The 261,644-nt window shown below is 39.6% G+C and overlaps 27 protein-coding genes and 2 long non-coding RNA genes across 62 annotated transcripts in view; 13 read left to right on the top strand and 16 right to left on the bottom strand.

The window, feature by feature from the left end:
• Positions 1-9,549: 9,549 nt before the first annotated feature.
• Positions 9,550-11,480, top strand: LOC146550325 (uncharacterized). The gene is made up of 2 exons (XR_014890216.1): positions 9,550-9,748; positions 10,680-11,480. It is a non-coding gene; the product is annotated as an uncharacterized LOC146550325 (long non-coding RNA).
• A 1,071-nt stretch (positions 11,481-12,551) lies between these two features.
• Positions 12,552-15,965, top strand: LOC146550324 (uncharacterized). The gene is made up of 2 exons (XR_014890217.1): positions 12,552-13,541; positions 14,393-15,965. It is a non-coding gene; the product is annotated as an uncharacterized LOC146550324 (long non-coding RNA).
• Positions 15,966-16,407: 442 nt separating this feature from the next.
• Positions 16,408-22,920, top strand: selenok (selenoprotein K). 2 transcript variants are annotated; one of them, XM_085260018.1, is made up of 5 exons: positions 16,408-16,540; positions 17,029-17,119; positions 17,505-17,579; positions 17,941-18,036; positions 22,045-22,920. In XM_085260018.1, exons 1-5 carry the CDS (start codon positions 16,522-16,524, stop codon positions 22,046-22,048), a joined length of 285 nt encoding a protein of 94 aa, XP_085116144.1. In that variant the 5' UTR covers positions 16,408-16,521; the 3' UTR covers positions 22,049-22,920. The 2 variants fall into 2 exon arrangements, with proteins under 2 accessions (XP_085116144.1, XP_085116145.1); XM_085260019.1 differs by lacking the exon at positions 22,045-22,920 and having other exon boundaries at positions 17,941-18,040.
• actr8 (actin related protein 8) lies at positions 22,656-27,723 on the bottom strand. Its single transcript, XM_085260016.1, has 13 exons — positions 27,430-27,723; positions 26,211-26,381; positions 25,991-26,101; positions 25,657-25,761; positions 25,368-25,541; positions 25,052-25,145; positions 24,839-24,971; positions 24,461-24,614; positions 24,204-24,299; positions 23,990-24,130; positions 23,585-23,894; positions 23,314-23,477; positions 22,656-23,186 (listed from the first exon to the last, which is right to left on the bottom strand). Exons 1-13 carry the CDS (start codon positions 27,562-27,564, stop codon positions 23,043-23,045), a joined length of 1,932 nt encoding a protein of 643 aa, XP_085116142.1. The 5' UTR covers positions 27,565-27,723; the 3' UTR covers positions 22,656-23,042.
• A 5,428-nt stretch (positions 27,724-33,151) lies between these two features.
• Positions 33,152-39,467, bottom strand: il17rb (interleukin 17 receptor B). The gene is given in 11 exon segments (XM_085261155.1): positions 33,152-33,879; positions 33,881-34,266; positions 34,467-34,732; positions 35,143-35,226; positions 35,314-35,343; positions 35,551-35,586; positions 35,726-35,861; positions 35,984-36,090; positions 36,402-36,518; positions 38,274-38,298; positions 38,405-39,467. Coding segments are annotated over 11 exon segments (1,320 nt in total). The 5' UTR covers positions 38,507-39,467; the 3' UTR covers positions 33,152-33,848.
• chdh (choline dehydrogenase) lies at positions 38,578-49,109 on the top strand. 3 transcript variants are annotated; one of them, XM_085261151.1, is made up of 10 exons: positions 38,578-38,629; positions 39,954-40,399; positions 40,753-40,983; positions 41,915-42,081; positions 42,577-42,728; positions 42,852-42,981; positions 43,135-43,269; positions 43,873-44,015; positions 45,750-45,852; positions 46,085-49,109. In XM_085261151.1, exons 2-10 carry the CDS (start codon positions 39,963-39,965, stop codon positions 46,501-46,503), a joined length of 1,917 nt encoding a protein of 638 aa, XP_085117277.1. In that variant the 5' UTR covers positions 38,578-38,629; positions 39,954-39,962; the 3' UTR covers positions 46,504-49,109. The 3 variants fall into 3 exon arrangements, with proteins under 3 accessions (XP_085117277.1, XP_085117275.1, XP_085117278.1); XM_085261149.1 differs by lacking the exon at positions 38,578-38,629 and adding an exon at positions 38,862-38,961; XM_085261152.1 differs by lacking the exon at positions 38,578-38,629 and adding an exon at positions 38,992-39,250.
• On the bottom strand, positions 48,300-136,118 carry cacna1db (calcium channel, voltage-dependent, L type, alpha 1D subunit, b). 12 transcript variants are annotated; one of them, XM_085261145.1, is made up of 51 exons: positions 135,966-136,118; positions 131,788-132,259; positions 131,226-131,331; positions 102,214-102,353; positions 101,426-101,568; positions 97,087-97,239; positions 95,587-95,783; positions 92,797-92,900; positions 92,274-92,443; positions 88,715-88,789; positions 86,469-86,556; positions 85,790-85,950; positions 85,487-85,712; positions 84,333-84,540; positions 83,997-84,117; positions 83,788-83,902; positions 83,615-83,675; positions 83,448-83,508; positions 82,711-82,855; positions 82,444-82,573; positions 80,644-80,703; positions 80,496-80,555; positions 78,767-78,873; positions 78,124-78,211; positions 77,872-77,979; positions 77,645-77,697; positions 77,413-77,559; positions 77,079-77,280; positions 76,780-76,938; positions 75,499-75,609; positions 74,742-74,819; positions 74,173-74,256; positions 72,151-72,192; positions 71,271-71,399; positions 70,467-70,532; positions 70,252-70,343; positions 70,004-70,163; positions 69,758-69,885; positions 69,439-69,535; positions 69,151-69,253; positions 68,349-68,450; positions 65,471-65,607; positions 64,796-64,912; positions 64,062-64,504; positions 60,636-60,662; positions 58,797-58,937; positions 58,335-58,492; positions 56,251-56,363; positions 56,005-56,139; positions 55,176-55,361; positions 48,300-51,748 (listed from the first exon to the last, which is right to left on the bottom strand). In XM_085261145.1, exons 1-51 carry the CDS (start codon positions 135,997-135,999, stop codon positions 51,443-51,445), a joined length of 6,849 nt encoding a protein of 2,282 aa, XP_085117271.1. In that variant the 5' UTR covers positions 136,000-136,118; the 3' UTR covers positions 48,300-51,442. The 12 variants fall into 12 exon arrangements, with proteins under 12 accessions (XP_085117271.1, XP_085117263.1, XP_085117264.1 ...); XM_085261137.1 differs by lacking the exons at positions 74,742-74,819; positions 80,496-80,555 and adding an exon at positions 86,262-86,288; XM_085261138.1 differs by lacking the exons at positions 74,742-74,819; positions 80,644-80,703 and adding an exon at positions 86,262-86,288.
• A 637-nt stretch (positions 136,119-136,755) lies between these two features.
• Positions 136,756-147,837, top strand: dcp1a (decapping mRNA 1A). Of its 2 annotated transcripts, none has more exons than XM_085261154.1 (9): positions 136,756-136,950; positions 137,264-137,304; positions 138,229-138,356; positions 140,625-140,691; positions 142,596-142,734; positions 143,002-143,094; positions 143,964-144,560; positions 144,649-144,870; positions 145,407-147,837. In XM_085261154.1, exons 1-9 carry the CDS (start codon positions 136,771-136,773, stop codon positions 145,485-145,487), a joined length of 1,548 nt encoding a protein of 515 aa, XP_085117280.1. In that variant the 5' UTR covers positions 136,756-136,770; the 3' UTR covers positions 145,488-147,837. The 2 variants fall into 2 exon arrangements, with proteins under 2 accessions (XP_085117280.1, XP_085117279.1); XM_085261153.1 differs by having other exon boundaries at positions 143,961-144,560.
• Positions 147,838-149,150: 1,313 nt separating this feature from the next.
• On the top strand, positions 149,151-162,728 carry LOC146550317 (transketolase-like). The gene is made up of 14 exons (XM_085258839.1): positions 149,151-149,435; positions 150,751-150,868; positions 151,111-151,224; positions 151,848-151,945; positions 155,563-155,754; positions 155,986-156,104; positions 157,194-157,390; positions 157,559-157,723; positions 158,329-158,485; positions 159,069-159,199; positions 159,310-159,393; positions 159,547-159,640; positions 159,771-159,893; positions 161,919-162,728. Exons 1-14 carry the CDS (start codon positions 149,329-149,331, stop codon positions 162,104-162,106), a joined length of 1,887 nt encoding a protein of 628 aa, XP_085114965.1. The 5' UTR covers positions 149,151-149,328; the 3' UTR covers positions 162,107-162,728.
• A 3,065-nt stretch (positions 162,729-165,793) lies between these two features.
• On the bottom strand, positions 165,794-172,764 carry LOC146550316 (uncharacterized). Its single transcript, XM_085258841.1, has 8 exons — positions 172,602-172,764; positions 172,329-172,490; positions 171,873-171,973; positions 168,642-168,728; positions 168,232-168,379; positions 167,773-167,852; positions 167,587-167,680; positions 165,794-167,119 (listed from the first exon to the last, which is right to left on the bottom strand). The coding sequence occupies exons 2-8, from the start codon at positions 172,438-172,440 to the stop codon at positions 166,710-166,712; spliced, it is 1,032 nt and encodes a 343-aa protein (XP_085114967.1). The 5' UTR covers positions 172,441-172,490; positions 172,602-172,764; the 3' UTR covers positions 165,794-166,709.
• Positions 172,765-172,895: 131 nt separating this feature from the next.
• On the bottom strand, positions 172,896-177,204 carry nsun5 (NOP2/Sun RNA methyltransferase 5). Its single transcript, XM_085258840.1, has 5 exons — positions 176,826-177,204; positions 174,882-176,575; positions 174,273-174,480; positions 173,584-173,748; positions 172,896-173,183 (listed from the first exon to the last, which is right to left on the bottom strand). Exons 2-5 carry the CDS (start codon positions 175,804-175,806, stop codon positions 172,994-172,996), a joined length of 1,488 nt encoding a protein of 495 aa, XP_085114966.1. The 5' UTR covers positions 175,807-176,575; positions 176,826-177,204; the 3' UTR covers positions 172,896-172,993.
• A 2,170-nt stretch (positions 177,205-179,374) lies between these two features.
• Positions 179,375-188,457, top strand: LOC146550313 (uncharacterized). Its single transcript, XM_085259788.1, has 2 exons — positions 179,375-181,793; positions 185,345-188,457. Exons 1-2 carry the CDS (start codon positions 179,522-179,524, stop codon positions 187,642-187,644), a joined length of 4,572 nt encoding a protein of 1,523 aa, XP_085115914.1. The 5' UTR covers positions 179,375-179,521; the 3' UTR covers positions 187,645-188,457.
• On the bottom strand, positions 182,740-185,461 carry LOC146550314 (uncharacterized). Of its 3 annotated transcripts, none has more exons than XM_085258917.1 (3): positions 184,994-185,461; positions 183,843-184,139; positions 182,740-183,722 (listed from the first exon to the last, which is right to left on the bottom strand). In XM_085258917.1, the coding sequence occupies exons 2-3, from the start codon at positions 184,017-184,019 to the stop codon at positions 183,129-183,131; spliced, it is 771 nt and encodes a 256-aa protein (XP_085115043.1). In that variant the 5' UTR covers positions 184,020-184,139; positions 184,994-185,461; the 3' UTR covers positions 182,740-183,128. The 3 variants fall into 3 exon arrangements, with proteins under 3 accessions (XP_085115043.1, XP_085115046.1, XP_085115045.1); XM_085258920.1 differs by having other exon boundaries at positions 183,843-184,043; XM_085258919.1 differs by lacking the exon at positions 184,994-185,461 and having other exon boundaries at positions 183,843-184,939.
• Positions 188,458-188,835: 378 nt separating the features above from the next.
• Positions 188,836-191,266, bottom strand: LOC146550312 (uncharacterized). Of its 3 annotated transcripts, none has more exons than XM_085258914.1 (3): positions 191,049-191,266; positions 189,898-190,194; positions 188,836-189,777 (listed from the first exon to the last, which is right to left on the bottom strand). In XM_085258914.1, the coding sequence occupies exons 2-3, from the start codon at positions 190,072-190,074 to the stop codon at positions 189,184-189,186; spliced, it is 771 nt and encodes a 256-aa protein (XP_085115040.1). In that variant the 5' UTR covers positions 190,075-190,194; positions 191,049-191,266; the 3' UTR covers positions 188,836-189,183. The 3 variants fall into 3 exon arrangements, with proteins under 3 accessions (XP_085115040.1, XP_085115042.1, XP_085115041.1); XM_085258916.1 differs by having other exon boundaries at positions 189,898-190,098; XM_085258915.1 differs by lacking the exon at positions 191,049-191,266 and having other exon boundaries at positions 189,898-190,996.
• Positions 191,267-191,295: 29 nt separating this feature from the next.
• LOC146550311 (uncharacterized) lies at positions 191,296-193,806 on the top strand. Its single transcript, XM_085258913.1, has one exon. It carries the CDS (start codon positions 191,423-191,425, stop codon positions 193,697-193,699), a length of 2,277 nt encoding a protein of 758 aa, XP_085115039.1. The 5' UTR covers positions 191,296-191,422; the 3' UTR covers positions 193,700-193,806.
• Positions 193,807-194,984: 1,178 nt separating this feature from the next.
• Positions 194,985-197,853, bottom strand: LOC146550310 (uncharacterized). 2 transcript variants are annotated; one of them, XM_085259872.1, is made up of 3 exons: positions 197,636-197,853; positions 196,483-196,779; positions 194,985-196,362 (listed from the first exon to the last, which is right to left on the bottom strand). In XM_085259872.1, exons 2-3 carry the CDS (start codon positions 196,657-196,659, stop codon positions 195,769-195,771), a joined length of 771 nt encoding a protein of 256 aa, XP_085115998.1. In that variant the 5' UTR covers positions 196,660-196,779; positions 197,636-197,853; the 3' UTR covers positions 194,985-195,768. The 2 variants fall into 2 exon arrangements, with proteins under 2 accessions (XP_085115998.1, XP_085115999.1); XM_085259873.1 differs by having other exon boundaries at positions 196,483-196,683.
• Positions 197,854-197,862: 9 nt separating this feature from the next.
• Positions 197,863-200,391, top strand: LOC146550309 (uncharacterized). Its single transcript, XM_085259862.1, has one exon. The coding sequence runs from the start codon at positions 198,008-198,010 to the stop codon at positions 200,282-200,284; it is 2,277 nt and encodes a 758-aa protein (XP_085115988.1). The 5' UTR covers positions 197,863-198,007; the 3' UTR covers positions 200,285-200,391.
• Positions 200,392-201,203: 812 nt separating this feature from the next.
• Positions 201,204-204,465, bottom strand: LOC146550308 (uncharacterized). 2 transcript variants are annotated; one of them, XM_085259868.1, is made up of 3 exons: positions 204,248-204,465; positions 203,097-203,393; positions 201,204-202,976 (listed from the first exon to the last, which is right to left on the bottom strand). In XM_085259868.1, exons 2-3 carry the CDS (start codon positions 203,271-203,273, stop codon positions 202,383-202,385), a joined length of 771 nt encoding a protein of 256 aa, XP_085115994.1. In that variant the 5' UTR covers positions 203,274-203,393; positions 204,248-204,465; the 3' UTR covers positions 201,204-202,382. The 2 variants fall into 2 exon arrangements, with proteins under 2 accessions (XP_085115994.1, XP_085115995.1); XM_085259869.1 differs by having other exon boundaries at positions 203,097-203,297.
• A 9-nt stretch (positions 204,466-204,474) lies between these two features.
• Positions 204,475-207,003, top strand: LOC146550307 (uncharacterized). The gene has a single exon (XM_085259864.1). It carries the CDS (start codon positions 204,620-204,622, stop codon positions 206,894-206,896), a length of 2,277 nt encoding a protein of 758 aa, XP_085115990.1. The 5' UTR covers positions 204,475-204,619; the 3' UTR covers positions 206,897-207,003.
• An 812-nt stretch (positions 207,004-207,815) lies between these two features.
• On the bottom strand, positions 207,816-211,079 carry LOC146550306 (uncharacterized). 2 transcript variants are annotated; one of them, XM_085259870.1, is made up of 3 exons: positions 210,862-211,079; positions 209,709-210,005; positions 207,816-209,588 (listed from the first exon to the last, which is right to left on the bottom strand). In XM_085259870.1, the coding sequence occupies exons 2-3, from the start codon at positions 209,883-209,885 to the stop codon at positions 208,995-208,997; spliced, it is 771 nt and encodes a 256-aa protein (XP_085115996.1). In that variant the 5' UTR covers positions 209,886-210,005; positions 210,862-211,079; the 3' UTR covers positions 207,816-208,994. The 2 variants fall into 2 exon arrangements, with proteins under 2 accessions (XP_085115996.1, XP_085115997.1); XM_085259871.1 differs by having other exon boundaries at positions 209,709-209,909.
• Positions 211,080-211,108: 29 nt separating this feature from the next.
• LOC146550305 (uncharacterized) lies at positions 211,109-213,619 on the top strand. Its single transcript, XM_085259863.1, has one exon. The coding sequence runs from the start codon at positions 211,236-211,238 to the stop codon at positions 213,510-213,512; it is 2,277 nt and encodes a 758-aa protein (XP_085115989.1). The 5' UTR covers positions 211,109-211,235; the 3' UTR covers positions 213,513-213,619.
• An 812-nt stretch (positions 213,620-214,431) lies between these two features.
• Positions 214,432-217,693, bottom strand: LOC146550304 (uncharacterized). Of its 2 annotated transcripts, XM_085259875.1 has the most exons (3): positions 217,476-217,693; positions 216,325-216,525; positions 214,432-216,204 (listed from the first exon to the last, which is right to left on the bottom strand). In XM_085259875.1, the coding sequence occupies exons 2-3, from the start codon at positions 216,499-216,501 to the stop codon at positions 215,611-215,613; spliced, it is 771 nt and encodes a 256-aa protein (XP_085116001.1). In that variant the 5' UTR covers positions 216,502-216,525; positions 217,476-217,693; the 3' UTR covers positions 214,432-215,610. The 2 variants fall into 2 exon arrangements, with proteins under 2 accessions (XP_085116001.1, XP_085116000.1); XM_085259874.1 differs by lacking the exon at positions 217,476-217,693 and having other exon boundaries at positions 216,325-216,685.
• On the bottom strand, positions 216,519-222,529 carry LOC146550303 (uncharacterized). 2 transcript variants are annotated; one of them, XM_085259877.1, is made up of 4 exons: positions 222,312-222,529; positions 221,161-221,457; positions 220,112-221,040; positions 216,519-216,621 (listed from the first exon to the last, which is right to left on the bottom strand). In XM_085259877.1, exons 2-3 carry the CDS (start codon positions 221,335-221,337, stop codon positions 220,588-220,590), a joined length of 630 nt encoding a protein of 209 aa, XP_085116003.1. In that variant the 5' UTR covers positions 221,338-221,457; positions 222,312-222,529; the 3' UTR covers positions 216,519-216,621; positions 220,112-220,587. The 2 variants fall into 2 exon arrangements, with proteins under 2 accessions (XP_085116003.1, XP_085116004.1); XM_085259878.1 differs by lacking the exon at positions 222,312-222,529 and having other exon boundaries at positions 221,161-222,275.
• A 29-nt stretch (positions 222,530-222,558) lies between these two features.
• Positions 222,559-224,668, top strand: LOC146550302 (uncharacterized). The gene has a single exon (XM_085259865.1). It carries the CDS (start codon positions 222,686-222,688, stop codon positions 224,471-224,473), a length of 1,788 nt encoding a protein of 595 aa, XP_085115991.1. The 5' UTR covers positions 222,559-222,685; the 3' UTR covers positions 224,474-224,668.
• Positions 224,590-227,883, bottom strand: LOC146550301 (uncharacterized). Of its 3 annotated transcripts, none has more exons than XM_085259879.1 (3): positions 227,666-227,883; positions 226,515-226,811; positions 224,590-226,394 (listed from the first exon to the last, which is right to left on the bottom strand). In XM_085259879.1, exons 2-3 carry the CDS (start codon positions 226,689-226,691, stop codon positions 225,942-225,944), a joined length of 630 nt encoding a protein of 209 aa, XP_085116005.1. In that variant the 5' UTR covers positions 226,692-226,811; positions 227,666-227,883; the 3' UTR covers positions 224,590-225,941. The 3 variants fall into 3 exon arrangements, with proteins under 3 accessions (XP_085116005.1, XP_085116007.1, XP_085116006.1); XM_085259881.1 differs by having other exon boundaries at positions 226,515-226,715; XM_085259880.1 differs by lacking the exon at positions 227,666-227,883 and having other exon boundaries at positions 226,515-227,617.
• Positions 227,884-227,890: 7 nt separating this feature from the next.
• LOC146550300 (uncharacterized) lies at positions 227,891-230,163 on the top strand. Its single transcript, XM_085259866.1, has one exon. The coding sequence runs from the start codon at positions 228,038-228,040 to the stop codon at positions 229,622-229,624; it is 1,587 nt and encodes a 528-aa protein (XP_085115992.1). The 5' UTR covers positions 227,891-228,037; the 3' UTR covers positions 229,625-230,163.
• Positions 230,164-230,966: 803 nt separating this feature from the next.
• Positions 230,967-239,752, bottom strand: mybl2a (MYB proto-oncogene like 2a). Of its 2 annotated transcripts, none has more exons than XM_085259860.1 (12): positions 239,505-239,752; positions 236,211-236,313; positions 235,923-235,994; positions 235,732-235,824; positions 235,419-235,639; positions 235,212-235,332; positions 234,928-234,981; positions 234,555-234,793; positions 233,663-234,365; positions 233,200-233,442; positions 232,860-233,060; positions 230,967-232,739 (listed from the first exon to the last, which is right to left on the bottom strand). In XM_085259860.1, the coding sequence occupies exons 2-12, from the start codon at positions 236,310-236,312 to the stop codon at positions 232,146-232,148; spliced, it is 2,643 nt and encodes an 880-aa protein (XP_085115986.1). In that variant the 5' UTR covers position 236,313; positions 239,505-239,752; the 3' UTR covers positions 230,967-232,145. The 2 variants fall into 2 exon arrangements, with proteins under 2 accessions (XP_085115986.1, XP_085115987.1); XM_085259861.1 differs by lacking the exon at positions 239,505-239,752 and adding an exon at positions 239,012-239,135.
• A 3,752-nt stretch (positions 239,753-243,504) lies between these two features.
• sgk2a (serum/glucocorticoid regulated kinase 2a) lies at positions 243,505-256,754 on the bottom strand. 3 transcript variants are annotated; one of them, XM_085259337.1, is made up of 14 exons: positions 256,613-256,754; positions 254,922-254,985; positions 254,710-254,764; positions 252,033-252,094; positions 251,742-251,799; positions 250,976-251,059; positions 249,880-250,011; positions 248,764-248,876; positions 248,615-248,651; positions 248,440-248,526; positions 246,920-247,015; positions 246,328-246,483; positions 245,934-246,023; positions 243,505-245,284 (listed from the first exon to the last, which is right to left on the bottom strand). In XM_085259337.1, the coding sequence occupies exons 3-14, from the start codon at positions 254,722-254,724 to the stop codon at positions 245,129-245,131; spliced, it is 1,086 nt and encodes a 361-aa protein (XP_085115463.1). In that variant the 5' UTR covers positions 254,725-254,764; positions 254,922-254,985; positions 256,613-256,754; the 3' UTR covers positions 243,505-245,128. The 3 variants fall into 3 exon arrangements, with proteins under 3 accessions (XP_085115463.1, XP_085115466.1, XP_085115465.1); XM_085259340.1 differs by having other exon boundaries at positions 254,710-254,761; XM_085259339.1 differs by lacking the exons at positions 254,922-254,985; positions 256,613-256,754 and having other exon boundaries at positions 254,710-254,915.
• A 4,359-nt stretch (positions 256,755-261,113) lies between these two features.
• l3mbtl1 (L3MBTL histone methyl-lysine binding protein 1) overlaps positions 261,114-261,644 on the bottom strand; it is a 15,233-nt gene continuing 14,702 nt past the window's right edge. For all 5 annotated transcript variants that reach the window (XM_085258901.1, XM_085258904.1, XM_085258903.1 and 2 more), the window contains 2 exons: positions 261,611-261,644; positions 261,114-261,372 (listed from right to left, as the gene is read on the bottom strand). The exon at positions 261,611-261,644 is cut by the window's right edge and continues 29 nt beyond it. In XM_085258901.1, coding sequence (XP_085115027.1) covers positions 261,238-261,372; positions 261,611-261,644 — 169 coding nt within the window. In that variant the 3' untranslated portion in view covers positions 261,114-261,237. The remainder of the gene's footprint in view (positions 261,373-261,610) is intronic.

Here is a 261,644-nt window from a genome sequence, read left to right as displayed (position 1 = left end):
TAAAGGCTGGAACAGTATCTAGTTTAAGATTAAGGCATTTATAATGATAAGATATGTGTTTTGGAGATAACGCTACTAAATTATAGTGGTGCATACAGGTTTGTCAGTAAATGGATTGTGTGTTTCTCTGTAGGGTTATTCAACATCACTCATTCCAAATTAAAGATCCATATGACTCCAAAACTCATATGTGGGCATTTCTATACCTGATGGCACTCGTGTGTGAACATGTGTTTTAACATGTGTGTGAACACGTGTGCATCCATGTCAGGTATTTTGAAACCTTGTGTATATATATATTTTAAAATAAAAGCAAAAGGCGCGGAAGGTAAACAATTAACGAGTTTCAATCTTTCAATCTCACTCTGCCATGCACTGACACTCCTGAGGTCCACATACACACAATGCAAGCACATGAAATGACAGACATGACCCTACAAACCTGTCATGTGCTTAGTAAAACCTCCTGTGTATGGGGGAGGCATAGTTAGTGTGTGTGAGTCTTCTGCCTTTATTACCTTGTACATATGGTCAGCACCTGTTCACTGTTCTCCTCCATGTCTTTTCATTACCCGTGTAGCTCAATGAAAACTCATCACCCTTAAACTCTGACTCACCCATCCCCACTGTTTTGTCTGTCTTCCCATCTCTGCACATTGTTCCCTAATTTGTGCCTGTCAGCCATAAAAAAAAAACAACTTTATTTTTTATGGAAGTGAAATACAAAGTGTTTAATGATGAAAAGTCAATGACTGCTTAAAACATTCTTATCATATAAGCATATTGTGAGAAAAACTGGCTGAGAAGTATTAATAAATTAAATGGTGGTTTCTATTTAAGTAATAATGTTACTTCTATTGTCCATACCCACTCCACCCATGTCTGCTTCTTTCCCATGTGACTCTCATTGGTGCCATGTATAACTGGAATGCAATATAGTTAATAAGAAACAAAAATCATAAAGTTTTACACTGGACAATAATGTAGTGTAATGACAGTTGATTACACTGCAGAGCTTTCGTTGATGATTTACAGGAAGTAAGTGCCTCCATATTATAGTGTTTTAATTCTAAATCCAAGTCACCACTCGCAACACTCAGCGTGCTTCTGAAAAGCTTTTATTATCATTAACAGAGTTGAGTTTATGCTCTGATGTCTCATCTTTTGACCAGACAGTTTTCCAGCTGTCACCACATCACCCGTCTTCCCCCTGGAACCGGCGGCACTGAAAAGGGAAAAGCGCGATTTCCCAATAGGCGAGTTCCTGCTTAGTGCCAGTGCTTCCTGGTTTTTGATTAATCTTAACACTGCTATTATTGTCACGTTTAAATCTTATTCCACCACAGCAGCAGTCAAATTCTGTAATTTAGATATGCCTCATCAAAAAATGTGGTGTACCATACCAGATATTCATTTTATTGTGATCTTTATTGTCTTCTGTGTAGCTTGGTCATTCTTCAGTTTTTTTCTACTCTTGTGAAGTTTATAATCATGTCATTAGTTAAAAGGGTTCACATAAATGTCTGAGAAATTTTTTTGTGTAGGTAGGCCTCCAGGGTTTGGTTGGCTAGCTTTCAGAATGGCCTTCCCACATCCGAAGTTCAAATCTATTTAAAATTTGTGGACTACACTTTAAAGTCGTGTCTGTTACAGGGAAACCACCAATTTAAAAGAACTTTACCATTTCTCCCAAGAAGAGTGATCAAAAATCCAGACAAAATTATGCTTGAAGCTTAATAATTGCTACCAGAAGTATCTGGTCGAGATGCAACTTGCTAAGGAACATTTAACCAAATAATAATGGGGTTGTACTGTATGTATAGATTTGAGATTAAAGGTCTACAGGATTGGAAAAAATCCAAGATAAATTCAAACTTATGCTCCCAATTCTTGCTTGTTAAAGTCATTAAAGATGTATTCGGTACAATCAAATGATCAAACTGATTCAGATAAAATAAATCATTAAAAGTCCCAAAGTACCACGACATTCAAGCCTATGATGAGTTCTCTCAAGCCTCTCTACTTTCTCTCTTACCAGCCATCTCCGGCTGCTTTTTTCCACTTGTTAATAATCCCCTTCTTGTCCCTCTTTCATCACCAGCTACAAAAACTCTACATACTCATCACCTTTCTCATCCCATCTCCAGCACTGAAAGATGACCTGGCAGCTGGAGCGACAGGCAGGCTGTTCTAATCTCTTAGGTGACTATTGGACTGGTGTGTGTGTGTGTGTGTGTGTGTGTGTGTGTGTGTGTGTGTGTGTGTGTGTGTGTGTATTCTTCGGACCATAAGGTGCACTGGATTATAATGAGTATTTAACAAAAAAAAAAGAATCAGATAAGTCAAACTTTACTCTGCTTTGAGTTTAAGCATTAAAACTTTGGATTCTTATCTACTAATATCATTTTATTATTTCATTAATGTAGCAGAAGACTCAGCTTTTCACAAACATGGCCAGTAAAAAGCTCCTTTTTGCTTTCTTGCTTTGAGTGCATTTCAGTTGAGTAAAAAAGTTGAATCAGTACTTCAAATGAGGGGGGTTTTAGCACTAGTTGTATCTGTATCTGTGTGAACAGATTATTTTGTGATAACCTTTTGAATAATTTATTGTGTCATATTTGGCAATTTCTGCTTCCCCGATTTTCTATCAGAACTTTAAGCTTCTCCCTTTTTCTGATCATATCTGTGGAACAGCATTCCTTAATGATTGAGCCAGTGTCTCCTGACAGTTATTCTTGCAAAACGCATAGCGATTAGTGGATCACTGGACCCTGTAGTCCCATAATGTGTGATATGGAGCAGTTTTGAATGGACACTTGTGGATACTTGTCCAAGAAGTGTGTGTGTGTCTATAGTGCAGCGGGTGTTCCCAGGTGCCTCACAGAGATGTTGGGTGTCTAAATTTCTCCAGTGGAAGAATTTAACCTCTGAACTCCAAAGGAAAGAGCGTTTCATCTACCAGTGAGAACGTGGGTTCACATTCACGACACACACAGTCCCCAAAAAACACACTAATAAGCACTTATAGGAATACAATAGAGATATACACTTAGTTCTAAGCTGCTATAATGATTCATGAGGACATGGTTTGCATCATTACCCCAAAGGCCTGATCTTTGACACTTGCAACTGCAAAACACAGCCTAGTCCTCCCTCTGAGCGATCACATCTGTACAGATGTGTGAGCACTCGCTTCTTCCTTCACCTTACTGTGTTGCATCCCCTGAACCTCCCCTCCTATTCACCTTTACTCTTTGCTTTCTCTACATTTATTCATGACATTTTCTTCCAGCCTTTGCCCCGTTGCAGAGAAAATGAACACACAGCAAAAGTTCGGAAAAAGAATAATGAGCTGTTTGAATGTTTTTCATTTTGTTGTTGAGAACTTCACACCTAATCATTTTCATATCTTATTTCCGGCAGCTGCTGCTGTTGTTTTGTTTTTTATGATGTTGTTTTTATGATGTTGTCCAGTTTGATGGATGAACTGAATATAAACATGAAGCAGGCAATAACTGTTGACATATATATCACCATATAATATATGTGGACAGACAGAACAATTATATATCCATATATATGTATATTATTTCAGTTCAGTTCTTTTTTATTTCAAACATATACATTCACCAATGTTTCATAAAATCATTCCATACAGTTGTTTGAAAAGGAGTAGGCAGAAGTATATACTTGTTTAGCCCTACCCCCTCAGGTTTACATCCTCATCATCTAAATTTGAACAACAAAAACGTATACAATGCCTTCAACTTAGAACTTAACATCTCAAAAAAATATTTTCTCATGTTCAACTAAAACTATATTTAGATTTGCTAATTTGCAGAAGAAAATAAACATGAGTTTGACTGCTGTCTTGGGTTAATTGCATTTTCTTCATTCTTATACTTATTTAATATTTCTTTTTTGAGTTTTATTTTAAACTGGTTTATATCACTACTGACCTTTATTTCTTCTTTTAACTCATTCCAGATTTTAACTCCCGCTATTGAAATAGACATCCTTTTCAATGTTGTTCTTACTCTTTGTAATTTTAAATTCCACTTCCCTCTAAAATTATACCTCCCTTCTCTTTCTAAGAACCATTTACTTATTTCGATTGGGAGCATCCCTTTCCTTACCTTATATATTATTTGCACTGTTTTAAACTTCACCAGATCCTGGAATTTTATAGCTTGCATCCTAATAAAGAGTGCGTTTGTGTGAGCCCTATACCCCTCCTGATTTATTAGTCTAATGGCCCTTTTCTGCATCCACTTCATATTATGTATATGAAGTGGATGTTACAATCTATCCAAGGTCAATTCACAATAACATATTTTTTCAATTTAGTATTTTTTTTTTTGTATTTCCAATTTTTATCACATTATAGCACTACACTAAAATAATTAATTACTTAATTTGCTTTGCAGATTAAAGTGCTTAATAGAGTTTGCCATAATCATTACTTCAACAATAATGTAGTACCACAGAGGTGAAGCTCAAAAAGTTGGAGTATTTTTATCATTTTACTGATTCAATCCTCAAACTCCAATGTTATAATATTAATTCATATAAATAAATAAAAGGATGTTTAGTTAAGGTCACTTTTCCATAATCTTTCTGAGCTTTCAGCTTTCACGAGTAACTGAAAAGATACCCAAAAGTCAGCACCATTTACACTATATTAATGATGCGTCTGGGGTAGCCCTGAGATGTAAAACAAATGATAAACATTAAATGTAATTTTCTGACTCTGTATAAGCTTTGATTGACCTCTTTACTTTCAGCAGCTGACATGTTCCTGTGGTTTTCTCTCCTTTTCTCTCTCATTGCTTTTCCTGTGATTGTCAGTCGGCTTCTAGCTCATCCTAATCTTCTCCATATTTGTTATTAGGCAATTTGTCCAGCATTTCCTACAGGCTATCATTATCCACTCTTAGACATATACATCCCAAGCAGTCCCAATCCTTCCTGTCAATTTCCTTTCTTTTTCTTATCAGCTAAAGCCAAATACTGAGAGTAGATACACAGATCCCCAGATCTCTTATCTAATCTCCAATAACCATCAACAGCTGAAGCACATAGCTGCAGTTATTACAGAGGGCAGAAAGGGAATTGGAGGAGGAAAAAGAAGGAAGAACCAAAACAAATAAAGTTGAGCCTGCTAATATTCCACCATGCTCGTCCTTTATTTTCACCCTGTTTCTAAGTTGTTGTTTTTCTTTTTTCTAACACTTCTGTCCACATAACTCCAGCAGGACTGAAAGTCCTTCAATTAAACGTGGACAAAAGACAAATAATCTTATATGTTCACAGTTACATTCATTCCAAAACCCTAAACTGTGCAAACTCTCACCTAGATGTGTCCCATCTAAAGGGACACGTGAGGGGGTTACAGTTTTGCCACTGACTCTTATTGAACGCTCAGATGTTTCAGATGTTGAAAGGCAATGTCATTTCTCTGTGGGAGGAAATACTGCCACCTATTTTTCTTACAAAGTAGTATTTTAAAATTATCTTTCAACTGCACTGTGTTTACCTGTTGTTGTTTTTAATTAGGTTGCGTGTAGTAACTATGTATGTTCATGACTTTTTCACATGAAAGTGTAAAATTACCAGTATAACTAAGAAATACAATAAAGACAAGAGAGAAGAACAGACAGCATGTGAACCTTGATGTATTTCATCACGTAAAGTGATGACAGTGTTGAAAGTCCTTCTTATTGTAGTAGGTCGAGCCCACGTTTGGCTCGGGGAAGGTGTGAAAAATAGCCAAACCCCCTATTTAACACTAATGGACTCAGCCATTACAGTCTTGTGAAAACAGTCTAAGTGGAGGAGCATTAGTATCAGTCTAGCTTGTGTGTATGAGAGTTTGACCTGCAACTGAGAGTCAAGATGATAAATGAGTGTTTGCGTAGCTTTCTGTATGTGTGTGTATCCACAAGACTCCACGTCTGTGCTCACAGGTTAAGTGTGTGTGTGTGTGTGTGTGCATATTGTGATTTAAGCTGTTACAAATAGATTCATTTGACTGCAGTGACTCTTTTTTCCATACTAATTATGCAAGTCAACGATGGATATGCAAGCACAGCAACAGTTCCTTCACTTACTTTTAATTATACTGTAGACCATAGCTGAGAAACACTTTTCTGACTTAACTTCAAAATCCACTCAGGAAAAAACATGAGCATGAACGTTTTTGAGCCACATGCCTTAATCTGTCACACGCACAAGCATTTGAAATTACTGCAGCAGTTGCCAAACAGCAGAAGTAGAGCAATATTTAATCTAAACTTTTGACCTTTGGCCTCCATATGGTGTTATGGCCAACCACAGAGCAACAACAAGTTGCTTGAAAGTCATGCAGCCTCCAAGATGGAATAATTTTTGTCCGTTTTTCCCAGAGAGATTCCTGGGAACTAAAGGAGGGCTTTAATGGGTCAGAAAGGTCTAAAACAATAAAGAAAAGTATAGTATATTTGTTTGTTAATGAGACGTTTGAGCAAGCAGACAGTGGTAAACACTTCATGAGAACTCATTGCTATTTGACTGTCTCTGCTGCCCTCTAGTGGTCTAGTGGAAGTGCTACAGGAAACAGGAAGCCAAGGCAACCTAGACCTTAACAGAATTTTCAAGTACAATGTAAGAACACTTGTTTTTCACTTTTGCAACTTTAAATATATGTTTCAATGAATTTAATTTAATAAGGAAAATTATCAGCATCATCAGCTAAAATTCATATAAATGTCCAACAAATCTTCAGCAATAATATAATGCTGTTATGTCACTACGGACCCAAGAAATGTTTCAAGCACTTTGTTAAATCTGTGCCACAAAGAATTAAGGCAATAAGAAGTCAAAGGGGATAACCAACCCAGTAAGCGCACCACATAACTAATGAAGTGGCCAGTGAGTGTATACTATATGTAATGACTACATTCCCTTAAAAGAATGTCAAGAAAAACATCAAGTTCATGTTTGCCGTGCTGCTTCCAGGTCCTGTAAGTTGCACCCTTCCCTACTACTGGCTCCCACTGATCCTGGTTTTCATGTCATTGGCTTAAGTCTGAGTCCTGCAGCCAATGGATGCTCTCCAAATGGCCTATATAAGCCACCTGAAGCTGCACTTCATGGCCTTAGGCCCTGTTTTGATTGTCTGGGGGGCTATGGGCTAAAGAGTGCGTGCTGTTAGTTGTAGTTTGCTTGCCTGTTTTTCTTAGGTTTCTTATATTTCCATCTAGAGGTGATGGCCAAGTGAAGCTTTGAAGCACTGAAGCTTGTTTTGAAAAAGGGTTCATTACTCAAGGCTTCTCAACACAGTCCTCTTTGGTGGCATCCGATGGTCAAAATATGAAGAGCAGCTTGGTTTGTTGGGGGGTGTAAAAAAATAATGTTATGTCAATGTGAGTAACAAATAATTCTGATGAATAAACTTCCCTTGTTTAAAAAGGTGGTCTACATTTGCATGTGATTTATTGACATTTTTTTAACGCAATAGGTTAAAAAAGACATTATATATAATAATTTACAACACAGTCATATAACATGTTGGAAGTATGTTTGTGCTGAGGACACTGTCCCCAAATGCTTATGTAATTAAACATTGGACAGGTATATTTATATATAAATAAAGATTTAACTCAATATTCACGTTACTGGGGCTCAGATCCTCCTGTGTCACAACAGCCCTTTGCATATCCCCCTTTATTAGATTTGTAGGTCTTCTTCCTCTCTGACCTTGCAGCTCCATCGTAGTGCCTACATCTAAAGTCCCTATGGTGGAGTTGAACTAAGGACTTGATTGCACCACCGTGTTCCGCACACTTCAATAACCCTTCATTAATTATTAACAGCAGATCTGAAGCAGTTGTAACATAAGATGAATTATTCATTGCAAATATTATCAGTGATGTTCAGAGAACCCAGTGACAATCAATAAGGAATTGAATTGACAAATTCTTATCAATTCCCATCCCTAAACAAGAGTGAACAATTTTTAGGCTGGCTGATGTTCTGGATCGTCTGGGTGACTGTAAATCTGTGGAAGTCTACCCATGGTTTTTCACTGTCTTTTTACTGGACAGTAAATTGGGTAACTTCTGCTGACTACACAGAGAGTCTGCTGAATCTGCGCTTCCACACACACGTGGCTTAGCAACAAAGATCCACACACCACATTTAAGCTACACCTGCTTTGTGCTGACGATAATATTATATGATTTACCAAAAATAAATACTGAATGTCATCATTTAACTGACAACCATATACTGGTGATAAATTATCTACTTCAATGCTGTATTTCAGTTACTTAGGTATTTACAGCAAACGTTGCATGAACTTTGCTATAACTTAAATACTGCTCATTGTCACTTCTGCGTTCATGGATAGATTCCACGGCACATATTACAACTATTAATGTCACATTAACATTCTCAGTGTTAGATGCCCCTATATGCAGCTAGGTTTGTTTTGTGTTGGCAACAGTATTTCATGCCTATCAAAAGAGAGATGCTTCAGCACCCCCAAAATGAATCAAAGCACCCCCAAAGATTTCTTACTCTTTTGACAACATTTGCTGTTTGTGTGACACACTACTAAAAATATAAAAAGCATACAGTACTTGGTTGAGACGTAACATTTTAACAACAAAAGTATAGATACCCCCCCTCCCATAATGGTTTGTTCCAGCTCGCCTCTCCCCTACTCCGGCCATGGTGGCTGAGACGCAGCTGAGCGGAGGTGTAAGTGCCTGGCTTAAAACAGGACATATTAGCTACATTTAACCTTTAGTTACTCTTTATATATATATATATATATATATATATATATATATATATATATATATATATATATATATATATATATATATATTGTGTTCATGATTCCTTCTTCTTTGAGACCCTTTCTGCTGAGGCTGCAGTGAACAGTATGGATCAACTTCAGGACCAGATGTAAGTTTTAGATCCTTTTTCAGGTCTTTGCTGAATTTTTTTTCTGTTTCTTAAGAACATGACATTGGGAACAAATGCTGTGTTTTTGTGACTCGCTGCTAGTAACAAAGTGCTTAAAGATAATATTTAAAAATTGGTTATTTACAAATTTGGCTGTAAAAAACATAAAATATTGAAATACTTTCAAAAGCCCTCAGAACTATTGCTGTCAGCTCCCTGGAAGTGAAATTGAAAGAAATGAGGGTTGACTCAAGAGTTTTGCACAGTACAGTGTGTGGTGCAAGGGGATTATTTATTTATTTATTTATTTATTTATTGTGAATCAAAATATCATTAATATTCGGAGAAATTATTTATGGAGCTTTTGTGTTTTATAGGATGTTGACAGAAGGACGAGCTTAGTCTGTGTTACTTCAGAAACCTTGTGATAATCTGTATAGGACCTAGTTTCATAGTTTCTGGATGTTTTTGTTGTAGTTCGGTTGGTTGGGGGGGCGGTAACTAATATAGTAATTTTTTTCTGTCTTTAACCAGTAGGACCATCTGTTGGGTGACTGTTACCAACAAAATTAGAAAACAAAAACCCTTTCTTACTCAGGTATTTCATGAACACGGTATGAATAAAATTCTAACGTCTGCATTGGATCTTTGACTTTATCAATAATAGTTTTTTCACAAATTGAGAGTTTTATTGTGAAAAACCCCACCGGACGTACTTTATTCTCCTTGGCGAAACGCGTGACGCACAGGAGAGTAGCAGTGGACAAAAACACAGACTTGCCGTTCAGATTTAGTTGTAAGTACTGTGCATAATAGTTAGTACAAATTCTTTTGTGTTTAATTTTTCTATAAATTGTGTTACAAAGATGAAGGTGTGCTCGGAATATGCAGTTTGTTGAGGGGAGCTATGTTGTGGTTTGCTACCTGGCTAGCAAAACTGAACGTTAAAGCAAAACTGATTATCATCGGTTTGGTTGGAAAAAGGCACCAACGAGCTTCTCTAAGTGTGCTTGAACTGTTGCACGGTGACGCAAAGTGTTCCGGTGATGTTATCTGGATCCTAAAACAGTTACGTGAACGTATCAGGTGCTGTTGGCTCACCTTCAGTGGTTTTGTGATTCCTGATGCTGGAATCAGCTTCACTCAGGACGCGTTTGTTTGATCCTGTAGAGCCGCAGATACCTGAACATTACACGGAAATCGTTCACAGGAGGAAGCCAGTTTTGGTGTTCACAAACACCAAAACTGGCACATATACTGTTTTTATGTTTACTTGTTTGATAAAGCTCATTAACCATGCGAAAACTCAAGATGGTGGCCATTTTCAACATGGCTGTTAACAAAGGCATCAACAAATATTAATTTTATTTATTTATTCAGATAAAACCAATTAGCATCATATTATTGGGGCATAATAACTGATTGTTGCAGCTTTAGATGACTTTAGCATGTTGTTTTGTTATAATAATATGATGATGCATTAGTATATCTATATTAAACCTGCAAAATGATAAGCAGCTCAATATTTAAAATTAAGTGCGCTGAGTCTAAAATGTAATTGAATAGAAGTGGAAGTACTTAAAGTACAAGTATATTGAACGTGTTTGTTAGTAAAGCAATTCCAGAAGTGCACTTTTTTGTACCACTAGTCTATCAGCTTCTCCAATAGTGTCAGTTAGATTTGAAATTTTACTTTCTGATAGTTTTTTTTAATGTTTTGCATTCAGGCCACAGAGCATCACCAGACATCCCTCTCAGAGTATACACAGCACTGCAGTGGACAAACCAAGGAACACCGCATGGAAACAATTCAGCTTTGATGTGAATGAGTCCAAGCTACAGAGGCAGTTGCTCAGCTATTAGCTTGACGATCGTTGGGGTTGTCTGTCCAGTCTACAAGCAGTAGTCGAAACCTCTCCACCTCCAGCATGAGTGAGCTAACAGACTTTGAAAAAGGCAAAATAGTCGGCGCGCGTATTGGAGGCATGTCTGTGAGCGAAACTGCTGAGCTGTGTAACGTTTCAGCCCGAACAGTGATGAAAGTCATGAGTGCTTATAAGAATTATGGATTTGCTGCATCAGCACAGAAAAAAAAAATACGCAAGCCACAGAAAAATACAGTTGCTAATGGAAAAGCGGCCAGGGCGAAAGTGGTTTCCGAGTCTAAGGTCACAACACAAAATCCTGATGAAGACATGGACACACCTGAACCCAAGACCCAAGAAGATGAGTAACTTATGTTACATTTAGACTTTTTCTGTTTTCAGAAAGCCACAGAATGCCTTTATTTAACCAACACTTTTCCTCTCTGCTGAGAGATTATCTCTTTAAAAAAATGAATATCAATTACTTTATTTATGGTAAACTAATTTTACTGTTTAGTTTAAAGAAATTCGACATAAGAATGGCCAAAAATGATTTTAAACTTTTTACTGATGTGAACTGGCTGTGTTGTAAACTCATACTTTCCTCTTTTTTTCTTTTTGAACAATATTGCATATTTTCAACAAATAAATCTTAAACGTGAATCTTTTTGCGTCTTTTCTCTCTGTGTTAATGACCCTATTTCATTTCTCAAATTGCACATCCTCTCTGAGAGGAGGCAACAGGCAGTTAGAAAATTAGACGTCCTTCAAAGCTCTCGATTAAATACCATGGGGGAACAGTGTACATACATTTTGTTAAAGCACAACTGCTGTACTGAGATTAACTTCTGGGTCACCGGCAGGAGAGTAAATAAATAAAACTTCTTTTTCTTTTTTATTTAGACTTACTGCTTTCGCCATCTATTTAGAGAGCAAGGAGGACACTACATTTGACAGTTTGTCAGCAGCTGATTGGTCCACTAACCAGGACATCACTGCTTCAGCATTCAAACTCATGGAAGCGCCATATGACAGTGGACATTGGGGTACCTAAGTGACAGTGCTCCAACGCAGTGGCTGGGTTTCCTGCTCATCTGTCAGGTGACAGTGTCCAAAGGAGATAGTCACCACTTTAAAAGCAGTGTTCAAATCAGTATGAGTGACTTAACAGAGTTTGAAAGGTGCCAGATTGTTGCTGCACGGCTGTCGGGTGCATCTGTCACAAAAACGGCACAGCTGTTTAACGTGGCAAGGGGAACAGTGTCAAGAGTCATGACTGTGTATATCAAACATGGACGAACAGCATCAGCAAAAAAGAACAGCGGGCGCAAGTCAGAGCTCACTGAAAAGGACAGACAGACGCTTCTCCAGATAGTCGATGAACACCCCGAGTGCACCGCCTGTAAGATAACCTCAGAGCTGAATAGACACCTCTCTCACGCGGTCTCTGTAAAGACTGTACGGCGTGAGCTGCATAAAGCTGGTGTCTTTCAGAAAGCAGAGATAGAAACTGATTCTCCAAAGTTCGATGGAAAGAACAGCGAGCCTTACAAACAATGTGAAGCACAGACGCTATCTGAACCCCAGGGTGCTGTGCACAGATACAACACAGACGAAGCTGGACCCCAAATTTGAACTTGAAAAAGATCACTACTTTCAAAGGTTTCTTGACAGGAATAAAGAACCTGAACCTCAGACTAATTAAAATTACCTCATCTGATGGTACATTTCAACCTTTTTCATTCTTGAGTGAACTCAGCTGTCACTTATGTATTCTGTGTGCTTTACATTATGAGCCATGAAGAGTGGCTTGCACAGAGATTTATTTTATTTTATTTATTTTACCAGGTTTGCTAATAGGATTTTCAGTTATCCAGCCATAATAACACTGTTTTAATTAAATGATAAAACAGTAAAACTAATAGATTTCTCTGAAATAAAATAACCAAGGCAAAGCTAACAGGCTACGGCATGCAAATATATTGAAAATGAAAAGTAATAGGTTCAATGATTAATATTTAAATAGAATCGCATGTGTTGAAAATTACAGTACTAAAGTAACTGCAGTGATTTAGCTTGTGCTTGTGCTTCACACGGTGACGCAACAACAGACCCGGAAGTGCAGCGCCAACCACAAACACACCTGTGACAGCGCCGCTGTTACTCTGTGGAAGAGGGTTCACGTGTCCAACCGTGAGAGGTTTGACCTGTGTTTTCATCCGTTTTCTCGGCGTCGGGGCGAATATGTTTGCAGTATTTATGTTTTTTATGCAAAGAACGTTTTGAACCTCAACATGAACGTGTGACGGTAGAAAGGTGTAAGGCTACGTTTAGCCAGGTTAGCTTTGCTTTCTTAGCTTTTCTAACTGAAGCTGTGCAATAATGACTGTTTTATTTTTAAGGTGGACAGCATTAGGCGGTTCAGTAAAACTCACTCGTTTTCCCGAAAAGAGCACATGACTGATTGAACCATTTTAGCTGTCTTGTTGCATTCGTGTCCTGACTGATTAGCTGTTAACCTGTTTCTTTTCGGGGGGTTCTGGAAGTGCTGGAGGTGAACTGGTGTAGAGAACAGTGGGTATGATTTTCAGGGGCCTGCACTACGAAGCAGAATTTCGTCTACTGCAGGTTTTCTGTACTGCCAAGGTGGTTCACTTCTCACGGAGGTACATCACCATGGTAACTGATGTTGCAGACGATGGACATTACATTAGTGATCAACAGGTATAAAGTCACCGCCCACTGACCAGTCTCTCTGAAAAAAAGCGTCACCATGGCAGATCCCCCGGGTCTCTGTGCAGCTGTAGAAAACAGCTCATCAGAGCAGACATAACTTTTCTGCAGATAGCAGGAGAGTAAAGATTTGCAATGGCGTCTTTGTGTTTCCCCGATGAGCATCAGTAATAATTAAAATTCATTTAAATTTTACAATAAATTTACTTAGGTAATATATTATATACATATTAGTGTATTAAATATATTAGTGTAGTATATTATCCTAAAGTAGGGCGTCCATTTACACCCAGTACCTATAGACCTTATATCAAATTTCCATAGGCAGAATGTATGTTTGAATTGTGTTTTTATTTTTTTTTTCTTCCCTCTTCCTGTTCTCATCCCATTAAATACCACCAGGGCAGCAGCTAAAAGAATAAAAACTAAAACTTTTTTAAATGTATGTTTTGGGCTTTTAATCCTTTATCTGATTGTACAGTGGAAAGAAGACAGTAAAGCTTGGAGAAAGACACCAAGTAAATAGCCTTAGTACAAATTCACACCAAGGCCCTCTGCATTATCCATATAGCACGGATCACCTGCTCATCCAGTTGTCCTATATATAATACATACTTTACTTGACTCAGAGTCATAATACTTTTTAAGGAGCCTGAAAGTACAGAACTGTTAGTTGGTAGGGTACTGGGGGCGCTAGTTAGAATTCATCCCTATAATTTGTCCCTCCATTAGCACACTGATTGCTAATCAACACAAAGAGAAAGACAACTGTGTATTGTTATTTCATTGTGTTTGAAATTTTAACTTCTGGTATTTTCTTCTTTCATGATTTTTGCATTCAGGCCAAGGAGTAAAACCAGTCATCTCCATCTACAGTGCTGTGCAAAAGTCTTGAGCCACCTTTTGTTTCTCTATATTTTGCTTCCCAAGGAGCCAGACTTGCTTGTAATTTTTAAAGTTGTTTTGAGCATCAAATTTCCAGGCTTTCTGAAGGTCTTTTTGCAAGTTTTTCCTTTGGACGTTGGCTTCATTGGAGCATAGAAAAGACATTTAATTCAAGGAATGAAGTAGTGTTGTGTTAACCCGTGATGAAAATCATAGCAAAGAACCAGTTATAAATGGTATATTTTGACAGTTTGTTCATTTGTTCTCATTTCTTTAGTTGCATCTTTAGTTAAATCAAGAAAAAAATGCCAAAGATAACACGGTTTGACAGGCATAAAATAGTACTTTTGCACCAACAAGGTGAACCCCAAAGAACTATTAGCCGAAAACTTGGCATATCTCGACATGGTGTGCAGTGTGTCCTTAAAAAATTTCAGCAAACCGGACAAGTGGAAGACAAAAGAAGAAGTGGCCGACCTAAAAAACTATCTACAGCAGATGAACAGTATCTGAAAGTCATGTCCTTAAGAAATCGTAAAAGATCCAGCAAAGACCTGACACAGGACCTGAGAGATGCATCTGGCCCTTCAGTTGATCCAGCTACTGTTCGCCGTAGCCTCATCAGAAATGGTCTCAAATCATTCTTAAAGAAGGGAAAGGGGGAAGAAAGGCTGACGTACAATATACTCAGCACTGGAATGGATAAAAGAAGAGAAGCAGTCGACACTACCCCGTCCAGTGAGTTAACAGACTTTGAAAAGGGCCACATAGTTGGTGCACGGATTGCAGGACTGTCAGTCAGCGAAACTGCCAACTTATGTAACGTATCAAGCCAAACAGTGGAGAAAGTAATAAATGCTTATAATGAACACGGATTTACTCCATCAGCAATGAATAAAAAATATAAGCCACAGAAAAATGCTGGAGCTACTGAATCCAATGCAAGACCAGTTCCTGACTCTAAGACTGAAAAACAAAATTCTGATGAAGACGTAAACACATATGTATCCAAGATTAAAGATCATGAGTAACTTGGTCTGATGTGTTGTATTTTGAGCTTTTGGTTGCATTTGGACTGTTTCTGTGTTGATAAAGCAACAGTATGCCTTTATTTAACCGACAGTTTCCATCTGTGCTGAACTTTTTCATTTATTCACATTTTCATTTTTTTTTGAAAAGGTTCAAAACGCTTTACTTTTTATTTACTTGAGATAGACTTCCACAGAATGCCTTCACAAACCTTCATTCTTTGTCCAAGCTGGATGTGAGCAAACATGGGTCTCTTTGCAGACTGACAAATATTCATAAAAGTAGATCAACTTGAAAATATTTAACAGTATTCCATTATAATGTTATAATATATTGCTCCTTATTTATAGACCGATGTTTGGCTGTGAATGTGTTGGCTGGTTTACACCGTGTGTGTATTATATTGTAAGGCAAAGCTTTTTTATTTTGCATGCATCATGAAGAGCTCTTATTAAAAAAGAATATGGAACAAGATCCCTAGAAAATAAAGACTTGTGCTTCTACTATCTCCTCTGAATTACTAAGTTGTTCTTTTAAAATGTTATGCTAGTGACTGGAGAATATCAATCCATCCACTTTCTTAACTGCTTATTTAGTTCAGGGTTGTGGTAGTGGAAATGTGTAATGTTTTTCACCCATTCACACACACGTTCATACAAGCAATTCATTTTTATTACTATAACTGTAATATTGAAGCTTTAGGGGAAATGCTGTACGGCCCTATTATATACAGACAACAGCAGTTACTCATGGGGCCTCCCACCTTCTAGAGAGTGAGTCGTAGATTGAGTTCCAAGAAGTAATAACTTGAGCAACTTCAGACACTCCCCTTTCTTTGTAATACATAGATATATCTATTAATCATATAAAAAATAAGTTACTATGTGGGTAGGTTTTTTTTTGACGTTGAAATGTTTTTCTATAATGAGTGTAAGGTAAGGTGGTTGTAGCTGTTGTGTGTGGTGCGCATGCGTGTCACATAACGCAGCAACAGACCCGGAAATGCGAAGCCAACCGTAAACACAGCTGTGGCAGTGCTGCTGTTACTTTCTGGAAGATGGTGTACGTGTCCAACGGTGAGTGGTTTCCCTGCTTTAACGGATTCTTTGTTTGTTTGATATTTATTAGGTGTTTTTATACATTTTAGAACATAACCACCGCATGAATGTGTGAAAAGTGTTAGGTTACATTTAGCCATGTAGGATGTTAGCTAGCCTGGTTGAATCTGCGTAGCAGAAAGAAGTGCTGAGCTGATGAACCTTAGGTGGTGTTTTAAAACTTCGTCGCCTTTCCAGAATCCGATATGTGACTGCGATTTCGTTTGGGCTTCAACTTCATAGTGGAACGAAATTTATCTTTCTTTAAAACTGTTTTGAAATGTGCTGCAACTCGTTTATGCCCTGATTAGCGGTTAGCCTTTGTGTACTGAAGGCCAGCTAAGGAGTAAATCCGGGTTAACGATTGGCTGGTGCACTCATGATTATTATACATGTATTCCCGTCTTGCAATGTGAACAGCATCACAGAGCCCTGCTGTCTGACCCACCTCTGTGTTTCTCCATCAGGCCAGGTCCTGGATAGCAGGGCACAGTCTCCATGGCGCCTGTCTTTACTGGTTGATCTTTTCTGGGGAGCAGTGGAGTTTATTGGCCTCTTGTAAGTCAAATGAGAATTAAATGAAATAAATAAAACAAAATAGCCACCTTTATTTAACATAATGGATGAGTGACCTTTTGAATAATCATTAATATTCTCATTGCCTGTATTTAAGGTTCGTTAAGAGTTGTTTGATTGTATTTACTGTTGTATTTTCACATGTGTTTTTCTACCTTAAAAAGATGCTGAAAATCTCTTTCTTCCGCTAAAGATAGATGACTTACAGTTTCTCTAATACTGCTAATCTGTTGCCTGTAAAACTGATTGGAATGTGGTGTAATAAACTTACAATATAGTGAGTAAGCAGGAGGCTTTTCTTAGAGCCTCCATTATGGTTTATTCTGAATTAAGCACAAGCCCCCACTCTTTTTTTTTCTTTTACCAGTTTCAAAACCATGTTTCACCCCGACATGTCAAAGAATGGAAGCTCTGTTTCATCACGCTTCACTGACGGCAGAGGGTAAGTCCCTGAAACACCATTAGTTGTGTCACACACACATACACACACTGAACACCAATTCTGCACTACCTTTATGTTAAACACTGAAAATTACGTAATCCGATGTAGGAGCAAGCTAGCTTATTAGGAATTGTGTGTCATGTGTAACAAAAAGCTAATAAGATGCATGTGATGTTATTTCTTTTTCAGTTGTATCTAAAAAATTGTCATAATCCAGAGAATGACAAATGCAGTTTAACAAAGCTGTTGCTCATTTCAGCACTTGAATTAATTTATATTTAAGCTGTTTAACGCATTAACGCTGACAGCACTAATTTATACCACTTGTTCCTCACATTCTTGTCTACTGTTGGTTATACAGTCCTCCAGGTCCACCTGGTGGCAGAAGGAGGATGGGAAGAATAAATCATGGTGCAGGGCCCAGTCCTCCACCAATGGGTGGAGGAGGATGAGGAAGGTGAGAATTTTTTATTGTCTTTTTTTATTAAACAGTCCATTTTAGTATCAGCTCATATGTAAAGTGAAATTAATTTCAAAGGATGAATGACACAGAAACAAAATGTGCATGTCAGTTTGCTGTATATGTGCTTGTGTAGTCATTAGGGCTGCCACGATTAATCGACTAGTCACGATTACGTCGACGACTAATTTAATAGTTGACGTGTCATTTGACGCTTTGTAAGATCCCAAAAGACGCAGGAATAAGTAGTAGGATTTAAGAGTGTAATAACAGACTGAAACAGAAGACGGCAGCACTGCATGTACAAGGATGCCAGTTAAACCCTGAAGAAGAAGAAGCTGTGTCCCAGAATTCATAGCGCGGCCCTGCTCAGTTGTCAACAATGACGGCAGCTAGTTAGTTTTAATATTACTCTTATTATTCTTTCTGGCTCACAAAATAAACGCTTAACATATTTTCAGGCAAGAATGTAGCTGTGTAAACTTCAAATATCTGCTCAGCTTATCAAGACACATATTTTCAAAAGCGCTCCGACGTTTTCAGAGACGTCTGTTACCCACCAGCTCGATAGCTATATCAAGGCTCACTAGAGCCGGTGAGAACACTGGACTCCCGGCAAATCGTTTTCAAAACCACCGCCGTCTTTCGCTACTTAGGTTAAAGATGATATGTAAGTCACTTAGATAACTTAAAAGTGATATTGTTTGGCTTTTTTTAGTATTTTATTTATTCCTGAGTAAATCAGTTTGGCTGAGATTAAAGTTATAGTTTTTACACAACTGAATAAACGTCAAGCAGACAACTGATTATCAGAAGTGTGAGATGCTCAAGAATATACTCCGGTGTCCTGTTATATAGGGTGTGCCATTTATATGGATACACTGTAATAACATGGGAATGGTTGGTGATATTAAAGTCCTGTTTGTGGCACATTAGTATATCTGAGGGGCAAACTCCTCAAGATAGGTGGTGACCATGGTGGCCATTTAGAAGTCGGCTGGATTGTCAACCCTCTTCTCCCACTCTTCACACACTGTTAGCAACACCGCAGGAGAAATGCCAGCACAGGCATCCAGTATCCGTAGTTTCAGGTGCTGCACATCTCGTATCTTCACACCATAGACAATTGCCTTCAGATGACCCCAAAGATAAAAGTCTAAGGGGGTCAGATCGGGAGACCTTGGGGGCCATTCAACTGGCCCACGACAACCAATCCACTTTCCAGGAAACTGTTCATCTAGAAATGATCGGACCTGGCACCTAGGGCTGGGCCATATCATACCGTTCACGGTAATACCAGTATAATGTTGGGCAACGATAAGAAAATGAAATATTGCGATAGAATATGGGTAAAACGCGCATGCGCAGTGCCTTTGTTTTCATATGCACATGGCGGAAAAAGCACGGCGGCGACGGAGAATGAGGAGAGTGAAAGCGGATCGTTAAATGAAACGGATGAACCAGAATTGGTTTGTAAAAATGCTGCAACTGCAGTGGTGTGGCATTGGTTTGGCTTTCGTCCGTCAGATACACAACAAAGCACTATTTTTTGTGGTGGTGGAGGCCAATAGGTGGATGAGGGAAAGGGGAGGCAGGAGGAGCAGAGAGCCGAGGCAGCCGCCGGCCTAAGTGTCAGGTGACCTGAACTTCAGGTAAGAAGTTATGACCTGCAGTCTATCTGGGTCAGATATAAACCGAGTTTATTCTCGTTGTGCTGACTTTTTCGTACTGCGTGCTAGCTGGCATGACGGAGTTTCTATACAGCTGGGTGGGTGCTATGATGTTAATGATGTGGAACTTTATTTTATTCATAAGGTTAATTATTAGGGTTTCCAACTGTCCCCTAAAAAACGAAATCGTCCCGTATTCAGAGAAAATATTACGCGTTTTGTATTGAGGTGAAAAGGAAGAGTTTGTCCCGTACTTCAGCTACAATGAAAAAGACACAAAGCTGGAGTTATTTCGTGTCTTTGCTGCACAGCTGCCTCTTCTCCTCTCATTCTCTCCCATCAATGATCAGCTGATCGGCTTTTCTCTCTTGTTTATTTATCGCCCACTTTGCGCCAGAAAGAAAAAACCAGCGGAGGTCGCGCTAAACAACAGCAGCACGTTTAAGCTTGATCAGCTGTTGTTAGAATTTATTTAATATTTCTTTCTAGTATCAGCTGATATTTGCTGGAGCCACAGCTGTAAAAGCTGCTGGTCATGATATCAGTTTGGATATGTGGTGAGAGGGAAACATGAAGATGAAACCAGGAGATGTCCTTACTGAATCATCAGAACTGAACAGGTGATGGAGAAACAGGTTTACCTTTTAGGTGACATGAATGAGTTGAAGGGAAGTGATGAACTGTTTCTGAGAGACAAATAACACCAGGATCCTTTTTTAAGTAGCTGACAGCTGGTAACTGTGCAGGGGCGGGTCTAGCAAAGTTTTGCCAGGGGGGCAGGTAGGGCATTAACAGGGAGAGGGGGGCACAAAGAAATACTTTTCTTTCTTATTCTCATTTAAAATGTCTAGCTTTTAAAAAATAATTATTTGAATCTTATAACAAACGATTGATAGATTGATGCATATGTACCATCAAAACTGTGTCACAACAGCGTTTGTTTTCATTCAAAGGCTTTATGATTTTTCCTGTAATGGTGGGCCGGTCTCTAGTCCAAATGCCCGGGCTGATTTTTTGTCCCAGTTCAGCCCTGTATGCAGCTCATTTGCAGTCTGGTGTTACCTACATCTTCCTATTCGGAAGGCAGAATTTCCGAGTTTCTGAGTACAATCAAAAGCACCACAACTGCATTGTACGTGTTGGATGTAAAAAGCGCACATGACGCTGTGATGTAGGCTAGAATCATGGCAGCAGTCAACGACGGTCCAGGCGTGGGATTTCTCTTGTGGAAATATCCACATTATTTTTTCCTTTCTATTGGTAGGTGGCACAGTGCACTTGTGGCAAGTAAGCAAGCTAGAAGACTGTCAATTTTGCTGGGTATCCAGTTACGGAAGCAACACATTAACAAGAGAATTCTGAGTAAAACCAAAGTTACTTTCCCTAGTAACTAGTTACTTTGAAAGTAACAAGTAACTTGAAGTAACTGAGTTACTTTTGATAGAAGTAACTAGTAATGTAACTAAGTTACTAATTTAAAGTAACTTACCCAACACTGGTCACCACCCATCTTGAGGAGTTTGCCCCCTCACATATACTAATGTGCCACAAACAGGACTTTAATATCACCAACCATTCCCATTTTATTACGGTGTATCCATATAAATGGTCCACCCTATATTTTAGATAGCAAGGAGCAGACGGCTGAGTTTATTAAACTCCACCGAAACAATCTGCAAATGTCATTAAAATTTAATAAACTATCATCTTGACTTTATTTTTAGTTAGCACATACCTTAAACACTTCAAGCTGTAAGCTAATCATAGTTATATAAGAGCAGATGCTGCTGGTGCAATAAGCTGTACGTTTTATGTCCAATGGATGCATGATCTGATTAGTCGACTAATCGCAAAAATAATCGGTGACTAGTCGACTATCAAAATAATCGTTTGTGGCAGCCCTAGTGGTCATATTGATGGAAAGGTTTTTGTAGTTTTCTTGTGTTATATCTATTTGCATTTCTTTACTAAGGTTACATTGTACTGAGTTCTAGATAAGTGCTACTTTTGTGTAATAACTGTTAGGGTTATCATGATCTGATCACTTGATCATTAACAAAAAATACTGGGGGGTGGCCAGTGGTACTCTTCAGCCTCCTACTACATGGACCTATGGCAACACCATCACCCTACTGGAAAGTAGCCCTCAGCCTTTTATAGCTGAAGAGTAAACAATTAACTCCTTTTTTTTATGCATTTTAACATTACTCATTATTACTCATGAATGCATTTAGGTTATTACCTTGGGGGACCTAGCCTAACAAAGAAACTGATTATATATGGCCGTGATATGAAAACACTGCCTGACTGTTATATTACCTGCTCCTCTCTCTAGGTAAACGCCTACACATGCCGTGTAGGCGTGGGGCCTTGCACAGTGTCTTAGAAGCCAAGGAAAGATGATAAAGTCACAGTGCTAAGGCCCTTCCTCATCAGCTGTCACTGTCACAAGCAGTTTCTTGACGCCTTTCTGGGAATTCCTACACGTAGGGGCCAGAACGGCTGATACCACAGCTATCCACATCACTTCTTCCCTCATTTTCTGCGTCGGCTTTTCCAACTTGCAATGTCACCAGTTTCTTAGATATGGGTTATGGTTCCTGGGAGTCATCAGCTAATGTATTTTTTTGTATCCTTCTGTTGAATAAAAAAAAAAATACTGAGTGTGTCTCCTGCTATTATTGTCACATTTGGTAATGACACAGCTTGGTTCCACAAAGAGCTGGTCGGTACTAATAGCAGTATCACACCTTTGGCTCAGCACTAATTGTTAGGATATCTAAAATCAATGGATAATTTGGTAATGGCACAGGTATACATTGTCTTTTTTTTAACTCAAATTGCAAAAGTTGATTAAGACTTGATTATATCAGTCTTGTGTGTGACTATGATATAATTCCAAAGAGTACACTTAATCACTTAATGTTTCTATTAATTCCAAATATCTTGTACCAGGTATCATGGGTTTACTGTATTTAGAATTCCAGACATTCATGAACATTCAGAGCATTGTGATACAACTGCAGTACATGACATAAAACTGTCAAACTTATTTAATACTGTTCAGAAGTAACAGAAATATCTGCATTGTCTTAGCCAGGAAAAAAAAACACTGAAAAAACACTGGTGACTGTGCTAGAATTGTCAGAATTTGCTGTCACACTATGTATAGAGTTTATTTAAGGAATTAAATCTTTTTTCTGGAAAAACAGTTCTCACTCTTCCTTTATTTACTGCAGAAATGTGCTCGACAGTTTGCCAATTTCATCCTTCTGCAGTCCACTGAACAGTGGGACAGTTTGAGTCACCATTTCAAGTAAGAAGAGCCTGTTTTCACCACACAAAGGCAGCTCTTTCACGGAGCATTCGGACACCAAAGCGGTGCCATTCCCTCTGGTGGATCCACATTTCTTGCGTGGTGTCCAAACATGCCAGCACTGCTCCACCTTTCCATGAGATCAGCCGAGGATCCATGTCCTAGAGCACATACGTGTCATATAAAATACATTACAGGATCAGTCTGCAGTATAAAGTTATCTGTCTTTTGAAGACAGATGCAGGTCTGTGACCTTTTCTGAGATATACTAAGGTAATTTTGGGGTACCTTTGGACGTGTGACAACTTCCACATTGTCTACCAGCCTTCTGAAGGACGGTGGCATCTTGTTGATGATGCGGTGAAGAAGGAATTCCTGAACTCCATGAAACATGAGCCCCCCTCCCACAACCAGGATGGAGCTGTACATCTTTCGTTTGGTTTCATCTGATGCTGTAAATGAAATGAGTACAGAGGCTCAAACAGGATATTCCATGGAAGTTTTTATTCTCATCGCTAGATCTTTGAATATAAAAACAAAAATTAACTTCATCACTTACCACAGCAGTCGATGCTATGCAGGACTGCCTTATCTAATCCCAATGCTTTGCTCTCAAATTGGCTCATGATGGCCGTCTTCCTGGACAGATGGGCAGACACAGGCTCTTCCACCTCTCCTGCTCCCATCAGGGACTCTCCATGGGCAGCCCCAAGCTCTGTTTCCCCCTGCATCCCTCCTCCTCCTCCACCACTCCCACAGCTCCTGGGTAGATCTGACAGGTCCCCAGTCCCTCCCTGATTGCTCATCTCCCCTTCCAAACATCCACTTGGTCTGGAAATAGCTTTCCTGTCTGCAGCTGATTTGGAGGACTATTGGAGAAAATAATTAAGTAAAAAAATAGCTGAGAACCATTTGGTTTCATTGGTTTCAGTCTCTGAAACCTGTATGTGTGTGTGTGTTTTACCTGGTCCTGTTTGCTCTGTGTAGCAAGGAGGTAGTGTTCATCATGAGGGTCCTCTGAGTCGCCTTGGGAACGGAACTGAAGCGATGACATCTTCTGACCTACAATCCCAAACGTCGTCGGGTAAAAAAGGCCCATGGGTGCCTACAAAGAAGACAGAAAAGTAGTTCAGCACCAGTGTCAAAACAGCATCGTCTTTACCTTCTGATATAATTACCTGTAGTTTCTCATCCCCAAGTCGAACCTGGTACAGAAGAGCCGGGGCCTCTGGAAAACGTGTCTGAAATTCATGATCTTGTAGCCCTGATATGTCCTGTTAAGAGAAAACAGAAAAAAGATTTTGTAGTTAATATGTACTTAAAATTGCTCCATTGATTATTTAGAAGTGAGTATGGCTAAATACTCAAAGATGCTAACAAATCATTGTAATGCACAGACACTAACACCCTCCCTCCCACCCTGACTAACACACACTTGATCTAGATGGCAGAAGGTCTCTTTCAGATGCTGCAGGAGCTGACAGTCTAGTCTGTTAGACAGCTGACAATCTCTGTAGGGAAATCCTGCCCTCTGCAGGAGCCAGAAGAAAGTGCGGGTCACATCTGAGCCACCGTATGCTAAACACAACCTGCAAAGTCCCACAAATACAAGATACCATGTAAGACATTTGCTAAATAATGCAATAAAAGCAGGAAGTGAAACTAACATGAGTTTTAAAATTAAATATTCACTGTTCTGTGTTTGTTGTCTGTGACAACCGGGTCAAATAATTAAATATATTTCATATGAAATAATGTTTAATATTAAATGTATTTCATTTAATCAAACATAAACGTGGGTTTTGAGCCCCACCTGGAGTTTCGATGTGACACTCCGTCCTCCACACAACAGATACTGGTCTTCTGGTCGCCTACATCCACGACACAAGCGCTACTCAACCCACTGCCAAAAGTAGCACACACCGACTCCTGGTGCACAATGATAGCTACACACAAAAAGACCAGGAAGTAAGTTGATGGAAACAAAGAAATTTCCACTTAGTTACGTGTGAAGATTGTGTAATACCTGAGAACCCTATATTGAGCAGCAGCATGTTCACAACCTCTTTGATGTGCTGTCTGTTGTAGATGTCAGGGACCAACAGGATACATCTGTAATACTAAAAGAAATAATGCGAAATGAGCAACTGATGATTAATGTGGATGATCATCTGTTTGAAAGTTTATGGAACACAAAGCCTGTAGAAAGCCTCTATTACAGAAGCAGCTAGCTAGCTAGACAGCTAGATAGATAGAGTCTTATTTTTTATACTAATATAAAGAAATGAGGGATTTATCAAGACTACTGCATCCTGCTATAGAACTGAGAAGTTTTCTCCTACCTTTAAATCTTTGAGAGGGATCTCCAGATGCTTCTGAATCACATGACTCCAAATTGTCTCGAGGTCAGCCAGGACAGCAGTCAGTGAGCCTCCAGGACCAGCATGCACATTGAGCTGACCTCTGACTACAGGCCAGTGGATGTTGTAACAGTCTGTTGGATTCACATAAAGAGCCTGTGCAATAGCAGAAATGGGGGGGTAAAAATTAATCAAGGCTTTAGGTAATGAAAATGGCTTAACAAGTCATATTTCACAGAAGTTACGAGTTTGCTCTAATACATTCACCGACCTCCTCTCCAACCAAATAAGGAGGATGGTGGGTTGTGTTTGTCCACTTCACTCTGGAGCTGCTGTCTAGCACCGCAGGACGGATCTGACAGTTATACGCTCTGGCCTAAAAACAAACATACAAAACTGAACCACTGCTATAAGAAAATACTTTTATGGATTAACATCATAATCAATTAATGAAAAGAGTTATTTTCTATATTGTATATCAGCTATTCAAACCTTACTAAGTTGCTATAGGACCTTAAGGTCTTTATTTCTTTATTGTATAAGATAGAAGAGAATCACACTGCATTGTGTTGCTTTCTTCCCTAATTTCTCTTTTATAACCATACCTGATCAGCAGACACAGGAGTCCTCCGCACTCCGTTTGACATCTTCTTGGACCATATAGCCTGATCAACCATTTTAAGGCCATTCTGCCTCTGCTCGTTGCTTTCTGGTTTCTGTTGGATATTAAGACAAAACAATAAGGATAAACACTTAAAAATGACACCATTTAATTTGACAACAGTGAAGTTGTATTATGGGTGCACCTGGTTTTGAGTCACATACATTTAGACCTTCTCTCAACAGCCATGCATCTTCATAGCAGGGCTGGCCACTTTGCTTGTGCCTGCGTGCTATTACATGTGGGACCGTCACTGGAAGGGTGTCCGTTGCTCGGCCAATACGGAGCGTCCTCGATCCAGTGTGGATGACAACTACAAAATTGCTCTGTATTTGCTGTGAAAAAGAATAGAAATTTCAAGTTTCACCCAACAAAAGAGCAACTGTGGACACCTGCGCAGCCTCTACTCTTATGGAAAGACTGGCCACTAGTTTTTGGAAACTGGTTGCATGGATCCGTTTCCATCCAAGGGCTCTGGTGAGGTCAGAGCTATGTGCAGGATAGTCTATATCATAGGTGTCAAACTCTGGCCCGTGGGCCAAATGTGGCCCACAGCCTAATTACATTTGGCCGGCGAAGCCATACCAAATTACTATTAGAGCTGGCCTACTGGTATTATACAGCTAATATATATATCGTTTAGTATTAAGCTTTGCTTGTTCCATATTCAGTTTTTCAGCTAAACTTGTTTGAGTCCATAAGAAAAGATTCATTCTTACATCTGGAGGAAGATTTTTTTTTTCCAATAAATATTAATGTTAGCCCGCGACTTTGTTCCATTTTGAATTTTGGCCCACTGTGTATTTGAGTTTGACACCCCTGGTCTATATCTTCCACACCACACTGGAGCTGTTGGCATAATGTTAGACGTGCATTAATGCCAGCACAAAAACGAAAACACTACATGCTGTATCATTAGGTTTAAGCCTTTAAAAAGAGCCCAAACATCCTTGCAGCTAGTCTTAACCCCAAACAAAGATACTGACTGTTAAACCTAGTTTCCACATCTACCACATCTAAGCTCCTGAAACTTTAAAGAGGGGCTTAAATCAGAAGGGTTAACACGTGTTTTCATCCGTGTTGGGAAAAACAAAAAGAGGTCAACAATTAAGAGCTAAAATATTTCAATATCAGCTTTAACTCAACAACTCTGAGCTTTAAACCTTGTTGCCACATGTAGCAGGTTATAGACCCATTTAGCAACGGTGTACTACTAAAACAGTGTACTAATACGATAGTAAACGCACCATCACAATAGTTTAGCATGTGTCAAGTGAGAACAAAATGTTCATGAAAAATACAAATGCTACATTATAGATTTCTGGCATATATACGGCTATAGTTCATGTATACAACAGCTGGGTACTTCATTTTCCGTCTCACCTCTTGAGGAGGCTCTGGTATCGCCGGAGGAGCGATGGGTCTTTTCACCCCGCGCTGCTGCTCCTTCTCTTTCTCCCTCTCTCGCTCCTTTTCTTTGTCCTTCCCGTTATCCTGCTCTTTCTCCGCCTGGGTCATGGTCTCCTTTCCACTTAATCCACTAAATACTTAGAAATGACAAAGTCACGGTCTTCTAGTCCCAGCGAGATGGTTCAAAGTTGAAGCACAAGCTAACACCGTTGCCTTCCCTCTGAATGAAAAGTTTACTTCCGTGTTTGGTCACGTGGTGCAACATTTCGATTTCTATTTGTCCAAAGATTTCTCTGCGCGTCTCCGCATTTTTGTTTGTTCGTTCGTACATTTTTAATACATTTTATTTTCGTTTTTATATTTTTTAGAAGACATAATATTCCATTGTTTGTGGTGTGAAGCGTTAATGACTGGCGATAATAGTTTTTCCGATGGTACAGGGTGTTGTTTTAGATCGTTTTACAAGACGTGGCGATTTCTTTCTTCATAAACTTTATTTAAACTTTTAGAAGAAGAAGAATTGTTTCTATAGCTATAGCTCCATCACCCTGCGCCGGTGATAGAAAAAACATTTCAACATAGCATAGCATAGCATCTTTATTTATAACGCACTATACATCCAGCAATGTTGGCCGAAGTGCTACAAATATAAAACAAAGAGAAAACAGTTTAAATTACATATCGAATATCTTAAAATTAAACATAATATAATTAATAAGAAACATATTAAGAGACATCAAGTCCTGCTGAAAGCCAAGGTAAATAGATATTTTTTAAGACGTGATTTAAAAACAGATAAGGAAGATGCCTGTCTAACATGTAAAGGCAATATCAGACATGGGATTTTTATATAATTTTTTCACATGATGTGGTCAGTTTATATATATTATTTTCCTGGGTTAGTATGGGGCCTCTAGTAGTGATGTGACAGTAAACAAAACAAATCCATGTTCAGTAATTAAGGTACTTTGCATTGATTATTTTTATTTAAGAGAAATCTATTAGTTTTCCTGTTTGACCATTTGATTAAAACAGTGTTATTGAACCTGGGTAACTGAAAATCCTATTAGCAAAACTGGTTAAACAATAAATCTCTAGGCAAGCCAGATCCTGCACTTCTCTTGATGTAAAGCATAGAGTATTTAGTGCCTGAGTTCACAGAAGTTGTTACTTATCAGAAGTCACCAGAGGTTTTTTAGAGCCGATACCCCTAATCCTAAAAATGGGTATTCAAACATAAGAGCTGGGGGCCACAAATAACATTTTCCTACTAATAAGGACCTCCCCCATCACCATCCAGACTTCAGCAAAGTAATTAAGTAATAAATAAACAATTAAAAGACAGAAAGGTTCCCGTTTTCACTGTTTACTATAGAATTTTCTTTTCACAATGAGACTAAATGTTTTGGTTTGTTTGTTGTTTTAAAGAGAATTTTCTGTGAATTCAAAAACCTTTCCTATAATTACAGGGCAGTCTGGAGAATGAGCTACCAGAAATTCTTTCCTACAGCTGCATTTCTTTATTATGTGGAAAAACTTAGATGTACTGTTCAAACTACAATTCTTTTTCTCCTAATAAGATATCTCAGGGAATAAATGTGCAGGTAGAGTCTTTTGCATTGTCAGAAAGGGGAGTTTCACTGGTCAGACCTACTGTTGGTCAAAGTGGGTTGTTTGTGGCCCACGTGGTAACATGAGTTTAACAACCCTGCTCTAGAGGGTGGGAGATACATAGTAAGATAAGTAACTGCGTCTGAGCTAAATAGCATAAGCCCTAAATAAACAGCACTTCCCTAAAAAACCTTTAATACTCCGATAATAAAATATATTTCTTCAGTACCGCGACCATGAATTGAATAAATGGTTCAGAAAATAGAATAGTCTCCAGTGACCACCATCAGCTCTGTGAAGAAGCTCAACATCTTGTGGAATATTTCAGAAGGTTAGTGGAGGATTTTATACAGACACATTAATGCAGAAGAACAAGTGTTTATTTTCTAATAATTTCCACAAGTTCCATGTTGGTTTTTGAACTCATAAAAAAATGTCTTGGGATAGGAATGAAGGAATTAAATCATTACTGTGAGTATTACTATTGAACCAATCTGGACATATAAAAAAAATTGTTGAAATGTACCATTAGATGAGGTAATTCCTTTTAACTAGTATGAGGTTCAGGTTCTTTATTCCTGTCATGAAACCTTTGGGAGTAGTGATCTTTTTCACATTCAGATTTGGGGTTCAGCTTCTTCTTTATTGTACCTTGGCACAAACTTTGGGGAATCAGTTTCTAGATCTGCTTTCTGATTGGCTGCTCCTCGAAAGATACCAATATCTGTAAAGATACCTTTACAGACACTGTGTGAGAGAGGTGTCTGTTCAGCTCTGAGCTTCTCTTACAGGCAGTGTACTCGGGTCTAGAGTCTGTCTGTCCTTTCCAGTAAGCTTTGATTTGTCATAAAATTATGACCATTTGTCTAAGTTGAGTCCCCCTTGTACTGCCAAAACACACCTCACCCATTGAGGCATGGACTCCACTAGACCCCCTGAAGGTGTGCTGTGTTATCTGGCACCAATGTGTTAGTAACAGATTCTTTAAGTCCTGTAAGTTGCAAGGTGAAGTCTCCATGGATTGGACTTGTTTGCAGTGCATGTCTCACAGAACCATTTTTGTGCTAGGGCATAGTATCCTGCTGAAGGAGGCCACAGCCATCACGGCATACTGGTTCCATGAAAAGGTCTAAATGGTCTGCAACAATGCTCAGGTAGGGGGTACGTGGCAAAGTAACACCAAATGGATGGCAGGACCCAAGGCTTCCCAGCAGAACATTGCTCAAAGCATCAGAGTCCCATACGCAACAAACTGCGATGCACTGTGTATTCTGACACCTTTCTATCAGAACCAGCATTACATTTTTCAGCAATCTGAACTACAGTAGCTCGTGTGTTGGATTGCACCACATGGGCCAGCCTTTGCTGCCCACATGCATCAATCAGCCTCAGTCGCCCCTGTCGATGGTTCACCACTGTTCCCTCCTTGGACCACTTTTGATAGATACTGATCACTGCAGACCGGGAACACCCCACAAGAGCTGCAGTTTTGGAGATGCTCTGACCCAGTCGTCTAGCCATCACAATTTGTCCCTTGTCAAAGTCACTCGCTTGCCCATGTTTACTGCTTCTAGGCCATAAATCAGCAGCTGACAAGACGTTAAATGTAGTGCCCTCGTTGGTCCTTAAAAGAATGGAGAAAGCCGTTAGAGAAAATGAAAGAAAAACACAGTTGCGTTTATTTACAATAAATGTATGGAGCCCACAGTACCTGAAGCATTAGTGAATAAGGAGCTGTGCAGAACGACGGACACAAAGGCATCATTCAAAATCTGTTAAATGAAGCTCATACGAGCGTACTCACAGCACTGTCTTCACTTTAATCCCCTGAAAAGTGAAAGACGTTTGCGTTCTTACTGACTATAATTACAACGGACATTGTACTTACTCTGTCACTGTAGGATGAGCTTATGTTTGTTTTACTTGCAAGCATGGAGCTAGTTCCACCCATAGATTTTCAGAATAAAGCATCACGACAATGGCTCAACAGCTGCTTAAAATAGGGGAAGGCTAAAGAATGTAAATTGGACATGACGTTATCACTGGTAAGATCAAATGTAATCAATAATTACAGGCAGCTATAAATAAATACAAAGGCATACACGAAGGAGAGAAATTAAATAGCAAACAAACTAAGAAGCTGAACATAATTAATGATAGACAGAACTCAGGAGTCCAGTAATAAATAAAAGCAAATACTGCATATATATCACACATGGGGCGATCATTTGAAAGAAGTGAACGTGATTTATTAGAGTACAGAGATTGAGAAAGAAACTATTAGGAGATTAGACTGCAATTAAGATACCAGCAGAGCAGAGTCAGGGGAATGAAGCAGGACAAGAGTCCAGTTATTTGTACCTCACTGCTCCCTCCTGTCCTCAGTCCCCACAACACGGTTTTGATATTTCCTTGCAAAGAGTATGCATCTTTGAGATTACAAAAAACATTTGTAGATACACTTCATGATTGTGTAACACCAAGATGGAATATGTCCACCATGACAAAACAATATTTATGGTCACAACACTGGAATTTCATCATTTGTTGTCAAGAATGTAAACAAAGGTTTCAAAATTGACAAGATCAAGTTCATAGAGAGTGCCATGGATATAGGTGTGATGTTTCTGCTATAGCAGTAACTCTACAAGTATTTTATTCTAAATACAGTAATTAAAAATAAAAATTAAAAAAATCTAAATATTTTTAAAATGCAATTTAAAAAATATGTGTTAAAAGCTAATATTAGAACACAGATTTTTTTCCTACTCCTTTACAATTCTATTTCCTCACTGCATTTCCTTTCCCTTTTAGTTATTGGATTAGTTTCTCTATTAGTCTTTCCTCAGCCTGAGTCTTTTGGTCGTTTTTCTGTTGGGAAAACAGCAAAGCAAATTAACCATGTGATGCAATGTAAGGAGTCCTCTGGTCTGTTAGCGAGAGACAGGTTGGCCACCTGAATTTTTCAATCTTGCTGTTTGCACAGAATTTTGTGAAACATTTTTCAGAAGTAAATGGTAAATGGCCTGTATTTGTATAGCGCTTTTCTAGTCCCTAAGGACCCCAAAGCGCTTTACACAACCTGTCATCCACCCATTCACACACACATTCACACACTGTGTTTGTGTTTGTGCTTGCACAATTACATTCACTCTTAAATGTTCAGCACTGATGTATGATAAAATATGAAGGTATACTGCAGTGAAATGGGCCTGATCAGATGACATGTTGAAGGTAACGTGCTAGCAGCTAGAACCAGCACCCAGCCCCGTTACATTTATAAACAGTGTTAGAGTCAGGCAGGGCTCCATTAGGGATGTGAAGTCTCCTACTGTCTCTGTCAGCAGCAATACCTTGGTACTCTGTGCTTTATAAACTGTGTTCATTTGCTACTAAGGGGCACTTGGGCTAGTAGTAACAGTTAATTAATTTATTTCCAGAAAATGAAAAATGTGTCTATCATAACCCATATGGAAAAGAAATAGTAAAAACATATATGATTTACTCGTGAAAGTGGCCACTTTCATGAGTAAATCATATATAAATCATATAAGGCTTACATGATTTACTCATGAAAGTGGCCACTTTCTCATTACTTTCATATATTTTTTTAGTATCCAAAACATACAAGTTTCATTATATAATTTTTCAAGGGATCTTATATGTGTTTTCACTCTTGTATGCTTTTCATACAAGTTTCATACAAGACAGATACAAACTTTATAAGATTTATATTTATCTTTTCCATATGGGAAATGGCTATTTTAACCACCAAATGACTTGGCCTGTGCACTTATGGATGCACTTTATCTGCATAATGTTGTATATTCTGCTGTTGCTTATGTTTTTGGATGGAGGGCCAGTAGATAGACCACTGCCTAGTAAAGTACATATCTCCCACTAATGTACATATGGAGAACTGCATATCACATGGCTAGAATTTGTAGAGAGACAAAAACACACATCTGCAAACAATTTTCAGGATACCATCTATGCAATGTGCTCATAACAAAAAAAAAACCTTGTTTGACAGGGTTGAGTTTGAGCCCAGAATCCTTTTAACCGGAAGACAACAGTCCACAGCCACTCATCTGCTTTCAATTTTTATTTGAATAAAACACACTAGATTAAGGAAACATACAGCTTATCTAGCGAGCTCCAGCCTCCATGCGACCATGGATGAATGGGCAGCTTATCCAGGAGCATGCATAATGGTCCATACTAGTGCTTCTCTTTAATTGAGATACATATAAATATATACATTCCTGGACATCCAGGTTAGGATATTCTTAGGAGCTTGAAAAAAGAAGGCAAGTTGACTTCTTTGAGTTTGTGAAGACGTTTAACTTCTCATCCAAGAGGCTTAGTTAGTTCTAAAAACAAAACGTGGAGAGTCCCAGGTTTGGGTCGCCATCACTGGGGATTTAAAGGTGAAACCACTATGAGACCTTGGCCCACCCTATCATGTGACCTACTGAGGTCACCTGAGGCGAGACCAGAGTGGGGACTAAATGTGCCTGGATCTCAGGACTGCACTGTAGAAAGCCAGTGGTGCAGTGGACACAGATGGCCTACTTTACTCTTTGATAGAGAATTATCTGTTTTCTCTTTCTTTCTTTGTGCGTATTAAACATTTAGGTGCAGTTCCAAATATATGCTTTCATCATATTTACACAAACAAACACATGAAGACATTCTGCAAACAGTATCATTAGTAAAATCATCAGCACCTGTTCAGACCCATCTTGATCAAGCAGTCAAAACATTATCATGACTAATATTCAAATTGTGGTGATCACAGAATTTAATGGTGACTTCTTTGGAAATGTTAACCTGATGCCCCCTTAGTGTTTCTACACTTTCCCTCAATGTCAATGTGCTGTTCTCACTGTAGGAAACACCCCGTTTACAAATCAGACTTATTATCTTCTTGTCAATCTGCTCGCAAGTGTGAAGACCCTTGTAAAGTTTTTTCAAATCCTTCATCAGACAAAAAGTTTTGCAGACCCTCAGTTCCAGGGGCAACATACAAGAACTCTTGTCCTTCTGCTCACCCAGCTGCACCACCCAGAACTTGGACAGCTCACTGGGGTTCTTTGCGTTGCTTGCCACCATGTTAAGAATCAGAGGGTAAAGGTCATGAGCTGCAGCTGGGATGGAGGATTCTGACATGCTGGGGTCAGGAGGACAGTGGCTGGGCTTTGAAGAGAGCGAGAAATGATTTTAATACAACACAGTAGTATATTTAGACATTTAGACATACTGCACCTATAAGTTCTATCACATCCTTATTTTGTTTCTTGACTTAAAGATGCAAGAGTCCAGGTAATCGTGTGATATTGAACACATATCAATAAATATGACAATGACTAAGAATGATGATTTCATATAGACTGTACCTGTGGACTGACAATAAGGACTTGGTTTGCAGACTTAGCTTCCTCAGCCAGCCAGCGCATCGGCCCCTTCTGTGCAATCTTTTCTTGCTGCCAAATGTCAATTGCAACCTTGCAGCCGCCATGCAACTGCAGGAACTCTGCAAGTGCAACAACAGCACGCTGGAATGCTGAATTTACAGCAGGGTACACCAAAAGCACATGAGGAGGCACCACAGGAATGTTCTGGTAGTCCAGTAATTGGCCAGCTTTAACAGTCCTATTTTTATCTGGGTAATAAGAAAACAATGGAAAGGAGAGTTAGTCAGCTTCAGCACCAGCCAGCAGTGTTGAACTTTATACTGTGTCTAGAAGGGGAATCCCCAGCTTTGACTACTTCTTGAATACAACTTTTAAATCTAGGATGGTGAAGCAGAGTTTCTGTGCTTTGGAAAGCATTTTAAGGTAAGATGTTTAAAGCATTTATTTCCAAGTGACTCCAAACATAGCTCAAAAGGCTTGCAGGTAAGGTCATCCTGTAGCAGGGAGCCTTTTTGCTAAATACAATTCAGCATTCAAGTAAATCACGTTGTGCACACACAAAGTAAACGTGCGTTTTGTTGAGCATATATTTTTCCTATTCATCATTAATAATTCAGGTGCATATTCCAAAAAAAACCCCAAAAATGTTTATATTTACACATTATGCAGAATAAACTCAGGATAATGAGGATGACCACTCCTCCGGTAAAGATGATGGCAAATCTGACGATTACTCTCGGAGCTGCAAAAGCGGGCATATACAGAGGAAACACATTTATTCAGATTTTATTGATTCAGTACAGGTGCTTTAGGAAATTGTGACTCGTACCTGGAGTAGTTAGCCCAGTAGTGACCTTAACTGGAGTAAATAATTAGAAAAGATAGATTAGTCATCACATGCATTGTAAATTGGTGTAGTAAGTATTTAAAAATCATACAGTGCACTTCATGCATGTGGTTTGATATATTCCCTTGCAGTACTGGGAGACTGGGATTTTCTATATGTACTTATCTTTGCAGACTCACTGAAATTATTAGCTGAACTATACTGAACAGTATTGCTCACCTGTAGTTACATAAGGAGAAGTTGGTGTAACCGTTGCTATAAAACAGAGAAAATGTTAATAGTTTTACCATTTATATCTCCTAAGTATATTGTGCCCGTCAAAAGTTTTGGCTGTAATAGGTTTTACAAAAATTTATTTTGAAAAAAAGAAAAAAGAAAAAAAAAAAACACTTACTTTTTGGTGTTTTAGGAATATAAATACATTTCGTCACATAAACTAAATTGCCATCCACCAGTGGAGGGAAAGGGAGATTTGCAACTTGTATTTCATTGTAGCCATAGGTGGGATTTACAGCATAATGAAACCATATCTAGGTTTCAGAACAAAAAGAAAAAAGGGGAAAAAACAATTAACAGCATCACAGACCTTTTTCCCTATGTAGGAAATAGGACCAAAAGATATGATCAGTACTACTAAGGTTAAGACTGATACCTTTTCTAATTGATCCAAGCTTGCACTGGCCAAAGATGGGTTGTAATTACAATGGTAGTCTTGTCTTTCAGTTCTGATGCGAGTGGCTGTCAAATATTTAGTACTAGCTGCAGAGAGAAAATAACAGACTGAAATAAATTAGTCTGCCTTTAGATATTAACCAGTGAGTGTCCATGCCAAGGATCCTGACACACTAAATACACACTGTATAAAATGCATGAAAGAAAAGGAAAAATCTTCAACATCTTTTGCTGGATATCATCTCAATGTCCTTAATGTTTCACCACCATCAGCAAATAAAACATGTGCAACAAAGACCTACTGTCTACTCTGCAGATGTATGATTGTTTAGTAAATCTGTCATAACATCAGCAGTCCCAAGTGCTATATAAAAAACACACAAAATGTGGTCTCCAACCATCAATGCTGATCGCCCAGCTTATGTTGAGCATGACTCTTTCGCCTACTGGCACCATCTTCAATTCCAAGCCTGCCACTAGAGATGGAACCAAGGTCTCGTGTCCTGGGGGAAAACCTGAAATGAGAAACAACAGCGGTGCTCACTGTCCCCGCAGACGGATTGTGTTTTCGGATATTTAAAGAGATGGTCAGTGTTGATTTGGCAGCTGAAATATATTTTGCAGCTTCTGTAACAGTTTTTGTTGCAAAAAAGATAAAAACAAACAGAGTATAATGAAATCTGAAGATCTCAAATAAGCATGGCTATTCCCATATTTGATAACTCACAAAATATGTAATGCATTTTTTTTTATCTTAAATTCTTACTTCATATGCATTTGTTATTGTGATTTTCCTTTCATGTGTCTGTCAGTGATGAATTTTTTTTTTTTAAAGTGTAGAAAAGTAGTAAAAATATGACCACTAGTAGCTTTAGAGTCAATTGGAAAAAAGAAAGTTCACCCTCTTTAAATTATAACGTATTAACATATCAGCAAATATTAAAAATAATCTGCTGGCTGTTAATAGATCTTAAAATAATACAACCTCACATGAACAACACATGACATACTTATTTAACAAAAACATATCAAAAAGCAAAAGCAGTGTGTGAAAAACACCCTTACTGCTTCCAAAGGGATTAAAAGTGAAAAGCAGCAGCCAGTTTCTGCTAATCAAATCCACCCGATTTGCTAATGATCACAAAGTTTTGTGAGTTTGCTGGTCTGGGAAGTTCAGATGTGTGTTAATAAAAAAGTTGTAATCTGCAATGTTCACAGAAACCGCAAACAGCCCTGGAGCTACATTTCAGATTCTACATGCCCCAACTTGCAGTTAATAAATACCCCAGCAGATTCATCAAACAAACCATGCAATACTCAGAGAAATTTGTTACAAATCTGAAGGCTAATACACCTCCAAGGAGACAAAGGACATTCTGATGACCATCAGTCTGGGATGAGATATAAGGCTGTTAACATATAATCAATCTAGAGTGAGGAATATTATTCACACGTGGAAAGACAGTTAACATCTTTTAGGAGTGGAAGTTTCATCAAGCCCCACAAACCTCAATGAAATGAAGCAATGCCTTCACAAAGAGCATAACAAAATTTCTCAACAATGATCCTCCACAGCGTGAGAGATTGATGAAGTCATAGTCTGCAGTCTACGAGTGCCAAAGTAATTAAGTCTTGAGGTGTGCTTTCACACACTCCATCTGCATCTTACCGTAGTTTTTGTTAACTAAATAATGACACTGTGTAATATCTCAAGCTACTGAACTTCTACAAGAGTACACATCCAGAATATTCTGGGTTTGCACAGCTGCCATCTGTCAAACGGTTCAGAAGAATAAAAACAAGAAGTAACAGACTCGGGAAGAGTTTATGTCCTGGAGCAGTGGCTTCCACCTCTCTACACACTTGACTGTAAACATGGCACAGAAATACTCAGATACAAACACAGTCTGGGCTGAGGGCATTTTAATTGTAAAATGATGTACAGTGCTGTTGTTTTTCGCCTCTGCTGGTGCAGCCAGGCTATTTTGTATCTTTACTTACTTATTTTTTATTAATTCTATTTATGTATTGTTTTTAATCTTAAGAGACAGCCAAACCGAATTTCACTGTACTCTATATCTTGACAAAGATCTTTATATTCTACGCGTTGCTGTTCATCTGAGGGAGTATTTAACACATTTTAGAACCTGGCAAGAACCAGATTACTTTGGAACACAAAGGTGCTCATAGTCGACCTGAAATAGTTTAAACATAACATATTGGCAGATTATAGTTTCCATCTAGCGCTAATAAACATGAAATAGGCTTACCATGATATTCTTCACATTTCACCTCCTGAAAAGCAACAGCACAAATAAATGTAAGATCCCTTTGAAGTTTGAATTAAAATAAATAAATACTAAATAATAAAGGATTACTTAAAAAAATGTAGGTCACTTACAATGTTATGTGATGTCACCTGGGCGGCGACACAAAACAGAAAAAACAGCGTGACTCCCCACATAATAAAACACCAGTAAAAGTTACAGAAATAAACGATCATAAAGCCGAGTAACTGTTTAACTACCTACAGGAGCACTGTAGTGCTGACGCTCTGAATTCCGTTATTTCAATACGATAAGCCCCGCCCACCGCGCTGACCGTTTTACTTGTTGCCTGTTGAGAGGTAGGTCTGCTGCTTCACGTCCTCTTTTCTCATTAAACTATTCCAGCACCGGATCAGGTCCAATTAAGTGTCGCATGTGTGAAGTTATACTGAGTATTTTCCGTGTCCTTGTGTGCTGTTTAAGGTCCAGACGACGACTGTGAGCTCTGACCACTCGTTAGCGGTAGACCTAAACAACCATAGAGATTATAAGCAGCCCCGCTACGACCATCGCCAGGTCTCTAAATCATTTAAATGTAACATTTCGACGCTATTTTTTTTTTTAAAAAATGAATTATATTAAAGCAGAAATGTATCAACTAATGTAACTAGATGTATGGACTTAGATGCTGGTAAGTTAGCGGTTGCGAAACTGAGTTTTCATCTCAAAGTTTCAATCAGAATGACTTAAAAGTAGAGTTTGGACATTAGCAAAGGCGTAGAGACTGCTAGACAGCGGTTACTTTGTTAGTCAATACTTGCTGACATTTGTGACTCTTGGTTTACTGATATGACTGCCGTGACCTAGATATCACTCTCTGCCTCGGTCCGATTGGGAAAACTGCACATTGTTTTCTCGAGAAACAACACGGAACAGTCCTCAGACCACACATTCACCAGAAACACACGGTGCAATTCCAGGTCTGTTGAACTAAATTCATGTGCGCTCAGCCACAAACAACAGTTGTGCTTTTCCTGTGAACAAAATTCGTTTTTTTATGACTTTTATCAGACTGAATAACAAAGTCAGGCAGCAGAAGGCCTTACTGCTGTAGAAACACAGGACTTCTGATGTGACAGAGAATTAAAGTTTAACTTTTAACATGCTGCACTTGATGCAAGTCAAGTTAACCTATGTACTGAGTGTCTAGTTGTCCCTAGTTATTAATTTAACTGCTGTCAGTTTCACAACTATCAGTTGGGCATTTCAAAGAAAAGGAGTGGCATAAGTCATATTAGATGAATAAGTATTTAGTCTTTTCAAGGCCAATAGAGAGAGACAGATATTTTATCCTTCGGCCTTTAGTTAACTTGTGCTGTGGATGAAAGAAACATGTTACCTGCTGAATAACAGAATAGTTATTTATTTATTTTTATCTTCAGTCCCTTGTAGTGGACATCGAGTCTTCCTTGCTGACAGACTGAAGTGATGTGATGTGGACATCATGCTCAATTGCTATATCACCTTACAGCCTCTCTCTTATATAGAATCACAATATTTAAGAGAGTTGTGCAGAAATGCAGACACATACTACAAATTTCATTCTTTTCATCAGAGTTTCAGTTTTAGACATTTCCAAGCTCACCCCCTTCTGATTTGTTTTCAAATATGTGTTTGAATAAGGAAAACAGGATGTTGTGTTTGACCACACGGAGCCTAACTGGAGCCCAAAGGGCTGTGACTTGGAGACAGGGAAGATTTATAAGGGACTGCAGGTGCTTCTTTACCAGTGTGCCCGAATGCCGCTTTGTCCCCAAGACCAGAAAGATGGGTCCCCCCTCTTCCCCCAGCTCATCCTTCTCCAGCCATTACAGATGCTTCACTGTCTCATCTTCTCAGTGGAGCTCTGCATCGTCACCTACAGCCGATCAGAAAACACCATCTTACAGTTATGTCATTATTGGAGCGGGGTCCGCTGGTTGCGTCCTCGCTAACCGCCTCACAGAAGACGCCCAGGAGTCTGCGCTGCTGCTCGAGGCTGGCCCTAAGGACAGGTGGTTAGGCAGCTTGCGACTCTCATGGAAAATCCACATGCCAGCTGCCCTGATCTACAACCTCTGCGATGACAAGTACTTTGATTGATCTGTTTTGTTATTCGAGTCATTAAATGTTTTTGTTCAGATTTATAAAAACAGACATTTGCCTTACTGTATGACATTTAATATTACACGCTAAAGGGTTTCTAAATTAGCTCAGTGTGTAGCAAGCAGACCTTTGACCTTTAACCTACATCTCAGTTGTTTAAATGTGAACAATGAAATGGCATTACAATATTACATCGCTTTTACACGTGCAAAAACAGTACAGTATTGGCCTAACATTAATAGCCCAGCATTCTGATACCAGTAATAATAACATTGTATAAACTGTTATTAACTTATAATAGTCTGACTTGTTGCTATCTCATTTCATTTTTGCTCAGGTATAACTGGTTCTACCACACTTTACCTCAAGCCAACATGGACAATCGGGTAATGTACTGGCCGAGGGGCCGCGTCTGGGGAGGGTCCTCTTCACTCAATGCAATGGTGTACATCCGCGGGCACGCTGAAGATTATAACCGCTGGCAAAGAGAGGGCGCAGATGGCTGGGATTATGAGCATTGTCTGCCTTATTTTAGGAAAGCTCAGTGTCATGAGCTGGGAGAAAACAGGTAACTAATACAAATATATACTGGGCATTTTTACCACTGCTTTTCCAGTATCTTTTTATGTATGATCACAGCATTTTTCACTTGCGTGGCAGTGCTGTTTTCTCTGTCCCGCTCGCCTAGGCTTTAAAATCTCAAATATGTAACAAGACAGTTTTTTCCTTGTGCATAAATGCACAGCACTGCATTGAATTCTTTTGCAGAACGCACCTACACCGAGCATCACGCATATCTAGACTGGCTGTCTCTAATTTCTAAGAATGTGAGAAACCAGGAAATACATCAGTCAAAAAAGGTCACAGCTCAAAAGCACTTTACAGTTTAAAACTATTATGTGCAAACAGAAATTTGAGGCACTGTGGGATATATTTGATACAATATAACGTGTCATTTCATAAATAGCAAACAATGAAATAAATGTCAGCGAACTCTGAATGAGATTGATGAGACTGCTTATGAGAAGAAATTCGTTGGAAACTGTTCAGTACAACCACAGTGACAAGGTGAAAACCACAGGAAATGTACCAAAAACAAACACCGGGAGACTACAAAGACTTTACCCAAGTATTTACAGGATGACTTTGTGGAGGAAGGACTTTGGCATGCTTAACTGAGAACCTTTGTTGTCTAGATCTGAATGATGACGATGGCTGTTAGAGTAAAACTGAAATGTTGAAATGACCTGTAAAGGAAGTAGTATAATCACTGTGTTTGATAATATGGTACAGAAACATAGAAGAACACTTAAATTTAAGTGTAGCAATTATGGAAAACCTTCTCAGTTATTGGATTGCATATCCAACAGTAAAGAAAAGAGAATTATTAATATTGTTTGCATGCCTACACTACATTACTTCCTATGAAAACAATTGAAACAGCTCTCTCTGTCTTTTTTTTTTTAATGTTATCTTTATGTTTTTGCTCTATATTGTAGATACCGAGGCGGCAGCGGACCTCTTCAGGTGTCCAGAGGGAAAACCAACCATCCCCTTCATAAGGCTTTTATTGAGGCGGGGCGACAGGCAGGATATCCATTCACTGATGACATGAATGGATACCAACAGGAAGGCGTGGGCTGGATGGACATGACCATTTATAAAGGTTCTAAATGCTAAATGCTACAGAATTGATAGATAATTAATAGGGTTAGTTACAGGTAAAGTGCCACAAACCTTTTCTGGTGAAATGTTTTCAAGTGGCAGAATTAGACGTCTGATCTCAGTCTGATTTAGCTCCAAAGGTAAAAATATCAATACTACAGTCTAAATGTCAGGAGAGCAAATCAATATGCTTTCAGATGTGTGGCCTTTAAAAAAGGAAGGGCTTAATTTCTTGGATGAAAAATGTGTGTTTGTCGTTGACCACAATGTGTTTTTCAACCTCTGAGCACATGTCACTGTGTGTTCATAGAACTACTTAACCAACTCTAAAAAAATCTGAAACTTAGGCCCATTAAGAAAGTATTTACTGTCGTACGTCATATGGAATAATTCCTGAGGCCGCAGAAGAGAAACCATGTTACTGGTCAAATACGTTTCAGTACTGTTTAATTCTTGATCTAATCTTTACATACTTTCACTGTCTAAATCTATCAAGGGAAGAGGTGGAGCACTGCCAGTGCTTACCTGAGACCAGCCCTGGGTCGACCCAATCTGAAGGCGGAGGTGCGATGTCTGACCACTAAAATCCTGTTTGATGGCAACCGTGCTGTGGGGGTGGAATACATTCAAAATGGACAAAAGAAAAAGGCAAGGAGGATAGATGTTAGAAGATTAACTAATGGATCATAAAATGAAATTAATTGAAACACTGAATTATGTTTTATATCCTGAATTTGGCCCTTTACAGCGATTTTTCTATTGTCTGTTCAGGTGTTTGCAGAAAAAGAAGTGATAGTCAGCGGAGGAGCCATCAATTCCCCTCAGCTTCTCATGCTATCTGGGATTGGAAATGCAGATGACTTGAAACAGCTCGGCATCCCTGTGATTCAACACTTACCAGGTGTGTTGCGTATGTGAAGAACGTCCTTGTAGCCTACTTCTAACTTAAAGAACTACAAAAATTAGAAAGTTTTCCAACTGATGCTTGTGTGACTTCAGACGATCATCTCTTCGGTGCTTACTGTCAGACCACTTTGCCTTCCTCCTCTCTCAGGTGTCGGTAATAACCTGCAGGATCACTTGGAGCTGTATGTCCAGCAGCAGTGTACTCAGCCCATCACCCTGTACAAAGCCCAGAAACCTTTCCACATGGTCAAGATAGGCCTCGAGTGGCTCACCATGTTTACTGGTAACCAAGTCACCTGCACATTTATAACGGGACAATTTCCCAAATGTTTTATAGAATTAGCGAGAGTTTCTGTCCTTGCATCACTTTTAGATGAAGATGTCTCCAAACTGCCATTTCACTCATCTAAAATGCTTGTTCATCAGAAAATATAATTGAAAAGAAACCAGAGAGTTAATATAAACCCTTTAACTTTCATTCAGGTTTCAGCTATATTAATGATTATACACAATTATTGTGCAGATGTTAAATATTAAACTATTTTCACTGGGTACACAGCGTGTAAGGAATGTATCAGCCTGCAGCACTGCCTCTTTCTAAACTACAGCTGGCATTGACACAGTATATAGAAGAATCTCTCACAGTTTTAACAATGGTGACTCATAGGAAATGTGACATGAGGTGTTTTATTGGTGATCCTGGTAAATTACATTTACAGTCTGGTTCCTGGTTGTTGGAGAAAGTCAGCTAAGATAGTCGAAAGAACTTTCACTACCAGAAAAAAAGCTCATCAATCACATCACCCCAGGGGCATTTCTTGTAAATAGACATGCCTGTCTAATAAAGAGTACAATCATTTCACTAACCACATCAATCTCCCACAAGGTTATGGAGCAACAGCCCACATGGAAAGCGGGGGATTTATTCGTAGTCGTCCCAAAGTAGCACACCCCGACATCCAATTTCACTTTCTGCCCTCACAAGTCATTGACCACGGACGAGTCACCCCCAAAATAGAGGCTTACCAGGTGAGTAAAGCTTGTTTTTGCAAAACCGTGACTTCTTAATGCTGGTGCAGTGGGCATGCTTATGTTTTTTGAAGCCTTCTATAAACATGTGTAGAAACAAGAAGTCAAGTAAACAGCCCAAAGCATGAATTGCAGCACATAGAATATGCCCAGTCTTGCAGAGGAGTATTTACAGGCGTGCATATGTTCCATGGAAAAAAAAAAAACAGCCCCATGAGTTTTCCAGGAAATTCTATGCGGGGAACCTTTCACCCTTATTTATAGCCTCTTTTCCAGAGAAGTGCACCTGAAACGAAATCACTCGCTCTTTTTCTTTGTCTTCTACTTAAACGGTGCAAAAGGCGCAGCCGTTTATTTCTTTTTACTTTAATTAATAGTGTCATACATCTGTAAATTAGAATTGGAATTTCAGCTCATCTCAGGGTTTATGAACTCAGATGTGTTAGCTAAACCTGCTCCCTAGAAAAGGCCCACATCTCAAGTTGCATCAGTTTTTTTCCTCATTTGAAAGATGACAGTGGCCTCAGTTTTTCCACATCAAAAATGAGCACTTATGATGGTGTTTTTACTAGGGATGTGCACAGCTACAAGTCTACTACTACTAGTACTAGTTACTAGTCGGTACCAGACTTAAGTTGTTCACTCTGTTCAAATTTTAATTCATGCCCAATGCCGGTAAATTATTGTGTACTAAATGTTATGTAGCCATCTGGCACGAGATGGCGCTTCGTCATTGAGAAATGCCATAAATCTGTTAATCTACGCTTCATATTTTTGTTAACACTGATGAGCTTTCTCTGAAAGATGAGTTCTGCCTTAGTGACAGGGTGAGCAGTTCAGTCAATTGAGAGTGGTTCAGAGTAGAGCCACGACTCCTCCATATCGAAAATAGATGGCCAAGGCCGTCACCTCCTGGGTAAGGTGTTCCAACCATGCATGTCCTTCCGGGAGAAGGCCCTGGTGCACTCCAGGGCATCCTGGAGATATTACGCTTATAGGCTGGCCTGGGAAAGACTTTATGTTTCCCCCGGAGGAGGAGGTGGCGAGAGGGAGGTTTGGGCTTCCCTGCTGCTGTCCCGCTCACCCGACTTCAGATAAGCAGAAGAAAATGGGCGGATGATTTATTGTTTTTATTATTTTAAATTTTTAGAACTTTTACTTTAGTAGGTGTCATGAATTTTCAAAGAGCAACGTGCCAAACTTTACAGTCACAATTTATTCATTTTCCAGATGTTAACTTGTCGTATTTTAGTTATACATAAACATCTGTTATAGTTACATGTTTTCATATCATATATAACATCGGTTTAGTTTAGGTGTTTTTCTCCTTCACTGTCTGGAGTGTAACGTGTAGTGTTGATAATGCACAATGCGAGGTGCCACACAGCTTGATTCGCTATTTAAGAATGTCATAAATGATTTAGACGCCTCTCTTATTTGTTTTTGACATTTTCCACCAAACGTTTGTCAATTTAAACTTAATATTTGAGTGTTCCTTAGTTTTAGACTAGTTGGTTAGTCTACGTTTTTTCCACAGTTATTCGAGTAAGAAATAAGGAACATCCCTAGAATTTAGTGTTTTGAGGTTTTCTCTTGGACAAAATAACTTAAAAAGCTAAAAAGCCTTTATCATGTAAAAAGCTTGGGTTTACAAACTAGGATTAATGAAATTCAGCTGTGCTGTTTTAGTTAGCTCGGTTAGCAGTGACAGTTTTACTCATGCTGTTGTTGTAGGTTCATGTTGGACCAATGAGGAGCACCAGTACAGGCTGGCTGAAGCTGAAGAGCACCAACCCCCTGGACCACCCAATCATTCAGCCAAACTATCTCACCACAGGTCTGGATGTATTTGATATTTCCTTTAAATTTCCCCCTTAAAAAAAATCTATAAAATCTATTTTTGAACAATGACAGTATTTTGACATGTTTGTAGTTATTGTTGCAGTATTGAAGTCCCTCTGCATCAACTTTTACCTCAGCAGCTTGCAGACTTTTGAGTTACAACAAAGTTGCTCTGGCACGTTCTTATATAAGCTTTTCCTGGTTTTGATTCCCTCTCCTCCTCTCAGATATTGACGTGTGGGAGTTCAGGCAGTGTGTCAAACTCTCCAGAGAGATTTTCGCCCAGAAGGCCTTTGACCCCTTTCGTGGTCCTGAAGCCCTGCCTGGTCCTCAGGTCCAATCCGACGCAGACATTGATGCTTTTGTCCGCCAAAAGGCAGACACTGCCTACCATCCATCCTGCACATGCAAGATGGGCTCGCCCTCTGACCCGATGGCGGTGGTTGACTCAAACGCACGCGTTCTGGGCCTGGAGAAGCTTCGTGTGATCGACGCCTCGATCATGCCCAGCATTGTCAGTGGAAACCTGAATGCTCCAACCATCATGATGGCAGAGAAGACTGCTGATATTATCAGAGGTCGCCCTGCACTCGTTGACTCGGGGGTTCCTGTGTACCAGCCTCCAACACTTGACACACAGAGATAAAGAGAGAGGTGTACAGCTTATCTGTGAGTTAGAAAAATCCCTCAATAGAGTCAGTTATTAGGCAAAAATAGCAGTAAATCACAAGCTGTATGTTCGATTAGGAGCTTATCAATTTAACTCTGAGCTGATATTGTGAATTATTACCATGGGAACATTCCTGGCCTAACACACATATTTAGGACCATAAACACTTCACATCTGTCTCACGCTGCCATTGGGGTGGAACAGTACAGCAAAATCACTGTGGTTATGACAGGAAATGTGTCTAATATGTGGCTTCTCGCTTAGCAAATAATTTACCAGCCTGCCTCATCATGAATTTCAGTAAAAATGCTGTGAAATGTATGTCTTAAACATGAAGTAATTACCCAAGATTACAAACTAGTGTCCAGCATCACATTAAAAAATTGCAAAACAGCTTTAAAAAACTAAAGAAACTTGAATATTTCAAGGATATGAGCTTCTGATGAAAATCCGTTTCCACGGCACTGCTTTTCAGAAAACAATTGTCTTATCAGCCGTCATCTAATGTGGTTGAGAGCTGCAGTCAGCAGCTGGAGCAAACTGTAGACTGTAGAATAACTGGCCTCAGCAGCTCGCTCCTGTCTGCTCAGACCAGAAAAAAAGGTTGGCAGCCTTTCGCTGTGACAATCCTCTTCCTTCCTGAAAACTTGCAGGTTCAACAGATAAAATCTTTGTTTTGTTTTTTTAGTCCCCCCGCACTCATTTCACATTAACATGAAGGCAATAAAGTGATTCGCTTTCACTTTAGGTTTCCCACAATTTAGCCAGTTTTTATAGCAGTTTCTATAGCTACAGCTTTACCATCAACATCTGCAGAAAACATTTGGTTTTGTTACTCTGTTTGCGTGACAACAGAGCATTGAATAGGCAGGATGGAAGAAACAAACTTTTTTTTTTTTTTGTACATCTAAACAGACTTGTCACTAAACAGACTTGTTTAGTGACAACTGTGGGGAAGGATCATACATTGTTTACCAAAAAGACTTAAGTGAAGTGGTAATATAAACTGGACCAAACCCTGATTCAAGCTTGGAAAAGAAATTATTATAATCAGACTTGTAGCGATTACACTACCAATGCACGCGTCTCTAGATTTAACAGACAGTTAAAGGAACAGACCTCCTAAATGCTGTCAATGCATCTGTAAAACTCACCTCAGTTGATTTGTTTGATTTATGCTATGTGCCAAATGTGCGTCCTTGGGCTACATAACTCACAGCTTTTGCACCGCTGTCAGCCTGAAAGCTGTTTAGTATAAACAGTAATTAATGCAAAATGTTTTAACACTATGTTTACGCGCACTAAGAACTTTGAAACTAAAAATCTTCAGTGTCACTTTTTATAAGCAGCTTTTTTCTGATTGTGTTGTGAATTTTTTAAAACTATGTTTTTAATGTAACTGTAATATCATTGTTGCCTATGAGATCACGATTACATTTGATTTGTATTAATTCATGTATATGTTGCACATGGCTACAGTGTGTTTGAGTTTGGTCCAGTTTGAACTGACACACACCGGTGCTGAGATTTTAGACTTTGAGCGAATAATCAGTGTGTATTAGCAGCTATAATGAAAGCACTAACATAAATTATAAGTATGTCTTATTAAGCTTTGCACTATATCATAAAGAATTTATGGTTTACATTATAATGCAGTATTGTCTAACATGATGTGAATGTTTAAATCATCTGTCATTATGAAGGGAAACTTACTGTGAACACCGTCAAAGGCTTTCTGTTGTTTTTCTGTGCTGACACTAAACAAAGCCTCCTGACCTTGTTCTTGTGCCTTTATTCAGTGTTCGTTACAAAAAAATCAGCAGGTTCATTGTCATTCCAGGCAAAACTTCAAGTATGCAAAAAAGGGCTTCTCTTTTTATTGGTACAAAACTTATAAGGTACTAGTACTCATGCTACAAAGTAGAGATAGAGCTATTCTTGTTTGCTTTTTTTAAATTTTCATACAACTGGATAGAAAGCAGAGATCTTCAAGTTAATCGCGTACTTTTTACAAATGCTGTACAGATTTTATACATCATTGTCACTTTATAGACATCTGTAAAGCAGTGGAACAGTACAAAAAAATAAAGCTGCGTTGCACAACAAAGCTTTGCAGTCCTTGTCATTTTATCTCATATGATAAATCATTTGGGTAGTTGCACTAGTAATAATCTCCACGTGACTGTTGTTGTTTCAAGTTTCTCGCATGTGAGACACAGGGTAAATCTGAACTGTCTGGAGTCGTGCACTTTTGACAGATTATATTCCTAAGCAGGTGGCTTCCGGTCAAGAAGCTGTCGTAAGTGATTCAAAGCATAGCTGAATGCCTTGGGGAGTGGAGTTGGGTGGTTTTCAATAAAAAACAAAAGTCTCACATAGAAGCCAGCATGTTTACCTCAGACTTTTTATGGCTTCTTGGAAATCAGACCAGTGTTGAATCTGGTACTTCTCTTTAATCTTTGTAATGTTGGGTACAAACACTGTTTTTTACTAAAGATTTGGTGGTTCATCATTCATTACTATGGACTTTTGGACAACCAATGACGATCGCTGCCAATAAAGAAAAAAAAATCACACATAAATGTTTCCGATTACTACTTTTGTGCAAATGCAGCGTTACCAGAGTTTCCCTGACATGTTAACCAACAGGCCCGGAGAGTTACAGAGGTAATAAGATTTTTTTCAAAGTCTACATTAAAAACAATTTACTTGCAGTTAAAAAAATGCATATGTCTCATTTATCAGCTGTATTGGCCACTTAAACCTGTATGAGGCTCTTCTAGAGTGAAGAGGAAAGAGTGCATTTGCAGTCCATCTGAACGATAGTCCAGATAGCAGCTTGTATCCTGCTTATACATCTGTACATCTGTATATCTACATCATCAGAATGTCCAATAGCAAACACCGGCACCGGATTTAGACCCTTTAGTCAACTTTTAGTCACAATAGATAAATAAATAAACCTCAGTAATTTTGGTAACAAAAAACATTTGACGCATCTGAGTATGGACGAGTGTTCTCTATTCTGTCCAGACTCTCTCTCCAACTCATAAATGAAATATGTAGTTGAGTGGAGAGAGAGTCTCTACACTCAGAGAACCAGGGTTACAATGTAACCAAGCATTCCCTTGTTTTGGTTTTATAGGAGCCCTTTGATTGTACAGAACAAATTGCCCTTACAGCAGTATTTAGAGTAAGAAAAAAAGAAAGATTGCCTATCCATCACTTGGTATGTTGTTTTTTGTTTAAATTAATCTGAAGGCTTTATAGTTGGCAGTGGGAGACAAACACCCATTAGTGGTGCAGAAACGCTTTACTACGATTTCCCCCAAGTTGTGCTCTTTGTCTTGACAAAAACAACTCCAACAGATAAAAGGCAACAGCAGTCATTTCATTACAATAGCAAATATACTGACATAGTATATTGTCAGGCAATCCAGTAAATAGTCGCCCATTATGTAGAGACCTGTATGGTCTTATTCATTCCATTGCAAAAACAACAGAGTTTTGCAGCAGTGGAGGAAATAAATGGTTTACTTGATGTGTCATCTGTGGCACAAAGAAACTCTGGTGGTCTTTGCTTTTATTTTTGTTTCACCTTCAAGAACTGCCAAAGATAACTTCATCCTGTCAGTGAGTAATTATTTTTAAAACATGAGTAGTCTGGGTCTCATTCACTATTGAGCCACATCACACAGAAACCTCAGAGATTATCTACTGTTGCTGATCTCAGAGTGATTCAGGGGGAATAGTGATTCATAGTAGTCCATCATTGCATATCTGAGTAAAGGGCTTAACAAAGAAAACTCAGTCTTCAAAGTTAAGGATCATCAAGGGCAGTGAGTGACACACAGCAGCGAGTGACACACAGCATCCTAATATTCCTTTATTTTTAGGGTGTGTAGCTTGATCAAACTCCTTGAATGTAGCACTGCTGTTAGTTTAAAGGGAGGACTTAAGAGAATGTGTCCGCGATTACATGAAGAAGGAGGATATGTTATTTTTCTTACTGATATGTGATTTCCTTTTCAAGTCAAAAACAGAGACATAGCCAAGCTTAGCCCTGAAATCCTGAACTGTGAACCCAGAGAAGTTTAAGTGATCAAGACTACTAAGAAAAAAACTGTTTCTGTCAAGTTTTTTGTTTTAGTTTTTTTTACTCTAAATCGAGTCACGAAGGTAATAATGTAATGCGAACAACCAGTGTTTGCTAACATGACCAATAAAAGGTTTAAAATCACACATTATTTATATACATGGATCTGGCAACGAAATACAGGGAAGCTTGGAATGACTGGACAACCATACGCTGACCTGGCGCTGGTGGGGGGTTTTTTTCAGACATCTAAACTGGAACGTAAGTTAGTTGAATGCTTTGGATATTTTTCTAAAATTGTTTTAACAAAATCAGCTTCTTTGGGAAAAACAAAATCATGCACTGCAATCTAAAAATGATTGAAACGGTGGAACACTTTTTGTTTTTTTGGCTCTTTATATATCGAGTAAACAGTTTAGATTTATTTTAGAACAATGCAGCTGGGCCGACCCATTATCACCTTGAACTGAAGCTGATTCCTAAAATCTGTGTTAGAAAACCTACATTTGAGTTTTTCCTGCTGTAAGAAACCAGTGTAACAATAAAGAAAAACCCAATTTAGAGGTTTGAATTCTCACTAGATGGCAGACTGGTTGGCAGACAGATTTGATTCCCTCTGGTTTGCTAAATTTTCCAGAAACCCAACCATTTCTTCATCATTTCTTAAGAGAAAACAAGGCACTTTGCTCTCTTATCCATCTGTGTTTTACACATTTTCATTATTGCATGATGCACTTGAATAGAGGTGTCCCCTCACCGTAGAGCAGTAGTAAAAATTCAATTGAAAAAATCCTAAATATATCCCAGTGTGAGCTGCTGTTATAGTGAGGTGATGCACATCATCTCATCTGTTAGGTCCTCCTCACATTTCACAGCCACATATGGTTCCTCATCGCTGTAGTCACGGATGCTGTGGTCCCTAATATTTGCACTGGCATGCGAATCCGAGCCAACGCTCTCTTTCCTCCCTGTGTTGCCATTACCCATGGTCCCATTCAGCAGGTTACTGGCGGCACTCTCCATTTCATCAATGGTCATCTCGCAGGCGTCTGCAATCTCATGTTTAGTTGCTGACACAAATTTAGGGTCCCTGGCGTATTTCCCCAAACCTTCAGAAATCAGCACCTGTGGAGAGCAGTCAGGAGATAATTAAAGCTGAAACCATGAAGTGGAAAAAGTGATCTTCAGCAAGATCAAGAACCACACATTCTGGGTCTTACAGATAGTATTCATTTAGCTGCCAATAGATGACCTCTGCAACATCCTGTTGACTTGTAAAATGAATGCTTCACTGACAGAAGCATTGCTCATCACGCTTCCCAACTTGAGTTAGCTGCCTGGACATGCAGCCATACTTGTTTTTAATAAAGGTAATTATGAAAATGTTTTTCATTTTGACATAGTGGAAAAGTTGAGGTGTACATCACAAATGAGTCAGAACAAGAAGTTCAAGAATGAAAACTTCAAGAAAGAAAACTGCTCAAAAACATTTAGGGGACACTTTGAAAACATGTCCAACCCCAATGGGGAAAACACCATGCTGCATATCTATACTGATATAGACTGTGTAATCAGTCTATATCTTGATGCAAGTGAAAATGATGTGTACTGTTTTCCTAGAATATCACTACATTTACATAAGTAGACTGTGATCTGACAGGTCAAATGTAAAATAACATAACATCACTGTAAATGTAATAAAACACAATTTACTTGTTTGTTAAATATATTTTGTTGTACATATGCATATTTAGATCGTAAAAATACATCCAGAAATGTCTCCCATCATTCCTTGGGACATGTGCTGCTGTTTAGATGTTCTTGTTTTATTGTTTATGGTTACGTTACTTTAAACTGTTATCTTGAATGTTGTGTTTACGCCGTGGTGCAGCGTCACTGACAGCTGTTGTTTTGTAGAGAGAGTGCTGTACCATGAGTGACTTCTGTTGTGCTGTTGTTGAACCTTGAGGCATATTGTAGCACCGCAAGTGTTTTAATAAGGAGCTCCCCTTACCAGCTTGGGGTTCAATAACAAGCTCAATCTCTCTCTGTGAGCTTTTTTGTTAAGATTTCTCTGCATGCCACAATGTAAAACACTGCACGGACACGCTGTGCTAATTATATATTTTGAAAAAGAAATGTGGAGGTAGGAATTGCAATTAATATAAATAACATGATGCTAAGCATCGGCCAATGAATGTGAACTAACAACAAGGTCGCGGGTATGGCTGCGACCGTAGGAAAAAACCCTAATATGAAGGTATTTTACTGTGCATTTTACAGTAATGTTCTGTTCTTCTAGAATATCATTAAAGTTACGTAAATAGACTTTGACTTCACATTTTGAATGTAAATTAACGTTAAATCACTGTAATGTAATACAACATAATTGTCATGATTATTAAATGTATCTGTCTGTACATATGCATATTTAGATTGTTAAAATACATTCACAAATGTATCATGATTTCACAAATATCTGTCCGTTATTTGAAAGATTGAACTGTTGAATTCAAATGTAATGCTATGGAAAAGTATATAACATGATCCCTATAAGCTTGTGTTACATCACATAAGTATTATTATCGTTGCTAGTTAGGCCGTTCGTGGCTCAAGAGTTGGCAGTTCGCCTTGTGATCAAAAGATTGCCGGTTCGCGCCCCGGCTCGGACACTCTCTGTCGTTGTGTCCGTGGTTAAGACTCTTCACCTACCGCCTACTAGTGATGGCCAAAGGGGCCGATGGTGCGATATGGCAGCCTCGCCTCTGTCAGTCTGTCCCAGGGCATGCAATCAATTATTACTTAAACCAACTGTTAACTGTATATTTCTGTACATTTACGTATTATGATTCATATTTCCACATTCAGTGACCTTGTTTATAGGTAATTTCATTGTTTGATCGCGTAAAAATGTTCCTAATTTAATGTCTAAAAGCACTTGGAAAAGGCAGAATCCCATGTCAAATTAGCGCAACAAACTCTATTTTCATTACTGAAAATAACCGTATTTTTATGGGACAGTTATTTTCTGTTATTTTACGGTCGTATTTTTGGCGCCCCAGCTGCCAGAATATTACCGTTTTTTTAAGATGTTTTTTTTCCTATTTATAGATGATTTCATTGTTTAATCACATTAACATGTTCCTGATTTAATGTTTAGCGGCACTTGAAAAAGGCGAGATCCCATGTCAAATTAGCGCAACTAATTGTATTTTCATTACTGAAAATAACCGTATTTTTATGGGACAGTTATTTTCTGTTATTTCACGGTCGTATTTTGGCGCCCCAGCTGCCGGAATATTACCGTTGTTTTAGGATGTTTTTTTTAACAGTGTACTACAGAGAACAAAATTCAAAGACACCCTGAAATTCAAAGTGAAAAAATGGTCCAATGGTCCAATTTTATTGTAGTCACTTAAAATGGTACTCAGTAGTTTGTTTGGCCCCCATCTGCTTGTATGCATGCCTGAAAACATCCTATTGAGACGTGAATGGTGTCCTTTGGAATCTCCACCCAGATCTGATCCAGACATCACTGAGCTCCTGGAGAGTCTGAGATTCACGCTACCTGAATCGGACGGACCAAAACATGATGTCCCAAGTGTTATATTTGAATTTACTCAGGCGAGTGTAGAGTGCAGGAGCTGCAAACATACTCTCACCTCATGAAGCCGGATATTGTTTTGCGCCAGGAGAAGCCCAGTACCCACTGCACCAGTGTAGGGTCTGACAGTGGGTCCAAGGATGTTACAGAACGATGTTACAGGCAGCATATTATTCTCCACGGCTTCTCCAGACCCTTTCACATCCATCACATGTGCTCAGAGTTACCTCCTCTCATCCGTGAAAAGCACACGGTGCCACTGGTGGACCTGCCAATTCTGGTATTCTATGGCAAATGCCAAGCAGTGAGCACAGGGCCCACTAGAAGACATTGTGCTTTCAGGCCACCCTCATGAAGTCTATTAATGATTGTTTGGTCAGAGACATTCAAACCAGTGGCCTGCTGAAGGTCATTTTGTAGCTAAGGCAGTACTCATCCTGTACCTCCTTGCACAAAGGAGCAGATACCCGTTCTGATGATGGGTTAAGGACCTTCTACAGCCTTATCTCCTCCACGCTGTCGAGACTGCTCGAACACACAGTAATTCTTATGGCATTGGCACGTTTCAATGTGCCACCCTGGAGGAGCTGGACTACCTTTGCAACCTCTGTAGGGTCCAGGTATCACCTCATAATAACAGTAGTGACACTGAGCCTAGCTAAAGGCAAAAGTAAAAAGATGAGGAGGGGAAAATGTCAGTGGTCTTCACCTATAAAACACCAAAGCAGCTGAAACTGATGAAAAACCCCTTATGCTATTTAACTGACCAGATCAATATCCTGTATGTTGACTTGGCTTGATGCTACACTTTGATTAAAAAGTTTTACTTTCAACTTTTTCGAGCAGTGTATAAATGAAATATCACCAGATCTCTTATCCTACTTTGTGAGGGTCTATGGATTAAAAAAATGCACGGTAACAACAACAGAGCATTTGTTATGTACTCACAGCTTCCACCAGACTGTTGGCACTGCCTCTCTTTTGCAGGCAGTGCGAGCAGCACTCTGCGGGTAAATGCAGACGTGACGGAGAATGGCTTTGGCTGGGAGGGCCATCCTGACTATCTGTGTACCATGAACTCCTCTTCACTGCTCCAGGGATGCTGGCCACACTGCCAGGACTGCGCCAATCCACCTATACACACAAACATATTCATATATATATATATATATATATATATATATATATATATATATATATATATATATACATATATATATAGATATAGATATATAGATAGATATAGATATATAGATAGATATAGATATATAGATAGATAGATATATACAGGGTGGGCCATTTATATGGATACACTGTAATAACATGGGAATGGTTGGCATTTCTCCTGCGGTGTTGCTATCAGTGTGTGAAGAGTGGGAGAAGAGGGTTGCATTGACAATCCAACACAATGGACAGCACATTGAACACATTTTATAAGTGGTCAGAAACGTGTAAATAACTCATGAAAGAATAAAGTTACGCTGAAACCGAGCACAGCATTGTTTTTCTTGTGACATTACCAATAAGTTTGATGTGTCACATGGCCCTCTTCCTATTGAAAAAACAAAAGTTGTATCCAGGACTTCTAAATGGCCACCATGGTCACCACCCATCTTGAGGAGTTTGCCCCCTCACATATACTAATGTGCCACAAACAGGACTTTAATATCACCAACCATTCCCATGTTATTATGGTGTATCCATATAATGGCCCAAACAGTAGTTTGGTGGGGGTGGGGGGGTGGGGGGGTTGCCAAGAACAACTCAATAATGAGACCTGTATAAGGGGCGTGTAACTGGGCGAGAAGTCACGGCTAACTGGGGAGGCAGGAGGTGTGGCCCACGAACGCATGGACCTTGTGGGAGAAAGACGGTGAATTTTGCTTGCGTCGAGACCGGCCACCGCCATCACCTGTGAGTGATTGAGAGCCGAGATAAAAAACAAAACGTAAAAAAACAACAGTCCTTAGAGGTGCCATTCCTTCATCATCACAATATTAATGCCCCAAAAAGGTGCAGGTACATGCTGCTGCATCAGGTGTAGTGGAAGAGCTGTGCATGATGGAGAAGGAGGAGCACCGTCTCCACTATTTCTTCTCCGAAGACACTCAAAGTTGAATGTTGGTCTGTTGGAGGCTGAGAGGACACAGAAAACAGTAGTGATTAATGCAATCATTCATCATAAATCCACAGACATTTATAGACAACTGCAATTATTGCAATGACATGTTGTTTTCTTTTATGCTTATCATCCCTGTTGGACAACATCTCCCACCCCGTGCAGCAGACTGTGACAGCACTGGGCAGCTCCTTCAGTGGGAGACTGCGGCACCCACGGTGTGGGACGGAGAGATTTCGCAGGTCTTTCCTCCCCACTGCTGTCAGACTCCACAATAAAGACTTTAACTGAACAAAAACACACATCCACACATGTGCAATAACACTAAGTGCAATAATCTTTTCTGGCATTGTTGTATTTTTACTCAGTTGTATATAGCATTTGTATTCTATTTTTATCTTATTGTATATTTTATTCTATTTTATTCTACTGTATATAGTATTTTATTTTATTCTATTCTGTACAGTTGTGTACTGTATTTATTCTTATTGTATTCTAATTTTTGCTTCATAACTTGCACTGTCCACTTCCTGCTGTGACAAAACAAATTTCCCACGTGTGGGACTAATAAAGGTTATCTTATCTTATCAAACTGCTAAATGACCATTAATAGGTGCTTTCTATGCTCATCAGCGCAACAGATTCCAGTTAACTGTTCTGCTCTGCCTTCCTGACTGTGTGACGTATGAGCTGGTATTCTTATCTTAAGGAAAGAAGGCTATTTTCTAGGGTATGAAAATCTAATTAAACAAAAAAACAAACAAAAAACCTCAAGATTTGATAAACCAGTGCGCACCTGCATTGCTTTAAACAGAGCGTGAGAGCAGTGATATGCGTCAGTGCACTAGCAGAGAAGTACATCAAGTACATCTCTGGCTATCACAACGGTTATCAGCTAGCAGCTAAACAAATATTATCTGATGGAGAGTGTTTTTGTGCTTGAAGGCAGTAGTGAATATTTTTGTAGATTTTTATGCTTCTTCCCATGTGGAGTCCTTCAGTCAGTTAGCCAAGTTTATTAGTCCTTTAAAAAAAATAACACAGTTCTTATCTGTGCTAACATATAACATAAAACTGTTAACACAATAAACTTTCATAAGTTTAACACAATGTGCCACTGGAACTACAAAAAAAAAAGTGAATTATTATTAATGATTCCGTGCCAGTTCACCAATATTAGCGAGTAATATTAGCTATTTGTAAGTATATATGTTTCGGCCTATATAACAGCCGATAAGGGAACATTAAAAAAAGAAAAAATAAAGAAAAAAAACATGAAAAACATCCTTCAATCATGTTAAGAGAGTTGATGTTGCATTTTTTGTCCAACAGAGGACACATCTAGCGACACATCTGTATGGAACACAAAACACAACAACGTGCTAATCTGAGCCGAGTCGTGCAGAACATAAGTGAATAATCTACAGGGAGTTGTAAATGAAATTTATTTTTAAATAAAAATCCTTTTCTTTAATAAGGAGTGATAAGTCACCAAAAATAATAAATGTTATTCAAATCTGTTTATGTTTTTTGTGCCCTAAAGAAAATCATTTTTAGCCTCTATATATTCAAATTTTACTCACCAAATATTTTTTTTTAATCTATTTTTAAAATCCTACATCAGTCAGACTCTTATTCTGTTATCCATTAAGTTACAACAGTTCTCATCAATTCATGTTATATTGGATGAGTAAAAAAAAAAGTTCTTTTCTTTCAACAACAAGGTAATTTCTCTATGAACCTAGCTAGATGACACTCTAGCCGTTTAACAATAATTTACATACAGTAGTGTACCATGCAATGACAGTACTGATTCAAAATGAATGGTACAAATGAGTAAGTTCTGCATAGGTCACAGATGTGAGATCAATTTGCCTGAATCAGCTAATAAACATCTGACTTGAGAAATTTCTTGCAAACAACAAGTAAAATGATCCTTTATTAAATTTCACAGGTGTAGTGACAAAAACAAAAAAGTATCAGTTCACCTTGAGGTGAGGGTAAAAACCATTTCCTGGGTGACGCCCTGCTGTCCTGGTAGATTGGCTGTTGATCATCGTCACAGTAACTTTCAGACTGGCAGTCACCCCTGGAAACGAGGTCAAAATCTCCCTCTGCATCATCATGGCATTCATTGTTGGACAACCTTTGACACAAAAAGATAAAGACTTTGAAAATTAACTTTATCTGTAACTATGATGTCACGGGACGCAAACAGTGGAAAGAAAGTTACACAGAAAAGTAATAGACTGGTGACATTAACCACCAGCATAAACCACAAGTGCTCAATCTAGATATAAAACAGCTGAACTCAGAGGAAAGAAAATACTTCCGTGAAGTCATCGGTACACAGTAGTAAAACCACGGCTGCATTTACGTAGCTGGTGTGTCAATTTTATCTCACGCTTTCCTCAGATTAGATTAAACCGACTTTTCTTTTCCAGAATTACCTTTCCTTTGTGAGCATGATGTCATCTTCATGAAATTCCTCCCCACTGAAGTACTCGCCTGAGCCTCTCTCTTCATCGCTGTCCCCATTGCCCCTCTCCTCTCGACGAATGGTGGGATAAAGTGCTCCGCTGCTCTCTGACCTGGCATCCAAACAGCAAAGACACAGTAAATCATACTGATGTCGCTGGATTGGATTAACCATTATCATCTGTTTTCTTCAGATTATTGCATCCGCATTCTAAAAAAGTTGGGATGCTGTATAGAATATAGGTAAAAGCTGAATTTGGTGATTTGCAAACATAAAAACTTGACTCCTTTTTAAAATTAAATAGAACACAGAAAACACATCGAATGTGTTACAATATTTACTTTCAATTCAAAAACAAAAAGGTCATTTTGAATTTGATGACAGCACAGAAAAAGCACAGAAAAATTTGGATAGGGCCATTTTCACCACTGTGTAGCATCCCTTCCACTTTAATTAGCAGTCCACAAACATCTGAGAACTGAAAAGTCCAATTACTTGACTCTTAGGAGAAGTTTTTCTGTATCAGAAAAACAGGTGTTCTGGATGGGAGCTTATGCTGCTCTAAAACTGTAGTACCTCTCAGCAATAATAGTGCATTTGCAAGGTGCCAATTCCACAGGTGCTAATGCCACCCACAGAGCTGTAGAGCTTGAGCACTGATAACAACAAGTTGTCCACACCATCTTTAGTCCAGTGTTCAAGTTTTCCAGAAAGAATTTCACAGTTCAGTTTGTCTGACTTCCATTTTCACTGAGTTTTGGCCCAGAGATGACAGCATGTTTAGATCATGTTCATATATGGCTTCTTCTTTGTATGGTAGAGCTTTTGTTAAGTCAGATTGTTGAATGTTGTCATTATTTTTCTTAAATTTGTAAAGGCTCAGTTCAAACTATAGGATCAAGGACATTCCTTTGTCTGACCCCCTCTCGAGCCTCTCGAAGTTCTGGGAGGAGGCTGGTTCTGACCAAGCCTTTCCTCGTTAGCGAGTAAAAGACCGGTTGAAGATGTTCTGTCTTGGTTTTGTTCTTCATGAGGAATAAGTCTCTAAACTAGCGGGGCCTGTGGAAACACAGACTCTACAGCTTTAATCTGCATTTATGGATGGCACTAAAGACAATGTTGTTTTTAATGCAGTATTGGCTGAGGGCCTGAAGATTAACAGCCTGCAGTACCGATTTTTACTCTTGTTCCACTCCAGATTCTTTCAATCTTTTGATGATCTTATTTAGATGAAGATCTATTTAAAATCTTCACAAATTTGAGGAAGAATATTCTGAAATTGTTACACATCTTATGCTGCAACTGACAGTGACATATACTTACAGTTTATTTGCATATTTCCCATCTTTACCTCTGAGAAATGTTGCCTCTCTATGATCCTCTTTTTAATACCACTAACTTTTCCAGTCTTTTGTTCCCCCTGTCCTAACTTTTTTAGACGTGTTGCTGCCATCAACTTTAAAACAAGCTAATATTTTTTTACAAAATAGTCAAATGTCTAAGTTTAAACACTAGATATATTTAATATGCTCTGCTGTGAATAAAAGATTTATATATGAATTTGCAAATCATTGCAAAAATGTCAAAACTCTTTGAAAGTGGGTTTGTACAAATAGTAATAATCCTTATTGTCATAGAGTTGCTTTCCCATAGACTGCTAATTCAACCAGTCACCACATATATACTGTATAAACTGGCCCATTTATCATTTTTTGGATTAAAAGGTCAGAAGCTTTCACATGTTTTGTGACAATCGTACACAAAACCAATATGCTTTGAAGCTCTGTGAGCATTAACATCATGTACATACCTAATATAGGCCTCATAGTAGCGTGTCCTGCTCCAGGGACAGGAAGAGGAGATGGATCAGGCAGATAGAAGGGATTTGTTGGAACCGGAAACCAGGACGGGGAGGGGAGGGGGGGTTCATGCAATGACAAATGAAAAGAGGATACAAGCTGAAATGCTTAAATGGTCTTGTCGGTTTTTCGCTCCTGCTAGAAAACAAGATCTATAAATAATCCACAAATTACAGATAAGAAATGAGGTCACACGATGCCACGGTTTTTCCAAGAATGAACACCACCGAACATTCAAACTGTGGATTCCTAGGAACTGCAACAAACCCAGGTGCAATATGTCAGACCCGACAGCCTCAGCATGTTTTTTTTAAAGTTCATGACAGCACAATTAGAAGAAGACTGAAGAAAGTTGGCTTGTTTAGAAAGGCTGCCAGAGGAAACCCTTTTCTCTCTCAAAAAAAGAAAAAATGCAAGACTTCTGCAACAATGCCCTTTGGACATGTGAGACCAAAATAGAGAAGTTTGGCTACAGTATAATGCACAAACACCTCATACCAGTACGTTAGTGGAAGGATGATGATATGTGCTTGTTCTGCAGCCACAGGACCAAGACACTTCACAGTCATTCAGTTGACCATGAACTCCTCTGTATACCAAAGTAAGTAGTAGTAGTAGTCAAATGTGAGGCTGTCTTTCTGACAGCTAATGCTTAACCCGAATTGGGACGTGCAACAGGACAACGATCCCAGGCACAGCAGGAAATCTACAGAGTTTGCAGAGCCCAGCCCTCAAGACAATTTAAACGGGACCTTTGGAAAGCGGCGCATAAATGAATACCTGCAAACGTCAATGATCTGAAATAATGTAGTAAAGAAGAGTTGGTCAAAATTCCTCCACAATGACGTGAGCGATAAAGACATAAAGAAAACGACCGTTCAAGTTAGCACAGTTAAAGGTGGTTCTACAAGCCACTGAATAAAGGGGTGCACTTAGTTTTTCATAGGACTCAATGTAACCGAGAATATGTGTAGAACATGCAGATGAATGAATCTATAAAAGCGATCATTTGTTAAATACATACTGATAAAACACTACAAAACTGAGATCTTTCTAATGCAGTGAACTATAATGTAATGATATACAGTGGGGCAAAAAAGTATTTAGTCAGCCACCGATTGTGCAAGTTCCCCCACTTAAAATGATAGAATAGAATAGAATTCAACTTTATTGTCATTGCACATGCACAGGTACAGTGCAACGAAATGCAGTGATGATGACAGAGGTCAGTAATTTGCACCAGAGGTACACTTCAACTGTGAGAGACAGAATGTGAAAAAAAAAATCCATGAATTCACATGGTAGGATTTGTAAAGAATTTATTCGTAAATTAGGGTGGAAAATAAGTATTTGGTCACCTCAAACAAGGAAAATCTCTGGCTCTCACAGACCTGTGACGTCTTCTGTAAGAAGCTTTTCTGTTCCCCCACTCGTTACCTGTATGAATGGCACCTGTTTGAACTCATCATCTGTATAAAAGACACCTGTCCACAGCCTCAAACAGTCAGACTCCAAACTCCGCCATGGCCAAGACCAAAGAGCTTTCGAAGGACACCAGGAAAAGTATTGTAGACCTGCACCAGACTGGGAAGAGTGAATCTACAATAGGCAAGCAGCTTGGTGTGAAAAAATCAGCTGTGGGAGCAATCATCAGAAAATGGAAGACATACAAGACCACTGATAATCTCCCTCGATCTGGGGCTCCACGCAAGATCTCATCCCGTGGGGTCAAAATGATCATGAGAACGGTGAGCAAAGATCCCAGAACCACACGGGGGGACCTGGTGAATGACCTGCAGAGAGCTGGGACCAAAGTAACAAAGGTCACCATCAGTAACACACTACAACGGCAGGGAATCAAATCCCGCAGTGCCAGACATGTTCCGCTGCTGAAGCCAGTGCATGTCCAGGCCCGTCTGAAGTTTGCCAGAGAGCACATGGATGATACAGCAGAGGATTGGGAGAATGTCATGTGGTCAGATGAAACCAAAGTAGAACTGTTTGGTATAAACTCAACTCGTCGTGTTTGGAGGAAGAAGAATACTGAGTTGCATCCCAAGAACACCATACCTACTGTGAAGCATGGGGGTGGAAACATCATGCTATGGGGCTGTTTTTCTGCCAAGGGGACAGGACGACTGATCTGTGTTAAGGACAGAATGAATGGGGCCATGTATCGTGAGATTTTGAGCCAAAACCTCCTTCCATCAGTGAGAACTTTGAAGATGAAACGAGGCTGGGTCTTCCAACATGACAATGATCCAAAACACACCACCCGGGCAACAAAGGAGTGGCTCCGTAAGAAGCATTTGAAAGTCCTGGAGTGGCCTAGCCAGTCTCCAGACCTCAACCCCATAGAAAATCTGTGGCGGGAGTTGAAAGTCCGTGTTGCTCGGCGACAGCCCCAAAACATCACTGCTCTCGAGAAGATCTGCATGGAGGAATGGGCCAAAATACCAGCTACTGTGTGTGCAAACCTGGTAAAGACCTATAGTAAACGTTTGACCTCTGTTATTGCCAACAAAGGTTATGTTACAAAGTATTGAGTTGTATTTTTGTTATTGACCAAATACTTATTTTCCACCCTGATTTACAAATAAATTCTTTACAAATCCTACCATGTGGATTCATGGATTTTTTTTTCACATTCTGTCTCTCACAGTTGAAGTGTACCTCTGGTGCAAATTACTGACCTCTGTCATCATTTTAGGTGGGGGAACTTGCACAATCGGTGGCTGACTAAATACTTTTTTGCCCCACTGTACATTATATCATACAGTGCACTGCCAGACCAAACTTCTGAAATGTCAGGGGAAAAAGTCATTAACATACTTTGTTAGTGTAAGTGTAAACAGTTGTACTGGCAGATTTATTTATTCATGTATTAGATACAAATATTTTAACCATATCGCTTTTTTACTTAGTTGTATGCATGTGCACTACAAATGGGCCTTATGCTCTATCACACATATATGCGCACACAGTGAGGCCATTGTAAGTTCATGGGAGATGTTAAATAGATAGTGGAACTCCTTCTGCTTATCAGGAATGTAAATCTTAAGCTGACAGAAAATAGGGTCATGATTCTCTCTGTAAGTGACAAGGCTTTATGGATGTGCCTGAGGGTATAGCCCTCATCCCCCATGAGATGGGCCAGCATGTAAGAGTTGTGGAAGGTCTTTGTCTGTGTGTGTATATATAAGATGTGAGGGCGGCAGAGATGATCCTTGGCTGGGATGTTTCTCTCCACATTGCAGTGTGTTTATTAAACCCACTTCAAAACGGGTGCTTTATTCTACACAAAGAAAAGGACCATGCAACAAATGTGCATAGCTACTGTGGATTTTAACACTGCACTTATGTGTCCTTCAACCAACCTTGTGGAGTGCGACTTCCAAGGCTTGCCTTGCAGTCCTTTGCTGTAAGTAGTTGTTGATGATGCGTTTCTGGTGGAGGATGGGCGACTCCGTATTAAACACTTCTGCTGCCTCGCAATGGTCATGGAGAGAAGTGAGGGCACATTGGCATTGTTGAGGTTGGCATTGGAAGGTATTGGCGACTGAACACAAGTGGAATTACAGTGAGGGTAATGAGTGGTGTGATGAAGTTGATTGCACAGGATTGGTGAAGAGTTCAGTTCTGTCTCTCCTTCTCTATCGTTACTGCTGGCTCTCCTGACGATTTGCGGGGGCTCGGTCGAGGCAGCGCTGGAGAAGGGCAGGATCTGTAGTGGCCGCTGTGTGACGGTGGTGGGGTGAGAAGAGCCTTGCTGATCCCCACCTATGTGGTTGACATGGTTCCCAAAAAGGCTGCCATTACGCTGCACGGAGACACCAGAAATGAAGACTAAATATGACTGCTTAATAAATGAAACTAAACTCAGAACATACTCTTTTCTACCAGAGAGAACCAGTGACAGTTTAACAAAATATCCATTCTCAGATTTCCTGGAAAATTCTATGCAATGAAGTGAGTGACTTATTGAGATGTGTTGGAAGCATATCAGTCACAGAGTTAAGTGTCATTAAGAACAAAAACAACAAAGGACATTCGTAGGAATCGCATTAACACACTCCTGTGCACATCAGGGGAATTTCTCTGGAAATCTTACTCTGTAGATTTCCTCCTCTTCCTCTGCATTTTCATCTACTAGTCCTTCCTCCTGGAGGTCACATGATATGGCACGACGGATTTCTGGTCCAATGTCATGCAGTGTACGCAAGCCAGCCTGCAAAAAGGACGTGTGTCAAAGCAAACCTCATTAGTATTGTTGTTAACAAACATTTCGATGTTCTCATGCATGAAAAGAAATCTTCCCGAACAAATGAACAAAACATCTGTTTAAAGATTGTCATCAATCTTTTAGAGTTTTTTCAGATTTGACTGATGTTTGCAAAAGACGGGAAGAAAGGCAAGAGCCACTGCACCCACATCATAATAGACATGCTTTCTCTTCTTTTGTTAACAGACTGTGTGCAAACAGGGTCTGGTTTTTCCAGATTTCCCACATGATTCCCCCACTCCTGATTATGATATGTTGCCAAAGGTCTCATTGGAAAGTTCCACAGAACACCTGACTCAGTGACTTGTAGTAGGTAGTGATTATTGTTTATTCATGTGCCCGTAATGTGATGAGCACAAAGAAAGGCTTTTATTGCAAAAATGAGTCAAAACTGACTGTTTGATAGTGCTCACCTTAATTAATTTGGATGAACTGCTCACTTAGACTCCATAAATTACTCACTGTGCACTGAATTGACTGACTGAAACGTTGCACTTTCCTCACCTGTAGAGCCAAGGTGGTATTCAGCCTCTCCCATGAGCGCCTTCCCACAAGACCTTGCTCCTTGCGCCTCTTGAACTTTCTGAAGTAGTCCTGTATCAGGAAGGTGGCATAGAACTTCCCCACTGTTACCTCGTCATCTGAGTGAGCAGACACACCAAAGCCTCCCAGGTCAACACCAAAACACCTCAACACCGAAAATCAGCTCATATCCATGCACTCAAGATTCAAAATACTCAGCCAGTTACTCCTACTGCTGCTATGTCACCAGCTCAGAGAACATTTAACGTGTCCTCACAACTAAAAAAAAATCACAATCATGAAGCACCACTACTGCAACATGTTGGGAAAAGAGACAACATCTTGGAAATGAAACCAAATATTTTAGCTTTATTCCAAATGCCAAAAGAGTACTGACCGATAATCCCAAAATGCCATAAATCCTCAATGCTTAACCAGGACACTGACCTTTCTGCCTAAGAAGCTCATTTTTTGAGCACATGAAAAATATGTCTTTTCTCAGGCCTATTACTAAGTACTGTCAGATTCACAGTAAACAAAGAAATAAAGATATAAACTCAGAACTGTTAATAATAGCCGAGTATCTGACTGTCTACCTCTGCAAAAGACGTTTGCTCTCAGAAAATCATGTACAGTACAGCAAGATTAATCTTGATGACTGATAACATTTAAGCCTGCAGCTTGCATCTTGCTTCATTTCTAAAATGCACGAAATTATGAAAGACTCTTGCAACATACAAAAAACCACAAATACACAAAAACCTCGCTCAAAAAAGTGAAGCACAATCTTCAAAAATGAAGTTTATATAACAGATTTCTAAAAAATAATAATAAGGACGCAGACGCATGTTTATTATCAATTCAAATAAATCGAAGCATTTATGCCTGCACATATTGTACAGTGACTGAAGACTTAACTAAAATTTAAGCATCTATGATTTCAGAGACAGACAAGCAGAAGTGTTTTATGTGTTAGACCAATGATATGATCTGTAGCAAGAAGCGCATGCAAGAAAACAGCAGAGTAAAAGGTTTATAGAAGCAAGGGTAAGCTCTACAGATCTTCTATCAAGACACAAAACATAAACTTAGTTTAGCCAGAAGGGAAGCGATGACAGTGCACACTATCTGCCATGCAGGGAGGCTTATTGGGCTTGGCTCTAATTCTCTCAGATAAGTCGCTGCTGAAGCAGAACGGGGAGAGATGCTGGACAATAACAAAAAAAGCCAGCTGAATCACTGTGTGCAAGAAACAAGTGGTTTTCTCTCGGTTTGTCACCACCTCTCCATAACCCATTTTAACTGGAGGGGAACTGAGTAAACGTGACAAATGTTGTGGCCAATATTCCCTCCAGGGGTCCAAAGAGAGCGGTGACCTTTATGTGGTTATGATCCATCTTTAGGTATCAGACTCGTTTCTCTACACACACAACACAGCCAGAGTTAAGCTGCACAGGGCTCTGTTCAGAAAGGACCAAAGATATAGAGCCAAAAAAGGTATTTTAAAAATGCTCATCTGTATTTTAAAATCAGAAACTGATGATCTGAGTAAGTCTGGTCATGTCTGTGTGACAGACTGGTGACCCTGCCTCTACCTGGGATAGCTGGGATAGGCTTCAGGCTCCCCACGAGCCTGATTGGATAAGCAGAAAAGAATGACTGGATCATTCGAAATTGCTAATTTCTTGTAGTTTAGTAAATACATAGCCTCACCAATTTCATTTTCAAAAACATGTAACTCCTCGACAGGAAGGATGAAATCTTACTTAACAATTAAGTAAGATTTTTTCCCCCAGAAAAATCGCATTTGGGGATTTTTACGATTCGCGTTTTTAAGGAACTCCTTGCCTTAATTCAAGTATTAGTTTGCTGAAAACGAATGAACTGATTTTACACGTGTGAGCAACATCTCAAAACCAATAATCCCTGACTCTTTTTGTTTTTCTTAAGAACAAAAGCATCCTGGTGTAAAGGGATCATAACTATGTCCACATGTGGATTCCCTTTCTGGACAGAGCCCGATGAAGTAAGTGAGGTATCAGTAGCTTCATGCCACCAGACTAAAACAGAACTGCTCCAAAGAGCTCAGGACGGCAGAAAGAGAAGAAAGGAAGGCCAGTGACTGAAAACAAAGGAAGCTGTAGAACAGAGAGGCTTGGCGAAAAAGAAAAGAGAGCGGTTAGCGAGCTAATGCACACAAAGACATGCAGTACAAGCATAGAAAAGATGGAGCTGCTACGCTAGCACAACAATGTGAAAGCCTCTCACTTAGATTATAAAACTGACTCTCCAACAAACTGACTACTTTATGAGAAGATGCTGTTTGAGTTATCGTTAAACATATGAAACACATCATTGTGGGTAACAGTGACACTTTTCAACTGAAAGGAATAAGGTGAGTTTCTGTGAAATACATAAGCTTAACTTCACAACAAATTAAAAGTTTTGTTGTAGTAAAACAGCTGGTCTTGCAGTTTCAGAAAGGCAAAAACAGGATGATAAAGGCTTCCTGTGGGTTCTTCTTCACCTCCTGTTTTCTGTTTCATAAAGCTTATTCTTATCTGTACTTCACCTTGTCCTTTACACCTACTGATCTACATCACAAGGCGAGGAACCCGTCTTGATTCTTTTGTTGACTTTAAAATTATTTTGGCTTCAGACGTACTTAGCATGCTTAGGCTTCCACTATTATTGTTTGGAAATATAAAAAAAAGATATATATACATATAAGAATCCATCTGTAAAATTATTTTTATCATGTGAGCAAGAGAATGGAACAGACACATGAGAGAGACTGTCACTTGACGAAAGCAACGAAAGCAGTTTTATCCCTGTGCACTTGTGTACAACGACCACTGACCGCCTGCAGGAGGCACCACTTGGTCCAGTAGCTTCATACTGGTCCTCTTCCAGATCTTCTTGATCACAGCTCTAAGCTCCTCATTGGCTTGCTCCAGGTTCCCTTTGAAAAGTGCAACCAAGGTTAAAATTAAGTAAGAGTACGAAGTCTGCTTTTCACACACAGTCACAACATACGTCAAAACATTTCTTACCATCATGAGTTGTAATTAATGATTATGCTTTACTTTGGTGCTAAGTTACCTTTTTTTAATTAAAGGGCCATGTTGGTTATGCAGTGGACTGCAGGAGGAACTACTACTTAAATATGATCTATAGCGCCCTCTTGTGTTAATTCTGGAAGGAACAACTGAGTTTGGGTGACAAAAATAAAAGTGGTTCAACTCAGAGTGACATACTTTTCAACTGCTCAGTTAAATAGTATGTTCCTGTGTGAAGCTTTAAGTGCGCACTTACTTTATTCATTAAATATTCAACTGAAATGTGTTTTTTCCTTATTTAATGCTGATTTCAATGTAAGACTTGATTCCCAGTGCATTTAAATCTGTCTCCTATTAACTTCACTGTGCTGCAATGGTTTCTCTGGGCTGTAATCTTAAGCTGCTGCACATACAACAGGTCACTGATCCCATTAGCCTCACCTCTTAGTCCTCCTACTTAAAAAGTCAAAATGTCATAACGCTTAAAAGGCAATCAACTGCATACTACACAACATGGCAGACAGCTCTAAAATGCTAAACCAATCTATAAGAAAGCAAACAATAATTCTGCAGATCCAAAAGCGGCTAAAGGTGCACACTCACCTTCAGTCTTAATCTTGAGAGCAGTGCGGACCAAAGCAAACAGGGTGGCATTAAACATTACAGTTCCATCACTGTTCAGGGGCATGTTCATTGCCACCAGACGCTGTAAAAGAATCCAAAACACAGATTAACACTGAGGCGCCTAATGTTAAATTAGTAATGTGAAAACTGCAAGTTTAATGAGTGAAATGTACAAAAGCTGCAACGTATTTTAGGTGATACAGCAAAAGAGTGGCAGTGTAGTGCATTATCTTCATTGCTATTGTATGGAAAGTTGTGGAAACCCACCTTACAGGCCACTCTGTGAGGGCAAAGTTTCCCAAAGCCCAGCGGGGGTTGGATCCTCCTCAGTAGAGTAACTACATCGAGATGCTTTATCCTGCCCCTGACAGCACATTCAGATTAAATGCATCACACCAAGCAAGCAGTCTCCACTACAGGCACAGGTCCTAATAAGTATGTACACTTTAGAGAATTTACAATTATAAAAAATTACTATCATATTTAATGGAGTCATTTTTAACACTAGTATAGTGTACCATTTAAGAGATAAATAACAAGAGAAAATGCTTCAGACTACTCTTCACAACTGGTTCCAAGTACTAACTTTGCTTCTGGGTCATATTCTGACCAGATCCTTTTAAACTCGTCCAAGTGGTGCGGCCCGAGAATGGACCAATCACGGGTCAGATAGTCAAAATTATCCATGATGACAGCAACAAACAGGTTTATGATCTGAAAGAAAAAAACATGCAACATTTTTTGTAACAGAAACTGTGCACGGGACAGTGAAAACTCAGGTCTGCGTGTAAAAATTAGTCACTTTGAACACAGTCAGATGGCTGAAGCTTACCAGGAAAGCACAGAGCATGTAGAAGCTGATGAAGTAGATAATGGCAAAGCCACTGCCACAGGTCCTCTCCTCCCCAGGGTTGTAGTCTGACTCTGAATCACACAGCTTGCCTGGCATGCAGGCTAGCATGATCTCCTGCCAGGCCTCGCCTGTAGCACACCTAACAGTGAACGAGGAACAACGTCAACACAGCTGCAGCCGTACATAAAAAATAAAGATACATTTATTATGTACAAATACATACTGACCTGAACAGCATCAAGACAGCTTGGGGAAAAGTTTGAAAGTTGTTGTTGCGGTTGATTTGTGTCCCATCTACCATTGCTATTTTCCCAAACACCTAAAAAAGAGAAGAAATATCCCATTAATGCTTAGATTCTCTCAAAGAAAGACATACATATTGTGCAGGGTGTCTAACAGGTCCCACCGTTTCATGTAACGATACCATTTCCTAACAAATTACCTGCATTCCAATTACAGCGTAGATGAAGAACAGCATGGCTATCAGGAGTGCGACATAGGGAAGAGCCTGAGGGAGGAAAAAAAAGAACTTGGACGCTGTGAAATCTGCAGTTTAACTTGAGCAGTGTCAAGTCATAACTGCTTCTATTTTATGTTGGTATTCTACGCAACAAAACATGCCCCTATCAGTTTTTCGAGTGCGCCTGCTGCAAGCTCATTTCAACATACTTCTACTTCTGGTTGGTTTGGTTTTCATCACAACCCTAAGCAGTGTTAGTTATTTACTGTGGTGGAAAATATATTTCTCCGAGAATTAGCACCATACACCACAGTTTACGTTGCAAATCAAAAGACTGAGAGCACTCTGAAGGAATGTGCAGTGTTATGGTGTTTTGGTAAGACAAAGATCAAGGAATTGGACAAATAAAGAAGAAAAACATCATATACATTTAAGTCAAACATATGAACTTATTTTGGAATTTTTTACTTGATGGGACAAAAGAGATGAGTATATTTATTATATTGATAATACATTATAATAGGTTAATATATGTTTTCAGTTCAGTCTGTCTCCTTAATAAAAAATGGTTAAGTGAGTGGAACAGACTGAGAACTTTATCTCATTAGATAATACAGATACTGGTTTACCTTAGGGGAAATGATTTGTAGTTGGAAAACAAAGGTGATAAATCATAGTATATCCAAATAAATGTTGCTGCATTAACTCAGCATGTTTAAAATGGCAATAATAACATACTGTGATAATATTGTATCATGGGGTCCCTTCTCTCTGCTATAGTCTCACCTGGAAGGACTTGATGAAGGTCCACAGGAGAGTCCTGATTCCCTCACCCCTGCTCAGCAGTTTGACCAATCGCATCACCCTGAACAAGCGGAAGAAGGTGATGGAGATGCGAGCGCTGTCCTCTGTGTTCTGAAGCGGGTGAGGGCAAGAGTTATTATGGGACAAAGAAATAAAAGGAACATTTTCCATTTTCCAGCACACTAATGAAGATATGCAACACTCGTTCATTCATGCAGTCAGTCATACATGCATTCTTTATGAGAGTCATGTATGGGACATATTAGTTACCAAGCAACACCAAATAAATTTAAATGCTTGTGAAAAAGCCTCCCACTTTAGACTTTAGAAACTGTTTACAGTGACGACAATAAACAAGCATGCAGAACAACTTGTGTGTTAAACGCCATGCCATTAACAGACCTGGAGGACTTGCACATACGGGAAATTTAAATGTGCATGTAATTGTGGACAACTACAGAGAGCTTTATCTGCAAATACATAAGAGCTAAGTCAAGAGCAGTTCATTTTAAATAACCTGACTGCTAATGCTACACAGAGCTACACTAGAATGAAGGACAAAAAGGCCAGTTTTAATCCCGCGTGTCATGCCATGCACCAAGACGGGACAAAAAAATCAGCAGATTGAAAACTGGTGCCAAAATGCAACAAACCAGGTGGATTCAAAACGGGACTGTGACAGACACTGAGAGTTCAACACAAACCCTTACAAGTGATTCAATCAGTTCTGGTATTTAAAAAAGATTTTCAGCAGTAACTGAGCAAAAAGTGTAATAACAGAAAGATGCTGATGCTTTTGACTTTTTTTTTGGATGGTCACAGAAGGGTGAGGGTCTTAAATAAAAGAGGAGGGGCTTCTTACCCCTGGCTCCACTATCACCTTGACAACAGGAATGGCTGCCGACTTGAAACCAAAAGCCTAAAGTTAATCCGAGTCATACGAACCAGCACCAAACCATTCACAGGTAAGTGCTGCTGCAAACATCACATATCATCAGTGACCTGTGCTTCATTCAACATCCGAATACATTAAAAGCTCTCAGATGGAACTTTATTTTAAAAAAAAAACCAAAACAACACAAACAACACAGCATCAAAACTTACCAACAAGAACAAGATCAGCAGTGTAAGCCTGTCGCCACATATTCTAAGCAGTAACACCATAAATAAGATTCATGGAAAAAAGAATGCAAATACCTGTTGCTCTACTAAAGAGCAAGCTTTCTGTCGCAGGATTTATTTTGTTTATTACTACCAAGTTCTATATTTCAATTACAGGAGGTGTCTTATTTTAAACAGTCATTCAAAAAAATTCAAACAGACACATCATGACATGGAAAAGGTGGCAAAGAGCGTGAAATCAGTGTTAACATGAGCCACAGAAAAGGACAAAGAGTTGCCTTGGAGTAGCAGTATAACAAATTCATTCACAGATTAAGTACGTATATAATTAAGAAACAAGATCTTAGTAGATCTAATTAGAATTTATAACTTGCTATTTTATCAATTCTTTTTTTTTTAATGCCAATTTAATAAAAGATCCTTTTTCACTCTTTTCATTCAAACCACAGTACGCTGACACAAAAACCAATGTCTCCCTTTTTCTGGATTGACTAAATAATTATCAAATGTGTGTCACTAAATAAAGTGGTGAAACCGTTACATACTGTTCATATTTCATCTGTTTACATGACCGCACACGTGTTTCCCCACACTCACTGAACGGCAACTGAAGTGCTTTTATAATCTTATAAAAGACCCAAAGCCCTCTTTTGAGCTCTTTTAATCTCGGCTACACTCAGTTAGTTTAACCCTTGTATGGTGTTCGGGTCTGTGAGACCCGTGTTCAGTTTTTTTCAAAAGAAAAATTAAACAATTAATTATTTTTTCACGTGTAAATGTGTTGTGTCTTTCCACTCACTCCACTTGATTATAACTGATTTATTTATAACATTTTATATAAAAGAAAAACGAGAAGCACATTAATTCATAAATGTGATCTAACAAAGGTAAAGGGAAAAAATTAACCATGTTTGCTGTTCATATGTCTTGTAATTGGGATGAAGTAAACATCTGTTGAGTAATTTAACATAAAATTGTTTGATAGTGTTAATTTGGAAAGCCAAAACTCTAGCGGGTCCACCAGACCCATGAACACTGGCTGAGTAACAAAAATACGAACACCACACAAGGGTTAAGCTCAGTTAGCTCTGAGTAGATGGATTCTAATTTGTTTATTTTGTGTTTATTCTATCACATTCCAGGCGCTTATGACCTCTGCTCCTTAAGTGCGCCATATATGATCATTCCTACACTGTTTAACTATTTTAAAAGACCAGCAGGTCTCTGCAGCAACCTGGACAAATGTGGTGGGAACACAATTCTCCTGATAGGTCAGTCCCTTCCTTGAACTCTTTCATTACTGTCTCATAAAAAATACATAAAGACACAGGCTTTACAGTTTCAAGATTCCCTAAAATGCCAGTTTTCCTTAAATGATCCACACCGGTGGCTCTAAAGTTCATTTGAATAGATACAGGTCAAATTTGACCCAGAACAGCATTAGTTTGTACTGTACAACAGTATAAAGTTTTAACATATTTTCATTTTTCTTTATTTTTGGTTACTTTTGGAAAAGTCATCAGTCTTCAGATGACCTAAAAACAGATTAAATCTGACCTGAACAGTATGTAAGGGTTAAAAAGCTTGAGTCGATTACATGTTTTTTTAAAGCAGCAGCTTTTCCTGTTATGAAACTGCAAAAAATAATTCCTAATGCCTGAAAAAAAGACAGCTGCGCCCTTGATTTGTAACACTGATGCTACAGCAAGGCACTCCTGCAGCGGAAGACACAGCAAGACATGTGCGATAAATGATTACTTACATTGATCTCAGTGATGGCAATGTCAACCACGCTACCCACAACAATTAAGGCATCAAACGTGTTCCATGCATCAGCAAAATAGTTCTGCAAGCACAGGCAACAAAGACACACAGAAAAGAAGAAAGAGAGACAACAAAGCCAGGAAGAAAAGGAAGAAGTAGTATAAAAAGAAGTGTGAAAGACAGAAAGAAAAGAGCATCAAAAAGTTGTGCTTTGATATAACAGAGCGAGGCTGAAAAGGTTTTCCTGTCGGAGCTTGTGAGAGTGCCAACTTTTATTATTGCTGGCTTAAAGGAATACATGCTGTTTGTTGGCACTTATTGCCCCCGAAAGCTAACAGCAGATTTTCAGGTTATTTAGCAGATATTTGGCCTGTGGTGCTTATCAACCATTGAGCCCGACAAAGATTTAAAAGATCATTTCAAGTGCAGACACTATTCAACACTAATTTAAGACAGGAAGGTAAGGAAGGAGAAAAGATGTGAAGGATGGAAAAAAGGAGAGTGGCAGTAGCAGTTGGAGAGCAGGAAGAGGGAATGACAGAGTTCTACATACTGACGTCTTTCTACCTGGCTGAGTATGATGTCGACTACACTGCCAATCACCACCAGAGCATCGAAGACGTTCCAGGCGTCCCCGACATAGCCCTGAATATGGCAGCATGCACAGCCAGCAGGAGGAGAGGGGGGAGGCAGGAGAGGAGGGTGATGCAGGAAAGTATAAGAGATTACAGTGAGGGGTACAGGAGGGTGACGATAAGAAATCAGTGGAAGGATGAGATTCGAGCAAAGAGCCCGTGATGGGAGGCAACAGGAACAGGAAGAAAGAGGGCTGGCTTAAAAGTGTCTTCAGGTAAAAACTCAAACACTGATCTTTTTGGGGATAAAATATAAAAAGGACATCTAGAGGAAAACTCTTTCCCTTTTGAATGCCTAAAAGGGGTAACCCTTGTATTGCTTTCCTAAACTGAGCAGTGTCTGTCATATTTGAGGCCTCCTTCCAGAACAAAATGAGTGGGGGTGCTCCAGAAGTTACTGAGGGTGATCTCTGCCTACACAGCTTGGAAAAACCTGGAACCTGATCTAATGGTCCTCAAACTGCATTTATATTAACATATAAACATATAACATATAAATGCATATACTGGAATTTTAAAACTCATCATTAAGGGTAGAGAGGTGGTCATCTACATGTGGGAAAGAGTTATGGTACTATTGGTCTTTGAATAGATCTGCATATAATTTGCTTAAACACTTAAGTTTTTGCATTAAGGACAATTTTTGACAGAAAATAAAATAAATCATAGAGAGGAGAGAAGAGACTTACTCTGGGCTTGAAGGCAATCAGCTTGAGGATCATCTCTACAGTGAAAACCCCAGTGAACACCATGTTCAGGATGTCCATGGCATAGTTAAATAAATGAGACTGACCATGGTGCTGAAAAGAGACATATGCACAGACTAAACACACAAATATTAAGAAACAAATACGTATTTCAGCATATGACAAAAGACTGTACATCATCATTTTAGACTCATTATGTACAGATCAGATCAGTTCAACCACTAACATTTCTAGGCACAGCAATATTTGACAAACTGATAAATTAAATATTTATTTGCTACACTATATTGCCAAAAGTATTCGCTCGTTTGCCTTCACATACATATGAACTTGAGTGATATCCCATTCTTAATCCAAACGGTTTAATATGATGTCCACCGTCCATATTCACCTACACTAGCTTCAAATCTTCTGTCTTTATTTATGGCAATTTTTGAACATTCTTCCAGAAGCACATTTGTGAGGTCAGACACTGATGTTGGACGAGAAGGCCTGGCTCACAGTCGCCGCTCTAATTCATCCCAGAGGTTTTCTATCGGGTTGAGATCAGGACTCTGTGCAGGCCAGTCAAGTTCTTTTACACCAGACTTGCGCACCATGTCGTTATGGATCTTGCTTTGTGCACCGGAGTGAAGTAATGTTGGAACAACAAGGGGCCATTGCCAAACTGTACCCAGTACCCTTCAGGAGAAGGGTACTTCTCCAGATAACCGTCAAACCCAGACTTGTTCATCAGACTTGCAGATGGAGAAGTGAGATTCATCACACCAGAGTACATCTCCACTGCTCTGGTGCTTTACACCACTGCATCTGAGACTTTGCTTTGTGCTTGGTGATATTGGGCTTGGATGCAGATGCTCAGGCATGGATACCCATTCCATGAAGCTCTTTTCACACTGTTCTTGAACTAATCTGAAGGCCACATGAAGTTTGGAGGTCTGTAATGATTGATCGTATAGAATGTTGATGACCTCCACACACTATAATACCACTAACAGCTGATTCTGGAATATTTAGTAGTGAGGAAACTTCATGGCTGGACTTGCACGGTTTTTACAGATCTTCCGCAAGTGACCCATTCTTTCACAAATGTTTGTAGAAGCAGTCTGCATGCCCAGGTGTGTTTTATACACCTGTGACCATGGACGTGATTGGATGATCATTGACTTGAATGAGTGAGTCAGTACATTTGGCAACAAAGTCTATGTAGTGATTGTAAACCCAGTTCAACTTTACCTTAAAGACAGAATGAATAGTTCTTACCTGAATGGCCAGGCATAAGGTGTTGAGGATGATTAGGACAAACATGACGTACTCAAAGCCGGTGGAGTTCACCACATACCAGAACTTGTACTGGTAGGGGTTTTTGGGAATGTAGCGCCGAAGAGGGCGAGCTTTAAGAGCGTACTCGACACACTGACGCTGCCATGGTGTTGATGGTTTGTTGAGGCAAAAAGAAGCAGAGACTCATAACCAAGTAATTAATTATTAAGATATTATTTGGCTATAATGTTGCATTATTTCTTCATGCTTTTGAAATAATCATAAACAGACTTTCCTACCTGATTTTTGTCCAGCTCACAGTTCTTGTACTCCTTTTCCCCTTGCTCCTGGAACGTAACAATAACAAAACCAACAAAGATGTTCATCATGAAGAAGGCAATGATGATGATGTAGATGATGAAGAAGATGGAGATCTCGATGCGGTAGTTGTAGATAGGGCCCATGTTCTCCCTGTTGGAGTCGATGGCCTTGTACAGCAGACTGTAGGGACAAAACGGAGACAGAAAGTCAAGATAATCAGTTACTATCCAGTGGCAATACAGGATTTAGTTTGGAAGAAGCAAAATAAATATCAAACATTAAATTCCATCTTGCACATAAAACAGTACTTACGTGGGCCATCCTTCAAAGGTGGAAACGGTAAAAAGAGCCATCATGGCCATGAGGACGTTGTCAAAATTGAATTCACTGTTATACCAGATCCTCTCCTTCACCATGGGCAGCGCAGTGTCACCATTGTTGTAGAGAATATATGTACCCCTGGGATTTAAAGATAATATTAACTACATATGCTGTGTGCAGACTGAAAATGCAAGCAAAACCAGTAAGGAATCAAAGGTCTCACTTGCACTCATCTGGGCTGGACTTGGCATCATCTGTGCATCGATAAAATTTACCCTTTAAAAAAGAAAGCAGAGCATGTCAGCTGCAGTGTTGTGCAAGAATCCCAAACTTTGTATAGCTTTTTATTATTTTATGGTAGAAGCATTGTTTAATTTAGTGAAGTGCAGAAGAGACGTGAGATTTTACAATCAGTGTGCACCTGTTTCCCATTATAGCTCATTGCTGTACCTTAAAAAGTTGCACTCCGATACAAGCGAACATGAACTGCAGCAGAGTGGTGACGATCATGATGTTGCCAATGGTCCTGATGGCCACAAATACACACTGGACCACGTGCTGCAAAGCATACAGTTACAGTGCTATTAGAAATACACAGTTTGTGTCACCAACAAAAGCGTGTGTTTGCACAAACATGGGTGCAAATTCAGACAGACAACTAAACCCATGCACATAGACAGAGAGAGATATTGTCACTCTCACCTTGAGTCCCTTAGCTCTGTTGATGGCCCTGAGAGGACGAAGAACTCGCAAAACACGAAGAATTTTCACCACTGAGATGGCGGACGACCTATAGGAGACAGAAAAACAGATCAGGGAAAAAGGGTTGTAATTTTTAATGGGTATGTCCCCACAGAGGTATTAGTATACTGAAGTTTTAGCTGCTGAGCCACTTAACTGTGACAGAGTACAGACAGGGTTTAGACAATCAAGATGTAACATGTTAATTCAGTTGTTTTTACTTATGACTTCTTCAGAATTTTCAGTTGAATTAGGCCATTACCCTAAGTAGCTACTACTGATTTAGTTTAAGTAATGTTTAGGGATTCATGAGTGCGGCTGAAACACAAAAGAGGCATGAAGTCTACTTATTCTATAAATTCACTGGTGAGTTACGCGCACTTTTCTCACATTGGATATTACACTGACTTTCTACTAGGGTGATGGCAGGATAAAGACCATTTAATGTCCATTCTGACTGAGTCACACATTTCCATTTTCACATATGGCTGTGCTGGGTAATGTCTAGAAAGGTTCAGGGAAATGTAGTACATGTGTGAAAACGGTAGTTTTTAACTAATCATCTGAACATAGTTGCTCAATTTTTGATGACAATCACACTTACTGAATGCCAAAAGACACCAGAGACACACCAACGACCAGCAGGTCTAATAGGTTAAAGTAGTTTCTACAGAACGCCCCTTTATGAAGGAATGCTCCAAATGCTGTCATCTGGACAAAGGAGAGAACCATGTTGATTAGCCATCAATCAAGGAGGAGGTTCAATCAAGGCAGCAATATGACTCAAAATGCATAATAACTGTTTGCTATAGATGATCTGTTATATTCTAACTGTTATATTCTGTTATATTCTAAGGATTAACAAAAGCACTCAAGCTTGGTAAGTTAAATTAACAGGAAAAAGTTTCAATCAATATTTAAAACATATTTGAAATGAGAAACGTCAGGGATGCATTTATGTGCAGTACCGCGTGCACACACACATTGATGGTATATACAGTACATATAGATACATCAATCTATTATATTACATTCTCAGTACGTCCCATGTAAGTAACTTAATGGTCTGCGTATCTGTATATGTGACAGAGTTTTGTTTGAGTCACCTCTAAATACTGAATGAAGAGTTCTGAAATTAGGTCCTTAAATATCACAGACATATACCTGAACAAACAGCAATTCACTCCAGTAAAAGCGAGGACATTTTTAACGACAATCAGAATTGTGCAACCCTTACCACTCTGATTGCAGAGTGCTAATTTTGATGTAAAGCTCTATTTAAAATTGAAAATGTTTTTAGGGTGTTGCATTATGTAGATATACATATTCATTTAAAATATAAAGGAAGTACTATGGAGGCAGGAGTTTGAGGTTTAGTGATCACGGGGCAAATTTATATCCACACCTATGATGTGAATTGAAACTGAGATTATTGACCAAAAAAATCAATAATCATGTCACGTTTACATTTTCAGGTTAAACATGTACAGGTTAGCTTTAAAACTGACAGGGTTTCTATGTAGCTTGCAAAGGAGAAGAAGGAAAAGAAGAATACATAAATACATACATACATACACACACATATACATATATATATATATATGTATATATATACATATATATATATATATGTATATGTATTACTTACATGTATTACATGTATAGTTATATGTATTAGTTACATGCATACATACATCATTCTGCTGTTAAGTTTTAATAATTAACCAAGTTTTTGTCATTTCACTATGTACAGTGGTATAACGAAGATATTCAGAAAAACAAAATAAAATAACATAAGGTCTGTCCCATAAGTGAGCAAAGCGAAAAGTGCTGCAGGCTTGGCAAAAACTGCCCGTTGGGTGGATTTTTGTTAGTTATTGTAATTAAACATAAAACGATATGAATTGTTTAAAACACGGGACTCTAATGTTTACTGCTTTTTTTTAATCTGCTGATGTGCTTTTAAAAACAATCCCTTTGTAAAACTATGAATAAAGTATACATTTTTGTCATCAAAGAAAAAAATGGTAAAAACATAATTTTAGGGAAAAGCCATACAAGCGGTCGTATTCTGGAGAGCCAAAGGTCCATGAACTTGTCGAGGGTTAAAAGGGGGAAGTAGGCCGTGATGGAAAAGTGACTGACAGACAAAAAAAATTTCTGACGAAAAGGCACGAGCTCCACGTTGACATGTCGGCGCTGTGAGAACAAGACAAGCAGGCGGCCATTCTGACCAGACTTTAGAGACAAAAATGACGAGAGGAAGAATGTGTGCAGCAAGCTTGGAAGTGGTGGGTTGTTGCTGAGCAAACGCAACGGTTTGAATTGTTTACCTTAATAAAGATCTCAAATGTAAACATACTAGTGAAGACATAGTCTGCATAGCCTAGGATCTGAGGAAGCAATCAGAGTGACATAAGCGCGCAGGGTTACTACAGCTCTACTCAGCACAGCACAACACAGCACGCAAAGGACATTTACCTTCAACAGGATCTCAACAGTAAAGATTGCGGTGAAAGCATAGTCAAAATAACCAAGTATCTGAAAAAGGCAATGCACAAGTTCAAGTCATTCCAAGACAACAGCACAGTGAGAGATTTATTAAATACTTTTAGCTGTAAATACTGCAAAGTTTAAACACAGATGAAACAGATACTAGTGTAGCCAAGCACTAAGTAGGTTATACTTTAACTGACCAATCACTCGTTAGTGCGTAGTCTCAAATAAATTCTTGTTTGTTAAGAAACGGTGATGTTCCTTCTCTGAAATTCTGAATGCAAACAAAGCTGGGCCATTGTCTCTTTTTAGTGTTGGAAGAAGCCATGTTGTGCCAGTGCAATCAGCACTGGTACAGAGTGAACACAAACAGACTATTTAAAACTCCTTACAGTGACATGCTGTAGCTGCAGACACAAAGGGAAGCCTGCTGAACTATCTGCTTCTAAAGTCTGCACTGTATGTAATCACAGCTCGTGGGCAGTTTAACACGATGATACAATCATGTGGAAAATAAATTTTTGATGGGACTCCATGCAGACCTCTGAAAAACTAAGTACACACTTTCATTCAGTAACTTGTTGAACCACCTTTACTGCAATAACTTGAAGTAACTGCTTCCTGTATGACTGGATTATCAGTCTGTCACATCACCATGAGGAATAATTTTGTTCTGCTCTACATCACTACATCACTGCTCCAGTTTCTTGAGGTTTTATGCACAGCTGTCTTAAGGTCCCGGCACAACATTTAAATTAAAATGAGGCCTGGACTTTGGGTCATCACGGCACTTTGATTCGCTTCTTTTGCAGGCATTCTGTTACAGATCTGCTGCTGTGCTTGGATCGCTGTCCTGCTGCATGACCCAGTCTCGACAAAGCTTTAGCTGACATATGTCACATTTGACTCTAGAATAGAGTGTTCCAGAAATCTTGTGGTTTGTTCAGATGGAGCTTTGCAAACCAAAGCTGTGTTGCCAGGTTCTTTTCAGAAAAGTTTTCTCCTGGTAACCTTTCCAAATAAGCCGTACCTGTTCAGTCTTTTTCTAATTGTGCTGTCATGAACTTTAACATTTAACATGCTACCTGAGGCCTGTAGAGATTTTGTGTAGTTTCTCTGAGCATGCTCAGTTTGAATTTAGGGAGAATCTGCTGAAACGTTCACCCCTGGCAAGACTATGGGATTGTGTTTAGACACATTTGATTGCTTCAGACCAGAAAACTTCTGCTTTTATAGAGGCGCTCACACTTGCTAATGTACAGTTAATCAAGTGCATTTGATTAGCAGCATCTTGCTGCTACTTACCCTCTTAATTCCTATGTAAGCAGTAAGGCTGTACTTAGTTTTTCAGGTAAACAAGAGTCCTCTAAAAACTTTATTTTTTACCCAACTGCATTTAATTTCAGAGCCAAAAATTCCTCAAATTTAAGACATTTTGAATTATCTTTTAAGAATATCTTATGAATTGTGTGAGAAACAGACAAGGTTAAATAACATAATAACATAATAATAAATAGCAGTAGTTGTAAAATCTGTTATTGCCAAATCAGTCATTTCATATGTCACTTGTTATTTTTTAAGGAAAATTTTAGATTTGTTAAAATATGCGTTTTACTTATAACTTTAATGATGGGTGTTTAATGCACATTTTCAACACCAGGAGATTAAAATGGAACGTAGTAAATGAAATGTGGTAATACATAATTTACAAAATTACAGCTGAACTCCGACTGTGACGTGTAAAAAAAGTGAAACAGTTTCCAGACTCATTGGTTGTTTACATACGATATTGCGAGCAGAGAAGTTGCGGATGGGGTCTTCGGCAGCCAGTGAGACAGAGCTGAGCATGATGAAGACCAGGATGAGGTTGGTGAAGATCTGATGGTTGATCAGCTTATGGCAGAATACACGAAACCTACAAAAAGAGAGTAGAAAGCAGTAAAGAGAGGGACTGCTTGAACTCTTTTAGTGTCTACAAATACATCTGTCACACTGAGCAGTTAGACTGGTTAATGCTCCTATGTGTTGATATGTCTGATATACGAGGCTCACGGATTTGTGCTGCTGAAAATGAAGAAGGCGCTGCCTTCGGGGATGGGTGGAATCTTTTCTTTGATGGTGAGTTCAGAAAGTCGCTGAGGCCGAGGCCCAGATGGGACTTCTGGGAGCTCGTCATTGTCGGTACCATCATCACACACTGGAAAATATTAAAACAGTCCTTCTGATATGATCCTAGCATGAAAATCCTCAAAGCATGTCAAATTTACATGGGTGCCAAAGTTTTGTTTTAGTCAAATTTTTAAACGTTTCTTTTAATTTTTACGCATTTTGCTATTTTTTCATTGAATATACAATTTATTGCCATGCCTTATGAAGAATTTCAGTTAAAAGATCACTTAAAATTCACATACAAGATTATTTTTAACTGTAAATCCCAGCATACAGAAGATACACTTATGAACTGAAGATTCAAAATCCGGCATTCAACATGTAATATATCTACTGCACAATAATATATGTACAAAAATACAGTGTTTATTTAATTGATTTGATCAACAAATCACCCTTCCACTAACTGCTGTGTTGTGTTTGACTTCAAAGTGCTCACAGTGTCTGTGTCTATGTGTGTACGATGTATGTATGTGTATATATATATATATATATATATATATATATATATATATATATATATATATATATATATATATATATATATATATATATGTGTGTGTGTGTGTGTGTGTGTGTATACTGTATGTGTATTGCTCAGTTAAAACAAGTCAGTTTACCTGGAGACTCACTGGAAGGATACAACTCTTTGTTTTCCTCTTGCAAGCCCTCCAGCGGCACCTTCATCATTCAGGTTTAAGAGAGATTTTAATAAACTCAGTGCTGCCATTTAACATATGCATGTCTGCAGTTTGATAATATAATGTAAATCCTGATTTTTTTTTACCTTGGTCTCGCCATCTTTGCTTTCTGCTATGTCACATCTCTTCTTATCAGCGCTTGCATCCCTGTTGGGCACAGATGAAAAGGTCTGATTTACAACGCTTTTTTTTTTTTAAGTGACTGTGACAAAAGACTTCAACACTAGACCTTCAAATATAAAATATTAAACAGCTTCACCTGGCACTATTCTTCCTCTTCTTTGCCTCTTCCTCCTCTTTCTGCGCTGTGTTGAGGCTCTCTGCATCTGCCAGGTTGTCAACGGCGATGGCCAAGAAAACATTTAGCAGGATGTCTGATCATTTGAGTTAGAGAGAAAACACTAAACACCCCGATTAAAAACAACTTTTTCACACGGATGTGTGCACACTTCGCAGGCAGTAGGATACAGTTTCCACAAATGAAGAGGATGATGAAGTAAATGCAGACGACCATTCCAGAGGAGGCAGGACCACCGTATGCCATGATGCCATCATACATTACTGTGTTCCAGTCTTCTCCTGTCAAGATCTGGTGAACACAATGTAGAGCAGAGGACGCCAAAATTATTCTGTTTGCCCAGACAATAATTTAAACTGTATTTATTGTCTTACTGCAGACACTTAGATTGGATGTTGTGATTTTTGCAAATCGCACCTCAACAAACAGACGCTTTGACAGATTAGCATTGAATTAGCTCACAGCGAGCTTTAATTTTGAATGAAACAATGAAATCAAACAGATACCTGGAAAACAGTGAGAAGGGCCTGGGGGAAGTTATCGAAAGTGCTTCTTTTAGTCACAGTTTCATCAAAGTTAAACTTTCCCCCAAAAAGCTGCATGCCAAGCAGGGAAAAGATAATGATAAAGAGGAAAAGCAGCAGCAACAGGGATGCGATGGACTTCATGGAGTTGAGGAGAGAGGCCACCAGGTTACTGAGAGATGCCCAGTGACTGAGGAAGAAACAAACAATAAGGGATTATGTCTTGTCAATACGCTCAACTTAGCCAGCTGGTATCAGACATGCTGTACTCAGTTAATATGCTCACAGATGCCTGAATCCTTCGGTTTGTTTGAAATAAGTGTCATCAGCCTTATGTGAAAGATTTACAGCGAGATCTTTCACGTGTTCTCATGTAACAGATCACTTTTGGCAATAATCGGGGAGAAAGCACTTCCTTATTTTCTGAGCTTCATACAAGTGATACATTTTATACAAAATAAAAGGCTTTTTTTCTGTCAGTGAGAGATTAAATGTTGCTTACGTTAGTTGCACTCTAAGCTCACGTGTATAAGTCTGAAAACGGAATTTAAAAAAACTACAATGCACTCCAAATGAAAAATTATATAAAAACAAATTTTAAAACCCCATATTTGAATCAAAAGACGGGGTTTTAAACATCTTACGTCCAGAGATCACATGACTTTCTGTTGTTTTGTTTTTTTTTAAGATTTAATAGTTTTGTCTTTGCTCTGTGTTAAATAGAAATCTCAGACATTCCCATTGATGGATTACTGGTCATGTCTGTAACAGGCTGTGCCAGTGGAGGTTTGCTGGTCTGATGCCTGTATTAAATAGATTATTATTCATCCATGTATCCATTCTCTTCTGCCTATATTTTTCAGGGTCGCTGGGGCGCTGGAACCTATATATGAATATATTATAATATATTTAAATGTTATGTTTTTAAATGTAATTAGGGGACATTTCATAGACCTCATGCACTTTTGAATTCTCATCTTTTGTGTGACTTTTTTAAATTTGACTTTTATTTTATTTTTTTCTTTGACTTATGTTCAGTTCAGCACAAACCTTGTTAATAAAGGTGCTATATAAACATTAGTATTATTAATATTATTGTCATTGTCAGTAGTAGTATTAGTGCGGGAATTGCTCACCGTGTGACTTTGAAGATTCGAAGGAGGCGTACGCAGCGCAATACAGAGATACCCAAAGGAGACATGATCGCTAACTCCACCAGGATGGTCTCTACGATGCCGCCACACACCACGAAACAGTCAAAGCGGTTAAACAGGGATACAAAGTAGGCCTGCAATCCCAAGCTGTACATTTTCACCAGCATCTCCAAGGTGAACAAGGCCAGAAGAACTTTGTTGGCAACATCTGGAGAAAAAAGCGGGATAAAAACGTCTAAATGCACGTTTTAGGATAGCGTGGAACAAACAGAGCAAAGCACATACCCTGTACTTCAGTCAGCCAGTCTGGCTGGTTGTAGTGCTCAGACGAGATAGTAAGAGTGTTGAGGAACACCAAGATGATGACGAGCCAATAAAAGGTCACCGATTTCACAGCTGCGCGACACTTCCTGCGGCAGAAACGGTTCCATCGACGCCACTGACGGCTGTAGGCGATGAGTGTCACATGTTTAGGTTTTTGCTTTTTGTATTGCTATTTATTGGATTATTTGATTGGTGAAATACAATAAAAGCAACTTCATTATGATTCCAAAGGGGAAAAGGTTGATTAGGAGGAAAAGAGGGTAGGTTTCAGGTGCATAAACACAATGATTACATTTAGGGGGAAAAAACCACAGATGATAACATCAGCGGTCTGAACAATTAAAACATGATGCCATAATCAACCATGCAAGATGAGACAAGTCCAGTAAATGATGAACAAAGCTACCATGCAGCACCACAACGGGGTACCAACCTGCACTTTGATTTAGTAATTTTTTGACTGGGGAGAATAAAAAGAAGCAACTTTTAATTAAATGTAACAGAATGTTCAAATGTGCACTCTGCAATCCAATCAAACGAGTTTTAATATTACTGACTGTCAATTACCAGACAGCCTAAGCTGTCAATAAAATTTTAGAGTGAAACGTGTAATGTGTTGAGTAACATATACAGCACTCACCACAGTGGACCACAGCATGGTGATTTGTCTTCCTCTCCGTTGTGATTGTCTGTGGTCACTGATTCTGTCTCACTTGTGGGTATGCTCGCTGTCATGTCGCACACACACACATACAAATACACACACGTAAAGACACGTTAATGGAAAAAGTTTATTACACAGGCTTTCTGTTATGTTATGACTGATTCTCTTATTGATATCCATGCATTTTTGATTTGGCTTGGTTCTCGAGTGATAAAATATCCTTCAAAATAAATGTGACTTATTTTAAAATCTGAACAAACAAAGCCCAAATAAACACTCTAATCAGTCGTTACAGTAAAACAATAGATTATAATCTTGAGTTCAGATTTCAGCTTGTGATTATTTAACATGGACTCCATTGATCTCTTTTTTTTATTAGGAAGGCCAAGCCAAACCACCAGAAATTTTTTTTTTAAATGAAACAGCAAAATCTGCAAGTGTCAGATAAAAATGCTGGAGTGACTGCCTGACAAAGTTTGACCCCTGGATGTTGGAGTTTCACAGTGTGAAACCAGCTGTAATGCTTGTGAGCACTGCAAAAAGATGAAGCTCAAGGTTTTTGCACAGATCTAGTAACAGTGAATACATGCTGCCAGTCCAGAGTCAAACTAAATTTGATAGATTATTATTTATTGGACTGGAACTGGAAATCCATTTTCCATGGTGAGGTTTGAAATACCATTGACTGCAGTGTTCAGATGAACACTGCAGTCAAATGCATCAATTATTCTTGTCCAGGTATGTCATGCGTATACACATTAGAATTCACATTTACTGTACATGCACAAAATATAGTTGCAATTGAAAACGTGACTCAATATGATGATGATGATGATGATGATGATGAAGATGCCATTATTATGATAATGATGATGAGAAAACCATGTGGCAGTCCTAGATAAAATTCTATGTTTTCCCTCAGTCATCATTAAAAAATGGTAAGTTATTGTTTATTAAGAGATTAAATTATAATTCATAATGTACACTAATGTGCTAATAATTGGTTTCTACAGTTGCGTATGATAATTATCTGTGTTGTTAGATAACTGTTATATCTTAATGGTTATTGGAAAGTTTAAACTAATGTCTATAATTCTTTGTAAATAAATCAAAGTAATAATTAGATTCTCTTATCACCTATTATAACATAAGCAATGTATTACAATAAAGTTATTTTGTAGAAAAATACACTTAAATCTATTAAAATAAAAATAACTATTAACAATAATAATGAGTAATAACTAATTTATTACTCATTATAATATATACAAGTATATTTTTTTGCAGTTTTACTTTCATGGTAAACATTAAAATAACTATTTACAAAACTTCAATTTACAATTTATTTTACAACATATAGGTGATGTTGATTAGAACTAAATTTTAATAATTTTGTAGCTAAGGTATTTTTCTTCTGACCCAAAATACTGAAAATCTAGTTATAATATTAACTAACAACATTAATATTAGATAAATATACCCTATACTTACATGGCAATACAGTAAATATGAGCTAAATAAATTTTGCTGACATTTAACACTCGCATATTATACATGTAAGTACATTTTTGGGCAACAAAATGCCAACATTTACATTTTAAGTACTTTAAGGGAGCTCATTTTCAATTATGTTATATATTTTAAAGTTAAGGCTTGTTGGTGCATATACTAATAAAATTATTTATTTGCAATGCCATATATTTTTAGAGTTTCACAGGATATTTATCATTTTAAGTGAGGCTTATTGTTGTTATCTTGATGGTTTTATACTTACTAAAGTATGCATTGTGAATTAGGCTTACATTCACATGCGCCCACACACATATGTATGTAAAACAATGTTCAATGTGGTGTGTGGGTGGTATTAGGAATATCAGTGTTACTAATTCTTCAGTTAAATAAAAATATATAATTTTTCTCTAAACTGCTCTAAACGGGTCAAACTCCATTTTCTTTTTCCCTTCCTTTCATGTGGTGTAAAATTCAAAATCTTTAAAGCATTTTACTGGAAGTTGGACTGTCCTGTTATGCCAGTGCAGTAATAGAATAACATGTATGCGTTGAAGATGGTAAGGATCAGAAACAGACTAATAAAGGAAAGGGTGTTTAAATACGAGAGCACACACAAAGCATAAGCAAAGCACATGCAGGTGATGAACCGTCCTGGTGAAGATGTGTGGGGAAATTCAGACTTTCAGACACTCGCGCGCACACACATTTACCCTGTGTCTCTGTGGACTGAGTGAACCAGCCAAACTTTCCTTTCTTCTTCTCAGTAAGGTCAGCCAGCGTGACCCCTTGGTGTTATCAACATGCAGATCATACAGCCAGACAGCAGAGGAAGCAGTGAGTCAGTACACAGCACAACAAGAGAGAGAGGAACGTACAGCAAGAGACAGCTGCAATACAAGCTACTGGCACAGCTACCGTGTCCAGAAAAGTATACAGGACATTCTTGAATTATATTTAGTGGATTAACTACTAATAATAATACACTAACTACATTTATTTATGCATGAATTGTGTGTGTAATAATTAATTCATCATTGCTCCTTGGGCAAAAGTGACTGGCAGTAAGGAGTAAAAAGACCAAATAAGGAGGAATTCACAGTAATTTGTAGATTTGAAGACATCAGACCATTTAGAGAGACAACATGATGAACATAAAGGCATAATTATGATATATATCAGCTCATAAATTATGTACTTGTATTAGTATTAATATCAGCAAATAAATAAGACAGTCAAGGACATTCGTTTTTTAAATGTGTCATCATAAGATTGTCCATGACTATAAAGTGTCCCGCTGAGTACATGAAGCAAAAACAAATTAAACAAAGCAATAAAAATCAACTATCTGTTAGACTGCATGCTGTAACATTAGCTCTGTAAATTCTGGACAGAGTAACTATATAATACACTGTAACACTAGAAACAATCAACATTAAACACGACTTTGGAAAAGAGTAGAAGAAAGCAGAGAAGAGAACAATTGTGGGTAAAGAGAGAAAATGATGTAAAGAAACGAAGGGAAGAGAAGGGTGAAACAGGTATTAACAGCAGTCTACAGACAGTTTTTAGAAGGCGCACACACACTGCAAGGAAGTAAAGTTAGTCCGTCGTCATCTATAACATCGACAGCAGGGCTAAAAGCAAGGCAACTACTGGTGAACATAAAAACTGACAGGTACATTCGCACTGACTGCTCTGTGAATGGTTACGAGGCAGTCTAGCTATAACTCGGGTCAGATGTATTTTCATGTCAGTTACGCCCACATTTTTTCCCTGCACATCCAGATGGATTATGGTATAATTACTAATGACACAAGCTTCAGTCCCAACATTTGTTGCAAAATAACAAAAGAAAAACCCTGAATTCAACACATAATTTTAAATGGCCTTCCTACTGTCAGTTAATAGAATCACGGAGCCGCTGCGCCATCCAATTTTCATACCAGACATTAGAAATACTATGATTAAATAAACACACAAAAAAGGTAAATGTTTAAGGTAGAGCAAACAACTAAGGAAATTCATCTCTCTCTGATGGCAGGATGCTATGTCATATGTAAAAAAAAAAAGCCCAAATTTCTCCTGTTCATCAACTTTGGACTATTAGATTATTTAATGGCTCATTCGACTTATTCCATATACAGCAAATGTCAGAAACCAGAACTAACTGTTCAAGTTGTTCATACTGGCTTCTCCACCAGTCACAGTGCCTAAATACACATGAATACAAATGTCAATCTGCAAATCAAGTTTGCCTGTTTTTTGTTTGCCTTCTTTATTAAAATCTAAGAATTACGCAGATACTCCTGCTTTTTCTGAATCTGAAAAACTTACAGCTAAATATTTTTCCAGGGCGTGCCTGTAATGAAAAATATATTTTTGTTACTACTTGTCAGTATTTTTTCTGTGTCATTGCTACTGCAACCAAGTAACATTGTCTACAAATGTAACCAAATCTAACCAGCAACGTTAAAATCTTGTTTATTACGGCAAACGTGGAGCTGAATTACATTATGGTTACAGTCCATCCACAATATGTTGCGTTAGATCACATTAGCTGAAATAGTTAAGTTTTTGGAATCCAGATAAAAGTAAAATACAGTATGCATTTTTATTTACAACCCATATAAACATTGAAATACAGCAAAGAAAAACACACAGCTTTTGCCATGGTATTGAACGTGCAGCGCTGTGAAAATCTGAAGACACATCAAAGAAAATTCTAGAGATTTAATTTCACGACACGCATGTGTGAAAGTGTAGTGCAGCACACAAACTGCACTGCTACAGTGGTTATGATTTCATAGATAAAATCCTCCAGCATGCCAAAGATGGGTGTTTATACCACCAGTTGTATATAAATGTGAGGATTAAGTGAACGCTAATATAAGCATTACGTCCATGTAATAAGGATTCCATTACATTTGTTATGGATTAAACTAACGCTGGTGTTTACTCTGACCGGCTGGAGAGACCCATGAATGGTCAAAACTGTTATAAGTGAACGTATCTGAAAAGTAGGTGGTAATTCAGAGGCTGTGATTCACTGCTGTAGTGATTTAACACTAATTATGTGGAAGATAATATTCAGCGGTTATAAGGCACATAATATGTCTGGCTGAGATATTCGTACTGCGTACACAAAGGCAAAAATGTAGGTATTTAACTGTGTCAGAGGTGGAGGTGGATGTTAAGAAGCGTATTGTTGCAGGACACATTTCTATTTGAAAGCAAAGTTTTTTTATTCTAATTTTCTTAAAGGAATTATGAGGCTGTCATAGCTTAATCATTCTCTGCTGTGCTATGAATGACTGAGAGCAGCTGAAAACACTGATCTTCCCACATTTGTTACACTAGGCTTTCTTGTCATGATCATGTTGTAAGTCAGCCATCCCCAAAGTCAGGACTGCTGCCGCCCACTTAAGAACCAGAAAATCCCAACGGGCCCATCCATCTTAAATCTAATCAAAACACAAGAGAAAGCGATATAGTTCCTTTAAATTTGTGTTCAAAAAACATAAACAACCTTATCTAGATTGATTAATTTGTGTCAGAAAAATTTGTAATATCACAAACTAGCTATCTCCTATTACCAAATTAAATTCATTTTTTATATAAAAAAATACATGTATATAAAAATTTAACTGTACAAACCTGTGAGTATTCAAACTAATCAATTTCTGTTATTACTGAGGCCTACTTGCAGTACCTTTGTGGCCCACCAGGGGCTTCAGGAGTCATTGTTGTAGGTCATACAGTATGTTTGCAGAAATGTAGGAACTCACAAAAGATTTACATTCATGTATTAGATCGCATTCGGTGCATTATCATACAATTTTTAGTGAAATCTTAGATGCTTCAAGCAATCCCTGCCTGAGCTTCCTCATTCTAATTCAGTCCTTGTGCTCCTTGTCAACACAAATAAACAGAAGCAGTCACCCCTCACTTACTGTACTAATCAAATGCCAAGTCAAAAATTATTGCAAGGAAGCAGCTGTCTCAAAACAACGTCATGTTCCCACAATGAGCCGCATTCAAGTCAAAGTAAGCAAAGGATCATGAGAACTGCCAGTTAGATGCATAACAGATTGACTGTCTCTCCTTCCTCTTGTAACAGTTTTAGTGGCAAAGAAATGTGCAGCATTATCTCAGGGCAGAAGAAGTTAAGGCTTTGTAAGTCACAGTTCTGTTTGCATTCTTTGTTTGCCTGCTGGACAAGAGTGCTGGACAAGAGTAGAGAAAAAAAAACATTAAATCCAGGTAACTCACGGTTACGCTTGCCCTCCTCATCTCCCTCCTCCTCGTTCTCAGGGTCGATGTCCTCTGCCTGGGTGATCCAGTCCAAGTAGCCCTTCAGGTCTTCTTCTAACTGCTGCTTCTCACGCAGCTTCTGGAAATCACCTCGAGCCTTGGCCTTTTCTCGCTCTTTGGAGAACTCTCTATAGAGGGGAAAGCATAATGTCAAACGTGGGTCACCGTAACACTGTACAGAATGGCAGCGCTCTGCAGTCTTAAAACTAAGGCTGCACTAAAACTGATAACTTAATAACCTCAACAAACAATTTCTTATCATTTGTTAAATGTGCAGGGTTAAACTTATTTGTGGAATTCACACGCAGCATCACATTTTTATATTATTACCAAAATGAGCAAAATACCCCATCTATGAATATGTTTTATAGATATATTACACGCATACTGTAAATTGCATGTTCCTTTCAAGTAGACTCTCAGCACCCACAACAGGGCATTTTATTAAAACAACAATTCAAAACAGAAACATGAAACATACCCACTCAGCACACCCAAAACCAGGTTAAGAACAAAGAAGGATCCAAAGATGACGAGGCTGACAAAGTAGACCCACGGCAGCTCAAAGCCCATTGCATCATTCATCTACACAGAAAGAGATAATAGGAACATTTAACTGAATTAACTCTAAATTCAGACATGGCAATGTTATTCTTACAGCTTACATAGATTAAATTATTCGAAATAAAAACTGAATTCTAATTTTAAAAAAATCATTAACTCATGGAGGTGCAAAGCCCACAGTATCCCTTGAGCAGGAAAGAGGTTTGTCACTCAACGGCAGCTAAAACTGCAGCAGGACGGGTGACCACTAGAGGGAACCACGTGAGAGACAACTGGGTCAGTTATGAATGACAGTGAGTACTTGTATTAGTGTTAGTAATGAGGCTGTGCCAAATGACCGTACTAAATCCAACGTGCCTCTTAGCTGAGCTGCTGGCAACACCAGGACCTAAAAGTTTGCCCTTTTTTCATAATCACATTTCACACAGCTCTCATCACAGTAGGCACTTTTCTTTGCTCAGTCAGTGTAAATGTTTACAGTTTACACTTCTATTTTGATAGTCATTTTCCCGTTAAAGAAAAAAATCCCACTGATGTGCCTGCCTCCAGCCGCAGAACCGCCCACCCCGAAGAAAAATTTATACTTGGCTTATATCAGTACGAAAGGCTCAAGGTCAGTTTTAATTTATACATCTGCGTATCTATCCTGCCATGATCTCTTTTTCCATCTTTTAGGTTTGCTGAATCTCCTTCCTTCCACCACTTTAACAGCAGTATTAGCATGGGATTGCCATGGTAACACATACATGCATGAAAGTGTGTGGGACAGAGAGAGAGAGTCTGAGAAGACGAACGAGAAGGAGGTGAAGAGGTTCATTATTTCATAGATGAGGGTCTCCATCAATAAAAGGGCGTGGGTGTATTGTGAGGAAAACTCATCATCAGTGCTGAGTATTTTGGCTAATTAAAAGCTGTTGGTGATTTGTGTTAATATGAAGCCGGGGGTTTCAGGTTAGCCTTTAAAAATGGGTTGCACACTCTAGCTGTGAAAACTTTTTTAGAAAATAACAACAACAACAAAAAAAATCACATAAAGCATGGATTTGCAAAACAGAGAGAAAAAAAACAAAGGCTTAAATGAGTTTGCTTGGAAAAGTGTTGCTGGGGTCAAACCTGCATGAAAAATCATGGTTCTGAATGGTGTCTTACTGCTTTGGTCACATTTGTAACTAATGTTCCATTGTTAAGCAATAGCTCCATTGTCTATATAACAATAGTTTGTCATGCGAATCCCCTTTTTTTGTTAGGAGCTATAAAAAACAACTTTCCTTTTTTTAAGGAATTTAAATGACATTAACTTTGTTTAAAAAAAACCATGCATAATCCTATTACACTTATTATTACTTTAATATTATACATACAGTGCTGTGTAAATCTCCTGAGCCAGCATTTTCTTCAAACATGTGCAAACTTTGAGAAATACAGGATATAAGGCACAAATAGAGTTTGTGGAATTCTAACAAAGTTGGAAATCAGTATTTGGTATCTTTATTCTTCAACGCCGCCTGACCTCTCTTAGGCAGCTTTCTTGTAATATATTTCACTAGTGTGCAGGAATAGCTCTCCAGGCTCCTTGAAGGACATTTAGAGCTCTTTGTTGGATGTTGCCTGTCGTTTTTTTCTGTTCTCTGTCAAGATGATCCAACACTGTTTCAGTAATGTTGAGGTTTGGGCTTTGGGGATCCATGACTGATAGTGTTTTCCTATCCAGATATGCTTGTATTGAATTTGCAGTGTGTTTGGGATCACTATCATGCTAAAACAAAAAAAATCCAGTTCCAGTCGCACGCTTTCCAGATGCAATTGCATCCTGCATAAAACTCCGATGGTAGTTTTCTGTCTTGAAAATTCCATCAATTTCGACAAGATCCACAAACCATAACAGAGCCTCCACCATGTTTTACAAATGGCTGTAGACACTCTTTCCTGACCTCCTCAGTGCATATTGATGATTATTTTGCACTTCATAAGAGATGTTACTGATTTTCAGTCTTCTTGTGTAACTTGGGTTACCTCAGCCTTTTCTATAAGTTTCCCATTCTTAAGTAATGGAACAGTAGATGGATCAAGTGAAAGGCCAGATGCATCTCTCAGGTCCTGTGACAGGATTGTTTCCTGTTCTTAAGAACATGACTTTCAGATACTGTTGATCGGTTCAGTTTCACCAAGACACACCATGCCAATGTATGCCAGGTTTTCAGCTAATAGCACTTTGGGAATCATTTTGTTGTTTTCCAAATACTATGCCTGTCAAACTGTCTAATATTTGGTATTTTTGTATATTAATCTAAACAAACCATTTTTCCCAATAGGCTGCTAGTAACAAAGTCCCTAAAGATAAGATTTAAAATTGGCTCTTAGTTGTCTAAATATGTTAACACAACACTGGTTCTTCCAGGAAGCTATGTGTCTTTATTTATGTCTGAATGATTCATAGGTCAGCATTAAGTAGCTTAAAAAACACAAATAACATTCTACTGAAAATAGCCAGGTACAAAGAGTGGACTGAATAATGACTGGAAAAGCAGCCAGTATCCAAAGTCAACATCCTACACCTTGAGAAATCCTGGAGAACTATTGCTCAAGACCACTTAATAAATTGCAAGAAAGTCTGGCTCCCTGGAAACAACATATAAATAAATGCAGGGTGGCTCAAGACTTTTGCACAGCACTATATTTTCAAGTAGCATTGTAAATTTGGGTTTACCCAGTAGAGAACGTCAGTCCAGCCTTCCATGGTGATGCACTGGAACACAGTGAGCATGGCAAACAAAAAGTTGTCAAAGTTGGTGATGCCATTGTTGGGGCCTTGCCAGCCCTCCCGGCAAACTGTACCATTGAGAAGGCAATGACGCCCATGCCCTGATATTGCACATGGCGCCGGCTCTTCCTCTGCGAGGGCACCTGGAGATACAAAGACAAACAGGTAAATCAACATGGAAACAACATGAAAGCGACTTTAGATCATCTAGGCAAAACTTGTTCAATTATTTGTCACATCATTTCACGTATGTTCTTTGTCCAAGTTTAAATCTCATGTTGCATCTTCATTCTTAGTGTGTTATAATCTATCTATTTTCAAGAATGTGGAGTTTTTTTCCTCCAGCATTATTTTTAAGAGTTCCCCATCACTGTATTTTCTTTGATTCTGACATTATGATTGGATTATTACTTCATGCAAAGATAATAATAAAGTTAAGTTTAAGCTATATCCATGATAAAATAGGTATCAGGAATCCATAGAGCCATTCATGCATTCCTCTGTGTCACACTTTAAAATTTCACTGTTCAGTATTCTGACATTATTCCATCATCATAGGAGCAATGCAGAAAATTATGCTATACACTAACATTAATTACAGTTTGCCCCAGCACCCCACGCTTACAGTTCACTCACTGTAGATTAGCCCACATGTTAAACTTTCCACCTTTTTAATCAAATAACCACAGTGCTTCTACACACACAAATTCAAACATGTGGCCTCTTCCTTTTTTGGATGCATGCCCCTCTGACCTATCCAAAAACCTAAAAAAAAACACATGCTAAATGCTATTTTTCAGGGCTGGTGAACACACAGTGGCTTTGATTAAAGCGAGATTCAATCCTGCTCTGTCGCGACCTCTCGACTTTACCCTACTGTGCTTCTCCTGAAGTCACCAGGCAAACAGAACAGATGAAAGCAAGAAAGGGAGAGAAAGAAGGCGAGATTACGTGAAAGGTGTATGAGAGGGAGAGTGACACGCCACAATAACAGTTGTCGTAATGCAGCAAATCCCTGTTACTTAAGCTGCTTCAATCCCGTCAGTCAGCCATTTTAGACTATAACTGTGGTTTTATGTATGTGTCTTTGTGTACATATGTGCTAATGTCCATCAACATGTCCCTTTTTTTCTGATACACTGACATCAAAGAGTAATGGTAAAGCAAAGGTCAAGCATGTTTACATAATAGCTAGATATTAGTCATTTAATCACTGGATTTAATCCACCATCTGCTGTTCTGCCCTGTTTTCAGTGGCTTGTCACCATTCACATAGGTACATGTGTCCATTCATTTTCAGGGACAGGGATTGAATCCTGAGTCTGTTCTAAGGTGACGTGTATGCCTGTTTACATTACATTATGGAGTACAAATCCCTCTTTTAACAGGTGTCTGTAGAAAGTGAAGCAGACGTGTAGTAGCAGACAAGAAAGGAAGATACCTTACCTGTTTCTGTCATGTAACAGGTGGCATGCATTTTGCCAATAAAAAGCTCCAGGCCAATGATGGCATAGATAATAATGACAAAGAGGACCAGCAGAGCGATGTGAAGCAAGGGAACCATGGCTTTAATAATGGAATTTAAAACCACCTGTAAACCTGCAAAAATATAAAGAAGCTAAAGTCAGTCAGAAGAAGCATCAGTTTTACTCTGCGGGAACTGGGACAGATGCAAAAAGACAAAAACACAAATTATTTACCCAATCATTTAACCAAGCCATGATATGATTATCAATCATATAATGCCCATGATAACAATGATTATGCAAGAAAGCAAACAAAGGACCAAAATATTAAGGCCTAATTAGACTGTAAATAATGAATACGACTCCAACAAACACTAATGGTAACCCTTTACATGGTAAATCATGGCATTTGATGTTGAAAGGTACTGTAAAAAGTAATCAGCTGAAATCCGTACTGATACCACAACATTGCATCTAAATGAACATGAGTCTCTTCCTATTATTCACTAAATATTCTTAAAAGAATCTATCTTGGAAATATAAAATAAACAGACATAAATGTGAGAGCTGCAAATAACTTTTATTTTCATTATCAATTTGTCTTATAGTATTTTCTCAGTATTAAGGCATTTTCAATAAATAAAATACAAGAAATAATGAAAGATGAAGTTAGTGATCGTTTTGTTTGACAAACAGTCCAAAAAAATACAAAGCCTGCAAATTTATTAAGAAGGTGGAACTGTATTTAACCATCAAGACTTTATTGGATTAATAAAAAGAGTTTACATTTATTTCTTTTTGATAACCAGCTACAGAACAAAATCTCTAAACGCTTAAAAAAAAAATCACTTTTCCAGTCAAAGTTTGTTTAGCTAGCAACTGGCACGTAGGCAACCTACTGTATGTTTTGCTATACAATACATAGGTATACAGAAACTTGCACACAAACACTGTATTCACATTAGTGCAAATGTACACATTTGTAAAAATGCACAATTTCTTACAAAAGTCTAATTATATCAGTGGATAGGAATGAAAGCTAGCAAAAGATCCTCTGCTTTACTAGCTAACGGGTTGAAACATCCCAGCTAAATCAGACTGCAAAGACAAGACAAACGTTAAACTCAGTTTCAGTATAGAACTGAAACTCAATGCATCTTCATCTGTCCCAGAGGTACTTTTTTCCACAGACCTAGCAAATGCTACGTTGCTATGGCAACTCAAAGAATGTAGACACATTAGGGCATGTGTTGATTTAAGGTCAAATGTGTGCTGAAAACAGAAACACTGAAGGAAAAAAGTATATAATGAATGATAAAGAAACTGGGTAATATGATAGGACCTACACAAACTTCTAAGAGCTAATGTTTAACCAACCATCTTATTTTTATTTTGGTAAACTACCTTTGCACTGCTAACAGTCAAGTGTCTTTGGAGGGCAGTGGAAGGAATACAATACTCAAATAACCCAACAGCACAAACTAACAAAAACCTCACTAAATAGTTAGTGATAACAGTTCCAGAAATGACTACAGAAATGTTCCAGTAGGCCCAGCCTGGACGTCAATAAAAGGTTGGAGTGGGTATAGCAGACAGTAAAGTTAGCAAGTCAAAGCACAGGTCATGCTGCTTTACTGTTGCTAGCACCGTGATTTAATTTTAAAGTGTTTAATACAACACAGTGAATATTTCACTTAGCGAGACAGTGAGATAGTGCTTTATCAAAATTTATACACTTGCTACTTTGTAATAGTCCATCATTCTTTTACCCACATCCTACCTTGGCCACTAAAAGAAGTTTTGAGCTGTTTCATAAACAGGCGGATTATTGAGATCAATAAGCCAAATAAAGACTAAAGAATATATAATTTAAGGTCTTTTTATTTTCAGTTCAAGTCATTTTTATTTTATATAAAGCCAAATCACAACAACAGTCATCTTAATATCACCTTTATATTGTAAGATAAAAATCTTATAATAATTCAGAGAAAAGCTCAACAATCAGACGACCCCCCTATGAGCAAGCACTTGGTGACAGTGGGAAGGAAAAGCTCCCATTTAACAGGAAGAACCCTCCAACAGAACCAGTCTCAGGAAGGAGCAGCTGTTTGCTGCCATGAGGGGAGGGAGACAGGACAAAAGACACATGTATCATTTGTGTGATATTACAAAGTACTATGTAGTACCTATGGTAGGGTAACTGACTTTGTGATTGCAGCTCATCTTCATATCTTTATTTTTTTTTTGCTAGTCTTGTGCTTTTCATACAGCTACTATAAGAAACCTCGTTCCTGCATGTTGTGATTCATTTTATGGCTCTTTTTTCCTTGTTAACAATACTATCAAGATTACAACATCTCAGTGCATAATCACACATTTTTGGGTAGCTTGCTTGCTTACATAAAAACTTTAACAAGCATCCAGTGAAACTCCTTAAGGATGTTTTATTTATTCCTGCATAATCCCTGCCATCCTGAATGACTAAAAACTTTTAATTCAATATCAGTTCAATTCAATTTCATTTATATAGCGCCAAATCACAACAACAGTCGCCTCAAGGCGCTTTATATCAAAAACAAGCATTTAAATATTACTGAATGAATTTTAAATAATTATCTGATAGCAGTTCTAACGGCTTGTTATTACAAATGCTGATGCGATAACGACACCAGAAACAACAGACTCGGTCAGGGTCACCATGTCCTACTTCTCAACTGCATCCTGCCCATGTTTACCTGTCACCTTTGTTTGCAGAGAAAAACATAGAGTAGTTGATATTTGGCCATGCTGACTAATAAAAGCCAGTTAATTACCTTCAAATGCATTTAAAACATATGAGAACTGCTGTTTTGCCTCAAGGACAAATGACCAGAAACACTCCAGCTGCTTGAAATACCCTTTACTTGGGTGTTTTAAGGTTGCCATAGTGACTGTCTTTGCAGAGACAATTCAGCTGAGCTGGAATAGAAATCTAATAACATAACAGAGAGAACCTGGGGACAGCAAAGAAGTGTTTTTCACACAAAACACCGGGTTGAATAAAACATAACAGGCTGAAAATATCAACACAATGTTAATGTGAAATACATGGTCCCCTAATTCAATAAGTTCCATATTGTAATAAAACACAACTTTGAAATCACTGAAAAATTGGGCTACTCATAAGACTGGATGACAAAGCTAGGTAAGCACAAAAGAAGATGTGTTAAAGGTGTCTTATAATAAGAAATAAGAAAATGTCCCTAGTGCAAACGCTAACTTATGCTAACAGCACATGAAAGGCTCTGAGGCTCTGTCAGCTGTGTACCCCACCTCTCGCCCTGTAACAGCTGGAATAGGCTCCAGCCCAACTGTGACCCTAAACTGGATAAGTGGAATAAAATGAATAGTTGGAGCAGGTGGAACCATGCTAACTCAGAACAGATCATTTTCACTAAACACACCTAATGATAATTTAGACTAATAACACGCCGTAGTCATGCATTTAGGAGAAAATAGTTCAAACAAATCTACTGTTTTTTAAATTTTTCATTGAATTTTATGCCAGTAGGAAGTTGGGACGTGGTCATGCTTGCCTCCGTATCCTATTATGTAGATTCCATTACTATAGTGCCATACTCTTCACATCCCATATGTGCACAGCGTTTTTCATCTGCATACCATACTTTGCTCCAAAACCGGTACGCATTAATGTGTGTATCACAAAAGTGTCCCGTGCACACAGATGCTGGCTTTTGAAATGTGCACCAATAACAAGCCAGATGTTTCCTTCCTTACTCAGAGTCCATGACTCATGTCAACATGTGATCTGTTGTGTCTTTAGTGTTTTAATTATGTGCAAGTGACACCAATCCAGCTTTTGAGGATACAGTATTTTATGTTTGCTGGGTACACCCATTTCTCAAGACTATGTGGGTGTGAACATCTGGTTCCAATAGCAAACACGTATCTATCTGTCCCTCACTACACCGATGAATCCTCCGCTTCTTTTTAATGTGTCTCAGAGCAATCCTTCACATGTTTTGATTTCTGTAATTTCAGCAGCTGTTTAGTCCCATTATTTTCTCCCCAAATATATTTCCATTGTGTTTTGTGAGATTTTGGGGTTTTTTCTACTTCCATTGTGTGTTTCAGTGCCATGACAGGATCACGTGCATCCAAGCATACATTATCTACACTCATCTCAACCCAGTCACTGTGAAATTAGCTGAGAACTCCTGTGTGAGTTCATAGGGCGCTTAAATAAAGAGAAGATTAATTGGTTTGGACTTAAGGGCGTAAAACATGTACATTTATTCCACATTTTTATGTTTACTCACTGGGAACTCCAGAGACAAGGCGAAGGGGTCGTAGCACGCGAAAGGCTCGGAGGGCCTTGACGTCAAACCCTCCAGGTTTGCCTCCAGACTGACCACCAGAATCTGCATCTTTGGTTATCATCTCCAGAACCACACTGAACAACCTGGAGATGAGAGAGGGGGAGAGAGAGGGAGATAAAATATAGAGAAAGTGAGGCAGAGGCATGTAAGGGAAGAAGCAGTAATGGCAATGTGATGAAAACAGAGCAGAAAAAGATAAAAGCAAAAGAGTCAGAAAGCAATGAACAAAGCCGTGAGTCCTCTTTGTTCTTGTCTCTCTGTTCAAGCACCTGCCTGTGCAAGTGTGCATGGTTTATGTGTGTGCTCTTTACATATGTCTATGGATATTTACCTTTAGTTTTTCACACCTCATCACAGTTTACATTGAAGTCCCACAGGAGCCAGGTGGTCTACTGATAAACCGTCACTCTATACAAAGCCATATATTCGTGTCTTTGTGCGTGTATGAGTGTGCACTTTGGTGCATGTGCTCAAAACATCACTATTGTAGTGATACAGGACAGAATTTAAAAGGTCATGATTCATTTTTGATTGAGAGAGCGGAAGGCCAGATGTTGGGCTAAGTTGCGCAAATGCACAAATATGTGTTATACCATCTTTTTTCAAGTACATGGAAGAGAGCGTAGAAGATGTGCGCATGATTGGTTTCTTATGTAAAAAGAATTGTGTGCGTGTGCAAATGTGTATTTGTACGTATATCCTGCATTATGTGCTACCTGTAAACTCACCCCACAATGACAATGACAAAGTCCAGCATGTTCCAGCCGTTTCTGACGTAGGAGTTTTGGTGCATCACCAGACCGTAGGCAATAATCTTCAGAAATGTCTCTATTGTGAAAATGATGAGGAAGGCATACTCTACTGTCTCCTGCATAGAGGGAACAGAAACAAGGAAGAAAACAGGTGTAAAGAGGAGAGGGGTGGAAAACAATGAAAGATGTTTATTTAAACTTTGCGACCTTGTTGGACAATGGCGTGTGCAACGACTTGCAGCCGCACCAGGTATCTGTTATCAATAAAAGGCAAACGGTCAATGACCATGTTTTCAATCCCAACCCCCCCCTCCTAGCACATTCAACAAATGTAGCCTGCGTGTGCTGAGCTAGAGGACATGCTGACTAAAAAGACAAAAAAAACCCTGAAGAAGTACTTTAAAAATTAATCCTAAATCTATTCAGCCAGATGAAATCAAGATTAAAAAAGGTAATATTTCATCCATGGACATAAAGCACGTCATCAAACAGAAATCTCTCTAATAATCCGCTGATCAATTATCAGTTGAGTTACTATAATAAGCTTATAATATTGACATGAAAACACCGCTTTAAAATGCATGAATTTTCACTGATACAAACTCGGTGAACTCTGTGGTATTTATGGTGTATATCTCTTTATGAGCCAAGACAGCCTCGCCAGTTTTGTTTGTATTTATATCTATACACATGTAAGACATGTCTTCTTCTTCTTCTTTTTCTTCAGGCTGCCACAGGGGTCACCACTGCACATCATCTGCTTCAATTTCAGTCTAACCCTAGCATCCTCTTCTGGCACACCAATCCCCTGCATGTCCTCCTTCACTACATCCACAAATCCTTTCTGTGATCTTTCTCTTTTCCTCCTGCCTGGCAGCTCCATCTTCAACATCCTTTTCCCATTATACATGCACTCTTCCTCCCATGTCCACATGTTTGTGAGGTGTGACAATTTAAATCTAGATCTTAAGGAACCATATCATTCCTTAAAATAAAAGTTTGCTAAAGAGTCTACATATAAGGCTTGCAATAGTGCGCTGTGTTCATTCTGATGATTTATTCGTATTTTCATGATTCAGGCTTCAAGTGTGTCAATATAAAATAAAACTGAAACAGCATTTGCCGTAGTGTCACAAGTGCAGGAGCAGACATCATGATGCATTGAGAATAGACATAACACAACAAGCAGAAACAAACTTTCCAGTAGTGATGTTTTAAGTTAAATGTGGCTCAGTCCTGAAATGTTCAGGTACCCATAAGCATATCGCACAAGTGTTCTAGTTCAAGAATGGACTGTGACTCTGGTTCTGAAAGTAAAGAAAATTGTGAGTTTTTCATGAGTACATGATGTTTGCACCAAAAGAAAAAAGAAAAAAACAGAAAAGACAATCATAATATGTCTTTTGAGAGCTCAAGATTTTATACAGCAGCAGCATTGTGAAATATGATGTAACACCGGCTTTATATGGAAGGATGTGACTGTGGGTGGAAATGACCCCCTTTCATTCATTTGCATTCAGGTGAACCTCATAAACACAGCTCAGGGAGAGATGTACTGAAAGCCAACAACACAAAATCCAAATGAGGACGTCGCAAAATTAATGGCGCTGTGTGACTGACACATCATCTCGGGCAAAAGTGGTGCAGAAAAACCGAAGCGGTGACCACTAAGCAGCAGACATGCTGCCAGTGCGTATATTTTGAGGCCAAAAAACAGAAAAGATGAAAAGTCTTCAAGTCATACTGTATGTCCTGGTGCATCATCAGCATGTTTCCATGGTAACTATGTGCCCGGTAATGCAAATATGTCCCAGAATTTGGATATTTCCACATACACACACACATCTATTTATTGTGCTTACACATTATTTCACTTTCTCACCTCCACTTTCTTTTTCTCTCACACAGAAACACATTTCTCTCTCCTACGTATCTCACTCTCTCCCTTTCTCTCTCTTTCTGCCTCTCCCACACACAACTTTCTCTCTCTCTCTCGCTTTCTCTCCGCTTGTCATCCTTTCTCTGTCTCTTATTTACGAACCAAAAGGTTAGTGAGTCGGCAGGTTTTAAGGCCCATTAAGTTAAGCACTCCTGTTGTTGATTTAAAGGACGCAGACACGCAGAGCGCACTCGGACAGCGTGCGCAAAGATACGTGGTTACTGAAAGAGACTGACGACATCAGCAGCACGCACACTCAGACTTCACACCCACACAAGTGGGCAGAGAGACCTGCAATGATACACAAACTCAAACCATGCTTCTGAAAAGCAGCAAGTCAATCAGACCAACACTTTCACTGAAAAATTTTAAATGCCGCTGGCAATGGTGGCTTAAAGAATAACACTTAATCAGCAGCCACTCTAGGCTACTATAGTGTTATTTTTTTTTAGTTTTAGCTCTAAGTGCATTGACTCTTTAGATTAACTGTGATTATGCAATTTATCCATGCAGTCTACTTAAGATTACAGACGTATTTTCTTTTCAGGCAGCCACTGGAGCTCTGAGCATCACTGTGCAAACAGATGTACAGTAAGCCTACAAATAACAGGCACAAACAACAAAACATAGCAAGCTGTCGAGCGGCCACGTCACACCAGCGTCAGTGCACCCAGACATTGATTCTAAAGTCTCTGTAACAACAGCAGGAAGGATGGATGCTTCATTCTTCCAAAAGACATCCTGGATTTGATGTTTTAATGATGGTGGCGGAGACAGCTGTCTGACAAAATCTCCTACAGCTGACCCCACTGGGGGTCACAGCTGGTGAGTGCTAAAGCTATTCCATATGATGTCCATTCTTATCAAAAGCACTCACCCCTCATGTGTGATGAATGGAGGCATTGTCAACATGGAACGAGGATAACAGTGGTCACTCAGACCTGTTTACCCGCTGTCGTTCAGTGTGATCTGGAAAGTTTTAAATCTCTAGTGCAGGAAACATGTTTTTTTTCCAGTTATGAAACTTTTAAATTAAAATATATTTGTCTTTTATGACTTCAGTATTTTTTGTATTGAGTAGGCAGAATGTTTTCTTGGACACCAATGGCAAGTAATGTTAAATTTAATAAACATAACCCCATCTCCTAATTTCAGCTGTGTTCCAACACAATGAAAAGATAAAAGACAACAGATAAGACTTGTATATGCACGGCAGTGACAACAGATGCAAAGGAATTGTCAGCATGAACTTCTAGTTGTTATGAGTGGCTGTGTGCAGGCAGGAATAGGACCCAAGGTGCAGACTCCAGAGACAGTCGTGAACTCAAAACAGCTTTAATGTTAAACTCAAAATATAACATAACTGGAAAAAATAAAAATAAACTTACACCGGAGGACTGACAGAACACACAGCTAGGTAAACAGTAGATCGCGACACAGACACAAAGAAACACAGGGCTCAAATACACAGAGGGAGCAATCAGGGAATGGGTAACAGGAGGGAAACACAGCAGGGGCAAATCAGGCCTAACGAGACAAGGGGAAGCAAAACCAGACACATTAACATCAGACATGGACTTTCAAAGTAAAACAGGAAACCCATATCACCGACTGAACAAAAGACACAGACTCACATGCAGGCACTACAACAGAGGGAACAGAGACGTGGGACCAGGGCAGACACAGACACTGGCTGGACACGGGGATATAGCAACTAAGGATACACAGAGACGCGAACTAGACAAGGGGATACAGCTGACAGGGGAGACAGAGCAACTAGAGAAGACAGAGACATAAACCATAAGACAGAATTCAAAGAAACCAAAGACTGGAAATAATAAATAATAAACTCAAAAACCTTGGGTCAACGACCCAGGCATCCTAGCACTAGTGAGATTTAACTATACCTTTATAAGCAAAATTGCAATAAATAAGAAAAGAGTTGGCGAGATCACGTCATTATGCAAACTTTATTACTTTTAGGGGAATTTAGTGAGTGGAGCAACTCACAAAAATGTCAAAGACAGGCTTGTGTTTTGAGTGCCTATCTGTTCGCAGTTCAGTCTTGTGCAATATAAAACTGATATGTAAATGTTTCTGGGTCAAACCTAGAACTCATAGGGCTTTGGCAACTTTTAACAGAAAGCTGAAGGCTCAGTCAAACATGAAGACAGCCTATTCAGATGCTGTCAGATTAATGGAAAAATGGCCTGCATTTGTATAGCGCTTTTCTAGTCCCTAAGGACCCCAAAGCGCTTCACACTACATTCAGTCATTCACCCATTCACAAACACATTCACACACTGGTGATGGCAAGCTACATTGTAGCCACAGCTGCCCTGGGGCGCACTGACAGAGGCGGCACATGTCTTAAGCTTAAGTTTAAAAAACATTTTTACATCGGTTTGGCAAAGCTGTTAAATTTGCATTTTCTACTGTACCTCAAACAAATATGAGTTTGACAAATATGTATCAAAATGTTTTGATTTAGATCCAATACAGAAAAACATAAACTGAGATACGTCTACAAGGTCTGCAAACTCTTTACCAGAAATGGAAATATCCTTTATGCAAGTTTTTTTTTTTTTTTTTAAATCAAAAACATGCAAATTCACTGCTTTGGTCTTTTCATACTGCAGAACTATCCAGATGCTCTGTATGAGTAACTCAGCTGCTGAGAAAATATTGGTATTTCAACAATGGCCATGTCTTTATCTGTGTCTTAATTGTTAACGGTGTTAACTGAGAGTGGTGTCTCAACAGCAGCTGGGGGGAGCCAGTTAACGTCAACAAGCCTAACAATTCAGAGCTGTTTCTCAGTGATAAGAGCCTTCAAAGCACACATGAACACACACCTGCCTACATCCAATTTAGCATTCTTGCCTTGTCCTCTTGTTGTTTACACAGGAATGATATGTTCGCTGTTCTGTTTAGTGAACAGCTGACAAATTGTGTGTGTGTGTGTGTGTGTGTGTGTGTGTGTGTGTGTGTGTGTGTGTGTGTGTGTGTGTGTGTGTGTGTGTGTTTCAGCGAACTGGATTTAGGTCGTGACTTGGGAGTAAGGCCGATAATGAAGAGTGGAGATTACCACAGGACAATGGAGACAACAAACGTAGTGCATAGGTGATCTCACAATGCAAGTTGCATACACATAAAAAACCTAATGAATACACATTTGCATGGTAGAAAGATAGAAAAAGTTGTCATGTTAAATGTTACAGCTCATGACAGTACAACTGGAAAATAGAAGCTGCATCTGAACAAACACGAGACTGTTGGAACAAGAAGATGAGCCCAAAGTGGAGATGTCCGGATGTTTGGTGAAAACCAGAAACAGGTCATACCAGCTGTTGGTGGAGGGGTACACAGGATCTGGCTACCTTGTAGTCACTGAGTTTACCATGAACTCCTCTGTAAGTATTCTGGAGTCAAATGTGAGGCCATCTGTCCAACTGCTAAAGCTTGTTAGAGCATACAACAGGACAATGGGTCCAAGCGCAGCAGCTAATCTACAACAGAAAAGCTGAAAACACAAGACAATCAAGGTGTTGCAAAGCCTAGACCTCAAGCTGATTGTAACGCTGTGATGGGACCTTAAGAGAGCTGTGCGTAAACAATTGCCTTTAGGCCAAGCCATTATGCAGACAAGAACAGAAGCAGCAGATAGCAGTAGGACAGGTGCAGGGATGCAATGCTATTAATTAAAAGTAAACACTTCCTGCATCTGCTTCACTTTAAAAGCTTTCCAGTGAAATTACGTATTATGACGTTTATTGTGAAGCAGCTGCGGGGAGACTTCAGCACTTCATGAACATGGAGAGGCGCTTTCAATTTTGCTATTTGTCTGTTTAAATATCTCGACTGAATAACAACCTGCAAGAACTCTTCTTGTTTTTAAGCCCATAATAAGGTAAGGATTATAGGAACTATCAAAGCCTACAATGCACAGAAGTGGATTTATTAAGTGTAGTCTTTAAGCAGACTTTGGTCTCTGCCCTGTTACATACCTAGCTATAGCACACATGCTATGATGTTATATAATACATATTAAATCCCTTTTATTCTTCCCATCCCCAAGGGATTCCTGGATAGTAAGTGGAGTGTGAGAGAAGCACGTGGCGCAGACCTGAAGCTGCCTCTGCATGAGAGAACTGGAGCGGGGTTGAGTGCTGACCAGGAGAGAGAAAAAGCGAGACGGGGTCGTGTATGTGTGTGTGTGTGGGGGGGGTGACACACACACATCTAAACACTGTCAACACACGTCGGTCTTTGGCCTTTTGTTCTGCTAAAAGTGAGGATCCAGAACGAATGTTGTGTTTGTTTTTGTCATGTTCTTCCTCAAAGGACGGCATCCCCGGTGTTTGTTTCCTGTGTCCGAGCTCAGTGAAAAATGCTCCTCCCGTGCTTGTAACAGGGATGCTGTCGCCATGGAAATCAGGCTTGTTGCATGTGTGGGCAGAGAATGAAACTTGGAGTGCTTAAGTGAGGGATACTCAAGACGACTGCCTCTGGTACACCCTACTGGTTTAGATGAACAGGAGATGCCCTACATTCAGTTTTCAGTCCTTCAGCTTGAAAATAATACTTTTACGCCATCAAAATACGAAAGACATTAAAGAAAATTTGAGGATAATAAAACGTATGATCCAAATAATGCACATTATGTGTTACTATTACTGTTTAATTGTTATAACGCTTTTTAATTACATATACTCGCTTCCTATTGTGTGGAGGAGCGATCAATCTGCCAGTGGAGCTGAAGACAACAGAAAAAGGCCTTTTGTGTTCACTGTAAGCATTTAGGGTCAGTTTAGTAAAACAGGATGGCAGCGAGCATTAATCTCCTTGTGCAAAATGACTTTGTACACTATGGCATAAGATGCGTTTGCTTCCCGTAGAGAGCAGCACAAACTGAGGTCCATCCACTCCCAGTGAAACAGCTTAATTGATTTAAGGAGGAGCAGCGAGTCCTGTAAGCTCCAAAATCCCCTGTTTTGGGAGCTAGACAAGAAATTTTGCTTGCTTGAGCCAAAGCCAAAAGAGCTGACAGTCTGTGTGCAGCGGATGAACAAAATGTCCTAGTTGATGTTTTTGGACTTACAGAGACTCTAGACCATGTTTTCAATCAAGCACAGTTTGGGTTATGAGCACTCAGGTAGAGCTGTGCTGTTGATATGAAAAGATTTAAAAGGTTATGCTCCATGTGAGCTTAATGATTGCAATGCAGCAGCTACATTTCTTTAGTATTTTAACTGGGCTGTGCGACAGATGATTGGCAGCTCTTTTCTGCACACCAGTCCTTCACTAGACTGGACAAATGCGCAAATTGCTGCACTGCCAGTTTTAAGAGCAAACTCTGGTACATTTGTGTTTTCTTTAATAAATCTAAATTGCCACACACATAAATGAATGCCCCTGAAAACCAAATCAATCAGATGATCTAGCAATTACAAGGTGACAGTGGGAAGAAAAAAAATCCCTTGTAACAGGAAGAAACCTCACTCCAACAGGGTCAGCCTTCTGCAGTGTTCTACACTAAATTCTACCCACTTTAACGCATTTAATTACATGTAAATTTTCCATGTAATTGTGTTACAAAAGTACAGTGTCACATGTTAAATTTAATGGAATCTGGTCAAATGAATGTATTTTGCATCCATTCAGTTTATGTCAAGCAGATTTGCAAAGATATTATAGGTATTTGCAACAAACAACGTTTCTATACTTCAGCTGCATTTAACACAAAACTCTTGCTTCGAGTTTATTGAGAGTAAAAAAATATTTTTTTTAACGTGTGGGGGAGGGGGAAAGAGAAGACGAAAAGGAGAGTACAGGGAGGACGGATGAAGCACAGACTATGGGAGAGAGAAGACAGATTTTTGCAGTGTGCACAAATGTGGAATAATATTTTGTATCACATGGTAGATATCTGTGGACAAGTAGTTGTTCTTATTATAGTATTTTCTACTCCACTTGGAGGACATGTGTAGGTGGTACCCTTGTTTGCACATTCAGAAAAATTGAGAGGGCACGTGGACGTCTGCCTCACATTCAGCCTCTGAAGTTAATGTGGGACAAAAGCAAGTGTTCACATACGCTGAGACAGTACAACCCCCATGTTAGCATGTATGTCAACCGAACAGGACTGAAATAGTTTAAAATATAATTATTATTTTTTTACAAGAGCATATACAAAGTATCTTTGTGCAGTGCTCATCTTTAGCTAACTGCCTGGCATGTATCTGATCAGGTTAGCCCTTAAATCATATAATGAAGTGATCATTCACTATTCACTGTAAGGATACACTCATATAATAATATGGAGTCTAAAAGAGGCAGAGCGCAGCGCGTGTATTTCTGTGTTTACATTGGCCAGTGTGTGCGTACGTGATGTGAACGTGTGTAACCATGATGACTCAATGTAACGCTCTGTGACTTTTCCCTCACAGAATAATTATATTAATTTGATATAATTGAGTTTCATTTTAACATGCACAGAGCACAGTTCTTCATGCAGGCGGTCAGTCTGCTCTGCATAAGCATGGCTCGTGTTTTTGCTGTTGTCTTGGGAAACTGCAACAGAAAAGTTGATGAGTATAAATGCAACGACATCACAGCGAGCCAGAGAGAAAAGAGCAGTGGACAATGAAGGGCAATGCATATGTGAGGAAAAAGGAAAATCACATATGCAGATAAAAACATTTTTTTAAAACTACTAACAGAATTGGATTAGTGTGAAATTAGTGTTTCTGTATATGATATCTTATAACTTTCACATTACCTTGTTGGATAAAATAAAAGAGTTAAGCGTGAAACAGAAACCTTTAAATACACACTGGTAACTTAAAATAAGCATAACATGCTTCACACAGGTAGTGAATCAGAATGAGTTACATACAGTGCAGTTATTCCTGCATGCTTGCTGTATACGTATACTCTGTCAATAGACTGTGGTAAAATGATAAGAATCAATTATTGTGTTCTCCAATATGAGAAAGTGGGAGCAGCAGTGGTGATTTGGCTGTACTCTGCAAGTGCCACATTATGTTGTGTGAATCTTTGCAGTTATGCTAGCAAGTAATTTTTTTTGCACTCTCCCAGTACACATGACCACCTAATTCATTATTTGAAAGTGGTTTGGCAGTCTTGGTTAGGATTAGTTGTCCTGATCTCACCTACAGATCTGCAGTAGTAGTTAAAGAATATATTATGCAAACCAAAGCACTGATCAACTGTGTGTTAATGCTTGAAAATGTGTCAGTCTATCAAAAACAATAATAATAATGCAAATGCAGAGAGTAACAACGGCCAAAAACACTCTCACTAAACTGTGAAAACGAGCGCCATTATGTGGATTAAGGGGTTCAAATCATACTGGATCATTGTTAGTGCAGACTGTTTTCACGTTTATCTGTGCTGTTATCCTGAGGAAAGAGAAAAGCTCTCTGCCATCTTCGCTTCTCCTCCATGCTTCCCTCTTATCAGCCTTTGTGTAAGTTAAGGAGCTGCTGTGACAAGAGTCTGCTGTTGTTTAGCACACCGAAAGATAGCAGGCGAGGCAGAAATGTGTGTACCAAAACAATGCAGGACAAAAGCAGCTCCTCACTGAACGGCCTCTGTGGGCGAACACTTCCTTTCTCAAAGGAATTATGACACTGTTCTTTAGATTTAAGATTACCTATAAATAAATTTACATCGGTTCGGTGCAGTGTCATATGACGCTATTAGAAGAACCCATGGGGGGGAAAAAAACATGCACAGATGTGTGTACTATACTGAGAAATAATCCATGACTGAATCCAGGAATGATCCCAATACTGAAACTAATTTCATTTGAATTGGAAGTGACACAATTCCAGACCCAGTTACATAAGGCTGTAAATAATCTGAGTGGACATGAGAGAAAGTGTGGAAATAAATGATTGGAGGTGACAGCAGTGGAGGTGTTAACTATAGAAAAGCTGTAAAATTGAGCAGTGACAGTCTGCAGATGGCTGCTATACTGACAAACCTACATTTCTTTTTCTGTCTGGTTCTTCACACCCTCGGTTGTTGAACACAACAGATTTGCTTTATCCTGCTGGGTGTATTCCCCCTTCTTCTAGCTCCATACATTAAGGATTTCAGTCTTCCCATCATGAGTAATGCAATACCATTGGCACCAGATACACAGAGCTACAAAGACTTCAGTGACAAAAGTGTCCAGGCGTCCCGATCTCAACATGAAAAGACTAAAGATACTAACATAAAAGCACAAACTAGCTTTTTTATGTTCTTGCTGGTTTTAAATAGCATTCCGGTTAGTTTATTTGGATCATTTTTTACTGTGTTTGATTGAAATTGACAGATTAAAATGCTTTTGATTATTTTTTTCCAATGGACCGTCTTTTTATGTGCTTTTGATAACCCAATTTATGCACAGTATATATGCCTGAGTGTATGCGTGTGTGACTGTATGCTTATAATCGATCACAAACAAGGAACATCACCATGCCTGACCTGCCTAACAAATCAGCTGGGAGCATCAGAGCACACACACACACAGAGCTGACGCAGGTTCAGTCGATGTCACTTCCCTCAGTGATGGTAATACGAGCTGTCATTAGGTTCAATGCAATGTGGCTCAGGCTGCATTGTGTATGTGGTTTGTGTGTGTTTAAACCATGGCAATTCAGCACCTAAGAGTTATTGTAGTATCCCATGATGTTCTGTGTATGAACTGCGATCCACTGCGATGATGTCACAGTGGATCACATGATTTGTCTGCTGATTGTTGTGTTTTTAAGCATGAAAAGAATCTAAATTAAATAGATCCCGATGCATGAATCGGTTCTCTATCGCCTAAAAAGGTGAAGAACCAAGCAAGACAAACACGAGGTGTCACATTGGCTCCTCTTTGGACTCTAAAGCCAAAGCCTGGTCTCTGTATGTCCTTCACCTCTAAAAAAAATCATTTTCTGTTTGTCTTTCTACTTTCGCCCTGTACTGGAAAAGCCCTCTGGAACAAGAGATTTTTTTTACTGATGTCAAATTACATCAGTAGCTGATGATGTGTCATGGTAATATCTACACAGGGGAAACCAAGGAGCTGTAGCCAGTCCCATACCAATCAGTGACAACATTAAAACCAACTGCTTAATAATGTATAGCTCCCCCTCGTGCAGAAAAAAGCGGCTCTGATCCATCGAGGCATGGACTCAGCAGGCATGGGTTTAATGTTGCACTAGAATAGTGGATAGCTATGCTGAAGTCTGATATTGTCCAGAACAGCTTCAAAGACTGTGGTTCTGAGAAGCACGGTGCCTCTGCAGGGCCTCTTTGTCCTCAAAAACATTCTTTGGCAGCTACACTACCACCTCTGCTAACTAACTTTATGAGAGTGTTTATGCATGGGAATATTTTTGTGGACGTCTGTGTATGCTCTTGTGAGAGTGTAAGAGAGTGCTTTAGTGTGATTCTGTCAGCAGGCCACTGCATGGTTGTTTGTGAGGTCACGGACATGTAGGTGAATCAACCAGACAGCCAGAAGCAGGCCAATCAGCTCCTATTAGCCCGTTTCCCTTTGGTCTTAATCAGATTAATGACAGCCAGAAAGGCTCAGGATGTCCTGCTCAAAGCAATGAGCAGGACAGCAACAGAAGAGCCACCGATATTCCCATCTTTTTATTCTTAGGAGAAGAGGAAAGTTTTTCACAAAGATTATATCGGGCTGTGATAGAACCTTTTATCATGTATATTTCTCTCGTTTAAAAGCATATATATTTTAAGCTTTCATGAAAATGCTGAATTAAACAAGAAAGGTAGGTAGTCACACATGCATGCACACACCACTCGTTTTAATGATTAGGTCCATCTTTTTATCTACATGTTATATTCATGAGATAAACTGAAGTGGTTGCAATATAGACCATTACATATTTTCACCTCTACTGTTTATGTGCTGCAGGTTAGAGCTGGCAAAGATTCGATTTTTACTGTAAGCTTCCTGTCTGCGGCCCTCATCCCTCACAGATCTCTCATTTACAGAAATAGAGGTCTGTCCTGTGATATCATGTCAGATGTAGATGATACAGAGAGCTCTTTAATTCTCCCTAATTATTATACTGATAAGTCGTGACTTAGAGACACTGTCTCCTTCTGAAGGCCATACTTCATGCAGTAGTATGGTGTGTTTCATTATGGGAATCTGTATCGTCAAGACTAATTTATCTCCAAATTAAGTCAAACGTTATACATTTGTCCACGACCTGTAGATGTAACTGATTATTAAAATAGATCTAGTTGTATCTGTTATATGAGTGTGCCAAAACAACTAAATAAAAGATAAACAACCAAGAAGTCATGTGAAATAAGATCAGATACTTTGCATTACTGTGTCAGAGTAGTCTGTCAAAAATCATGTCCTAGATGTGCATGTTAGAAAGTACCTCCTTTTAGTTAATGTCACTGGTTTCAGGACATCAGTCAGTCATTGCAAAGGATTGGCACCCAAGTATGTAAAATATAAATATAATAATTATGTATATAATTATGGTAACTTGCACAATTACTTTAAAGCCTGTAAAAATGATGGCACTAAACAAAAAATTGATTTAATTCCTCAAACATTATTGTAATGCTTTATTAAAATACTTTAATTCAAGCTAAAAATCTGCATTAAAATGGCAAATTCAATGTAAGGATGTAAAAAGATACATTTAGGAAAACTTTATCTCATGGACCTGACTGCATGTACCATCTTTGGACAAAGTAAAATCAATTTGGGATACACAGAAATTAAATTAAATTAAACTATTTTCAGATAAGAGATGTTCATAATCCAGATGTTGAAAGATGTTAAAAAGAGGTTAAGGTTAACAATCTTAACCTCTCCACTCTTGCCTCCTTCTGTCCTAACCTTTTTTTCCTGCTCTCATTATCACCTCCTTTTCCACCTTACACACTTCTCCCCTCTCTTGAACACTCTCCTGTCCTCCTTGTTCTCAATTTCTTATTCTTCTCTTCCTCCTCTCAGTCTGCCTCTCTCTCCTGTTGAGAGCCATCAACTCAGATACTGCACAAGTCTCCATGGCCACAGTTGTCACGGCAGCAGGCCATGTTGTATGTAAAATGCGAATGACAAACACAATGAATATAAACATCCAGTTAGTTAAAACAAACTGTAGGTAGCGCACATGCATGGAAACATGGAACACAGGGATAACACACAGAACCACACATGTATGCATTCCAACTCTTCGAGTATCTCATTATTTAACCCCCTAGGACCTGCCGTCCACATATGTGGACATCACATTTTGGGTTAGACCAAAATACTCAATGTTGCTCTACAAGGGCCTGATATCCACTTACAAGGACATTATACTGCTACTGTTCTATCGAAATTTTAAACGAATATCTTCATATGTGGCTCTTATTTTTCTTAGAAACAAAAATCTGGTAATTCTTTGTTTTTACATTCATCAGGTCCCAATCAGCCAAAATATCAAAGAGAAATTAAAAATGCATGCTGTGGAAGAGTTCGGGTCTTAGGAGGTTAAAGCCTGTTTACAGGTAGAATACTATGTTTTTAAGATCAAAAAGATAAAAAGAATAAAAACTTCTTTTTAACTTAAAAACAAAGAGGAAACTTGTGTTGTTTACTCATTATAGGCAATGTACAGACTCTCATGGCAGTGTCAAGAAGAAGTGCAGTTGACTGAATAGTAAAAGTTGCATAACAGTAACAAACACGCAGCAGGTCCACAGTGGCTCTTCATCATATGTGCAGCAAAGCATCCAGCTAAAGGAGAAAACTGGTGTATGCAAGAGATTTAAGTTCTCATTTATCCCGCCAGCTATAAACCTGCTTAGTAACAGATAATCTCCTCATCACATTTCCTGGTCATTCAATCCACTGCCACTTTCATTATTCACTCTGAACAGTTTTTGTTAGAATAATATACATTTTCATGTAAAACGCACAACACCTGCAGGACAGCAGCTTCACTGACGGAAAATGAATCACCTTTGAGCCCGAGTAGGTCAAGACAATCGCAGCTTATACAAAGGCTCATCCATATTACAGTTTGTTCTTCCTTTAACATTTGCTGCCATTAGCTTTTTGTTCACCGCTAAATAAAACACAGCACCTGGTCATTTCAAGCAGAGTTCATGCAGAATGTGGCAATACCAGAAACTCAATATAAAGAGCTTGTACTCAGAAGACTGCGATTTGGGTCAAGTCCAGCAGAACACTGTGTTGTGTCTGCTGTGCAAGGCTTAACACTGCAGTCGCTAAGTGTGCTCTGCTCCGTTGTGCCCAAGTGAGGTTTTAGAAAGCGTATGTGTGTGTTTATCCGTTTATGTGTTTGTGTCCTACATTCCCTGCAGTGTCTGTGGTCCCTGGGCCTTTGGGTGTGTGTGTGTGTGTGTGTGTGTCAACATGTTCAGTACACTGTTGATAAAAACTCATAATGTGCTAAATGTAAACATTTCAAGCATTAAGTGAGTGCCATTATATAAAAATATGGCATTCCCTGCTCCAAGCTGGTTTTACGGGAAAACATGTTGTGCAGCACATTCGCTCACTAACCTCAATGAGAGTTTATATTCTTTCGCGTTTAAACTGCATGAGCATGTTTGCTGTGGTTATAGAGAAAAGTCTATATTTAACACATGATAATGATGAAGAGGAGTGACAGCTCAGAGAAGGAAGGAAATGACTCACAATGATGGGACCACACTCTAATAAAGCTGTATGATCACGGATGTCCTGAGGCTACTTTAACAGCGACGACACACACACACACACACACAAGCACACACAGCAAGAGGGACAAAGAGAAATATTTCTTTATCTATGGATATCTTTGTGAGCATGTTCACTGACTTACCCCAACCCATCAGGGGGTTGGGACGCATATCTGTAACCGGAAGGTCGCCGGTTCGATCCCCGGGCTCTCTGTCCTGGTCGTTGTGTCCTTGGGCAAGACACTTTACCCTACTGGTGTTGGCCAGAGGGGCCGATGGCGCGATATGGCAGCCTCGCTTCTGTCAGTCTGCCCCAGGGCAGCTGTGGCTACAACCGTAGCTTGTCTCCACCAGTGTGTGAATGTGAGAGTGAATGAATAGTGGCATTGTAAAGCGCTTTGGGTGCCTTGAAAAGCGCTATATAAATCCATGGCAGTGATTACATGTTATCCTGCTCACTGACTGACCCACGGTTGTGTAGCATTAAAGAGATTGGTGGGGGGAAAATTCTATTTCCTTATTTAGACCCAACTTAGTGAACTTGAAGTATCATAATTCAATTAAAAATTAACAACATCACCATATTTGAACATTTTGGAGACTCTAAGAAGAACAAGACTACGAACAAGACTACATTTTAAAATAGTGTTTAGTTGTTTTGTGAGTCTGTTTGTTAAAATTGATAAAATAATACTTTCAGAATTAACACACACACACACACACACACACACATACGCACACAGAAGAACAGATGATGAACTTTGAACACATTGCAGTTCCATCATGTATCACACACACACACAAATACCAAATATGTTCACACAAGATTTGCGCATGAACTTTCTTTCCCGTTCATGGTGTGTCAACACTTTCTATCTGTATTATCTGCAAGCCCAGGATGAATGTACTCTCTCTCTCTCTCGCTCACACACACACACACACACATACACACACATACACCCTGAAGCATAAAACTGCTGTTGACATTTCACAAGACACTCACACACAAGCATGGACACACTTATACGTAGTCCTGACAAATGTGCAGTGAGCAAGCTTTAACAGAGTGTAAACCAACAGGATAAATGAAGCTTTAACAACATTGACTTTGGTCTTCTCCCTTCAGCCATCGTTCCCTCACTGCAGCTGGCCCAGCTCAGTCTGATTAAAATGTTTAACTGGCATACATCAAATGCTCAAAAAGTCCCTTTCAGATCGTTATTTGAAACATAATCAAATAAGGAGATAATAAAAACACAGGATGAGGATGTCTGTCTGTCCGTCCATTCCTGCATACACAGGACATTCCTATTGTTGTGTATTTCACAGCTTTAGCCACATAAACTAAATTCGACCTCATTTTCCTGCTTCTGTCAAAAGCCAGTGTGTGCACACTGTGAACACGTTATCATCTGATCTCTGTGCAGAGATGTTCTTCCATTCTTTTCATTTTATGGGTTTATGTTGAAGAGATATGGACCTTTCAGTGGTATAAAAGAAAACAGCCTTGTGAGGCTGAAGTGAACTACAGAGACACACTGTCTCAGTGCCGAATGAATTTTTGTTCTCACTTATGCTAGCTATCCTTATTATTATCGCATTAACCATTGCCAGAAAGTTAAAAATCTGAAAAATGGATCAGCTGCGATTAGTAAAACAGCAAAATACTAACTGAGGTGTGCGGTGCTGATTCTCATATAGAAGAAGAATAGAGACCCATGTGGTTATGTGATGGGTGTGATATGTTTGTCTTCACCTTTTTCTAGAACAGTCTTCCTATCTGTAGCTATCACTGCCAATCTTTCTCTGCTCAAACACATACAAACAGCATCCATGCTTTCTGTGCCTAGCTGTTAATGAGAGGGCTTCACCTCACATACAGCACATATTCACATGGGAACACCTACATCGTTCCTTACACCCACCTACACGCATACACTATATACATGCATACACATAAAAAGGAGACACTGCACCTGCATGCAAATGGACACAAGAAAGTAGAAGAGGAGATCTGACTGTTTATGCTAGGTCTCATGTTATGCTAGTCTGATCCCAAATACTGATCCTAATGCATCTTTGTCTCCTTCCTCTTGTTTCGAATGATTGTGCTCCTCAGTAATCAATAGAAAATATGGATGAAATCAGCCTGACAGGAATAGTTTTAATAACTGTGTGATCTTAGACTCTTAATGACCACGTTTCTCTACCTGTATAGAACAAAATGTATAGCAGCTCTATACGGTTGTCCCTTCTTTTTACACATGTACAGAAAAACACAGACGCTCACATGCTTGAAAGAGCAGTGCGCTGCTTTGTGTGACCCTCATTTCGCCTCTTCCCTAAACCTTTAATCCGTGCCTGAGAGAAACTTATGTAACCATTTTTAAGACTTAAGTCAGATGTGGAAAAACACATTTTTAAAAAAACCCATAAGATCGCAACAAATGCATATACACAATTGTATGCTGACAGTTGTACATATACAAACAAACAGGGCTCCTGTACAGTATAGATGGATGCACAATAACACAATATAAGAATAGCAGGGTCAGTTTCTCAACTTCCAGGGAAAATGTTCATGTGCTGTCACAAACATACACTTTCTTTAAAATGTCACCGTTAAATTGCATTATGAAATCTTACCTTTACAGTTTAATACAGTTAGTTTCAAATTAAATATGTGATCGGCAGCCAATTAGAAGAAAGCTGGCTTGAACAGACAGTGTCCTTAAAGTGAAACGAGCTAAAACAGCATCAGTGAACTGAGGGGATGTACCACCTTCACATACGGTTAAAATGAGCATAACAAGTCCCCTTTAAACACTTTTGGAGTCTGCTGTAGATAAAAAAAAAAACCATCACAGAACATCTAAATTAACAATTTAACCTTAAACATTTAAATTCCCATAGGTTTTTTTTCACCTGCTAAATAATCAGAACTTTGCTATACAATAAAAACGTTAAATTCCTTGCTCTTACCGTTTTTCCTTAAAAGAATTAACATTTGTTGTATTCATTTGTGGTCGCGCACAAAAAACAATTTATTACTGTAAGAGAATCCTAAATTTTTAAAACAGTTTTTTTTTTTTTTTTTTTTTACAATGAGTGGATGAATGTAAATACACATAAATATGCACACACATACAGGGTAGCACAGTGGTCCAGTGGTTCATGAACTTCCCTCAACCGCAACCCTTTGTGAGTTATCGCCAGGTGCTCTGGCTTCCTCTCCAAGCATGTCTCCAAAGACAGGCTTGTTAGGTTAATTATAATGATTCTAAACAGTCTGTAGGCGTCCGTGTGAGCTTCAAAAGTTGCCTGTCTCTGCTTTAGGAATCTGATCGACTGGTGACCTACCCTGGGTGTACCTCACCTACTGTGCAATGTCAGCTGGGCTAGGCTACAAATGCACCCCCACCCCATCCCCACTTGAAAATAACCTTAGGGATGGGTTTTTTGTTTTTTTTTTTCAGGCAGGTTTTGTGAGAACAATTTTTATATTACAATCAAGATGAATGAAGTTTAGGCGACGCATGGATTTTCCATGGTATGTGCTTTGACTTCATGTTATGACTAACAGTGAAACAACCCTCCTGCAATGTCTGCCTATGGTTTTAATCAGAAAATTATGTGGCTCATTACCATGGTTTTAATTTTAATATCCAGCATTAGCCAAAAAATTATTTACCCTTTGATCTCTGACTCATGCTGTTCATGTGAAGCAGGGGTGCTCAATCCCAGTCCTCGAGAGCTACTGTCCTGCAGCTTTTAGATGCATCCTTGTTCCGACACAGCTGAATCAAATGAATGGCTTGTTATCAGGCCTTTTCCAAACTTGATGGCATGCTGAAGAGGTAATCAAACATTTGATTCAGCTGTGTTGGAGTAGGGATGCATCTAAAAGCTGCAGGACAGTAGCTCTCGAGGACTGGGATTGAGCACCCCTGATGTGAAGGCTCACCCACATGCAGTAAAAATTGACTCCAATAATGAGGACAGACTGCACACACAGCCAATCAGGTTAAGTGGGCTGATACACTGAAAACTACTCAGAAAACACATCAGAGAAATTAACAAATGTTAAACAAATTTTTGTTTTGTTATCAAAAAATTGTCTGCTTTTTTTTTTCTTCCATGATTGTTCATTATGTACAAATTGTCACATCAATATTAAATGCCTATATGTCTCCCACTGACTGCAGCACTGATAATACAATTTCTCTCTCAGTATCACGCCTGCTCTCTTCCCTTCATGCCAGGTTTACAAAGCAAGGACACGAATGGAGCTAAGCAATGAGTCATCCTCTTCCTATATAAGCAAAAATATATTATTCATTGTGATAATCTAGAACACTGGAGAAACCATTTGACCCAAAATAATGAAAGTGGACTTTATTTGAATAGAGCCTTATTTTAATAGGTATTAGAGCATAATTAAAGGTAGTAGTTTGTGCGCTTTTTTAAAAAGTTTTTTTTAGCTTGTGTGCTTTACAACACACAGGTGAACCAAACCAGAAATGTCTATTCCACACTTTACTACATTAACAGGTCCTAGCCCAAGCTTCACAGCCCCAGGGGTGGAGGGTTTGGTGTAAGCTAATATATGATATCATATAATTCATTTTTTAATTATATTTAAGTGATAACATGAACTGTTCAAACACAGACACAGACTCTACACTGATCAGATTTGCTCTTCTTGATCCGACACTTTCAGATATACTTCATCTTATTTAGTCCACCATGACGATTGGATGCGATTTAATTTGATTTATATGTTGTGCCTAATGTTCCCTCTAGGCTGCGCGTGTGCGCAATTGCGCACTACTGGCACGGTCTCTGCGCAGAAAAAAGTCTGCGTTGCGCACACAAAAAAAAATTAAAGTAAATACGTTAACAATTCTGTTTTGCAGTGTTAGTCAGTACTAACACTGCAAAACAGCTACTGGCTGCTCCCGTATGGGATTAGAACGATGCCACCTTATCCCATAGTCCAGCCAATGATGCGATTCACATTCGTATATGCGCAGCTAATCAACGTCGTTGACAGGCTATGACAGCGTCCTTATGTACCGACACCGGCGTTTTAACTAGCAAAGCGGCGTGGCTGATGTGGAGTGAAGCCACGTTATTGACAACTTGTACAACCATTGGAGATGTGAGCAGGACAGACGGAACAATTGACAAGTTTCCTTGTGTGTGTCACAGCAATGATGTTACAGGTGTTACAGGAGTGATACATCTCCTGTTGTCAGGCCTGCAGGTATCAGGCTGTTGTTCTCCTTTGTCTCATAGTGGACAGAAATTATTTTTGGAGTGACACAAATAATTTGTATGGCATCAGATTTGATGCAGAACAGCTGATTGTTCTGTAAATATTTTGAAATGTTTGTTTTAAAAAAAACTTTGCAGCATTTTTAGGTAAACAGCTGCAAAAAACTTTGTTTGCAAAACTCAGTTACTTTTTTTGAAGAAGTAACTATATAATTAATTGCCCAACATTGGTTATTATATACTGTATTTTGCACACAGAGAGTTACAGGACTCTCTCCCAGACCACAGACTCATAATACAAGTCAGAGCTTTATTTTTATTTTTAAAAAAGAAAAAAAAGAAAGAAAGTTGTGTTTTCAAAATTGGAGTTCAAGTTATTTTACTTCCAATAGTGTTAACATCCTAAACGGGTCATGAACAAGATTTTCTTTAATTTTCATTGTAAGTGGGCTAAAGCAGTTAAAAGTAGTCTAACATAAATGCTGTGATTATTTTGATTATTTTAATAAAACACGTAACTTGGATGGATTCGACGTTGGCGTGACCACAGTGCACACGTCTGCTGTTGCTCACAGTGGTCCAAGGCGTCGTTCAGGGAGTTTACGTGTTCGCTCAGACACATGAAAAATTAGAGGGAACATTGGTTGTGCCCAACATAAAAGAAACTGGACTGAGTGGCTGTCGCTGTCCGATGTGCTGAATGCTTCTTTCAGTATGTAAAACATGAGTCAAAGAAGGTGGATGAAACACCCTAACAGTCAGTGGTCCTGCAGGCCAGTCCAATAGTGAATGGTATAGCCATAAATAAAAAAATTTAAAAAAAATCAAACCATGAGCTTTGATTTAAATATCTGGCCACGGTTAATATCACAAAGCTTTAATAAAAGAGCTGGAACAGGCTGATAATGAATGTGCTGTATATGATAACTGCAGGCGTGGAACAAGAAGACAGCCTGAACTTATGTTAAGATAAAATGCAAGTTTTTGGCCAAAAGTTGCACATTAGTAGTTTAAAAAGACAAGCAGTATTTTCTGTTAACATGCGAGATGTCACCTAAGTCATGAACATTTTCTTGGGTTAAAGATCTCACAGACAGACACACTTACTCACTATTTTCATTCAGCTGATTCATATTGGATTCTTAATGAGCTCCTGAGCTGATCAGCAGTGAAGGTTTGTCAGCTAGTGGTCAAAGGGGCTGTCACATGTCTCCTGAATCACTACCCAGCTTAACAACATATGCATTCTCCACTCTGCACAGTGAGGGGAAGTGAAGAGAATAGCAGAATGCAGAAAAGGTGAGGCGTGTTAAATAAAGAAAATAATAAGAACAGACAGAGATCTGAGCATAAAACTAGGCTTCAAAGCGGAAAAGCTGAGGTAGTTAAGGAGACAGGATGACACATCTAATAAGAGATGAAGAGATGAGCAGAGAAGACTGAGAAGTCTGAGGCTAAGTGTATACCTTCATGCTCAATTTCAAGCATCCACATGTGGAGATGGCTACTGCTATCTACAGTTAGGTCCTTAACTATATAGACAATTATCCAATTTTTTTGTAATGAACATGAAGTTTCACTTCATCAGGTGTAATATTTTTTTTCATCACTTTGTTCATCTCAAGCAAGGTCAGGTTACCATGGTAACACGTATCCATCTGCCACATACTAGTGAAATTTACACAAAGGTATGTTGGGCGACAGTAGACATAGTGAGTGCATATTATGTGATTTCAGATGTGACGAGTGATGCTTAAATAGAGATCTGAAGAGCATGTCTGACACAGAAAGACATTATCTGACAGCAGAGGGGAGAGAATTTGATTCAGTCACATGACAGAGTTTGGGTTTTGTTTTGTTTTTTTCAAATTTCCTCTCTATTAGATGACCCTCCCACGTATAAGCTCCCACCCTACATCTCTCCACTCATCCAATCCTCCAATCCATCATCCATGCGTTCACCCCATCCACCTCCCCTCGCTGCAACCTCCGCTCATTTAGTGACGGATAATCCACTGGCCAGCTTAATCCCTCAACCTGCTCCCACACACACACACTTTCGCTCAGTCCCAGATACTCATCCGCAATCTCAAATATACAGACCCACAAATACACAGCAAACAGTCACATTTCTGAACCGAGCACCGATGAGATCAGCCCTAAACTTAACTGTTTCTCATATGAACGGGATGAAAATTCACCAGAGGAGCAATTTAAAATGCATTTCACATTTTTAGGAGTATTTTGTAACAGGCAAGCATGCATTGAATTAAGCTTTGAAACCTTTAAACCACTGTGATTTAAGAATATTCTATTTAAAAATATTTATATGTCAACATGTCAAAACTTTATTGGTAAAATAAGCTGTAGGTCAATGAGATAAGCATTAGCATTAACACTAGAATCTGCAACTGGATCCTAAGTGTAGATATTTACTCAAGTATACGTGTTATCTTTGATGAGCATATAGACGACAATGGAGGGCCAATTTAAAAGCATTTTGCTTTTCTTTGTGGTAAATTTACCAGAGTTTTGTTTTTAACAATCTATTTCTTTTCCACTTCCCCATCCTTTGCTGTGAATGAACTGATCAAACACCTACACAGTCTCTAAAAGTGCAAAGCACCTGCTCGAGTGTTGTCACTTATAGAGCCTCATGACATCTTTTCAGTGGTCTTTTCCGTGCATTTAGACACTATCCTTATTGACCTGTCCTTCACACTTTATGAAAACTCCTCTAACTCTGCTAAGAACATTGCGCTTGAAACTAAGTGGTTTTCGGATCATATAATTGAACAAGACCACTTTAAGATGCCAGTTTTCACATTTGCTTTCCCCATTTATAGCAGTTCTTATATAAAACTACAAAGACTTTAGGCACATGCGACCGAGCTTGAAACGAACTGCTAAAATGAACAGAAAGCTACGCACAAATATGCAGAATCTGAAGATAAGCAGCAGATTTACTGATTGACTGGGAATTTTTTTACAGGCTTTGGTTCATGATAATAATCAGCGTGTACGGAGAGGAACAGAGTGAATATATCTGGTAAAGATGCAACTTCTGAACCATAGGATATTATCTGATGAATATTTTGCTCTTTTTGTTTTTCTGTTTTATGTGTATGTACTCATAAACAGTGAGTGAATCAGTCACTGTTTCAGGGGCCCTGAGCTTAGATAGTCACTGGGAACTGTCAACACAAGCTATCAGATAACAGCTAATACGTTCCCAGACTGCTTTTGAAGTGTATTGAGGCTTTAACACCTTTGACGCCACCTCAATTAATTCTTAGCTTTTACAAATTCCAACAAAATATCTGCAAGATTGCATAGAGCCCCAAGTTAAATAAAGAATCTGCTTCATTTGTAAGTAGCGATCAGCATTCCGATGCTTAAGTTTATAAAACATGATGTATTGTATTGCTGTGCTGCGAACATCCCAGCACTCTAAGTGTAATCGACCTCAATCAGCTACAAGATCAATAAAGAAAATAATACAGTAACATATTAAAGCAGCTGTAATCCCCCGCTGAACCAAAAACAACTGCATTTTACACACAGGATTACAAAGTCAATAACGTTCAGTTCACTGCTTTGTTTCACTCTCGGTGCTTTCATTGTCCAGTTTTAAGCAACAGAAGGTGCAAAGAAAAATACAAAGTCTATCGTTTTTTTTTAACATAACAGCTTCCAGATTCTTAAATCTGCCATTTTTTAGTTATTTTCTCTGTCAAATTATGGAAAATAATGGTTTAGATGACACAACCAAGAGAATGATCATTTTGTGCCCAACTGATTTATTGCTCGGCCAGTATTAGCTAGTTGTTGATTTATTGGTATCAGCATTCTAACAATAACAATAAATTAAGGTGAAGTTTGTCAGAGGGAATTCTTTCCTTCAACTTTCCTGTTGGCAACACGTTTGGAATGCCACAAACAACCCGCTGATCCGAGCAGAGGCGAGATGAGCGCAAACGTGTATATAAATAACTACACATAACAAATGAGATGGAAATCTGTTTCTGTTTCATGAGTCTGAAAAAAAAAAAGCCAAAAAAGTTAAAATATTTTTTTCCTGATCATGTTGATGTCGGTCTTAAATATTGATCAGGCTCTAATTGTATTGATCATTTCTGAAGATCAGTAACCAATAGCCAATAAGCATCAAAACACAATGAATTGGAGGTAACCAGATAAAAATATTTTAACCACATTTTAAATTATTGCAAAACAAGAAATACATAAAAATTCCGGGTTTTTTTAAAAGTGTTTCCTTTTAAGAGGAGAAATCGTTATGTGATGCGACTCTGAAATTCACTTTGACAGAGCACAGTTGCAAAAAGATAATACTTTTTTTTCTCTCCTCCTCACACATACTGTACATTGTGCAGTGAGGCCGAGCGGAGACTTGGGCAGCGTGAATAATCCCCATCTGTTGATGGAAAATGTTACGTTTTTCTGTGTCTGTCTCTCAGTCACTCACACACAAACACATCCACGCATGCACACAATTCCCTATGATGCTAAGAAGGTCCCTTGCCAGCCTCGGAAAAAGAAATAAATAAATGTTTGGAGCACATGACAAAGTCCTCTGAGGACACTGCAGGTTAAAGTTATGAGAGAAAATGTATTCTTGCTCCTTTGGCAATAAAGTGCGGCATAAACTGCACAAACACACAAGTTAAATCAGCACGTATCTCATTTTGTCCGTTAGTTTCCTTCAGTCTTTTCTCAGCCCAGTCCTGTTTCATCTAAACATAAATGTATAAAATTCTGTGAGCCATTTACACGAGAGGTTGAACTTGAATATATTTAGACTTCCTTGAACATGTAGATGCCTGAGGTTTATCACATCAGAACAAGTCAGACAGAGTGAGAATAGCCACAGTGACAAGCCCGGTCATCTGCTGTTTCAATCAGATTCACACTGACATGAAGATTTTGGGTAAAGTTGGAGGACAGAAGGTTAAATGTCCTTCTTCAAGAGACAATTGGGGATCAATAGGAATAACGTGTGCACTTTCACAAGGGCACAAACAAGAAAGGACAAGCTTCTGATTTCTGTCACTTCATTCTGTCATTTTCATCAGTCCACTTAACTTCTAAGCTGGATGATGATTATTTTTTATATTTAAAAGCCAGAGTTTTGTAACCAGTGACTTCAGTACAAGGAGACAACAGATAAAAACCACTGATGGCAGCCTCAGAGTTGTGATTCTAGATTGACAATTTGGCAGATATCAAAACAAAATTAGTGATGCAGAGTCTAGTATTTAAGATTGTGCATGTCACTAAGACAATTCATTATGAGTTTAGTTTACATAGTTCTAGCATAAACACATTTTTAAAAATTTAATGCAGTGCATTACAATCAATAACTTTCTATAAGTTTTTATTTATTATTGTTGCAGTGAATAATTTATACATTTATAGCACTAATAATAAACACTGAGTCTTTAAAGACACAGAAACATTGCATGCAGCTTTAATGTATTTTTTAAAAGTGTTTATAAGTACTAGTCAGCAGTTAGCTGTAAGTAAGCTCATTTTACTTAAAGTTTGAAGGATACACAGTTTGAAAACCCTCCTAAAAGGTTTTCTCTATCACTGAATAATGCAGAAATATAAAAGCAGGTAGCAATGTGCAAATTGTTATTGAATACTATTATTATTATATTATCAGTTTTAATGACATGCTGTGTGTTCAGTTAGCTCTCAACAAACCAACAGATATTTATTCTACTTATAAGGGTGGGCCGGAACTTTGCAGATGCTGATGTTAAGTATGTTGTGTGTCAGTTTTGGGAGTGAAATTATGGAATCGACTTAATGATGAACTGAAGATGTGTTTCTCTTTGTCATTTTTCAGGAAGAATTTAAAAATTTGTATCATTCAAGGTTTTGGAAATTTGGTTTGATGAATAACTTTGTGTTGATTTAATTTCTTGATTTATCATTGATTTCTTTTCAAACTGTTATATAACTGATTTATCAATGCTATTTATTTTCTTGGTTAAGGATTTGATTATTCCTATGGGGTAAAGGATATGATAATTATAAGCCACAAGGCTTCAGCCTATTCCTTTTTTGATTATTGTATGATGGAGTACTTTTATGTAAAATGATAATCTGTGTTGTTGACCGAAATAAATTTCACTTCACTTCAGATGCTTTAAGAGATGCAGTGCAATACACCAGCATCCGTCCACCCTGCATTTTACCTTCACTTAAATATTTTCTGCTGAAAGCGGTCAAATATCACCATTGTTCTCTGTAACAAGAAGCCAGACTATTTATCCATTTCAAGTGTTTGCCTGCGCTAACACTATGAACACCATAACGAGAGGGTCAAGATTCACATTTCATCAGTCTGTTCTGAACAAAAAGCCATTTATTACCGAAGGCACTCTGACATGTGACGGCAGGAAAAGCACAGGTGTAAATAACAAAATGGATAAAATGCGAGTTGGATGGTTTCGTTTCAGCGCCGTGCTGTTGTTAATGCTGGCTCGCTGACACGCTCACATGAGACACAAATCCAACAGAGTCATTGTTAATGTCGTTGTTGACGGTGAAACTTTTTAGACTCATGTCTATGATGAGAATTACAATCTGCTGGACATTCAACGGTAAACCAGACAACAGTAAAACACAAACACAGTTTATTCACTTCGCATACAGTTTGTGTGAATGTACACAAAACCTACAAATCAACTCATCAGATAGATTTAATCACATGTGCAAAAAATCAATTTTCTATTTTCTCAAAAATGATCTTAATAAAAAAAACATTAAACTGGTGCTATACACGTAAAAACGATGATATTTCTAAGATCTGATCTAAAATTGTTTTCTTGCATTGTAAAGTAATAACTATTATTCTGTTTGTGCTTTGATGCTGCCAGACAACACTGTAATTATGGAGTCAACAAAACAAACTGGTTTCTATGTCAAACTCCGTCTCTGTCTTTTCACCTCAGTGCTCCTCTTGGGAGCTGCTGTGTGACACGCAGAGGGATGACCCAGTGGGTGGGTGTGTGCATGTGTGTGCAGTTCATTTATGCTTTCATAAATGCACGCACCAGTGTTTGTTTGTGTGCCAACAAAACAATGAAACCCAACACATCTATTCAAATATTGCCGGGAAAGCCCTCTGACGAAACTCGCACGTCCAGCACATCAATCTCATGCAAAAGTGTATAGCCATTGTGTGTTTTTATGTGGCCGATGACAATAGTGGAAGTGGAATCAGCTAACAGCATGATGCATGGTGTGCATTCAGCATCTGCAAACGCACACATGGCAAAGCAAAGTATAAAAAGACACGAAAAATGAAACCACAAGAGTATCACCTGTTATTGCTGTTTAGCATTAAAAAAATTGAACTCTCGAAAAATAACTAATCAAATTCATTTTTGGCACTTTGAGCACCACAAAGCAAGTGCCACTTAGTTCTGTTATATTCAAGAGGCTGCAAGCATCTCTACAGTCAACATCTCCCAAACTGAGCAGTATACACAAAACAATCTAAATAACATCAATGGCCACATACAACATATGTTTATTTGATTCTGAAGTGAACTGTACCCCTCAAATACTAGTCAAGCTGTTTTTTAGCATGTGAGGCCCCAAATGATGTGTTCCTTTTGTTTTAAGCAGAGAAAAACAATTCATTTCAACCCAACTCAGGCAGCTCCTGCATCAGAGCTGTACAGGAGCCCGCTCTGAATGTTTGCACTGCATGTTCTCCAAATAAACTAAAAATCTACCTAAATACCTAATTTCAGACTTTTCTATGTGCATGGCTTCAATTTAAATTCAAAGCATCAATCTTCCACAATAAAGGTTATAAAAAGCTGCAAAGTGCATGTATGCCCCCTCACATTCATTATTAAAATGGCTTCACATTAGACTTTAAGTAAGACTACGAACTAGGGCTGGGCCATATCCTACTGTTCACAGTAATACCGGTATAATGTTGGGCAACGATAAGAAAATGAAATATCGCGGTAGAATATGGGTAAAACGCGCATGCGCAGTGCCTTTGTTTTCATATGCACACGGCGGAAAAAGCATGGCGGCGACGGAAAATGAGAAGGGCGAAAGCGGATCGTTGAATGAAACGGATGAACCAGAATTGGTTTGTAAAAATGCTGCAACTTCAGTGGTGTGGAACTGGTTTAGCTTTCGTCCGTCAGATATACAACAAAGCACTATTTTTGGTAGAGCATGCAAGCGGGCTGTCATTATTACTGTGTTTTTTTGGAAAATACGGCACACTTAAAATCAATCCTTTGATTTTCCTGAAAATCGACAGTGCCCCTTATAATCCCGTGTGCTTTATGTATGAATTCTGGTTGTGTTTACTGACCTTGAAATGATTTTATGTGGTACACGTCGCTTGAAAATCTGTCAAATGTTTCAGTATGACTTTGCTAAGCTACAAGGCCGCACCGCTTGATTGATTTTCGAAGCATTACGGCTATCGTAGGCAGGAACCTCGCGGAGTGATACGTACTGCGCTTCAACATAATATTACCGTATTGTGTGTGTATAACCTCTTTTTAAGTTTTGTGGATATTATACATGGTTATGCTGAGGACATGTCGGCCAATTTCCACTGGAAATGCCTTTTGGTTAAACTGTCAGCAAAGAATTTGCATTTGCACTGTTAAATTTTTATATAACTTTAATGCACATAAAAGCTGCTTGTTTAGAAAATACATTGATGGGTTTGCTTGTTTTTTGCTCTAATAAAGTTGTGGAGTTGTAAAGTATTTTGTCTAGTGTCAGTTATATCCTCGGTTATATTGTTATCACAAATTTTCAAATGTATATCGTGATAAATATTTTTGATCATATCGCCCTGCTCTACTACAAACAACAACAAAATCATCCAAATGTGTAACATGACACCTAACCAAGCCTTTGAAGTCCTGCACCGTCCCACAGTACACCCAGCTGACCACAAACAGGCATACATAAACTGAAAGGGTTAACACACGATTACATGAATAACATCCTTGTTACTACTCACCAGTTCTTGGTTGGTAGAGTTGGAGTCGTCTCCAGGAAAGGGGATGTAGATGGCTAAGGCCACACAGTTGGCAAAAATAGACAGCAGTATAAAGATATCAAAGGGCCTGAAAGGAGGTGGTTAAGGAACACGGTAAGTAAGACCACTAAAAGTATTTTATATCGTACTAATAGATTAAGATAACTGTCATTATCCTGTTAACAGTTTTTTGATTTTTTTTTTGGGGGGGGTATATGCACATTTTTAAAAAGTTATAGAAATGTAGCTAATGATAAAATGTCCTTATTTCACCGAAACTTGCATATAACCGTTGTTTTTCTAATCCATCCCCCAACTAGCAGTTTAGCTAATGACTCGTCTCCATGGACCCTCCCTTCTAATTACAAGTTCAGAATTTGGAATCAGCATCCAATTTCAGATCATGAAACTGAGTTATTTATCTCACTGACAGATTCATTTATACTTTCATTCACTCGCTGCTCTGTGACACAATCCATCCACACAAAGACACCAAATGCACTGAGACACCCAGACGCCTGCTGGTCCCTGAGCTAAAAGATACTTCCACTCCACCAGACTGATGCAGGCTCTGCGGATCGGATTGTTGAGGGTGAGGCAGAAAAGGGCTCTGGGCGGTCTGCCGCTGGTGGATCCTCCCTGCTTTTTGCTTTTGGCATACTGCTGCCTCTTCTTCTGTGCCAGTGAGCCCACAGGAGCTGGCGTAGAAGTGGTACAAACTGGGGGACGTGAACTTATATTGGGCTTTTCAGGATCGCCCTGCGCTTGCCGGGCTGCACTAATGGCGGCATGCCAAGCGAGGACCGGGCTGACTCCGGGTGCAGCTCCACCGGGACCCTGAATGGAGTTGTTGGGCCCGAGGAGGCCATGAGCGGAGCCGACGGGCTTGCCGGTGCTAGCTGGAGGATGAAGGGACTGTGATGGATGGAGCTGGTGCAGATGGGTGTTTCTTTCTGACCAGGGAGCTGAGGTGTCAGTTGGGGTAGTGGTCCTTCTGTTGCTGGCATACTGTGCCCCTGGAGAGAGAGAGTGGGAAACAGGGATAATATTTTGAGATTGAAGTTATAAACAAAAACACCTGAACATGTGTGTCATTGGAGGCATTGCAGAAAAGCTGCAACATTCCAAAATCCTTTCCACATTTTTACAATTTCAGGCTCATATCTGCCAGCTAGTAATAATACAGATGATATACTCACTTTGAATCCCTATGCAAAAAGTAACATATCCAAAATCTACACTAACATTCAGAGTATTCATCTATGCTCATGGAGCAAAACAAAGGCTCTAGAAAAATTGCCTAAAATGTGTTCTTAATCTACACTATTCAAATGATAAGCTTGCAGAAATATATCCTAATATTAGCTCAACGTGTTTACACTTCCATCAAGAACCAGCCACTCCAGCTCGCATGTTTTGCCACAGCCAATCATTGAACAGTTTTCGGAAGAATATTTTTTGAGGCCCTGACATTCTTGTGTAGACAAAACACAGTGGCATCTCCATCTTGTGGCTCTCCTGCCTTTGGAGGTCACGATTTCCGCAGCACCAGCAAAGACAATTGTGTTTGCTCCTTTAACATCTCACAGATGTATTTTCTTGATTGTCAAAAAGACAAGACTCCATTCTTTAAAATCTGGGTTAGAGAAATGCTTTCTATGCTGTGTTATAAAAACTGAGGTACAGTAGAGCCAACTCTCTGGAAAGATTCAGAACCACCTGGCTGCCTTTCACTGAATGGCTATCATAATGCTGCTGTTTTTGTCTTGTTAATGTACATAATAATGGCACACTCATGAACTGATGGTGAGTTAAGGAGAACGAGTCCCCCCATCCCTATTATGTATACTGTTTATGTTATTATATCAAATTGGGGTTTTTTCTGTCTTGTACCCGTAATCTTAGGGATGGATGTGGGGAACATTAAATTTTTTTTAGAAAATTATAAATACAATTTGTGCCAATATGTTTCTGATATATTGGCTATTTCAGCTATTAGTCCATATATTGGCAGAGACATTTATAATGGCTGATAAATTCAAAGTATAAGAGTGAACAAGCGATGGGAAAAATACCCTTCAGCCATGTTATTAGCATGGATGTTGTATTTTTTGCCCATCAAAAAGCACTTTGCATTTTCACTGTTGGCAAAGGGATGGAAGTCTACAAAAAAGATCAGCTGGTCACATAAAGGTGTAATCCACAACCTGCTGTGACAATAAAATGAGATTACTTTTAAATAAAATTGTCATTATAGGACTCATAAATAATACCCATAGTCTTGGTCTTGGTCTTAAAAATCAGTCTTTAAAGTGCTTTTCAAACAAGGACACCACTATGCTTTCCCAATGAATGAGGAGACTGAAGATAACCGCTAGAATTTCAATTCAGCTTTTTGCAAAACTCTATTGGGAGCCTAATGGCAGTGGACATACATATATAATGTCGACAACATTATCACTACTTCACATTTAAACTTGCCTTGTACATTTACTTGCTTAATATGCAATTAACTGTCCTTTAAGAACCCATCCAGAGATAAAATGGGCAGAAAAATAAGAAGAAGAGGTGATTATGGTGATTATAATTATGGTGATGACGGGCTTGAAAGGAGCCCAGAAAAGACAGCTATAGAAAGAGAAAGCAGAACAGCCTGCATGAATGGGAGAGACAGAGAGAGTCATTAAAATCAATGCAGACCATGAGCTAAAAAGTCAGTGCCCTTGACACAGTCGCACACTGCAACTCTATAGCACAGTCACATCGGGGAGTGTTGTCAGCTATAGACTGGCCGTGTCATCCAGCAAAAACAGCTCCAACACACAACTAAGCACATAAAGAAAAAGAAAGAAAAAAGAAATGAGGAATCGATTTGTGTGGGTCATGTGCAATATGAGAGAGAGGCACAAAATCTGAGAAGAATAAAGCTTTTCTTTTAAAAGGTAATGATTAGACAAAGTTGGTTCCTTTATCAGATTTCAGGCAAGCGCCTTAATTTTATTACTTTTCATCAATATTCTGTGTTCGTCTGTGCAAAATCATAGTCACGATGACTCGACGCTCATAGTTAAAACATGATAGTTTATTATGCGGGGAAGTCTATCCAAAACGTCACTTCACTTTAATTGCGCTTGATGTCAGCGCGATCGCAGGTGAGAGGTGCATTCAAAACATTTCAGCACCACCCATCCTCATACAGCGATACACCACCGCCACAGGTGCAGCAGAACAAGTGCACGCTGCTAGTTAATAATAGTCACAGCCTGTCCGACATGTAAAAGGAATTAACCCAGCGCTTCTGCTGGATGTCGCACATCTGTCACAAGATGCTGCAAAACAGCTGTTGACTGTTGCTGTGGTCGAGTTTTGCTGCTTTTGTTTGGACAGCTTCTAAACTCTAAAAGAAAAACTTAGAAGAGAAGGAATTTACTTTAAAAAAGTTCATTTAGGGTCTCGCAGCTTGTTCTGCAGAGCGAATATATTCAAAGCATCCTGTCACATGGTTTCAGAATGACTGTTATAGTCAACCATTTTTCGGAGAACTAGCCTCAACTCGCTTCCCAGTGGATCTGATTACTGATGTTATCACAATAATGTAGCCTACAAGCGCTTACAGTGTTAATACACAATCCCTGCACTGGAATAAGTTGAGGAGGGGAAAAAACATGTCAGCAGCAGCCACGACTCAGAGCATATAATCACACGGATTAATCAGACATCCAGAGAATAAACCAAACGAGCGCTCTCGCCCCCTCTCCCTCTCTCTCTGCTGCGCTCCAACTCTCCTCCTGCGCTTCCACACGCACGTTTTAGGTTTTGTTTTTTTACCTTCAGACTGTTCATCTGCTTCTTGCATCCTCGAATCCACATCGAAAAGATCCGTTTTAAATCCAACTCATCGTTGGAAAAACCGTCCGAAGGTGTCGAAGGCGCGAAACCTGAACAGAGCCTTTAACCTGAATCATAAAATGTTTTCCGAGCGCAGACCCTGAGAGGAGCGCCAAACATTTTCGCCACATCCGGGTGCCTGCCTGCAGATTCACGGCGTATCCGAGAGGACGCGCTGGCAGGGGTAGTCAATCCAGTGCTGTCAATTATCCTCTCTGTGGCTGGGGACGGACTGACACAAGTTGGAGCAATCGCGTGGGCTCCACTGTGCTGAAATCACGCGCGCCCACCAACTGGAAATGCACCTGTTGCTTCCTATTGGGAAACTTGCAAAGAGCGAATGAGATCATCTCAACGTAAACATTTAAATGTTTTTAACTCTAGACGCCAGATGCTGCTTTAAAAAACCCCCTCTAAAAACAAATCATCTGACTGGAGAATTAAGTCGTGCGATGACATCAGAGAGCAACGAAGACAGGGAGAAATGTATATCTATCTCACTATATTAAATTGTATGATCCTAAATTAAAAACTGCTGCAAGGCTGCAATTAAAGGTCGTTTAAAGTACAGCCGTGTACCTGCTTTAAAACTATCCACGGGTTTCAAAACCTCCGAATCTGTTTATCCTTTACGATTCGGTTAAGTGCTGTAAGAAGGTCATGAGACACGTGACTGCACAAAAGAAACCAGTCGGAACAGTGATAAATCTGCTAGAAACAAATGGTGACAACTATACTTTCCCTTAAGAGGGAAATTTCTGTATTTGAGGATGAATACCATGTCCCTATCTTATCCTATCCTATCCATATGAAGAGTTAAACGCACGGACTTACCCCGCAGGGGTCTTGCCCTTATGATTAACGGCATTAGATCACCTGGCTCTTCTCGGGGGCCTCATTGCGCTTTTTTCTGTCCTCTCTCCGCGAAGATTCGAGAGGAAATGGGTTGTTAGAGCGGTGCTGGAAGGTTACCCGTGATTGGATTACCTGAGCCTGCGGGATAAAGTTTCACGGTGGCGCGTAATCCTCAGATTATAATCCTGCTCCACTGTTCCATAAACTGCAGGTGAGGGAGGCAGATGCAGCTCGGTCCGGACAGCAATCCTGCACAATCCCACTATGCACGCAATGGGTTTAAAGTATTATGTCCAAATAATTACAATAAGCACAAAAAGGTCACGCCAGGGCACAGGGGCGTTTTAACTTTTCACTATCAGTCTGCCATTTCGAGCAAAGTTAGGATTTAACGTGACTACAGATGAGTGCGATTTCAAATAAAGAACATAAACTAAAGTAGACGTAAAGTGTCACAGAGGTTTCGAATTAAAACACACAGCCATAAATATCGTTTTTCTTTAACTGGTTTTCCTCAAATAGGTTTTACTATTTGGAAATTATATCCTATCGTAAATATCTAATCATGCCACGATTATTATAAGTTATTATTATTATTTGATCGACTTTGAAGCTCAAAAGAGTCACCAGAGTTTTTTTCCTAGAAACATTTTGTATTTAAGCACTCTCTAGCTCTAGCTAAATGCGACTGACCACAATTACAGTTCGGATTAATATGCGGAAAAAATCAGTGCCTCGGAAACTTTTTTAAAGAGCCGTGGTTTCCGGGGACAGCGGAAGTTATATGTGTCTGCTGAATTCCGTCCGTGTGGGAGCAACAATCATATCCAAAATGGAGACCGTAAATGCTGGACATATGATGAGCTTAGCTGCTCTACAGAGGCAAGATCCATACATAAACAAATTGCTCGATGTTACCGGCCAGGTGGCTCTATATAACTTCAACTCCAAGGCGAATGAGTGGGTAAGTTTGTAAGTAACGTGACTTTGCGGAAAGCCGTCAAAGCTATTTGACTTAGCATGCTAGCTGTTCTGTATAAACACAAAAATACAAAGAAATTTGATAATATTTGCGGAAGTGAACTTTATCCAGGTAATGCTTACACACGTTGTGTTTCGCCACCACTGTCATTTTGAAAAAAATTTATTTATTTATTTTTTAAATACCAATAAGCGTAATCTTTTATCCGCTAGCTATAGTTGTGCTAACAGCGTCCTTTGCTATTATTCAGCATGTTTATCGTTTCTGACTCACACCTTCACTTTTTATTTTACAGGAGAAGACTGAAATCGAGGGCACCCTGTTTGTTTATACAAGGTAAGCACGTGAGGCTTTTATAGGAATGTAACGCGTTGACCGCGAGGACTTGTTTACCTGTTCTTACGTTTCACGCGCTGTCATTTGACGTGTTCTACGCATGTGTGCAGGCCTCAGTCTTTGTAAACAAACACGAATTAGATTGCATGTGATTTTTGTCCGCTCACAGAACGAAAATCACACCCTGTTTAAACAGGAAAATAATAAGTAAAAGTTTTAGTAATTAATTCCACTTGAAGTGTAAAGACTTGTTTGATAAACAGCTTTAACGCGCATCGTTGTTTTGAGGGCTGTTCATATATTCATTTGAAAATAACGAAATGTTAGCAACCGATTTAATTGGTTATTGATTAATATGAATATTTTTCACAAAATTGAGAATTATGTAATTCTCAGAAATTCTCATTTACAATATCTGAGAATCCTCCAACCTACCTCCAAGCCTGAGGCCATAGTTCTCAGCTAGAAAAGGGTGGAGTGCTCCCTCCATGTAAGGGATTATTTGCTATTTGGATCTTGTACACAATTGAGGGGAGCGTGAAATTGACGGACTGATCGGGGCCACATCTGCAGCGATGCAGATGGTTTACAGATCAGCAGTGGTAAAGAAAGAGCAGAGTCCTAAAGGGAAACTTTCAATCTTACATCCCTGCCTTCAGCCATTATCAGGAGCACTGGGTAGTGATCAAAGACAATGAGATCTGTGCCAGTTTAGGCGACCACATACCACATGGCCAGAGAGCAGCAGCCAGGGTTTGAAAAATGGGATGAAGAGGCCAAACTAATCTGAAAATCAGTGAACTTTTTTTTTCTAAATGTGTTAATTCTTTGTCATAAAAAAATCATTCATGGATGACTAAACTAATCGACACAGAGATATGTCATATCAGTGAGGTGATGTTTTATGTTTTTTGTCCCTGAAAGGTCTGCTTCCCCTCACCATGGCTTCACCATCATGAATCGACTGAGCACGGAGAACCTTGTAGAGCCAATCAATAAAGACCTGGAGTTTCAGCTACAGGATCCATTCTTGCTCTACAGAAATGGCAACTGTGAGTGTTTTGTTGTCCAGTTACACAGAAACTGCAGATGTCATGTGCAGGAGATTCATATTTCTGTGTATGCTTGGACTGAAATCAGATGTGCTGCAGTACTTCACAGCTTCTCAAAGTTTGAGGGAACAAAAAAAGACCACCATCCCAGAATATCAGCCAATGTTTCTCAGCTACATAATATTTCTCTAGTACAATGTTTCTCCCATAATATAGCGCTGTATCACAAAAGGTAGTGTCGAAGAGAAACATTTACCATAGCTTTGAAAGGCTCCGCTTTAGACAAAAAGAGATGATAATTTGGGCAAGAAAAATCACAAATTAACTGAAAAAAGTAAATATCCAAACAGTCAGTAAACTTTTAACCTTTATCTAAATGTTACCGCACTCTTAGTTTTTAATTCATGAACTTTAGAAAAAAATGAAAAATGTTGTATTCAAAGAATTTCTGCGTTTCTCTACATATAGATTTTGTGTTAAGTTTGTTTGCTGTATTGGTTTTATTTCATTTTTCCTGCTCAAAAGCAATAATGCCAGAACACATTAGTACCTTTGAAAATGCTGGACAGACACTTTCCCAGTGTTCTCTGGAACAGCTCTTCTCCCTTTTGCTTGAAGTCCTTCTTGTATCTTGGAGAATCAAGGAGGAAGACCTTGTCATTCATGGCCTCAGACTGATCTGTCAAACCACACAGTATTCAGCTTTGTGTGGCCACAGTTTTCATTCTGTATTGGACCAACAAACAAAAAAACTTTTGGCTCTAAGGGGTGAATTAGGCTTCTATTATATAAATATTTTTATGCCTGCTGCGTTTTTTCCTGAAGGCTTATTCCAGTGAAATCGTTTAGCGTTATGAGTTCAGCAGGGAGTAGTATCAGATGAAAAGGCTGGAAATAAATCCTCAAATCCTCAGAAAGTAACTGACAGTGCTCCCACCGAGGTAATCTATCAAAAGTCTGAACAGAAGTTTCATTAAGGCAATGAACAAGGAGTTGGATTGTTTTCCCATTTGTTTGCTAATGAGAAAAAATAACATGGCCAGGCTCAGCGTCAGAGTGGACTGCTCCCCTTTAGGACTCGGCTTGCCTATCAGCCTGCCTGGTATGGAAGACATGATGTAATGTTTTTGTTGATATCCAAGTCAGAAGCTTTTCCAGGTGCTTCACAGGAGTCCGACTGCTGCTGTTTTCATTTTAATTCCTCAAAGTGTGTTAGGTTGCGGGCAGATAAAGTGGTTGAAGGTGTTCCTCAGGCTGTGAAGATGCTCGTCTGACAGCTGATGGTCACTGTAAGGCGGGTCAGAGTAAACGGTTTTTGATCATTTGTTCCACACGAAGGTTTGCACTGCCCATTTGAGCTTTTCAGTAAGATAAGTTACGGGCTGAGGAGCCTTTGTTTGTTCTCTGCCTGAAGTCTGTTTTGCTGTTTGTGATTGCTCTCTAGGTAGAGTTCAGGTTTGTGAGAGAAAGTGAGAGCAGGATGTAGATGATGCTCCTGAGACTCCTCTCTCCAATTAAAAATAATGAAGGCTGATATTGCTGAAAGATGATTGTTTGACGAGCATAGAGTCGAACACGGAGAGGATGGATTCTTCAGAGGGATGTTAATGCTGCTCCAGGTGTGTTTGAAATCTCTTCTGCAGGCTGATGCGTGCGCTCAAAGTTTCAGATGTCTGTTGCTGGGGTGTGTACTTGGACTTGTGCATACACCTGTTTACAACACTTTGTGTTCCCGTTGGTAGCAGGGGATGCTCCAGGGAGGCAAGCACTTGGGTTGCTAGGTTACCTCAGGCTTTAGAGGGAACTTGAATACACCAGTGTTTCATCACATAGACACACACAAAGCATGAGCAGCTTCATATAAAATTATTGTTTTTCATCAGAAACTGCAAATGTGCAGTTTGCTTGTTTTCCGTTTGGTGTCGGTGAATGCTGTGTTAGCTCTCCACAGATGAACTTCTCCTTTTTGTGTTTGATTGTTTTGTAACTTCACTGCTTTGGACTGTCAGATTCTCATTGATCCTAAGGTCCACTAATGTGCAGTCATGTACAGTGCTCATTTAGTGTTGTTTTCAGTGTTTTCTTGGATGGCTCAATTATGTTAAGTCACAAAGCTGACTAAATTAATAATCTTAAAAAGACTTAAAAATCATATAGTTCCTTTAGCTGTATTTATGAAGGGTCGGGTTTGTTTTAAAGAGTTTTGTATAAACTGGTGTCTGCTGTCAGTGTTATTAAATGCATTATTTGTATCTGTGTTTTTAACAGTGGGTATCTATAGTATTTGGTTCTATGACAAGAAGGATTGTCAACGCATCGCTCAGCTCATGGTCAAGTAAGTAGCCAGACATTTGATGGAGGAAGTGGATGAAATTGGGCAAGGCTTTACGTTTGTCTGTTTTTTCCACTTATCAAGTTTGATTTGTATTTCCAAATTGAATTACAATGTGTACTTTCTGGAAATGTGGAGGTCTGTTATGTTCACTAAATGCAGGGTTTGAACAACTCCACATATAAGATGCCATAAAGTTGATGCAGTGTAAGGAGTTTTTAATACAGAATAATTCAAATTAAACAAAAATATAGAAGCCCCATGAAAAGGAAATCAGACCATGAACCAACCATGCAGCGGGATGTAAGATTCAGGCTCCACCTTAAAAGTAAGACTGCCATCTCCATCTTGCAAGGTAAAAGGAGCAATCACGTCACTCCCAAGTTGACTACGGTGCAGTAAAGTGAAAAAAATCGAGGAAAAACAGACTTTGTTTTGCTCGGGAGCATTGTAGAGCTTTTCATTCATCACTAGCAATATAATGTACGGCTTATTTAGCAGGTCACACATACGCAACAGTAGTATCCATCCATCCATTTTCTTCCGCTTATCCGGGGCCGGGTCGCGGGGGCAGCTGCCCAAGCAGAGAAGCCCAGACCTCCCTCTCCCCAGCCACCTCCTCCAGCTTATCTGGGGGAACACCAAGGCGTTCCCAGGCCAGCCGAGAGATATAATATCTCCAGCGTATCCTGGGTCTGCCTCTGGGCCTCCTCCCAGTGGGACATGCCCGGAAAACCTCGCCCAGGAGGCATCCTTCACAGATGCCCGAACCACCTCAACTGGCTCCTTTCGATGTGGAGGAGCAGCGGCTCTACACTGAGCCCCTCCCGAATGGCCGAACTTCTCACCCTATCTCTAAGGGAGAGGCCAGCCACCCTTCGGAGGAAGCCCATTTCTGCCGCTTGTATCCGCGATCTCGTTCTTTCAGTCACTCCCCACAGCTCGTGGCCATAGGTGAGGGTAGGGACGTAGATCGACCGGTAAATTGAGAGCTTCGCTTTTACACTCAGCTCCCTCTTCACCACAACAGACGGTACAGCGTCCGCATCACTGCAGCCGGTGCACCAATCCATCTGTCGATCTCCCGCTCCCTTCTCCTATCACTTGTGAACAAGACCCTGAGATACTTAAACTCCTCCACTTGGAGCAGGTTCTCGTCCCGGACCCAGAGTGGGCACGCCACCCTTTTCCGGCTGAGGACCATGGCCTCAGATTTGGAGGTGCTGATCCTCATTCCCACCGCTTCACACTCGGCTGCGAACCGTTCCAAGGCCAACAGTAGAAATGAAGTTTTAATGTTTTGCTATTGTTTACGCTTACTGCCACCATCTTGGATTGTAAAGTCAGGGTTGGTGGGGCTTTCTGATTATTCTCAGTGAGAAATCCAACTTGAGGAGGCATTCCATCTCAGAACTTAGGATTTCTGCTTTCCCATTTCAAATAAAATTCAGAATAAAAGTGGTTCTGCTGGTGAGTCCCAGCTCCCAACTCAACTAATAGATCAAAACAAAGAGCCAGGCACTTTGCTTCTTCTGATTTTCAGCCAGTCAGGCATAGGGATGAGTCGGGGTGCGAGCAGGTTAATGACAATTATCAAAATAAACCGTGATCATGGTGCAAATGAGCTGTGCAACGATTGGCCCACTTAGGAAATCTGTTGATTTGTCCCAGCATTGTGCTCTTGTGAAGCAAAGATGCAATTTGTAAGGGCCTGGATTGTCTAGTTCATATTTTGGTTTTCGTTGCATGGTTTGTATAATTTGAGTAATTTCACTTTAAAAAACAAAAACAAAGTAAGGTTGTTCAGTATATTAACTCTGACCCCAACATCATCAGTACTTAATATCTGACAAAGCAAACAACAGTTATGTGTGCAGGCAATATGTCATGCTTTAACTCTGTGCCAGGATTGTGAAACAAGAAGCAGACCATGCCCAGAAAAAGTCACCTGAGAGGGCAGAGCCGGGGAGAACCAATGGAGTCGCAGAACCCCGCAGCATCGATATCTTGGAGCTGCTCAGCAAAGCCAAGGAAGAATACCAGAGGGTGAGGTGGCAAACACGCAGTTAACGTAACATCTGACTTATGTTATCACACGAGTATGATCACCTGATGTATAACTATAGTGTTTGACAGGATTTGAGCCCTAATTTGTGGAAATTTTGACAACAAAAACAAAGTTGTGTGAATATCCATATAAGTTATTACAGTGGTAAATGACCTGGGTCTTTTTCAGGTGTGGAGTTGTCAGTTTAAGATAGAGAGAACAGTTCAATATAATCTAATGTTTTTATGTTTGTGCAATAATTGCAGTCCCAAGGAGGTGAAACAGATGTGTCCATTGAACAGACAGCAAAAGCAGCTGCCAGCACTACAGATCCCCACATCACACCGCAGCCTGAAAAGGTACAACACACACACAAAGCAATGATTTGAGTTCCAATTTTCGTTTACCGTATCTTTAAATGTTTAAAGCTTTGTCATTCTTGTCACTCCTACACATAGAAAGTGTGGAGGAGGACAGTTAGAAGGGCATGTTTTTATCCTTGTCACTCCATACATAGTTAGCATTTGGCAGCAGAGAATGCTGCAAGGAACATTGCAAACAGACACCCAAATACGTGCCTTCAATTTATGTCACAGCCATGAGTGCTGCTTGTGTTTTCTGCAGGGTTTGCATGCGGGGCTAAGATGAACTGAACAGTTTGGGACAATCAATGTTAACTAAATGGAAAGGGAAATGGGCCATGTTGTGAATCAATCATATACCATTATTATATTTGGATATATTATAGCCTGTGTTTCCTGATACATTTCTAAGATATTTATCACAAGCAGTGGAGCTGTGTCATCTCCATGTTTACCAGGTCTAAGGACTGTAATTTTTACAGAAAAGTCTTCTTTTCATCCCATTAGCCAGTTTTTTGTTTTTGCATTAAAATCCCAATAGTTACCCAAAAAAGCCTCTGCTTACACTGTTTGCTGTTTGTAAAGCTCAATGATGACGACAGCTAAAATAGCACCAGGAGCAGCAGAGTGTAAGCTCCAGCTGATTAGCAACGCAAAAACAAAACTTGCAGCCAACTATGTTGTCAAAATATGATAATCGTATAGCTTCCAACAAACTTTCATAATCTTACTTATTAAACAACCTGAATGATTAATACATGATCAAAATAGTTTTTGATTCGTTTTCTGTTATTTGATTTTTTTTTTTTTTTTTTTTTTTTTTTGAGCTCCGCTGTATTTGAGGTAATTGTTTCTTTACCCAGCAGAGCTCTCACCCCGTGGTAAAGCAGATCACAGTGGAGGAGCTCTTTGGTTCGTCTCTCCCTAAGGACCCCTCTCTACCAACCATGCCCACGCAGAGCAACACTGTTTCCAGTGACCCCTCCGCTGCCTATGTCCACAAACAACCGTATCCTGCTCCACCTCCACAAAGCACTCTCCTCATTCACCAACATGCAGCCCAAGACCCTGGTTCCAACCAGAGGAATCAAGCCCCCGGTCTGCTCCCTGCTCCATATGCACTACACCCAAGTCCTGTATTCCAGTCAGTGATCCAAAGGTCAGACCCTCAGCTACACTCCTCAGTGTCCCCACTCATAGTGCCTTCAGCTGCTCCTCCTGGTACCGCAGGACCTCCAACTGCTCAAACATCCTATATGGGTCAGGACATCCTCGCCACACTCAAACCGGCAGCACCTTCTGTAAATTCAGACCACCACAAACCCATCCTCGCACCCAACTTCCTGCCAAGCACATTGGTCCCACCCCACAGCTTCCGAGAGCCTATGGGAAAACCCCTTCTCCAACACGGAAAGGACGTGGATGTTTTCTCTCAGTCTCCAAATCTGATTAAACAAATATCTGTGAGTTCAGCTTTTTTTTTTTTTCTGGTAAATTTGAATCCAGTATTTTTGATCTTATTTCATTTTTTGCTTTTCTTTCCTCTTTCAGGCTGTCCCCATGAGTCCAAGTCTTGCTGTTCCAGGATCAGGGGTTTCTGTGCTGCTTTCCCCCAGTGCCTTCCAGCAGTCCCTCAATAAGACACCGGCAGCAACGTCAATGGTCCCTCCTGCACCCACTGAGCCCACCTCAGCCTCTGGAGGAGCTAAAGAACCTGTAGCAGCCCCCTGCAGTAAAGCACAGCTACAGGAGACTCTGATACACCTCATTAAGGTAAAGTAGAAGCGTAAAGCATATAGAAGAAACTGTCGGCACTTCATAGCATGAGAAAAGTTCAAGCTAGTACTAATTACCCCTGTATTATAACATTATGTATAACTTTAAATATCTTTTCCACACATACAATGGAACTAAAAATGGACCTTGTCTAAAATTGTTTAGTGTGTAGACAGTGGCAGATCTGAGACGCCCACAGAAGTCTTAGGTGTTCTTCCCAGAACTAAATAACCAACAATGTGCTTCCTGTGTACATAAACATGTGTGTGCCCAAAATGAATGGTCTTGTAGAATTATATTAATATGGATTATATACCGTATATAAAAAATAAATTAGCTCTTTCTTTTTTTTTCTCATTTTCTCATGTGTGAAGTTGTTGTCCATGCATTCTCTCTAACAGCCAGCAGGGGGCGACCATTCTGGTTGCAGAAAGCTATATTAAACCATTGATGCTGTTTAACGGTTGCAAAATCCACATACTTAAACAGTTTCTTTTTTTCTTCTTCTTCTTCTTCCTGCCCTGATTTTCTAGAATGACCCAGACTTCCTTGGTGCCATTCATGATGCTTACCTGCAGAGCCTATCCAAGGACTTTGGCAACGTAAAACTATAGTCCTACTTCATCCATCACCACTCTTTTAGTGCTCCGACCTCATCAGGATCAATAAAGATACACACAATTAATGGAGAAGTGTAAAAAAAAAAAAAAAAAAGTGGAGCAAACAGGTTTTCAACACACTGTTCACCAAAAAACCCTTCAAAACTAGTCTGTGTGCTAAAGGTTATTACAGCATGCACCGCACCATCTAACCATCTGTTCCTGATGCTGAATACTCGTTTTGGATCTATCTTTTGTCAAAATCTATGAAAAGCAGAACTACTGTGGGAAAGACTAATGAGATAAATTTTCCCAGTTAAATCTTGATGTATGTTTTGTTTGGTTTTTTTTGGGTTTTTTTGTTTGTTTTTTCCTTTTGAACTTTCTGAATGTGGTCAAACTTTATGGTTGGATAAAGTTTAGCTGTTGGTGTTTTGTTTTTGTTTTGTTTTCTCTGGAGGACAGAACCACAGTGGAGCTTTGGGAACCTCAAACCCGCTGACCCTCAGGCAGATAGTTTTGCAGCTGTACGAATCACAGGTGCTGCTTCTCTTACTCGTCACGTGTTTGGTGTTCTCACCACGAGCACACTTATACTGCGACTACTTGTGATGAGAAAGGCCTCTGTGCTGGGGACCTGAGCTATCCTGCTATGTGGCGTTTTAAGCAGAACCAATCTTTCCCCCCGTTTTGTTGGGGTTTTTTTTACGTTCTACGTTTTGAAGCTGAAGAAGATGCTGAGCAGCCATTCCAGGCGTTTTGTGTTTGGCAGGCGTTTGTTGAGGAAGTTTTAAGCTCTCGTCCAGTGAAGATGAATAACTTCTATCATTGTTTGGAGAAGAAGCACTTGCAGCCAAGAACTCAAACTAATCACCTATCCCTCTCAGCTGCTTTTATAATGTTACAGACGGTGATATGTTTATGACTCAAAAACGAGCTCCTTTGCTACCTTTGGTTTTTCCACAAGTCTCCTTACCCTTGCTTTGTCTACGTCCTTCCCCTTCTTTGTGCTGTCATCTCTCCTCCACCAGCTGATCTTGCAGTCGTGGATGTTCTCGGAGGGGAATGTGCAATAGGCAACAGTCGCAAAGCCTTTAGGGATACCAGCATTTTGGGATATCTTAGTCTGCTACTACAGAGCCTTTTGGGGTCTGCAAGTGATTTATGTTTCGAGTATTAAGAGAAAAAGGAAAAACCAAAGTAGCAAATTTCGATTTCTGTTTCTTTTCGATCCTTTTAGCAGTAAAATGCTTAAACAGGTGGAAACCAATGTGATTTTGATAGCTTCAAACAAGCTGAGTTGCTACATTTACCCAGACTAACGCTGAAAACTTTAAACTACCTCTAGGCCCATCTACCCCCCCCCCCCCCCCCCCCCCCCCGCCCCAAAGTATGTTTTTCCAAGCTGCAGTCAATAAGTTGAAGATGAAATAAACTCGGGTGTTTTTTGCAGTAAAAGGCTACTGCAGCACGTCCCCATAAACCCTGCAGACTGCAGTGGAAGCAGGAGTAAACGCGTCCGTTTTCCTCGTGTACACCACTGAGTGGCTGCTGTTTGTGAGCAAAGAAAAAGAATAAATGTACGTCATGAAATCTGAGATCTAAAAAATATATATATCAATGAATTTTCGCACAAAAATTTCAGCATATTCAAACTATTAAAGTTGTCTATTTATACAAAAAAGGAAGAAAAATTATGTAAATGCATGAAAATATTAGAGGGTTTTCTGACCAGTGGTACAGTGATGTTCAGTAGTTGGGCCATTAATCCAGTTACTTAAACAACCAGTATACAAAGTCATTAATATCCAAACAGTGTATTTTTTTTAATATTTGTGAGCAACAAGAAGAGCAGAGATTATTGCTTTGTATATATTTTTTTTTTTATTTTGCGGCATGAATTCTTGCCTCGATTGTGACATCACAGCTTGGTATTTAATATTTGAAGTTGTCTTTCTCCTGCTTGCAGTAGTTTTTTGTAAGTTTATTTTGTTTTTTTGTAATTTGGAAAAGTTTAAATTTCAAATGTGAAATAACATCTGCATCCAGGGAGCAAATGGGATCGTTTGTTCATTTCATTACCATGTAAAAACTCATTTTTCATGTCAGAGATGGTTTTGCCAACACATTTTCTTTGTTTTTCTCTGCATGTGTTGGTTAAATAAAGAATAATTGAAATGTTAGAGATTGTTTTTAATCCCGGTCACATATTTAAGATTTTAAGGTTATTTTACACGTCGGTCTAATTTATCTTATTGGCCCACCATGTGGTTTTGAGAGTTTTTGCAAATAACACAAATTTTTCTAAGATTGATGTTATTGTGCGTAATTTGAATATTTTGTGATATTAAAGATTTGAAAGTAATTGTTTGCTCTTGTTTTCTGCTTGGAGGAGTCAATGTTTTGGTGAGCAGTGAGAAGCTTCAGAACTTAAAGAGGAGTGTGATTATTAGAATAGAAATTTGAGCCTCTTAACAAAATATTATTAATATTATTATGCATATTTCTAATTAAGCCCAAGTTTATAAAGACAATCATAACTAAGAGATCTGTCTTGAATGGTGCAGTCTTGTCTTTGACCACCAGATGTCACTAGTTGCTTACTTTAAACCCGCACCTACCCCACAGTAATTGTCACAGCCAACATCAAATTAGTAGTTCCGGGTTTAAATGACAAATTGAATGCTGATTTTCTTTATTATTATTATTAAATAAACTTACACGGCTCGCTTTTTCTCTTTTACTTACCAGATCATCTGCGGGCAACAAAAGGGAAAATTCTTCAAGAACACCAAAGAGGAAATTGGGGGGGGGGGAGGAAAACTGTCACACTAAATCAAACGTTGTGCAGACCTTACCTGAATGCTTGTATATCTCCTTCATTTGGAACTGGGTGGTGATCTCTTCAGTCTTCATTCTGTAAATCTTTTACACCAGAATACCCTCTCCTCTGATCATGACCCGAAAAAGCCCACTGCTCTTTCTTAAAGAGGTGTTATACGGTTCTTCAGTCTTTACACGTGGCATCAGTCACAAATTACTGAAAGAGCTTCATTTTTTATTATCTTCATAGTATCACAACACGAGCCCAAATGTCAGCGCCTTAAGCTCCTGTTCAAATGTCAGCTTAGTGATGATGTTGGTCGAAGCTGTGTAAGAATGTGGACAGCAATGCTGCAGCTACAAGGAAAGTCCATTTGTATAAAATGAGAGCATTGGGGTCTATTTATAGAGCGGTGTGAACGCATTTTGCAGCCTGTATGGATGCATGAGATGAAACTCCTCAGTGCAACTTCACGATAAATAAATAAAACTTTCCCGCTGTTTAAAAAATGACGAATACAAAAATCTGTCAGTATAAACTGATCTCGATGTGCATCACTTATTTTATATTATAATATATATTTCATATATAATGTGTTCCCACTTTTTTGCACGCATTGTTTTGGTTTGCATAGTTGCTGTCTGTACAGAGCGTGGAAATGCTGCATCTGAGCGTCCCTGATCAGAGTCTGTGTGCCGGCTTGCTGTGAGCGTTTACCCGCGCGTGTGGCCTTGGTTTTAGTCCAAAGCCTTCCTACTGTCGGTTCATGCGACAGTTTGGACTAACTGCAGGCTTCGTTTGGCCCTAGATTAGCCATATTCATAGGCTTCGCTTGCAAACACGCCCCCTCCCTCCCGCCCTCTGTCTCTGTGGTTAAACAGCGTTATCTCTTTTTAACCCCTGCCATCGTCCGCTGCGCTCTCCTCGCCTTTATTCTCAGAACAGTAGACCGGGGGGAACTTTTAACTCTTTTAACTCTATTTTACCGGCTTGCGTGTGAGTGAGTGTGCTTCTCTTCGGTTCACCGGCCAGATGGAGGACTATCATAAACCGGACCAGCAGACGGTGCAGGCGCTCAGGAACATCGCCACCCGACTCCGGATCAACTCCATCAAGGCGACAACTGCAGCGGGCAGCGGGTAAGATGGTTAAACCGAGCAGGAGACGCGTGACAGCAGAAAACGTGGTTTTATGCACGTCATTTTTATCCGTTTAAATATCGATGTGTGATTTCTTTCATTTATGAGGACCTGCATCGTAATTACAGATGAACTGGTCGCAGAACACAGTAACGTCTGTTTTAACGTGTAAAATAGTCAAACTGTGTGTTTAAAATATTGTAGATGCACCATATGAAAATCTGTCTCTGTGTGTGACGTGTCTAAACTTTTTTAAGCATTTCAGTTGTTTACCTGTGCGTATAGTTAGTTTTATACCAGAGTCTGTGCGCAATTTACGCAAAAGCAAGGGCGGTTGGGCAAGTTCATGTACATACATGCTACGAGCAATATCCTGACCGAAAATATAGTCTTAATGTATTTAATAATATGTTGTGCCCCTTCAATTTTGAAGGGGATCGAGCTTGCTGCAGGTGCACTGGTGTTCCACTCCTCTTGTCCTCCGAGATCACTTACGCAACACACACATACAACTCACGCCGGACAGTTGTTTTATGTGGCCATTGCTACGGCTCATGGGTCGATGTGTTGTGCGGCAGCAGAGAGCCGCTCAGTGCGCAAACATGCTTCTGCAGCGCCTGCGTGACCCGACGGAAACGGCAAAAGCGAATAACAACGTCCAGTGTGCACTTTCTAAGTCGCGATGACAAATATGCTGTCATGATAGAAAATACAATGACCTGGAAAATAAATCGGACTTTTCATTATTGGTGACTCTTTTTTTTTTTTTTTTATCGAGAAATAAATAAATAGTTTCTTTTCTTTTGTTCTCGGTTCTTGTTGTTCTTCAATGATTTGCTTCCAACATGAAGCTCCTCTCTTTCCAGTGGAGATGCTTCCCAATCCATCCATCACTTTTGGTTCGAATTCCCTTTTTAGCTTAAAGACATCAAACACTTACAGACTTTTTTTTTTATATATATATAACGTGTGCTGCACCAATCACTCACCCTTTTCCTTGTTCTTTTTTCTTTCTTTCTTTCTTTCTTTCTTTCTTTCTTTTTAATTATCTCATTACATTTTTCATTTCAGGGTATTTAAAAAAAGACTCTTTAGTGAGGTATTTTGTGCGCCCAGAGGACTGAAGGAGCAGTGTAGGAGCTATTGTATATGTGCTTACTGTTGTGTGACCTTGATGATAGTGTGGCCTTACATAATTCCCCAAATACTGATGGTCTGGCTTTAATTAACCCACTGAATGTGCACTGACGGGATGAACCGGACAGTTAAACTCAATTTCTAATGTCATTTTGCCTCTGCACCTATTTTGTTGCAGTCACCCCACATCATGCAGCAGCGTGGCCGAGATCATGTCCGTGCTTTTCTTTCATTCCATGAAATACCGACCCGAAGACCCACGTAACCCCAACAATGACCGGTTTGTCCTCTCTAAGGTAATGCGCACACATCCATAATGGTTGAAGACGTTTTCAAAAGCATCAACACACAGAGGGAGGTTGAACTGAGTCAAATAATATGCATGTGCTCTAGTGTATATATAGGATTTTTATATAGTATGTGTCTAAATAACTCACTCATATAAGGCTCTAGCATATATATTACAATTAGTGCAGTCATCTGTGTTCCCTCTGTTCAGTTATCTGATCAATGAGCTCTGAAAACTTTGCCTCCTCAGGGTCACGCAGCCCCGGTGCTGTATGCTGTGTGGGCAGAGACGGGCTACCTGAAGGAGAATGAGCTTCTCAACCTCCGCAAGGTCGACTCAATCCTGGAGGGACACCCTGTGCCGGTGAGGCAACATTGAAACCTGCAAGAAGTTTAAGGCTTTGAGAGTCACTACCATGAATCAGGAATATTTTAAAACCTTTATGCTGCCTTTCATGGTTTCCTTTCATGCTTTCTTTGGAGTTGAGAGAGAAGTATTTGTCGTGTTTTCACACTGAAGTTGATACGTTTCACACTGCACTAAACACACACGAACAGAGTGAGATATATTGAAAAGTTAAGTAAAATCTTATATATGCTATGCTTTCCGACTTTTCTGTTAAATACTGCATAGTTTATGGACAAGTGTTTGTGAATAAGAACATTACAGTATCCTTGCTGCACACGAGACGTGGACACGCTTCCACAGATAACAGCAAAGCATCTGTAGGCAGAGAAAGCGAGACAACGCTGCGCCTGTGTGACAGAGATGCTTTGTCGTCTGCTGCAAACATCAGTGACACTTTGTCCACATTAACCCAGAAATTGGCGCACTGTAACATCCAGACCATAGCTGCTGTTCCAACAGTTCCACTGCTGCTGCTTTTATGATCCATTTAGAAATGAAAAACAATCCATCTGCTGTTGCTTGCTTAGCTCGAGCTGGAGTGAGTAATGTGCATCTTTTTTATGTGTGCGTGGATGCAGAAGCAGCAGTTTGTGGATGTGGCCACGGGATCTCTTGGTCAGGGGCTGGGAGCCGCGTGTGGAATGGCTTACACTGGAAAATTCTTTGACAAGGCCAGGTAACACAAACAAAGTCACACTCACGTGTATAAACACAATCATTTTGGTGGGGGGCGTGCACATTTCTGCAGAAGTGCAGCAGCCCAGTTTGCATCTGCACACATTAAGATGGACTGTATGAAATTATGCATGACATAATGTACGCTGCAGCGAGCTGCACAGACATGTGACATTTCTGCCTGGAGCTTGGGAATAAAACGCTCTCTGACAGGCTTGGTCTGTGCTGACATTTAGGCAGTCACTTAGAGCTTATGAGAGGCGACCTTCATCCTGTTTTACCTTCACATCAGGATTAATGGGGCTGGATGAAATCAGTGGCAGTGAGCTCAGAGTTGAATGCATATAAAAAGTTTTATGTTTGTTAAAACAGTGTACTATTTTTTTTTCAATTTCTTTCAACATTATTCTTCACAATTCAAATGTAGTTTCATCTCAGTGTTTTGACAGCAATGCAGCTCCTACTCAGCTGAATTTCAGCTGATTGAACTCGCTCCACGTTTGTCTCCTTTGTTCTTGCGTGGTCTGGAAAATACCCGGCCGTTTCTGTCTGACAATAGATGTTTAGAGCCGTGTAGCCTGTAGCATGCTGGATTCACGTTTTCAAAATTTGTTATGATTTTCCATTTCTTTTTTTTACGCATCCGAGCTGAAACCTGACTTTCAGGATGATATTTGGTACATTTGATTGCGAGCCGAGCAGAATGTGATTGCTTGAAAGGCAGCTTTGGGGGGTTTTTTTTTGCTGTTTTGCAGGGAGTGCTGCACTTGCACTCTGTGTTGGCTGTCCTTCATATCTCTCTCACTCTCTTTGCATTCTATGTGCACTCAATTATTTCTGCTCTAATAATCACACACGCAAAAGCACAGTTCTCCCTCATCTCCCTGCCTCACCCATTTCCCTCACCACCTCTTAAAAAAATGATGAAATCTTATATTGTGCTGCTATCTACCTGGGCTCCACTGTGCATTCAGACAATAATAATGCATGGACCATGTGTGTTTGCATGGTGCATGCAGTAACAACACACGTAACAACAACTACTGGCTGCCGGCTGCATCACTGGTTTCATAATATGATCTGAGCCCAGAACCTTTGAATAGCAACTGCATCAATGCCACTTGTGGATACTCTCACACAATAACCTGCAGGATCAAGTAAGGAAAGCATGTGTGTGAGAGGTATCACCTTGTCTAAGTCTGTTATTCACACCTACAAACACTGGATGAAGGAAGGTGTAACACACACACCTTCTAAGGGAGTCCAACTACAGGAGTAAAGGGATTACTCCTGTAGTTGGACCACTTATATTACTTGCAGACTACTGTGAACACGAGCGGATATGTGTGTCTTAGAATATGTTTCGATGATCACCACCTGGAGCTTTTATCACTGAGTTTTACATTTTTGACCCCCTGTTTGAGGACTCTCGAGGCTGTTTGTTTTGGGTCATTGTCATATTTCAGCGTTAGTTTGGAAATGCAGACTACCTCCCTGATGTTGTGTAATTCACAACAATCTATCTCGTGTTAACTGAGAAATAAACATACAGACAGTTGATTACATAATTTCAAGGAAAGATGCACTACAGAATAGTATGTGATTCGGTTATGTTCAAAGATTTTTTAACATTTCATCAAGGTTAATAAACAGCTTTTTGCTCTTTCTTTCTTTGTATTACTGTAGGGTCTTTACCTTACAATATAAAGCACCTTGAACTAATTGTTGTTGTGTTTGAATTAGAGATGGACCGATCCGATATTAAGTATCGGTATCGGTCCGATACTGTACTAAATTACTGGATCGGATATCGGAGAAAAATAAAAAATGTAATCCGATCCATTAAATATCACGAAAGCACCTCACAAAACTTGCAACACGCCGTAACTCACCTCAGAATGTTAGCACGTTGGAGCAGTATGCATCACGTGATAGAGCGGCTGTGGCATGCGGGACCTGTCGGTGGTCTGGATAGCATGTGGAGCTTCGCTAGCAACCCGGCATTTCATCTCCGACAAAGTTATCCCGAGAGAAGTAAAGCAAGTGTGTAAGTCCATCTCTGAATGTAAAGCATTCCTGCGTTAAGCTTAACAAGCGACTGCCTCTCCTGCTGCTACTTCAATCATGAAACTGCTTAACGATCAGCTGATCGGCTTTTCTGTCGCGAGTCCGTGTCTCTAGTTTGCTTTTGGCCCACTTTGCACCAGAAAGAGGAAACCAGCGGCTGAACAACAGCAGCACGTTTAAGCTTGATCAGCTGTTGTTAGAATTTATTTATTATAGCTGACAGCTGGTAACTGTGCAGGGGCGGATCTAGCAAAGTTTAGCCAGCGGGGCCGATAGGGCATTAACAGGGAAAAGGGGGCACAAAGACATACTTTTCTTTCTTATTCTCATTTAAAATGTCTAGCTTTTAATAAATAATTATCTGACACCCAAAGTTTTAATTTGATGTAAAATGAATAGAAGTCAATTACTGTATATAGTAACTATTAAGTCTAATATGTGTATATATATATATATATATATATATATATATATATATATATATATATACCCTAGTAAGCTATAGTACTTTTTCCTTTGGGAAGGTACCATCTGTGCAGTCTGCAATTTTGTTGAAGAAAGATGTTGAATCTATTTAATATTTCTTGAAAAATAATTGATTTCTGTGCATTTTTTTTTCACACTGCATCAAATTAAGGTTAATTACGTCGATTAAGCATCATGAGGTGGAGCGTGAGGGGTGGTTCCCTATTTTTTATTTATTTATTTTTGTTGTTGCTGGGAGTTGGAACCCTATTAGTTAGGTTGCTTAATATTTATGCTAAGTACTCTTTAAAATACCAGAATAGGGAGGATGGTGTAGGTTTAAGTTTATTAGATTGATCAGTATTGCTGAACTATGAAATATTTTTTTTGTATACAGGTATAACAGAATAGCTTTAGTGTAGTTGTTGTTTTAAACTTGAGTATGAACTTATACAAAATGCAGCAAGATATTTAAAAAACAGTTTTGTTGATTAAAAAACACTATATCGGATTCATATCGGTATCGGCAGATATCCAAATTTATGATATCGGTATCGGTATCGGACATAAAAAAGTGGTATCGTGCCATCTGTAGTTTGAATTTAAATTTGAATACTATCCGTTTATACGCTTTATTGGTTTTTCCGTTGTCCTTTCCCTTCAATCTAAAGTCTCTACCTCTTTTCTCTCCAGTCCCACCTCTGTGGAATTCCCCTCTTCTTCCTTTCTTTATGTGTCGTGTGGTTTTTTTGGGGTTTTTCCTCTGTGGTCGGAGTTGGAATGCGTGGTGTAATTCGCCGTGTCTCGGCCTATCTTCCAGTTTTAATGAGAACGTGTCTATTTGACTGGAAAGCTGTCAGGAGTTGTTACGCCACATAAGCAGCTACTGAGGATGATCAGAGCGTGGTGGGGATAAGGATTGGGGGAGGGATCTGTTTTTGTCTGTCTGTGTGTTTAGGTGTCATGGTCAGCTGTGACATCATGCCACCATAGGGGGGCATCAGATGATGGGAGGACGTGAAAGGACAGGAAAATGGAGCTGATATGAAAAATAACTAATTTCTCTTTCCCCGTCTCTGTTTGTAGCTATCGGGTGTTCTGCCTGTTGGGTGACGGAGAGCTGTCAGAAGGCTCGGTGTGGGAGGCCATGGCCTTCGCCTCATACTACCAGCTAGACAACTTGGTAGCCATCTTGGACATTAACCGACTGGGTCAGAGTGACCCGACTCCCCTGCAGCACCATGTGGAGAAATACCAGCGGCGCTGCGAGTCCTTTGGGTGAGCCAGGGGGGAAGTCAAAAACTATCTGAGTGGGTTATTTAGTGCTTCAGTAGCTGCTTAAGGAGTCATTCCAAGAACCGTTAAACAAACTCAGCTTCAGTCATTTATTTATAAAATAAGATGCACTTGTTCTTTAATTAATATGTAAGATTTGCTGCTCAAAATTAGTTTTTTATATTTTGACTCGAGCATAAGCACATGTAATGTTTGACTTGTCTGTTTCCCCAGCTGGCACGCCATTATAGTAGATGGCCACAGTGTGGAGGAGTTGTGTAAGGTGCTGAGTCAACCACGCCACCAGCCACTTGCCATTATCGCCAAGACCATCAAGGGCAAGGGCATCCCAGGTATAGCAACTATGCAGACAGTGGTTCAGAGTGCTCAAATATCAGTATTTTGTACTGTAATGAGCACCAGTTTCCTCTTCCTACTGAATAAATAAAGGTTGTTTAATCATTCCTTAAAGCATGCAGATAAATTGTTAAGTTTTACTGCTTAACATTTAAGATGTTTTTAAAAAGTGCTCTAAAATCCTTTTTTTTTAAAAGACTGGGTAAAATGTGGCATCTGACTGGGAATATTAGATCTGTCTGAAGTTTTCTGAACTGCCCCAAGCACCCACTGTGAGTGCACAGAGGCCATAATCCAGGTAGCGCTTCGGTGCTTTAGCTGCTGCTGCTCCATAATCCCTCAGAATGTGTAGGATACACTCCCTACAACAGCCCATTGTACTTGTGTTGTGATAAGCTAAGTTGGAGTGTGTGCGACCGACCGCATGTGTTTGTTGGGGAGAAAGAGACGGTTGTTATAAGAGGGTCTTTGTGTACAGATGAGTGGACCAGAAATCTTCAGTGTTGTTGCAACCCTGTGGCCTCTTGGCCTTAACCCTTGACCTCTGCTACAGGCTGATGTTACCCACTGGTGTGGAACATTGTTATGAGTGTGACAGCATGTGCACCTGCATGAATGTGGAAGGCATACGCTTGCAAGACGTGAACAAATTGGTTCCGTTAAAGAAAGAAAACTGAACAATGGTCGCTTAAATAACTTGAAACTGACAAAAGTAACAATAAATAGAAATGTACTGAAAATTAACACATTTAAAAGGTCAAGGTACGTCAGTGTCAGGTAACACCGTTCTTCGCTGTCTGAGCAATGCAAAGCGATGCAATTTTTGTGAGTCTTTAAGACTTCAACAGTGTGTTTTTCCCTAAATAAATAAATTGCATTTTTATGTTGGGTTCACGCATGATTAGCCCAGTGCTGACCTATCCGGCGTGTACCCTACCTTGAGGGTCTTGTGACAAGAAGAAGAAGATGGATAGATCAAAATATTTAAATGTTAAACTTTGATTAGGTGTTTGAAAGATCACTTGCTTCTGTTGGTCAAAAGAATAGATGCTCAGCGGATACTTAGGCGCGTCTGTGTCTTTCAGCGGCTGAGGATAAAATGGGCTGGCATGGTAAACCCCTGCCCAAGGACATGGCAGAGAGCGTGATCAAGGAGCTGCAGAACCGTATCATCAGCTGCAACAAGCGCCTCTATCCTGCTCCCCCCAATGAGGACACATCCCCTGTTAGCCTCCGCAACATCCGCATGCCGAGTGCACCCAGCTACAAACCTGGAGATAAGGTAGGATCAGTGGTAGCAGACAATCCACCCTCACTTGTCTTTAAAAGTCATTTTTACCTGTTCATAACATTAGATCAAAGAAGTAAATAAAATCTTTTTTCTATTTTTTTAAATAAAAACTTGAGCCGAGCGTACTTTATTGAATCTGTTTTCTCCCCGTGTGATCAGATCGCTACAAGGAAGGCGTACGGCATAGCTCTGGCCAAGCTGGGGCGTTACAACGAGCGAGTGGTGGTTCTGGATGGAGACACCAAGAACTCCACCTTCTCTGAGCTCTTTAAAAATGAACACCCCAACCGTTACGTGGAATGCTACATTGCAGAGCAAAACATGGTGAGGATAGTTCACAGCAAGAGAGCTGGAGAAAGTTTCACAGGTGAAGCTAAAGTGTGAAGAAGTATGAGAAGGCCAGCACGTTACTAAAACAAAATAGACTTAAGATTCAAACGCTGCTGTATAGAGTGGTAAAAGACGTCCATCAGCACCTGACTGAAGCTATTACATGTACACAAAGTGTTTTGTATAAGGTTTTTCCACTTATCTTTTATTTTCCATTGGGGCACAGTTTGCTTACTAGATGTTTTTGATGTGTCGCTGTCCTTCGAGGAGCCTTAACGTCAAATGTCCAATGTTTACTGTTCCTGATCATTATCAACTATTTCTTGGATCCTTCCAGGAAACAATTTTCACCAGTTTTCTTAATGAAGAAATGCATCATCGTAATGCAACGTAATATTCAGTATACTCTGTAGCACCTTCACAAAGGTAATGACCTATGCTGCATCTATGCTAGCAGCTCTGTGAGACTCTACTTTATTCACACTAATTACAAAGTGTATTGGAAACTGTAACTATATAGTGCTCGACTTCTTTAAAGCAAAAAAACAAACAAAACATAGATATAAAATATGCTGAACTGCCTCTCATCTCTCCTGCAGGTGAGCGTGGCGATTGGTTGTGCTGTACGAGACCGTAACGTGGTGTTCGCCAGCACCTTCGCCACCTTCTTTACCCGCGCTTATGACCAGCTCCGCATGGCCGCCATCTCCGAGAGCAACATCAACCTCTGTGGCTCCCACTGCGGTGTCTCCATTGGTCAGTTACCATCTTCCCTTTTGTGTTATGTCTTCACCGTTGTGAAGAGTGCACAACGTTTGGTTTATTATCATTTCACACCCCACAGTTAATACTGAAAGGACAGATTCCACTGAGCAAACCAGTCACAGCAGCCATATTTTTCTCAAGTTTAGTTTGGGACACTTTTGATTTTGGATCGAATCTGCCCACTGAATCCTCATTGGACTTGTAGTGGTGAAAAATATGAAGTTACTGTTTTTGCATGTTGCTCCTGTTCCAGTATCGCGGCACTGGTTTGAAGCTCTCTTCCTTTTTTAATTGGTTTTGATCCCCATAAATACTAAACCTTTGCTTCCATCTTCCTCTGTGTTATTGTGTTGTTCACATTCTCTCCTGGTATCAGCACTCCTCCTGTCCTTCCTCTCTGTCTCTGCGTCATGGAGGTGATGACAGAGCAGACTGAATCTCTGTCACCTCTTCCTCCCCCTCCTCTTTCTTCTTCTTCTCCTCCTCCTCTTCAGGTACACTGCATGTCCACCTTTGCAGACTGAATGACATTGTCTGTTTCTTGTTGCTGAGGTGTGTGTTTGTGCATATTTAGGTGAGGATGGACCCTCTCAGATGGGTCTGGAGGATCTGGCTATGTTCAGAGCCATTCCTGCAGCTACTGTCTTCTACCCAAGTGACGGTGTTTCCACTGAGAAAGCTGTGGAGCTTGCCGCCAACACAAAGGTACTCGTAATGATTTTTGATAACGGGAAAAAGAAAGAAAAATATTAAGTACTTAAGATTATGTATGTTAAAAGCAGCGATTCATTTTGATGCTTTCTGATTTGTTCTAGGGTTTGTGTTTTATCCGGACAAGCCGCCCAGAGAACAACATCATTTACAACTGCAACGAAGACTTCCATGTCGGACAGGCTAAGGTTTGTTGCTGCATTTTAATCAAAATGTTGATCTATGCTCTAAATAAAATCTGTTTATTGTTCTAATTTTGCTGATCTGTTTAGACTCTGTGCACATTTTCTTCTGGAGTAGAAACAAACAAAGACAAATGTAGAGTTTCCCTTCGCACACAGGTTGTATATAAAACCAATGATGATTATGTGACTGTGGTTGGAGCGGGAGTGACCCTCCATGAGGCTCTGGCTGCTGCTGAAATGCTGAAGAAAGGTATGAAGAAATAAGGAAAAAAAAGATAAAGCTGACCTGTGACATAAAACAGTGCAAAAACTATTTTTCTTTTTGTAATTACATTTTTAAAGACACTGTTTCATATTCAACTTCCTCTTTTGCCGTTCAGAGAGAATAAACATTCGTGTGATCGATCCATTCACCATCAAACCCCTGGACTCCAAGACCATCATCGACAACGCCAGAGCCACCAGAGGACGCATTATCACAGTGGAGGACCACTACTATGAAGGTGAGGAGTCTGCACAGCGCCCCCAAGTGAAAATGAACAAATGCTGTATATAAAAGATGGCCAGAAGCTCTGTGTTGAAAATAAAAAGCAAGCGCAATAAACCTGGTCTATTAGCCAGCAGGGGGCACCATCTCTGTCTGGGAAAACAATGCTAAGGAGTCTGCGAAGAAGAAAAATGACTGCTGCTTACTTCATTTAGGAGCACAGTAAAAGTTTTCATGATCGGTTTGTTGTCTGAACTACTGGTTCAGTGTATTTTTTAATGCAGCATGAGATTCATTTTGTTGTTTTTGGGGGGGAGGGTTCTGTTTAAAGTCAAATAGACAATAAAGTGGGTATCATATAGGGTGTGGGCTCCTGGTGTCTGGCACGTTTCTCAGCCAGGTCTGCCTCACACGCACCCGGGGATGCTCAGGATGTCTTCTGAACATCTCCAGGTGAGGTGTTATAGGCATGCTCTACTGAGAGGGGACACCGGGACACAGAGACATCACACCTCTTGCTCGCCTTCCCCACAGAAGAGCTGGAGGAAGAAAAGATTTGTCAGTGGAAGGTCTGGCAACACTGCCTGGGCTGCTGGCTGGCTGGTTGGATGGAAACGGCAAACATGTCAAAGCCAAGGATTAAAAAATGAATGGGTATCATCACAATGGTTACATCAATCTATTAAAGACGGTCTACAGAAATTAATTTCAAGACAACAAAATAATTTAGGGGCAGGACTCTCTCTCTGTATACTCTCTAATGGTTTCCTGACCTCACTACCGTCCTGTCAATAAAGGCTAAAAGCCAAAACTAAATACATTAAAACAAAAAAAAAACTTAATCCAAGAAGTTGTATATTTTCTTCTACACAAAATTGGAAAAAAAGAAATTTGTAAATCTAAACGAGTATCTGAATTTAAAATTAGTTTGCAAGGTGTTGCAATAAAACTTCTATATGTAGAATATTTATTATTATATCTAAAATATGCTGATTATTTTTTGACCGTTTTATATTCCTGTTTGGTCAAAGTCACATTAGTCTGGCAGCAGCAGGAGAGATTTAAGTAACAGGCATACGAGGGATTGTTATGCAGCTGCTTGCGTGTCTGCGCTGCTTGTGTATCAACTCATGAATAAAAAAGCCCTGAGCAGCTAAGGACAGACGTCTGTGTACAGACGGAGAAGCTCTTAGGTGGAGAGAGAAGAAGGGCCTGAGGAAGGGAGGAAAAAGATAGAAGTATGGGATACGGAACGTCGCAGAGAACTAAGGTGCATGTTGTAGCGGTAAAGAGAGAGGCGTACGCTAAGGAAAAGGTAAAACAGATATTTTTTAAAAATGTTTGTTGGGGGGAGGGAGGGAGGACAGAGGGTGGAAGTGGAAGAGCCTGTCAGGATTTCTTAATTTCATCTCCGGCCTTTGGGCTCTCAGTGACCTACATACAGTACCAGCATGGCAAAGAAAAAAAAAACAAGCATCCAATTTTTGCTTTTTCCTTTGTCTCCTCTCAGCCACTGTGTGTGTTTCTGTGAGCCTAAATTTAGCGGTTTGTTTTTCCTTCTTTGAGAGAACTTCTGTCTGTGAAAGAGACAGCACCCATTTGATTGCACACACTTTAAAATTCAGATATATATAATAGGTTGTATGCAACTTGAAATCTTAAAGATTGTGGCCTGTCCAGGTAGACCAGAGATGTTTTAGTTCAATAAAGTGCGATGACTTTTTCCGTCAGGTACCTCTTAATGGCCAGCATAAAAAAGGAAGTAACTGCATGTATTACTTACACACCTGACTATATTCAGCCTTCAGATCGCATTCCTAAAGGGGATGAACGTGTGACAGGAGAGGAGTGAGAAAACAGAGGGAGGGTGGCGCCAGTCCTGTCAGCACACATTACATCTCTGCTGAGCGTAATCGCTCATGGAGGTGTAGATAGATTAAATATGACACTCGGAAAGATGCCGAGCAACTTAGAAACTTGATATTTGGACGAACTACCCGTTAATCGATAGTCTTGTCTGCTCTGTATTCTGATTCCTCAGGTGGTCTAGGTGAAGCAGTGTGTTCTGCGGTGGTGAATGAGACCGGCTTCACCGTCCACCGCCTGGCAGTCTCCCAAGTGCCCCGGAGCGGTAAGCCCCACGAGCTACTCCGAATCTTTGGCATAGACCGTGACGGCATTGCTCAAGCGGTCCGTAAGATGCTCAGCAGCTCAGCCAACGCCAAGTAGGAAGGCTGCAGGAGTGACAGCAGCGGGAACAACATGGTAACTGACTCCGTGGTTAACCGGTTACCTCCACGGAGGCACCAAACAAACAAAGTAAACCAACATGGGGGGAGGGATAGCACGACTGGCCCACTCACGCTCTCCTCCTCATAAACCAATTGGAGGCATTTGTTTAAAGCAAAACAAAAAAAAGAAGGTAACATGATTTCTCTCTGTCATCAATGTTGTCTGACACCCCCGCCCCAGAATTTTACCCTATCACTTTGTGAGTTCAGTAAACACGCTTCCTACCCCTTAAACTCACCCATCCCCACACCTCCACCCTCTAGTTCCTTCCTACCTCTCAGAGAAAGTTCTGGTGCTGCTGTAGTGTCTCAGTGAAAGCAGTGAACGTGGTTTGGAGTGACGTCAAGTCTTTATCGTTTTTTCTGTGGAACCCCCTCTCACTTCTTGGGCTCAGCGATATGAGCGTCTGCACCCAGTACAACTTTGTAAAGTCCCACCCGACATGAGCAAAGCAGGGTGTGGAGAAACTCTGGTTTGGTCTGTTTTGAGCACTGACTGTTTTTAACCTGTTTTGACTTGGATAGGACTGTTTCACACCAATAAAGGGATGGTTACTTCACGGTACTTGTGTCTGAGGTCTTTCTTGAGGGTTTCGGTGATGGCACGAAGCAGGCATCACAAGCATCTTTTAAGTTTGAAGTCAAAATCCTCCTGTTTTCTTATCTGCAAGTGGCAAATTCAATCACACAGTGAAGTATTTCAAGCCAACTAGTGTGACCAATAAATGCAGAAATATCAGGTTAATAAATGGAATAGAGTCAATTATTTCAGATGGATTGATGTCGCTAAGCAGGATTTTGTGTCCATCTGTCTGAACTCTCACTGTCTGATTCAGTTTCCCAAATTGCCCTGCAATGATGCTTTGTATTAAACATAATATGAGGAAAAAAACAGGATCTCAGTATTGGTCTTACTCCTGTCCTGTCTAAATTTGTTCTTCTTTCGCTTCTCTTTCCCCTCTTCCTGTTAAAAAGGAGTTCTTCCTTCCCACTGTCACCAAGTGCCTTCTCATATGGGATCAGGAATTGCTGGGTCTTTCTGAGACTGTTGTGATTTAGTGCTTTATTAAAGTGAATTACCATCACTGTCATACTTTAATACAAGAAAACCATCATTAATTTTATTAGCAATAGCCCTGCTGTTACTGCTATGAAAATGTATTTTCTGTTTAAGTTTGTATGTGCGTTAATTTGCTGAATAGTGGTCACTGTGGCCTCAAGCAATCAAATAATTGCTTTAAACTAAATCTTTCAATTATGAAGCAGTCAAATTAAAGTGTTCTGGTGACTGGCTGTAGGATCACACAAGCACACAGCTACTGTGTATCATCTATATTTAATGTGCGTTAATAATTTAACAGCCCATTGAAAGATTTAGGCTGGCTGGCTTATATATGTACAAGATGACAGATTAAAGGAAAAATGTGGTGTTTCCCCAGAACAGCTTTGGGTTGATTCTACAAGACTACTGGAGTGATGGAGCACCAGCGTCATCTAATGTGACGTGAGGATGTGTCGCATGTTTTTATGCTTCTTAAAGCATTAGATAAGCCATTTGCCCTATGGATGAGGGTGAAGAGAGCACTCCTATCATGGGGTTGTTGATTTGTGGTGAGTTTATCCTCTAAGTGGACCTAAACCATGGCAGAAAAATGCAGCCCACAGCATAAAGGAACTATCAGAGTGCAGCTGTCAAACATTTGGGGGGTTTTTTTGTTGCATGAGATATTGTTAGATGCTTATATAACATATAGAAGTACGTTTTTTATAAACTTAATTCAGATTTACCCATAACTGTAATAAAGTCATTAAACTATGAAATTTAGATTGTAAGAAAGATTAAGCATCAGCTGAGCATTAACACTGGATGACACGCAGACAACAAAGATTTAATTTAGCCTTCTTGAAAAAAAACCCATCTCAATGATGGCTGCTGCTGCTGGCAGAGCCCACGGGCACGCCACTGCAACCCCCTCTGACCTTTGCTCCATAGCTGCTGGGTGACCTCTCGTTTGGGGCTCTACTCAGCTTTTCCCAGGAGGGTGGCACGGTTCCCCCACTTTTGGTGGTCCTCCTCGGGTCCTTGTACTCTGGGGCCTCTGGATATCTGGAGCCTGGATCTCCTCCATACCTGCTTCATACCCTGGGGGACGGGGCTATGGCTCCCCACACTCCCTAGCAGATCGTTACATAGAGAAACCTTTGGAATACAAGCATGCTGATCCACACAGGTGTGCACACGGGTGTTCACAGACGCGGACTACACCTTTCTTGGCTGCTGCCTCAAAGCACATTGTGCGCTGTCTATCTTGCATGCTGCACAATATCGTTTAATATTTAGTATCTACTGTTATCTACTGCTAGCTAGTTTATTGTGATAGTGCTTTTTTTATTATGTTGCTCTTTGTTGTTTGCTTTCTCTTCTGTTTTTTTTCCTCCATACAGGTGATCCAGGTGTTTTGTTTGTTTTTCTTTCTTTCTTCCCCCCCTTCTCACTGTCTCTTCTCCCCTCTGGTTTTCTTTCTTTCCCTCTCTTTCTTTCATTCTTTCTCCCTGTCCTATCCCCCAGTCATGTCTGTCCCGTTTGTAGCAACCGAAAATAAAATAAATACATAATTATAATAAAGGTCAATCAAATGGACCAATATGGCAAGGCCATGATGATCCACTTGGTAAAATAAATCCGCTTGGCATCTTTCTTGGCCTTAAGACAACAATTCTGATGGCTAAAGATCCAAACGGGACACAAAAAAAAAAAAAAATCAACATCTCAAAATCTGAACATGACCATGTCCACACTTCTTGCTTACATCATATTTAAAATGAGTTTTCAAAAGTTTTTTCTTTGAATTTTCAAAATTCAAAGTTCAAAAACACACAAAAATGTATAATATACATTCTTTCTGTATTATTCAAATAAATACTGAGTTTAAGTGATTTCCAACACACTGCCTATTTATACCAACACTTTATTGTATCCTAACCTATAGATTCAAAATTAAAATGCCTGAAGAAGACATCTGTGATCAGTGTAATATTAATCGAGTACATAAATAAGTGTTATTTTTGGATAAAGAGTTCTTGAACCCACAAACACTGAATGCAAGTTTTGCTTTGGTGTTAATAAGACAATAAGATCCTCCCCGTCCTCGTACCTGACTTCAATCCTACACTGAATTTCAGGACCTCATCACCTTTGGCCTCCCATAGCGCCGCACGACTCTGTCTGGTGTTTGAGATGGACAGAGTGTGTCACCTGGGGGTGTGTGAGGGAGCAAAGTGAAACGCACTGACAGACTGCGTGCGTGCAAGTACAGTATGTGGCTGTATGTTTACACTCTCCACACACTGTAGGTGCTGTGGCTGCACACAGGCTGGCTGTTTCTCTCTGGAACGCTGTCGTACTGTTGACCACAGGCGGTCGCCTCCTGTCACATTAGATTGCTGCTTCTTGAGCACCTTCAAAACACACATGCGAAATACATGCAAAATAAAATTCAGTCATGCAGCGCACACACAGATTATTCACAGGGATTTTACAATAATTATGCCCTAACTCTTCAAACACCACAAACACAGAATTTCATCATCCTTCATACAAAAGCAGCACACTCTGTCTTTTTTTACCTTATTTTTTATTGCTTCACATTGACATTCGTGAACATGATAGACATCCGAAAGAAAAAAAGATCATTTAGTAAGAAGAGAAATGAGAAAGTCAACCGAAAAGATGAAAACATTAAATAACATTATCGCACTCCCGTATTCGTCTTCCCTGTCATTAGTCTTTCCAGGTACATGACAAAAGCATCGTTCAAAATATTTTGAAAAAAGAAAATGTGCATACACGTAAGCATAATTCCCCATACATTTCTGATGAAAATCGGGAGTTGTATGAATTTTGTTGACAAGAAATAACAGAGTTATCCATCACCTGGTTACGTCTTCCACTGCTAAATTTGCAATAAGTATTTATCTTTTATTATAAAGTCCAAATGATAGAGCTCGTTGATTAATAACATGCTTTTGTCTTAAATTCATTTAGTACAACAGTGCTCCAGGTTACCCTACATCCTTACACATCACTGAACACCACACCCTGTGAGTAAATAGAATATGTTACATACATTCATATATTTTGGTCCTATGTTCATTGCAAGATGCAACTTTAGCTTTATTTTAATTTACTAAAGCTAATGGAAAAATACATTTATTTTAAGGAGATACAAAAAGAGAAATTTCTCTGAATGTTTAAGGCTTAAGGACACACTTGACACTTGAATGTATAACTGAGTATCTCAGTGCGACTGCATTCAAGGAGAAGCTTCTTAAAACACATTATTCCAAATAAAGGGGTTCTTAGGTTGCTTTTTGGGGGGTGGAGGGTTTTAAAAGTCAAAGAAAAAATTCATTAAAAACACCAAAAAATATTGCTTTTTTTTTTCTTTTCCATGTGCTGTGGGAGATCTTTCTATTCCCTCGTATTTCCTCCTCCTCTGCAGCGATCTGTCACATCCAGTTAGTCAGTCCCCCCGCCCTCTTTAGTTCCTGTACTCGTCCCCACAGTCCCCGATGATCGCCATGAGGTCCCTGGAGCGTTGTGTCACTGCTTCGATGGCGGAGAGATCTTCAGCCGTCAGCTGCAGGTCAGAGCTGCAGCTTCGCAGGCTGTCACTGATGTGCTGCCCCGCCCCTGCGACGCCTAGCCGGCAACCCACAATGACTCCACCCACTGCAGGCCGGTCCAGCACGTAACGCATCGCCACGCTGGCTATTGAGGAGTTACGTCTCTTGGCTACCGTCTCCAAGGTGCCGAGGAGATCTTGGAAAAGACTCCAGCCACCCCAAGTGTTGATCATGTTCTTGTACTTGGAAAGGGAGGCGGTGTAGAGCTCCACCCTAGATATAGGCTCCACCTTTCTGAGATAGCGTTCAGAGAGCAGACCGCCAGCTGCACCAAGAAAAAATGGATGCAAGTGAAATGTAGGGGGGGCGGATGAAGGAGTTAAAAGTGTCAGGGTGGAGAGAGGGGAGAAGAGGGAGGACAGATGGGGCGGAAGGATGGAGATAAGTAAGAAACAGTAGGGAAAACATGAAGGGAGGGGAGAAGTGATGGAGGAAAAGAGGCGTACATGGAGACCATAGTGGTTAGGAGGAGGATGGGATGCAGAGGGGAGGGAAAGTTAGAAGAAAATAGAAGGTGGGAGGGGAAAAAATGAAAGCAAGGGAGAGAGAAAGAGGATGTGTCGTCATGTCATCTGACTCCATCTCAGAAACCCACCATTTTACAGTCCCACACAACAATATTAATGCACAACTCGCACGACTAGAGATGAAGTAACGTCTACTGAAGAGAGACTGAAGTCGAATATTGCTAATGTAAGATGACTGCATGCAAATAAAGGAGTTATATCTCACCGAGCGTGCCGTAAGTGAGGAGCTTAATGTTGTTGGCGACACAGAACTGCTCCATCCTGGCTGCTGGTCGCTGGTCAATCACCGAGTACTGAACCTGCACAGACGGCCACATTAAACACAAAGAGAAGAGGAAGACTATCCTAAATGTGATGGAGCAGTGTTCTCACACGTAGAGGGATGTGTTACCTGGTTGCTGGAAATGCGGATGCCTTTGCTGGTGATCTCTTCCAACCTCTGTGTGTCAAAGTTAGTGAGGGCGAGCTCACCTGAGGAAAAAATAGTCAGATTCTTAACTTGTGTGTCTGGGAACCAGCACACCTCTGGTACTGTAGTCAAGATTTCATGCAATGCAATAACAACACACATTAGTCAAGATTTGTTGTTAAGAGTCAAAACCAAATCTGTGTGTATGTGTTTTTCTATCTATATCAAAGTGCACGCTGATATTAAACCATGATTAGCCACCAAAAGAGTCTAATTCTTGTGTTTATATACATTTATGTTGTTCTCCTCAGTTTCTCCCAGAGTGCAAAGCAATTTTTTGTCATTCATTTTTGTCACTCTTAAAATCTTATGAGTTTATATTATAATTATATGTTGTCCGTTCATTTATAAATTGTGCATTTAGTAGTACAGCGCACATACGTATGACTCCTTCCTGCTGCAGGTCAGAGAGGTGACCCAGTGCCTCCAGATATCTCTTGTCCCCATAGTCCCACCAGTGAAACTGAACACAGTCCAGGGTGTCCACCTGCATTCGAGTCATGGACCGCTGCAACGCCTTCTCCACCACCTGCAAGAACAGAGAGAGTTCAGCTGATTTCTTCTCCCAGAAACATCAAAAAATGTCAAAGCTGAGTGCTGGATTTTATGGACTGATACTAGAATCAAACCTAACAGTATCTATTTCAAGCCATTCGTAGAGATAAAGACAGAAAAGAAATACTGGCGAGGTTATGATTTGATTCTTAATAAAGACATGCACTGCTCTCTAGTGGATAAAACCGGTCTCACTGTTAAAAGCACAGCAGACTGAGCATTGCTGAGTGGCTCACCTTGCGCTCCATCAGTCCAGGTCTTGGTACATATTTAGTCAAACCCTGCAGAGCTGGGCTGAGACTCCCAGAGGATTTGGACTTCAGCTAAAGATCAAACAAAGATAAAAGTTGAAAAAACACCAGTGACTGAGCGGGGTTACATTTAACAGCTAGACTGAACACACTAATTCTGAATTAAGGGTGGAAGAGTTAAATAGTATATGTGGATGGGTTTTCTTTATATGGGGTTTCCGATCATCTGCACATTATTCCAGGTGAACGGCTGACAAAGGCTGATACCATCAGACTGCCACAACACATCAGCTGATATTGCATCAACTGACCTAAGTGCACACACTGGCACTGGTGAGTGTGGGAGTGTCTTAAAGTGCACAGCAAGTATCTGCACCTCTGTGAATAACCAATGCTAAAAAAATATCACCACTTTCTGCTGTGACACAAAACTTTTCCCACGTGCGGGACTAATACAGGTTTATTTTATCTCTTGTCTTTAAATTCTGATGTAATTGTGTTTTCCTACAAAATACTTGGCAAGGTCCTGTCAAGATCTCCCAAGGCAAGGTCGTTATTTACTGTCAAATAAGTCATTCTCAGCATATGACAGAAAATTACACAGGTTTCTGTCTCTAAATCAGGAACCCTGCTCTACCCTTTCTGCTCTCTGTAGTTCATCTTTTCCTTGTTAATATCACACATACAAACACGCTGCGGTTAGGGCTGGGACAACGCGTCGACGTAATCGATTACGTCGACGCAAAAAATACGTCGACGTAAAAAAATCTGCGTCGATGCGTCGTCACTTTCAAAAAAAGACATGGCGGCAGCGAGTAGCGAAATCATGAGTGAGGCAGTTGCAGTCAACTTAAATCACTCCACCCGAACACGCAGCTCTACAGTATGGGGATATTTTAACAGAAAAGGAAGTGATTCAGTCGTTTGCCGGCTTTGTGAGGTGGAAATGGCCTATCATAAAAGCACGACGGCTATGCACCAGCACCTCAAACGACTGCATCCAGGAGCAGCTCCTGCAAAGGACAAACCACCGTAAGTTTAACTTTTTTACTAACGCTAGTTTTTACCCGTTAATTCATCCAGACCCCCCCACGTAGACGTACACTCACTCATAGACACAGAGATAAACACCCAACCTCCGTAAATACAAAACTAATTTAAGCTGCTGAGCAGTAACATATAGCAGCTGCTGTTTAGTTGTTGTTGTTGTTGTTTTGTTTGTGGCCCATGCTGGCAAAATGAGTCGGAATGCACGCAGGCTGATTATCAGAATCGGCGAAAGACAAAAATGTGAGACAGCGAATTGGCCGCAGGAGAAATGTTAACAAGGATAATGCACCACCTGCTAAACGTAGCCGTCGTGGACACTATTACAACATTGTTAAAGTGCTTGCAAAAGCAAAATGACAACGAACTCTTGATTTGTCAAATTTAATGTGTTTCATCCTATTTGAACGCTGTTTTTATACATAATGCTTCTCCAGCTTGATCTTATAGGTCAAAGTTATGCCATCTAATGACTAGAAAGCAGTGCACCAGTAAAGGTGCCATCAGCCCTGGGTGTTTAAACGTTATCTTTTCCAGCCATCATGATTACTGCATATCATATGTTCAACATTGGGGATTATCATTAACCTCTTACTGTTATGCTATGAAAGCACATGGCATAACAGTATGTGTGTATCTATCTATCTATCTCAACCAGATCCTTATCAAATTATTTTGATATTATGCTTTCCATATAATTATTTAGTAATTATTCGAATTCATCTGTGTGCTGTGTGTGGTTTATGATTTCAGGAATAAACAGAAAAGTCTGGAGGACTACTGTCAGAGAAGAAGTACACCATGCACCCCCCAGGAGGTGGCTGTACTTACTGAGAGCGTCTTATCTATGATTTTAAAAGACAAGAGACCACTTGCTGTGGGTGAGGGATTCAAAGAAATGCTGACCACTTTCCAACCAGGTTACACTCTGCCGTCTAAGCGTCATTTTACAAGCATGATGGAGAGAAAGTATGAAACTTCAGTGGAGAGACTAAGGAATGAACTAAAAAAAGCCACATCCAAAATCTCCCTTACCACTGATGCTTGGACAAGTCTGGTCACAGAGTCCTACTTAGGGGTAACTTGTCATTTCATTATTTGTTCAAAGACGCCATTGCTGCTGTTTGTATATTATTAATTTTTTGCTATGATTTCCTTTATATTTGTTTTGCAAAACATTTAATTTTTTGTTAAAAACAGCAGATTGTAGTACAATGTTATTGTGGATTTTGTTTTGTGAATGAAGAGCACTTTTTGGCAGAAAGCAAAGTGAATGTTACATTTTGTTTGTTTAAAGACACCATTGTTGCTATTTATTTGAAATGTTTTGTTAACTTTTCCTTAATTTTATATATGTTTGCACATTTCATTTCTTGTTAAATGCTATCTCTATTGTATTGATTGTACGACCTCTACAACTTTATTTTGCAATTTTTTTTTTATTAAAAGGTCTTCAAATGAATAAATTTGTGTTTTTCATTTATATACATAAATTAGTAAATGTGAAATTGCTATACAAGTCAAATAATGGGGGAGAAAATCATTAATCGAATCGAATCGAAATCGAATCGGATTGAAAAATGAATCGTTAGATTAATCGATGCATCGAAAAATTAATCGCTAGATTCATCGATTAGGAAAATAATCGTTTTGCCCAGCCCTAGCTGCGGTACATCACTCCAACTGCAACCGTGTAGACATCAGATTTTAAACATCACAGTAGTAAGAGTCCCCCATCCCTCCTCACTCAAGTTTAATTTACCTGTATTGATATCTTCCAGCACATTGAATAAAGCTGGCAAATGGTTGGCAAAACTGAGGTTTCTTCAAATTAAAATGGCTTTTTTCTTCTCATTGTTGTCAAGCGGTTGCTCATAAGGGATTGTGTAATTGCTGGGGTTTCTTTCTGATATTGTAGGGTGTTTATTATACTGTATGGTCTTCCCCTCACCCCAAAAAAGTCTGGTTCTGTCTGCAGTTTCTTCCAGTTCAAAGGGAGATTTCCTTCACACTCTCACCAAGTGGTCCCTCATACGGGGTCATTTTATTCTTGGGGTTTCTTTCTAATATTTTAGAGCCTTTACCTTACAATATAAAGTGGTTTGAAGTAACTGCTGTGGTGATTTGGCGATGTGTAAGTAATACTGAATTCAGTATATACACACTTACCTGGCTGTTAAACTGTCCAAAGATTTCCTCTGCAGGCCCGTAAATGTCTGCCATGTCGAATGTGGTGAAACCAGCATCTACATACTCCTGCATGGCCTCAACTACAGACATGAAAGGAAAGAGGAAAGCAGAGAAAAGTAGCACAGATAAGGCGACGCGTGGTGGAGCTTAGAGTAGTGTGAATCATTTCTAGTGTATCAGTCCAGCTTTAATTATCATCCTTAGTTTGCCCAGATACGTTTTAGCTATTATTGTTTATTTATCCCAGAACAATTAAAATAGACCAACAGTACAACTCTACATGAGGGCTTCATTTATTGTAGGATTATTGTATTAAACTGCACTGTAACTGTACCTAATAAATTCACTGAATGAATGAAGCATACGAAAATAAAATAAAAATCAAGACACCTAGCTATTTTTTTAAGTTATAGCTACCCGGGGTTTACTGTTCACCTGCCCTGACTTTATCCACCGCTCCGTGCGCCCCGGACACCTGCCACATCCCGTTCAGGACCCGGCAGATCTCCAAACCTCCGGACAGTGTCACTTTGGGTAACGAGGACATTCTGCTGTCAGGGCCGAGGGAGAAGCTGCTGGAGGCGGCCTGCTGTCTTACTTTTTCCCCAGTTGTAAATAAAAGAAAGAGGAAAACTTTAATAAGTGTCCTTGCTGGGAGCGGTGTCGTGCATTAACCGGTACTAATACATTCGTGTTCAAGTGACTTACTCCGTGTACGCCAAAAGACCTGCTGGACTCAAAGCCGGCACGCAGCACTGCAGGTCACCGCTTATCGCCGTCAAATTGAAACATTTATCAGTTACAAAAGAGTTTGGTAACAGTTACAAAACACACCACTGTTTCCACCAATAGCTGACGCTGTTTTACCGGAAATAAAAATCACTCTACAGGCAGGCTGGCTGCTGATTGCTGCCCCCTGCTGGATAATTCAGGAGGGGACTAAAATACCTGAAAACATATCTCGAAAACAAGCAACACCAATAACACACAGATGAGACGCAGTAAAAATAAAAAGTATCTTTACTTTTCAGTTACATCTCAGTTAGAAATCAACAGCACTGTTCATCCAGACGAACTGTGCAGCAGTCCAATTTTAAATTTCACTCTGCAGTTTCTGCCCCCTTCTTTTTTTTCTTCCTCTTCCTCCTCTTCTTATTGTTGGGTTTGCTGCCAGTCTGTCCTCCTACAGGTGTTGGTCTGTCCTCTGTCTCTGAAGCTTCACAGTCTTCTTCTGAAGCTGCAGGTCTCTTCTCAGAGGAAGGCAGATTGCTTGGTTTCACCTCTGGGCCGCTGTGACGGAGTAAAGAGCAAGAGTCAACCTACTCATCTAAAAACACTACAGGAAACTTCCGCAGTACTACTGTTGAGAGAAACATTAAAATAATAAGTTGCATAGCCACTTTGATCAGGTAATCATGTTTTATCCCAAAACAAAGATTTGAACAGATCTAGACAGTGTTACAGAATTAAACTAAAAGAAAAAAAATTACTGACAAATTCAATGTTTTTATGAGCAGACAGGGAACAAATACAGAAAGTCAAATATAACAGACACAACTAAAAACTATTTAGCTAAACACACTGTTAGCTAACCATACAGATGTGTGCGCAGACCTGCATGGCCATAACTCAATGTAACAGCTGGTGTTAAGGTTATTTTTGTAAGTTTACATGACACTCAAGTATTCACCTTATCTGAACAGCCAGTTCCTGCTTTGTATTTCCAGGCTCGCTGCGTTTCTCCAGCAGGGCCACGAAGAAGCCGTGCGTGAGGGTTTTGGCAGTGCTGGCACGCAGACACTGTGGGAGGGGCTCCAGGCCTCGCTCAGGCCACTCAGCCAACAGAGGAACCAGTCTGGACGGGGAGACACGAAAGGATTTGAATAAAACTTCTAACAACCAGTTTGGCATAAATAACATACCTCAGGGAGCAAAACCCCAACACTGAACACCTGAACGTTTGTTGCATTTTTTTTAAACATGATTTGAGTTAGTAAAAGCTACCTCAGCCTGCATCTCTACACTTACAAACAAAACCGTAACACCCCCCATTACATATGTATTATGGATATTTGAAATTATTTCACTGTCGCTAACTGCACTTTGTCACAGTCCTCATTTAATGAAAATCTTAAATCTTGTGCCGTCAGTGTCATTGCATAGTCCTGAAAATGGTCTCACACACCTGTAATGTCCAATTTTATTGACAACACTACAATGCAGTACTGCTACTATAACATGCATGTGTGTCAAGGTGGAGAGATCACAGAAAAATAAAAAAATAAAAATCTCCAGGTTTCATCGTCTAGAGAGCTAAATGAGAATAGAATGCTTTAAAATGATAAATAAACAGTCTGAATGTCTTCAGACTGTTGCTACCTGAAGCCGGGGTTCTGCTGCAGACAGGCAGCTACCACTTCCTCATTCTCCTGTTTGTGGATGGAGCAGGTGGAGTAGACCAGGCGCTTCAGGCTGGGAAACCTGAGAGCGTGGTTAAGGCAGCGCAGCTGGAAGGAGGCCAAAGAGGCCAGACGAGCCTGCTCCTTCTCCTGGTCAGCAGAAGTGTTGTCCTGGAGGCACACCATACCTGAACCCCGTCACACACAGGTTACAATGCTTTTTTGGTTGTTGTTGTTTTTTTTACTATAATTAAGCTGTTTGTTTCTTTATTTGCACACTGGGACTCTGATTCTTGCTTATACTTGTGAAACGCAGCAAAGTTTTGCAGTATTTGCTTGAACTTGAGAGAGGAAGGATGGATCGGTGATGCCTAAACGGGTTTCTATTCCAGTTTCTACTCTGGACACCCACATCTGTGACTAAGGTTTGTTACATAAACAACAAATTCAATGTTTAAAAATGAAATAAATATGATACATTTTGCATTCAAAGTAAACTAAAGTGTCATAAATTGAAGATACATATGCACAGATGTTATAAAGAACCCTACTGCAGTCATACAAACACAGGGATAACTGGTCACTCTACCTGAACCACTGCAGGAGGGATCGAGCAGGATGTACTCAACATCCTTATACTGCGGGTTGTCGGGGTCCACCTTCAGGAAGTCCTGGTTGGCCAGCTGCTGACAGGTGACCCCTGCACGGAGCAGGAGCGTTGACATGGTGGCCAAGCGCTTTCCATCCAAATCAAAAGCAAACAGCCTGCCCTTGTTCTTCATGATGGCTGCCAGCTGGCTGGTTTTGTTGCCAGGTGCGGCACAGGCATCAATGATGTGGCTACCAGGTGGAGGACTAAGGAGATGAGCGGGGAGGCAGCTGGCTTTGTCCTGCAGAACTATGTGGCCTGCTTTGTACAGGAAGTGGTCATGGAAGTCAGTTTTAGGAGAGAAGACCAGCAGCTCTGGCAGGTGCAGGTCACTCAAAAAGTATCTGTCTTTCAGGGATAAGTCTTCCAGCCTGGAAGCCTTCCCCAGGTAGGAGAAGCCATCCCTCTTCAGGTAGTCCACAACATCCTCCACAGTGGTCTTCAGAGTGTTCACACGTACATATCTGGGCAACTGGTCTCCAGCGGGGTGCTTGACACTGCAAGGAAGCAGGTCTTCATTCCTGCTTACCTTCTGCTTCACCTTCATGCGAGCCAACTCCGCCTGCAGTCTGGAGCGATGCTTCATCATCATGGCCTTCCAGGATCCGCCACACTTCAGCCCCTGGCCTATCAACAGGTCGTACACGAGCACCTTAGCTAGGGGCATCTTTAGCTTGGTATGCCTGAGTAGCTTGGTGGACTCGATGATCTCCTGCAGGACGGAGGAAAACTTCTGGGTCTCACAAACCAGAGCGAACAGCTGTTTGATGTTCTTGAATTGACTGTCGTAAACCAGAGTTTTCAAAGCCCCCTGTTTACCCTCGACCTTCTCCGTGATCTCTGCTGCTTTCAGGTACAGAGCCATGGCGAAAGAGGGTTTTTTTCCCTACTGCGCTCAAACACTCCTTTTCTTTCTTTAGTTCTGAGCAGGAAACAACGAGCGAGTTTATTTGAGCTCTGTAAAAGCAGCTTCTTCTATACTTTTCCTCCGTGCACACGTGAGAGGAGGGGTCACGACACCGGAAGTACTCGTTGACGCACTGTTTTTCTTTTGACGTAAGTAGTAGTAACTGGTGCCGGATCAAAGACAGTAGAAAACATCTCTATCGCCCTCTGGTGCCTGGCTCCAATGCAAACAAGTTGTCCTCAAATGTTCTCTCCTTGAGATGCTTTAACAGCGTGGCTTGTCATGAATCGCAAGACTTAATGTGACCAAGTGGTCGGCGGGGTTATGAACAAAATAAATTGACAACGCCACCCAGGGGAATTGCACCCCCAGGAAATATATTTAAGAAAAATAGATAAAAGGAATAAAAGAAGACCGCATAGATTCAAGGATGCACACTGAGGCAGGTTGGCTTCCAATATTAAAACAGTTTTATTTATAGAAATGAATAAAATATTATAAATAATATTTTATAAATAAAATATTAAAGGTCAAGATGTAGCATCATTATTGACAGTGTCCTACAGTAAAAATAAAACCATCGTGGAACTGGGACTTACCAGCAGCCGTGGAACCAAAAGGAAATCACACAAAAAGAATCACTGCAGACCACCCAGTGCTGTACAAAAGAAAGTGTGAAAACGACCCACCACCTGAGGTCCCAGGGCCACTGGCTCGTCCTCCTTCACTGAATTAAACACAGAAAAATATGTTAAAAGAATAAGAGGACACTGAGCGTCAGGCTCGCTACAAATCATAAAAAGACTAAAACACACTTTAATAAAAGAAATCTCTCACACTCACACACACACACACACACACACACACACACACACACACACACACACACACACACACACACACACACACACACACACACACACACACACACAAACAAACAAACAAACAAAAGGCTTATTCCCCACGGGTCAAACTACCACTCGTGCTGGTAATAATTATTCTCAGGCGTAGGCCGGTCTGGCTCCCCACCGGCTGAGACCGGCCACCCAGGCGATTTAGAGTCCCAGCACGACACTCGGGCAGAGAATCACTTCAGCCCGATCACAGAAGCGTGGGTACGAGCAACAGTCCAGGGTAAAATAGAACACCAGGCGAACCCAAAACAAGGTAAGCCTACTTAATAAAAACAAGACAAGACAACAGACTCCACCAAGGAGGAGTTCACAACAGCAGCTGAGAAGGCAGTTCACTCTTCCAATTTAGGTTGGGCAATTTGTCATGGAGGGGTGAGTACAGCAGTGAAACCCCCAGGACCGGAGGCACTATACTCTCATTGGTGGAGATAACACGAACACCTCTCTCCGCAATGGCAGAATTAAACAGACTGCTGCGCTGTAGCTGTCATATAATCGGCTCTTGCTGATGTGGGTGGGTTCCCAATTAACCCAATCACCTGATACAAGGAGCGAGTGCAGCGGAAAGAGAGCGAGGGTGGTAGAGCGAGCGAGAGAGAATGAGAGAAGAAAAAAACGGAAGGCGAGTAGCCCATCTGGCTACATTAAGTTGCTGCGGTAGAAAGAAGATCACGAGGTAATTTAATGACATAAATCACTGATGCAGATTTAAAACACTTTTGAACTGAAACATCGCAAACGTGGAAACTATTTTGATAATGCAGTTATATTTTTACTAAATAAGTTGACATGGATTTTATGGAGGCTGTGTGTGCTTTCCAACAGCAAATATCAATGCATGTTCTGAAGAACATATTTATTGATATGAATAGTAGCGATTGACAGGATTCAGTTCATTCTAAACATGGCATAAACAGGATAGTTGCAACTTCAATGATGTCACAGACTATAAATCTATTCTGGATTTGGGATACATGATGATGCTCTGTACTGAGTCTGCACAGTAAACTGCACAATAACCAGTTTGCTTTTTGTCTGGGGGTATGGAGTGGAGGTGTGATTTTCCACTATCTTTATTGAATAATACCACATTTTTAATGATAGTGATTTGGTCAACTGGCTCCATGTGATTAAAAGACTGTAAAAAAAATGCTGAGCATGTTGCTCTTTCTGCTAATAACTTGTTCTTTACTTTAAAAAATTTAGATCAATGTGATGCAGCCTTTTCCTCAAGATTGATAACTAAAGTGTCCCAACTTACCTGAGCCTGAACTCACAGATGGTGTGAGACATAGTCTAAAAAGGAGAGGAGGACAATCTGGGTTTATCAAAGCACACTTCAAAAGCAAAGCAATTGTAAATTTTACAGGGGTGCACTATTGCTCATGACATGAATAACTTGCACAGCTGTGTGGGCACTATCAATGTTGAATGATATTTGCTAGTTTTCTTGTGTTCACTGGCATCCACAGTGAAGACATCGTGGACAGCGGAGAATCTCCCGGTGGTGGAGCAGACTGGGACAGAGTTCCACTGATGAAAAAGAGAGTCACGATGGATATTATAAAAATTAAATAAAAAAAGATTCAGACCAAAAGATTTGTGATCTACACAATCCAAGCTGATCAACGATAAGCTCAGTATTTTCATTTAATATATTTTTCATCTGCTTGAATGTTTCCTGCTTCACACAGTGCTCAACCTGCTAGATTTTTGTTTGTTATTCATTTATTTTAAATGTCTAATCTTATCTTTGAATCAAACATTCATACATATATACACTGTGTTCATTATAATAACATACATATATACTGTCAGACACCACTCTGACATTCCATTCATGCTCAGCTGAATATTAAAATGGACAAATATGTGTCATCTCTGCATACGCTATGATCATTATAGAATGACATGAAATATTAAAACTGAGCTTAATCTTCAACATAAGCAGTAGTCATATAAATTCATATACTCTTAAGCACAAATGGTGAAAGTTTTTCTGCAGAATAAGTAGCCTATTAGTTGTATCTGTATTGCGGTGTTCTGATAGTATGGCTTCTTATACTGAAGAAATGGATCTAAATAAATAACTAAATAAATCCTCCAGCACTCGTTATTGTCACCTATTGCTAATGTTTTGACGCTGCCAACCTCTCATACGCTGTAAGAATTTAATTCAACTGTTTATCACAGAAAAAGTGTGACTTGTAGGACACGTAACACTAGCGGGCATAATGTTAGCTTAATAGTCAGCTCAACAGCTGTTGTTAGCTCCGGACAAGTGACTACAACAGTAGCGATGAGCCCCGATGAACGGATCCGGGGGCGGATGGGCTCGTACATAAATGGATCGATCGGGGCGGGATACGGTGGGAAACGACAGATACCTTAAACTTGAAGACAGCCCAAGTAGAAGGATCGCTAAAGTCTGCTAAAAAAAGAAATCGCAATGCAAGTTGAACAAACTTGCAAAGACACAATATCAAATTGAACCCATTCTGGTACAAAATGACATCATAATAGACTGTCCTTTGAATGTCACGACGTTCGGCGATAACGTCACTTGAACTCCTTTGAAGACAGTTCTGGGGGCGGAGTCAGAGCCTATAAATATCCCTCGAGTACATACCTTGAACCCATAGATCGCTATAGTTCTGAACTAACAGTTTCCACTTGCGAACACTGTCTCATTGAGTAGATCATTTTTCAAACACAGAATAACACGTCGTATAAACTAAACTAAATACATTCATTTCAAAATGAGCTCCCTAAGCTACTTTGATATGCAGATGCTCAGAAATGAGATAGAAAATTACAAACAAGCTGAAAAACTTCAGCTTGAGGAAATCCAAGAAAAGAATTGTAGGATTTCAAGTCTTGAGGCATCTTTGAAAGAAGAGCAGGGACTGGTTGCAAAGATGAAAGAGGAGTCCAAAGAAATGCAGGTGCTCAGAAATGAGATAGAAAAGTACAAACAAGCTGAAAAGCTTCAGTTGGAGGAAATCGATGAAAAGAATTGTAAGATTTCAAGTCTTGAGGCATCTTTGAAAGAAGAGCAGGAACTGGTTGCGAAGATGAAAGAGGAGTCCAAAGAAATGCAGGTGCTCAGATATGAGATAGAAAATTACAAACAAGCTGAAAAACTTCAGCTTGAGGAAATCGATGAAAAGAATTCTAAGATTTCAAGTCTTGAGGCATCTTTGAAAGAAGAACAGGAACTGGTTGCGAAGATGACAGAGGAATCCAAAGATGAAAAGATGGAAAAAATGGAAAATGTTTTGCTGGAAACCAAATCCCAGCTAAGGTCCGCAGAGTCACAGAATGTAGATCTCACAAACAAATATGAGGCAAAAATTCGGGCTCTTCATAAGGCAATCAAACACCTTGAAAATAAGTGTGCCACTGAAAAAACGATGCGGGACAAGAAAGAAAAGGAGGTGGAATCTCTGGTTGTCCTTAAAATCAAAAATGAGCAGGAAAAACAAGAACTCAAGATGAAGCTAAGCAAGACGACTGAGGAAAAAAATGAAACACTTAAAGAACTGCAGAAACAAAATGAGCAGCTTCAGACTGAGATTCAGAACAATGAGAAGTACATTCATCGTAATGACTTCCTTGAAAGAAGGATAGACGAGCTTCTTACACTACCTGGGGAGGTGTACTGCCGTCAACAGAAAGTTAAAAGTGTGGAAGAAGAAAAAGAGAAACTACAGGCTGAACTTAAAAAGTGTCAAAGACAAAATGAGGAGTATAAAGCGGGAAAGCGCTGGGCAATAGACGAGAAAAACCAACTGACAAAGAAAAATGATGAACTGAAAGTACGTCTTAGGGAGAAGGAATGTAACAACATAACGTTGAGGAAAGAGTTAAAAGCTAAAGTCCTGGAATCTGAAAGTCAGATAAAGGAGCTGGCAAGGCAACGTTTTACTATCGACCGTCTGGAAAACTGCCTTGAGGTTAAAACTAAGCAAATAATTATATTTGAAAATGAGACGCAGGAGTCTGGGAAGAAAATTTCATCCCAAGAAAATAACATAGCCCGTCTGAAAACTGCTCTTAGCAAAGCAGAAAACGATCTGGAACTGGAGATAAAGAGACGTGAAAATCTTAGGTCTGATAAAGTGCTCCTTTCTGAGACAAAGTTCTGCATTGAGAACGAACTCTATACAGCTAGAGACACTATAAAGACACTTCAGAATAAAATCAAAGAAAAGGCTCAAGAACTCCAAGAGACAAACGTAGACCTTGCCAATGCTAAGACCAGCTATAATGCTGTAAAGACTGAGCTGGACATTATCAAACTGCAGCAGGCAGAACAAAAGAAAGAACACGAGAAACAGCTTAGCTCTGCAAATGACAACCTCTTCACAGTGAAGTCAAAGTTGACGCAAACTGTGGAGGACAAAGAAGAGGTTGAGAAAGCTCTGACAAAGTCCAAACACACAGTATTTAAGCTTGAGCAAGTAATAGAAGAACTGGAAACTGACATTGGCATTCAACGACAAAAGAATGCAGTACAGAAAAAAGAAAATGACGATCTGCTGCAACAGCTGAAGGGACTTTATGACACGCTCGGCCGCACTGTGCAAGTCGAGAAAAAAGCCTCCCCAGAGCAGCAAAGAAAGGATGGGGATGAACAAATAGCCCGGAAAAAGGTGAGATTTGACCTGAGTAATGTGGAATACTTTCCATCCAAAGGCGACAATGAGCTGAAAGAACAACAGAAAGAAATTAGAGACCTTAAGGGTAAAAAGGGTAACAAGCTTACCACATATGACAGTAAGCTAAAAGCAGTGCATGGCCTGCTACCTCCTATTTCCACTAGGGCCCGGTCTAAAACTGTAGACAACTCAAAGAAGCAGTCTGAGTCTAGGAGCTCACTCAACCTCAAGTCCACTGTTACTCCCAAGGCAGAAGAAGAAATGTTTCATCCCCATTCACCTGAACTTACTTCCCAGTCAACTCTACGTAGAGTATACAATCCTGGTGCAAAACTACTCAAGCGCCGGCCTTCAGCCAAACCCAACCACATCTAAAAAATCCCCCTACCAGTTCTCACACTGACCCCAAAGAAATAATCAGCTTTTAAGCTGGTTAAAAAATATCTATTTCTTTGTTTCCAAAGTCAAAATAAATCACAAAGAGACAATATCAGAAAAAAATTTAATACCCGCCCATCCTGAGGGTATATTACATCCGTAACCCAGGAGAGGCTGTATTTGCTATAACATCATAAATGTAAGACAATAAGGACATCTCTGCATGTGTGAGGAAGTGACATGCATTTCATCTATGTCGCTTCATCACCCCCAACCGGTCGAGGTAGATGGCCGCCCCTCACTGAGCCTGGTTCTACTGAAGGTTTCTTCCTATTAAAAGGGAGTTTTTCCTTCCCACTGTCGCCAAGTGCTTGCTCATAGGGGATCTTCGGATTGTTGGGTTTTCTCTGCATTATTGTAGGGATGTTAACTTGCAATATTATATAATATTGCAAGTTAACATCCCTACAATCTCTGCGTTATTGTAGGGATGTTACCCTAAAGTTTTAAAATTGGCACAAATAAAATTGATGTGAACTGAATTTTTCTTTTGATGTGTACAAGTGGTTGTATTTGAGTACTTTTGATCTGCTTTTATTCACTACTACGCACACACTGGCTTCAAAAATACAAAGTGATGGCAGTCCCCATGAAAAGGGAATTTTGGCTTCATTTTTGTACAGTGGCAGGAAGTGGAGTGAGGTTATTAAAATAGGCTGTTCTCAGCTATTTTTAAAGCTACATTTTAGTTAGTTTTTAGTTAGCGAACCTTTAGTTACTGTGGCCAAATACATATTTCATTTTTTAAAGTAAACACATTCTCAGTCACTCGCAGTCAGACATTGAGCTAATCCTAGCTAATCCTTGTATTTACCCTGACTAACAAAATATCTCTGCTGAAGTCACTGAGATGGTTTATATGAGAAACAGAAATGTTACTGGCCTGATCAGTCACTAGGCAATGTTGCCGTTACTGTACCTTTAGGAGTTACACAGTCAGAGCAACATGCTGGACTCTTCTTTAGCTCCTCTGCAGAGCCCATTATTAAATGGGCTCTGTGAGGATGAAGCTGTGAGGATCATTGACCAGAATGCGTCCCTTTAACAAACTGATGAAACCAGCTGTAACACAGGACTTGTTGTTTTGTTTTTTTAATGCAGACCAGCAAATGCGTTCTAGGAAGAAAGAGTCAGCTGATTCATTTGCTACAATATAAGAGGTATTAGCAGTTCACCCTCCTTCTTAGCGTATGGCACAGTTTTTAAAAGTAGAGGCAGAGTTTCTGTTTAATGCTGTGAAACCTCTGCCACACTCAGCTGTTATCCATCAGTGTTTAGCAGCCCGACTGGGCTTTTTAACAGTCTTCACTTTTACAGAGTTTTTGTATAGTAGCAGTCTCTCTGTGGGGTGAGGTGGCAAGCGGTTCCTTTTTGCTTTCACAATGCACGCAGCCATCGGACTGAAACGGTCAAAACCTCCAGATGTGGCGGGCACCGCCAGCAGCTTCTTGGCGAGGCCTTGGAGCTTCGGGAATCGAGAAGCACATTTCCAGTACTGAAGAGTAGAGTTGCTTTCCCACAGCGGTTCAGACAGGTACACGTCGAACTCTGACATCTTTAGAGTCTTTGCAGGAGGCTGAAGGAAGTTGAAGATGGACTTCCTCTTGAGGTCGTTTTCACTGATTTCAGGACAGTTGTTGTCTGAGCTGCCAGCACAAGTGTCCATCACGCCATCTGTCTGGCTTTCTTCTTTCACATCGTGCTCCAGCCCACTGCCTGTCTGATCTTTCTCTGCCTCAACAGTAGGAAATGTTGAGGCTTCCATGTTTTCTAATGTGGACTCAACAATGCTGCGAGCCTCAGATTTTGACGGAGGTGTTAGGAAATCATTCTGTTCATCCTGGTTGTCATCAGAAAACGGCTGCAAAAAAAATGGTTGTTTTAAATGTACACACATTTTTTTCCTTTATCTACTCAACACGCATATTCAATTAAATATAAATCTACAGAAGTCCACTATGCTTCTGGCCTAATTTGGTACCTGCAGTTTGATCCTAGGATCCAGCACAGCAGCTAGTATCATGTCCTTCTGGTGAATCACTGGCTGGAAGTGTGTGTAGAGGCCTGTGCGCAGGGCCTTGCAGAAGTGGGTGTAGTTGGTGACACAATTCTCCAAGGTTTTATCAAGTCCAATGAGGGACGGTATGATGAGAGACATAGTCACACCATTTCCCTGCAGGACCTACGATAGATAAGACACAAACATGGCATCCACAGTGAAGACATCGTGGACAGCGGAGAATCTCCCGGTGGTGGAGCAGACTGGGACAGAGTTCCACTGATGAAAAAGAGAGTCACGATGGATATTATAAGAATTAAATAAAAAAAGATTCAGACCAAAAGATTTGTGATCTACACAATCCAAGCTGATCAACGATAAGCTCAGTATTTTCATTTAATATATTTTTCATCTGCTTGAATGTTTCCTGCTTCACACAGTGCTCAACCTGCTAGATTTTTGTTTGTTATTCATTTATTTTAAATGTCTAATCTTATCTTTGAATCAAACATTCATACATATATACACTGTGTTCATTATAATAACATACATATATACTGTCAGACACCACTCTGACATTCCATTCATGCTCAGCTGAATATTAAAATGGACAAATATGTGTCATCTCTGCATACGCTATGATCATTATAGAATGACATGAAATATTAAAACTGAGCTTAATCTTCAACATAAGCAGTAGTCATATAAATTCATATACTCTTAAGCACAAATGGTGAAAGTTTTTCTGCAGAATAAGTAGCCTATTAGTTGTATCTGTATTGCGGTGTTCTGATAGTATGGCTTCTTATACTGAAGAAATGGATCTAAATAAATAACTAAATAAATCCTCCAGCACTCGTTATTGTCACCTATTGCTAATGTTTTGACGCTGCCAACCTCTCATACGCTGTAAGAATTTAATTCAACTGTTTATCACAGAAAAAGTGTGACTTGTAGGACACGTAACACTAGCGGGCATAATGTTAGCTTAATAGTCAGCTCAACAGCTGTTGTTAGCTCCGGACAAGTGACTACAACAGTAGCGATGAGCCCCGATGAACGGATCCGGGGGCGGATGGGCTCGTACATAAATGGATCGATCGGGGCGGGATACGGTGGGAAACGACAGATACCTTAAACTTGAAGACAGCCCAAGTAGAAGGATCGCTAAAGTCTGCTAAAAAAAGAAATCGCAATGCAAGTTGAACAAACTTGCAAAGACACAATATCAAATTGAACCCATTCTGGTACAAAATGACATCATAATAGACTGTCCTTTGAATGTCACGACGTTCGGCGATAACGTCACTTGAACTCCTTTGAAGACAGTTCTGGGGGCGGAGTCAGAGCCTATAAATATCCCTCGAGTACATACCTTGAACCCATAGATCGCTATAGTTCTGAACTAACAGTTTCCACTTGCGAACACTTTGTCTCATTGAGTAGATCATTTTTCAAACACAGAATAACACGTCGTATAAACTAAACTAAATACATTCATTTCAAAATGAGCTCCCTAAGCTACTTTGATATGCAGATGCTCAGAAATGAGATAGAAAATTACAAACAAGCTGAAAAACTTCAGCTTGAGGAAATCCAAGAAAAGAATTGTAGGATTTCAAGTCTTGAGGCATCTTTGAAAGAAGAGCAGGGACTGGTTGCAAAGATGAAAGAGGAGTCCAAAGAAATGCAGGTGCTCAGAAATGAGATAGAAAAGTACAAACAAGCTGAAAAGCTTCAGTTGGAGGAAATCGATGAAAAGAATTGTAAGATTTCAAGTCTTGAGGCATCTTTGAAAGAAGAGCAGGAACTGGTTGCGAAGATGAAAGAGGAGTCCAAAGAAATGCAGGTGCTCAGATATGAGATAGAAAATTACAAACAAGCTGAAAAACTTCAGCTTGAGGAAATCGATGAAAAGAATTGTAAGATTTCAAGTCTTGAGGCATCTTTGAAAGAAGAACAGGAACTGGTTGCGAAGATGACAGAGGAATCCAAAGATGAAAAGATGGAAAAAATGGAAAATGTTTTGCTGGAAACCAAATCCCAGCTAAGGTCCGCAGAGTCACAGAATGTAGATCTCACAAACAAATATGAGGCAAAAATTCGGGCTCTTCATAAGGCAATCAAACACCTTGAAAATAAGTGTGCCACTGAAAAAACGATGCGGGACAAGAAAGAAAAGGAGGTGGAATCTCTGGTTGTCCTTAAAATCAAAAATGAGCAGGAAAAACAAGAACTCAAGATGAAGCTAAGCAAGACGACTGAGGAAAAAAATGAAACACTTAAAGAACTGCAGAAACAAAATGAGCAGCTTCAGACTGAGATTCAGAACAATGAGAAGTACATTCATCGTAATGACTTCCTTGAAAGAAGGATAGACGAGCTTCTTACACTACCTGGGGAGGTGTACTGCCGTCAACAGAAAGTTAAAAGTGTGGAAGAAGAAAAAGAGAAACTACAGGCTGAACTTAAAAAGTGTCAAAGACAAAATGAGGAGTATAAAGCGGGAAAGCGCTGGGCAATAGATGAGAAAAACCAACTGACAAAGAAAAATGATGAACTGAAAGTACGTCTTAGGGAGAAGGAATGTAACAACATAACGTTGAGGAAAGAGTTAAAAGCTAAAGTCCTGGAATCTGAAAGTCAGATAAAGGAGCTGGCAAGGCAACGTTTTACTATCGACCGTCTGGAAAACTGCCTTGAGGTTAAAACTAAGCAAATAATTATATTTGAAAATGAGACGCAGGAGTCTGGGAAGAAAATTTCATCCCAAGAAAATAACATAGCCCGTCTGAAAACTGCTCTTAGCAAAGCAGAAAACGATCTGGAACTGGAGATAAAGAGACGTGAAAATCTTAGGTCTGATAAAGTGCTCCTTTCTGAGACAAAGTTCTGCATTGAGAACGAACTCTATACAGCTAGAGACACTATAAAGACACTTCAGAATAAAATCAAAGAAAAGGCTCAAGAACTCCAAGAGACAAACGTAGACCTTGCCAATGCTAAGACCAGCTATAATGCTGTAAAGACTGAGCTGGACATTATCAAACTGCAGCAGGCAGAACAAAAGAAAGAACACGAGAAACAGCTTAGCTCTGCAAATGACAACCTCTTCACAGTGAAGTCAAAGTTGACGCAAACTGTGGAGGACAAAGAAGAGGTTGAGAAAGCTCTGACAAAGTCCAAACACACAGTATTTAAGCTTGAGCAAGTAATAGAAGAACTGGAAACTGACATTGGCATTCAACGACAAAAGAATGCAGTACAGAAAAAAGAAAATGACGATCTGCTGCAACAGCTGAAGGGACTTTATGACACGCTCGGCCGCACTGTGCAAGTCGAGAAAAAAGCCTCCCCAGAGCAGCAAAGAAAGGATGGGGATGAACAAATAGCCCGGAAAAAGGTGAGATTTGACCTGAGTAATGTGGAATACTTTCCATCCAAAGGCGACAATGAGCTGAAAGAACAACAGAAAGAAATTAGAGACCTTAAGGGTAAAAAGGGTAACAAGCTTACCACATATGACAGTAAGCTAAAAGCAGTGCATGGCCTGCTACCTCCTATTTCCACTAGGGCCCGGTCTAAAACTGTAGACAACTCAAAGAAGCAGTCTGAGTCTAGGAGCTCACTCAACCTCAAGTCCACTGTTACTCCCAAGGCAGAAGAAGAAATGTTTCATCCCCATTCACCTGAACTTATTTCCCAGTCAACTCTACGTAGAGTATACAATCCTGGTGCAAAACTACTCAAGCGCCGGCCTTCAGCCAAACCCAACCACATCTAAAAAATCCTCCTACCAGTTCTCACACTGACCCCAAAGAAATAATCAGCTTTTAAGCTGGTTAAAAAATATCTATTTCTTTGTTTCCAAAGTCAAAATAAATCACAAAGAGACAATATCAGAAAAAAATTTAATACCCGCCCATCCTGAGGGTATATTACATCCGTAACCCAGGAGCGGCTGTATTTGCTATAACATCATAAATGTAAGACAATAAGGACATCTCTGCATGTGTGAGGAAGTGACATGCATTTCATCTATGTCGCTTCATCACCCCCAACCGGTCGAGGTAGATGGCCGCCCCTCACTGAGCCTGGTTCTACTGAAGGTTTCTTCCTATTAAAAGGGAGTTTTTCCTTCCCACTGTCGCCAAGTGCTTGCTCATAGGGGATCTTCGGATTGTTGGGTTTTCTCTGCATTATTGTAGGGATGTTAACTTGCAATATTATATAATATTGCAAGTTAACATCCCTACAATCTCTGCGTTATTGTAGGGATGTTACCCTAAAGTTTTAAAATTGGCACAAATAAAATTGATGTGAACTGAATTTTTCTTTTGATGTGTACAAGTGGTTGTATTTGAGTACTTTTGATCTGCTTTTATTCACTACTACGCACACACTGGCTTCAAAAATACAAAGTGATGGCAGTCCCCATGAAAAGGGAATTTTGGCTTCATTTTTGTACAGTGGCAGGAAGTGGAGTGAGGTTATTAAAATAGGCTGTTCTCAGCTATTTTTAAAGCTACATTTTAGTTAGTTTTTAGTTAGCGAACCTTTAGTTACTGTGGCCAAATACATATTTCATTTTTTAAAGTAAACACATTCTCAGTCACTCGCAGTCAGACATTGAGCAAAAGCACATGTTCGGTAGCTAATCCTTGTATTTACCCTGACTAACAAAATATCTCTGCTGAAGTCACTGAGATGGTTTATATGAGAAACAGAAATCAGAATCAGAATCAGAATCAGAATACTTTATTGATCCCTGGGGGAAATTATTTTTTGTTACAGTGCTCCATTTTAAACCAACATTAAGACAAGACAGACAATACGCTGACTAAGAATAGTACAATATATACATATATATACATACATACATACATAAGTCACTTATAAATAAATATTTGGAAAAGAAACATGTGTAGTTGTAGCTGGCCTGATCAGTCACTAGGCAATGTTGCCGTTACTGTACCTTTAGGAGTTACACAGTCAGAGCAACATGCTGGACTCTTCTTTAGCTCCTCTGCAGAGCCCATTATTAAATGGGCTCTGTGAGGATGAAGCTGTGAGGATCATTGACCAGAATGCGTCCCTTTAACAAACTGATGAAACCAGCTGTAACACAGGACTTGTTGTTTTGTTTTTTTAATGCAGACCAGCAAATGCGTTCTAGGAAGAAAGAGTCAGCTGATTCATTTGCTACAATATAAGAGGTATTAGCAGTTCACCCTCCTTCTTAGCGTATGGCACAGTTTTTAAAAGTAGAGGCAGAGTTTCTGTTTAATGCTGTGCAAGCTCTGCCACACTCAGCTGTTATCCATCAGTATTTAGCAGCCCGACTGGGCTTTTTAACAGTCTTCACTTTTACAGAGTTTTTGTATAGTAGCAGTCTCTCTGTGGGGTGAGGTGGCAAGCGGTTCCTTTTTGCTTTCACAATGCACGCAGCCATCGGACTGAAACGGTCAAAACCTCCAGATGTGGCGGGCACCGCCAGCAGCTTCTTGGCGAGGCCTTGGAGCTTCGGGAATCGAGAAGCACATTTCCAGTACTGAAGAGTAGAGTTGCTTTCCCACAGCGGTTCAGACAGGTACACGTCGAACTCTGACATCTTTAGAGTCTTTGCAGGAGGCTGAAGGAAGTTGAAGATGGACTTCCTCTTGAGGTCGTTTTCACTGATTTCAGGACAGTTGTTGTCTGAGCTGCCAGCACAAGTGTCCATCACGCCATCTGTCTGGCTTTCTTCTTTCACATCGTGCTCCAGCCCACTGCCTGTCTGATCTTTCTCTGCCTCAACAGTAGGAAATGTTGAGGCTTCCATGTTTTCTAATGTGGACTCAACAATGCTGCGAGCCTCAGATTTTGACGGAGGTGTTAGGAAATCATTCTGTTCATCCTGGTTGTCATCAGAAAACGGCTGCAAAAAAAATGGTTGTTTTAAATGTACACACATTTTTTTCCTATATCTACTCAACACGCATATTCAATTAAATATAAATCTACAGAAGTCCGCTATGCTTCTGGCCTAATTTGGTACCTGCAGTTTGATCCTAGGATCCAGCACAGCAGCTAGTATCATGTCCTTCTGGTGAATCACTGGCTGGAAGTGTGTGTAGAGGCCTGTGCGCAGGGCCTTGCAGAAGTGGGTGTAGTTGGTGACACAATTCTCCAAGGTTTTATCAAGTCCAATGAGGGACGGTATGATGAGAGACATAGTCACACCATTTCCCTGCAGGACCTACGATAGATAAGACACAAACATGGCATCCACAGTGAAGACATCGTGGACAGCGGAGAATCTCCCGGTGGTGGAGCAGACTGGGACAGAGTTCCACTGATGAAAAAGAGAGTCACGATGGATATTATAAGAATTAAATAAAAAAAGATTCAGACCAAAAGATTTGTGATCTACACAATCCAAGCTGATCAACGATAAGCTCAGTATTTTCATTTAATATATTTTTCATCTGCTTGAATGTTTCCTGCTTCACACAGTGCTCAACCTGCTAGATTTTTGTTTGTTATTCATTTATTTTAAATGTCTAATCTTATCTTTGAATCAAACATTCATACATATATACACTGTGTTCATTATAATAACATACATATATACTGTCAGACACCACTCTGACATTCCATTCATGCTCAGCTGAATATTAAAATGGACAAATATGTGTCATCTCTGCATACGCTATGATCATTATAGAATGACATGAAATATTAAAACTGAGCTTAATCTTCAACATAAGCAGTAGTCATATAAATTCATATACTCTTAAGCACAAATGGTGAAAGTTTTTCTGCAGAATAAGTAGCCTATTAGTTGTATCTGTATTGCGGTGTTCTGATAGTATGGCTTCTTATACTGAAGAAATGGATCTAAATAAATAACTAAATAAATCCTCCAGCACTCGTTATTGTCACCTATTGCTAATGTTTTGACGCTGCCAACCTCTCATACGCTGTAAGAATTTAATTCAACTGTTTATCACAGAAAAAGTGTGACTTGTAGGACACGTAACACTAGCGGGCATAATGTTAGCTTAATAGTCAGCTCAACAGCTGTTGTTAGCTCCGGACAAGTGACTACAACAGTAGCGATGAGCCCCGATGAACGGATCCGGGGGCGGATGGGCTCGTACATAAATGGATCGATCGGGGCGGGATACGGTGGGAAACGACAGATACCTTAAACTTGAAGACAGCCCAAGTAGAAGGATCGCTAAAGTCTGCTAAAAAAAGAAATCGCAATGCAAGTTGAACAAACTTGCAAAGACACAATATCAAATTGAACCCATTCTGGTACAAAATGACATCATAATAGACTGTCCTTTGAATGTCACGACGTTCGGCGATAACGTCACTTGAACTCCTTTGAAGACAGTTCTGGGGGCGGAGTCAGAGCCTATAAATATCCCTCGAGTACATACCTTGAACCCATAGATCGCTATAGTTCTGAACTAACAGTTTCCACTTGCGAACACTTTGTCTCATTGAGTAGATCATTTTTCAAACACAGAATAACACGTCGTATAAACTAAACTAAATACATTCATTTCAAAATGAGCTCCCTAAGCTACTTTGATATGCAGATGCTCAGAAATGAGATAGAAAATTACAAACAAGCTGAAAAACTTCAGCTTGAGGAAATCCAAGAAAAGAATTGTAGGATTTCAAGTCTTGAGGCATCTTTGAAAGAAGAGCAGGGACTGGTTGCAAAGATGAAAGAGGAGTCCAAAGAAATGCAGGTGCTCAGAAATGAGATAGAAAAGTACAAACAAGCTGAAAAGCTTCAGTTGGAGGAAATCGATGAAAAGAATTGTAAGATTTCAAGTCTTGAGGCATCTTTGAAAGAAGAGCAGGAACTGGTTGCGAAGATGAAAGAGGAGTCCAAAGAAATGCAGGTGCTCAGATATGAGATAGAAAATTACAAACAAGCTGAAAAACTTCAGCTTGAGGAAATCGATGAAAAGAATTGTAAGATTTCAAGTCTTGAGGCATCTTTGAAAGAAGAACAGGAACTGGTTGCGAAGATGACAGAGGAATCCAAAGATGAAAAGATGGAAAAAATGGAAAATGTTTTGCTGGAAACCAAATCCCAGCTAAGGTCCGCAGAGTCACAGAATGTAGATCTCACAAACAAATATGAGGCAAAAATTCGGGCTCTTCATAAGGCAATCAAACACCTTGAAAATAAGTGTGCCACTGAAAAAACGATGCGGGACAAGAAAGAAAAGGAGGTGGAATCTCTGGTTGTCCTTAAAATCAAAAATGAGCAGGAAAAACAAGAACTCAAGATGAAGCTAAGCAAGACGACTGAGGAAAAAAATGAAACACTTAAAGAACTGCAGAAACAAAATGAGCAGCTTCAGACTGAGATTCAGAACAATGAGAAGTACATTCATCGTAATGACTTCCTTGAAAGAAGGATAGACGAGCTTCTTACACTACCTGGGGAGGTGTACTGCCGTCAACAGAAAGTTAAAAGTGTGGAAGAAGAAAAAGAGAAACTACAGGCTGAACTTAAAAAGTGTCAAAGACAAAATGAGGAGTATAAAGCGGGAAAGCGCTGGGCAATAGACGAGAAAAACCAACTGACAAAGAAAAATGATGAACTGAAAGTACGTCTTAGGGAGAAGGAATGTAACAACATAACGTTGAGGAAAGAGTTAAAAGCTAAAGTCCTGGAATCTGAAAGTCAGATAAAGGAGCTGGCAAGGCAACGTTTTACTATCGACCGTCTGGAAAACTGCCTTGAGGTTAAAACTAAGCAAATAATTATATTTGAAAATGAGACGCAGGAGTCTGGGAAGAAAATTTCATCCCAAGAAAATAACATAGCCCGTCTGAAAACTGCTCTTAGCAAAGCAGAAAACGATCTGGAACTGGAGATAAAGAGACGTGAAAATCTTAGGTCTGATAAAGTGCTCCTTTCTGAGACAAAGTTCTGCATTGAGAACGAACTCTATACAGTTAGAGACACTATAAAGACACTTCAGAATAAAATCAAAGAAAAGGCTCAAGAACTCCAAGAGACAAACGTAGACCTTGCCAATGCTAAGACCAGCTATAATGCTGTAAAGACTGAGCTGGACATTATCAAACTGCAGCAGGCAGAACAAAAGAAAGAACACGAGAAACAGCTTAGCTCTGCAAATGACAACCTCTTCACAGTGAAGTCAAAGTTGACGCAAACTGTGGAGGACAAAGAAGAGGTTGAGAAAGCTCTGACAAAGTCCAAACACACAGTATTTAAGCTTGAGCAAGTAATAGAAGAACTGGAAACTGACATTGGCATTCAACGACAAAAGAATGCAGTACAGAAAAAAGAAAATGACGATCTGCTGCAACAGCTGAAGGGACTTTATGACACGCTCGGCCGCACTGTGCAAGTCGAGAAAAAAGCCTCCCCAGAGCAGCAAAGAAAGGATGGGGATGAACAAATAGCCCGGAAAAAGGTGAGATTTGACCTGAGTAATGTGGAATACTTTCCATCCAAAGGCGACAATGAGCTGAAAGAACAACAGAAAGAAATTAGAGACCTTAAGGGTAAAAAGGGTAACAAGCTTACCACATATGACAGTAAGCTAAAAGCAGTGCATGGCCTGCTACCTCCTATTTCCACTAGGGCCCGGTCTAAAACTGTAGACAACTCAAAGAAGCAGTCTGAGTCTAGGAGCTCACTCAACCTCAAGTCCACTGTTACTCCCAAGGCAGAAGAAGAAATGTTTCATCCCCATTCACCTGAACTTACTTCCCAGTCAACTCTACGTAGAGTATACAATCCTGCTACAAAAATACTCAAGCGCCGGCTTTCAGCCAAACCCAACCACATCTAAAAAATCCTCCTACCAGTTCCCTACAATCTCTGCGTTATTGTAGGGATGTTACCTTGCAATATTATATTATATAATATAATAAAGGTTTAAAATTGGCACAAATAAAATTGATGTGAACTGAATTTTTCTTTTGATGTGTACAAGTGGTTGTATTTGAGTACTTTTGATCTGCTTTTATTCACTACTACGCACACACTGGCTTCAAAAATACAAAGTGATGGCAGTCCCCATGAAAAGGGAATTTTGGCTTCATTTTTGTACAGTGGCAGGAAGTGGAGTGAGGTTATTAAAATAGGCTGTTCTCAGCTATTTTTAAAGCTACATTTTAGTTAGTTTTTAGTTAGCGAACCTTTAGTTACTGTGGCCAAATACATATTTCATTTTTTAAAGTAAACACATTCTCAGTCACTCGCAGTCAGACATTGAGCAAAAGCACATGTTCGGTAGCTAATCCTTGTATTTACCCTAACTAACAAAATATCTCTGCTGAAGTCACTGAGATGGTTTATATGAGAAACAGAAATGTTACTGGCCTGATCAGTCACTAGGCAATGTTGCCGTTACTGTACCTTTAGGAGTTACACAGTCAGAGCAACATGCTGGACTCTTCTTTAGCTCCTCTGCAGAGCCCATTATTAAATATGTGCAAACAGCAGCATGTTTCTGGCTCCCTCCACACATGGTCAAGGTCAGGTTTATTGATCGAGCACATTTCCAACAGCCCATGCTGCACAACTTGCTTTACAAACTAGAATGCAACTAAAACAAGTAAAATGCACTACAATGACGCAATAAAATATAAATGAATAATAACACTAAAATAAAATAGAATGCATTTAAATTACTTATTGGCAGCTGATTTGACGCAGTTTCAAATGAAGATGAATCAATGAGAGGATTAAAAAAAATGTTCTCACAGTTTTCTTCAGTCGCAAACTGTCTTTAATATCAGACATATTCCAATATTCCAGTTTCTAGCAGATATCTCAGTTTCTTGATAACACAGCTGATACATACTCCAATGTTTAATGCAAGCAAAAACTTTTTGAATGCTTCTCAGAGGAGATCACAGCACTCATAACACTGGTTTTAATTTTCAACACATTATCGGTCTTTACCGCAGTAAAATCAGGTAGCTGTCATTCAATGCCAACATCAGCCTACCTGACAAAGCCAAACTAAATGAAGCTTTTCCATCAACTTCCATCAGACATTATAGTTTATCCAAGCAAAATGTTTTCTTTTTAAAAATCTATGGTTTTGAGGAAAACAACAGCATCTATTTGAAAATGGTGAAAGACAAGTCTGATAAAAAGCTGAAAAGATGCTGACACTGTTGTATTTCACGTTAGAATGAATGAAACAAAACTGTAATGCCTGAAAGAAATGTACAGTGGATTTCTCATTTGACTATAAAATATAAATGACTTTTGGGGTGGAGGGACTGAATAGCCAAATTCAATATAAAGATCTACTGTTCCATCACGTTTGGCAGCAAATATCTCATTTATCAGTGCATAGTGGAAATAAATAAGCATTCAACCTCTGATTTGACATTTTATTACTGTCTTAACAAAAGTTGCAGTCAGAAAACATGAAATTCTGCAAAAGAACGATACAAGCTGAACTCATTTTGGTTTGAAGTGAATCAGATGCCATTCATTCACCGACTCCATTTCTAATTTGCCATTTCCCAATCCAGTAGAGAGCTCTGACTTGAATCATGTGTGGAAGGGACAAAGTACAACTCTGAGCAGCACCGTACAGCACGCAGAGACAGTGTGCATCTCTATCGCTGCTGCAGGTATGAAGCTGTGAGGATCATTGACCAGAATGCGTCCCTTTAACAAACTGATGAAACCAGCTGTAACACAGGACTTGTTGTTTTGTTTTTTTAATGCAGACCAGCAAATGCGTTCTAGGAAGAAAGAGTCAGCTGATTCATTTGCTACAATATAAGAGGTATTAGCAGTTCACCCTCCTTCTTAGCGTATGGCACAGTTTTTAAAAGTAGAGGCAGAGTTTCTGTTTAATGCTGTGCAAGCTCTGCCACACTCAGCTGTTATCCATCAGTGTTTAGCAGCCCGACTGGGCTTTTTAACAGTCTTCACTTTTACAGAGTTTTTGTATAGTAGCAGTCTCTCTGTGGGGTGAGGTGGCAAGCGGTTCCTTTTTGCTTTCACAATGCACGCAGCCATCGGACTGAAACGGTCAAAACCTCCAGATGTGGCGGGCACCGCCAGCAGCTTCTTGGTGAGGCCTTGGAGCTTCGGGAATCGAGAAGCACATTTCCAGTACTGAAGAGTAGAGTTGCTTTCCCACAGCGGTTCAGACAGGTACACGTCGAACTCTGACATCTTTAGAGTCTTTGCAGGAGGCTGAAGGAAGTTGAAGATGGACTTCCTCTTGAGGTCGTTTTCACTGATTTCAGGACAGTTGTTGTCTGAGCTGCCAGCACAAGTGTCCATCACGCCATCTGTCTGGCTTTCTTCTTTCACATCGTGCTCCAGCCCACTGCCTGTCTGATCTTTCTCTGCCTCAACAGTAGGAAATGTTGAGGCTTCCATGTTTTCTAATGTGGACTCAACAATGCTGCGAGCCTCAGATTTTGACGGAGGTGTTAGGAAATCATTCTGTTCATCCTGGTTGTCATCAGAAAACGGCTGCAAAAAAAATGGTTGTTTTAAATGTACACACATTTTTTTCCTATATCTACTCAACACGCATATTCAATTAAATATAAATCTACAGAAGTCCGCTATGCTTCTGGCCTAATTTGGTACCTGCAGTTTGATCCTAGGATCCAGCACAGCAGCTAGTATCATGTCCTTCTGGTGAATCACTGGCTGGAAGTGTGTGTAGAGGCCTGTGCGCAGGGCCTTGCAGAAGTGGGTGTAGTTGGTGACACAATTCTCCAAGGTTTTATCAAGTCCAATGAGGGACGGTATGATGAGAGACATAGTCACACCATTTCCCTGCAGGACCTACGATAGATAAGACACAAACATGGCATCCACAGTGAAGACATCGTGGACAGCGGAGAATCTCCCGGTGGTGGAGCAGACTGGGACAGAGTTCCACTGATGAAAAAGAGAGTCACGATGGATATTATAAGAATTAAATAAAAAAAGATTCAGACCAAAAGATTTGTGATCTACACAATCCAAGCTGATCAACGATAAGCTCAGTATTTTCATTTAATATATTTTTCATCTGCTTGAATGTTTCCTGCTTCACACAGTGCTCTCAACCTGCTAGATTTTTGTTTGTTATTCATTTATTTTAAATGTCTAATCTTATCTTTGAATCAAACATTCATACATATATACACTGTGTTCATTATAATAACATACATATATACTGTCAGACACCACTCTGACATTCCATTCATGCTCAGCTGAATATTAAAATGGACAAATATGTGTCATCTCTGCATACGCTATGATCATTATAGAATGACATGAAATATTAAAACTGAGCTTAATCTTCAACATAAGCAGTAGTCATATAAATTCATATACTCTTAAGCACAAATGGTGAAAGTTTTTCTGCAGAATAAGTAGCCTATTAGTTGTATCTGTATTGCGGTGTTCTGATAGTATGGCTTCTTATACTGAAGAAATGGATCTAAATAAATAACTAAATAAATCCTCCAGCACTCGTTATTGTCACCTATTGCTAATGTTTTGACGCTGCCAACCTCTCATACGCTGTAAGAATTTAATTCAACTGTTTATCACAGAAAAAGTGTGACTTGTAGGACACGTAACACTAGCGGGCATAATGTTAGCTTAATAGTCAGCTCAACAGCTGTTGTTAGCTCCGGACAAGTGACTACAACAGTAGCGATGAGCCCCGATGAACGGATCCGGGGGCGGATGGGCTCGTACATAAATGGATCGATCGGGGCGGGATACGGTGGGAAACGACAGATACCTTAAACTTGAAGACAGCCCAAGTAGAAGGATCGCTAAAGTCTGCTAAAAAAAGAAATCGCAATGCAAGTTGAACAAACTTGCAAAGACACAATATCAAATTGAACCCATTCTGGTACAAAATGACATCATAATAGACTGTCCTTTGAATGTCACGACGTTCGGCGATAACGTCACTTGAACTCCTTTGAAGACAGTTCTGGGGGCGGAGTCAGAGCCTATAAATATCCCTCGAGTACATACCTTGAACCCATAGATCGCTATAGTTCTGAACTAACAGTTTCCACTTGCGAACACTGTCTCATTGAGTAGATCATTTTTCAAACACAGAATAACACGTCGTATAAACTAAACTAAATACATTCATTTCAAAATGAGCTCCCTAAGCTACTTTGATATGCAGATGCTCAGAAATGAGATAGAAAATTACAAACAAGCTGAAAAACTTCAGCTTGAGGAAATCCAAGAAAAGAATTGTAGGATTTCAAGTCTTGAGGCATCTTTGAAAGAAGAGCAGGGACTGGTTGCAAAGATGAAAGAGGAGTCCAAAGAAATGCAGGTGCTCAGAAATGAGATAGAAAAGTACAAACAAGCTGAAAAGCTTCAGTTGGAGGAAATCGATGAAAAGAATTGTAAGATTTCAAGTCTTGAGGCATCTTTGAAAGAAGAGCAGGAACTGGTTGCGAAGATGAAAGAGGAGTCCAAAGAAATGCAGGTGCTCAGATATGAGATAGAAAATTACAAACAAGCTGAAAAACTTCAGCTTGAGGAAATCGATGAAAAGAATTCTAAGATTTCAAGTCTTGAGGCATCTTTGAAAGAAGAACAGGAACTGGTTGCGAAGATGACAGAGGAATCCAAAGATGAAAAGATGGAAAAAATGGAAAATGTTTTGCTGGAAACCAAATCCCAGCTAAGGTCCGCAGAGTCACAGAATGTAGATCTCACAAACAAATATGAGGCAAAAATTCGGGCTCTTCATAAGGCAATCAAACACCTTGAAAATAAGTGTGCCACTGAAAAAACGATGCGGGACAAGAAAGAAAAGGAGGTGGAATCTCTGGTTGTCCTTAAAATCAAAAATGAGCAGGAAAAACAAGAACTCAAGATGAAGCTAAGCAAGACGACTGAGGAAAAAAATGAAACACTTAAAGAACTGCAGAAACAAAATGAGCAGCTTCAGACTGAGATTCAGAACAATGAGAAGTACATTCATCGTAATGACTTCCTTGAAAGAAGGATAGACGAGCTTCTTACACTACCTGGGGAGGTGTACTGCCGTCAACAGAAAGTTAAAAGTGTGGAAGAAGAAAAAGAGAAACTACAGGCTGAACTTAAAAAGTGTCAAAGACAAAATGAGGAGTATAAAGCGGGAAAGCGCTGGGCAATAGATGAGAAAAACCAACTGACAAAGAAAAATGATGAACTGAAAGTACGTCTTAGGGAGAAGGAATGTAACAACATAACGTTGAGGAAAGAGTTAAAAGCTAAAGTCCTGGAATCTGAAAGTCAGATAAAGGAGCTGGCAAGGCAACGTTTTACTATCGACCGTCTGGAAAACTGCCTTGAGGTTAAAACTAAGCAAATAATTATATTTGAAAATGAGACGCAGGAGTCTGGGAAGAAAATTTCATCCCAAGAAAATAACATAGCCCGTCTGAAAACTGCTCTTAGCAAAGCAGAAAACGATCTGGAACTGGAGATAAAGAGACGTGAAAATCTTAGGTCTGATAAAGTGCTCCTTTCTGAGACAAAGTTCTGCATTGAGAACGAACTCTATACAGCTAGAGACACTATAAAGACACTTCAGAATAAAATCAAAGAAAAGGCTCAAGAACTCCAAGAGACAAACGTAGACCTTGCCAATGCTAAGACCAGCTATAATGCTGTAAAGACTGAGCTGGACATTATCAAACTGCAGCAGGCAGAACAAAAGAAAAAACACGAGAAACAGCTTAGCTCTGCAAATGACAACCTCTTCACAGTGAAGTCAAAGTTGACGCAAACTGTGGAGGACAAAGAAGAGGTTGAGAAAGCTCTGACAAAGTCCAAACACACAGTATTTAAGCTTGAGCAAGTAATAGAAGAACTGGAAACTGACATTGGCATTCAACGACAAAAGAATGCAGTACAGAAAAAAGAAAATGACGATCTGCTGCAACAGCTGAAGGGACTTTATGACACGCTCGGCCGCACTGTGCAAGTCGAGAAAAAAGCCTCCCCAGAGCAGCAAAGAAAGGATGGGGATGAACAAATAGCCCGGAAAAAGGTGAGATTTGACCTGAGTAATGCGGAATACTTTCCATCCAAAGGCGACAATGAGCTGAAAGAACAACAGAAAGAAATTAGAGACCTTAAGGGTAAAAAGGGTAACAAGCTTACCACATATGACAGTAAGCTAAAAGCAGTGCATGGCCTGCTACCTCCTATTTCCACTAGGGCCCGGTCTAAAACTGTAGACAACTCAAAGAAGCAGTCTGAGTCTAGGAGCTCACTCAACCTCAAGTCCACTGTTACTCCCAAGGCAGAAGAAGAAATGTTTCATCCCCATTCACCTGAACTTACTTCCCAGTCAACTCTACGTAGAGTATACAATCCTGCTACAAAAATACTCAAGCGCCGGCTTTCAGCCAAACCCAACCACATCTAAAAAATCCTCCTACCAGTTCCCTACAATCTCTGCGTTATTGTAGGGATGTTACCTTGCAATATTATATTATATAATATAATAAAGGTTTAAAATTGGCACAAATAAAATTGATGTGAACTGAATTTTTCTTTTGATGTGTACAAGTGGTTGTATTTGAGTACTTTTGATCTGCTTTTATTCACTACTACGCACACACTGGCTTCAAAAATACAAAGTGATGGCAGTCCCCATGAAAAGGGAATTTTGGCTTCATTTTTGTACAGTGGCAGGAAGTGGAGTGAGGTTATTAAAATAGGCTGTTCTCAGCTATTTTTAAAGCTACATTTTAGTTAGTTTTTAGTTAGCGAACCTTTAGTTACTGTGGCCAAATACATATTTCATTTTTTAAAGTAAACACATTCTCAGTCACTCGCAGTCAGACATTGAGCAAAAGCACATGTTCGGTAGCTAATCCTTGTATTTACCCTGACTAACAAAATATCTCTGCTGAAGTCACTGAGATGGTTTATATGAGAAACAGAAATGTTACTGGCCTGATCAGTCACTAGGCAATGTTGCCGTTACTGTACCTTTAGGAGTTACACAGTCAGAGCAACATGCTGGACTCTTCTTTAGCTCCTCTGCAGAGCCCATTATTAAATATGTGCAAACAGCAGCATGTTTCTGGCTCCCTCCACACATGGTCAAGGTCAGGTTTATTGATCGAGCACATTTCCAACAGCCCATGCTGCACAACTTGCTTTACAAACTAGAATGCAACTAAAACAAGTAAAATGCACTACAATGACGCAATAAAATATAAATGAATAATAACACTAAAATAAAATAGAATGCATTTAAATTACTTATTGGCAGCTGATTTGACGCAGTTTCAAATGAAGATGAATCAATGAGAGGATTAAAAAAAATGTTCTCACAGTTTTCTTCAGTCGCAAACTGTCTTTAATATCAGACATATTCCAATATTCCAGTTTCTAGCAGATATCTCAGTTTCTTGATAACACAGCTGATACATACTCCAATGTTTAATGCAAGCAAAAACTTTTTGAATGCTTCTCAGAGGAGATCACAGCACTCATAACACTGGTTTTAATTTTCAACACATTATCGGTCTTTACCGCAGTAAAATCAGGTAGCTGTCATTCAATGCCAACATCAGCCTACCTGACAAAGCCAAACTAAATGAAGCTTTTCCATCAACTTCCATCAGACATTATAGTTTATCCAAGCAAAATGTTTTCTTTTTAAAAATCTATGGTTTTGAGGAAAACAACAGCATCTATGAAAGTACATGAATTATTGATTAGGCTATTTGAAAATGGTGAAAGACAAGTCTGATAAAAAGCTGAAAAGATGCTGACACTGTTGTATTTCACGTTAGAATGAATGAAACAAAACTGTAATGCCTGAAAGAAATGTACAGTGGATTTCTCATTTGACTATAAAATATAAATGACTTTTGGGGTGGAGGGACTGAATAGCCAAATTCAATATAAAGATCTACTGTTCCATCACGTTTGGCAGCAAATATCTCATTTATCAGTGCATAGTGGAAATAAATAAGCATTCAACCTCTGATTTGACATTTTATTACTGTCTTAACAAAAGTTGCAGTCAGAAAACATGAAATTCTGCAAAAGAACGATACAAGCTGAACTCATTTTGGTTTGAAGTGAATCAGATGCCATTCATTCACCGACTCCATTTCTAATTTGCCATTTCCCAATCCAGTAGAGAGCTCTGACTTGAATCATGTGTGGAAGGGACAAAGTACAACTCTGAGCAGCACCGTACAGCACGCAGAGACAGTGTGCATCTCTATCGCTGCTGCAGGTATGAAGCTGTGAGGATCATTGACCAGAATGCGTCCTTTTAACAAACTGATGAAACCAGCTGTAACACAGGACTTGTTGTTTTGTTTTTTTAATGCAGACCAGCAAATGCGTTCTAGGAAGAAAGAGTCAGCTGATTCATTTGCTACAATATAAGAGGTATTAGCAGTTCACCCTCCTTCTTAGCGTATGGCACAGTTTTTAAAAGTAGAGGCAGAGTTTCTGTTTAATGCTGTGAAACCTCTGCCACACTCAGCTGTTATCCATCAGTGTTTAGCAGCCCGACTGGGCTTTTTAACAGTCTTCACTTTTACAGAGTTTTTGTATAGTAGCAGTCTCTCTGTGGTGTGAGGTGGCAAGCGGTTCCTTTTTGCTCTCACAATGCACGCAGCCATCGGACTGAAACGGTCAAAACCTCCAGATGTGGCGGGCACCGCCAGCAGCTTCTTGGCGAGGCCTTGGAGCTTCGGGAATCGAGAAGCACATTTCCAGTACTGAAGAGTAGAGTTGCTTTCCCACAGCGGTTCAGACAGGTACACGTCGAACTCTGACATCTTTAGAGTCTTTGCAGGCGGCTGAAGGAAGTTGAAGATGGACTTCCTCTTGAGGTCGTTTTCACTGATTTCAGGACAGTTGTTGTCTGAGCTGCCAGCACAAGTGTCCATCACGCCATCTGTCTGGCTTTCTTCTTTCACATCGTGCTCCAGCCCACTGCCTGTCTGATCTTTCTCTGCCTCAACAGTAGGAAATGTTGAGGCTTCCATGTTTTCTAATGTGGACTCAACAATGCTGCGAGCCTCAGATTTTGACGGAGGTGTTAGGAAATCATTCTGTTCATCCTGGTTGTCATCAGAAAACGGCTGCAAAAAAAATGGTTGTTTTAAATGTACACACATTTTTTTCCTATATCTACTCAACACGCATATTCAATTAAATATAAATCTACAGAAGTCCGCTATGCTTCTGGCCTAATTTGGTACCTGCAGTTTGATCCTAGGATCCAGCACAGCAGCTAGTATCATGTCCTTCTGGTGAATCACTGGCTGGAAGTGTGTGTAGAGGCCTGTGCGCAGGGCCTTGCAGAAGTGGGTGTAGTTGGTGACACAATTCTCCAAGGTTTTATCAAGTCCAATGAGGGACGGTATGATGAGAGACATAGTCACACCATTTCCCTGCAGGACCTACGATAGATAAGACACAAACATGGCATCCACAGTGAAGACATCGTGGACAGCGGAGAATCTCCCGGTGGTGGAGCAGACTGGGACAGAGTTCCACTGATGAAAAAGAGAGTCACGATGGATATTATAAGAATTAAATAAAAAAAGATTCAGACCAAAAGATTTGTGATCTACACAATCCAAGCTGATCAACGATAAGCTCAGTATTTTCATTTAATATATTTTTCATCTGCTTGAATGTTTCCTGCTTCACACAGTGCTCAACCTGCTAGATTTTTGTTTGTTATTCATTTATTTTAAATGTCTAATCTTATCTTTGAATCAAACATTCATACATATATACACTGTGTTCATTATAATAACATACATATATACTGTCAGACACCACTCTGACATTCCATTCATGCTCAGCTGAATATTAAAATGGACAAATATGTGTCATCTCTGCATACGCTATGATCATTATAGAATGACATGAAATATTAAAACTGAGCTTAATCTTCAACATAAGCAGTAGTCATATAAATTCATATACTCTTAAGCACAAATGGTGAAAGTTTTTCTGCAGAATAAGTAGCCTATTAGTTGTATCTGTATTGCGGTGTTCTGATAGTATGGCTTCTTATACTGAAGAAATGGATCTAAATAAATAACTAAATAAATCCTCCAGCACTCGTTATTGTCACCTATTGCTAATGTTTTGACGCTGCCAACCTCTCATACGCTGTAAGAATTTAATTCAACTGTTTATCACAGAAAAAGTGTGACTTGTAGGACACGTAACACTAGCGGGCATAATGTTAGCTTAATAGTCAGCTCAACAGCTGTTGTTAGCTCCGGACAAGTGACTACAACAGTAGCGATGAGCCCCGATGAACGGATCCGGGGGCGGATGGGCTCGTACATAAATGGATCGATCGGGGCGGGATACGGTGGGAAACGACAGATACCTTAAACTTGAAGACAGCCCAAGTAGAAGGATCGCTAAAGTCTGCTAAAAAAAGAAATCGCAATGCAAGTTGAACAAACTTGCAAAGACACAATATCAAATTGAACCCATTCTGGTACAAAATGACATCATAATAGACTGTCCTTTGAATGTCACGACGTTCGGCGATAACGTCACTTGAACTCCTTTGAAGACAGTTCTGGGGGCGGAGTCAGAGCCTATAAATATCCCTCGAGTACATACCTTGAACCCATAGATCGCTATAGTTCTGAACTAACAGTTTCCACTTGCGAACACTGTCTCATTGAGTAGATCATTTTTCAAACACAGAATAACACGTCGTATAAACTAAACTAAATACATTCATTTCAAAATGAGCTCCCTAAGCTACTTTGATATGCAGATGCTCAGAAATGAGATAGAAAATTACAAACAAGCTGAAAAACTTCAGCTTGAGGAAATCCAAGAAAAGAATTGTAGGATTTCAAGTCTTGAGGCATCTTTGAAAGAAGAGCAGGGACTGGTTGCAAAGATGAAAGAGGAGTCCAAAGAAATGCAGGTGCTCAGAAATGAGATAGAAAAGTACAAACAAGCTGAAAAGCTTCAGTTGGAGGAAATCGATGAAAAGAATTGTAAGATTTCAAGTCTTGAGGCATCTTTGAAAGAAGAGCAGGAACTGGTTGCGAAGATGAAAGAGGAGTCCAAAGAAATGCAGGTGCTCAGATATGAGATAGAAAATTACAAACAAGCTGAAAAACTTCAGCTTGAGGAAATCGATGAAAAGAATTCTAAGATTTCAAGTCTTGAGGCATCTTTGAAAGAAGAACAGGAACTGGTTGCGAAGATGACAGAGGAATCCAAAGATGAAAAGATGGAAAAAATGGAAAATGTTTTGCTGGAAACCAAATCCCAGCTAAGGTCCGCAGAGTCACAGAATGTAGATCTCACAAACAAATATGAGGAAAAAATTCGGGCTCTTCATAAGGCAATCAAACACCTTGAAAATAAGTGTGCCACTGAAAAAACGATGCGGGACAAGAAAGAAAAGGAGGTGGAATCTCTGGTTGTCCTTAAAATCAAAAATGAGCAGGAAAAACAAGAACTCAAGATGAAGCTAAGCAAGACGACTGAGGAAAAAAATGAAACACTTAAAGAACTGCAGAAACAAAATGAGCAGCTTCAGACTGAGATTCAGAACAATGAGAAGTACATTCATCGTAATGACTTCCTTGAAAGAAGGATAGACGAGCTTCTTACACTACCTGGGGAGGTGTACTGCCGTCAACAGAAAGTTAAAAGTGTGGAAGAAGAAAAAGAGAAACTACAGGCTGAACTTAAAAAGTGTCAAAGACAAAATGAGGAGTATAAAGCGGGAAAGCGCTGGGCAATAGACGAGAAAAACCAACTGACAAAGAAAAATGATGAACTGAAAGTACGTCTTAGGGAGAAGGAATGTAACAACATAACGTTGAGGAAAGAGTTAAAAGCTAAAGTCCTGGAATCTGAAAGTCAGATAAAGGAGCTGGCAAGGCAACGTTTTACTATCGACCGTCTGGAAAACTGCCTTGAGGTTAAAACTAAGCAAATAATTATATTTGAAAATGAGACGCAGGAGTCTGGGAAGAAAATTTCATCCCAAAAAAATAACATAGCCCGTCTGAAAACTGCTCTTAGCAAAGCAGAAAACGATCTGGAACTGGAGATAAAGAGATGTGAAAATCTTAGGTCTGATAAAGTGCTCCTTTCTGAGACAAAGTTCTGCATTGAGAACGAACTCTATACAGTTAGAGACACTATAAAGACACTTCAGAATAAAATCAAAGAAAAGGCTCAAGAACTCCAAGAGACAAACGTAGACCTTGCCAATGCTAAGACCAGCTATAATGCTGTAAAGACTGAGCTGGACATTATCAAACTGCAGCAGGCAGAACAAAAGAAAGAACACGAGAAACAGCTTAGCTCTGCAAATGACAACCTCTTCACAGTGAAGTCAAAGTTGACGCAAACTGTGGAGGACAAAGAAGAGGTTGAGAAAGCTCTGACAAAGTCCAAACACACAGTATTTAAGCTTGAGCAAGTAATAGAAGAACTGGAAACTGACATTGGCATTCAACGACAAAAGAATGCAGTACAGAAAAAAGAAAATGACGATCTGCTGCAACAGCTGAAGGGACTTTATGACACGCTCGGCCGCACTGTGCAAGTCGAGAAAAAAGCCTCCCCAGAGCAGCAAAGAAAGGATGGGGATGAACAAATAGCCCGGAAAAAGGTGAGATTTGACCTGAGTAATGCGGAATACTTTCCATCCAAAGGCGACAATGAGCTGAAAGAACAACAGAAAGAAATTAGAGACCTTAAGGGTAAAAAGGGTAACAAGCTTACCACATATGACAGTAAGCTAAAAGCAGTGCATGGCCTGCTACCTCCTATTTCCACTAGGGCCCGGTCTAAAACTGTAGACAACTCAAAGAAGCAGTCTGAGTCTAGGAGCTCACTCAACCTCAAGTCCACTGTTACTCCCAAGGCAGAAGAAGAAATGTTTCATCCCCATTCACCTGAACTTACTTCCCAGTCAACTCTACGTAGAGTATACAATCCTGCTACAAAACTACTCAAGCGCCGGCTTTCAGCCAAACCCAACCACATCTAAAAAATCCTCCTACCAGTTCCCTACAATCTCTGCGTTATTGTAGGGATGTTACCTTGCAATATTATATTATATAATATAATAAAGGTTTAAAATTGGCACAAATAAAATTGATGTGAACTGAATTTTTCTTTTGATGTGTACAAGTGGTTGTATTTGAGTACTTTTGATCTGCTTTTATTCACTACTACGCACACACTGGCTTCAAAAATACAAAGTGATGGCAGTCCCCATGAAAAGGGAATTTTGGCTTCATTTTTGTACAGTGGCAGGAAGTGGAGTGAGGTTATTAAAATAGGCTGTTCTCAGCTATTTTTAAAGCTACATTTTAGTTAGTTTTTAGTTAGCGAACCTTTAGTTACTGTGGCCAAATACATATTTCATTTTTTAAAGTAAACACATTCTCAGTCACTCGCAGTCAGACATTGAGCAAAAGCACATGTTCGGTAGCTAATCCTTGTATTTACCCTGACTAACAAAATATCTCTGCTGAAGTCACTGAGATGGTTTATATGAGAAACAGAAATGTTACTGGCCTGATCAGTCACTAGGCAATGTTGCCGTTACTGTACCTTTAGGAGTTACACAGTCAGAGCAACATGCTGGACTCTTCTTTAGCTCCTCTGCAGAGCCCATTATTAAATATGTGCAAACAGCAGCATGTTTCTGGCTCCCTCCACACATGGTCAAGGTCAGGTTTATTGATCGAGCACATTTCCAACAGCCCATGCTGCACAACTTGCTTTACAAACTAGAATGCAACTAAAACAAGTAAAATGCACTACAATGACGCAATAAAATATAAATGAATAATAACACTAAAATAAAATAGAATGCATTTAAATTACTTATTGGCAGCTGATTTGACGCAGTTTCAAATGAAGATGAATCAATGAGAGGATTAAAAAAAATGTTCTCACAGTTTTCTTCAGTCGCAAACTGTCTTTAATATCAGACATATTCCAATATTCCAGTTTCTAGCAGATATCTCAGTTTCTTGATAACACAGCTGATACATACTCCAATGTTTAATGCAAGCAAAAACTTTTTGAATGCTTCTCAGAGGAGATCACAGCACTCATAACACTGGTTTTAATTTTCAACACATTATCGGTCTTTACCGCAGTAAAATCAGGTAGCTGTCATTCAATGCCAACATCAGCCTACCTGACAAAGCCAAACTAAATGAAGCTTTTCCATCAACTTCCATCAGACATTATAGTTTATCCAAGCAAAATGTTTTCTTTTTAAAAATCTATGGTTTTGAGGAAAACAACAGCATCTATGAAAGTACATGAATTATTGATTAGGCTATTTGAAAATGGTGAAAGACAAGTCTGATAAAAAGCTGAAAAGATGCTGACACTGTTGTATTTCACGTTAGAATGAATGAAACAAAACTGTAATGCCTGAAAGAAATGTACAGTGGATTTCTCATTTGACTATAAAATATAAATGACTTTTGGGGTGGAGGGACTGAATAGCCAAATTCAATATAAAGATCTACTGTTCCATCACGTTTGGCAGCAAATATCTCATTTATCAGTGCATAGTGGAAATAAATAAGCATTCAACCTCTGATTTGACATTTTATTACTGTCTTAACAAAAGTTGCAGTCAGAAAACATGAAATTCTGCAAAAGAACGATACAAGCTGAACTCATTTTGGTTTGAAGTGAATCAGATGCCATTCATTCACCGACTCCATTTCTAATTTGCCATTTCCCAATCCAGTAGAGAGCTCTGACTTGAATCATGTGTGGAAGGGACAAAGTACAACTCTGAGCAGCACCGTACAGCACACAGAGACAGTGTGCATCTCTATCGCTGCTGCAGGTATGAAGCTGTGAGGATCATTGACCAGAATGCGTCCCTTTAACAAACTGATGAAACCAGCTGTAACACAGGACTTGTTGTTTTGTTTTTTTAATGCAGACCAGCAAATGCGTTCTAGGAAGAAAGAGTCAGCTGATTCATTTGCTACAATATAAGAGGTATTAGCAGTTCACCCTCCTTCTTAGCGTATGGCACAGTTTTTAAAAGTAGAGGCAGAGTTTCTGTTTAATGCTGTGCAAGCTCTGCCACACTCAGCTGTTATCCATCAGTGTTTAGCAGCCCGACTGGGCTTTTTAACAGTCTTCACTTTTACAGAGTTTTTGTATAGTAGCAGTCTCTCTGTGGGGTGAGGTGGCAAGCGGTTCCTTTTTGCTTTCACAATGCACGCAGCCATCGGACTGAAACGGTCAAAACCTCCAGATGTGGCGGGCACCGCCAGCAGCTTCTTGGTGAGGCCTTGGAGCTTCGGGAATCGAGAAGCACATTTCCAGTACTGAAGAGTAGAGTTGCTTTCCCACAGCGGTTCAGACAGGTACACGTCGAACTCTGACATCTTTAGAGTCTTTGCAGGAGGCTGAAGGAAGTTGAAGATGGACTTCCTCTTGAGGTCGTTTTCACTGATTTCAGGACAGTTGTTGTCTGAGCTGCCAGCACAAGTGTCCATCACGCCATCTGTCTGGCTTTCTTCTTTCACATCGTGCTCCAGCCCACTGCCTGTCTGATCTTTCTCTGCCTCAACAGTAGGAAATGTTGAGGCTTCCATGTTTTCTAATGTGGACTCAACAATGCTGCGAGCCTCAGATTTTGACGGAGGTGTTAGGAAATCATTCTGTTCATCCTGGTTGTCATCAGAAAACGGCTGCAAAAAAAATGGTTGTTTTAAATGTACACACATTTTTTTCCTATATCTACTCAACACGCATATTCAATTAAATATAAATCTACAGAAGTCCGCTATGCTTCTGGCCTAATTTGGTACCTGCAGTTTGATCCTAGGATCCAGCACAGCAGCTAGTATCATGTCCTTCTGGTGAATCACTGGCTGGAAGTGTGTGTAGAGGCCTGTGCGCAGGGCCTTGCAGAAGTGGGTGTAGTTGGTGACACAATTCTCCAAGGTTTTATCAAGTCCAATGAGGGACGGTATGATGAGAGACATAGTCACACCATTTCCCTGCAGGACCTACGATAGATAAGACACAAACATGGCATCCACAGTGAAGACATCGTGGACAGCGGAGAATCTCCCGGTGGTGGAGCAGACTGGGACAGAGTTCCACTGATGAAAAAGAGAGTCACGATGGATATTATAAGAATTAAATAAAAAAAGATTCAGACCAAAAGATTTGTGATCTACACAATCCAAGCTGATCAACGATAAGCTCAGTATTTTCATTTAATATATTTTTCATCTGCTTGAATGTTTCCTGCTTCACACAGTGCTCTCAACCTGCTAGATTTTTGTTTGTTATTCATTTATTTTAAATGTCTAATCTTATCTTTGAATCAAACATTCATACATATATACACTGTGTTCATTATAATAACATACATATATACTGTCAGACACCACTCTGACATTCCATTCATGCTCAGCTGAATATTAAAATGGACAAATATGTGTCATCTCTGCATACGCTATGATCATTATAGAATGACATGAAATATTAAAACTGAGCTTAATCTTCAACATAAGCAGTAGTCATATAAATTCATATACTCTTAAGCACAAATGGTGAAAGTTTTTCTGCAGAATAAGTAGCCTATTAGTTGTATCTGTATTGCGGTGTTCTGATAGTATGGCTTCTTATACTGAAGAAATGGATCTAAATAAATAACTAAATAAATCCTCCAGCACTCGTTATTGTCACCTATTGCTAATGTTTTGACGCTGCCAACCTCTCATACGCTGTAAGAATTTAATTCAACTGTTTATCACAGAAAAAGTGTGACTTGTAGGACACGTAACACTAGCGGGCATAATGTTAGCTTAATAGTCAGCTCAACAGCTGTTGTTAGCTCCGGACAAGTGACTACAACAGTAGCGATGAGCCCCGATGAACGGATCCGGGGGCGGATGGGCTAGTACATAAATGGATCGATCGGGGCGGGATACGGTGGGAAACGACAGATACCTTAAACTTGAAGACAGCCCAAGTAGAAGGATCGCTAAAGTCTGCTAAAAAAAGAAATCGCAATGCAAGTTGAACAAACTTGCAAAGACACAATATCAAATTGAACCCATTCTGGTACAAAATGACATCATAATAGACTGTCCTTTGAATGTCACGACGTTCGGCGATAACGTCACTTGAACTCCTTTGAAGACAGTTCTGGGGGCGGAGTCAGAGCCTATAAATATCCCTCGAGTACATACCTTGAACCCATAGATCGCTATAGTTCTGAACTAACAGTTTCCACTTGCGAACACTTTGTCTCATTGAGTAGATCATTTTTCAAACACAGAATAACACGTCGTATAAACTAAACTAAATACATTCATTTCAAAATGAGCTCCCTAAGCTACTTTGATATGCAGATGCTCAGAAATGAGATAGAAAATTACAAACAAGCTGAAAAACTTCAGCTTGAGGAAATCCAAGAAAAGAATTGTAGGATTTCAAGTCTTGAGGCATCTTTGAAAGAAGAGCAGGGACTGGTTGCAAAGATGAAAGAGGAGTCCAAAGAAATGCAGGTGCTCAGAAATGAGATAGAAAAGTACAAACAAGCTGAAAAGCTTCAGTTGGAGGAAATCGATGAAAAGAATTGTAAGATTTCAAGTCTTGAGGCATCTTTGAAAGAAGAGCAGGAACTGGTTGCGAAGATGAAAGAGGAGTCCAAAGAAATGCAGGTGCTCAGATATGAGATAGAAAATTACAAACAAGCTGAAAAACTTCAGCTTGAGGAAATCGATGAAAAGAATTGTAAGATTTCAAGTCTTGAGGCATCTTTGAAAGAAGAACAGGAACTGGTTGCGAAGATGACAGAGGAATCCAAAGATGAAAAGATGGAAAAAATGGAAAATGTTTTGCTGGAAACCAAATCCCAGCTAAGGTCCGCAGAGTCACAGAATGTAGATCTCACAAACAAATATGAGGCAAAAATTCGGGCTCTTCATAAGGCAATCAAACACCTTGAAAATAAGTGTGCCACTGAAAAAACGATGCGGGACAAGAAAGAAAAGGAGGTGGAATCTCTGGTTGTCCTTAAAATCAAAAATGAGCAGGAAAAACAAGAACTCAAGATGAAGCTAAGCAAGACGACTGAGGAAAAAAATGAAACACTTAAAGAACTGCAGAAACAAAATGAGCAGCTTCAGACTGAGATTCAGAACAATGAGAAGTACATTCATCGTAATGACTTCCTTGAAAGAAGGATAGACGAGCTTCTTACACTACCTGGGGAGGTGTACTGCCGTCAACAGAAAGTTAAAAGTGTGGAAGAAGAAAAAGAGAAACTACAGGCTGAACTTAAAAAGTGTCAAAGACAAAATGAGGAGTATAAAGCGGGAAAGCGCTGGGCAATAGATGAGAAAAACCAACTGACAAAGAAAAATGATGAACTGAAAGTACGTCTTAGGGAGAAGGAATGTAACAACATAACGTTGAGGAAAGAGTTAAAAGCTAAAGTCCTGGAATCTGAAAGTCAGATAAAGGAGCTGGCAAGGCAACGTTTTACTATCGACCGTCTGGAAAACTGCCTTGAGGTTAAAACTAAGCAAATAATTATATTTGAAAATGAGACGCAGGAGTCTGGGAAGAAAATTTCATCCCAAGAAAATAACATAGCCCGTCTGAAAACTGCTCTTAGCAAAGCAGAAAACGATCTGGAACTGGAGATAAAGAGACGTGAAAATCTTAGGTCTGATAAAGTGCTCCTTTCTGAGACAAAGTTCTGCATTGAGAACGAACTCTATACAGCTAGAGACACTATAAAGACACTTCAGAATAAAATCAAAGAAAAGGCTCAAGAACTCCAAGAGACAAACGTAGACCTTGCCAATGCTAAGACCAGCTATAATGCTGTAAAGACTGAGCTGGACATTATCAAACTGCAGCAGGCAGAACAAAAGAAAAAACACGAGAAACAGCTTAGCTCTGCAAATGACAACCTCTTCACAGTGAAGTCAAAGTTGACGCAAACTGTGGAGGACAAAGAAGAGGTTGAGAAAGCTCTGACAAAGTCCAAACACACAGTATTTAAGCTTGAGCAAGTAATAGAAGAACTGGAAACTGACATTGGCATTCAACGACAAAAGAATGCAGTACAGAAAAAAGAAAATGACGATCTGCTGCAACAGCTGAAGGGACTTTATGACACGCTCGGCCGCACTGTGCAAGTCGAGAAAAAAGCCTCCCCAGAGCAGCAAAGAAAGGATGGGGATGAACAAATAGCCCGGAAAAAGGTGAGATTTGACCTGAGTAATGCGGAATACTTTCCATCCAAAGGCGACAATGAGCTGAAAGAACAACAGAAAGAAATTAGAGACCTTAAGGGTAAAAAGGGTAACAAGCTTACCACATATGACAGTAAGCTAAAAGCAGTGCATGGCCTGCTACCTCCTATTTCCACTAGGGCCCGGTCTAAAACTGTAGACAACTCAAAGAAGCAGTCTGAGTCTAGGAGCTCACTCAACCTCAAGTCCACTGTTACTCCCAAGGCAGAAGAAGAAATGTTTCATCCCCATTCACCTGAACTTACTTCCCAGTCAACTCTACGTAGAGTATACAATCCTGCTACAAAAATACTCAAGCGCCGGCTTTCAGCCAAACCCAACCACATCTAAAAAATCCTCCTACCAGTTCCCTACAATCTCTGCGTTATTGTAGGGATGTTACCTTGCAATATTATATTATATAATATAATAAAGGTTTAAAATTGGCACAAATAAAATTGATGTGAACTGAATTTTTCTTTTGATGTGTACAAGTGGTTGTATTTGAGTACTTTTGATCTGCTTTTATTCACTACTACGCACACACTGGCTTCAAAAATACAAAGTGATGGCAGTCCCCATGAAAAGGGAATTTTGGCTTCATTTTTGTACAGTGGCAGGAAGTGGAGTGAGGTTATTAAAATAGGCTGTTCTCAGCTATTTTTAAAGCTACATTTTAGTTAGTTTTTAGTTAGCGAACCTTTAGTTACTGTGGCCAAATACATATTTCATTTTTTAAAGTAAACACATTCTCAGTCACTCGCAGTCAGACATTGAGCAAAAGCACATGTTCGGTAGCTAATCCTTGTATTTACCCTGACTAACAAAATATCTCTGCTGAAGTCACTGAGATGGTTTATATGAGAAACAGAAATGTTACTGGCCTGATCAGTCACTAGGCAATGTTGCCGTTACTGTACCTTTAGGAGTTACACAGTCAGAGCAACATGCTGGACTCTTCTTTAGCTCCTCTGCAGAGCCCATTATTAAATATGTGCAAACAGCAGCATGTTTCTGGCTCCCTCCACACATGGTCAAGGTCAGGTTTATTGATCGAGCACATTTCCAACAGCCCATGCTGCACAACTTGCTTTACAAACTAGAATGCAACTAAAACAAGTAAAATGCACTACAATGACGCAATAAAATATAAATGAATAATAACACTAAAATAAAATAGAATGCATTTAAATTACTTATTGGCAGCTGATTTGACGCAGTTTCAAATGAAGATGAATCAATGAGAGGATTAAAAAAAATGTTCTCACAGTTTTCTTCAGTCGCAAACTGTCTTTAATATCAGACATATTCCAATATTCCAGTTTCTAGCAGATATCTCAGTTTCTTGATAACACAGCTGATACATACTCCAATGTTTAATGCAAGCAAAAACTTTTTGAATGCTTCTCAGAGGAGATCACAGCACTCATAACACTGGTTTTAATTTTCAACACATTATCGGTCTTTACCGCAGTAAAATCAGGTAGCTGTCATTCAATGCCAACATCAGCCTACCTGACAAAGCCAAACTAAATGAAGCTTTTCCATCAACTTCCATCAGACATTATAGTTTATCCAAGCAAAATGTTTTCTTTTTAAAAATCTATGGTTTTGAGGAAAACAACAGCATCTATGAAAGTACATGAATTATTGATTAGGCTATTTGAAAATGGTGAAAGACAAGTCTGATAAAAAGCTGAAAAGATGCTGACACTGTTGTATTTCACGTTAGAATGAATGAAACAAAACTGTAATGCCTGAAAGAAATGTACAGTGGATTTCTCATTTGACTATAAAATATAAATGACTTTTGGGGTGGAGGGACTGAATAGCCAAATTCAATATAAAGATCTACTGTTCCATCACGTTTGGCAGCAAATATCTCATTTATCAGTGCATAGTGGAAATAAATAAGCATTCAACCTCTGATTTGACATTTTATTACTGTCTTAACAAAAGTTGCAGTCAGAAAACATGAAATTCTGCAAAAGAACGATACAAGCTGAACTCATTTTGGTTTGAAGTGAATCAGATGCCATTCATTCACCGACTCCATTTCTAATTTGCCATTTCCCAATCCAGTAGAGAGCTCTGACTTGAATCATGTGTGGAAGGGACAAAGTACAACTCTGAGCAGCACCGTACAGCACGCAGAGACAGTGTGCATCTCTATCGCTGCTGCAGGTATGAAGCTGTGAGGATCATTGACCAGAATGCGTCCTTTTAACAAACTGATGAAACCAGCTGTAACACAGGACTTGTTGTTTTGTTTTTTTAATGCAGACCAGCAAATGCGTTCTAGGAAGAAAGAGTCAGCTGATTCATTTGCTACAATATAAGAGGTATTAGCAGTTCACCCTCCTTCTTAGCGTATGGCACAGTTTTTAAAAGTAGAGGCAGAGTTTCTGTTTAATGCTGTGAAACCTCTGCCACACTCAGCTGTTATCCATCAGTGTTTAGCAGCCCGACTGGGCTTTTTAACAGTCTTCACTTTTACAGAGTTTTTGTATAGTAGCAGTCTCTCTGTGGTGTGAGGTGGCAAGCGGTTCCTTTTTGCTCTCACAATGCACGCAGCCATCGGACTGAAACGGTCAAAACCTCCAGATGTGGCGGGCACCGCCAGCAGCTTCTTGGCGAGGCCTTGGAGCTTCGGGAATCGAGAAGCACATTTCCAGTACTGAAGAGTAGAGTTGCTTTCCCACAGCGGTTCAGACAGGTACACGTCGAACTCTGACATCTTTAGAGTCTTTGCAGGCGGCTGAAGGAAGTTGAAGATGGACTTCCTCTTGAGGTCGTTTTCACTGATTTCAGGACAGTTGTTGTCTGAGCTGCCAGCACAAGTGTCCATCACGCCATCTGTCTGGCTTTCTTCTTTCACATCGTGCTCCAGCCCACTGCCTGTCTGATCTTTCTCTGCCTCAACAGTAGGAAATGTTGAGGCTTCCATGTTTTCTAATGTGGACTCAACAATGCTGCGAGCCTCAGATTTTGACGGAGGTGTTAGGAAATCATTCTGTTCATCCTGGTTGTCATCAGAAAACGGCTGCAAAAAAAATGGTTGTTTTAAATGTACACACATTTTTTTCCTATATCTACTCAACACGCATATTCAATTAAATATAAATCTACAGAAGTCCGCTATGCTTCTGGCCTAATTTGGTACCTGCAGTTTGATCCTAGGATCCAGCACAGCAGCTAGTATCATGTCCTTCTGGTGAATCACTGGCTGGAAGTGTGTGTAGAGGCCTGTGCGCAGGGCCTTGCAGAAGTGGGTGTAGTTGGTGACACAATTCTCCAAGGTTTTATCAAGTCCAATGAGGGACGGTATGATGAGAGACATAGTCACACCATTTCCCTGCAGGACCTACGATAGATAAGACACAAACATGGCATCCACAGTGAAGACATCGTGGACAGCGGAGAATCTCCCGGTGGTGGAGCAGACTGGGACAGAGTTCCACTGATGAAAAAGAGAGTCACGATGGATATTATAAGAATTAAATAAAAAAAGATTCAGACCAAAAGATTTGTGATCTACACAATCCAAGCTGATCAACGATAAGCTCAGTATTTTCATTTAATATATTTTTCATCTGCTTGAATGTTTCCTGCTTCACACAGTGCTCAACCTGCTAGATTTTTGTTTGTTATTCATTTATTTTAAATGTCTAATCTTATCTTTGAATCAAACATTCATACATATATACACTGTGTTCATTATAATAACATACATATATACTGTCAGACACCACTCTGACATTCCATTCATGCTCAGCTGAATATTAAAATGGACAAATATGTGTCATCTCTGCATACGCTATGATCATTATAGAATGACATGAAATATTAAAACTGAGCTTAATCTTCAACATAAGCAGTAGTCATATAAATTCATATACTCTTAAGCACAAATGGTGAAAGTTTTTCTGCAGAATAAGTAGCCTATTAGTTGTATCTGTATTGCGGTGTTCTGATAGTATGGCTTCTTATACTGAAGAAATGGATCTAAATAAATAACTAAATAAATCCTCCAGCACTCGTTATTGTCACCTATTGCTAATGTTTTGACGCTGCCAACCTCTCATACGCTGTAAGAATTTAATTCAACTGTTTATCACAGAAAAAGTGTGACTTGTAGGACACGTAACACTAGCGGGCATAATGTTAGCTTAATAGTCAGCTCAACAGCTGTTGTTAGCTCCGGACAAGTGACTACAACAGTAGCGATGAGCCCCGATGAACGGATCCGGGGGCGGATGGGCTCGTACATAAATGGATCGATCGGGGCGGGATACGGTGGGAAACGACAGATACCTTAAACTTGAAGACAGCCCAAGTAGAAGGATCGCTAAAGTCTGCTAAAAAAAGAAATCGCAATGCAAGTTGAACAAACTTGCAAAGACACAATATCAAATTGAACCCATTCTGGTACAAAATGACATCATAATAGACTGTCCTTTGAATGTCACGACGTTCGGCGATAACGTCACTTGAACTCCTTTGAAGACAGTTCTGGGGGCGGAGTCAGAGCCTATAAATATCCCTCGAGTACATACCTTGAACCCATAGATCGCTATAGTTCTGAACTAACAGTTTCCACTTGCGAACACTGTCTCATTGAGTAGATCATTTTTCAAACACAGAATAACACGTCGTATAAACTAAACTAAATACATTCATTTCAAAATGAGCTCCCTAAGCTACTTTGATATGCAGATGCTCAGAAATGAGATAGAAAATTACAAACAAGCTAAAAAACTTCAGCTTGAGGAAATCCAAGAAAAGAATTGTAGGATTTCAAGTCTTGAGGCATCTTTGAAAGAAGAGCAGGGACTGGTTGCAAAGATGAAAGAGGAGTCCAAAGAAATGCAGGTGCTCAGAAATGAGATAGAAAAGTACAAACAAGCTGAAAAGCTTCAGTTGGAGGAAATCGATGAAAAGAATTCTAAGATTTCAAGTCTTGAGGCATCTTTGAAAGAAGAGCAGGAACTGGTTGCGAAGATGACAGAGGAAACCAAATCCCAGCTAAGGTCCGCAGAGTCACAGAATGTAGATCTCACAAACAAATATGAGGCAAAAATTCGGGCTCTTCATAAGGCAATCAAACACCTTGAAAATAAGTGTGCCACTGAAAAAACGATGCGGGACAAGAAAGAAAAGGAGGTGGAATCTCTGGTTGTCCTTAAAATCAAACATGAGCAGGAAAAACAAGAACTCAAGATGAAGCTAAGCAAGACGACTGAGGAAAAAAATGAAACACTTAAAGAACTGCAGAAACAAAATGAGCAGCTTCAGACTGAGATTCAGAACAATGAGAAGTACATTCATCGTAATGACTTCCTTGAAAGAAGGATAGACGAGCTTCTTACACTACCTGGGGAGGTGTACTGCCGTCAACAGAAAGTTAAAAGTGTGGGGAAGAAAATTTCATCCCAAAAAAATAACATAGCCCGTCTGAAAACTGCTCAACAGCTGAAGGGACTTTATGACACACTCGGCCACACTGTGCAAGTCGAGAAAAAAGCCTCCCCAGAGCAGCAAAGAAAGGATGGGGATGAACAAATAGCCCGGAAAAAGGTGAGATTTGACCTGAGTAATGTGGAATACTTTCCATCCAAAGGCGACAATGAGCTGAAAGAACAACAGAAAGAAATTAGAGACCTTAAGGGTAAAACTGGTAACAAGCTTACCACATATGACAGTAAGCTAAAAGCAGTGCATGGCCTGCTACCTCCTATTTCCACTAGGGCCCGGTCTAAAACTGTAGACAACTCAAAGAAGCAGTCTGAGTCTAGGAGCTCACTCAACCTCAAGTCCACTGTTACTCCCAAGGCAGAAGAAGAAATGTTTCATCCCCATTCACCTGAACTTACTTCCCAGTCAACTCTACGTAGAGTATACAATCCTGGTGCAAAACTACTCAAGCGCCGGCCTTCAGCCAAACCCAACCACATCTAAAAAATCCTCCTACCAGTTCTCACACTGACTCCAAAGAAATAATCAGCTTTTAAGCTGGTTAAAAAATATCTATTTCTTTGTTTCCAAAGTCAAAATAAATCACAAAGAGACAATATCAGAAAAAAATTTAATACCCGCCCATCCTGAGGGTATATTACATCCGTAACCCAGGAGAGGCTGTATTTGCTATAACATCATAAATGTAAGACAATAAGGACATCTCTGCATGTGTGAGGAAGTGACATGCATTTCATCTATGTCGCTTCATCACCCCCAACCGGTCGAGGTAGATGGCCGCCCCTCACTGAGCCTGGTTCTACTGAAGGTTTCTTCCTATTAAAAGGGAGTTTTTCCTTCCCACTGTCGCCAAGTGCTTGCTCATAGGGGATCTTCGGATTGTTGGGTTTTCTCTGCATTATTGTAGGGATGTTAACTTGCAATATTATATAATATTGCAAGTTAACATCCCTACAATCTCTGCGTTATTGTAGGGATGTTACCCTAAAGTTTTAAAATTGGCACAAATAAAATTGATGTGAACTGAATTTTTCTTTTGATGTGTACAAGTGGTTGTATTTGAGTACTTTTGATCTGCTTTTATTCACTACTACGCACACACTGGCTTCAAAAATACAAAGTGATGGCAGTCCCCATGAAAAGGGAATTTTGGCTTCATTTTTGTACAGTGGCAGGAAGTGGAGTGAGGTTATTAAAATAGGCTGTTCTCAGCTATTTTTAAAGCTACATTTTAGTTAGTTTTTAGTTAGCGAACCTTTAGTTACTGTGGCCAAATACATATTTCATTTTTTAAAGTAAACACATTCTCAGTCACTCGCAGTCAGACATTGAGCAAAAGCACATGTTCGGTAGCTAATCCTTGTATTTACCCTGACTAACAAAATATCTCTGCTGAAGTCACTGAGATGGTTTATATGAGAAACAGAAATGTTACTGGCCTGATCAGTCACTAGGCAATGTTGCCGTTACTGTACCTTTAGGAGTTACACAGTCAGAGCAACATGCTGGACTCTTCTTTAGCTCCTCTGCAGAGCCCATTATTAAATGGGCTCTGTGAGGATGAAGCTGTGAGGATCATTGACCAGAATGCGTCCCTTTAACAAACTGATGAAACCAGCTGTAACACAGGACTTGTTGTTTTGTTTTTTTAATGCAGACCAGCAAATGCGTTCTAGGAAGAAAGAGTCAGCTGATTCATTTGCTACAATATAAGAGGTATTAGCAGTTCACCCTCCTTCTTAGCGTATGGCACAGTTTTTAAAAGTAGAGGCAGAGTTTCTGTTTAATGCTGTGCAAGCTCTGCCACACTCAGCTGTTATCCATCAGTGTTTAGCAGCCCGACTGGGCTTTTTAACAGTCTTCACTTTTACAGAGTTTTTGTATAGTAGCAGTCTCTCTGTGGGGTGAGGTGGCAAGCGGTTCCTTTTTGCTTTCACAATGCACGCAGCCATCAGACTGAAACGGTCAAAACCTCCAGATGTGGCGGGCACCGCCAGCAGCTTCTTGGCGAGGCCTTGGAGCTTCGGGAATCGAGAAGCACATTTCCAGTACTGCTTTCCCACAGCGGTTCAGACAGGTACACGTCGAACTCTGACATCTTTAGAGTCTTTGCAGGAGGCTGAAGGAAGTTGAAGATGGACTTCCTCTTGAGGTCGTTTTCACTGATTTCAGGACAGTTGTTGTCTGAGCTGCCAGCACAAGTGTCCATCACGCCATCTGTCTGGCTTTCTTCTTTCACATCGTGCTCCAGCCCACTGCCTGTCTGATCTTTCTCTGCCTCAACAGTAGGAAAAGTTGAGGCTTCCATGTTTTCTAATGTGGACTCAACAATGCTGCGAGCCTCAGATTTTGACGGAGGTGTTAGGAAATCATTCTGTTCATCCTGGTTGTCATCAGAAAACGGCTGCAAAAAAAATGGTTGTTTTAAATGTACACACATTTTTTTCCTTTATCTACTCAACATGCATATTCAATTAAATATAAATCTACAGAAGTCCGCTATGCTTCTGGCCTAATTTGGTACCTGCAGTTTGATCCTAGGATCCAGCACAGCAGCTAGTATCATGTCCTTCTGGTGAATCACTGGCTGGAAGTGTGTGTAGAGGCCTGTGCGCAGGGCCTTGCAGAAGTGGGTGTAGTTGGTGACACAATTCTCCAAGGTTTTATCAAGTCCAATGAGGGACGGTATGATGAGAGACATAGTCACACCATTTCCCTGCAGGACCTACGATAGATAAGACACAAACATGGCATCCACAGTGAAGACATCGTGGACAGCGGAGAATCTTCCGGTGGTGGAGCAGATTGGGACAGAGTTCCACTGATGAAAAAGAGAGTCACGATGGATATTATAAAAATTAAATAAAAAAAGATTCAGACCAAAAGATTTGTGATCTACACAATCCAAGCTGATCAACGATAAGCTCAGTATTTTCATTTAATATATTTTTCATCTGCTTGAATGTTTCCTGCTTCACACAGTGCTCAACCTGCTAGATTTTTGTTTGTTATTCATTTATTTTAAATGTCTAATCTTATCTTTGAATCAAACATTCATACATATATACACTGTGTTCATTATAATAACATACATATATACTGTCAGACACCACTCTGACATTCCATTCATGCTCAGCTGAATATTAAAATGGACAAATATGTGTCATCTCTGCATACGCTATGATCATTATAGAATGACATGAAATATTAAAACTGAGCTTAATCTTCAACATAAGCAGTAGTCATATAAATTCATATACTCTTAAGCACAAATGGTGAAAGTTTTTCTGCAGAATAAGTAGCCTATTAGTTGTATCTGTATTGCGGTGTTCTGATAGTATGGCTTCTTATACTGAAGAAATGGATCTAAATAAATAACTAAATAAATCCTCCAGCACTCGTTATTGTCACCTATTGCTAATGTTTTGACGCTGCCAACCTCTCATACGCTGTAAGAATTTAATTCAACTGTTTATCACAGAAAAAGTGTGACTTGTAGGACACGTAACACTAGCGGGCATAATGTTAGCTTAATAGTCAGCTCAACAGCTGTTGTTAGCTCCGGACAAGTGACTACAACAGTAGCGATGAGCCCCGATGAACGGATCCGGGGGCGGATGGGCTCGTACATAAATGGATCGATCGGGGCGGGATACGGTGGGAAACGACAGATACCTTAAACTTGAAGACAGCCCAAGTAGAAGGATCGCTAAAGTCTGCTAAAAAAAGAAATCGCAATGCAAGTTGAACAAACTTGCAAAGACACAATATCAAATTGAACCCATTCTGGTACAAAATGACATCATAATAGACTGTCCTTTGAATGTCACGACGTTCGGCGATAACGTCACTTGAACTCCTTTGAAGACAGTTCTGGGGGCGGAGTCAGAGCCTATAAATATCCCTCGAGTACATACCTTGAACCCATAGATCGCTATAGTTCTGAACTAACAGTTTCCACTTGCGAACACTTTGTCTCATTGAGTAGATCATTTTTCAAACACAGAATAACACGTCGTATAAACTAAACTAAATACATTCATTTCAAAATGAGCTCCCTAAGCTACTTTGATATGCAGATGCTCAGAAATGAGATAGAAAATTACAAACAAGCTAAAAAACTTCAGCTTGAGGAAATCCAAGAAAAGAATTGTAGGATTTCAAGTCTTGAGGCATCTTTGAAAGAAGAGCAGGAACTGGTTGCAAAGATGAAAGAGGAGTCCAAAGAAATGCAGGTGCTCAGAAATGAGATAGAAAAGTACAAACAAGCTGAAAAGCTTCAGTTGGAGGAAATCGATGAAAAGAATTGTAAGATTTCAAGTCTTGAGGCATCTTTGAAAGAAGAGCAGGAACTGGTTGCGAAGATGAAAGAGGAGTCCAAAGAAATGCAGGTGCTCAGATATGAGATAGAAAATTACAAACAAGCTGAAAAACTTCAGCTTGAGGAAATCGATGAAAAGAATTGTAAGATTTCAAGTCTTGAGGCATCTTTGAAAGAAGAACAGGAACTGGTTGTGAAGATGACAGAGGAATCCAAAGATGAAAAGATGGAAAAAATGGAAAATGTTTTGCTGGAAACCAAATCCCAGCTAAGGTCCGCAGAGTCACAGAATGTAGATCTCACAAACAAATATGAGGCAAAAATTCGGGCTCTTCATAAGGCAATCAAACACCTTGAAAATAAGTGTGCCACTGAAAAAACGATGCGGGACAAGAAAGAAAAGGAGGTGGAATCTCTGGTTGTCCTTAAAATCAAAAATGAGCAGGAAAAACAAGAACTCAAGATGAAGCTAAGCAAGACGACTGAGGAAAAAAATGAAACACTTAAAGAACTGCAGAAACAAAATGAGCAGCTTCAGACTGAGATTCAGAACAATGAGAAGTACATTCATCGTAATGACTTCCTTGAAAGAAGGATAGACGAGCTTCTTACACTACCTGGGGAGGTGTACTGCCGTCAACAGAAAGTTAAAAGTGTGGAAGAAGAAAAAGAGAAACTACAGGCTGAACTTAAAAAGTGTCAAAGACAAAATGAGGAGTATAAAGCGGGAAAGCGCTGGGCAATAGACGAGAAAAACCAACTGACAAAGAAAAATGATGAACTGAAAGTACGTCTTAGGGAGAAGGAATGTAACAACATAACGTTGAGGAAAGAGTTAAAAGCTAAAGTCCTGGAATCTGAAAGTCAGATAAAGGAGCTGGCAAGGCAACGTTTTACTATCGACCGTCTGGAAAACTGCCTTGAGGATAAAACTAAGCAAATAATTATATTTGAAAATGAGACGCAGGAACCTGGGAAGAAAATTTCATCCCAAAAAAATAACATAGCCCGTCTGAAAACTGCTCAACAGCTGAAGGGACTTTATGACACGCTCGGCCGCACTGTGCAAGTCGAGAAAAAAGCCTCCCCAGAGCAGCAAAGAAAGGATGGGGATGAACAAATAGCCCGGAAAAAGGTGAGATTTGTCCTGAGTAATGCGGAATACTTTCCATCCAAAGGCGACAATGAGCTGAAAGAACAACAGAAAGAAATTAGAGACCTTAAGGGTAAAACTGGTAACAAGCTTACCACATATGACAGTAAGCTAAAAGCAGTGCATGGCCTGCTACCTCCTATTTCCACTAGGGCCCGGTCTAAAACTGTAGACAACTCAAAGAAGCAGTCTGAGTCTAGGAGCTCACTCAACCTCAAGTCCACTGTTACTCCCAAGGCAGAAGAAGAAATGTTTCATCCCCATTCACCTGAACTTACTTCCCAGTCAACTCTACGTAGAGTATACAATCCTGCTACAAAACTACTCAAGCGCCGGCCTTCAGCCAAACCCAACCACATCTAAAAAATCCTCCTACCAGTTCTCACACTGACTCCAAAGAAATAATCAGCTTTTAAGCTGGTTAAAAAATATCTATTTTTTTGTTTCCAAAGTCAAAATAAATCACAAAGAGACAATATCAGAAAAAAATTTAATACCCGCCCATCCTGAGGGTATATTACATCCGTAACCCAGGAGAGGCTGTATTTGCTATAACATCATAAATGTAAGACAATAAGGACATCTCTGCATGTGTGAGGAAGTGACATGCATTTCATCTATGTCGCTTCATCACCCCCAACCGGTCGAGGTAGATGGCCGCCCCTCACTGAGCCTGGTTCTACTGAAGGTTTCTTCCTATTAAAAGGGAGTTTTTCCTTCCCACTGTCGCCAAGTGCTTGCTCATAGGGGATCTTCGGATTGTTGGGTTTTCTCTGCATTATTGTAGGGATGTTAACTTGCAATATTATATAATATTGCAAGTTAACATCCCTACAATCTCTGCGTTATTGTAGGGATGTTACCCTAAAGTTTTAAAATTGGCACAAATAAAATTGATGTGAACTGAATTTTTCTTTTGATGTGTACAAGTGGTTGTATTTGAGTACTTTTGATCTGCTTTTATTCACTACTACGCACACACTGGCTTCAAAAATACAAAGTGATGGCAGTCCCCATGAAAAGGGAATTTTGGCTTCATTTTTGTACAGTGGCAGGAAGTGGAGTGAGGTTATTAAAATAGGCTGTTCTCAGCTATTTTTAAAGCTACATTTTAGTTAGTTTTTAGTTAGCGAACCTTTAGTTACTGTGACCAAATACATATTTCATTTTTTAAAGTAAACACATTCTCAGTCACTCGCAGTCAGACATTGAGCAAAAGCACATGTTCGGTAGCTAATCCTTGTATTTACCCTGACTAACAAAATATCTCTGCTGAAGTCACTGAGATGGTTTATATGAGAAACAGAAATGTTACTGGCCTGATCAGTCACTAGGCAATGTTGCCGTTACTGTACCTTTAGGAGTTACACAGTCAGAGCAACATGCTGGACTCTTCTTTAGCTCCTCTGCAGAGCCCATTATTAAATGGGCTCTGTGAGGATGAAGCTGTGAGGATCATTGACCAGAATGCGTCCCTTTAACAAACTGATGAAACCAGCTGTAACACAGGACTTGTTGTTTTGTTTTTTTAATGCAGACCAGCAAATGCGTTCTAGGAAGAAAGAGTCAGCTGATTCATTTGCTACAATATAAGAGGTATTAGCAGTTCACCCTCCTTCTTAGCGTATGGCACAGTTTTTAAAAGTAGAGGCAGAGTTTCTGTTTAATGCTGTGCAAGCTCTGCCACACTCAGCTGTTATCCATCAGTGTTTAGCAGCCCGACTGGGCTTTTTAACAGTCTTCACTTTTACAGAGTTTTTGTATAGTAGCAGTCTCTCTGTGGGGTGAGGTGGCAAGCGGTTCCTTTTTGCTTTCACAATGCACGCAGCCATCAGACTGAAACGGTCAAAACCTCCAGATGTGGCGGGCACCGCCAGCAGCTTCTTGGCGAGGCCTTGGAGCTTCGGGAATCGAGAAGCACATTTCCAGTACTGCTTTCCCACAGCGGTTCAGACAGGTACACGTCGAACTCTGACATCTTTAGAGTCTTTGCAGGCAGCTGAAGGAAGTTGAAGATGGACTTCCTCTTGAGGTCGTTTTCACTGATTTCAGGACAGTTGTTGTCTGAGCTGCCAGCACAAGTGTCCATCACGCCATCTGTCTGGCTTTCTTCTTTCACATCGTGCTCCAGCCCACTGCCTGTCTGATCTTTCTCTGCCTCAACAGTAGGAAAAGTTGAGGCTTCCATGTTTTCTAATGTGGACTCAACAATGCTGCGAGCCTCAGATTTTGACGGAGGTGTTAGGAAATCATTCTGTTCATCCTGGTTGTCATCAGAAAACGGCTGCAAAAAAAATGGTTGTTTTAAATGTACACACATTTTTTTCCTTTATCTACTCAACATGCATATTCAATTAAATATAAATCTACAGAAGTCCGCTATGCTTCTGGCCTAATTTGGTACCTGCAGTTTGATCCTAGGATCCAGCACAGCAGCTAGTATCATGTCCTTCTGGTGAATCACTGGCTGGAAGTGTGTGTAGAGGCCTGTGCGCAGGGCCTTGCAGAAGTGGGTGTAGTTGGTGACACAATTCTCCAAGGTTTTATCAAGTCCAATGAGGGACGGTATGATGAGAGACATAGTCACACCATTTCCCTGCAGGACCTACGATAGATAAGACACAAACATGGCATCCACAGTGAAGACATCGTGGACAGCGGAGAATCTTCCGGTGGTGGAGCAGATTGGGACAGAGTTCCACTGATGAAAAAGAGAGTCACGATGGATATTATAAAAATTAAATAAAAAAAGATTCAGACCAAAAGATTTGTGATCTACACAATCCAAGCTGATCAACGATAAGCTCAGTATTTTCATTTAATATATTTTTCATCTGCTTGAATGTTTCCTGCTTCACACAGTGCTCAACCTGCTAGATTTTTGTTTGTTATTCATTTATTTTAAATGTCTAATCTTATCTTTGAATCAAACATTCATACATATATACACTGTGTTCATTATAATAACATACATATATACTGTCAGACACCACTCTGACATTCCATTCATGCTCAGCTGAATATTAAAATGGACAAATATGTGTCATCTCTGCATACGCTATGATCATTATAGAATGACATGAAATATTAAAACTGAGCTTAATCTTCAACATAAGCAGTAGTCATATAAATTCATATACTCTTAAGCACAAATGGTGAAAGTTTTTCTGCAGAATAAGTAGCCTATTAGTTGTATCTGTATTGCGGTGTTCTGATAGTATGGCTTCTTATACTGAAGAAATGGATCTAAATAAATAACTAAATAAATCCTCCAGCACTCGTTATTGTCACCTATTGCTAATGTTTTGACGCTGCCAACCTCTCATACGCTGTAAGAATTTAATTCAACTGTTTATCACAGAAAAAGTGTGACTTGTAGGACACGTAACACTAGCGGGCATAATGTTAGCTTAATAGTCAGCTCAACAGCTGTTGTTAGCTCCGGACAAGTGACTACAACAGTAGCGATGAGCCCCGATGAACGGATCCGGGGGCGGATGGGCTCGTACATAAATGGATCGATCGGGGCGGGATACGGTGGGAAACGACAGATACCTTAAACTTGAAGACAGCCCAAGTAGAAGGATCGCTAAAGTCTGCTAAAAAAAGAAATCGCAATGCAAGTTGAACAAACTTGCAAAGACACAATATCAAATTGAACCCATTCTGGTACAAAATGACATCATAATAGACTGTCCTTTGAATGTCACGACGTTCGGCGATAACGTCACTTGAACTCCTTTGAAGACAGTTCTGGGGGCGGAGTCAGAGCCTATAAATATCCCTCGAGTACATACCTTGAACCCATAGATCGCTATAGTTCTGAACTAACAGTTTCCACTTGCGAACACTGTCTCATTGAGTAGATCATTTTTCAAACACAGAATAACACGTCGTATAAACTAAACTAAATACATTCATTTCAAAATGAGCTCCCTAAGCTACTTTGATATGCAGATGCTCAGAAATGAGATAGAAAATTACAAACAAGCTAAAAAACTTCAGCTTGAGGAAATCCAAGAAAAGAATTGTAGGATTTCAAGTCTTGAGGCATCTTTGAAAGAAGAGCAGGGACTGGTTGCAAAGATGAAAGAGGAGTCCAAAGAAATGCAGGTGCTCAGAAATGAGATAGAAAAGTACAAACAAGCTGAAAAACTTCAGTTGGAGGAAATCGATGAAAAGAATTCTAAGATTTCAAGTCTTGAGGCATCTTTGAAAGAAGAGCAGGAACTGGTTGCGAAGATGACAGAGGAAACCAAATCCCAGCTAAGGTCCGCAGAGTCACAGAATGTAGATCTCACAAACAAATATGAGGCAAAAATTCGGGCTCTTCATAAGGCAATCAAACACCTTGAAAATAAGTGTGCCACTGAAAAAACGATGCGGGACAAGAAAGAAAAGGAGGTGGAATCTCTGGTTGTCCTTAAAATCAAAAATGAGCAGGAAAAACAAGAACTCAAGATGAAGCTAAGCAAGACGACTGAGGAAAAAAATGAAACACTTAAAGAACTGCAGAAACAAAATGAGCAGCTTCAGACTGAGATTCAGAACAATGAGAAGTACATTCATCGTAATGACGTCCTTGAAAGAAGGATAGACGAGCTTCTTACACTACCTGGGGAGGTGTACTGCCGTCAACAGAAAGTTAAAAGTGTGGAAGAAGAAAAAGAGAAACTACAGGCTGAACTTAAAAAGTGTCAAAGACAAAATGAGGAGTATAAAGCGGGAAAGCGCTGGGCAATAGATGAGAAAAACCAACTGACAAAGAAAAATGATGAACTGAAAGTACGTCAAAGGGAGAAGGAATGTAACAACATAACGTTGAGGAAAGAGTTAAAAGCTAAAGTCCTGGAATCTGAAAGTCAGATAAAGGAGCTGGCAAGGCAACGTTTTACTATCGACCGTCTGGAAAACTGCCTTGAGGTTAAAACTAAGCAAATAATTATATTTGAAAATGAGACGCAGGAACCTGGGAAGAAAATTTCATCCCAAAAAAATAACATAGCCCGTCTGAAAACTGCTCAACAGCTGAAGGGACTTTATGACACGCTCGGCCGCACTGTGCAAGTCGAGAAAAAAGCCTCCCCAGAGCAGCAAAGAAAGGATGGGGATGAACAAATAGCCCGGAAAAAGGTGAGATTTGTCCTGAGTAATGCGGAATACTTTCCATCCAAAGGCGACAATGAGCTGAAAGAACAACAGAAAGAAATTAGAGACCTTAAGGGTAAAACTGGTAACAAGCTTACCACATATGACAGTAAGCTAAAAGCAGTGCATGGCCTGCTACCTCCTATTTCCACTAGGGCCCGGTCTAAAACTGTAGACAACTCAAAGAAGCAGTCTGAGTCTAGGAGCTCACTCAACCTCAAGTCCACTGTTACTCCCAAGGCAGAAGAAGAAATGTTTCATCCCCATTCACCTGAACTTACTTCCCAGTCAACTCTACGTAGAGTATACAATCCTGCTACAAAACTACTCAAGCGCCGGCCTTCAGCCAAACCCAACCACATCTAAAAAATCCTCCTACCAGTTCTCACACTGACTCCAAAGAAATAATCAGCTTTTAAGCTGGTTAAAAAATATCTATTTTTTTGTTTCCAAAGTCAAAATAAATCACAAAGAGACAATATCAGAAAAAAATTTAATACCCACCCATCCTGAGGGTATATTACATCCGTAACCCAGGAGAGGCTGTATTTGCTATAACATCATAAATGTAAGACAATAAGGACATCTCTGCATGTGTGAGGAAGTGACATGCATTTCATCTATGTCGCTTCATCACCCCCAACCGGTCGAGGTAGATGGCCGCCCCTCACTGAGCCTGGTTCTACTGAAGGTTTCTTCCTATTAAAAGGGAGTTTTTCCTTCCCACTGTCGCCAAGTGCTTGCTCATAGGGGATCTTCGGATTGTTGGGTTTTCTCTGCATTATTGTAGGGATGTTAACTTGCAATATTATATAATATTGCAAGTTAACATCCCTACAATCTCTGCGTTATTGTAGGGATGTTACCCTAAAGTTTTAAAATTGGCACAAATAAAATTGATGTGAACTGAATTTTTCTTTTGATGTGTACAAGTGGTTGTATTTGAGTTCTTTTGATCTGCTTTTATTCACTACTACGCACACACTGGCTTCAAAAATACAAAGTGATGGCAGTCCCCATGAAAAGGGAATTTTGGCTTCATTTTTGTACAGTGGCAGGAAGTGGAGTGAGGTTATTAAAATAGGCTGTTCTCAGCTATTTTTAAAGCTACATTTTAGTTAGTTTTTAGTTAGCGAACCTTTAGTTACTGTGGCCAAATACATATTTCATTTTTTAAAGTAAACACATTCTCAGTCACTCGCAGTCAGACATTGAGCAAAAGCACATGTTCGGTAGCTAATCCTTGTATTTACCCTGACTAACAAAATATCTCTGCTGAAGTCACTGAGATGGTTTATATGAGAAACAGAAATGTTACTGGCCTGATCAGTCACTAGGCAATGTTGCCGTTACTGTACCTTTAGGAGTTACACAGTCAGAGCAACATGCTGGACTCTTCTTTAGCTCCTCTGCAGAGCCCATTATTAAATATGTGCAAACAGCAGCATGTTTCTGGCTCCCTCCACACATGGTCAAGGTCAGGTTTATTGATCGAGCACATTTCCAACAGCCCATGCTGCACAACTTGCTTTACAAACTAGAATGCAACTAAAACAAGTAAAATGCACTACAATGACGCAATAAAATATAAATGAATAATAACACTAAAATAAAATAGAATGCATTTAAATTACTTATTGGCAGCTGATTTGACGCAGTTTCAAATGAAGATGAATCAATGAGAGGATTAAAAAAAATGTTCTCACAGTTTTCTTCAGTCGCAAACTGTCTTTAATATCAGACATATTCCAATATTCCAGTTTCTAGCAGATATCTCAGTTTCTTGATAACACAGCTGATACATACTCCAATGTTTAATGCAAGCAAAAACTTTTTGAATGCTTCTCAGAGGAGATCACAGCACTCATAACACTGGTTTTAATTTTCAACACATTATCGGTCTTTACCGCAGTAAAATCAGGTAGCTGTCATTCAATGCCAACATCAGCCTACCTGACAAAGCCAAACTAAATGAAGCTTTTCCATCAGCTTCCATCAGACATTATAGTTTATCCAAGCAAAATGTTTTCTTTTTAAAAATCTATGGTTTTGAGGAAAACAACAGCATCTATGAAAGTACATGAATTATTGATTAGGCTATTTGAAAATGGTGAAAGACAAGTCTGATAAAAAGCTGAAAAGATGCTGACACTGTTGTATTTCACGTTAGAATGAATGAAACAAAACTGTAATGCCTGAAAGAAATGTACAGTGGATTTCTCATTTGACTATAAAATATAAATGACTTTTGGGGTGGAGGGACTGAATAGCCAAATTCAATATAAAGATCTACTGTTCCATCACGTTTGGCAGCAAATATCTCATTTATCAGTGCATAGTGGAAATAAATAAGCATTCAACCTCTGATTTGACATTTTATTACTGTCTTAACAAAAGTTGCAGTCAGAAAACATGAAATTCTGCAAAAGAACGATACAAGCTGAACTCATTTTGGTTTGAAGTGAATCAGATGCCATTCATTCACCGACTCCATTTCTAATTTGCCATTTCCCAATCCAGTAGAGAGCTCTGATTTGAATCATGTGTGGAAGGGACAAAGTACAACTCTGAGCAGCACCGTACAGCACGCAGAGACAGTGTGCATCTCTATCGCTGCTGCAGGTATGAAGCTGTGAGGATCATTGACCAGAATGCGTCCTTTTAACAAACTGATGAAACCAGCTGTAACACAGGACTTGTTGTTTTGTTTTTTTAATGCAGACCAGCAAATGCGTTCTAGGAAGAAAGAGTCAGCTGATTCATTTGCTACAATATAAGAGGTATTAGCAGTTCACCCTCCTTCTTAGCGTATGGCACAGTTTTTAAAAGTAGAGGCAGAGTTTCTGTTTAATGCTGTGAAACCTCTGCCACACTCAGCTGTTATCCATCAGTGTTTAGCAGCCCGACTGGGCTTTTTAACAGTCTTCACTTTTACAGAGTTTTTGTATAGTAGCAGTCTCTCTGTGGTGTGAGGTGGCAAGCGGTTCCTTTTTGCTTTCACAATGCACGCAGCCATCGGACTGAAACGGTCAAAACCTCCAGATGTGGCGGGCACCGCCAGCAGCTTCTTGGCGAGGCCTTGGAGCTTCGGGAATCGAGAAGCACATTTCCAGTACTGAAGAGTAGAGTTGCTTTCCCACAGCGGTTCAGACAGGTACACGTCGAACTCTGACATCTTTAGAGTCTTTGCAGGCGGCTGAAGGAAGTTGAAGATGGACTTCCTCTTGAGGTCGTTTTCACTGATTTCAGGACAGTTGTTGTCTGAGCTGCCAGCACAAGTGTCCATCACGCCATCTGTCTGGCTTTCTTCTTTCACATCGTGCTCCAGCCCACTGCCTGTCTGATCTTTCTCTGCCTCAACAGTAGGAAATGTTGAGGCTTCCATGTTTTCTAATGTGGACTCAACAATGCTGCGAGCCTCAGATTTTGACGGAGGTGTTAGGAAATCATTCTGTTCATCCTGGTTGTCATCAGAAAACGGCTGCAAAAAAAATGGTTGTTTTAAATGTACACACATTTTTTTCCTATATCTACTCAACACGCATATTCAATTAAATATAAATCTACAGAAGTCCGCTATGCTTCTGGCCTAATTTGGTACCTGCAGTTTGATCCTAGGATCCAGCACAGCAGCTAGTATCATGTCCTTCTGGTGAATCACTGGCTGGAAGTGTGTGTAGAGGCCTGTGCGCAGGGCCTTGCAGAAGTGGGTGTAGTTGGTGACACAATTCTCCAAGGTTTTATCAAGTCCAATGAGGGACGGTATGATGAGAGACATAGTCACACCATTTCCTTGCAGGACCTACGATAGATAAGACACAAACATGTCTTCTATTAAAGACCCCGTTCACATTTCTTCTTAGCCTGATTATAGGATTACTGAACAAAAGGTTACACATGTAGATTTGGAAATTCCATTATAGAGAAACTTGCTCTGTTACCTGTAAAGCCTCCTCAAAGGGCTCAAGAAGACCTAGAATGTCAATCACTTGTTCCCTCTTAACCATGACCAGTGGTGGGGCGCTGGCTGTGTCACTAGCCTCTATGCGTGCCTGGGCCAGGAGAGTCATGATGGAGCTCCAGACAGACTCCTGGACCATTCGCCGTAATGATAGCATCATGGAGTTCCAACGACAGTTGCTAGAGGAAGGGCACAAAGACACATTGTACTCCTTCATCAAAACCTAATTTAAAAGAAAAAAGAGAAAAAGGGCAAAAATAATCTTGTTAACAGAGCTCAGGTCTGCATCTTTTCTGTAAAACATTTGCCACATTACACTAAATAATGTAAGCAAGAGGAAACATCACTTAAATTCTGTTTTTCTCCCTCGCAATGAAAATGAATATATTGAAACCCAGCTTTAAATACCTTGGAAATAACATTTAAATCCTTTAGTCTCATACCTCGCTCCAGTAGGGGCTGCTCTTGAAGAAAGCCACCACATTGTGGACCTGTGAGAGCAGGTTCTCTACTACTCTTGAATTTCTTAAGGCATCCCTAATCACTATCTGCAGTGTCCTGGCAGCACATGTAGTCCTTGTCCCCATCTGCAGCTCGGAAAAAGGGGACTCTGCTTCAGACATTTGGTCTGACAGAAAGGCCAGCACTTCATCTCCATCCGGTTCTCCTCTATTGGACGTGCACATAATCTTGTAGTCGCAGAACAAGTTGTTTGTAGCTAGGGCTTCTTTAGCCTGGTTGGCAAGGACGTAGCCGATGCTGCGAGGAAAGATCCCGTAGCTGAGCAGCACACCTTCGAGCTCCCTGGACACACAAGTGCTGAGGTTTTTGTGGCTGACATGACGGAAGGCCACAATAGGACGGCGGAGCTGCCAGGAATCACTGATAAAGTGAAGCTGGACAACAACAATGGGATCCTCTACTGGCAGGGTTTGAGCCCCTGCCCAGAGATCAACGGTGACATGAATGGCACTTTCACCATCTTTCATTGTGGCAAGGCAGGATTTAAGATCACGGATGAGCTGAGGCTTGATGGCTCGTTCCACCTCGTCATAAAGCTGCAGGGCCACTGCGCGCTGGGATAGCTTGTTGTACTCAGGGCTGATCGTACTCATGAAAGACCTGAAGCCAGCCCCTTCAACAAAGCTGTGCGGAATAAAGTGAATCATACATTTAATGATATACAGTAAATATTAATTCAATATATAAAAGCCTTTACAAAGTTTTCAACATAACCACAGAGTGACAAGAAAATTGCATTGACTTAAGGATTACCAAACCTCCTTCAGTGAATCACAAACCAACACTATCTCAACTATCAGCAGAAGAACTCACCTGAGGGGCAACATGTCCTCAGCAATCATCCTTAGTGCTGCATCAGCAAACTTTTTCTGATCCACCTGCACGGCTGGTGGTGCGGTGCCAGAGCTGGGACTGGATTTTGAGCAGGGGAGAAAAGAATTGCTGAGGGAGGAAGACTCTCTCTTTGATGTAGACCTCTGCGGAGGTGGAGCAGCAGTCTTCTGCTTGGCTTTATGGTGCTCCTTGTCCTGCATTGACTTCTCAGGCCTGAGCTGCAGCAGAGCAAAACGCACAATAGGTAAACCAAACTTGTCGGATGAGAACAGCTTGTGTGAAATCCTGAAAGATTTAGGTATTTATGAATTCCTAAATCTTTTCTTCAGAAATACAGCTATAGCAAGCTCACCACTTCAGGAGTTACTGGTTCGGCATCTAAAACAACGTCACATTTGAAATCCACCTGTAACACATCATGTAATATTAATTCACAATTAACAATATCAAAGTTTACTGTAACTTAAAACTGCAGGAAAAATGGTAGTTTAGTGACATTAAAAACAAGCAGCTTTGAATTTTTTGAGCTGGCTATGTCCCAGTATAAAATCTATCTAACAATACTGGCATATCTCATCAGTTATAAATGAAAATGAAGCCTTAAAAAGTATGAACTACATCCAATAAGCACTGTACCTCTCCATCCACAAATTGCTGAATATCAATGGAAATGCTTTGAGCAGCATCTCTAAAGAAGCCCAGCTCTGCTTTACGTTTGATGGTCGAATTCCAATGATTCTTCACAGAATTGTCAGACCTGCCAGAAAAAAATAAATAAATAAATTGCATTTTGACTGCTAACCATATTTTAAAAATTCAGTCATTGCTAGCTAACTGGCCCACCTTCCTGGGAGCAGCCTGGAAATCTCAGTCCACCGGTTTCCCAGAATGGAGTGGGCTTTATAGATGATGAGATCCTCTTCATCAGTCCAGCAGCTCTTACTGATCATTGGGTCGAGGTGATTGTGCCAGCGATCACGGCACTGCTTCCCCAATCGACCCTTTAAATGCTTTGAAATTAGAGTCCAGTGCTTGGTGCCATACTTGGCCACAAGCTCTACTATCTATCCAGAGAAAAATACAAAAGTAAAAACAGAATTTAAATAACAAAAAAAGGAAAATATCCAAACTAAAACCATGTTTTTCATTTTCCCACCTTTTCATCTTCCTCTTTGGACCAGAAGCCTTTAATTAAGTCAGGATCCAGATATTTTCGCCAGCGGTGCATACACTGGTATTCTGTTCGCCCCTGTACAAGGAACAAGACATGTCACGCTGTATTAAGTCAGAATTCACTGCTGTTATTCATCTTATTCTTGAACAATGTCTGCATGTACCAAAACTTACTGGTAAAAAACTAGCAATAGTTTTCCAATCTTTTTTTCCAATGTTGCAGACCAGAATTTTGAGATTTTCATCCTAAATGTCAGAGAAAATAAGTCCAAACACAGTACATGGGTTACCATCAAAACATTACAACGACATTTACAGATACTGAGTTAGCCAGGTAGTTAATTAATATGAGCCAAAAAACAACCAACAATATGACATTAGTAACAGTAACTGAATAAATTATGTGAAAATCAAGATGCTGTAGGAAGAGAAAAGGTTGTCCTGAGACTTCTTTCAACTTACCTCTTCCTGAGTCCATTTGACTTGACACCTGGTACCGTCCTTATTTTCTACTAAATCTGAGTCAGTGTCAAAGCATAGATTATCATCTCCCTCATCGTCCATGCTGCAAACACAAAGATAACCAATAACTCAAACATAAATATTTTACTTTATTTAAATTTCCCAGTGCAAGTGCAAAGACACACAAGAGAGCTCAGATGTCTCAGCGATGAACACTGACTATGACATGGTTGACATTAAACCCAAACAAATAACTCCAGAGCCATCATTTACAATACACTCAGTACTGTCTGCAGCATATGCAGCAGAGTACAATTCACAGTTGAGCAGACTGTGATCTTAAGGACAAGTTAACAAACAATGACTTCATTGCTATTTTCAATAGATCTCTGAAATACTCCATGTAAATAGAGAATATGAATTCATATATAGATATCTGAATTTATGTTAATCCCTAAAGATCCAGTATCAACTGAGATCTACATTTTTGCAAGTCAATACCAAAATCTATTGTAAATGTAACAGATATTAAAAATGAAGGCACTAAGAATGAAGTATGCAAGTGTTGGCATATTTGTTGTTTGAACTTTAAAAATCACATAAGATGTGTCAAAGTTATTAAAGAAAATAAACTACAGAGCAAATTAACAGCAAAATCTTTTTCGAAATACATATCTAAGTCACGTCAGCTAAAGAGCTGTCTAATAACTATGGTTAAAAAAAAGAAAAGAAAAAATATCCAGTGAGCAATTGTTCTTAGAGCAAAATTGCCTTGTTGATACTAGAGGTTCAAGTAGAATAGCCAAACGGTTTCAAGCTGATAGGAAGGCAACATTAACTCAAGCACCCGCTACAATTGGGAATGCAAGCATATCAAACCTTGAAGCAGATGGGCTAAGGCAGCAGGCCACCACATGAGGTGCCACTCCTGAGAGCTAAGAACAGAAAACTGAGGCCAAAACTGGACAGAAAATTGGAACAATGTTGCAGCATTCAAAAATTATGGTCAGAATAAAGTATTCACATGAAATGATGCTTCCTGCTTTGTATTACCTAAGCCTTTTTCTCTTAGTACCTACTTGACTTCACTCAGTTAAGGTTGATTTCAATTACAATTGAGTACCACCTCAATGTGCTACGGGTCGTTGCAGTAATGTCACCGAAAGTCCCATGATGTTGTTTGTATGCAACACAAACACAATGCAATAATGGAGGACGTCGAGACAACGGTATATCTGCTGCTTGGTGTATGCCTTTTAAAAATGGCGGCTCTGTGAAAAAGTCGCGACACCACTGACTGACCGATCATTGGCATGCAGTCAGTTGCTGTTACATTTTCAGATCGACTCAGCTCACTTGGAACCCCAGCCGAGCAAGTACTAATAAAGTACCTGGTATCAGATACTACCACCTAATGGAAAACCCTAAAAACCAGGTCAAGTTAAGCTGAGTAGGTACTAGTGGAAAAGAGGCATTAGTACCAACTGAGAACTATTTAAATGCCACAGCCTACCTCTGTATTTCTGCTGACCATGGCCATCCCTTTATGAACACAGCCTACCCATCTTCTGATGGCTGCTTTCATAAAGATAACCAAAAAGCTCAAATCATCTCAAACTGTTTTCTTTTTTTCCTCTTAAAAAAAGGGAGTTTTTCTTTCCTAATGTCACCAAAGTGCTAGCTCATAGAGGGTCACATGATTGTTGCAGTTTTCTTCGTTTCTTCTGTATTATTGTATGGTCTTGACCTAACAATATAAAGTTCCTTGAGGCAACTGTTGTTGTGATTAAGGGCTATATAAATTAAACTGAAGTGCATTGAAATCAAATGGCCTCCACAATTTCCAGACATCAATCCAACAGACAACCTTTTGAATGTGGTGGAATGGGAACCTCGTCGATGTGCAGCAGACAAATATGCACTAACTGTGTGGTACTTTGTGCTTCCAATTCAATATAAACCAAAATCTCTGAGGAATGTTTCCAGCATCTTGTTGAATTTGTGCCAGAAGGAATTAAGGCAGCCGAGGAAAAAAGGGGGTCTAAACCAGGACTAGCAAGGTGTACTCAAAAAAGTGCCCTAGAAATTTCATTATCTGTCTCTAAAGCAAGCAACCCATCAGTGATATTTTGCAATTTAAATAGAGCAACTGTTTGATACAGAAGTAACCTTAATGTCAAAATTAATTAAAGAAAAAAGTAAGTAACACAATATAGTCGTCTGTAATGCTCTTAACCTAAGCAGTCACCATTGGGATATCTAATAATAACTACAGTGTAAATGGGTTGGAATGAATTTCATTCATTTATTGAGTACATTTCAAATATAACACACATTGAGTAATTATTTATTGACTGGTAAAGTTGATTTTTGAGTCTTAATTCTACCCTCTCTCTAAGGAAATTATCTGGATTACAGCTGCTCCAAGACAGTAACAGTAACAGACTACACTATTTAAATAATACAATATGTTACAGAGTTTACAAATTGAAGAAATAACACTAATATGTAAAATTGCTCAATTACACAATATCAAAATATCAGCACATTATCACAGATCTAACTGCTGTATTTCACCTGCTCTCCAGCAACCAGTTAAACAAGCATGCATGCTATTCAGCTAAGAGCTAACAACTTCCCACAGCTAAGTAGCTAACATTAGCTTCTGCCAACCCAACAATTAAATCGCCGTGAAAACAAATTGTTACCTTATATAGCTACAACAGTACATTGTGCGACTCTCGAAACAAAGTTATTGCAATTGATCGAACAAAAATATAACGCAAAGCTGCAGAACTTACATTTAAACTTGGTTGCAACTTCAAGCTAACTCTCTGATAGCAGATCCAGTGAGCACACTTGAGAAAACGTTAGCTGTTAATTTAGCAAGTAGAGCGCCTCTAGCGGCGCTTGTGCGGGATAAAAACAAGCCTGCCCAATGCAACGCTTTCATCAGGAGTGGAAGTCGTAACAGGCACATTTAGCCGACACGAAAGCAGAGATAACGCGGACATGTTTAAATAAATCTAACATTGTGTAAGTGCTTCTGGAAAACAGTCGCGTTCAGCCCTTCCAGCTCACAACTTGACGGCATTGGAGGAAATCACAGTTTCACTCACTGCCATAAACACAAACAAGCTCTGCAACTGCGTGATAAATATAACGACAAATAAAATATTCTTTTGTGAAACATTTCCAGCTATCGCAGAGTATCATATACCTATATATTGCTTGTTTGTTTATTTTTTAAAGACACCAAGAATATACACACACATGCACATTTCTCACACTTACCTGCGCGATATAACTCCTCTGTCCCTTCAGTCCCCCGGTCCCGATGAAGACCCGAAATTAGCAACCACAATAAATCATTGTTTCCATGTAATATATGCTTAATGCGGTTTGTATTGGTTATCTACAGACAGTAACAGGGAGCTGCTGGCGTTTTATCAGTTGAAATTTAGCCGGGACGATATACTAAAGGTCTGTTCAAGAGCACCACTGCTGCAGAGCTGCTACACACATTTCCCGGAAACGACCCATGTGAGCTGCTGCTAACGGCTGCTCAAAAGACAGGCTGGTTACACTGCATGCACGACTTCGGCTTTAACATTTGTAAAAGGACTTTAAGAAAATAAAAAGCCCACATCAAAACATTAATGTACCACTGAATATATTCTAACGTAATAATAACTTCCTCATAAAACCTTTAGTGGGGCACTTGGTAGGCTAATTGTTATGCAGCTGTTTCAATAACGTTCTGCCTGTAATGTCTTTAAAATGGCAAATACTACTTGTGCTTGCTAAAAATGGACATTTTAAGATAAGAAAGCCTCCTTTTAAAGTTATAATAACGTTTTGATGATTACCATTGCCATTTATGTAAATGTATATAACGCACATTGTTATCAAAAGATAGCGTCAAAATAATAAGAGATTAACTTCATCCATTATTAAATTAATTTCATTTTAAGATCCATGTAAATACCTTGTCTATGGCAAGAGTTTAAGTCCCCTATTTATGGGGATAATTGTTTTGTTTATGTCATGGCGTTGTATTATATCTTAAAATCTCTTATTCATTTTCAATTCAATTCAGTTTTATTTTGTAAGGTAAAGACTCTACAATATATATATATATTTTTTAAAACCCTCAACAATCACATGACCCTCTATGAGCAACCACCTGGTGACAGAGGGAAGGAAGAACTCCCTTTCAAACTACAAGCAGCACCAGAATCAGCCTGTCCTATGAATACATATCATGCAACTATGTTTTACTGTATGACCGGTTCTTATTTGTTTATACACCAGTTTCCACAGGAAGCATACAAGTGCTCCACAAATTCATGTTAAGCCTTTTCCTTATTTTTATCAAGTATGTGCTTTTACAAAGGTAGATGCTCAAAATAAACATGACCAAATTCTAAACCTTTGGCTTTGGCTGTCCTCAATATGTTTACCCCAGACAGCCAGGCAGATCTGGGAGAAGCACAGAAGCCCTATCCACCAACAGTTCGAATATTCTGCTTACTAGAGGTAGCCTATCCAAAGAAAGTTGGCTTAAAGGGAGAGTGAAGAGAGCTAAAATGATTTATTTCATAGCCCAGATGAACCCAGGACCTACACCAAAGCCCAGGATCAGATTAATAAAGATTATTTTGAATTGTGAACCAGGTAAACCGCTCTATAAGACTGGAACGAAGTAAAGATGGAGGCTGAAATTAGTGTTTTTATTTTTTAATTTAAAAAAAGGCGTGATAATAAATATCATTATTTACGGCATGTTTATGTTGTTTTATCCTCCCTAATATTTATTTATTGGTTATCAATTTACCTAAAGCAAGTTTGATGTCTACACCCTTATGAGGATGCCGGTGGATGATAAGGTGTCGTCCAAAATTCACCCTTTGCAGCAGTGTTGCTCAGGAACAACTGGCTCCTCATCGTTGGTGCAGTTTCACACTGTGTGTTTCCTATAATTTATAAAGTTTATATGTTTGCAGTGTTGAATTTAAAAAAAACTGTTTCAGTGTTTATGTTGGATCCTGTATTTTCAGCTTAAGGTCACACTGAAATCCAAAGAAGACTCTGGGACACGACAGGTTCTGTTGTCCACATAATGATACTGAGAACCATACAAGTTGCAAACATGTTTCTGTGTGTACACTGCACCCCTTTGACTTCTGCTTGAGTGAGCAGTGTTCATGTGCAGTGTTGGTGATTTTTGACCACTAAGTGGGGCACTTCTACCAAGGTGATGGCAAGCTGTTAATAACTCTCAACTTTCCTCAGTGAGGTGAACATGTTTCACTGTTGGATTAATAATTTATCTGTTAATCTCACCTGAAAAATTGAAAAAATAATGAGTCTCTGGTGGTTAATGTGACCACAGCTTGCAGCGCTTCACTTAGATAAGTTTGTGGTGATATAATAAAAAGCATAAAGTGATGAAATCTGAGAAGATACGATCGGTGATGAAAAAGAGACAAAGCCTCCATCATATACAGATGACTCACCCAAGGCTGTCAGTTAAAGCTTGTTGTATATGAAATCTTTTGGAGAATAAATGAATATCCAGAATCAATGAAAGACTTCCTTTGCTCTTTTAATTATTCACTGTTATATCAGTTTGATAAACGCAGTTATTGTTTTATTATGTTACATTGCTTTGTTGATACCAGTTGTTTATTGTGCAGCTTCTAACTGTGTTTTTAGTTTTTCTTGGAAAGCACTTTGTTAACTTGCTATAAAAGTGTAATATCTGGATTATCTGGATAACAGTATGTCGTATATTACATATCTATTACATAACCAGTTTTCCAACATGTCATCGCTTACACTGAAATTACAATACTATGGCATTTCCCTCTTTACAGTCATGGACATTCCCACTTTGAATACATGTGGAAGCTGAGTGCCGTTGTGGCTCAGTAGCAATAACCAGAAATAGGAAAGCACAGCAGAGTCTTTACTTTACCTATGAAGCCCAGGGATGGAACTGGAGACAATCCTATTCTATATTTAATTTTGTTTCCTGATTTTTTTTGTCTTTTCCCAATGAAAACATTTTGACATGTCCACTTAGGTAGAAGCTATAGGCCTGTAAAAGCCATCTTCTTCTCCTGCTTTGCAAAGTGAGAAATGTCTCCAATCTATCTGCATCTCCTCAGTTCAACAACTGCAAGTTTGTTTGTTTGTTTGTTTGTTTTTCCACTGTCATAACTGCTCTCTCACAACTGAAAAAGAAAGCAGGCAAAAACAATCAACCAATGAGAATCATTGGATCGATGACGAGTTGAGCAGAGTTATGTTTATGTAATAAAATAAAATGTGGTGCCAAAAGGACTTTGAAGCAATTGTGTGGTGGCGCATGTCATTTCAAACGTGTTGCACAATAACTTCCAGTCTGTATGACTTTCACCTGTGCTTTGTCTTTATTCATGTCTAAGTAGAAGTAATATTGTATTTACCTATCCCAAACGTAAGAGATGTGGGCTTTTAAATTTAATTGCATGGAAAGATAATCAGAAATTATTATATTCGGACTTCAAAAATAGCAAAATTCCAAATCATATCCAAGCTGTTTATTAAAAAAATAATGTCTTCTGTATAAAACTTCAGTACTACCTGCTGAGTGTGTTTTCTGCTTCTGGATTTAGAGGTTGCCTTTAGGATCTCTTTATGGATGAATACGTTTTGTTGAAACATAGTCGCACCAAAACATAAATTCAGCACAAGAAGCTATCACTGTCTTACAGTAAGGAAACTGTTGCTTTAAAGGAGGGTGACCATGACTGCTGATTGATTGCATCACAGACTCTGGTCCACTGAATCCCTCATTTGTTATACAGGTCTGTTCTACTTTTGACCTTTTTTTAAAGTCTTCAATCCCACGTTAACCTCTGATTCAATCTTTAGTAGATAAACCCTGTCGCAGGTCACCACCAGGAAGAGCTTGACATTTTTACATGCTGGTCGACGACTGAAGTGAATGATCAAAAACATAGTTCGGTCACGTTAAACGATGCAAGCAAAAGAACACGTAAATATTTTGGCAAATATTTGAGTTATTAACACGCATAGGTGGATTTTTGCTAATGTTGGTTTCGGTCACGTATGGCGCCGCTGCTGGCAGCGTGACCCAGCAGTTCCTGTGTTTACAAGATCTGATGGTGAGCGGCAGCTCGGCACACAGCTTTACAACTTTAAAGGTCTGACCAGAATTTGACCCCTACGAGCAATAGACCATTTGTAGATTTAGAGGAAAAAATGACAGCTGTCACTCCAGAAATCATGCGGGTACATGAGTGTATTTGGTTTCACAGTAAAGCATGTGATACACCATTTGTTAAGATGAAATATTGAACAAGATTAACAAGTTTTTAAGGAGGTAAATATCAGCGTGCTATGTTCAGAAACCAGAATACATACACAAACAAGACTTCAGGCGTATATGAATAGAATTATAAAAACAGAATGCAAGGACATGTTATTGACTGTACATTTTTAACTGTATCACCTACAACTGCCATCACCAACTTCACAGCCAAGTCAGAGAGGCACTTCACAGTTTACACTGATATAATCACAGTAGTACTGTAATAATCCTGCTGCAAAGCTGCTGCTGTATATTTACAGTACTCGACACCGTATTTCCACAAAGACATGGCAACTTTTTTAACCTGTTATATAAACCAGTGAAGCTAAACTTATATCTACAGACAAAAGAACAAATGAATACTTTGATCATGACTACTGTATAATCCTCATAATAAACGACTATATCGTGCACACAGAGCCATAGCTGACTGACTGACTGAAGTTAGTCAAAGGTACTGCATCAGTGCATCATTAGCAAATCAGTGTGGACATTTAGTACATTTGCAGCTATGATCACCGCTGCAATAACTAGTAGCCAGTGTTTCGCACCCAGCTATGCCACCTTCACTGTTTTATCACTGCGAATAGCATGGCTCGTATTACTTTTCAACATTTTTTTCTCCTTCTTTGGTCAAAGATTTTTTTTAATCCTTTTTTTGGTCTTTAAGGAGAAACATGCTGCATAGAATCATCAGTAGCACCGTGTGACAAAAAGATAAAAACAAATGAAGAAAACATGCCTTTGCTTAGGCTGCTGCCCCCGCGACCCGACCCCGGACAAAGCGGATGACGATGGATGGATGGATGGAAAACATGCCAAGTGTGCACTGATAACTGATGTTAAAAAGCAAAACACTGCACTAGAATTGTTACTATCTAACCTGTTAAGAGTAAGAAAGTTTTTTTTTAAAAATATATGAATTTCTTCTTGTAGTATTTTTTCTTTCTTTTTTTTATTATTCCCTGTTTTAACTCAGTGCTGGACTCCATGATTATTATCCGTTGCTAAATTTAAAAAAACATGTTCATCAGGATCTACTTTCTATAAAAACAGGCTCAGTGAGCAACAATGCTAAGTCTTGATATAGACACACAAAGATGGTGTTTTGTGCAGGTACAATATGCTAAAGCCTTTAAAAAAATACAAAGAAAAAGAAGTTTTGTCTTTATCCGGACTCATGTGTTCTTCATTTCTCTACAAATAACTGAAATAAAGGCACTTCTTGTTACATTTTAAGGACACTCCAACTGCATAACTTGTTTGTGTATATCCTAAACACGGGACCCCCCCAAACAAGACGTTTTACATATTTCGAACTTGAACTTATTTCGAACAGTGTCTGCATTGCAGACTTGCCCTTTCTGCTACATACTCGCTTCACTGCAGCGGTCAAACATGACCGATGTCATGTGGGATTCCTGCTGTGTTACATGAGGAACACTTATCTTTGTGAGAAAACTTTTAATAATAATGAACAAGATTTCTGCGCTAAAAAATCATTTAAACAGTTAGCTGCGATTCATCTGTCCGGATGTCACAGAAAGCTGTCCTCGGTGCCGACAAAGGAGAACCCATTAAAGGCGTTGCTGGAGCTGGTGCTGGGATTGAACTCTGGGGTCTGACTCACTGAGTTAGGAACCATTTCTCTGGTGAACTCAGGATCAATATGTTGAGTGTCAGCTGGGCCCCTCTGAAAGATGAAACAATTTTAAGCGTAAATAAGGATGACTGCTATTATATGCATTATATACAATGCATGACAAGGTGTCCTAAATGTAAAACTAATATACAGCGATGCACAGGCCCATTTGTCTAACTTAAGTCTAACTAGTGAACACTGATCTAGAGAAACTTCTGAAAGCTGGTGTTAAAACCAAGTTTAAATAGTAATCGATTAAATGATGCATGTGAGTAAATTCAGATCAGCTTACTCGTTGACATCAATATACTGAAAAAGCCTAGAAGCACAATAAATGATCCTTATTTTCATTAAAGATATAAAGTATAATATATTTCTATTTCATATGTAAAGTGATTGAGAAGCAAAGCCACACCAGTCTTTGCAACAAGTAAAAGAGTTTCAACTACATAATGACTAAGAGTGCAAAAGGTCAGAGGGATTTCCTTGCATTAATCTTTAGCTAGATAATAACATAAGATGGGATAAAGAGATTCAGGGACAGATCTGAGAGGGTTTTACTGGCTGATCGCTCTGAAACATTTGTGGTGAGTGGAAAGAAAACAGAACACCAGCTAAGGTGGAGATAAGTGGTTAATAAAGTCACATATGACGAGGCAGGCACACAGAAAAGACACGAGCAGGCGGAGCAGCAACTCACCACATTAGGGTTGTAAGGAGGGGTGATTCTCTTGTGGTAAAGGTCGTCCCAGTTGATCGAAGTGAAAAAAGTGTGGTTCTTTATTTCTAACTATAAATAAAAGAAAGAAAAAACTTCACATGCTTAACTTTTTCATGCCTTTCATAAAAACAAAATCACACATATAGTGAATCATGTAGAACAAAGCCAATAGCTGCTACATGCAAGGTAAATGTTATCAGAGGGCTTGGGTGTGGAGCTCTCTTTAAAAGAAATCCAAAACTCTTAAATAAAGACTACACCCAGCTTTTATTTGCGCCAACATTTATTGCAGTTATCCCTATTCTAAGACTAGGCTTATATCCTGTCTGGGAAAGCATCTGTTTTAATATGGAGCAAAGACCGAAAGACTTACAAAGTCTGCGATGGCTCCCAGGCGTCTGTGCTGGTCTTTCTGGAGAAGACCCATCAGCAGAGAGCAGGCGGCCTCAGACTTTCCCGGAGGCAGCATCAGCGGCTTGTGAAGGATCCCATCGTACATTTCACCAATATCACGGCTGTAGAAAGGAGGCTGAAAAGAAGGGATGCAATAAATATCATTCATATGTAACATATCAAGTTTCTTTTTAAGGGAAACGAGAGAAAAAATGTTAGCAGTTTCTACCAGGAAGTCATCATGGCTGCGTGCCCAGTAAATGACAAAGGGAAAAGAATTCCTCATAAAATGTAACTCAAAATTCAATCAGTCTGTGTCTTTAAGATGTTTAACAAAACACACCTTGTCCAAAACCTTTCTTTGACCATTTACGACAAGGTCTACTAAAAACTGAGGTCAAATTTGGATCCACATATAGGAGGATGGTTTTAACCTTTAACTACTTTTTTCTGTGAGTACCACCAAAATAATGTGTCTTACTTTTGCGGAAGACTACTTCTTGGTAAAAAATTAACAACAGTACAGTACTGCCAAAACTCATAATCCATAAACCCTAAACAAATACGCATACCAGACTGAAGAGCATCTCATACAGCACGGCTCCCAGGCACCACCAGTCCACTGTCCTGTCATACGGTTCCTTACGAAGAATCTCTGGCGCCAAATACTTTAGACACATGATAGAGAAAAAAAAATGAAACGATCCAAACTTTGGGTTATCAGGGAACATTTGCTTCCTACAAACTATTGTTCACCCATAGTCTGCATGCTTGTGTTTATATAATGCAATCTTCTTTATCTGGTCCACCTGTTCAACTGTTTGCTAATGCAAAGATCTTATCAGCCCACCAGTAACTCTTTGCCTTTAGGCATGTAGATATGGTCCACATGATCTGCTCACATTCAAACAGAGCACCAGAATGGGGAAGAAAGGTGATTTAAATGGCTTGACATGGTTGTTGGTGCCAGACAGGCTGATCTTTCAGAAACTGCTGATCTGCTGGGATTTTCATGCAAAACATCCAATGAGCTGCAGCTCTCTGGGTGAAAATGCTGTGTTGATGCTGGAGGTCAGAGGAAGGCTACGGTGAGTCCAATAACCGCTTGTTACGAGCAAATTACGCAAAAGAGCATCTCTGAACACACAACACATTCAAGCTGATGGGTTACAGTAGCAGAAGACCACACCCACCAGGTCCTGCTCCTGTTAGTAAAACTGAGCCTACACAGAAAAACCTTTTTTTTTTTTTTGCGACAAATTGATTTGGATTGTAAACAACATGAAAACATGAATCCATCCTGCCTTGTATCAGTGGTTCAGGCTGTTGGTGGTATAATGGTGTGGGGGATATTTTACTGGCACACCTTGCACACCTTAGTAGCAACTGAGCATCGTTTAAATAGCACAGCCTGCCTGAGGATTGCTGCCCACCATGTCCATCCCTTTATGACCACGTGTGTAGTCATCTTCTGATGGCTGCTTCCAACAAAATAGTGAGGCATGTGTCAGAGTCCAAATAATCTCAAACTGGTTTCTTGAACATGACAATGAGTTCACTCTATTCAAATGGCCTCCACAGACACCAGATCTCAGACCAGTAGAGCGCTTTTGGGATGTGGTGGAACAAGAAGATTCATGGATCATGGATGTGCAGCCGACAGATCAGCAGCAGCTATGTGATCAAGTCATGTCAATAAAGACCAAAGTCAGGGTGCAGGTTTAGCTCAGTGTGTTGAGCAGGCGACCACATCACAGCCATGCGGCTGAGAGCGACTGGCCCTTGTCCGACCCGCGGCCCTTTGCCGCATGCCCCCCCCCTCTTTCTGTGCCTCTGCTTTCCTGTCTTTTCTTCACTGTGTCTATCAAATAAAGCTGAAAAAGGCCAAAAAATTAAATATACAAAAAGACCAAGCAATGTGAGTAATGTTTCCAGCACCATGTTGAATGCATGCCATGGAGATTTAAGCCAGTTCTGAGGGCAGAAAAAGGTGTCTAGCCCAACAATAGCAATGTGTAACTAATAAAGTGGCCAGTGAATGTGAATTTAAAATATGCTTCGTAAACGTTTACTGAAAAAGTTTTTTACTCACTTCTGGAGTGCCACAGAAAGTCGAGGTGGTTGCCTCTGGCTCCACACCCTCCTTGCACAGCCCAAAATCTGTCAGCACCACATGGCCCTGCGCACACAAAACAGTGAGTGACAAACACAAATAAAGCCTTTTTCCCCTTTAAAGTGTTAAAGCAAATGGGCTGATCCTGACTCACCTGACAGTCTAAAAGTATATTTTCTGGCTTCAGATCTCTACAATGAACAAGAACAAATCAGACCGTCAGTGCAAAAACATATTATTACTTTGTATTTTCAATTTTTGATAAACGATAGGTTTCAATAAACGTTCGAGCGTCTCTTTAACCTGTAAACAATGTTGAGAGAGTGAAGGTAGCCGATGGCGCTTGCTACCTCAGCCGTGTAGAATCTCGCTCTGGGTTCTGAGAAACACCGCTCTCTCTGCAAGTGGAAGAACAACTACACAAAGAGAAAGACGGGCGGAAAGAAGAAAATAAAATTATATTGAAAATTTTCAATGCATTGAGAGATGAGACACTTCCAAAGTCTCAGGAAAAAGCTCGGTATAAAAAAGGTTTTGACTTGCTTTGCTTTTTGAGTGCTGCAACAGCAAACAAGAGGAAAACAACAACATGACATCAACTATGTCTCATACCAGTTTCAGTTTAGCCTTCATCATTACAAATGTGGACAAATTTGCACAATAGGTGAAATAAAAACCATCTGATCAGTAGACGGAAATATGTTAAGATTTTAGATAAGACATTTTCTAATCTGTGGGCTTTTGTTTCAGTGACGGGAAGGTTCACTCTTGTACCTGTAGGCTGACTATGATAACACTATAAAACTAGCAAGAATTGAAAGCTTGTGGAAATCATCTGTTGTACTGCACTTTGTCTAATCTTTACTGTTTTAGCAAGAAAAAAGCGAATTTGTAGCAGTTACACAAAAGAGAACAAAAATAAGCTAGAGGTAGATTGTTTGTGATGACAGCAGTACTTCGTACACTGATGATGCTTGTTACAGTAAACAAATAAATCTAATTGCTTCCTGTCACCCAGGAAATTACTAATATATCCTGTACAAGTGGAAACAGTTTGTGTCATAAGTGTACTGAACAGATTTTGGAATCCGACCGCTATACGGGCTGCAAGGCATCGGTCTTGTTGACAGTGACCTTATTTATTACAGAGAGCATCTAATGTCATTGCTTTTTAACTTAGCACCTTTAATTGAAACAGTCCAACAAACCATGAAGCTACAGTCTACAATCTTTAATGTTAAATTCAGCTCATTTAAGAGACAACTCAAAACATTTTTATTTAAAAAAAAGATCCAGGTACTTTTTTAAAAAGAAATCTCTGAAAACTCTGATATTCACCACGCTCCAAGCCACTTTCTGACAAAGTCTAATGAACTATGTAAGTGGAAACGATTTATTTATGTATGTTAGCGCATGTACCTCTCCGCCATTTACATAGTCCAGGACAAAGTAGAGCTTCTCTACAGTCTGAAACGAGTAGTGAAGCCGAACCAGAAACGGGTGTTTGAGGCTCTTCAGCAGCACGTTTCTCTCTGCCATGATGTTCTTTTGCTAAAGAGGGAAAAGGAGAAAAATAAGTTCTGGAGCTTTTCTGCTCCATGTTTTTTGACAAAAAGGCCTTAAATCATTTTATTTCACTATAAAATTTGAAATGCACGTACGAACATAAATAAATATTGTTTATAATTCACAGAATATATTTGCAGCGATGATGCATAAATAATACAAAGAAAAAGGAAAATAAAGGAAACATGTTTAACACACATCCTGTGTAATTTATTTAAAAAATGGCTGTAATTCATAAACAGTTAATGTAAAGGTTTTGAAAACCCGAGAGTTTGCACTTTAATCACATTTTGATAGTCCAAATTAAAATCCAATGTGATGATGTAGATACTAAAAAAAAGCATGAATAATGTGATTGTTTTTTGCCCTGGAGTTACTGCGCTCACATGCTTCTGGACCAAAAGAAGCACATCAATGACTTCTTTTCATGCTGCTAACTGAAATCAGTTGAAATATGTGTACTTTTTTTTTTAATTACTCATTAAACATTATTTGAGCCCCTTTTTAAAGTAATTAAATCAGTGATGTGCAAGTTATCTTTCACACTATGAAAAGTTTATTTCATTACATTATTTTATTTCATTTAATGTCACTTTATGACAAAAAGGGATGACTGAGGAAGAAGGTTGCCAGCGAGCATGGTCAGTAATAACAATCAGTTTGTCTAATCAGCAATTATGCTGTCTAACAAACACCTGGCCTGGCTTTTTTTTCTGGAGGCAATAAAATCTGTTCTTTGTACAGAGCTGTAGATTAGATAAGCCTGAGACCCTGTTGCTAGGTAAAAACTCTAACAACTATCAAAGATCCTCACTATCACAGAGGGAACCCTTGGACAGTTATTTTCCATCGTCACCACCTTATCCTGACACAATTCCAAAATGCATTTCAACTAAACGCGGATTACTGGACCTTTAAAACACATTAACACAGTGACAGCAGAGCCCACCTCTTTTTTCTTCAGGATGATTTTCTTCTGCAGGACTTTGACAGCGTAGAATTTGCTGTCGGCTTTATGCTTGGCAAGCAGGACCTGTATGGAGGTTCACTTGTTAGTGCCTTGTTTAGCAAACAGTCTGCACCACCATCTCAGCATTCTGCTTTCAGGATATTACATGAAAGTAGCGCACGCAGCACAGATATGTCGTCTGTGGAACCAGATAATACCGAGAAATCTGATAAGTTTGTTGACACAAAGAGCAAAAAGGCCTGAGGTGGACATGAAGCCACAAAAACGCCTATTTTTTAAGATCTTTAGGAGTTGAATGTCCATATTTATTATGTTCCACTGGACGACGCTCAGGAGACCGAAAGAGGCCTCAGTGGATTGTACAGTTAATGATTCATGAAGAAAGGAGCACATTTCGATTAGACAGTAGTCAGCAGGTAGACTCTCACTGACCCCCGCTGCAATGTCAGCAACCGCACGCTATGTAGTCTCTCTCCTTCTTTCTAACGCCCTCTCACTTGTCTCACAAGGTCAGCACAGTAAAACCCTTATTCATTTGCATTAATACCATTAATACCTTCAACTGGATTTGTTATTTATTAATAAAAAAGGAAAAAATTTACTCGAGGAGCCACTGCAGCCGCTGCACCTCCTTCAGTGAACTGAAGGAGGTAGAACAAGGAAATGACCGAGAGGAAAAAAAGCCAGGAGATGTATTAAACAGCAGAAAGATGGATCTATAAATAAGTAATTGTTTCAGTGTTACCTTTCCAAAGGTCCCTTTGCCAATGACAGCCAAGAAGTCAAAGTCAGTGGGCCTGGCACTGAAACAAGAAGGTAATGTATTAAAATTACATAATAACTTCTGAGATACTTTATTACTAACAGGATATAAATCGTGGATATAATGCTGGTAAGAGTTTCTCCTCATACAGCAACATCTCCTTAATAAAATACAGACTGTAGATAATTAAAGTTTCTGTTTGAGGTGCTTCGATCTGACATTAAGAAAGTTAATGGGGAGGTGGAGCTACATGCTGGTTAGTGAGTTACTGACTTTGGGTTTGCTGAAGGTCCCAGGTTAACATCATCTTGAGGAGAGGAAGGTGGTGTCCGCAGCTGGAAAAAAAAAAAAGATTGATTCAATTGATTTATAAATAGGCTTCAGCAGCAGGAAAAGGATACATGTCACGATGTATTCGATTATCGAATGAAAAATACAGAAACTAAGGAGTTCGCAGTAAAATCTCGACAAGGTAAGGTCATGTCTAGCACCTTTGAAACACCAGAGCCATTCAAAAAACTTTAGAAGATCAAATTAAAACCAAAAAGATGAAACGAAGAGAAGAAAAGGCAGAAATGATCCCAGTAGTAATATTAAAAATAAAAACAGCAAACACAATGTTGGCACAGCTACCTGCTGGTTAAAAGCAATCATGAATAAAGGGGCTAGCTGGTTGTGGCATTAAGCACCATAGCAGCTGTGCATTTAGCTGCTATGGTGCTTAATGCTCATCCTGCTTAGTTTAAGATCTGTGCAGTGCACTAGCTGACCGGATCTACTGGGTTTGTATCCATTAAACATCTCAGATATGTATTTAGGGCCCCAAGCCTTTTAATGATTTATTAACAACCAGTAATACTTGTAATTCAGTTCTATATGTTACTGGAAGCCAGTTCAGGGAGCCGAAAATAGGTGTGGGCAATTTACAATTTTCAGGAGCTCAGGAGCAAAGCTGCTCAAACGTATTTTAAGGAAACTTGTGGGATGTATCTAGAGAGCAGTTATTACAAAAAAAGTTTTGTAATCCATCCAAATTCTTCCGCTTATCCAACTCAGGTTGAGAGGCGGGGTACACCCTCGACAGGTTGCTAGTCTGTCGCAGGGCTAACACAGAGAGATAGACGACCGCTCACACTCATATTCACACCTACGGGTAGATTTTTTACCACTTAACCTAACCCCCACTCAAAGCATGTCTTTGGACTGTGGGAGGAAGCTGGAGTAATTGAAGAGAACCCACACAGACACAAGGAGAACGTGCAACACTCCACACAGAGATGCTGGATTCAAACCCATAGTCCTTCTTGCAGTGAGGCAACAGTGCTAACCACTGTGCTGCCAGACATCGTTAAATTACTGCTAATTATTGAGTATAATACATATTTTCTCTGGTATGAATTTTGTTCTTGAAAAAACTTATTGCACTTTTTGGTTGAGACAAACTCTTGAAGTGGCAGTGCTGGAGGGCTTGTTAGTTTGTCTACAGCAGCAAACAGAGTCTGAGTATTTCAGGTGTTTTCATTAATAATGTTAGTAAAGTAGGATTAACTCAAAGATGTAGATACAGACACTGATTAAAAATGTCATTGTCAGTCTGAAGACTGCTTCTGCTCAGTTTTCTTGTAGTTTCTCTTTTGATCTGCTACCATTATAACATTTTTCCACAGTGCTTTCTGTTTACCAGAAACAGTGTTAACCTTGACAGGTGCAATGTTGTCAAGAACCCTGAGAATGTTAGAGTTACTGCTTGAGCTGGTCATCCACAGACTCTGCTATTGCACTATTACATCATACCAATGGTTTGCATAAATAAAGTACTAGTGTTTTCATTGAAATTCCTCTTTCTAATAGTTTTGAATGTGGCTTGGTGGACTGGGGTGACCATCAAAGAAGACACAAAAATGGTCAGACAGAACTACATCCAAAGCATTAGGATCAGACTCGTAACGGAGCTGATCTTAAGCCCAGACACTACAATTTTCAGGTCTTTTTGATGATTTTGTATATGAACACTGAAATACCAGAAAAATGTAAAAGGATCAAGATATGTTCAACATTATGCACCACCATTTAGTAAAGAAGAGAAAATATAATTCTCTGTAAGCCGTATGTTTGATCTGGTCAAGATTTCATGCCCTTCCTGATGCAACACTCCCCAGTTACCCAGGCTTGGGACCAGCACTGGGAGTACTGTGGCTTGTGGACTCCTGGACAGAATTAACAATGAGTAGATCAGAAGGAAAGCTCAGGTTCAGTGGTGTGAAAACAAAGTTAGAGAGGCAAGGCTGACTCTGGACATGTGCATAGGAGGGATAGTGGGTATATCAGATTAAGGATTAAGTGGAGCTGATGAGCAGGAGGAAAAGAGGAAGACCACAGAGGAGGCTCATGCATGCATTGAGGAAGGATATGCAGAGGGTTGGTGAGACAGGGGAGAATGCTAGGGATGGAGTGAGACTGCGGTAAAGGGAGCAGCCGAAAGTTATAGTAAAGAGGAAGATTGACACTTGGGTCTTGCGCTCTTTTAAATAGCAGTCTATTCAAGTCTGATCTATTCAGGTTTAAATTATGTGGATTAGGATTTTGTGAAAATCTACTCTGGAAATTAAAAATCCAGAACCAGAGGAAAAGACATACGTGAGGTTTGCCTCATTTAAACAGGGAAACCCATCAAAGGTTAAGAGCAACACAACAAATGCATAGATTTGTCTCGTCCTAAGTGATCACATCAAACAAATGGCACTGCTAGAGATCATGTGCTGAATCTCTAAAATATTGATTCAGTGTGACCTGATCAAATACGACGCGACATGAAAGCCAAAGACACTCCAGATGTCGATATCAGTTCACTCATTAGACATCTGCTAAACAAAGCAGGACTGGACTGCAGGCGCGTTTCCCTTTCACCCAACAGAGTAAAATAAAAGCATCATGATAAAATTACACTCACATTACAGTGTGCCATGGTTACTATACTCCACTCCCATCAGTGTTTGACAGACCTGCTAGGAGAGGAGAAATATTCACATTCAGTGGGCTCAGCAGCTTTTGTAGGGGTAAAACATATTCAATATTTATAGGTAAAAAAAAATCTACTCATCTGCTCTGACTCAGAGGAACGTGGTCATCTAACCTCCGTAACCTGCGCAGGTGTTAACTCACCTCATGTGACAACAGCCTGAGGATCAAGAGGAGCTGGTAGTTCTGGTTTGTACTGAAGAGGATGCTGGAACAACAGAAAGACTGTGATGGGCCTCGTGTTTGTGTAGTGTGTGTCTGTGTGTGTGCTTGCATTACTAATGTTATGAAGGGAACACATTTTTACAGCGTTAGGAGACGCAAAAATAAAATCTGTAAATTTTACTCTTAACATTAGGGTGAGGGTTATGTTTCGTAAACTAGAGGTTATGGCAAGTTTTCAGAAAGTTATTGAAAGTCGGTGCGATGTCCTCTAAAGTGATGGAAACATGACCCTGTGTGTGTGTGTGTGTGTGTGTGTGTGTGTGTGTGTGTGTGTGTGTGTGTGTGTGTGTGTAGCGTGTCGGTGAACATGTTTATATGCTAAATATTGTTGTGTCTTTTTTCATATCTGTCAAAACATATGGGATGACCAAGATCTCTCTCACTCACACACACACACACACAAGCACATCCATCTAAACACACACACATAAAACAAAAGTCCCATTGATCTGAGGTCATGCTTTTCCTAGGAACCCTAGGCCTGTTTATCTATTTATAGGCAAATGAGGTGCTGAATGTCACATTACATTTGTGCAGATGCAGTTTGTATATAATAATATTTTAAGGCCAGTTAGTAACCGAATCCGTGCAGTTTCACACCCCAAAAATAACGATTTTATGCTACATTAAATAATCTACAACTAATGAAGAACTCTCATAGACACAGACTGTCACTTACATAATGCCTTTCTAGTCAGTTTGAGCACTAAAAAAAGCTTCTTACCACAAGTCTTTAAACTTGATCACACACATTCACACGGTGCTTTTACTAACATTAACGCACTCGAACATTTCGACATGCAGAGTGGACGAGCCGGAGTTCGACCCAAAAGTTTTCCAATTGGCCTGATCCACATCCAGCTCAAAATTTTAGCTGTTAAAAAGTGTCCAGTTTGCCAAATTTTAACTTTAAGAGTGTGTTTCCACATTAAGATTGATATGAAGAAAGCACTCTATTGTTCATTTAAATGTAACCCAAAAAAAGTGAATAAATAGACTGCAGTTTGGCTATAACAGCGAACTTAATGCATTATTTAATAATGACACATTTGGTAAGGACGTGACAGGAGGTTAAAATGATGCACATTGACAGTTATGATAACCTCTTAATCTGCCACTAAAGCTACACTCAGCAAAACTACAACTCTGTTCAGAGATTAATCCTCAGAGCAAACCAGAAACTAACTCACAGAAAGACTCGTGTTCGCAAAACTAAAAGCTGGATAGAAAACTGAATCATACAAGAATAAAAACCTATTACAGAGCCTTCTTAGAAAACTGTGACTTTCCTTTAAAGAAGGGAAAAGCTCAGCTACAAGTCAGTGATCTGAGTGAGAGTTGGGACTAAAGACAACATGTAGAGACTTCCTAACGGGGCTATCAGTACAGTATCATCAGTAACCCTGATCGATCACACAGATCACATATGGACGTGTCTAAATATCCAGCAGGCTGAGGTTGTTAGCAAGTTTTACAAGCAGACCTGTGCAATAATGATGAGCACCACAGTGACGCTCCACACTATCTGTGCACCTGTTATTATTACCCCGGATATAGAAAATGACCCGAGGAATAAATCACGCAGAATAGGTCAGAAATGATCAGCTCACCTGTGTGAAGGATGAGGTGATCCGTGCTCTGCGCGCTTCACACTGACAGGACTCCAAACAGAGCGCAGTCACAGTGGCAGCTTGAGGCTGATCTCAGGTCAGCGCATCTGCTTTTCACACGTCATGAGGGGACGTGGGCAGGACTCCACAGAGTGAATCATTGATGAAATGTTAGCGAGCTTAAAATAACAAGGCGGTGCAAGGGCGCAAACTTTCAGCGACCCTGCGTGCGTGTGCGTGTGCGCAAATAGCAAAATTTCCGGAAATTGCTGTGTGGTTTCAAAATAAGGTATGTAAGATATAAAATAATGTAAGACTGATATGTTTTTTAACCTTCCAAAGTTATTTGTCAAGAAAAAAGGTGAAACAGCGGTCACATTGTTATAGATACTTCACGTATGTGGTTACATGAGTACATGAACCCTAACTTTAGCGTCATGTAAAGCATGCGTACTAGGGGTGCCAAAAAGGGATTTCCGATTTTTCTGTGTGGGTTTTTGTTTGTTTGTTTTCTCATGTGTAATTTCTGCGCACGCACTGTTAAATAAACTGTGTTTTAAAACTCATTTGTTTTGTAAGCATCTATCACAGATTGTAGGCTATAGTTTTGTCCTTACAAGGACTTTTAAAGCTTTGCTATTAACTTTTTTATTTATATGTAGCCATAGTAAAGTCAGTGAATGTGGTCAAACTGACACATAATGTTAAAACTACACAGATTTTTCTTATGTTCATCATCTCTTTTGAACGTTTTGAAAATATACTAAAAAAAATGCCAGTTCCAAACAGGTTGGGACAGGGCAGGGTTGACTCAATTTGAAATGGTGCAACAATTTCAGAATAATGGTCCTCAGCATAAAATTGCAAAGGCTTTGAATATCTCATCATCAACATCATCATCAAATATCGATTTTCTGGTTTGTCCCTTCCACACAGAGATTTTTCCATGTTTTGATGTTATTATATACTGTAGATGATGAGAAAAGATCTTTGGTTCCTCAGACACCCACAAATGCAGGTAATAGCTCTGTGATGCAAAGAAGAAGGCATGGAAACACTGGGCCAAAGATCTGAGGCAAAGAGGAAAACTGTTGTTAAAAGAAGCGGGGATGCTGTACACTGATAATCATGGCCCCATTTAAATTTACTGCACTCATATGTGACCTGTGACCCATTAAGATAATCTAGCTTCTGAAACAGCCCCATATAGTTCATAGACTGGTAACACTTTGGCCGTTACCTCATTTTTTGAGGTTGTCGAGTGGCTCTATGCCCGGTTAGTGGGGCATAGTCACACAGTCCCACAGTTTGAGAACAACTAAAAACAATGAAACTTCGACAGACTGCAGAATAAGTCAGTAGACTCTACTCCCAGCAAGGTTTGTCAGTTTAGATGTGTTTTAACACACGTGAAAGAACATTTGAATAAAAGTGTGTCATCTTCCCCCCAAAACACTATGTTATATAAAGATGTTACATGACAAACTAAACTAAAAAAGTATTTATGAAGTATTCATTGAACTCCCCGGGCTTTATAAATATCCAAGTCATTTTCTTTTAAGGTTTTATGATAGTGGTTTCAAACTCATTCTACATTGTGGGCTGGGCCAGAGCGATTAAATGATACATGTGTAAAGTTCATCGCTCTGACTGCCCTGTAATTAAATATTTAGATTATAAAGTTTTCATTAATTACCAGAAAATGTACTTGTACTTTTGTGTGGTATGGATGGTGGGTGAAGTCTGTATTAATCAGAAAAGCTGACTTAAAATACAGTAAAAAGTTTGAAATATACTCAAAATATATCCTTCAAATTTTCTAAAGCTGTCCAGTGGGAGACATTGGAGTGTTTGCCGGGCTGATTTGAACACCCGGGCCTTATGTTTGACACTCCTGATTTATCATATCTTTTTTTTTTTTTTTTTTTGTTACTGTACTGTGGGTTCAGGTTTCCATATCATGCTTCTGAATACTGAACTGCAACAAGCTTTCAATATTAAAATGCGCACAGAGCTGAACGTTTAACACAGCTCAACACTAGTTTCAGTGTAATGGGACTTTTCTTTTGTTTAACTCTGCTGCTCGTACAGAAAACATGGGTTAATGTTAAAACCAAAAGTCCTGACTTTGCTTAGCGCCATCTTCTGATATTATTAAGAAAAAAATAAGACCTGGTCAACTGCTGCTCCTTCCTGTATGAAACATTTGTTACCCAGCAGTCAACTGAGTGCTTTGTTTGTTGTCTTGCTGCTGCAGGTTATCAGCAGCGCCTGCTTTCTGGCCTCTGCAGTGGAACAAGAAGATAAGTAGTGAAAGCAGAAAGGGCGTGGAGGGAGTTATCGCCACCATGGCCAAGTGCTGACAACAATACGATCAACAGGGGGATGTGCCTGTAGGCATAGTCAGTTTATAGTCAGTACTGTGCACACAGAATACCTGCACACACACAGGAAATGCAGGATTTATCATCTGTAGCAGGAGGCAAGAGACAGAGACATTAATCAGACAAGACAGGTGTGGATGTTTATTAATTCATATGGTTTAAATGACATTTGTGACCCAAGATTATCTTGACACGCACACACACGCACACAAATCCCACCAGAGAGACATACAAAGAAGTGATATTTAAGATTCCAGGAGCCCTTAAAACATTCAGCTTTCGTCTCACAATATCAACTCCATACAGTGTTTTAAACAAACCCTGACATCAAATGTAAACATTTCTGAGAACACAGTTCGCCCGGCGCTTCCTTCACATGTAAACTGCAAGAGCGCTCCATTGGCTAGATACCAAATACGTGTTTATAGTGCAAAAGGTGGATTTTTTGCACTCTCTAGTGACCGAGTGTGGGAATATCCATGTGTAAAATCCATTTGAATTTCACAGTTGTGCTAAAATCCCAATGCAAAGAGTCCGTTTCATCTATTTATAACAGCTAAAAAATAATTTCAGACGTTTTGCATATAGAGATAAAAATTCAAACACTGTCGTTTGTTTTCTCTGCCTCGGATTCGAGAGCTGAGGGTCGACGTTTTAAAAGTTACATTTCGTCCTTCACTCGAGCGCTCACATTTTCGGTGCAGCGCGCAGAATTTTGAGGCAGTGAACATAAAGAACTAATACTCAGGAATAATCAGTGAAATGAGCAAAGGCTTCCTCTGCGACTCAATCACAAATCTAAACAGTCTGAACAAAGCAGCTCATTTGATTTCCTTTTTTTTAACATTACAGTGCAACAATTTGTCTAATATATAAGGAACTGTAATATTAACTGTTGCTGAATACAGCACTTCTGTATCAGCTTCTTTATTGCACAAAACATGAAGCCTATAAGAGCCTCACAGACCAGCCTCACTTACTGCATCAAAATCCTTTTACTTACTTTTTTTTTAATGTGGAACCCTTTCTTGTCTTTTACCCAACCTTTTTTTTTATTTTCCTTCATTTCCATTAGTTGATACAGTATTTCAGGATGATTTCTTTTCAACCTTGATACATGTTCCTTTCACTTTTACTCGTCAGACATTGCAAACTGATGGGTTTTGTCACAATCCAGGTAAGAGTTCTCATCACATCTGGCCACGTGTGAACTTCATCTTAAGGTAAGTTGACCTCTTTGGAGGTTTCAACTATCCTTGTACATCAATAGGAACTATTCTAACTTAGGAAGTAAACGTACAGTATCAGTACTTATATCAGCTGCATTGGTGTAGGCAGGAACTGGATGTTAATCTTCCTTGTACAGGAAAACAAATAAAACAGTATGTCTGTTTAACAAACATCTGTTACATGACATCACCTATTTTTTCCCCTTCACACCACTGAGAGCAGCGGGTGTCTGCAGTTCTCTGCCCATCCATGTGTCCATAAGTTTGTATACCTTAAGATGGACAACTTTGTTCATCTTAATCAAGGACATGATACCTTTTGAAGGTTTTCGGGGATTGTCTTTAAATTTGGAAGTTCAAGCACGAACTGATTAGAATTTGGTAGTCGGTGTTTAAAAGTCGCTGAGAGCTTTTGGCTTAATTCACACTGTGATATCATTTCTCACAATAGCTTAAAAGGATATGTTATTTATAAAATTATAACATTTTTATGTTCAAATAGTAAAAAAGTTACCCGCAGAGAGACATGGATGTAAAGTGCGCTTTGGTAGGCAGAGAAATGCAACTGTGGGGTTTCCAGCCGTTCCCGCTGGCTTATAATTCAAATTCAGTATAAAGTATGTGGGTTGAAATGTTGAGATTTAGCACAGCACACACAGACGTACTGTGGCTAAGGGATATTTTTTGAGGGGTTTTGGGTGAACCAAACCCATCAGTTTCTGTTTTCCTACATGTGCTCCATCCTCATATCCATGACAGTCCTCCATTACTCTCCAAAAGTATTCATATTTTCTAATCAACCTGAATCTTCTAATCTCAGCTCTGTTTCTCTTTACCCTGATTGGACCTCACCCCCCCCCACCCCACCCACCCCCCTCCCTCCTCCCTCTCTCTGATGGGTACAGGACACCGAACACATGGAAAAAGGGGTCAGGGTCTTTTTCCCTGCAACAGAATGAATTTGGCACATGATGATTGGCGGCACAGCGCTGCCGCTGAGTGAGGGCGGGATTCACTTCAGTCCCTCGTCTGTGCTCTTGAACATGAGGATGGCGTTGGAGATCTTGAGGGCGGGGCCTAGCTTAATGCTCATGATCTTCACAATGTCGGTCTGGGTCAGCAGCAGGAAAGCCTCCCCGTCGATCATCTAGAGAGACACAAATGTGGAGATAGTAAGTGGAGAAGAGTTTGTTCCATCTGGTCAAATATCAAATTATAGTAGCCCCTAGCAGTGAAATCCACTCAGAAATATTATACAGCTGCAAACATGTAAGAGTGCAAGACAGTCTAAACAGCATCAGTAATGAATGACATGTTTACACGTCACCAGTAAAGACTGCAAATCTTTATTCATCCTTCAGTTATTAATCCACCTCTGGTCTCACCTCTTCTTTGAAGAGACGAGCCTGTTCTTCACAG

The sequence above is a fragment of the Mchenga conophoros genome, linkage group LG20, assembly GCF_057382185.1.
Source record: "Mchenga conophoros isolate Kocher_MC1m ecotype Shallow Benthic linkage group LG20, M_conophoros_male_GT1.1, whole genome shotgun sequence".
Classification (NCBI taxonomy): domain Eukaryota; kingdom Metazoa; phylum Chordata; class Actinopteri; order Cichliformes; family Cichlidae; genus Mchenga; species Mchenga conophoros.
The sequence above is the reverse complement of the archived record's forward strand: the minus strand, read 5'-3'. Positions and strand labels throughout refer to the sequence as shown.

Excerpts from the sequence above, each read along its gene's own strand:
- actr8 (XM_085260016.1), bottom strand. The coding sequence starts at position 27,564 with ATGACCCAGGCGGAGAAAGAGCAGGATAACGGGAAGGACAAAGAAAAG. Across the intron at positions 26,102-26,210 it reads TGTTGAGAGAAGGTCTAAAT|AAACCAGAAAGCAACGAGCA; the intron begins GTATGTGACTCA and ends AATATCCAACAG. Across the intron at positions 25,542-25,656 it reads CTTATTTGGTTGGAGAGGAG|GCTCTTTATGTGAATCCAAC; the intron begins GTCGGTGAATGT and ends GCTATTGCACAG.
- chdh (XM_085261149.1), top strand. Across the intron at positions 42,082-42,576 it reads GGACATGACCATTTATAAAG|GGAAGAGGTGGAGCACTGCC; the intron begins GTTCTAAATGCT and ends AAATCTATCAAG. Across the intron at positions 45,853-46,084 it reads GCCAAACTATCTCACCACAG|ATATTGACGTGTGGGAGTTC; the intron begins GTCTGGATGTAT and ends TCCTCCTCTCAG.
- cacna1db (XM_085261145.1), bottom strand. The coding sequence starts at position 135,999 with ATGCCGTTAATCATAAGGGCAAGACCCCTGCGGG. Across the intron at positions 131,332-131,787 it reads ATCAGTCTGGTGGAGTGGAA|GCCCTTTGATATCTTTATAC; the intron begins GTATCTTTTAGC and ends ACCTCCTTTCAG. Across the intron at positions 56,364-58,334 it reads GTTTTTACCCTCACCTCAAG|CCTCCAACAGACCAACATTC; the intron begins GTGAACTGATAC and ends GTGTCCTCTCAG.
- dcp1a (XM_085261153.1), top strand. The coding sequence starts at position 136,771 with ATGTGTCTGCTGAATTCCGTCCGTGTGGGAGCAACAATCATATCCAAA. Across the intron at positions 136,951-137,263 it reads ACTCCAAGGCGAATGAGTGG|GAGAAGACTGAAATCGAGGG; the intron begins GTAAGTTTGTAA and ends TTTATTTTACAG. Across the intron at positions 143,095-143,960 it reads TCACACCGCAGCCTGAAAAG|CAGAGCTCTCACCCCGTGGT; the intron begins GTACAACACACA and ends TTCTTTACCCAG.
- LOC146550317 (XM_085258839.1), top strand. The coding sequence starts at position 149,329 with ATGGAGGACTATCATAAACCGGACCAGCAGACGGTGCAGGCGCTCAGG. Across the intron at positions 151,225-151,847 it reads TGGAGGGACACCCTGTGCCG|AAGCAGCAGTTTGTGGATGT; the intron begins GTGAGGCAACAT and ends GCGTGGATGCAG. Across the intron at positions 159,200-159,309 it reads AGCTTGCCGCCAACACAAAG|GGTTTGTGTTTTATCCGGAC; the intron begins GTACTCGTAATG and ends GATTTGTTCTAG.
- LOC146550316 (XM_085258841.1), bottom strand. The coding sequence starts at position 172,440 with ATGTCCTCGTTACCCAAAGTGACACTGTCCGGAGGTTTGGAGATCTGC. Across the intron at positions 168,380-168,641 it reads CTGGACTGATGGAGCGCAAG|GTGGTGGAGAAGGCGTTGCA; the intron begins GTGAGCCACTCA and ends CTGTTCTTGCAG. Across the intron at positions 167,853-168,231 it reads GCAGCAGGAAGGAGTCATAC|GTGAGCTCGCCCTCACTAAC; the intron begins GTATGTGCGCTG and ends TTTTTTCCTCAG.
- nsun5 (XM_085258840.1), bottom strand. The coding sequence starts at position 175,806 with ATGGCTCTGTACCTGAAAGCAGCAGAGATCACGGAGAAGGTCGAGGGT. Across the intron at positions 174,481-174,881 it reads TCCCTCCTGCAGTGGTTCAG|GTATGGTGTGCCTCCAGGAC; the intron begins GTAGAGTGACCA and ends GACGGGGTTCAG. Across the intron at positions 173,749-174,272 it reads CAGCAGAACCCCGGCTTCAG|ACTGGTTCCTCTGTTGGCTG; the intron begins GTAGCAACAGTC and ends CTCCCCGTCCAG.
- LOC146550313 (XM_085259788.1), top strand. The coding sequence starts at position 179,522 with ATGAGCTCCCTAAGCTACTTTGATATGCAGATGCTCAGAAATGAGATA. Across the intron at positions 181,794-185,344 it reads TTCAGCCAAACCCAACCACA|AAACTAAATACATTCATTTC; the intron begins TCTAAAAAATCC and ends GTCGTATAAACT.
- LOC146550314 (XM_085258917.1), bottom strand. The coding sequence starts at position 184,019 with ATGTCTCTCATCATACCGTCCCTCATTGGACTTGATAAAACCTTGGAG. Across the intron at positions 183,723-183,842 it reads ATCCTAGGATCAAACTGCAG|CCGTTTTCTGATGACAACCA; the intron begins GTACCAAATTAG and ends TTTTTTTTGCAG.
- LOC146550312 (XM_085258914.1), bottom strand. The coding sequence starts at position 190,074 with ATGTCTCTCATCATACCGTCCCTCATTGGACTTGATAAAACCTTGGAG. Across the intron at positions 189,778-189,897 it reads ATCCTAGGATCAAACTGCAG|CCGTTTTCTGATGACAACCA; the intron begins GTACCAAATTAG and ends TTTTTTTTGCAG.
- LOC146550311 (XM_085258913.1), top strand. The coding sequence starts at position 191,423 with ATGAGCTCCCTAAGCTACTTTGATATGCAGATGCTCAGAAATGAGATA.
- LOC146550310 (XM_085259872.1), bottom strand. The coding sequence starts at position 196,659 with ATGTCTCTCATCATACCGTCCCTCATTGGACTTGATAAAACCTTGGAG. Across the intron at positions 196,363-196,482 it reads ATCCTAGGATCAAACTGCAG|CCGTTTTCTGATGACAACCA; the intron begins GTACCAAATTAG and ends TTTTTTTTGCAG.
- LOC146550309 (XM_085259862.1), top strand. The coding sequence starts at position 198,008 with ATGAGCTCCCTAAGCTACTTTGATATGCAGATGCTCAGAAATGAGATA.
- LOC146550308 (XM_085259868.1), bottom strand. The coding sequence starts at position 203,273 with ATGTCTCTCATCATACCGTCCCTCATTGGACTTGATAAAACCTTGGAG. Across the intron at positions 202,977-203,096 it reads ATCCTAGGATCAAACTGCAG|CCGTTTTCTGATGACAACCA; the intron begins GTACCAAATTAG and ends TTTTTTTTGCAG.
- LOC146550307 (XM_085259864.1), top strand. The coding sequence starts at position 204,620 with ATGAGCTCCCTAAGCTACTTTGATATGCAGATGCTCAGAAATGAGATA.
- LOC146550306 (XM_085259870.1), bottom strand. The coding sequence starts at position 209,885 with ATGTCTCTCATCATACCGTCCCTCATTGGACTTGATAAAACCTTGGAG. Across the intron at positions 209,589-209,708 it reads ATCCTAGGATCAAACTGCAG|CCGTTTTCTGATGACAACCA; the intron begins GTACCAAATTAG and ends TTTTTTTTGCAG.
- LOC146550305 (XM_085259863.1), top strand. The coding sequence starts at position 211,236 with ATGAGCTCCCTAAGCTACTTTGATATGCAGATGCTCAGAAATGAGATA.
- LOC146550304 (XM_085259875.1), bottom strand. The coding sequence starts at position 216,501 with ATGTCTCTCATCATACCGTCCCTCATTGGACTTGATAAAACCTTGGAG. Across the intron at positions 216,205-216,324 it reads ATCCTAGGATCAAACTGCAG|CCGTTTTCTGATGACAACCA; the intron begins GTACCAAATTAG and ends TTTTTTTTGCAG.
- LOC146550303 (XM_085259877.1), bottom strand. The coding sequence starts at position 221,337 with ATGTCTCTCATCATACCGTCCCTCATTGGACTTGATAAAACCTTGGAG. Across the intron at positions 221,041-221,160 it reads ATCCTAGGATCAAACTGCAG|CCGTTTTCTGATGACAACCA; the intron begins GTACCAAATTAG and ends TTTTTTTTGCAG.
- LOC146550302 (XM_085259865.1), top strand. The coding sequence starts at position 222,686 with ATGAGCTCCCTAAGCTACTTTGATATGCAGATGCTCAGAAATGAGATA.
- LOC146550301 (XM_085259879.1), bottom strand. The coding sequence starts at position 226,691 with ATGTCTCTCATCATACCGTCCCTCATTGGACTTGATAAAACCTTGGAG. Across the intron at positions 226,395-226,514 it reads ATCCTAGGATCAAACTGCAG|CCGTTTTCTGATGACAACCA; the intron begins GTACCAAATTAG and ends TTTTTTTTGCAG.
- LOC146550300 (XM_085259866.1), top strand. The coding sequence starts at position 228,038 with ATGAGCTCCCTAAGCTACTTTGATATGCAGATGCTCAGAAATGAGATA.
- mybl2a (XM_085259860.1), bottom strand. The coding sequence starts at position 236,312 with ATGGACGATGAGGGAGATGATAATCTATGCTTTGACACTGACTCAGAT. Across the intron at positions 235,640-235,731 it reads CCAAAGAGGAAGATGAAAAG|ATAGTAGAGCTTGTGGCCAA; the intron begins GTGGGAAAATGA and ends TTCTCTGGATAG. Across the intron at positions 233,061-233,199 it reads CCTTTGAGGAGGCTTTACAG|GTCCTGCAAGGAAATGGTGT; the intron begins GTAACAGAGCAA and ends TATCTATCGTAG.
- sgk2a (XM_085259337.1), bottom strand. Across the intron at positions 251,800-252,032 it reads GGACCTTCAGCAAACCCAAA|TGCCAGGCCCACTGACTTTG; the intron begins GTCAGTAACTCA and ends TTCTTGTTTCAG. Across the intron at positions 248,652-248,763 it reads TCTCTCAACATTGTTTACAG|AGATCTGAAGCCAGAAAATA; the intron begins GTTAAAGAGACG and ends TGTTCATTGTAG.